At 31.3% G+C, this 270757-nt stretch overlaps 13 protein-coding genes and 1 long non-coding RNA gene across 24 annotated transcripts; 6 read left to right on the forward strand and 8 right to left on the reverse strand.

The window, feature by feature from the left end:
* Positions 1-12536: 12536 nt before the first annotated feature.
* On the reverse strand, positions 12537-16977 carry LOC126832788 (synaptic vesicle glycoprotein 2B-like). Its single transcript, XM_050563736.1, has 11 exons — positions 16866-16977; positions 16706-16771; positions 16259-16420; positions 16001-16163; positions 15344-15462; positions 14999-15237; positions 14738-14886; positions 13834-14099; positions 13355-13514; positions 12988-13115; positions 12537-12773 (listed from the first exon to the last, which is right to left on the reverse strand). Exons 1-11 carry the CDS (start codon positions 16897-16899, stop codon positions 12718-12720), a joined length of 1542 nt encoding a protein of 513 aa, XP_050419693.1. The 5' UTR covers positions 16900-16977; the 3' UTR covers positions 12537-12717.
* Positions 16978-20278: 3301 nt separating this feature from the next.
* LOC126832746 (proton-associated sugar transporter A) lies at positions 20279-30292 on the forward strand. 3 transcript variants are annotated; one of them, XM_050563646.1, is made up of 11 exons: positions 20279-20667; positions 25648-25905; positions 25992-26254; positions 26528-26707; positions 26785-26886; positions 26947-27101; positions 27192-27287; positions 27724-27885; positions 28153-28283; positions 28406-28580; positions 29615-30292. In XM_050563646.1, exons 2-11 carry the CDS (start codon positions 25688-25690, stop codon positions 29843-29845), a joined length of 1713 nt encoding a protein of 570 aa, XP_050419603.1. In that variant the 5' UTR covers positions 20279-20667; positions 25648-25687; the 3' UTR covers positions 29846-30292. The 3 variants fall into 3 exon arrangements, with proteins under 3 accessions (XP_050419603.1, XP_050419606.1, XP_050419605.1); XM_050563649.1 differs by lacking the exon at positions 27724-27885; XM_050563648.1 differs by lacking the exon at positions 20279-20667 and having other exon boundaries at positions 25392-25905.
* A 2569-nt stretch (positions 30293-32861) lies between these two features.
* On the forward strand, positions 32862-38281 carry LOC126832920 (uncharacterized). Its single transcript, XM_050563960.1, has 8 exons — positions 32862-33659; positions 35454-35627; positions 35858-35958; positions 36068-36142; positions 36993-37277; positions 37431-37615; positions 37681-37940; positions 38078-38281. Exons 2-8 carry the CDS (start codon positions 35461-35463, stop codon positions 38193-38195), a joined length of 1191 nt encoding a protein of 396 aa, XP_050419917.1. The 5' UTR covers positions 32862-33659; positions 35454-35460; the 3' UTR covers positions 38196-38281.
* Positions 38282-46817: 8536 nt separating this feature from the next.
* Positions 46818-174067, forward strand: LOC126832794 (glycine receptor subunit alpha-3-like). The gene is made up of 10 exons (XM_050563747.1): positions 46818-46958; positions 92240-92328; positions 134923-134990; positions 159102-159325; positions 162777-162859; positions 163165-163299; positions 169925-170116; positions 170766-170834; positions 170912-171078; positions 171775-174067. Exons 1-10 carry the CDS (start codon positions 46894-46896, stop codon positions 171928-171930), a joined length of 1248 nt encoding a protein of 415 aa, XP_050419704.1. The 5' UTR covers positions 46818-46893; the 3' UTR covers positions 171931-174067.
* On the reverse strand, positions 73905-75152 carry LOC126832796 (uncharacterized). The gene is made up of 3 exons (XR_007684805.1): positions 75029-75152; positions 74290-74344; positions 73905-73942 (listed from the first exon to the last, which is right to left on the reverse strand). It is a non-coding gene; the product is annotated as an uncharacterized LOC126832796 (long non-coding RNA).
* LOC126832795 (uncharacterized) lies at positions 166374-168300 on the reverse strand. Of its 2 annotated transcripts, XM_050563749.1 has the most exons (7): positions 168146-168300; positions 167898-168082; positions 167583-167605; positions 167380-167433; positions 166981-167034; positions 166839-166908; positions 166374-166551 (listed from the first exon to the last, which is right to left on the reverse strand). In XM_050563749.1, exons 2-7 carry the CDS (start codon positions 167992-167994, stop codon positions 166514-166516), a joined length of 336 nt encoding a protein of 111 aa, XP_050419706.1. In that variant the 5' UTR covers positions 167995-168082; positions 168146-168300; the 3' UTR covers positions 166374-166513. The 2 variants fall into 2 exon arrangements, with proteins under 2 accessions (XP_050419706.1, XP_050419705.1); XM_050563748.1 differs by having other exon boundaries at positions 167898-168300.
* Positions 174068-175127: 1060 nt separating the features above from the next.
* LOC126832850 (uncharacterized) lies at positions 175128-181216 on the reverse strand. The gene is made up of 19 exons (XM_050563866.1): positions 180997-181216; positions 180440-180575; positions 180259-180327; positions 179964-180038; positions 178787-178822; positions 178582-178722; positions 178386-178517; positions 178181-178317; positions 177878-178067; positions 177692-177762; positions 177220-177442; positions 177012-177133; positions 176749-176941; positions 176530-176669; positions 176297-176462; positions 175942-176183; positions 175797-175869; positions 175463-175674; positions 175128-175391 (listed from the first exon to the last, which is right to left on the reverse strand). The coding sequence occupies exons 4-19, from the start codon at positions 180034-180036 to the stop codon at positions 175233-175235; spliced, it is 2310 nt and encodes a 769-aa protein (XP_050419823.1). The 5' UTR covers positions 180037-180038; positions 180259-180327; positions 180440-180575; positions 180997-181216; the 3' UTR covers positions 175128-175232.
* A 40950-nt stretch (positions 181217-222166) lies between these two features.
* Positions 222167-224171, reverse strand: LOC126832776 (methionyl-tRNA formyltransferase, mitochondrial). The gene is made up of 5 exons (XM_050563713.1): positions 223758-224171; positions 223483-223683; positions 223178-223300; positions 222933-223111; positions 222167-222765 (listed from the first exon to the last, which is right to left on the reverse strand). Exons 1-5 carry the CDS (start codon positions 223946-223948, stop codon positions 222386-222388), a joined length of 1074 nt encoding a protein of 357 aa, XP_050419670.1. The 5' UTR covers positions 223949-224171; the 3' UTR covers positions 222167-222385.
* A 1912-nt stretch (positions 224172-226083) lies between these two features.
* Positions 226084-228375, forward strand: LOC126832751 (arrestin domain-containing protein 17-like). The gene is made up of 7 exons (XM_050563659.1): positions 226084-226343; positions 226481-226645; positions 226713-226888; positions 226982-227155; positions 227228-227425; positions 227517-227646; positions 228198-228375. The coding sequence occupies exons 1-7, from the start codon at positions 226250-226252 to the stop codon at positions 228278-228280; spliced, it is 1020 nt and encodes a 339-aa protein (XP_050419616.1). The 5' UTR covers positions 226084-226249; the 3' UTR covers positions 228281-228375.
* Positions 228057-229945, reverse strand: LOC126832752 (probable U3 small nucleolar RNA-associated protein 11). Its single transcript, XM_050563660.1, has 2 exons — positions 229799-229945; positions 228057-229228 (listed from the first exon to the last, which is right to left on the reverse strand). Exon 2 carries the CDS (start codon positions 229218-229220, stop codon positions 228459-228461), a length of 762 nt encoding a protein of 253 aa, XP_050419617.1. The 5' UTR covers positions 229221-229228; positions 229799-229945; the 3' UTR covers positions 228057-228458.
* Positions 229946-230942: 997 nt separating this feature from the next.
* Positions 230943-238223, forward strand: LOC126832731 (maternal protein tudor-like). Of its 5 annotated transcripts, none has more exons than XM_050563624.1 (2): positions 230943-231283; positions 236089-238223. In XM_050563624.1, the coding sequence occupies exon 2, from the start codon at positions 236156-236158 to the stop codon at positions 237800-237802; it is 1647 nt and encodes a 548-aa protein (XP_050419581.1). In that variant the 5' UTR covers positions 230943-231283; positions 236089-236155; the 3' UTR covers positions 237803-238223. The 5 variants fall into 5 exon arrangements, with proteins under 5 accessions (XP_050419581.1, XP_050419578.1, XP_050419582.1 ...); XM_050563621.1 differs by lacking the exon at positions 230943-231283 and adding an exon at positions 232064-232143; XM_050563625.1 differs by lacking the exon at positions 230943-231283 and adding an exon at positions 234448-234534.
* Positions 232986-234217, reverse strand: LOC126832732 (U6 snRNA-associated Sm-like protein LSm5). Its single transcript, XM_050563626.1, has 3 exons — positions 234043-234217; positions 233247-233443; positions 232986-233174 (listed from the first exon to the last, which is right to left on the reverse strand). The coding sequence occupies exons 1-3, from the start codon at positions 234086-234088 to the stop codon at positions 233142-233144; spliced, it is 276 nt and encodes a 91-aa protein (XP_050419583.1). The 5' UTR covers positions 234089-234217; the 3' UTR covers positions 232986-233141.
* Positions 238224-244514: 6291 nt separating the features above from the next.
* On the reverse strand, positions 244515-252547 carry LOC126832873 (uncharacterized). 4 transcript variants are annotated; one of them, XR_007684814.1, is made up of 15 exons: positions 252029-252289; positions 249801-249914; positions 249537-249563; positions 249197-249223; positions 248594-248641; positions 248329-248358; positions 248059-248091; positions 247373-247438; positions 247163-247189; positions 246898-246981; positions 246702-246740; positions 245583-246113; positions 245363-245499; positions 245161-245296; positions 244515-245085 (listed from the first exon to the last, which is right to left on the reverse strand). XR_007684814.1 is itself a non-coding variant. In XM_050563893.1 (12 exons), the coding sequence occupies exons 3-12, from the start codon at positions 249889-249891 to the stop codon at positions 246418-246420; spliced, it is 756 nt and encodes a 251-aa protein (XP_050419850.1). In that variant the 5' UTR covers positions 249892-249914; positions 252029-252118; positions 252335-252547; the 3' UTR covers positions 246155-246417. The 4 variants fall into 4 exon arrangements, 2 of the variants coding, with proteins under 2 accessions (XP_050419851.1, XP_050419850.1); XR_007684815.1 differs by lacking the exon at positions 245363-245499 and having other exon boundaries at positions 245161-245314; XM_050563893.1 differs by lacking the exons at positions 244515-245085; positions 245161-245296; positions 245363-245499; positions 245583-246113 and adding an exon at positions 252335-252547 and having other exon boundaries at positions 246155-246740; positions 252029-252118.
* An 8469-nt stretch (positions 252548-261016) lies between these two features.
* LOC126832871 (multiple inositol polyphosphate phosphatase 1-like) lies at positions 261017-267805 on the forward strand. The gene is made up of 14 exons (XM_050563890.1): positions 261017-261021; positions 262769-262881; positions 263696-263997; positions 264075-264200; positions 264268-264412; positions 264481-264587; positions 264660-264769; positions 265163-265632; positions 265727-266010; positions 266074-266193; positions 266257-266371; positions 266430-266536; positions 266626-266735; positions 267143-267805. The coding sequence occupies exons 3-14, from the start codon at positions 263791-263793 to the stop codon at positions 267498-267500; spliced, it is 2259 nt and encodes a 752-aa protein (XP_050419847.1). The 5' UTR covers positions 261017-261021; positions 262769-262881; positions 263696-263790; the 3' UTR covers positions 267501-267805.
* Positions 267806-270757: the final 2952 nt, after the last annotated feature.

Below are 270757 nucleotides of genomic sequence, written 5' to 3' on the forward strand. Positions count from 1 at the left end.
GAAACATGGAAACTTACTAATTGTTAAGACTTTAAGCAAAGGCCGAATGAAACATTGTATACAATATGTTAATGTGAAAAACGCGATTGCTGTTTAAACGACCCGACACGAACACGCAAACTGCGTTTTTATAAAAACAAAAAACCACTTAAAAAAAATTATTATTATTATTGTCTAGTACCGGTCTAATGGTTTTGTTCCGGGTAGGTAAAATACATATGTAATTATAATAAAATCAATATATACCTAGTAAGCATGCAAATATTAGGCCTAGACAATACAACAAGACGTCCAGGAATCAAGTTACCTATACTTATGCTTTTTTTTTTTTTTCAAGTAATAAGTACAACGACAGTAGTATTAAATCGCCTGTTGCTAGTTATTAAGTTTAATAATATACCTAATATTATAAATTGGTAGGCGGCACGTTACATGAATAACGAATAGCGTGGAAAATTATATATTGTGCAATAATTAATCAGTTAATAGTGCAATAAATGAGTTATTGATGAACGACGACCTCGAAACTGGCCAGTGCGTTGATTTGCAATAAAAATAATAATATTGTGTTCTATTAAACATGTCCCGCCAATTATTCATTTTGGAGTTAAGTACAGGCAATTTTCGCAAAATCAGGACTAGTCCTGATTTTGTAAGCTCTAAAGCTTAAACTTTGGTTTGTGGAAAAAATTATAATCGAAACTTAAAGTTTTGAGAATGAAAAAAATAGGTCCTAACTTATATGTTCACAAAATATTATTACTTCATTTGTTTTAGATATATTTATAAAATTATTATGAAATATACATTTTTTAATGGCATTTTTTTAAAAACATATTATTGCTGAGTATATTATTACTGCTGAGTGGCTTTCCGGTACCTTTTAAGTGTAATACGTTTTCTTTTATAAAAGCACTTGACGTTGTCCCAAAACTCGACGTACAACACAAAATTAGGTATAAATAAGACCGAACTGGGACTTCGGCCAAAAGCTTAAGTGTGTTGGGTCAAGATATTATGTGCTGGGCTTTTATACACTATAATAATATTATACCCTAATCGACCTGCTCGGACGAAGCAAGCCGTTAACGCCCTCTTTGGCATACTACTAATACGGACAATTTGCTGTTGTGTAAATTATACCGACGGTCCGTTGTCCTTATATACCTAACCCACGTTTTAAAACGATTCCAAAAAAAAAAAAAAAGAGTTTTCTATTTTGCAAAGTCAACTATGGAATTTAAATCCACGAAATTTGGTCTGACAAGTGACAGCCGTCCAGCTTTTCAGGTATGGTTTTGGTTGCATTCAAAATTATTTTAAGAAAAAAAAAAAGAGTAACATCCACCGTTTATCTAATCTGATGATGGGCGAAGAGTTTTGTAATTTTTTTTTCTTCAAAATATTAACTACCTATAAAGTATACATAGAATAAACGTTGTAATTTAAAAATTGTTTAATTCTGATGTTTTAAGTATATAGATGTGCAGTTGGAAAAAAGTCCTTACAATAAAGCCTATCAACCACCTATATACATGTGTCTATGTGTCATGTGTACTATGAAAGTGTAGACACCTACACATCATTTGAATAACGTTATTTAAATAATCATATAGATATAGATAATAATAATTCAGAATAATTTCAAACATAATCATTAAAATAGGTAGTTTGTAAGTGTTTTTTTTTTTTTTAAACATTATTTTGTATGCTCCATAATACCAGCTAGATTTACAAAATATATAAAGAAAAACAATTTCCAAAACATTTTTATTGAAATAATTTATCATATTTCGATTACCTAATTTTCAAACATAATTATTCGGGTAATAAATATTATGAAACCATAATTGGAAAAACGGCGCGTCCGAATAAATTCTTATTGGAATATGAACATTTTTTGCACGACCCCAAACCGGTAAAATGATAACATAATTATTATCACATTGTACCGGTTGTGGCGGGGTTTGCTCGTTAAAAACATAATTGTATTTACCTGTATTCCTCGGTTTGGGTGGCGTTCCCGGCGGCGTCATCGCGTCTATCCCCCGGGATCTGTCATGTCCCCTTTGCAGGACTGCGCGCAGCTACTCCATGCCACGCTCTACGGTGTTATATCCGCTATGGCAAAACGCGTTTGCACGAATGAACGGCAACGGCTTTTTCGCATTTAGAGCACACACACACACACACGACACTTAACAAATACACCCACGGCGAAAAAAAAGAGGCACGCGCGTTTCGCCCAAATGTATAAAAAAAAATGTATAAGCGCCGCGTATATATTTTGTGGGGTTTCCTAGTTAAGGCCGAATCGATAATCGTGTAAAAAAAAAAAAATACATACATACAATACAATATATAGGTATGTATCTAAACACTAGCGTAGAGACCGGCAATAATATATTATGGTATAAGGATGTGTGAAAAATGGGAGTCGTGTAAAATTTTCGGCGAAACGTAACGCTTCGGAAACTATACACACACACACATCCGACCCGACAATAGGTTAGACTATCATTAATTTCACCGAAGGCGACACATAAAAAAAAAATACATTAATATCGACGGTATATTAACAATAATAATATTAAAAAAAAAAAAAACACCAGCAGAGGTACGGCGGCAATAGTCGTCGTCCGCCCCACCGGTATTGTGTTGTGACTTGTGTTACGCGCTTATTAACCGTTGCCGTTCTCGAGTATAATACAACAACACCGGTACATACAATAAAGTGCAACCGCAGTGGTAGTAGTGGTAGTAGCATTCACCCGGGGTAACCACGGTTACCGTAAAACGGTAACCGCGCGCAAAGACAATATTGGACGCGACGCTAAGATGAGGGTCCAGGTGGCGAAATGTGTCTGAAACGAATAATAGAAAACCAGCGCAAGTCCAGCGAATTACCAAAATGGCGTCCAGCCACAGCTGTGTTGCGCATTATCGTTCGAATCTAGATAACACACGTTATTCCAGTAGAAATGTCGTTGGAATAATTTCAAAAATAACTATTTAAATAATTTTGTAAAATTACAATATTGGAATTATTTGAATAATACGTTTAACAATTATCCGAACAATTGAATTTGAAATCATTATAATCATTTTTAAATAAATATTATTTAAATAGTTTGAGAGTGCTTTTTTTTAGCTTGGACGCGGAGCTGAGATGCATTTGGTCTTACAACGGTGTGAACTTTTTTGTGTCTGTAACCACTGTAACTGTTATCTAGTTCTAATTTTATCAAGTTGGTACTCCCGGGATGAGGTATAAACCTATCTACGAGGATAAGTTGAACCTATACGAATTTTCGGTTTTCAACATTAACTAGCTATACAATTTTATTAGATAAATGGTCGGATCCAGTTGAAATCTATATATCTATTTTGGCTGACCAGGGGCACGCTCAATAAAAGTGCTATGCAAATATCGGATCGATCCGATAATTTTTCGTCAAGTTAGCTGTAAGTAAGTAAAAATAATTGAATGTTGAAAAACCGGTGAACATTTTTAGTTTGGCGATAAGAGGCATGATGTGTTTTTGGGCCCAACAAAGTACCAATCACAGAACAAAAACAGATATTTATAAAACTAATACCTTCTCGGCGATCGCATGTAATATGTACAAGGAACGACCACCGACCACATCGGTACGGGATACGTGACTTGCACGGGAATCTGTCGATTAATTTTTTGGTTAACTCGTGTGCGATTGTCACGATGAGCCGATCAAGGTCGAAGTGAGAAAACAAAGTGCCAATCAGTCCATACGAGACCACACGGGAAGATCCTGTGCACCGGAATGTTCATATATAATATATATATATTCATTGTGTCGGATGCCATTTTCATAAGCCTCTTCTCAAGAGGAACCGAAAGTAAGGGTTTCAAAAGTTTTCCTACAGTTCACTCCCTGCTAGCCTTAAGAAACTTAGAGTGTGTTTAGTAATCAAGTTATTTGTGGTTTAAGTGTTATTGCAATATTCCCAATGTTTTATGTATACTAAACATGGTAGTATTGTCTGTATATTCCTAATAAGGTCCACACAACGCACTTGGTTTAGTACTTATTCCAAACATTTATAACCTTCTGCCAAAACTGGATTTTAATTGTTTGAAAACACTTCAATCTTGTTTTACCGTTTGGGGTTCAATGGGCTGATAAATACTAATTAACTACAAAATTATCAAAAAAATTATTTTTATAATAAATCCTATTATTTTAATTCTTAACAATTTTTCTCTAAATACTTTAGCAACTTCAATCTAAAATTTGTATTTTTAGTTAACAATTCCCGTTTAGTACTTACCGTGTTAATTATTATTATTATTTATTTAATTTTAAGGAATCTGTCGAGGAAAGAGGAAGGTAACTATAGTTCCTTAATAAATTGATAGGGTTTTTTTTTTTTTTTTAATGTGAGCTTATAGATAATTTTGGTCGGACAATACTTGTGCGTTTCATATTCAATCGGTTCGCGTTCTGTTCGACGTTTATTTTCCATTAAAATAATTCGTTTTCTAACGTTTAATTATTATTAGTTTTTATTATTGTTAACTCCGCAGACGAAAGAAGAATTTCCAGTCACGGTCGTTATTGTTACCATAAGCCATAGAATAAATTATACACAATACACTTTATTATTTAGCCAGTTCAACGTGTCTGGATTGTAATGATGAAAAAACTTTTCCATAAAAAAAAAAAACAAGTAATGTCTATGAAAATTGAAAAACGTCAGGGTTGGTCTTTGTTGATAATTGTATTTATTATTAGTATATATATTTTTTTCTTTTTTTACAGACCTTTTTAAAATGCAAATCACGACACATTTAATATTCGTTCACTTTTGCCAGACAATTTCCAGACTTCAGACAAACGATTCGTCTTATAAGTATAATAACTAAAAAGAAACGGCGAGACGGGAACAGACGCATAATAAGCAAAGAATCCAATTTAAATATATATATTACAAATAGAAATATACTTTTTTATACATCATAATACCTATGCAAGTCAGTCAGACAGCAAAAATAATTGGCTACTGCTATTTAACTCTTTTTTTTTGTGTTGGTAAAGCAAATTATACCTTAATTCAAGTCAATCTCAATTCAGCGGATGTCTTATTATAGCCCAATGATAAACCCTTAATTTAGAACATTTCAAAATAATTTACAAAAGAAGCTGAGTGCAAGCAAACATGGATATAAACCTTTTAAAATAATGTATTTTAATTCTTGATTACAAATGTTGGTTTAATTAATAGTAAAACAACATTATTACCTACCCTCTTAGTTGCGTACCAGAGTTAACAGTGTTATTAATATTTCTGAAATGTAGTGAAAATAGTTGAAGTTGAGGTTGAAGTTGTAAGAATATTTTGACAATTAAATTTTTCAGGTTTAAAAGAAATATCATTAAAGTACCTACCTAATATTGACTTGTGTCTGGTATTTCATAGCTTACTGCTTTTACTAATAATAATACTTATTATAATTTATTAATAGAAACAAATGGTTATCTATTAATAAGTATTATATAATTACTATTATAAAAGCGGACCACATTTTATTGACATTAATTATTATTAAAAATAATTAAAAAATTATTCTACCGTAATTTTCTGTAAACATATTCTCAAGGTTTTTAAATGGTTAAGGCTAAGATGGTATTTTTAATAGTTTATTCGAACGACAACTATACAACACGGCCTGATAAAATACTAAAACAATAATACTAGTATAAAAAATACCTTCATACCTAAATAACAGCAAAAATACTGACCACTTAATTATTATTCATAAAAAGAAATGTTTCGCCACCGTATTGTATATCTACATCGAGGTTAGATAATTAAAATTTAATTAAATAAGGAGAAGAAAAGTAAAACCAACAACAACAATACTTATTAAATTCGCAATGAGTACAGTTATTACTCATTTTGGCTACTGTTATCAATTATTACAATTTTTATGTAAGTATAAAACAATTTTTTTTTAAATTATATAAGAATTTTATTATATTATTCAATTAGTTTGTGACTATTCCATGTAGATAAGTCCAGTTATAAGACATTTTTTTTTATTATAGTCAATTCGATCAATTTGTCTATACAAATATATTATTGAAATTATAATATTATAAAATAAAATTGTTATGTATTTGATTATATTTTTAAGTGTAGACAATCGGTTTAAAATTAACTGAAGCGAATAAAAAAAAACAACAACAATCGCATGTCTTAATAATAATATTATCATAGCAAGTCCCAGTCAACAAACAAGTTATGTAAATTATTTAAAAATATTCTTCAATATACATCTTGTGCATTCTATTTATGTCCGATCGAAACTTGTTTATTATGTGTACCACTATTATATTATAATTCGCACTAGTTGAACTTGAATTTTACAATTGCTATAAACATATAGCATAATGCATGTAATATTTATATTCTTAACGACAATATTCTAACTTGACGGTCGACAAAATCAGAATCTGGCACCTCATTTGTGAGTTTTGTGAGTAAACTCTTTGAAGGGCCAGAAATGTCATCAATACAAGCTAAATAATATGATAAAATCAGTAAAATCTAAAAAAAAAAAAGTAGGATACAACTACCAGACAAGTGAGAAATAACAAAACAACAAGTAATGGCATGCTCTAATGGTGTGTGTTCAGTTGACTCTATTTTATGTGATCATCACTTGTAACCAACACCATCAAAAATATATATGTATATAACTTTAAATGCTAATAACTCAAGATATACAAAACCGGTTATCGACCGGTAAACTGTTGTCGTTTTCATCACATAATTTTGCTTTTGACAGGTCTAAATCTAGTAGTAAATTGGTTTTATTCAATAAAGATTCTATTCTACTTTCTAGTAACTTTTTTTTTTTTTTTTTTACCTAAGGCAATATTAATTTATATAAAAAAATGTATACAACTGTAATATAAAGTTTGAATTGCCTTGTACCTTGATACGAAAAAAAAAAAACGTTTGTAAACGTTACAAAATTATTACACATAATAAACCAGGAAGTGTGTATTTTAATGTGCGTTAAATGTTTTTAATGTTGTTTTTCTTGTATATTGGACGTTTAAGGACGCGTGACGTCATTATTTTACTATAATAGTTTGCATCAACTTGTTTTAGTGGATTTAATGACTTGGCAGATGGAACGTACAAATCAAAAACAAACAGTAAGCAGGCACGCAGGCAACATATTATATTAACATGAACATTACATGTGCCATCATCCGGATAAGATATACTAGCAACGATTATTATCAACATATATCTGATATAATATAATATAATGATATCTCATATCCCCGTATCTGACATCATAATTATATATATGATGTTGTAATGATCGCTGTTGAGATGATTGAGGTGCTATAGCCGATTGCTAACCGAACGTATGATTTGCAGAGCTGTCGATTTTAATGGATAATCGTTTTATTACTGTTTTTTACTTTATTTTTATTATAGTCCATAGCGGACGGTATTACTGAGACGTACCAAGTGACCGGCCATTTTTTGCAATAGTAAATAAAACAAAACACCAAGTCCACACTTACACCGAAACGATTATCAATGATGATTGAAAAAAAAAAAATACATTTAAAAATCTAACAAAAAAACTATATTATGCGTACAAGGTAATTTTAGTAAGGAAAAACTGCTGCTGCAAGTCATCCGTGGATGAAAACTTATTAAAATTAGAATACTTACTATTCAAATGTTACCAACACAACGATATTTTACAACAATAATTGAATGCTACCACCCATCTGTAATAAATGCCAAGAAGACCTAACCATCCAACACATCATCCTAGACTGCCCAGACCTACAAAACATCCGAAGTACTTTATCAATACCCAACAACTTAGAAGGAGCTCTCCACGAAGACAACACCATAAAATTTTTAATTTCCTTACAAAAATTAACATTGTAAACAATATCTAATCAACACTTTTGTATTTCATTATTCTTATTTAAAAAATATTGTAACCTTTGATATTTAATTATTAATGTAACTTACACAAAACATGTGCACAATGGCTAATAACCTCAGATGTTGAAGCCTCTTAAATATAAAAAAAAAAAAAAAAATTGAATGCTTCTAACCCAAGAAGTATCTATACAAAATTGATCACCCTGTATTAAGTAAATACATAATGTATACATTGATAAAAAATGAAAAGCATTCCTATTGTTATATTAAAAAAAAAAAACCATGTAAAATATTTACTCTTGTGCTAAACAAGCACCTATTAAAAATGCTTAATTACCAAATGAACGGACAGAGTAGCTGTGATAGATAGCCCTTATACGTTTGTTTTGTAATAATATATCACCTTTAGATGGATATATAGGTACCTAGATTAAAGATAGACCCAAAGGCGAACACTGAATAACCAGTACGTTGAAGCGACTCAAATCTTGGCCAAGTCTACGATTAAACACTAATTCTTGTTTTTTGAAACAGAAAGTATTTCTTTTTTTTGGAATTTCATTATTTTGCATTGTTCTAAAAAGAAATCAAATTTCAATTGGTGCGCCCTACGAGTGCGTTCCAGCCGAACAATGACTTTTTAAAATATTTTTTTTACTTTTGGGCTTTCTAAAAATAGCACCCCGGTTTTTACACATAGTTCTCGGTGAACAACAACGACAGTCGGTATCTATGAATTTTTTTTTTTTTTTGAACACTTTAGATAGACGGTTATTGCTTGGATGTCGACATGTCGGGGTGGCCGAGCGGTCTAAGGCGGCTAGGTGATGATGGGAAACGTGTGGTACACGTGAAATCCGTACGGTCAATAGCGCCAGTGTTAGATTAGGATGTGTTTGGATCACTCCCCGTTTCGGTCATCTCGGATGGATATTTTTTGCATTTTTTTTTTTCAACATTTAATATCAACATCAATTATAATATAGACAAGAACGAAATTTAATAATACAGTTTTTATTGCCTATATTAATCCCCTTAAAAATATTGAAATCTTGTTGCTGAAGAGTTCTGTTTACTTGCTTATTGATGATTTGACGTTTTAATTATTATACATTCGAGATGGACCCCCCCCCCCCCCCTAAGATGGTCTATTAGTTTTTCAATTTTTTTTTTTTTTAATGTTTTTTTAAATCATAACCGTTCGTTTAATTTATCGATGACTCAAATTGCTCAATCTTTTACTCGATTTAATTACATAATTTGTTAACTCGTTTATTTGATTTGTTTACTCGACTTGTTAAGTAGAGACTTGTTTACTCGATTTATTATTTACACAATTGGTGTTCACTTTTACTAATTTTACTCAGTTTGTCAATTCGAATATTTAATTATACACTATATTTACTCGTTATCCGTTTGCTCTATTATTTTACTCGATTTGTTTACTCGTCTACTCGACATGGTAGCTGTTTATTCGATTTATTATTCACTCAAACGGTTCAGTCTTTTACTCGATTTATTTACTTGATTCGTCAAATCATTTAGTTTAGGTATTTATATACTCGTTCACTAGTTCGCTCGACTTGATAACCGTTTATTTGATTTATTGTTTACTCAAATTGCTCAATGTTTTACTCGAGTTGATTATATGGTTTTTCAACTCATACATTTGATTTATTTGCTCAGTTTTTCAATTAGTATATTTGATTTATATACCCGTTTACTTGATTCGGCTACTCGTTATCCGTTTACTCAATTATTTTACTCGGTGTGTTTAGTCGATTTTTTTGCTACACTAATTTATTCGTTCACTAGATTTGTTTGCTCGCTTACTCGCTAACAATAGTAAACGTTTGAACCGTGTTAATATTAGAATTGGGCGTGTCCCATAAAAACATATTCATCATTTATAATATGTTTTTCCTCAAAGAGGAGTGAATTGTTTTTAGTAAATTTTTGTCATAACATGTTTTCGTCGACAAACAATTATTATAAAATATTAAACATTTCAATTTTCTATTGTTATATTGTTAAATTATTTGTCAAATATATTATTGTTGAGTGGTATAATGTACACATGAATAACTTGATATGCATGTAGTGCATATTTAGTTTCAGTCGAAGAAAAGCACACTGTGGTTCGACGGAAGACCTCCTCTTGGGAATTACACCGTCGTCGCAGTTATAAGACAACTATACTGTGGAAATTTAATAATAATCTAATGGCCGGGTAAAGTTTGTAAGATAAAACGCTGTATTATACATGCAACTTATACTTTTTGTGGAACGTCTTAGAGGTTTCGTACAAAACTGTACTTATAAGGTGCGTAAAAAATAATTGTGATACTAAATTAGTGTCGAATTGAATTACGAACCGTTTAATTAAATGCATCGCCTACGCCTTGTGTAATTTGCCACAACGACAATACAAATATACAACTTTATGCAAATCGAAAAAACTTTTAATACAGTATACCATTTAGTTTATGTACCTATACTTAAATGGCACGTGGCAACTTTTAACATTTGATTTCGAGTAAAATGACAAATAAAAACTCTCTTCGAGGAAACTAGTGCGTACTATGTTAAACGGCAAAATGATTAATTTAATTTACAGTGTGAATCATTAAGTACAAAACAACACTTTTCTTTGAAAATCATTGACATTTTTGTAATTTTTTCTCTTTGCTGGACACGTCTGTTTATGTTGTTTTACGACATTAGCCATAACTAAGACGGAAATAACTTAACACTGATTGGCTCTTTATTCAGTTGAAATATTATTCAAAATTACTTCCAGATCAATTTTCGTCGAATATTGCCTATATTTTGCCCCATCATAATTCCAAAAGTTATTATCACTGCAGTGATTAATCTATAATACTAATCGTTTGTTAAATCAAAAATTATTATCTATATTGTGTCATCATAATGGGTTCAGTACAGTATGTTGTATAACATTCTACAAAATTGAACATTAAAGTTAACATCCGTTTAAATTTAATAAACCAAAATAAAAGCTTTATTATTGCTGTTTATAGTGATTATTTGCATTAGAAATAACCTACTAAAAATTTCCATTTGGATTAAAGTTTCTGATGTAACTCACTTCAAAGTGCAACAACAATTATTAACATTGTTACTCTTTAAAATTAATTATGGTATTTAAATGTAAAATGAAAGCCAATGATGGTTTTTTATTGTATTGATAAGGGTCATAAAACATGTTGGAACACTACAAAATATGTATGTTGCAAACACGAGTTAAAATATTTATTATAGTTAAAACTTTATGACAACATTAACATATGTTAATGTTGTTAAAACATGTTTACACCAATATTTTTAATTTAGTTAAGTAATTTACCAGTAGATGTCGTCCTGAATACCTCACTAGCTGTAATAATAAAGTTTTTGTGTGCGTTTAAATAATAGGTACCTTAACGCAATAATTCTTTTGAAAACAAAGTCAGTTATTAATTTTTTAAGATAAATTATTTATTAAAAATGACACCTCGTGCCATCTACACCTGTGTCCACGCCTATGACTTTTCCAATACAATATATTGGAGAGAAAATTTGTGGATGAAAACAATAAACAAGTTTCATATATAGTCAGTACGTCATCTACTAAATGTCAATTGTATGAAGTTCTATAACCGATAAATGGCTATGGATTAGGCTAGCTTACGGACTTTACTAACATCAATTTAGTAGCAGTATAATTTTTTTAAATGTATGTTGTATAAGTATATGATATTTGTATGATAACTAATTGTCTATAAATAATAAAGTTAAAAAATATTTTTACTATATGTACATTGAAAATTTGCAATAGGTTATATCAATCGTGAAAAAAATTGTACTTACTATTTTGCCAAAAATACAAAATAAATTAGTATTTGTAAACATTTATATTTCTAAATTGTCGTGTGATCAATTTTTATAGTGTATAAAACTTTTGGATTTCTTTGAAATATTTGACAAGCGGTACCTATTGTAAAAATGGTTTTATTCTGCATAGACTTTGTAGACAAAAAAAATTTGACAATATTTATAGCTCAGGTCATACGTGATAATATAGTAGTTTTTCAACATATATATATATATATAAATAGCCAGACCGTAATCATATTGCCACAAAAGTGCCATTATTATCCTTATATTACCCATGTTTTTATTGTTCTGGTGTGTTTCTAGATATTATATTAGATATATTATGTTTGGGTGTCATTATTTATGTTTTGGCTCGTTTTAAAGATTTTATGAAAATAGTGAAATATTATTGTCCGCAATGAGTAAGCGGATAAATTTAAAATTTCATAGCTAACTGTATTTCTTTTAAAACTAACTACGACACTGTTTTCGTAGTACTTTATGGCCATCGACTAACGTTAATAGGTTTGAAGATACAAAATACCAATGAATTCGGCACTTGCACTTGTTAAAATTAATATAATAATAGCATACTGCAGCTTTAGTTTGAATATAAGACCAAGATATAAATTGGTTTTAAAACATTTTGACACATCATAATTTACTAGTAGTTTTTTTTTTAATAACAGCAAGTACAAAATAATCAACATCTAATTATACGTCAAAATTATAGTATTAGCTATAACTTGTAACACTTAAACATAACGTAAATGTATTACATCAAAAGTAAATTTACACTCGTTTGATTTGCACGACAAATTGAGTATCAATAAGTATGTTCTTAATTATTAATAATTGCAATATCTATTTAGTTTACTTTAAGTTGTCTCTGCCGGTTTTCGGTAACGCCAGAACTAGTAGCGCTGAAACTGATAAATTCATTTTCATGTTATTATTACAAAATAATACCAAAACATTTATGCAGGGCATTAACGGATTGACCTATGCAGCAACAAAAAAAATATATATATATATATATTGTTGTTTTTTTTAAATTGATATTTTAAAAATAATTTAAAAACCCGTTTTCACAGAAGAATTCATAATCAATGACTACACTCGACCTTTGGTAGTTGAACTTACTTATCAACAACGCACCAGAAACCACAATTGGGATCAAACAGTGTGCGTCGATGTACACACCAACCACGACGTTGCCCAGAAGTGCGCCAATCTTACCAAACGTTCCACCTATCGACACGGCCATGCCCCTGTCGAAAATGATTATCATCAGACAGTCGCATAAGTCTAGATCGCTAAAATCACATTTGGATCTCGAGTAAAAGCTCGGTTCGTTGCCAAAGACGTGGCTTACACTAAGTCGTGTCTTTGGGAACGATTACTAATCAGCTAATTTTCTGGCCCCTCGCCCTTGCTTTTCCGCCCATCTCCTAGCCGCCTTTTTGTTATTACTTTCTTTTGGCGACTCGATTCAAGTGTAATAGCCAACCTGTGCTCTGTCGGGAACAGCTCCACGCAAATGCAGTACATAAGACTTATGCCCAGACTGGAGAGCGCTTCGAAAACGGCCGAAAGCGCTAGATTTTGCGCGGAAGAAGTGATGAAGTACAGACACGCCGCTGCTATACCCGAGCCCATGAAACTGACCACTGTGTAGTAAAACAAAAAAAAAAAAAACAATAATTATTAACAATATTTCGGCCTCGCACATCAAAGCTCTTTGCGGCCAATCGAACCGTCAGCCAACGACATATTGTTTATGGCCAAAACCGTTACCAGCACGCGTGTCATGTCATGCGTGGCGCTGTCAGTACGTTTTAAGTTGTTAAGACCTAATTATTATTGTACCGAGAGTTATTATAAAGACAATATATTCGTGCGAAAACGTCTCGAGACTTCGGACCACTGAAATATATTTGGCGAGATGGCCACGACGACGTAAGCTATATTATCATCATCGGTTCGAACCTAAGAAAAACCTCAGTCCCAACTTGTTGACGAACATGGGTACGGCCAGACTTGTCGGGATACAAGCAAAACCGATGATGACGATATTGACGTACACCGACAGATCAATGGTGTCAGTGCATTCGGTGGTCAGATCATTGGATTTGCTGTGGAACATGGACACTATCTGACACATGTTTGCCCGGGGCGAGCCCGGCTTGGCGGCGGTCTCGTACTGCCGGAACCTGTTCATCAGCTCTGGAAACCACATTATCAGCATGTAGTAACTGCACACACAATACATATACAAAATCTTAGAACGCAATCGCACAATAATATACCACACGGTAAAAAATGTATTTTAAAAACACTATATTTCATACTAAACCGCGGCAAACAATTTAAATAAACGTTGTAACTACTATAGTAAAACATTATGTTTTATAAAAAAAATATTTTTTTAGCTGTGTGGCGTAATGTATTTTTTTATATTATATAGATGTACAAATAATAATATGTTGAATTATATTTTCTAAATAGGTTTAATTGTCAAGAGTCACGCAGTTTACCAAAGCATAATATCATTCACGGTTTACTTGCACCAGAATCGGTATGTCGACTATTACTAAAATTAAATCCAATTTTCAAGTAAGCAATTACTTAGAAGTCGCAAAATAACTTAGCCGGGGCCGTACAGTTATAGAACTTTTTGAACAGCTACAATTAATGATCAGTTGTTTAATCTCTTTTTGCAAGTTAGTTGGTCAAGTGTCAAACCAGAAATTTGTCAAACTTGAAAAACTTCTTTTTAGAACTTTTACAGATCCCTTAATTTTTCATTCCAATTCACTGTACTTGTTTGTGTACCGGATGTGCACTTTAAATTTTACAATAACTCAATTATATGTAAGACATTGTTCTCGACCTGGCTGTGGCGCAAAATTGTATAACACAAGTGATGACGGCTATGACTTTGTACTGTGATGTGAACAACCCTCTTGTGCTGGCCCACAAGCCTTTTAAGAAACCGGTCTTCTCCTGTTCAACGTAGCCCGACATTTCCAGCGAACTTATCTGCAGGGCAAAAGAGTGTGTCAGTTTTTTTAAAGCGTACTACTATTTTAACTACCTGACCTGTGCCAATAATTAATCGGTGCTTTTTTTTTTTTGTCTATTTTTTACTCACCGGGAACTGGTCAAGTCCCGTTTTGTTGTTCCACGCGTACACCACCTTTAGACATTCGATTGTCTCGTCGTGTCTGCCTTTGTTGAGCAGAAATTTCGGACTTTCCGGCATTTGCATCAGCAAGCAAGCCAGCACAATACTCGGCACAGAGCACACGATGACAAACAGATTCCAAGACTTGAACAGGAAGTAATCGTATTCTATCTTGAACGTCTGAGGTATCACTAGCCATGCCACACCTGCAATTTGCCACCGGTCAAAGAGGAGTTGGAACCTTTTTTTGTTGACAATTTCTCAATTGTTTGACAGTTTTGTCATTGTGTCATTTTTGGCAGATATGCTTACAGGGAAGTATTATGATGCCCGCGGTCCAGAACATTTCCATCCAGCAGAGGAATTTTTCGCGATACTTGGCGTTGACGAATTCGCCCAAGTAAGAATACAGCACTGTGACGCCGGATACCCTGAGGAGAGCGTTACAATTTGTTCGGTTAATCAATCTGTTAATAATTGTCATTTGATTATAAATCAAGAGCTCAAACTCCAAAGTGTCGTTTTGGAACAGTTTTTTTTTTTAAATCACTGCCTTTTGCCCTACGGGTTCATTTTGGAAACATTTACAATGTGGATTACACAGCGCAACATTTTTTATTTTTGTCATGTTAATTACAACAGCTAATTATAGGTACTTTCAAGGTCACTAATTACACAAATTATTATACACGAAGTCCACGTAGGGAAAATTAAAAAGTGTTACACTTTAATCGCCTGTTTGCTCTAGTTCGTAATGCTCCGTTAAACGTGTTATTTCAAAGTAAGACAGAGAGACGTTTCTAAAAAGAACAAGGAATAAAGATGGCACTCGACGTGTTGTATACCATGGAGTAGTAGTCTTGACGATAAAATAAATTCCTAATAACATAAGAGATGTGCGATTATGCGACTTGCACAATTTATCGACAAATTGAGATTGCTGAAATGATCTGATAACTGTGTTGTTACCCGAATCCACTCATGAACCTGCAGAACAAAAACAACGGATACGCTTGAGACATGCCGGAAACCAGACTGAACAGACCGTCCATCATAGTGCTGACGATCAACGTGTACCGTCGGCCTTTGGAATCGGCCAAGTAACCCCAAATGAACGATCCCGTGAACATTCCTGTGGGAATTGCGCGTTGCAGTAACTATTATTATACACCCGGAATACCGTATTGTACCCGTGTGCAAGGCACAGCGAGGGCTGCTTGTACTCACCTACCATCGAAGCCCCGTTCAGCAGACCCTTGTGCGTGGAAGTCATGTCAAAGTCACATTGGGCCGACGGCAAGATGAACGATACCGATGTAACACTGACGGCGAACATGACAAACAGTGAGCCACATATGAACAGTATGTAGTACTGAAACTTTCCAAAACCTGTGTACAATATCACCCCGTAAGACATTCTCATTTTTCACTTAAAATAGTTGCAATTTTGCGGGCGTTTTTTATTTTTTTGAACGCATTTTTGTTTATGATGTTTTTGTCAATTTTACACAATTTCCAAATGTATTATTTACCCGAGTAAGATAAATAAGCGCAGAATAATACAAAATATCATTTTGTACATTATTTATCGTAGTTTAAACAATAAACCCGGTTTTCAGGATAGATTTGAGGATGGAGATTGAATGAAAAAAAAAAAATACTAAAAATACTCACCAACCATTTCAATGGCATTGTCCAACTGTATCGGTTGAGTACACGAGTTTTCGGAATTGGGTTTGTCTGCAATAAAAATCGTAGAAACGAAAATTGTAAAAAAATTCTAATCTTAAATATTTAAAAAAAAAAACGAAAATCACTCGAGTGGCTATCATACCCATTATTGTAGTGTTGTTGACAGCCATGATCATATAAATGGTGTGTACAAGAAACACACTTGCAAAATGACAGTATACACACACACACAGTACTCACCGAAAGTGAGTTGCTGACGGCCAACACATTGATACACATTAATTAATTATTTTTATTGTTTTCATGGCAACCAATATATATCCGTTCGGTCGTTAGTGAAATCATTAATTTTAATAACTTCTAATTGCCACGCCATAACCGCTTACACATGTATTTAAATTGGTCGTCTTATATCAACAAGGCGACTAATAGTAATGAAAAAAAAAAAAGAAATGACAAAAAATCCGTTAAAAAACATTCTACAAAGTAATTTAAATATAATATAAGCATTTTCTTCAAGTACCTATAAGTAGACTTGATAGAAAAAAAAAAGTATAAGTAGGTATTACACATTATAGTTAATCGAATACTTCTTCTGCGGGGTTTGGGTGAAGGGGACGAATCTAAACTTGCTACTTTTGGGAAAATGTAAATCAAATTTTGAAAAGTTACTGAGAAAACGGTCTTGGTTTAATTTAGATGGGAACAAAACATTATTAGTTGCTAACTTATTTTTAAACTATATATAACACTATACTACTTAACATGTCAAAGGGCAATAATTGTAAAATAAATTAACTTTGAAAAATCACAACGATATGCGTACATAAAGGGATATCTTCTTTTGGGCCAACTAGATCACTTCAGTATCGTTCAATAAATATTTAATCAATGAATAATGAAAATTGTCCGAATAAAATGTTATCTTTTTTTTTTTGTTCTTGTTTAGGCAAATTTGATCTTAAAGATTTTACTAATAAGTAATAACTATTCAATACGGTACTGTGCTATATATTATATACTAACAGACTTTTACACATAATATTATGGCCGTTTTTTACTTAAATGTGCGTTTTCATAATAGGTATAAGTATACTATAGGTTTTCATTCTGGATTCCTGTTGGACAGCTGATCCACTTATTTTTGGTATTTGTAATTCTTTGTGACAACATTGACCCCACGATGAAACGTTCATTTTGGGTTTATTTTTCACTAATATTGTTCAAACATTCTGAACATCATATACTTATATATTTTTTATTTTACTTAGCTTTGTTTGTTCGTCCCTAAGTGGATGTATTAAGTTCGCAGTGAACAAACAAAGTTAGTTTTAGAGGCCTGGGATTTGCTTTTTGTATTCTCATTTTATTTTCGACAGTGTGTACTAAATTATAACCAAAGATATCCAACACATTTGTTGATTGACTATTATCTGGCATTTTGATTTTACAATTTGTCTTGCAAAAATTGTCTTATAAGTTTTTAGAGGTTTCGATAAATATGTTATAAAAAAAAAAGGCCAAGGCATATCACACCCAGTTAACAATAATAATAATATGTTATGATTGCATTAATGTTGTTTGTTTTATTCATAACTGTTTTCATTTATTTTGAATTTATTTATGTTGATAAAAAATACGGAAGAAGATAGTTGTTAACTAATTGTTGTAAGCAGAAAAATGAGATACTTACCAAATAACTTACATTTTGTATATATGTAAGTATAATAAAATAATAGTTATTCTCTTATTACATGATCAATTAAACGACGGCACTGTTTTAATTATTGTGGTCTTGGGTCAATAACGATAACTCTTTTGGCGCACTCAATTTTTACAATGATTATTGTTTGACTAAACGTCACATTGTTTTTATGATAATTTAAAATCATTTGTGCAAAACTTTTCGCCGTTGGATTACAATTAATCCGCATAGTGATTTATCTAGAAACATTTTGTCAGTACTTATCGATTGTCCTGTCATATCTGAGGATCTATTATAAAAGATTCAAGTACATGTGTATTTTTTTTTTTTTTGTATCCAATTGATTTTTCGAGATTATACGTTTTAACGAAGTCGAGAAAAAAACAATTTGTCGGTATCTATTATTGACTTTGGTCGTCATTAATAATAACAACTAACAAGCGTATGGGATCAGTTGAAGACTTGAGCTTAACAAGACAAGTATAATTCTGATGTTTAAACAGTATATATATATATATATAGGGTTGTAAGTCGCCAGTCGACGTTGTAGTAGTTGTATTCATTTATTTTTTATCATTTAGATCTGCCAGTTATAACAATAAAAAAAAACACCGAGCAAATTATTTTTTCGACAGGACTTTTTTTATCTTTTATTGTAAAATATTACACAGCTCAACATTTAAGATCAAAAAATAATAATACATCAATACTATATCATAGTATAAAGTCATATTGTGTCATAATTACATATTATTTAATCATGACAAAACTTCTGTGGAACTGAGAACATAGATTTTTCATCTACTTACATAGTTTTTTCGATCATACATAAGTGTCTTCTCTATCCCCAATTTTAGCCGGAGTTCCACAAGGGTCAATACTTTCCCCTATTCTTTTTAATATACAATTTTTTCTGTCAGAGTGAACGGACGATAAAGCTGTATTTTCTCAGACCTATCAGGTACAGCCACTAACTGTCTACAGACCCATTGGCTTCGTGGTACACCAAAAATGGAGGGTAAAAAAGGCGACTCGGAGTCAGTATTTATACCAGTTTCCCTGGAGCAAAATTGGTAATCTCAAATCGGTACCGTTATATTTTTTGTGTACACTTGTGCTGCCTTTTCTTTGTAACAATCATCGTCGTACTTACGGTCAATGTCAGAGGGTAAAATTTCACGGAACCAACCATACGTCACGTACAATGGTAAATGGGTGGGAGGTGGGAGAGGGGGTAAAAATCAATTTAAAACGTTTGACCGAATTGTTCGCGTTCGTATAAGGCTTCGGTTAGGTGCGGAAGTGATTATATATTGTTATTATATACACATAGAAGTCGTACGAGCACTGCATGGAGACATTTTTTTTTTTTTTTTTTAAACAACTAAATAAATAACTGTATACTACGTTAGTCGGACGTTTATTTGGCCAACCAAATTTTCGATAGAGAAAATAATATATATATAAGTATATTAAAAACGGTAAGACGCGCGCCTCAGGTGGTGGACGCACTCAGAGTAATCACAATGTCTCTCCTCGGTCGTAATGGCCGTTACCGGGGTGGGGGTACGAATAATGGGGTACGATAAACGTTTATGGTTCGATTCAATCTAAAAAAAAAAAAAAAAAAAAAAATAATAAAAATTAAATTACATTAAAAAACCCCGCTAAACCGTCGCGTTAACGTTCATTCCGACCAGAGCAGGCCGAGACGGTGTGCAGTGCCCCGCAGTCGGTCGGCGGACGGATATAAGTGTTGTTGCAGTAATATTTTTTAATTTTGCAAAAAAGAAAAAAAAAAGAAAGAGGTGTTTTAATGTTGTATTTATTTATTTATTTTTTTTAACTTTTCCTCTGGGTCGCTATTGCGTGATACACCGGAACAAAGCCTCGGCGTGCGATTTACATAATACAACTACTAAGTCGCCCCATTCGATTGACGTCTGGAGGCAAAAATAGAATAGGACCAATACATGTCCTGTACACACACACACACACACACACACAATATATAACAAGAAAAGGAAAACAAATAACAAAACGGGGCGGCGTTGTCGCCATAAGCTTTTTAGTCTACCCGCCAACGCAGCGCATCGTGCATCCACCGTCGCCCGGTCTTGGTGAAAACTTCCCCGAGGAAACAATAGCAATACTATGGACTTGTGATTTCCTTAGACCGACCTGTGGGCATCATCAATATTGAATTTAATATAAAACTGTTCATTCGCCGATCACCGAGGTAAGAAAAGTAAAAAAAAAAATTCACAACTAAATTGGGTAAAATTTGTATATCATGTTAAAAGGGGATTGCGCGCAGTCTGTTTTTAAGGAAATTTTTGTAGGCAATATTTAAGAAAAAAATAGGTTTTTTAATTTAATTTCGACCGTGTCAATTAAACGACCGGTTGATTTGTCAAGTTTCAAGCTATAATTTTTAAATGAAATCATTTTTTATACGAGTAAAAAGTTTTTTACTCAAAAAGCCAGACAAAATTTCCACTACACAGGATGGTCCAATTTCACTCCTGTAAAGAGATTCGAGTTCTCTTACTATACTTTACTATGTATGTTATGTAGCAAGCGGATTTGCATTAAAAAATTTCAGTTTCAAATAGATTAAATTTGCAATTTTTTTCAACGTTAAAACCCAATTTTTGTACATAATAAAGTAAAATACGAAAAAAAATCTGTTTAAAAGTTGCCCAAAATTAATTTGCAAATTTTTACTGAATTGAAATCGGACCATCCTAAGTAGTCGAAATTTGGTCTGGCTTTTTGTTTTTAAAACGTCAAAAATCAGACCGAATTAAGCACAAAATTTAGACTACTCAAGATTATTATTATTTATTTGTAACCCCCTCCCCCCGAGTTACTAAGTCTTTTATTAATTATAATCACAACTTATAATAAACAATTGAACACATCATATTAAAATGATTGGAATAACAACAATTTAAACACTAAAAATAATAATATAGTTTATTATATAAAAGATAATATAATTTTTATAAATTGCAGTATGGGGGAGGGGAATTGTTCACCAATTTTTTACAAAGCCTATATTCTACAGCATGTTGCATGAGCCAGTTAGTTAAATTAATTCTAAATAATTTATTGTGATTCGAGTAAGTATATTATAGTTATTCATTAAAGAGGCTTTTGAAAATACTATGAGAAATAAGACTGTGTGGAAAATGTACATTTACTGCTTTGTGGAAAAGTTTTTTTAACTGATTGCACGTTAAATTCTTAATAGAGCTTTTTGACATGGTAATCGCTGTTTTTATTTAAGACTAATCTCGAAATATATTTGTGTATTATAACTATTAAGATTAGATTTATTTGCTGCACCCTATGCAAAGTAAGTGATTTGTATACCATTTTAATTTGGTTATTGCTGAAATTAGGTCTAAGCTGTATGAAGGCATAAGAAAGTTTTCTTCTATCGGTTACTAACCATTTAACATGCTCTACCCATTTTGAATAATTACAGCTGATTTCTATAACTAAGTATTTGACAGTGAAATGTATGTTTAATTTTGTGACTTGAGCTTTACAAAATGATGATGGGATAATACATTTTAACTTATGATTACTGTAATGCATTACGCAATTCTATTTGAATTTAATTCTGACAATATTTTGTATAATCATAACGGTTAACGGTAGTTTTATTAAAACACACATACATATAAATGAAATCACGACAAAAAAAAAATTGTTAAAAATGTTTTATTCGAAACCACTCATTAACGTTTTGTTGTCTTAATAAAATAATAAAAGCATGTCATGTCTGAACAGAATACACGCCACTAGATAGCGCCTTAGGTATATTGGACAACATTAATATTTAACATACCTTTTTCTTTATAACTAGTTTCCTTAGTTTGGTTGTGAACCAAGGTGGGATTAGTAGGAGGAGTAGATGGATCCGACTCAAGCGTCAGTATCCTATTATCCAGAGAAATAACTTTACTTCTTAGGTAAGAAATTTCAGCAGTAATCATTTAATCGAGTTTTTAGCTCGTCGCTTAGATATTTATTCTGGGCTATCATATTCTTCTGAGTTTTCCGAAGGTCATTTATAGCGCGCATTACATCCTCATTTGCTGAGCCAGAAACTGACGCAAAGACCGGAGAACCTTTTTTCGAAACCCAGGAAGATCGTATGAGACTTTTGAAGACCGATTGTCTAGTCGCTTAACTCACTGGCGATCCATGAAGAACTCTGAGAGTAATATTAAAGTTGAAAACATTTTAAGCCCACTGATTATTTGTTTTAAATCCGAATGATTTTTTAATTATAAGCCCATACAAGCACTTTATTTATTTACCCTACTGCCACCGTTGTTCCGGTGTTCCTGAGGGTATACTTAACAGACCGCTTAGGACTGTGTAACAATACGAATATTATTTTTAAATCTTCGTGTACATTTTATTTTATTAAGTTAAATATTTTTTTTGTTTTTTAAACAGAATTAGTTTAGAAAAAACAGTTCTAGTTCACAGCTCTTAACGCTTCAATGCCTTCAACATTATCATAGTCTTTTTCAGTAAGACCTTGACTGTTTGCTGGCGGTTCTTTGTTGCTTACATCATTTTCGATCACACCAAGAAGATCGATGTCCTTGTACATAAAAAACGCATCTTCCAAATCTTCAACGTTTACTTTTTTCCCCGTTGTAGAGATCTGTCAGGTATACCTTGTCACCGACCTTGAAATGATTTCCTGACTCCTAAAACAAGCAAACACTTTAATTTTTTTAATAAAATTAAAAAAAAAAAATATATTTCCATCAGCATGAAAAAAAATTAACGATTCATTGCAGATAACATTTAAATAACAAAAATGTTGTACCTAAATAAATATCGAAAGGTACGTTTTGAATAATGAAAACATTTTCAAATGTTTAAAGAGATAAAAAGTTCTAAAAATAACTATATTCAAATGAAAATCATATGATTACTCTTAACGTTTATATAGTTATTACCGTACAACCTTAACTAATTAAGGACATATGATGATATTACCTGTTTGCATTTTTTGCCGATGGCAAGCACTACACCGACATAAGTTGGTTTTGGGGCCTTAGTACCAGAAAATAAACCGCTTTTTGTCTGTTGGGACTGAAATAATTTTTTCATCAACACGTTGTTGAAAAGCGGAATGATTTTTTTTGACGATTTTTTAATGATTGAATGTAGTAATAACATCGTTGTAACCTATTGTAATTGCAATAATATATACCTACTTAAAAGATGCCTAGCGGCCAAAAAGAACATTTTAATAACAATTTCAATACTTATATAATGTAGTATACTTGTAACTTACCATTACAGCGGATTCGTTTAATAAATATTCACCGTAGAAATGATTAACACGTCAATTACACTTAGAAATATATCAAAAACTATGAAGACAAAAAATAAACAAGGTTGTTCGGGTAACTGTTATGGATATGCATTTTTGTATAGACATAATAATTAATTTAATTGTAGGTAGCATAATGGACTTTTAAGTAAAATACTAATAACAGAGTCTGTAACCGATGGTAACAATAATAATTACTTATTGTATTAATTAAATACAGAGTAGATAGAAACGTAAAACATTCTACTAACCGTTCATTTCCAAACGGACACGCATCGGTTATGGTTTCATTATAGTAGTTTAGCCTAAGACAAATAATTTACATGTATACAAAATAAGTTAGTAAGTTATTTATTTTACACACAGCGGGGTGAAAAATATAAGAATTTTGCGTATCTAATTAATTGGATATTTTGGTTTAAGCAAACAAAAATAATGAATTAAAATGAACTGCACTATACTATATATATATATATATATATATATATATATTTTAAGAAACGTATCAAAATTATTTATTTATTTATCATTTATTAACAAATCAAACAACAATCCAACGACGCATAGGTAGAGTTTGACACACCGGAAACACTATTGAATGAAAACCACGTATGACAATGAACAACAGATATGTAATTAATAATAACCATAATTATACGTTTAATTTAATTTAAATAAAGTACAAACTTGCCAAAAAAAAACAACACACGCCGTCACCGTTATTATTTGATACGATAACGTTCTGGCATGATAAAAACGCGCGCCAACGCTATGCGCCGCCTAAGCCGCCTTAGATTCTTTTTCATGAGCGAGATAGCGTACAGTGTATTATATTTTCTTTTCCAAGGTCAAATATAGTGTACCGCGATAAGATTTTAACATTTTATTATATATGATTTTTTTTATTCATTTTAAGGTTTTTTTAGATAGACTGACTTAAACTCACTGTTTCCGAATATTTTTTTACAAAAATATCACTCCTCAAAACACTAATATAGCCATTAACTGTCACAAAAATGTTAAAATCAAGATTAATAAAAAAAAATTATGTTTCTATTTGAAAAAGAAAAGTTAATAAATAAATAATGAAAAAATATTAAAATAGCAAGAGAAATTCGTTGTGAAACGCCAAAATGTCCATAGAAATTATGTACACAAAAATTGGTTTGTACTCTTAATAACTGGTTATTTTTGGGATTAGAAATAATAGTTCCCTGAAGCGTTTAAGTGATTAATATTATTTTTAACTCTTAAATTACCTTGATTATTGTTGAAGTCAATAAGTTAATATTATCATATCATAATTTTATCTCCATTCAGTTACTGAAATGTATATAATACATTTTTTCATACAAATAATTGCATGTTAATTAGGTTCAATTATCCATCGAACTCAGTAACGTTAGTTGCATAGCCGATAAAATAATAACAATATATATATTGACCTTTTGAGAACATTACCGCACGTTTACGAAAGTAAACAATTTTTTTTTAGTGCAAAGTTTATTCGATATTGTTTTTGTTTATGTAAACGCATTAGGCATACTATGTTTATTTATAACAAATTGATAAGATGCCACGCGGCTCGCCATTCGCGTGTGATGAATTCAACACAGTTTGTCTGGTTAGACCGGTATTAAAAACAAATAAAATTAATAGTTACATATTGTATTGTCCTAAGCCGGTGTTACTACTAGGTATAATTGCTTGCAAACCGACCGAGTCGTTATTGAAAGCTTCCACGAGTAACACAAGACCCGTTCGTTGTCAGCCGGTGCACAGTGCACTGCTTGTGTGTTTTTTAATATTAAATATCGACACCGAATCCGACGTGTTCTGGTTGCACAGATAAGCCCGAGGTCGTCGTCGTCGCCGTACCGGGCAAGCCATGGTGGATAAACTACACGAGTACCAAGGTCCCGTGGGAATCGCGCACACTTGGAGGGACGCGCTCCAGGAAAGATGGTACGGTTGGAAAGAAAACCGTCCACGAACGCTGTTGCAGCTGTTGCAGTCTTTGGGACTGGCCGAGGTGCCGGGCAGCCCGGTCGAAGACGGACAGACTCCCGCGGGTGTCGACATGGACCAGTACTCTCATATTTTCAGGTAACCTACATGTTCTGCCTATACTGTCTGTCTGGCTGTCTCGCGAGAGAACGGCACTGCAGCTGTTAACGTTGGCTTGTGTATAGGAAAAAAACGAGGCGCGAACTCATCCGGATATCCGCTGCCGTGATGGGAATAGAGTTTTCCTACGCTGCCGAAACGGCGTTCGTGTCACCGACGCTTTTGAAGATTGGCGTCGACCATCAGCACATGACTCTGGTTTGGGCCGTGTCGCCTTGCATAGGATTTTTCGTCACCCCAATCCTCGGATCGTTGAGCGACAGGTGTACCCTTCCGTTGGGTCGACGGAGGCCGTTTCTGATACTACTCGCCTGTGGCGTTTTCCTGGGTAGGCATCTGAGAACACTGGATCACAACAGGACTGTGTCTTATGGTACAAGAATGGCGGGGTTTCAAACGGCTGTAAGTTGTGGAGTATTGGACCTACAGCGTTCTGGGTAGGGCTTGAACGAAAGGGGGAGTTGTCACGTTCCGAATGACTGACAAACGGAAACGTTTGCACACAACCTGCAGCCAGTTTGAAACCCCGCCATTCTTTTTGGGACACCCCGTATAAATAACTTGTAACGAAAGGTTATATTTTTGAAAATGCGTTTGTAAGGTATGATGTTGGTGCCAAACGGCGAGTCGTTGGGTCACTGGGTGGAAGGAGCGTCGGGGCCGGGCGTTTCGAATTTTTGGCCGATATTTTTTACGGTCCTGGGCACGGTGCTGTTGGATTTCGACGCGGACGCCTGTCAGAGCCCGGCCCGTGCATACCTCTTGGACATATGCGTGCCAGGTAATCTATTATTATTGGTTGGCAAATCAAACTGTATTACATTGAACATCCCGTGTAAATCCGATGGACGCACGCAGAGGACCACGCGAAGGGTCTCAGCACCTTCACGGTCATGGCCGGTCTGGGAGGTTTCGTCGGCTATCTACTCGGCGCGGTGGACTGGGACTCGTTGAAATTCGGTAAGAAGGCTCTGTGCCACAAAGCCAACGTTTTCCGTGTTAATTGTGTTTCAATCGCAGGTGAGCTGATGGGCGGTCACGTAAGAGCCGTATTTACTTTGGTCACATTCCTGTTTGTCGGATGCATCTCGTACACTGTCAGCAGTTTCAAAGAGATGCCGTTGAAATTGCAGCGGTACAATCAAACCCGGATAATGGTCACCGACGTCGACCAAGTGAGAGCGTGGCGTTTGTCAGAATTTATCATGTTATTCTGTTAAGTGTGATCTGTCCTTGTTTGATAATAACGAGAAACTCGTTCGCAGGGCGGCGACGGTGACAAGCTCACAGACTACGCGCCAAAGTCTTACGGCACACTCGTAGACGCCCTCGAGGAGAACAACGAACCAGTTCTTATACCGGTAAATGCTTTTGAGTTGTGGGGATTCTTACTCTTATAATGCCACGTGTATTAATACTGAATAACTACTAAAACAGTACAACGCGGTAGCATAACATGTGAATCAATCTTTCCCTTTGGGGGAAAGACGTTGGCAGGTTAAATGTGTCTTACGGGCAGTTGACTTCCCTTGTTTTTAGATGTGATAAATACCCTTACCCTCCTACCCTTGCCGTGCACTCCTTTGCCATTGATTCTATCGACACTATGCCACGATCATCCACTAAAATGTCGGATTGACCTCATCCAGCCTAAATGACCATATTCATCATGTCAATATTACAGTGTCCTACCTATATCAGTTTCGTCAAACATAGACTTTTCGGGCTTTTGATGCTAAATTTGCAATACTCGTAAACCGGTAGCTTCGTCATAAGTTAATAACTGTTTTTGTCCAGGAGCATGCCACTTTCACGCACTACCTCAAGACCATAGTAGTGATGCCCACGTCGATAAAATTGGTGTGCTTGACCAATCTGTTCTGTTGGATGGCGCACGTGTGTTATTCGCTGTACTTTACAGATTATGTGGGAGAGGCGGTCTTCGGCGGCGATCCCACGGTAACAATTAAAAAAAAACGCCTATTTTCTCCGGAAAAGCATTTAACCGTCGATATGTTTTTAACATCACCAAGATTAAGTATGAGTTTTGATGACACAATACATTATGTTACAATGTTACAGTTGCTCAACAGATTTCATGACCATGCGAGTTTTAGATATCCATATACCCTTAGGGCTAAAGACATATCCATGTTGATTTAAGTGTTGTGCTGAGTGCACATTAATTGTAAATTTTGTTTGAATTTCCAAAATTACACCTTGCAGGCTCCACCGGGAAGCCAGGGAAAACTGTTGTACGAGCAAGGCGTTCGTTTCGGATCGATGGGCATGTCCATGTACTCGTTGTCGTGTGCTTGTTATTCGAGTGTCATTGAAAAATTCATCAAACGCTTCGGGTAAGCGCTAAACTAACATAACGGTGCGAACCGTTTAGGTTCAATTCAGTTAAGCGGACAATGCATGTAACAACAATATTATGTTTTTTCAATGTCTACAATTTTTTTTTTTTTTGACAAAGTGCCAAAAGAGTTTACACGGGCGGTCTGCTATTCTATTCTGCCGGCATGTTTATGATGGCCGTCACCAGGCATAAGTTCAGCGTGATATTCTTTTCATGGGCTGCCGGCGTCATGTATTCCACAATGTTCACCATGCCTTTTCTCTTGATAGCGCACTATCACTCCACCAACAAGGTATACCAATCCTTAAAATTGTTAGCTTACAACTTTGGCTCGGGGACAGGGTAGTTTTTTTTTTTGGGTAAAAAAAATGAGAGTTAAACGAACAAACGGGAAATTTGTCACTCAATTTGTCGTCGAAAATAGCAGGCAGCTAAAATATTTATAGGTACAAATTTTCGGTCTGAACGCAAATTTGTTTTACTAAAAAAATTGTTAAAAAAAGTTCTCCCAAACTATGGGCGCATCTGGTGTGCGCCGCGGAAAATCCCTTGTGGTCTCGAGTCAAACTTATTTTACATGTAGCCTGTTTAGATTAGGTATATTCAAATACAGGGTGGTTTGTTTAACGCCCTACACTAGTTTACTCAATAACTACTTGCATTTAAAAAAATAAAAAATGTCAATAACTTTTTTGTGTATTAAATACTAGCTTATTAAACAACACCAATTTTTGTACCTTTCCTCTTCCGTCAAAACTCGAAATCAATCAATGTTTTTAAATATACTTTGTTTTTTGACATTTTATTTCTTAACTTTGGCACACAACCGAAAATATCGACAGCGTTACCAAAAATCCTAACGAAAATTTATCCTTATATCCATATATATCCTTATATCCATATATCCATATATCCGTCTATATCCGAATATCCTTATATCTTTATATTCATATATATCCTTTTATATCCATATATCTTTATACATTCTTATATATAATTAAAAAAAACATAAAATGTCTCCCGTGGTTGTAAACTTGTACGCAAGTTGTTATCTCAAGCTCCATCTCCGACTCTATCTTAATCTCCGACTCTATTTCCACCTCCGTTTATACTATCGTTTTAATGAGTTATTGGCAATTCAATAAGCAGCTGCTGTTGAACTAGATGAGCTGTTTGAACATCATACGCGTTTGACTGGAGATTTTAACATTATAGACAAGCGATAAGAGATAGATAAAAGACGGGCAGATTGAAGAGATTTTGAGACTAAAATAATGAAAAATACTTCTAAATTTGCATTTGGTTTTTTTTTTTTTTTTTTTGCAGTTTTCCGAAAGTTTGGGCGACAACGAACGAGTCGACGACCAAATCAGAGGCCTGGGCACAGACGTGGCCGTGGTCAGCTCGTCAGTGTTTGTCGCCCAGTTCATCCTGTCAATGTGCATGGGCACCATAGTGAACTTTTTCGGCACCACGTCCGCGGTGGTGTACACGGCATCGTTTTTGGGATTTTGCGCTTCACTAATCGCTTCGCAAATAGTCTACATGGACCTGTGAGTCTGTCCGGGGCACACTCGCTAGTCACCCGTTCGGCTGGATCTGTAAATGCCCTACAAAACTCTCTGCCTCTCACTCGTTGTGGTTGTTGTTTCACACTATTCCTACAAATGTTACAACGTTAATCCATATAGCAGTATTAATATAGTTTTCCCCAAATAAACTCCACTCGTTAAATTTTGCTCGAAATTTTGTGATTTTCGTCGCTCGTTCGGCCCAGAACGGCTACCGAGAAGTCATCGTTACGTTTACGACGAGCAGATGATAATAATATTAGGTATATTATTACACTATACATCTCATCGCAGTCCAACTGGGTCGCGGCCGCCTTTTCCTTTGGCAATTTCATAAATGATTACAATATAAAACCGCCGAAAGGTCGTTTGCGGACTGTTTTATAAATGCCACAACAATCGATATAATAAACGAGCGTATTCCGACTTTTAACATTTGTATATTTTTATCCTTAACCGTTTTTGGTTTATATTATATTATATATATATATATATATGCGTTTGTCTCGTTTTCTTATACCTTCAAGTCGGTTATATTTTATTGTTTTACTATTACGGTAATTTAACTAAGCGTTATTAGTGTTGTAACATACACATTGTGTTTTGCGTATGTTCCATTTGGTCTGTCGAAAGAAGTGCCGAGAACCGAAAGGGTAATTATTTAAAATCCAAAATAATGCTGCTGACTGCAAATTCAACTTTATTAGCTTCCCGGCGAGCACGACAATTTCAATGTTTTTATTTTATATTCAAACGTTTAATTGTTTATGCTGGCAGGCTGCTTTAGCTTCGACGAATAGTTGTGTTGTACTTGGGCTGAACGTTACCCGAACGGTTGTGTTTCGACATAATCATTTTTAGGGCTTTTTGGCACCTAAATAAAAAATACAGTGAACTTACACGCACGGGGCAGTATATGTATAGTGTGTGTACTTATATACCAACACGTCGACGCCACACCTATAATATCGTAGTTGTAAAAAATATAACGTGCTCAACACAGTTCGTGTCCACAAGCAATAATACAGTACAGAGGTGTACATTTGACTAAAAAAAAGAAATAAATTATTTTCTGCTACTCTCCCGGCAGTGCAAAAAAATATTTTCGGTTTTTTAAAATGCGGTTTAACGACTTTAGTATCGGTTTTGAGAAAAGGTTCGGTATTTCTGTTTTTTTACAAGTGTAAACAGACAATAATAGAAAACAGGAACATACTAGTTAAGAAATGGCAAAAAGGATGATCCAAGAAAATATTAATATTGATAGTTATAAAATCATTTTTTTTGCATGCACTACAGTTTATATATTTTTTAAAATTACAATATTTTTTTTTTTAATTCTAAATAATTTGTATTAAAGTTTTTTACCTAATGGTATTTGTTCTCTATGCCCATATCTGCAGCTTGCAACAAGTAGGCAGTTTTTGTAATTCTTATTTGGCCAGAACAGGGTTGAATCTTTTTTTGCAGATTTCGTTTAAGAATAATGAACCATGTAAGCAATTTCCTTTGCAATTGAATGAAAAATAACATTAAACTTTGTTCATCCCTTAAAAACAAAATATTCTAAGGTATCATTAAGGATTTATTTACCACATCATTTATACATTTTACCTACTAAGGCCTAAATTTGTGCCAATAATAGTATTTTTTTTAATCAAAATATAACATTAGTTTGTTCCTTTTTTTCTACTGATGTTTTTTTTTAAATAAAACATTTTCGTTAAAAAAATGAACAACTAAAACAATTTGAAATTTTTCTGAAAAATAATTCTTGCAATAGCTAAAAATCTTAAAAAAAATACATTTATACCTGGTATTTGTAAAAATAAAAAAAAGCTTCTAAAAAAGGCCACACGATACAATGGAAACAATACTTATGTTTTTATGTCAACGTTAAAAATTGTATTTTAACTAACATATTTTAAATATTATGTTAAAATTTAAATAGTAAAAAAAAATGTGTATCGTGCTTTGCTTTTTTATTTCTATTTAAAAGGTATTTAATATATTGCTGAAAAGTTGGCCGACTTCCAATTCGCACAAAGGATCGCGTGTCGAACGGCCCTGTTGTTGTATATGTTTTATTTAAATTTTAAATTTATGTTTGCTCGTTCCTAGTTGCTATTATTATTTTTCAGAACATTAATTTAAAAACCGCCGAAGTTTGTCCATCAATTTGCTCCATTCAAGTCTTACAACGCCCACAGAAATTTAAAAGTGAAAAGTTTTCAAAGTTAACAGCTGAAACTTTTTTGAGAATCCGAAAATGTTGATAAAACGAACCTATTCATCATAAAAAAAAAAACAAATATTAGCTTTACGAATAAAGTTAATTTAAAAATTATAACTAGAAGATATTTATTTAAGGTTTTGATAATAACATATGATTAATTTTGAAATGCATAATATTCATATTTCCTGTTGGATTATGAAAAAAAAAACATAATGTATTTCCTATTATACCTATTACATTATACCTACTATGTTAGAATATAGTAAACCAATTTATTATATACACATTATGTTATGTTGAAGATACAAATGCTGGATTGTATATTTTATAACGTTCATTGGACGTTTAGTCAATCGCTTGAACAACACAATAGTGGTTGGTCGATTAAATTTCAATTAACCATTATCATACTACTCTTAGGCGATCCGACGATGAGAATAAATTTCAATAAAAAAACCATTACAGTACAACGGTATTTAATTTATAGTATATTTATCATAAGCTGATATACTTCCAAATTTATGTTGGTCAACTATATGTTGATGAAATTCGGTTTTAATATTGTGACAGCATCGACTGGTAGGTTTCACTATTTTCTGTCGATGCAGATTTATTCAAATGGGGCGATGACGATATGATTTATAATGTGTCTAAAAGAAAACGATGCCATTCTGCCGTGTTGGTTTTGACACGCTGACGGGTTTTACGGTCGTTGAGTTTACGGTTAACATACATTATTATGCGTGTGCTTCCGTGCAATCCTATCCTATCTCCTGTATGTCAGCACCGACGTCAGTCTGTTTGGAAAAATGCTGATGTCCACTCGTTCCCGGATCATCCTGGCCGTGTACGCGGTTATCCTGCAACGGCGGTACAGTCACGGGACAACCGACGCTTTCTTCCCGGAGGCCATGGTGCTGGAAGGCTTGGGGTTGACCGACGTGGCTGCTGCCAACGGTTCTGTATCCAACAACGACCTGCAAGACCACAACGAAACGTCAACTGAGACGGACACAGGAGATTTGAACGACGCTCTCATGACGATGACCTTTCACAGGTTTGTTGACCTCGACCCAAACCCAGGACAACAGCTGTGCTGTTTTGTTTTTCCTGCCTTACCTTATCTCCTTTGACAGTAGCCTGTTCAGATAAAAAAATCCCTAAAATTCCATATCCCTAGCTCAAAGCGCCAAGTAAGTCTTAGCCATATGAATCTTGAGTTTGATGTAAAAACTGAGTAGGAGGTATTGGTTCTGATAATGACATGGCAAAGGTTAAAAGGCGGGTTTCTTTTTTTTTGTGTCTATTTTACTGTACAATATATGTAAGCAAATTATTTAAACGTTTTGCTCGTAGTACTCGTTTAAAACTGAGACGGTGAGACGAAGTAGGTGAGAAAAAGCCGAAAAGTACAATCACTGTAAAAGGCTTGGCCACTGGAAAAGCGACTGCTTGGTGTTCGGGTAGGAACGAAAATCAAATAAATCAGCGACCACATGACAAGTCGACTGGAATGGCTCAATGTGTGTAGGAGATGATAAAAATAATATGGCGACTAGAAAAGGTAATGCAAACATTTTATTAACATAAGAGTTGTATGGAGATTTTTTAGTGGTGTGCCGCACTTTTTATGTTAAAAACGATTATGATTTTCGTCTATTTATTTACTATTCCCAGCTTATGTGTTTAAATTTCATCTACAGAGAAACCTAACATCAGAACAATTTTTACCTAAATTATTTTCCCGTTCAATGGCCAAAGAGCTACTACTACTGACTAATATTATTGCTACCGTTAACTCTATTGTCATCTCCTTCTTGTTTAGTCTGAAATACAATTTTTAAATGTTTTATGTACAAACTTTATTAAAAAAAAATCCAGTAGAACTCTTATGTTAATAAAATGTTGGAACACAGTAATATTTCTGCCTTCTCCTAAACACTTATATAAAGTAAAAAAAAAACCCTGGAGTTCAATTCAGAACCTCAAAAGCGGTGTAGGAGTACATTTTTAGAATAATCGGTTGAACAATTTTTCATTTTACAACAATCAGTTAATTTTGCTGCTTTAAATAACTTAAGTATTTAGCCCAGGTCGTTTAATTTATCGAATGTACTGGCTATTGACATTTGAATTTATATATATATATATATATATATATATATCATAATAATACAGGAAATATATAATTTAAAATTGAGTGTACAGTAATGATGTTGTTGTACACAGTCAAGCCATTCTATTGTCGAAAACGACAACAACAAACATACATTCAAAAGAGGTAAAATACGGATATAATAGGGTTGGCTGTACAATGTGTAAAAAGAGGGTATAGGCACAAAATGCCCCAGTTGAGTTCACTTGGGAGAAAAAAATACATAAAAGACTATCCTAAAATGCAATTAAATTGTAATAGTTTATGCTTTGCAAAGAACTGAGGGCTTTACGAATTAATGTCTTTAACTACAGCCGTCAATACACAGCAACCGAATTTCTACAACTTTTTTTTATTATTTTCAGTATTTTTTTAATGCTTCAAAATAGTCTCGTAAATAGTTATACGATTTTTTCCCCCTCAATACAACAAATTTCTAGTTGTAGTTAATTCTTATTTTTTTAAAATTAAAATTTAAAAAATAATAGGCATCTATGTGAATTATTTTATTAAAAAAAAAATTAGTTTGAACAAATATTTTAATATATACCTTATAAAGGAGTTCGACAGTAACATTATTTTATTTTCATGATATACATAACATGTATTAATTATTCAAAGCTTATTTATTGATCAGTTTTATTAACCACGCACAAAGCTTTTAATTAAAATTTCCAAATCCCAGTGTAAACTTAGCAGCGACTTAAAAGCAAATGTAATTAGAACATCACGGAATTGGCCAAATTTCCAAAATGTGGAGATTACTTTGATAATACTGCCTGCCATGACTTTGACGAATATTCGAAATAATAATAATATTGTTATCGTCGACGTACAAAGGATCAATTGAAACGGTATAGCCACCAATGGATGTCACGCTTTGGTCGTTTGGAGCTTGTCATCTCGTTTGGAATTAACCTGTGTTTAATTATTGATGTTATATCAAGGCCAGTTCAAAGGACAATTCATATGCTTGATTTCAAAAATTGTTTACTTTTGGGCAAAAGGCAAGCTTACTGGGCATGCCAGTAAGCACACCCGGTACACACTGCAGATTGATGAAATGAGTCCATCAACATTGGGTTTTGTTAATTAATTTTGTGTGCAGATTATACTTTCACGTTAAAAAAAAAAAAACGAATTAACGGTTTGATATAATTTTGTGTGTTTTGTTAATTAACGGATCTTAAAACGGATTTGCAGAGAGAAGATGCAAGATTATCTTTGTCGACAGTACGTGGCCGAAGAGATATTGCAAGGCATTGCGGGTAACGCCGAGTCGGAGAGCCGGTCGATATCCACGGGTTACGGATCAAGTAAATCTTCCGTAATGCGTATGGATCAAGGGTCTTCTGCGTACAACAGGTGGTTGAACAAGTAAGTTCAGAGAAAATCGACGAAGCCCGGTACAGATCAAGTACAAGTTGTGTTATTTCATGTATTATTGCTTTTACCCGTGGGGTTTATGTGATTTTTTTTATCACTTTTCTCTTTCCAATATCAAGACCCACCACTTTTCCTTACCCCAGTGTGTTAACTGGCCTCGACCCCACTGCAGTACTGTTTTTAAATAGTTGTTGCAATGTCGTCGTTACACTTTTTTTTAGAGCTCAAATAATGAAAAAAATATACGACGATTACGATTTGAACATCAGAATGCACGAACAACCGGAAGGGTTCAAGTTCAAACTGAAAAATTACAACGAGGGTGAGAGAAACGTTCCGTTGTTAAGTGGAAAAGTTTTTATAGACTTTCAACATTTCTATACTTATGGCACTATTTGGTATAATGTAATAACTTTGTTTATTATTTTCAGGTTTACAAAATGTCGGGTCCGCAAACCGTACGACCAACACGGACGATTCGAGAAAAGACTTCTATCCGTACGAAGGTAGGATTTTGATAACTATAGTTTTAGTATTATTACTACTATTCACCGTATTAGTGTTGTCGCACTTTAAAAATCACAGACCAAAAAGTAACGGAAAGACGAAGCAATTAAAACGGAGTCTTATCAGAACGTGACATAATGATATATGACCTTAATATTGTGACAATTATTATACTAACCCGCATTAGTCCCGCCCAGTGCACGTCCGAGTGCGTTATATTATAATTTTGCTTGTATTAAAACCAGAACACAAAATACAATTATTAGGCTTGTTATTATATGGTACGGCTGTACCATGTAGAAGATACCATGTAGGTTGGGTTGGGTTTAGGTTAGGTTTGGGTTAGGGTTAGGTTAGGTTTAGGTTTTTTGTTGAATTTGCTTAATCGCCATTTTTAATAACAATTCGCTAGTATTTTTACCAATAAATAAAATATCCATCAATAAATAGGTAAAATGGGGTTAAAAAAAATTATAATAATATATTATAATATGTCTAATATAAAATATACATTTGTCGTTTTATTCCATTTTACTCGTGCTAACTGAATAACGGGTTTTTTTAGTTCTTAAAAGTCGTAAGATTATTTTCAATAACGGAGTATAATTTATTTCAAAATCATACAAACTATAGCTGTTACGAAGTCCGAACTAAATTAAAAGTTAATAGGTGTGCCGAGACTTTTTAGGGTGAATCGATTAATTATTTTCACAACAGCCAGGTTAGGTTAGGTTGGGGCCAGCTTAAGTAGTGTTTATTTTTTTTTGTGATCTTATCACCGTCAAAGTCTTAATCAAATAATCGCGTTATAATCATTCGTACGTTACCTATGTAATATTATTGTTTTAGACAATATTTTGAGCCCGAGCAACTCCGTGGACTTTGTGCAGAGCCATTCCATATCGTTCGACGACACTGGCAACGGTACCAACACTGCGGAACGCATGCAGCCTTCGCCTAACGTACCACCGGTTTATTATGGTCCTCCGCAAGTGCCGCCAATGTCGTACGAACCGTCGCCCAACATGCCTTACGGTTATCCGGCCGTGATGCCTAACAATTATAACGGTTATTACGGGCCGCCAAATCTACAACCGCCAGCCGCCACCGTGCTGCCTAGTTTGACTAGTCCGAGTAGGTGATATTATTTATGCACGATTACAACGTTTTTCAAAAAACACAGCACGTCGTTTGTTATGAAATATATAGAATAGATACAATACCGCGGCAAAGGACACGTATAACACTACAAAAGTAATAACAACTGTTGTGCTGTTTCTGTCTCAGCTCCGGTCGGTACAACAAGCAATGTGGAAACCCTGAGCGACGATTCCGAGCAATCGAACGAAGACGATAACGGCGGAATAAGACGCGGACTCACGGCGACCGACTTGTACGACCTCGTCCTAACGGCTATAGCGTTTTTGGGATTCGGCACGTTCGTTATGAATTTAGTCATGGACGCGATGACCGTGAGTTTTCATTTGCAAAACATTTCGGTTGTTCTCGTCTCAAAGTGTGTTCGAACGCGTTACAGACACAGTCCGGTGCAACGTTAATGATGAGCTCCGCGCCGCTTCTCGGCGCCTCGGTGTCCAGGGATGGCAGACAGTTAAATCCGCCCATATTGGAAATTGATGAATTGGCCTGGACCGTTGCGAAAGGCTTAGACAATTTAATTGCATCGGTCGACGGTAAAGCCGTGGACTGCGGATTAGCCAAAAAGTTGTGTGTAAAATCCAAAAAGCTCATTAAGACCGGCACGAACTTCAGCACTACGCTGTTACCCGCATGGAAGTGAGTAGCGTTGACTTGAGCTTTTTTTTACTTTGCGCAATGCCCAAGGTAAACGCATTGTCTAAGATCGGTGCAAAGTCTGTACACTTGTCTTTTGTCGAAACATGTGTTATCGTTATAACGGTTTTATTTTACAGTGTCGCTTTGGGCTGGCTTTCGAATAGACTAGGAAGAGACACGAGACAACCGGTTATAATGGCATTTTTAGAACAATGTTCCTTGCCTTTACAGTGTCAACGGAATGCATTTAAATGAAAATTACTAATCTAATATTCTTCTTTGTGAGTAATGAAAATAAGTAAACAACTTTTGTGTGGATAATATATTATATGTATTTCTTGGTAAACACATGTCTTTTACGACTCTAAAAAAACATTATTGTCATTACTTTGTAACAATTTATTTGTTTTAAATATTTTGATTGATTTGTTATGAAAAAAAAAACTGTGTTTTTTTCCCTAATGTATTAACTGTTGCTTTTACTGTGGTCACGTTATTTTACTCGAGCTGTTATTGGACGTTGCCAGCTGTATTTTTGGGTGTACTTAAAAATGTCATTTTAAAACTTATAATAAACGAAAAAAAAAAACGCGTTTTTGGGCCTTTTGTTAGGAATGTGTTTTTAAAAGAATGCCTTAATGGAAAAACATTTGTCCCGCACACTTTTCTCGAGAACAGTTTGTCCCCCCAGTGTACTTATACACATCCTGTTTTATGAGCTCTTAGGCTTACCTAAGTTTGTGTCTCTTGTGTGCAGTCACAGTTCCCGGACACGAAAACAATATTGTATGGTACAGCTTATACTTTGGTCCCATTCGTCATGTTATTTGTGTTTTAGCTCATTTGGTAGGTCACTTGGAATAATATTATTCATTCCTGTTATTGTCATTGTATTAATATTAAACATTACAAAACGTGAAAAAAAAAAAAAAGGAAACCTAATTCTTTATTGAAATTTATTCCAATTGGAATATTCCAACTTTATTTTTGAGTCAACACCTTTTTTTTTTTTTTTGGGGGGGGGGGAGGAGGAATGTAAAACGTGACTGCAAAATATTGTAAGTAGGTATATATTTGTCTGTGTTTAAAGCCTATCTACTTACCGTCTTGGTTGTTTGACCTTCGGCGGTAATTTTCAAAAATGAAATATATATATATATATTCTGATCATGATTTTGTTTCACGAGTTTACCTTGTGTACTTATCGAAATATTTATACATTTGTATTTATTAGGTGCCTCGTTATTCCTCGGAGAGCAGTTTAAAATATTCAGTTCAATTTGTACAGGCAAACACCGTTGGAATTTTGATGGATACAACAATTTTTTTTTTTTTTTTACACGCTTTGCAGTTAATTTAAAGTTTCGAATATATTGAATTATTTTTTCCTAAATTTCAACACATCAGAAACTCGTACTTGGGCGTTTTTCAATTTTGGCGATTGTTAATATAATACAACATTCGATAATAATGTGAACTTTATTCGAACAAGAATTATGTTACATCTCATAAGCTTCACTCTTGTCTCGAGTAAACGGATTATGTCACACTAAAACGACACGTTAAATCGAAGTGGACATATTTTGAGATAATCAAATTCGCAAACGTTTTAATGGCGATAATACGCGGAAATCGTTTATTTTGAATTCTGTCGCTAAAAGTGTCGAAGATAAAATCCTAATGGGTTCTCGTGCGGATATGTTGACAGTTTATTTGTTTGCGGATAAATTTAAGACCTAAACTTAGATCTCACCCGCGAATTTGGCGAGAAATGCCAAAAAAAAAAGATTGTCTGACAAAAATTAATTTTTAACAAAAAACCTCATTGGCGTAAGTGCGCTTTTACCAAACCGTGGCCTACATTGTGCCGTACGAATTGTACGCTATTTTATGATGTTGCATTTATTATAAATTCGACGGTTGATTGTAATACGAAAATCTCGATTGATTTTTTAGGTAGTCGTTTCTTGAAAGTAGTTTCGACGAGCAATAACAAATATCTCGCCAAATAAACGAACACAAAAATGACAAAGGAACCACCAAAATCGTCCTCATGGCTTTTCTTCCTTTCGACAAAAGCGAAGGAGAAATATGATCTATGTATTTTTTTTTTTTCGAGATAAAATAAACTAGAATTATGTATAATATTGCTAATGTTTGAAATTTGAGCTTTTCCCATCTTCAAACTCTAGGAAGAGATTTTTTTATCAGTATTTACAAGCAGACCATATTAGCTAAATTTATGGGTTTCAAACCACTTTGTGGCATCTCTCGAGAAAAGTGATCTATTTGTTGTTGTCGTCAAACATTTTGTGCCAAACAAATTATTATACACTCTTATGCCACGTTTATTTCTTTGTACTATGGGACTTGTGTCGAAATTGAAACATAGCCTTCTTCCGGGCACACAATTATATTATTTCCCGTCGGTCTTTCGGGAATTGGGACGTATCGCTGTGCTATAACCTAAAAGCTGCTTGTCGAAAAACGTTATTATCCGCCGCCAGACCCGAGAGGATATCACTGGAAATTCGTTCTAGTGTCACAGGATAACATAATATAAAGTGTCACCACGTGTCCTCCGACGTCGGACGACTACATCCAATTTCGGCTGATTAATCGTTTGCCGGTGTCGTCGATATTTCCAGCAAAAATGTCCACATAAACAATAATAATGAAATACGTTTATACCTTATTTTAATTTTTAGCTCGAGAGCCGTTTAAAAGGCCACAAATCCGAAAACGTTCACCGTTTCGAGTACCCAGAAAAACGCCCAAAATATTAACATATTGTTTTTCAACAACAAATTATATAATTTTCAAAAATAGACCAGTTAGTTCCATTTTAGTACGGGATATATTTCTAGAACATAGCTCTACTGATATTCTCTGACAAACCAAAAAAAAAAAAATCAAAAGCTCAAAGGGGTGGAAATAGTTTTTTATTGCTCTATTTCGAGTAGGTCTCAAAATAAAACTTAATGTAGATCTAGAATGGGGTAGGTCTGTAACATAATAAATTGTATACACGTTATATAAATGTATATACTATATGTATAAAATTACAACAAGTCAAATGCATTTCTGTGTTAACTTTAAGTATAAGTTATTTTGTGAACGGTCAAAACAAGTGAAGTCAATATTTTTCCATTTGAGGTCATAACATAACAATAAAAAATACTTAAAATTTGAAATTTTTGTTTCTAATAATTCCGTACGGCAAAAACAACAAATTAACTTTCTTGGGAAAAATAATTATGAACTTGAAATGTTCTTTCTAGAAAGTTTATGACTTTATAAAGTTATATATTTTTCGACGTTTCACTCGACTGTGTCGGTATGAATAATGGTTGAAAAATACACAACAAAAAAATGGGGTTTTTTTCAAACTCGGGATAATCCAATTGGGCGACAAAAAAAAAAAAAAAGAAAAGATTACCTAGCTTGAAAATTGATTCGTAAAACGTACCGTACTCGAGACCATGGCTTTTTATACGTGTTTTTTTTATATATTATGTTATAACGTTAATAACGCCGGTAATGGAAAGGTCCAAGTCGACGTGCTGCGTATGTCATACATTCGACACTGTTTTCACAAGTGTGTATTAACCGTGACACTATTTTGCTTGTCGCTCGAAGAAACTCGTATATATTATCGTCTCACACAATATCTCTAACACACTAATCCCACTGTGCTCGTGTCGTTCGATATCCGCCTACTGTAAACTCTGCGTATCTTTTTGTTGCCGATTAAACCTTTTTCACTCTTCCTTTTTTTTTTTTGTCATCTCAGAAGGTTTGTCTTTCAACGTAATCTCAAGAGCGAGCTAAACAAAGCGTTACTTTTCCTTTTCAACGGAAACAGGGAAAAACAGCCATGTACGAACCAATTCCCCGAGAGTGATGTACTTGAGTCCGTTGCTAGTATGGCAGCATTGTCTGCTAAAGGATGATTTTTGGAGTAATACCATTCAATTAAACAGTGAACAATCAGGATAAAAATTTAGGTATGTCCCTCCCCCCCCCCCACATTAGTACTTCACTGCCGGGGAATGTTTAGAAGAAGGCAATTTTAAAGTTGATAACCTAGCTACATTCTTTCCAAACCCAACCGTTACGTTGACTTTGTCCGGGAACAGTTTAGTGTCAGTAAAAAATGTCACTGTAGGGTGGATTTCACTCAACCCGCTCCCTAGTCAATCATAAGTAATTTTATTCTAAATGTACATTAAGAATATTATTATAACTATTAGAATATATTTTGAATGCAACGTTTTCCTTACCGCGTTACCACCAAGACGATAACAGTTTCCATAGAAATTATCACAGCCCTGACGTCCTTTTGTTGAGAACTGTCAAAATGTCAATACTATAAGTGAATGACTAATTTACAAGCCGGCGCCTATACTGGCCCAACTTTTACGTCAAACGCAACAACATTAGATACAAATTTTCCATTGTGTTTTTGATCGAATGGCCGACAAACGATCGACGGTGGAGGGCTTTAGGATAGGAAATAGGAAGCGGCAAATAATGTTGTGTGTTTTTGCAATCTCGAGGGGCGATAGAGCATCTGCCATAGGTTTCCAAACAATAATATTCGCCGTTCGTGTCGATGATAAGCTCTCACGTCTCGTCAACTCCCCACTGAGACGACCCAAGGATTTAGTTCCACAATAGTACACAGCTCGCTTGTTCATTGGCGCTGTTGAACGTCGTTTAACCTGAACTACTGGGAATGTCTGCAAAGCCACCCCGGCTATAATAATAGCAAGATTAATCTCGCACTGTTGACCGGTCATAAAAAACTCCTTCAGATTTCTCACTGAGAGAAACGTGCAATGGACAACGTTTTATTTAAATGGACGCTTAAACGCGAAATCATTTACCAGTGTCTAACGGATTTATCGAGAAAAAAAAAAACTAGCATTTTTGGGAAAAGGGTTTTTAATATTTGTTTGGTTTGTCATGGTGTGTGCATTGGCACTATGCATAAAAAAATATTCCATACAAATTTGAATTAATTCGATTATTTTTAATAAAGCTGCAGCACGTCACGCAATTTTAAGATTAAAAAATATGCATATTTGTTGAGTGTTTTGCCCTTTCTGAAATGGGAAGGGGTAAACTTTTAAAATTTTGGTTCATTAAAATAATTTCCCGGTAGGATAGACTAGTTACATGAAAAACAGTTCAGCAGCTAAGGATCCAGACTAAAAAAAACATCATTGTACAAACAATACCGGCTTAGCTTCGCATCGTAGCTAAAACTATTAACCTTTAGAGGACGTCGAACCATTTAAATTATTAAGGTGTACTAAAGTATAGGTATCAAATATTTAAAAAATATTAAAAATTCTATCATATAACACACCTATAACATACATATTTTCATTTTAAAATGGTTTGGCTCAAGTTTGTGCCACATGATATGCCGGCCATTAGTAGATGGAAAACTAATTTTAGTGTTGCATATAAATTCAACAGGTTTTTTTTTTTGATGATCTCATAAATATCGTTATCATTTCAATATGATCGTTTTATCGAACTGGATAATATGATAACAGGTATTATTATCATATGTGTACATTTGATCTATACCTACTGTTACATAAATGAACGGGCAGTGTAGGAAATGAACGCAATGAAAAACAAATGATTGTCTAAATATTTCATATGCATTGACATATTTTAACGACTAACGTTATGCGTTTGATGGACGATGGCTGTATAAATAATTAGTTTAATATTATTTATTATTTTCTACAACAATAGGTAGTGTTGACAAAAACGTATCCACGAGTTATATGCACACGTTTACAACAATAGTAGAAATATACAATGTACAATAAATTATTACTAAAATCATGTATAATTTATTACTGCGCTTGAATCGTCGGGCAATATTTTATAATTATTCATGAAATTTAACATATAGTAATTTATATTTTTAGTTATTATTTTAATAATAGTTTTATTACAATACACGGTGGCTTTCAATAGTGTTTTTATGATTGATGCAATGCAGTTGTAGCTAATTTTTATCATTTAATATATAAATTTGTTTTGATAGGGCAACTATGTCAGGCAATATTTCATGCGTTTTGGGAGTGAAATTTTTATGAAAATTTAATTAATTTGACTTTATAGTTATAGCCGCGAAACAATAGGTCCTCTCCGCGGCCTACAAGCATAGTTATAAATGTATAAACCTTAAATTGAGTTTGCGCTAATTATTAAATAAATAAGCAAAGCTGTTCTATCCAAACACTATTTTACTTGGTGAAAAATTTACTATATTTTAATTATGATCAATACTTTATTAAGTTATTACTATAGTATTAAGTGTAATTTTCAGAGATATGCTCGATAAAGCGAAATAAAGAAAAAACGTCCACCCCTTTAAGGATAGTTTTGTGGCACACAAACTAAAAAATTGACCTTACTGCTTTAAAAAACTGTAATAGCGTGCCATAGTCTTAAGTCGAAAAATATGTAAATTTCTAGGGCGTTTTGTTCGATGTTGAAGGGAAAGGGGTGAACTTTTTATATTTGTTATCAAACAAAAACACAGGCACAAAAATAAAAACACATCATTGTAAAAACAATGCCTTTTCATCCTTCGGCATTGAGGCTAGTAATAGTTATTATGTTTATTTTGATTTTTTTTTTTTTACCAAGCGGATATCCGTCGGCTCATAAATAATAAATTACGCGTTTATAAATAAAAATATAGTTATAATAAATATCGTTTCTAGCAGTGTTAGTTTATATTATAATTATTACCTTATTTGTTTTGGACGGCTGCCCCGTTTTTTCGACACTTGTAAACAAAATTAATAGTATAGACCTAGCAATAAATTAATATTAGCCCAAGCGTTTTTCAATAGGAATTTCATAGTTATACACCCTTAGGTAGGTAAAAATTGTATTCAAGTTAGACAACCATTTTGGCCGGATCGACCAAATGGCGAAATTAGCGGTACAGCATAAGGCATCCTAATGGAAATGTATTTAGCGGGTATGTCTAGGCAGTGCACTAATGTTGTTACTATCAGTTTACTAACTAAAGCGACCGAACATTAATGCACTGCGACAGATGTCAGGAAGAAAACCCATTTTTAAAAGTATTTTGTACATTTTTTTTTTTTTTTTAATTCAATTCTAATGAAATACTATGTTGGCTTAAGAGACAGAATCGTGGATCTAGATAATATCTTGGATAATTATAGTATATTTAGGTCCTTTAAAGACAATAAACTAATAAACTTGCGTTGTTACTTAAGCGTAATGTTCGGTCAAAGGTTTTTACTCTTGACCAGTTACAGTTTCCCTCTGTTGCCCGTGGGATGATAGGTAAATGTCTAAGGGAAGAAACTGCTCCAAATTTTTTACGGGAGACCTTCACTTGTTATTGCTGAATCCTAAAAATAAACACTCCGTCTAAGGTCTAATTGGCAATAAAAAGCAAATGTCAAGAAGACTAAATCCCGGAATAGATTTTCCCTCAACCTGGTGGGTAATTGCATTCTTGTACAACAACATAATCAATAAAGCAAACGGTAGTTAGTCGAATTTCAAACTAAGTGTAATACATACAAATATTTTCTTCGCAGTTTTTTAGAAAACCAGACCGCTTCGTCAGAATGATTTCGTTTAAAATGCAATAATATAGACATCTTAGAAGTGTTGGCAGCGATTCAGAAAAATATTTGATTTTAAAAAGCTCGAATTTGATGATTTGCCAACAGGAGAGAAAAAAAGTATGAAATCTTTCACTTCAAACACTTAGGTCGGTTTATGCAAATGACACTATAAACGCTTTTGATAAAAATACAGATGTTTATAAATATCTACAGGGTGTATTCTAAAAGATGTGTAAATAAGTTGTGAATTAATCATTAATCCTATTTTTGGGTTTCCAAAAATACCTAAACCATATTTTAACAATTCCTAAAAATAATTAGGCGGATATATGATGATTTATAATTAAAAAAACAACCGAAGCTCTAGAACTGCTCCAGCTTTTGGTATTGAAACTTTTAGTCGTACATACATATTATTATTTTTATGCCATTTTGCTTATGAGTAAGTCTATACTAAACGCGAATGTAAATCTCAAACGGTGAAGTCAAGGAAAACCGCTTTAGTCAGATTCTGATTATCCGAAATTGAATTTAAGTTTCACCGGCTGGAATATGTTAACCGAGTATAATTTATACTATTTATGATAGCGGTTTGAAGAGAGTGTAATATTGCTGGTGTTTATGGTTTTTGGTCAAAAGCTGATGTACATATGTTAACTACTGTATTCATAGCTTTGATATTAATTTGAAAAGTGTTTGGGTGGACATTTCTGCTTTTTAACTGGCCGTTTTAGAACGTGGCTGAAAATTGGGATTTCACACTTGCATAAGATAGCGTTCTCGGTGAGTGACCAAATGTTGGGTGGATATGTTTAGACTGTTTTTCTTAAATCCCCTGACGGTTCGACCTGCAACAATGGACAGGGTGAATTATTCATCCCTCATACGTAAAATAAAGTACGGTCTTCGTTTTCAAACGGAACAATGTGTTTTTAATTCTATAAACATATAGGCAAAACACATTTTTTTAAAAATGTTATCGTTTGAATTTTTAATTTTTCATCAAAACAAGAGTTTTAAGTACAAGGGATAAGGGTAAAAAATGACACGGCGAACGTCTCGGACAGATCTTGCTTGAATTCGACGGATCGTCCTGTACATGTGTATATATTATATGAACAAAACCTAAGCCCTGCGGCCGACAACCGTATGCGCGCCGGCCCTTTACGCGGCGTGTGCCCAGGCGGTTCGCCCTGGCAGTGGCGGTTCGCAGTCAGTCGGTGCGGCAGCTTATCGTCAGACGGTCGTTGGCGCTGGGGTGTGTTCCGGCCGTCAAAACACACAGTGTGCGTGGTCCGTGCGCGACGATGACTCAGCCGGTCACGATGGTCGCCGTCGCGGTGCTTTTGCTCTTGTCCCGCATGAGTTCATCGTAAGTCGTTTTGAATTATGTAAATTATTTATGAAAAAAAAATTTTGAAATTTAAAAAAAAAATCTCCCAAATTTTGCCCCCCTCCCCCCCCGTTCAACTTTAAGACGGTCCGTGTTGGGGGTAGACGGTCATTGGTGTCGATTTTCCCGAGGAGTAAAGGTCGTGCCCGTTTGGTAAAAAAAAAAAAAAATATTTATTAAAAAAAAGAAAATCACGGTGCGCGGTCGGAATGGCGTGATTTCACCCTTAAATAGTATACTGTTATTACCCGTTGTATGAAAAACCATGTTAAAAATCATGTACATTCCGTACAAGGTGATTCGTTAAGGACGAGACAACGATTTTGACATTGCAGTTATGGAGATTTTTTTTTTTTGTTGAAAACATTTTTATTCGTGTTTTTTACAGTATGTATTGTAAAATCATTAAATATCTGCATATCTACATTTTTTTTTTTTTTAGTATTTTCCAGAGCTTCATCAACTATTAAAAACGTAACTTAATAATTAAATTAAAAATAAATTTATCAACGTTTTTGACTCGGTTATTAACCAATTTCGGATAATTATACTTTCAGAGGTTATAAGAGTTAAACATTTTAGGACGGTAGATAGAGTGTGGCATAAGGTAATGCGCACAGATATAGCAACACTACTATTAATTATTAATAATACTAATTTTCTGGCAAACTATTCTTACCATTTGAGATTTAAAAGTTGAAAGAGCACTTTGAAAATACATACTAAAAATAAAAAAAAAATGGTAAATTTATGTAACTTTATAGTATTGTAAAATAACGTGAACAAAAATGTTTTCAAAAAGAAAAACTAAAACATTGCAATCATTTCCCAAAAAAATTGAGTGTTTTCCGTTAGCTCGATCACCCTGTATAATTAATTTTTAACAATAACTGTAATTGAACTACACAACGGTCGTGCCAGTCTGATGAAGTAATCACGTTAAAACGATTTCAGCATACAGAACAATTTTTTTAAAATAAGTATTACTCGAAATTTGTTTTTCCGTAGACTTCAAATTTCCATAAAAATATTTTACCTATTTTTTTTTTTACTTACATTATATTTAATTTCGTTTTCACGAACATGTCTTGTTCAAAAGTTGTATTACGAGCGTTTTTCATATGCATTGTATTCAATAGGTGTGTATTATAATTTTATGTTGTAGTAAGTACCTCTAATAGCATTACCTAAATGAAAATATAGTTAATTCAATAAAAAATAAAAGGGTTTTGTTCAAACGCATTGTTCTTAAGACAAACCATGGCAGCTTACACAATTCAAGGAAAAGTACAACTATCACATCATAACGATGATATAATTTAAATTTTCACTTTTTTTTTAATTCAGCTGTAGTGAGTGATATGTGATATGATTTTACGGGGACTGTTAAATCCCAACAATCGGCTTTGGGCCATTTTTTTTCTGGCCTATTTGCACGGTTTAATGCATCGACCTTCAGTGTATTTCCAATCCGATTAATCCCATAGCTTCGAATTGAACGCAAATAGCTAATTACGCATTACCCACGGTCGAATTACAAATATTGTTTGACGGGTCCTTGGCAATCGTTATGACATAACATTGTTATTATTATTATTATTATTATCGTGACAGTGAATTCGATGCGGAATCGTGTCCATGGTAAACTCAAACAACTATTATACGTCTTCTGTGTTACCCTGTTGCCCGTTTAAGATGTTTTGAAGCCAGCGTTATGTCGATTATTATTAACGATGGTAGGTCAGCACTTGGCGACGGTATCGTACTTACACTAACATTGTCAGTTCAAATAAACGATGTTGTACAAACTTAACCGGCTTAGCCGGCAATGTGGTACGTAGTCAAGTCTTACACAATAATTATCCTACCGACTGCGCCATGTTAAGGTCTTGGGTATTAGTAATTAAGCAACATATATTATTACTTCTTAACTTACACTTTTATAGGATAAGGTTGATGCGCTTGTGAAGAAAAAACTGTCCCCCTAACTACCTACCTTGCCGACATCACTATACGACTTAACACGAGTAAAAAAAAAAAAAATAGCAGAATCTCGAGTCGACCCCGTGTAGTGATACATAAATAACGTTTTTAATCAAGTTTCCTATCAACGAAACTCCAAGTCAACTCATATATACATTTTACAATTCTCGTGTTGGCCTTAACCTTCTTGTTCCTTTGGCCAAACTACTTGATTTATCCGTTCACGTGCCAGCACTGCATCCAAGTTTCAAAACCGCACACGCGCCATCTTTTAAGGATTTCAAAGTACTCTAGTCAATTATTACCTGTCTATGGGTTGTCTAAAACTTACTAATAACTAAAAACGTTTACCCTATCGAAATGCTTACATTATATTTTATTTCCTAGTAAAAAAAAAATGTTTATTTAAATTTCGATATAACTTCGAGTAGATGTTTTAAACCAAAAAGACTTGAGGTTTTAATTATTAAAGTTTTCAACATTAATTCGATTTACTGAAAGTTTGTGAAAATTATTTATCAATGTATGGTTTGGTTTTGTATAAAATCATTATCAGACGAAACACTGGAAATTCTCAGAAAACTAATAGTTGTTATAACACAAGAAATAGGTTAATTTTCTCTACACAAGATTGTTTTATTTATAAGAAATATTTTGTTGTGTTGATGTTTTATGTAAGTACTGCGATGCTACGAGGCAAGTGTAAAAACTTTTTTAAATAAAAATAATCAACAATTATTTTTCAATATCAGTCCACAGAAGCAAATAAGATACAATGATGTTATATATATATATATATATATATATACATTTGCTCCACTTAAAACTTCTGGTATTATTATAAAAATACAAACAACTACCAATTTAATTCCAAGCTGTTGATTGAAACTTGAAAATGTAAACACTTGTAATGCAATACAAAAAGAAACACACTTCGTTTGATTGGCTAGTAGTAAGTGCGTATGAAACTAATACTATTCTAAGAATAGTATGGACATTTTTTAAAAATTATTACTTTTAATATAACTTTTTAGTTACAGTTACTATAATTTTTGCTATATTTGGTAAATGTAAATTATTTTTTTTTTGTTATGTACTGTGATAACTCATGTTGCTATAGTATATCATGGAATTTTTGTGTTTTTTATTATATTAAAAATATTTTACCTTTCATTCCGTCGACCGGTCTCGCTTTTTTTTTTAATGGTTTCTTTTAAATGTGTTCATCGTTTGACCGAAAAATGTATAATATTATTATTACATTTATGCAGATCAAAGTATAAAATAAATTCCTTTCTTCGTCGACGGCGAGGACAATACTTGCGGTAATAAATCATATATAAATTAAAAATGTTTGCTAGAAAGAAACATTCAAGTGAGACGGAGAATGGGTAAAATTATACAGCATAAAATCTTACACAAGCCGTCTGATGTAAGACACTCATTTTGTACATTCAACATTTGGAACATTTGGTCTATTTTTATTTTTTATAATCTTACATCTAGATCCAAGATATCATCTTCCCAACAGCTGACCGATTCCTTCATGTAGCAAGTCCATAAAACTGTGCCGGAAAGGTACATTATGGGGCAACTAACTTTAAAAGTACAGGTTTGGTGGCATAATAATATTCCTGTATTTTGTAAGATACCAAAACCTTCTAGAATGTTAGCAGTGGTACTCATCGTTCCGCCTTCTTTTCCAGCCGGCGGTTATTGTGTGTAATTTAATTACAATAAAAGCTACACACGCACAGTAGGTACCATAGCAATATAGGTGTATAAGACACAATATACTTATATAGATAATCGCACGTGCTTTGTATGGCGTACGTCGGTGGATGTAATAAAAATAAAGGGACCTATCTGTTGTAGTATGTACATACATAAAGTACAAGTACCTAATAATTATAGTCGACTTTTGGCCGTTGTTCAGCCTGAAAAATAATTTTAAAAAATCATAATAAACATTTGAACGATGTCAAACGGTAAAAATCATTAACAATTTGTATGCAGTCGTGTAACGTGTACACTTATAATGTCCATTTTAAATAAACCCAGGCCAGAGACTGAGATTGAATTTAATTAAAATACCCACGTTGGCTACTGTTGAGCGAAGATAATTTTTTTTTTTCAACACTCGACCTTTTTAAATTGTACACATTTTGTATAAGTAGGTACATTAATAAAAAATACAAATGTAGAATTCATGGATTACAATATATATATATATATATATAGCTGTTGTATAGGCCTGGCAACTGATTTGAAAATAATTTTTTTTTGGGCGTAGACGAATTATTATAAAATGTTTTATTCATGCGCGTTTTGACAAATGCAATAACATATTTTCACAGGATACAATAATATATCCGAATGAATGCCGTCTAGAGAAAACTGTATACATTTTTTTCTTCCGCAAATAACACATAACGTTGTATGGATTTAATTTTCGATTTAAAAACATGTTTTCTTAAAAAATAAGAAAACCGCAGCACCAAGCACTTGGCGTGCCGTTTAAAATTAAACTTTTTCGGTTTCTCCACGTGCTCGCATACTTTCACACAATACCTTATACCGCATACTTGAGATATTGATTTGGAAAAATTTCAAAAAATGATTTTTCTCAGAAAACGTTTTATCGTTTAGACTATAATTTATGCGAGCCCGGTTTTCTTTGTATGCAGGTACATTACATTAACAAGACGGATCGGTTAGATTAGGTTTTTCATTCATTATTTCCTAATCTAATACACCGTCCTCCGTCCTAGTCTTTATCTCTGCTTTGATACCTTCGACTTTTTTTTTTATATCAATTTATAGTTTTTAATAATTTTTTTTTTTTTTTATATATTCTTTCATCGTTATTGTCAGCACAACTATCGAACTATACTTAAATTCTCATCTCGGCCAATCAAATGTCAGTAAACAATTTTTTTTATAAATTTTGCCTTTTCCACGAGAAAAAGATGTAGACATTTTCGCTCTATAATATATTCTTTTCCCGGCAAAACAATACGGTTTAGCCTATCTTTCGGCGGCATCCATTATAAATTCACAACGCGTACTTAACTACTTTACCTCAGGCTAAGAATTCTATCATTGTGCTTTATGAATTGAGCGTACGGATAAAACCGTGTGACTCATATGCACATTATATTATCACACCATTTTTCTTATAAAAAGTTCCGAAATGAAGTACACACATGTTTTTTCATATTTTGTTTTGAGTGTTGGCTTTGAAAAAAAATTAATCAGGCGCAAGCCGAACACTTAAAACTGTATTCTTGGCTTCAGAACTTTTAAAGTTCTTTTAAGCTACACAGGCACGTGTAGAATTAAAATAATGTTTACTTTAATATACACTCTTTTGCTTGTTTTATCGTTCTTACTTTGTTTGAGTTCACAGTGGAATCATTATTTTGGGTACCTAATTCACTTTTAAAAAATTAGCAAAACGTAATGATTAATTAAAAATAAAAAATGAATTAGAAATACAATTGAATCTCGTTTGAAAGCATGCGTTTTAAAACAGGTATTGCATAATAGTAAATTAAATATTAAGTTTTTTTATTCTATTGAACAGTTTAAAAAGAAAACGGCATTACGAAAATTATAATATTGCAATTGTTTTTTTTCTTGCGTCTCGTTTCGACTTTTTAAGTTTATTTCATTAAGGTAACGCGTATAATAATAGTACAAAGAGCGAAAACTTAAAACCGAATTTTCAATTAAATAAAAACTCTGTATAAAAAAATAATGCTATTATAGTGATAAGATTGCAAGTACAACAATATAAGTCCTTTGTATTTTTCGGTAATTGTTTTATGAATTTTGGTCGAAATAGAAATAATAGAATAATCTCTTATTATTTTGTTTTTTGTCGTTTAAATATTTAATACAAATTCACATTTATATTATTATAAATGTATTAAAAACTATATTTACTATATATAATCATAAAAATATAAGCACCGTTATTCTGTATGATTTTTTTTTAGCTTTGTAAATAGTTAATTAGATTTTTTATTGTGCGTTTCCTTGAATTTAACTATAAAACTAACCTGAATGATTATTATGTGTTCAAAACAGCTTTTCAATAGTATATGTTTAATATAACAGCGTTGGCTATAGTAATAATATAGTCGTGTAAGGTATAATTTCCATTGACAATTTAATTGTCTCCAATCAGGTGGAATTACACTTTAATATGATGATGATCAAAAGCAGATTGGCCGTTCATCAATAAAATATATATGATAATCGATTGAGGGTCTATTAATTAAAATTTACCAAATTACAGAATGCATAAAGTTGTTACAGCCCATGGTTAAGTCTCTTTTTTGTCATAATTTTTTAATTTTACAACCAAAAAAAAAAAAAAATCTACTATTAAAATAATGGTTTCTGGTTTGTTTGTGTTGATCATAAGCGTTTGTTCTTGGAACTTTCATAATATAATATTTGTCTCGGTAATATTGTAAATTAAAAGGGAAAGTCATAAATTATTATTGCGGTTAAAGGCATTCTATTTTATTATTTTTTTTTTTTATAGACAAATTGTTATAAATTATAATATGCAAATATTTAATAAACAAAAGCAAGCGGTAATTTAACGCTCATTTTTTAACAATAAAAAACCAAAACTTTTATGTATTTCAATAATGAACACATTAAACCGTTGTCAGTGCGGAGTGCATTGTGCCATCATAAAACATTTGTTGTCGCTATAAAACGATGTCCATCACTTGAAAACATTTTGGCATATTATTATTTGTTTTGGCAAGCACTTTGGGGGTGTACCTACACCGCTATGTGTCTTGATAAATTAACCGTTGCTGGCCGCTAATATTATTGTGGTTAGCTAAATAAAAAACCTTTTTATCAGAACTGGGATGACCACCACTTGGGCCATTGTTTCCGGGCAAAAGCTATTATGAGTCGTCTAGGCGATGTCGGCCTTTTGTTCTCATTTCTGTTAAACGCCCGTTTTGTGCACACCAAAAACTGTTTTTTATTGTCGGCCTCGAATAAAACGTTTTCAGCGACACAAAGGAGATAGGTAGTAGGAATTGTACGGTCGTTTCTAAATGTATGTAAAATGTACTTGCACACAATAATCCACGCTGAACAGCTATTTTGGTGTTATCGTTACATTTCCATACACCTCCACAGCGAGAATTTTCCCTCTTGATGGTGTTCCGCCAAGAGACCACACGGATGTATTCACAACAATATAGCACATTATATTACATACACTTAATCCCAACTATGAATTAACAAAACGTTTACTGCGCAGACAGAACAATGAACTGCCGCATACAACTTTCATAGGAAACAAAAAATAGACGTCTTTCTTCTTTGTGTGAAACGTCGAGTAAAGTTTTTACTTGTACAACACGACTGTCTTGTCATACGAATAATACCAGTCTGTAGTTTATGTGTCGATATTTCCCCAAAACTTTTGTCAAACTCTTAACGGAATCTCTAAAACAATTAAACGCAGTTAGTAAAACTTTTACACTTTTAATTGAATATTCAACTTTCATACACAGTTCGGTTATTTTCTGATGTCAATATGAATTATTCAGGAAAAATTAAGCAATATTAGGTAGCTAAAATGCTCACAGCAGCACAGTTGAGTTCGAAGCAGGTTTTACAGCAAAATCAACAAAAAAAAAAAAAAATAGCTTAAGGATATTTTGTTTCAATAAAGGACGACATAAACGTGACGGGTAAATAATCAGAAACCCTCGTTAGGTGAAAACTGACATTTCGCTTTAGTGGTATTTATAAGGTCATCCTATTTTGTAGCTTAACCCTGCGAATAGTTTAGATCGACCGTCAAAGTTTGCCTAAATCATTTGTAATAATAATAATTATTGTACATAGTACCTATACAAAATTAAACCACAGTCTGGATGGGCTATTTAAAAGAGCGATTTTTGGTTATTAATTATACAAGAAATTCTTAGGAAAAAAAATCTACGGTTGAAAAATGTGAAACGACTTTCTTTCTTTTCTTTCCCCGTTATGACGTATAATTACTCTGTCTTCGGTTGTTAAACTGTTTGTCTGACCTTTTGACGTTAGTCCTTAGCCCTTGAAAGTCTTGCAAAGTCTGTTGACATTTTTGTAGGATAACCATAACTCATGTCATACGATGTGTCACGTGGCACTCTTTATTTTTTAAAAACCTATTGCTAAATAGCCATATAACTTCAATTTCTTTTGTCTGGTTGATATTTAACTAAGTATAGCTTAAAATTACAATACCAAACATTGGGTAACATAGATAATTGCAAAATGTATTAAATTTAAAGCTTTAAAACTAACCGTTTGGGAGCAGTTTCAGTCTTAAAATTGAATTTCCTCAAAACTATGTTTGTTGAGTCGTGGCAGTCTCGCGCCAAGCAAAGGTGTGATGAATGTTAATTACAGATTCAAAAATAGAAGATCAACGATGTAGGCAATGCCAAAAACAGGCACAAAGAAGAGAAAAAAAGAAGCAGAGTCACAACTGAAGGAGAATGGAATGGATACCTACATCTGAAAATTATCCAAATGACATTCTACAATTTATTACTATTATCACAATTATTACTGTGGACAATACTAAAAGTACCCAATATAAATTATACTAATGCTCTCGCATGTTGTTCAAGCAAATTTGAATTTAACACTAAGTTTAGATGACCTACATTTAGTCGGGAAAACTTTAATAATAAATAAAAAATTTCACATATTATTATGCATTCGAGTATGCATTCAACTATTAATTATTATCAGTGGCGCCGAATCATCCACTGAAACATATTTTACACCCACTCGTTCAAAAAATAAAAATAAAATTCACTCGTTACATACAAATTGTATTAATATTTAATCCAATAGCATGACCTAATCTACCACTAAGTACAGATCAGCAACCCACCTCGTCCATTGAATGGATGCGGTATGTGTTCCCCGCCAGACACTCGTGTTCGGTGCCACTGATTATATAATGCTGTTATTGTACAGTTATTTATGTTGTGTAATATTTTATTTTGCCAATTATTTGTCGGTTTGGTTTCGCCTTCTTGATTAATTCGCTCTAGCGTGAGACAATGTACAATTATTAGATAAATTATCTAACCGTCATTGACAATGCCATTATTCCTGTCTATACATATCACGGTAAACACTTAATGGATATTTCATTCGGGTCAGTGGTTTCTAACCAATTCAATATACACTTATTACACGTGGATACAGTGTACGCTCGGTAAACAACAATATGAGCTTTTGGCATCGCATAATATTTAATTCTTCGGCCAGCTGTCCGGGGGGGGGGGGGCAATATAATTAATGGCACCATCCATAACGGGAAGTCGAGGTAGTTTAACTAGACTTAAGAAAGACATTCATTAACGAAATAGAATTTACTATGAAAACCAAATCATCCTTAGAAGAGATCATTTTGTGGAGTTAAAGGTGTATATTATTTTCTTGGGTCAAAATATGATATCTGAAGCTTTGATATCAAATGAGATTCTTCAAAAAATGTATTAAAATTATATTTATACTTTTATTTGCACGATCTTTGAAATGTATATTTTGAGTACTTGTACACTTGTTTTGTATAGTTTTTAAAAATGTTTAAATTATTATATTATGTTTATATTATTTTTTAACACATTAAGTGTTTTGCCAAGACATGATTTAAAAAAAAAATAAATGTACAGATATATTATGTCATATTGTTGGAGAAGAAAAATGTGAGGAGGGTGTGAAATAGGGATAAGTGGGGTTAAGGTGGAGATAGGATGGCGTTAAAGGAAAATAGAGAAGTGTGCCAGCCATGTTATGTATTCAAATTTTTTCTGCATCTAAAGCGTAAAGGGTTTAAGTTGTTTTCATGAAAATCGACCGTGTCATTCGATGGGATTTTATCCACAGAACTGAAAAATTATTTAGATTATTCTTCAAAACGTTATGAAACGTCAGAGACGAAATATATGTCAATTTCAAGGGTATTTTTTCGATTTTGACGGGACAGGGTCTTTTATTTTTTGTAACTTTTGATCTTTCAAAGTTTTTTTGGCCTGAAACGAACCACTTGACACGACTGTGTAGAAAAATAAATGGGTCTAGAAGCAAACTAATAATAGTAGTAAAACACACCGTTTTCATACCTTCTTAGACCAGGATCGAAGCATTACTTAAATATTCTATTAAAATCAGTTCAATTTTATCCTAGAAGGTAAAACATTAAATCATCAATATGTCTTCTATCAGCTGATTTTCGGTTCCTTATCATTATAATCTCTTATCAGCTGATTTCGTTATCAGTGACCTCTTATCACCATTCGATCCCTCTTTTTTTCTTCCCCTCATCTTTGTGTTACAATCATTCATGTCGAAAACAATACTTTTATTTAAATTTCAGAGCAATAGAAATAAGTCAACGGCGTTTTAAATGTATAGGTGAACCGAAAAAGAAAATATGGACAGTGAGATGTATGTAGTGTATAAAGATGAGATGGTATAGAGATGGTGGCAGAGTGCTGAAGATTATCTCTAACTCAAAACTCAATTTTGGGTCTACTTTATCTCACCAACAATTCCAAACACCCATAGAATGTGTTTTCTGTAATCTTCAATGGATATGCAAAACACAATAGTATCATTATTAGTGCATACCAATTTTCATTTTCCTTCTAAATGGTTTTCTTTGCTGCAAAAACATCTAACCCGGTTTATACAGAATATGAATACCATAAGGGTTTTATACGCCCTGGGCACATAAGGTTGTCGATAGTATCATTCAAGATATAACTTTTTTCTTGTAACAAAAAAAAAACCATTATTAAACAAATTTTTAGCTCTTTGACAAAACTTATAGCGTGTTTTTTCAAAACGGTTATTTTATAAATTTTAAAAATTTAAGCCAAAAAATAGTTGTTTTTTAGTTTTTCGTTCGCCGTCAATATATTATGTTGTAGCTCGTTTTTTTCCACCCTTAATCGGTTTTCTTGCGACTCGTGTTTTGTCTAGACCACATTAATTTCCCTTTAAGTTTTTGTCTCACAAACTATTTTAATTATCCGGTTTAGTTTTGCCACGTGCCTAGTCCAATATTACCACCTCGTGTATAGTATTAATAACAAGTTATCTACGTTTTTTTTTTTTTGTAACTTTTATGAAGATAAATGGTGTTACAAAATAAGAGAAACTGAATCGTGATCACTGAAAAACGCACGTAATGCAAAAATGAATAATACAACGTTATTAATAATAATAATAACCAACACATATATGCACTATTATATGCCTGTAGAGTGTACATTTTTATTCGAATATCCGTTGAAGTTCCTACAGGTGGAATTAATTTATATAACATTATAAATTAAACTATAATGAAATAGCGGTGCTTACTACAATTATTGAACGCAAAGGGATCGGTAAATATGTTGTTTATTAAATCAACTTCCAAGTTTTTACTAACGAGGGTTACCGGATCAGGTGTTTTCGAAAAGTTTTTCCCAAAAAAAAGTTAAAATTAATTATATTTTTGATGAAATAATTGTTTTTTCACCGATCCGCGTTGACGTTGCGAGAGTGGCAGAAAACCTATTAAAAGTATTCAGCTCCCCGTCGTGGTAAAATTTAAGATTGTTATAGGTAAACAAGATTTGTTGGATCCAAAGGCTTATAGGGATAACAAGGTTTTACTTTCAGCCACGCGCCGAATGGAAATTGAAAGATTTGTTTAAAAAAAAAAAAAACTGATTCTTTACTGAAATGTGAGAATACTAGAGGCAAACGTTATGGTTTTATTTTTGCAGTTCCAAAAGAATGAATACATGTTATTTTCTTTGATCGATAAAAATGATATTATGTCACCGTGCAAAGTCGTTACAGGTAAGACCATTACAGGGGTTGACCCTTTCCGGCCGACACACCGGGGATGTATGTAAGTATAGAAATGTGAATGTCCAATTTCCCAAGTACCCGGAATGGTATTATCCTTTTTCTAAACGTATTTTGAATAATACCTCTGGAAAAAAATATATGAACTCATCAAAAGTGCTACCTACTCTCGCGCTCGACACCGTTTTGCATATTATTATCTTCTCGGTGAGCTTTTGAAATTATTTCATACTTAATTGAACCCAAACCGAGCAAAAAAAAAAAAAAAACAATGTTACCGCCAATAACGTTTATTGTGCGCCTAAAAAACCGATACGGAAACTTTGAAGCGACCTTCTTGGAAAAGGCTGTTTGTGTTTATATTACATTACTCGGGTTTTGGAAAATGAAACTATACATTATTGCTAAAAAAATCAAACCTTTTAAAACATTTCTGCCGGTTTGAAGGAATAAAGAAAAAAATGTACAACAATGTTTATTATTATTTAAAAGAATGAAACGTGCTAATTCTGCCAGCAGCAGTCTAATTTTCAGACCTGAAGGTCTTAAACTAGGTCTGACACTTGTCATAAAAAAAGAAATAAAGAAAACCGTTTCACCCTTTCTGGGAGAAAGGTTTTTTTTTTTGACAACCTATATCGATGTCTGAAAAATATTCCATACAAATGCAAAACTAAATTGACTATATGTTATTTCTTAGATTTTTTTTTTCCGGAAATAATAGAGCGGATATTTTGAATTAATATTCTGACGGTGTTGTGCGGAAAAGTCTGTCTGCACCATTTGGGAAATATATTTTTTAAAAATCAAATATCTGGGTCAAAGTACGGTGAAACGGTGTAACACGTCAGGGCTGTCGAATTCGGTCAGAAAGTTTTTTTTTTTTTGGTCGTGGACAAGTTAATAACGGTGTTACCTATATGTCACTTAATAGATAAACATATTCTCGGTGTACATCGAATGGACGTTATAAGAGTGAATTTATTTTGCATATTTATACAATATGCAATTCATAATATCAATTCATAATTAATACACTTCAACGACGGCGGTTTCCCCGGGAGTTTATTTCGTCAATTTTTGTTGGTCTCTCGAAATCACTTTAGACGGCAATGTTGAGTGAAAAACAACAAAGTCTCGATTAGGGGAGATGGTTGATTTTTTTTTTCTCAGGCACTAGAAATATGCGTTTAATATTCATCCGTTTCCTTAAAGTAGGATCAATGGCAGTGTTGTCGTGTACCGCGGTGTTTTGATACCTGCTCGGAATATTAATTTTGTTTGGTTAGGCCAGGCGAGACAGCGGCGTAACGCGCACCCTACACCTACCCCGAAATGAAAATATTATTATTTATTTAAGTGCGTTTTACATTTTTCGCGGGTTTTCCACACAAACGGCTGCGGAATAACTAAATGGTTGGGAGGCGTTAAAGGCGTGCGACGCTCGCCCAAGTCTGCGATGAGCTCTGGGAAATTTCCGCCTTGGAGTGTTCTGAAATCTCAAGTAACCACGGATAAACGCCTCCGAGCTATAACCACATCACTTCACAAACAATAGGGTTTTCCCCGGCCAACGGCTGTTGACACAACACAGCCAATAAGGTTTTGTCGCGCAGCTAGGGGTCGGGGGAAAACCCTGCAAGGCGGCTATGTTTAATTTCACATTCGTTTAGGTTACCGCAAAACTATTGCGACACAAATGGGATGTAAATAGATGTGTCTCGAGGCAACATAAAAGATGATATGTTTGAAATGTTGATCCGTCAAATCTTGTAAGTAAATTTTTGTAATTGTCGTTGCTTTAGACAAATCAAGTGGTCGAAAATAGATAGTAAAAAGTACACTTTACAGGCGTGAGATGTTGAATATATTATTACTATTATTCGTTGTTTTAGTAATGGATATTCTTAACTTGGGCATCCGATATAACGCTGATGGCCTCCTCAAGCATCATTTTTCTTCATAAAAATTACAAAAAAAAAAAAAATTTACTCGTTATAAGTACTATGCAAGAGGTTGTTGTATTGGACTAGGTGCGTGGTAAAACTAAACCGGATAATTAAAATAGTTTGAGGCGAAAAAAAATAAAGGGAAATTAATGTGGTCTAGAGAAAACACGAGTCGCAAGAAAACCGATTAAGGGTGGAAAGAATGAGCTCAAAAATATATTGACAGAACAATGGAATATATTTTTTTTTTTTACAAGAAAACAGCTTATTTCGAATGACTATTGTATCGAATCTTTTATACCTCTACTGTGTATGACACGCATATGATATTCGTATCTTGCATAATCCGTGGCCACGCCTTTGGAGGATGCAATTTAAAAGGGTTGGTTAGAGTTTTCAAGTGATCGCACCTTTCCCGAAGAAAACAATAGATTGTTCCGAGAAGGGCAATGAAAACCGGTATGCGCTAGAAATTATATTATTGTATTTTGCATATCCTTTGAAAATGGCAGGAAATATATATATTTATACACCAAGGGTACTCGGAGCTTCTGGCGCTGGAAATTAGACCCAGAATTGAGTTCTGAAAAGAGATAACCTATTCTGCCTACAGCTATATCCGTCACCACATCCCTTTTATTCATCTCTAAATCGCACTAGACGTACTTCTGTTGGCCATAAATTTGAACAGAAGTATTATGTTTGACATGAATACACCCGTATAAAAAAAATTTGCCCTAAACCCTAATTTAACCCTTCCCCACAAGGGTTGAACATTTTTTAGTCGCGACTTGCTAGTCTAAATGTACCGTACTGAAAAATGATTAAATCAATCAAAACATTTACAAGGCGTGCCCTATCTATTTACACCGTCTACAGATTCGCGTTGAAGCGTTTCAATGGAAAGTGAGACTTTCAACGGACAATCGGAGGAGACAGCCGGTGAGAGAGAGAGAGATAGCTGTTATCAGCTATAAATCTCCATGACCTCGTCGAGTTGTGAGGTTATTGAAAAGCGAGCAACGTCGTGATTTATTAGCGGTTTTAATGTATATATATATATATATATATATATCCACGGCAAGGGTTAATACAAAGATGCGCTTTAACGTTGGACAGGTTTTGTTTTTAATTTCGGCACACCGATTGATTGCAGATGCGGCGAAAATCACCGTGTGCAATATATATATATATATATATATATATATATATGTTGTAATACAATTAAAACGGTCCACCGTTGCAGTAAATCAAGTCGCTGTCGCGTGTAAACATGATGGAAAATATACATTTTACCTTTCGTCCAAGTAGACCAATTTGTTTGTTAATGTTAGGCTCGTAAATTTCGAAAATAATATACCAAACGTCATTGGCAGTATAAAAATAATTTGCAATGTGTGTACAAACTAATTGAATTTAGTTAGTAATTATGATCAAAATCGAATTTTTCAGTTTTCGAAAAGCGTTTTAATAAATAAATAACATAAGCTTTTTTTAACATTTAAATTTATCAGAGGAGAGTGAGTAGACTAGTAAAATAGGTGCCTACTAGTTTAAAGTTAATTTTTTTTTTTAATCTGAAAAAAAATGAACTCAACACTAACGCAGTATGATTTATATTCGTAGAAGGAAAGGAAAATGAATTAACATATTTTAAATGAGCAAAAAATACTTTGCAGCTTTGCCAATATTTTTAATATTCAATCTGTGAGCCATTTGTAACAATTTTTTTTAAAAACTATAATTATTTTTATTTTATTTTAAAATTGATTTTACTTAGTGGGGATTCATAAAAACGATTATCATATTTAATACAAACCTATACTTACGAGTGCAACGGTAAACAAAGTTTGACCGTTGTGAAATTCAAGTATTTAATCTCTCTCCATCGTGAGCTCATCCATTCACCATTAGCTGGTCATACGACACCGACGTTTTACAGAGTTTACATGTTTATAGACCTCTGGTAACGGTAAACCCGATATCGTTAACACAAAGTTAGCGTTTCCCCTTTGTTGAAAACATTTATATAAGTATACGGTATTTTAATAAAAGCGATTTTATTTCCTCACCGCGGGGGCTGCTGATAATGCTGGAGAATTTGGATACCTAGAACCAGGTAAATTATTAAACAGAGTAGTTCTGATATTGTGTACCCTCTTCGTCGTGGAGGATGCAAAATGGACGACAGTTACTGGGATTGAGATGTTGTTTAAGTATTAGGATTCTCCACTATTTATTGATCTTATAGCAGTAGGCTTTCTAGACAACCCGTTACCATGTGAAGCATACCGATGCGGATACTGTGCACGAATAATTGGACATATCCTGTCACGAGCACGTCCGTTTTATACGTACGAACAATTGTAACCGCACATCTGCAAACAGACCATTACGGCAAGCTCACGATTCGCTGTGGGCCATGACTTGGGTCCCATGTCGGTAAGACATAAGTATAAAAAAACAAATTACACCAACCGAGTTCAAGCAAACTTCACGAGCCTTATATCTCTCCCGAGACGATGACTGGTCATCATATGGTAAACATAATCAACTACCTGTACAATATACACTCGACTATCTTACTCGTTATTCTTCACTGCCTCTAAGACTTTCCGAAATCCCTTTGAAATTTCTGTTAAGCGTTTGGCCATATTTTTCGATGCGAGATGCAATAACCCGACCTGTGAATTATTACACATGCAAGTGGTGCACCGTCCATGGACATAAAATCATTTTAACGCGAGTCATCTCATGAGTTTCGCTTCTCTGTTTGAAAGTCTCGGTGCGCCATATTATTTATGCCTTTCGGGGGGCTATAAAAAGGCGGCTAGGAAATTTTTCCGCGCGTGTCTTACGACCCGAGAAATTATATAAAATGTGCCATCCGAAAGCTTAGATAATAATATAGTATACGATGTATAAATTTATCACATAAAAGTACATTTTATATATTATATGATCACGCCCTATATAGTCGGTAACCGAGACTTTATGGCCTCGCAGGAGTAACATTATAACCGCATACGGTTTGAACGCAAGTAACATTCATCCGAAATTTATAACTGTTCAATTATTGTTCTATCTCAACGTTTAATAGTAATGGATAATCGGAAACGTCGGTTTTTGTCTGTAAAATTCCAACTAGATTATTCGAATTCTCGAACCGAACCAAACCGACCTCGTTTTGAACGTTTGCTTCAGTTGGAAAATATAACTCAACGGTTAAATACTAACTAGGACTATCAGTCAGGGGTGCACTTTGAAGGAACATATTTGTTGGTCCAGAATTCCAATACTCGACCCATCCACTAAAAACCCCTACGATAACCCTACAAGTCCACAAGACAAATAATAATTATAATATAGTATAATATATGAACCGTGAAATTTATCATATTTTTTTCACGTTTCTAGCTTTATAAAATAATTATACTGTGGTCTCGGATTAAAAAACAAGTTCTTGGAAAATTAATTTCCATTATACCTGAATAAAGTTTTTGGAATCGCTAACGACTAACACGGTACAACATATAAATATTCATGTATTGTCGTTATACGTTTGTATTTTTTTTCATTTCATGCAATCCACCACAAACTATAATATTGCATTATGTTGAATATTAAAAAAAAAACACATTAATTCCTCCGTTACAAGGATATACATAGAACCGTGGATATGGTTTTCCTCTTTCCTCTCTGACCTATACCACGGTCTTACCATCCCCTTCTTTTCTTCCAACCCCGATGTCTCCAATTGTCTTCTTTTTCCTCTTAATTTAGACCTTACCTATCCTTGTTTGTTCAATTCAAATCAAACCTAAGCCTTATTTATCTTTTATCAACCGTCTCTTATCAGGAGAGCCATTATCTGCTTTCTCTTATCAATATTTTCTTATCAGGAGCCGTTATCAGACACAGATTGTGTGAAGTCTGTGTTATCAGCTGTAACTTATCACTATTTTATTATTACTAATTCTTTATCAGCTGTAACTTATCAGCATCCATAATCGGCTGTTTCTTATCACTATCGGTAAAATAGTGAACGGTAAAGCCTATGACGCGAAAATATGTCCATATTAATGCAGTTTAAACGGTTCAATAGCGTAGCAAGACGGTTTTTGTATCTCAACCGACATTTTTGGTGTTTGCCCTTTTGCCTTTGGAATTAGTTTACACGTCCCTCAAAGCCAGACGCAATGGCATTTAAAGTTTACATCGATACAGGGGAAAAGTTTCTAAGATATTATTATTATCATATCGTACAGACGTTGGTGGCAACATTCTAAACACAGAATAAGTTTCGTGCAATTTAATTTGTCAACATAATGAACTTACTCACGTGTAGGAATGCCGCGGAAAAGTATAATATATAATAATATATCAAGTAGTGTGCATAAAATAAATGAAGTCTCATATCACGGCCACCTCGAGCCGTTATCACTTAATAAAGACAAGACAATAGCGACCTAATAATTACAACAACAATTATTATAGTTATTAAATTTTACGGTTGGCCCGTCTGTATTTTCCTCTCGTCCTAACCTAACCTAACCTGACCTGACCTGATCTGACCGGAATGCAACGAACAATACTTTCGCACCAAAAGGTGAAGTGTGGGGGACCGATTAATACCCTTTGGAACAACCATAATTATTATGTATAAATACTGTTTTTAAAAGGAGGAAGCAAAAAAAAAAAAACGTACACCTACAGTTATTATTAAACTAGTAAATAGTGTTATAATTTTAAACGACTGGGTATGAGTTAAAAACAGTATAATGAAAATAAATAAGTCTATAAATCAGATAATAATCATTCTGATCCACAAAGAAAGTTAATTAGGCCAACAATTTTAAAACGTTCACTGAAGGTAGATCTAGCGTGGGGCTATAACATAATATATACGGTTTTATTAAAAACCTGCGATCAAACTTGATTGTTATTATTTCGTATTACGTTTCCAGGTTGCACTCAGATAAATTTCAAATTTACTAGTAATTTAATACCAACGGATGATAGGGTTTTAACCATAAATAGAAAAATCCACTTTGACAGACCATCAGTCCTAATCGTATCCCCCCACCCTTATACACAAAATTATTATAATTTTAAGCACATTTTTTTTTTCCATTCGTTCCACTCGGCAGTGTAGAAGACATTTTCATTCCGACGACAGTGAAAAAAAAAAATACTTTACCAGTCGCCAAGCCGTATCATCCGGCAGACGGTTTAATTTTGCAGACAGTCTGTACGTTAATTACTGAAACGGAAATGATTTGCTGGCCTACACACACATGGGAATATTATTGTATAAAGTTAATCTGGCGCTTAGGTATTCATAATGATAAAAAAAAAACACTCCATTAAAAAAACACACGAGGACGTCTGCGAGTCGGATATTATTATTATTTTATACCTTTGCGACCTTTGTTGTTTGCAGCAGTTTTAAGTAGTAGAAATATGCGTTCGGTTTAAATGCCAACGTTACACACGCGGTAAAAAAAACTATGTAAAATACTAAAAGTCAAACCTACACTAAAGTTCTGTATTTTACAGTGTGCCGAAACGGTTCGTTCGAGCTCATTTTATTCGAAACGCTATTTGTATAATTTTCCGATTTAAAGCATAGATTGATTTACACATTTCGCCAATTCAAAAACAAAGTACACCGATGGGATGTTGGGTGTGTAATAATCGTTTTCAAAAAATGCCCTTTTTTGGGTTGTTGACTTTAAAAATACATCGAGGGTTTAACCTACGCGATTTATAGAAAAAATTTAGAAAACCAACTCCTTAACATACAAATACATTCGGTTAGGGCATTAAATTTATCCTGAGCCAGTTTTATTAGAATACCATATATATATACACATATTTCTGTTGTATCCATTAGCTGATAAGTAAAACATATTATTTCCTATTTATGCTCATTACAAGTAACAGTAACGTTTGGTGTTTTTATTATGGAGCCATCGATAAAATGGAAAAAACCTAATGAAAATATCATATTTAGGTCACCCTTTATACGTTGTTGTGTTATGATTAAACTAGAATTTTTTTTCATGGCTGCGAAAATATATCAAATCTAAGTGTACATTTTATATAGATAATAAAATGATTTACCGACATCATCCGAGTAGCGGTGAGATAGTTTTCAACCATAAAAAAAAACCAATGATGCCCAATTTGATCAAACCTTGAACTCTAAACTTCTGAATTTTCCAACAAGTTTCGCAGTTCAGAAACTATTAAGTCGGTATTAACACTTTCTATGGTTCAATTATGTTTTAATTTATTCGAAAAGAACTGAGCGCCGCCATATTGCTTTATATTTTAACTTCACGGGATAAGTACGGAATTTCATCGCGAATCATTAAATTAATATCAGCAGCTATTAAACTGCATTCAATCAACTTGCATATTGCTGCGTAAAAAAAATATATACTTAAATATTCAACTTAAAATGCAATTGCTGTCCAATAAAACACGATGGGATTTCAATCTAAATACATAGGCTATATGATAAAATGAAACTACACACAATGAAAATGATGTCTCAACCGACAATATTATTTTTACTCCAGCGATTCAAAGTGATATAAATACATATTGTAATATTTGAAATAGAGTAGGATTACAGTGGTCCGGTAAAGAGACAAACGAATTGATTGCTGTTTGAGTAAAAATAACTATAAGCCTTTTTCCGTTTGAATAAACCATTTTTAAGTCTACACAGCTCGGCCGGGGAATTCTTTCGCTAAAACTTAAGTCCTGTCAGACAATTCCCGCGGTTTTTACAAGTTAAATCCTATTTATAACTATCACAAGAATGAAAGTATTTTTGTTTTTAGCAACAAATAACAATACATCTCTATGTTTTGTTCGATGGTAACGTGTAAGACCGCCAATTGTCAGTGTTTAAGACTTTCGATACCTTAATAGCCTATTGTCGTTAATATGACCAAGTAATAAATGAATGTACATAATATTTGTGTCAAACAGAACATCCGGTTTAAGTATGCAAAGTGTATGCACGTTATGTCGGCATCCGGTGAAAATTGTTTTAGTTTTTGAAAAAATGTTTTCAAATTTTTTTGCCACAATTTTAACTCCATTGAAATGGAATTTAATTGTCAGAAAACTTTGGTGTATATATATATAATAATAATAATTGTAAGTGCATGTTTGTGTGTTACAGTAATTAATTCAACAAGTTAGACAACTTTTTTTTTTTTATTCAAGTAATGTTTTTTTATTTCATTATAACATGTAAACAAACTAATTAATCATAACACCTACTTGAAAAAAGTGAAGAGGCGATACGACGCCCCACGTTTAGAAATTAACAATTAGCACATACATAACACGTTTAAACTGTGTAAACAACCTACGTTGATGTTGTTGTTTATATTTAACGAACTTGAATTTTACTTGAGCGTTGGTTGGTTTTTTTTACAAGTAAAATTAAAAAATAACGCGAACAACTGGGTTGTTTCAATTTGAGCTCATTATAAATGCAATAATAAATGTTTTTTTTTCCACTCACCGAAACACTTCACGTAACCGAAATGGAGTTGAGGTGAAATAAAACGATATCCATCTAATTATATTAATAAATTGTGTACCTCGTTTGTCATCTCTCTACTTATTTAGATTAAAAACACCCATGACCTATATATTTACACTACTACGGTTTTCAGAACGTACACAACAACAGCTATGTTTACAATATCACTCGGGCATGAGAGCACGCATATAAATAATATACTATATTCATTATTGTTGTGTATCAAAGTTATAATTGAACGAAACGAAACGTTGTTGTTGCGATGAAATTCAATCATAGCAAATTGCCAAAAGACATTTTAGCGAGCATATTCGAATGAATTTTCAAAAAGAAAAAAAAAATCAATTTTCACCGGGAAAACCTTGAACCACGGCCAATATAACCACAACGGTTCACATGATTATTTGAACATGTTTATTATGATACAGTACAACGCATTATGATTTATGATGTTATTAAATTGTACACATTTAGAGTAATATTGTGCTTGAAGTTTATTTCCATCGCGAAAAACAGAAGTTCAACACGGTACACCTGACTGAATGAAACCGAGTAATTGAGTAAAAATAAATAGAGTAAAAAAAATTAAAGATGTCAAAAGAAAGAATAACAAAAAACACACATTCGGGAAAGATATCTAAAACATAAACTGAGCAATTAGAGTATATAAGTCGAGTAAACGAGTGAAAAAATTAGTAAATGAGTAAACGAATAAACAGTTTTACTCAATGAGTATGAAATTCGAATAAATTAGGAATATGTCACGAGTTTCCTCCAGTTGACCACTATTTCTGAAAACATTATCAATATTAAATCGAGTAAGCTAGTAAATCAACCGAATAAACATGTTACTAACTCTAGTAAACGAGTACATCAATCAAATAAATGAATCGAGTAAACGAGTAAATCCATAAAGAAAAATACCATGTGTATACCAAATAGGGTAAACTAGAAAAACCAATTGAGTAAACGAATAAATAGGTCGAATAAACGAGTAAATGAGTAAACAAATCGAGTAAACGAGCAACGAAAATATTTACACGGTGAAATACAAAAATAACACAAGACCGAATGAAATCGAATACATAACTGAGTAGTAGAGTAAATAAATTGAGTAAACGAGTAAACAGTTATACTAAACGAGTATGCAATTCGAATGAATGAGGAATATGTCACGAATTTCCTCGGTTGATCATTATTTCTAAGAACATTATCAAAAGTTGTAAATCAACCGAATAAACATGTAAACAGCCATGGAAAAATGTTCTTATTATTTTATCTTTAATGTACAATAATTTTGATAGAAACACTCAACAAAATAGCACATCACTGAAACATTTTTTTATTGTTTTAGTATTATGCCAATACCTTTCTTTGCAGTTTAGCACCTAAGCTTTGGATACGAGTTCAATAGAATCCAATGTAGTATCGTAAGTAGATTATTAGCTTTACGCTAGAGTGAATATTTGTATTTTAATCCTTAAAATAAAAGATACAATAACCCTCGTGGGGTTCACCATTTCCGTTATACCCTTACAGTTTAAACACGGTACTTATGAACGACGACCCATGTACTGAGCTGACGAGAACTTGACCTGTATGTAGCACGTATACAGAGGAACACCTCCTGTAGTGCACAATTTTAACAATAATATATTATGTTAAATTATACCAATAACGGCCGTCCAACATAAAACAAACATATTTTTGTGGGATAGAAAGATAGCGGACGGACACCCACGTCAGTCCGCAGCAAGTCCTTGTAAAATTGTATTATCTTAGTGTTTCGACTAGTGCAAATAACAGTATACAACCGTTCCCATAGATGTCGGTACAATACTAGAAGCTTCGTACAAAAGGTCATTTCGAATTTGATATAGCTCGAAACATCCGGGATGATCCGTATCATTAATTCAACGCGTTATATTATACTCGAACGACACAACGAGCACAAAGCTGTATTATACTTCTACGTTATGAGTTCACTTTGCTAAGATCAAAACGTTTCCCTCCGGCTAAGCTTGGTGTGTGTATATATATATATATATATATTATATTCGTATTAATCTTCGAGCTTTCAACTGCGCGGCACGGTTATGTGATTCGCAAATAGCGATACTGCGACACGTCGTGTGGTGTTGTTATTAAATGTTTTCTCAGAGTAGCAGAGAAAAAGGACAAAAAAAAAACAGAAGCGTTTTATAACGTAAGCCTAAAGAGATATTAACGGTCTTTGTATTTAAGTGTGCGCGACATTAAAAAACACGTTACAAAATATTCGGTGTACTTAAATATTGTAACATTTACGGGCGGCACGTGCCAAAGTACACATTGCACTTTGGGCACGTGTGGTGGACGGTCATGAACGATCATAATGATACAATGGGGATGGAGAAAAATCGGCGATTTTGTAAATACACTGTAAACCGTGCGATGTAGGTCGGACAAAATGAAATATTGGGGTTAGGTTCGAAGAACATAATAAATCAAGAAGCCCACAAATCCCCTGTTGCTTGCGAAACATTTGCAGGATAATATAACCTTGACATAAATTAAGTGAAATCACTGAAAAATATAAATAACTCTAAGGTTTGTGTGAGGAGCTTAACGTTAGAGATTCGATAGAAATTCCAAAAAAAAAAATTACTACAATTTGTCAAGTTAAGAAAAAAACAAAACAAATTCGTTGACAACGAGTCATTGACTACCGGTATGAAGTCCAAAAGAAATGTCTCGAGGTCTCGAAAATGGTTTTATATATATATATATATTATATTTTGATTTTAACTATAAGAAAGTATTCGGCCAATCTTAGCACTACCGTACAGCCGGATTTATTTCATTGGCCACATGTACACTACATACAGAACATTATTCCTTTGTGCACATAAAAAATACTGCGGTACAGCTTGTAATAAAACTTGTACTCGGCTGACGAGCGCACTAAATAAATATAGTACACGTACATTCGCATAAGATAGTACATGTAATTTGTCACTAGCATGCATTTGTGTCTATTTGTTAACCGGAAGAACCCTTTGGAATAAAGCCGTACACTTAAGCACGAGCGACGGAGAGAAAACGTAGTTGAAATACTAAATTACATTAGCGGGTCGATGACAAATCCAACGTTAATTTATCTAGCTACACTTTGCACAGCTGTTAAAAAGTCCAGTGATATATATTATGTTTACATTGATTTATTAAAAAAAAAAAAAATTATATAGTATTCTAGCGTTTCAAAACTTGCTTTGGCATAGTATGATGATTTTATTTTAAAAAAATGTCTTATTTGATATTTTGATTTTTTCTACTTAAGAGAGTTAATTGATTAGGCATGCTTCTATCCAAACATGCTCTCAAACCGAAATTTACCTATAACATCTTTATAATTGATGCGAACCAATTTTGTTAAGTTCTCCTGTACTGAGTTTTACTGCGCTTGGTTTAAATACTGTGCTCGATTCAGACTTCGCAAGGTTTGGACAAGGCTCACACTGTACTTGGATTTTTTTTTTAAATTTAAATAGTTTTTAAATTTATTAACACGGGTTTGCTTAAGGGCAAATAAAACAGCTGTCTGTTTTTTAACACTTTAGAAAAAAAAAACCTTACAACATTTTCACTACTTAAGATGGTCCGATTTTAATTATTTTTTATTTATTTATTTTACTTAACGGGCACAAGTACCCAAAACAAAATTTACAGTAATATTTCTATTCATATTTATTTACAAACTTTCATTATAATGTTGTAAATGAATTTTGTATTTTTTGCTTTTTTTATTTAAAAAACAAACGATATAATTATTGAACATTTTTCAAATTTAATTTATTTAAACACAAAAAACTGAATTTATAAATAAAAATCGGTTGTTAACATCATAAATTAAAAGTAATGATGATATAAAAAGAAAAGGCCTTCTTTAACGTGCCACCATTATATTTTCTTTAGCCACACTACAGCTATTCTGTATAGTGTATTCATAGGTCCCCTAACCTAAATGAATTATAATGTAATTATTTTAGCTTTAAATATATTTTTATTTTCTAACATACCAGAAAACCACGAATTAATAAATAATATAATATAAAATGTATATTATTAGTCAAACCAATTATATTTATTAAACTATTTCTCCGTTAAAATTTGAATTTTTAATAACCAAAACCAGGTTAGTTGGTTTCGACACCTACGCATGCTTAAATATTCTATATAGGTCTATTTTACCTAAACAGGATTTGGAGCAGAAATCATATATTATTGTCGGTACTCTTGCGGCAACAGTTAAAAAGAACCACTGTTTTTTTTTTACAATTATATTAAAAAAAACATTGATTTCTATGTGTATTTTAATAATTTATTGAAATTAAAATGGTAAAACAATTTAAAACAAAATATTGTTATTTAATGACAACATTTTAACAGTGTTGTTTATTTGATATAATAAAATAAATATTTATTGTTTTATTATTAACGAAGGTATGAACGCACGCTATCGGGTAGTGGGCCAAATTGACTTCCTGTAGGCTTCTCATACACGTGTGGTTCACCCATATTCACATAGCCAAAAGGTGAAAAAACATCCTAAATAAATAAAACATTTTACAATTTGTGAATGCTTAAAGAAACTACTGTTGCACAAAAAGTTCCGTGGCACTTGAAAAACTATAATTGTAGAAACTATCATTACCTAAGTGAAAAGGAGATCATATCTTATTAAATTTGAATGGGTTTTATTTAGAAAAAAAAATCTTGTATAAGTTTAAATTGTATTTTAGCCAAAATTTTGCATCATAACGGTGGCAATTTAAGATGAAAATAAGCTGAATGACACGGACTTTTGGCATAACTGTAACGCTGACTTTTGAGATTTTTTTAATTCGAATAAACACCAATATTCGGTACATAATAAATGTTTAATGATAAACCCACACTTACATAATTGCTAGCGTGTTGTTGATTATCACTGGCTTCAACCTAATATAAAAATTTAACAAAATTTGATTAGTTAATATATTTTACAAACGTAATATATGCTTGTTGTTGGATGACACAAGATGTTATGCAAATTTTTTACTAAAAAATCGTATAAAGTGGAAAAATAGGTATGTTTGAGTGCTGTTTCATTATCAAAATATAGTGGAAAATATGAAAGTTAATAATTGGAATTTAAAATCCGTTTGAGTTTATTCTTGTTTGAACGACACTAGTTATATTACCTTAACTAATACATATTCGGTACACAATAATTGTTCACAACAAAGCCATACATACATTATTGCTAGAAGGTTCTTCACAAATTACACCTTTATCAACCTAATTAAAAATTAAACAGAATTTAATTAGTCAGTATATTATACAAACGTAAAATATGCCTGTTGTTGGATGACACAAGATATTTTGCCAATTTTGAAATTGAAAATCATTTAAGGTCTTTTTTAATGCAAATAGACATAGGTTATTGGTTTTAACTAATACATAATAATTGTTCAAAACAAAAGCATACATACAGATGCAATGGATTTTTGAGTCTCGTCGGTTTTACTCTGATATAAAAAATAAAGAAAATTTTGATTAGTTATTTTTTTTACAACCGTAAAATATATCTGTTGTTGAATCACACTAGTTGATATGCCAATTTAAGTTAATTAATGTTACTTTTTATAATAAGTATTACAAAAAATGGGAAAATTGATAAGTTTGGGTGCGATTTTAATATCAAAATATATATATATTTTTAATAAATATATATATATATAGTTGCTAATAAGGAAATTATTATTTGAAAATTGAAAATCATTTGAGATTTTCGTAATTTGAATAGACATTGGTTATTTAAATCAAACAAATATATATATTTGGTACATAATAATTGTTCAAAACAAACTCATACATACATCAGCGGTAGCGTCTTTTTCATTACTACTGGCAAACTGGACAACTTTGCCCTGAAATAAAAATTAATCAAAATTTAATTAGATTGTATTTTATAGAAACGTAAAATATGCCTACTGCTGTATGCTTTGCCGATTTCTTTAAATTACTAATGTTAAAATAAGTATTACACTAAGTGAAAAAATTGGTACGTTTGGTGCGGTTTTATTATCAAAAATTATTCTATAGCGACTATAGTTGCCAATATGGATGATAATATTTTAAAATATATTTTTCGACTTGTCATAGTAAATAATTTGATTTGATGTCTGAAAGTCATGTTATTCCTGTTCTTTTTAAACATACTTATCATAAATAAATGTTTGGATTAGATTTAAATTTATCATGAGGAATACATTTAACTCCTTATAAAATAAAACAATTTGTGAATTTTACTATCAATAAAATATTGTTCTCCGAAAATATTATAAAATATATTACAGATTATAATTAAATAAATATTATTATTTATCATATTTTCGGAGAGCTACGTTAATTTTCAGCTCATATGTAAAATTGTTTTATTATATATTATTATAAATAGCAAAATTTGTCCTTACGATACCAATCATTTAAATTTAATCCAAACATTTATTTTAACACTTAAGTGTACTAATACAATTTATTTACCATTACTCTCTTATTAACACTATATACGAGTAAAACAAATTACTTGAATCTTTACAATTAATACTAACTTAGAGTTCCATCTTTAATCATGAAAGTTTGTGTTTGTAATTAAAAATAAAAACTGGATATAAAAGTAACCGGCGTTGAACACAAAACATAGTACAGTCTTCTTTTGCAGTCACAGTGAATTTTTGAATTTTGACCAACTTATAATTTCAGGATATACTTACGTATTATTCAATTATGTCAACCAAAAATATAATCAACACGTTCTTTGCCATATTTTTAATATTATCTGTTGAGTGTAGCATTATATAACTTTAACAAAATGTTTTTAATTAACATTTATTTAATTTTGATTTGTTTTTCAGGTATTGTTGAGCAGTATGAATTGCGGTGGAAAAAAAAAGTAAATATGATTAAAATTTACTACTTATCTGTGAATAAAAAATATTTTTTATTTAAGAGGACCTCTTAAATAAAAACACAATTTGTTTACCATCACTCTGATTAATACAAGACAAAACAAATTACTTGAATCTTTACAATTAATACTATTAATTAATTATAACTATGAAATATTGTATTAATTATTACAAATAAAACCCTTCTTGACTAAAAACTATTTTTTATTCACATATGAAATAGACAATTTAAATCATATTTACTTTTTGCTTTCTACCGCTTTTTATTTAGCCTTTTAGGGTATATCTTCCGCAATTTATAATGCTCACCAATACCTGGAAAATAAATCAAAAGTAAATAAATGTTAATTAAAAACATTTTGATAAAGTTATATAATGCTACACTCAACAGATAATATTAAAAATATGGCAAAGAACGTGTTGATTATATTTTTGGTTGACATAATTGAATAACACGTAGGTATATCCTGAAATTATAAGTTGGTCAAAATTCAAAAATTCACTGTGACTGCAAAAGAAGACTGTACTATGTTTTGTGTTCAACGCCGGTTACTTTTATATCCAGTAGGTAACCTAAATTCGAATACTAGGTCATATGCAATCAAAACAAGTGTCCATGACAAAAACAAATATTATTCAGACTACGATTCATTGGATATTTGCACAAATGCTTCGTTCTGCGTAAGACATAGTATTAAAACAATTTTTTGGAAAATATCTAGGTCGGAGAAGGTAAATATGGAAAACCGGAGAAATCTTTGTATATTTTTCTTGCATACTGTGACCTGCTTTTTTAAATTCAAAAGTCGCTTTATTTTACCAGGAGTACTATTGTGCGAAATAATATATTTTAGTATCGCCTATGACGGTTATTGGCAGTAGGAAAGTATGACAGTTTAAAAAATATAGCTCGAAAACAACAACATCAATGTCTATACAAAAAAACAAACACAGTGTTTCTAAGACTGTGGTACTTATATAGTGGCGTTATATAGAAGTATGTCAACCGTACTTCGCCTCTTGTCCTAACTTTTAAAGTCTAATCATTTTTAAACGTAATTATTTAAAACCATAAATCCGCATATAATTGCCTATTATAAGCAACATTACCAGTCAAAACTATTATCTGATAGAAAGTAAAGTTATTATTGATTGAAAAAGTTAACGAAATAAAAATGTTACAAATGTCGGAAATGTTGTAACACTGTAAAAATCATTTACCAAAATATCTTGATGTTATTTTCCCAGAAATTTAATGGATCACTAAAAGTCGATCTATCTGGATTTCATTTTTACATGTTTTTCGTGGAAGGTACTTTACTTATAGTAAAAAGAAAAATAGAAATTACTCGCCTAATATAGGTACAATGAGGTTTTAAGCTCACTATTATTTACAATCAGATTAGTAGTAAAATATTATATTATATGTAACAAATATAATGCTATTGTTGGCCAAGTCAGCCGTGATAGTGCTTTCTTTTTTTTTCTAAATAAATTATTGCTATATACGAAATGACTACATTTCTACGTTCTCATTGTATCAGATAATCATACAAATGTCATCCATGACTTGATTTCTTCTTGAATATTCTGAGTGGATGCAATTAGAGTTGAATGTTTGTGTTTACTAATAGTTCGTTGCAATTGTTACCCGTCAAGGTAACATATTTATTGAAATTACATTCAACACACATTAAAAGTGTTTTTTTTCTTTTGGTAATTTACCCCTAAAAGCGTTTTCTGAATTATCAATATCATTTAAAAAAAAGTCTAAAATCGAAATTGTCAACAACTAGGTCAAATGCAACAAAATCAACAACTTACATAACAATATAAATCGGTTTTTATTTACTCGATACTAGCAATTTTTGAAAGTCATACTTTTTGTACTTTTTTTCAGCCATAACGAAAAAAACAATACAAAAACAAATAATGTACTCGCATTTGCAATAATACAAAAGGTTAAGTAATCAAACCATAATAACAAACGGTACAGTTTTTAATGTACTATATGTTATGTTTTTTATGCATTGACGTTGACATACTTTACACCGACGTTTCTAAAAAGTACAAATTTATATACACAATACACTTGTGTCATATAAATTCACAGCAACCAATTCATTCATAAGGACTGTAATTTTGAATTTTGGTTGATAACAGATTTTAGATATTTTTTAGCCAGGGATCAAAAACGTTACAAAAATGTACATTATTTCTTATAACTACAAGAAATATTGATTGAAATGAATAATTGTATAATATTCTGATAGATTAACTGAGTTTGACCTCCAAAAAAAAAAAATGTATTAAGACAATATTGTGGAAGTTAAGTTAGGCCTTTTGAGACGACGGTATAGACAGTTCGTTGTAACCTATATATTTTTTTACTGTAGTATGAAAACATGTTGTGATTTGAACAATTTTAAACATATTCTTCTGCTTATATATTAGAGCTTAGATTTAACTTGGACTGAGAGGCTTATTTTATTTTTCAATACCTATGACCGGGAAATCTCTCTTTTGTATTGTGTTTTACTAATACTTAATAAAATGATTAATTAAAAAAAAAGTGTATACATTTCAGTTAGCTTTAAAAACAGTACAACGAGTAAAACTTTGAATTAAAATTTGTAATAAATTTAAAATAAAAGCTTTGCGTAGAACTGATTGTCTGAAAATCAAACTACACACAATTATTGGTAGTTGACATAAATCGACCACTTTTAGTAAAATAAGCACATTAGTCACATCAATTATAATATTAGTCTGTTTGGAGTTGTTGGAGCCTAATGTACCTATAATTTGTACCGGGATACACAAATAGGGATTCAAAATTATATTTATTAAGTAAGTGCAATAGATTAGGTTAGGTATCGGCAAAGGTTTGTTTTTATCATGTTTAATAAATATCAATACCAAAGTAAAATTTAAAAAAAATTATTAAACCACATGACTAGCTAGAATTAAAATTAAAAGTGTTTTTATGATTCCAGTATAAAGTCTACAAAAAAATGCCTTGTCAATTAGAATTTACTGGCTCTTTTGGATAAAATCACTTTCAAACAAACACTTTGATGCTAATTTGTGGACACTGCACCTCGCTCTAATACACTCTTACTGTGCTGGTTTACACTGTGCTTGGTTTGAACTGTACGGTTTTTTTTCAAAATTAATAACTATTACTCATAATTTGATGGCAAAACCTGCTACATTATACCATTTTTATAATGTTATTATTTGTTATCCATAACGGCGTTGGCATGAGGTATAATATTTTCCAAGCGATACTATAACGTTATACATGTTTACTCGTGTGTTGTTGAATTGCCTACACGAGACGCCGTGTCCCATGTACTAAGTGTCGCACAATGGTCCAAATATTAATACAATTGAACAGGACTAAATTAACATAATAACAAATATTTTTTTTTTTAAATATTTATAATGGGTATATTTAAATATTTTTTTAAAACGGGTTTGATTAGAGGTAATATGAGTTGTCTGTTTTTCAACGTACTAGAAAAAACAAACCCTTACATTTTCACTACATAAGATGGTCCGATTTTAATAATGTAAGATAAAGTTCTTGAGCTGCTTTACTAGTTTCTGTTTGGAAACGGATTTTGTTTTTTATTAAAAAAAAGTGAATTTAATATTGAACATTTTTCAAATTGAATGTATTTAAACAAAAAAAACTTTATTTATAAATAAAAATAGGGTTTTAACAAAACCCAGTAAAAATACCAAAAAATTTTGATATTTTTACGAAATTAGCCTTTGCAACAGCCAAATTAAATTCTGTCACAGCGTGGTGAATGTTTTTTTACCATCAAAATATTATGTAAAAAACCAAAATGGTATATAAAAATTGTATGCGTAAAAATGATACCTTGACACATGTACAAATTAACTAAAAAATAAATTGACATTGTCGAAATCAATTACCTAATATTTTCAACACATTCAAAATCAAAAGTACAGATGATATAAAAAGAAAATATTTTTTTTTACTTGCCACCGTTATATACGTATTTTCAGCCACACTACAGATATTCTGTACAGGTGTTACTTATCTATATGAATTATAATGGAATTATGCTAACCTAAGGATTATTGACACAGAAGTTCAAAACTGTAATGATTTAATTTGGATTTTTAATAACCAAAACCAAGTTTTATGATTTCGCCATCTACGCACGCTTAAATGCATTCTATATAGGTCTATTTACCTAAACAGGATTTGGAGCAGAAATCATTCATTATTGTTGATACTCTTGTGGAATCAGTTTAAAAGAATCACTGTTTTTTTTTTTTACAATTATGTTAATAAAAATATTTTTTTCTATGTGTATTTCAATAATTTATTAAACAAAAATGGTAAATTATTTAAAATAAAATATGGCCATTTAATAACAATATTTAAACAGTGTTGTTTATTTATTACAATAAAATAAATATTTATTGTTTTATTATTAACGAAGGTATGTGTGCACGCTACCGGGTGGTGGGCCAAATTGACTTCCTGTAGGCTTCTCATACACGTGTGGTTCACCCATATTCACATAGCTAAAAGGTGAAAAAACATCCTAAACAAATAAAATATTTTCAATTTTTAAATCCATAAAGAAACCACTGTTGTACAAAAAGTTCCGCGAAACTTGAAATATTATAATTGGAGAAATTATTATTATTAAGTGAAAAGGAGATAATAATTGTTTTAATTTTTACGGGTTGTAATTTAGAAAAAAAATATGATGTATAAGTTTAAATTGTATTTTAGCCAAGATATTTGCAACATAACGTTTTCAATTTAAGATGAAAATAAGCGCAATTTCACGAGACTTTTGGCATAACTGTAACGCAGTCTTTTGAGTTTTTTTTAATTCGAATAAACTCCAATATTCGGTACATAATAAATGTTCATGATAAACCCATACTTTCATATTTGCTAACCTGTAGTTGTTTATCACTGGCTTTAACCTAATAAAACAATTAAACGAAATTTGATTAGTTAATATATTTTACAAACGTAATATATGCTTGTTGTTTGATGACACAAGATGTTATGCAAATTTTTTACTAAAGAGTTTTATAAAGTGGAAAAAAAGGTATGTTTGTGTGTTGTTTCGACATCAAAATAAAATGGAAAATTTAAAGTTAATAATTGAAAATTAAAAAACGTTTGAGTTTTTTCCTGTTCGAACGACACTAGTTATTTTACTCTAACTAATAAAAATTCGGTACATAGTAATTGTTCACAACAAACCCATACATACATCGTTGCTAGAGTTTTGTGGCTGATCACTGGCTTTAACCTAATATAAAAAATTTAACAAAATTTGATTAATAATTATTTTATACAAACGTAAAGTATGCCTGTTGTTGGATGACACAAAATATTATAAAAAAATAATAATATATACATAATATGTTTGTGGGAGTATATTTCACAGTATAATTAAATAAATATTAATATTAATAATATTTTCGGAGAGCTACGTTAATTTTCAGCTCATATGTAAAGTTCTAAAATTGTTTTATTATATATTGTTATAAATAGTTAAATTTATTTTTTACGACGCCAATAATTTAAGTCTAATCCAAATATTTATTTTAACTCCTAAGTATACTAATACAATTTATTTACCATCACCCTCTTATTAATACTAGATAAAACAAATTACTTGAATCTTTACAATTAATACTAACTAAAAGTTCCATAATTAACCATGAAAGTTTGTGTTTATAATTAAAAATAAAACCCTTCTTAAGTAAAAAATATTTTTTATTCACAGATGATGTAGTAAATTTTAATCATATTTACTTTTTGCTTTCCACCGCCTTTTAATAAGCCTATTATGCTTTTTAGGTTAAATTTCCCGCAATTTACACTGCTTAACAATACCTGGAAAACAAATCAAAGTTAAGTAATAACCTTTTTTTTTTTAAGTTACAAAATTGTATACTCAACGGAAGATATTAAAAATATCGCAAAGAGTGTGTTGAATATATTTTTGGTTGACATAATTGAATAATACGATTAAACTGAAATTATGAGTTAGTCAAAATTCAAAAATTCACTGTGACTGCAAAAGAAGACTGTACTGTTTTGTGTTCAACACGGTTACTTTTACATCCAGCTGCCCAAATTCGAATACTAGGTGATCACATATGAATACACACGGGGAATACATATGCAATCAAAACAAGTTTCCATGGCAAAAACAAATGTTATTCAATCGACGATTCATTGTGTTTTTGCACAAATGCTGCATTCTGCGTAAGACATGGTATTAAAAAAGGTAATTATTTAAAACCAATAATCCGTCTATAATCGTCTATTATCAGCAATATTACCAGTCAGAACTATTCAGTAATTATTGAATGAAAACGTTAATGTAATGAATATGTTACTAATTAAATTTCAAACATATTCTGGAAAATATAAGAAAAAAATGTTAGTCAAGCCAGCCAGTAGTAGTGCTTTCTTTATTTCTCTAGATAAAAAATTATCGCTTTACACAAAATGTCTTCATTTCTTCTTTCTCTTTGTACCTACCAGATAATTATACAAATCCGTGACTTGATTTCTTCATTTATTTGATACTTAAATTTGTCATGGCGCTAAATTATTTGATTGGCGTTGGCATTTTTGGGAGGCAGGTCACATGTCTCTGCCTACAGGAATTTTTACAACTGAAAGCACTGAAAACACTTTAAAATAAACTCTTCGAAAGGAGTCTGTAGGACTATTGTCAATAATGGAAGTGTTCGAAATAAAATGGCAAAAATATGTTTGAAACTGTATTCGAATATGCTGAGTGGATTCGATAAGAGTTGACCGTTTGTTTTCCTAATAATTAATTGTCATTGTTACCCACCAAGGTAATATATTTAATGATATTACATTCAACAAAAAGTGTTTTTTTTTTTTTGTTTGGGAATTTACCCCAAAAAGCGTTTTCTGCTTAATTATCAATGTCATTTACAAAATTCCAAAATCGAAATTATGAACAACTATGTCAAATGTGACAAATTCAACGACCCACATAACAATATAATTTTGTTTTTGTTTACTCGATGCTAGCAATTTTTAAAAGCCGTACTTGTTGAGTTTTTTTAATTTTTTTTTGTCGAAACTATAAAAATCAAATAATGTACTCGCATTTGCAAGAATACAAACGCTTAAGTAACCAAACCATACTAAAAAACGTTAGTGTTTTTTGTATACTATAGTATGATATGTTTTTTATGCATTGAACTTTGTCATACTTAACACCGACGTTTCGAAAAAATACAATGGTACACCCGAATTTTTGTATAACTAGACAGAGTGATTATTTTATCATGTGCCACTCAAAATCTGACTGGGTTTAATCGATAATTAAATGTTTTTTTTCATAGCGTTTTGATATAATGTGATCTCAATTTTCACAAGCTGTATGTTCCCACCCAATCCCAAATTAGTTTGAACATTCTTTAGCCATTAAACACGCTTAGTTATTGCAAGTTTCAGCATGAGCTGCAATCTGTTTCTATGTTACCCGTGTGTTTTACCCTTTTCATTTTTTATACTGTATAGATGTGGGGTGGGGGGGGGGCGAGGTTTTAAAGTTACATTTACAAATATGTAACTATAAAATGTGTTACTTTCTATTATTAAAATAACCAGCAATATAGTGATTTGTTTGTTTACAGCTTAAGTTTTTCTACAATTTTACAAAAAAAAATCCTTTGATAATTACATCACTTTCAATTTTCACAATAACTTTATAGTTATGGACACTGTGGAAGAACATGTGGAAGTTATGTTAGGTCTTATGAGGCGACGGTATAAACAGTTCGTTGTAACCTACATATTTGTTTAGTGTGGTATGAAAACATGTTGTTATTTGAACAATACTAAAAATATTTTACTGCTCATGTATTACACCTTAGATTGTACTTATACTGATAGGCTTATTTTTATTTCTCAATACTTTTGACCGGCCGATCTCTCTTTTGTATTGTGAATTTCATTAATACCTAACGGAAACTTTTTACATTTTTTATAATTTTTAAGCTTACGATTAATATATAATAAATGTATACATTTCAGTTAGCTTTTAAAATAGTACAACGAGTAAAACTTTGAATTAAAATTTGTATTAAATTATAAAAACAAGAGCCGATATTTATTTATTTTTAATTTTTAAATTAAAAGTATTTTTATGATTCCAGTATAAAGATTACAAAAAATTCATTGTTAATTAGAATTTACTGGCTCTTTTGGATAAAATCACTTTTAAACAAACACTTTGATGCTAATTTGTGGACACTGCACCTCGCTCTAATACACTCTTACTGTGCTGGTTTACACTGTGCTTGGTTTGAACTGTACGGTTTTTTTCAAAATTAATAACTATTACTCATCATTTGATGGCAAAACCTGCTACATTATACCATTTTTATAATGTTATTATTTGTTATCCATAACAGCGTTGGCATGAGGTATAATATTTTCCAAGCGGTACTATAACGTTATACATGTTTACTCGTGTGTTGTTGAATTGCCTACACAAGACGCTGTGTCGCATGTACTAAGTGTGTTTACAAAATTGAACCTTAGGAACAGTCAAATTAAACTTTGTCACAGCGCAGCGAATGTGTCTTTACCATAAAAATCTAATTTAAAAAACAAAAATGGTATAGAAAAAATTGCCTGCGTTCAAAATGCTCACTTGTCCTATGCACAAATTAGCCTAAAAAAAATTGATATTGTCGAAATCGATTATCTAATACTTTCAACACATTCAAATTTATGAAAACAGACATCATAAATTAAAAGTAATTATGACATAAAAAGAAAAGATCATCTTTAACGTACCACCATTATATACGTATTTTTAGCCACACTACAGATATTTTGTATAGTGTATAATGGAATTATGCTGACCTATGGATTAATACTGAAGTTCAAAACCGTAATGATTTAATTTGGATTTTTAATAACCAAAATCAGGTTTTTTGGTTTAGACACCTACGCACGCTTAAATGATCTATATCGTCTATTTACATAAACAGGATTTGGAGCAGAAATCATATATTATTGTCGGTACTCTTGCGGCAACAGTTTAAAAGAACCACTGTTTTTTTTTGTACAATTATATTAAAAAAAACATTGATTTCTATGTGTATTTTAATAATTTATTAAAATTAAATTGGTAAAAGTATTTAAAACAAAATATTGTTATTTAATGACAACATTTTAACAGTGTTGTTTATTTGATATAATAAAATAAATATTTATTGTTTTACTATTAACGAAGGTATGAACGCCGGGTACCGGGTGGTGGGTCAAATTGACTTCCTGTAGGCTTCTCATACACGTGTGGTTCACCCATATTCACATAACGATAAGGTGTAAAAATATCCTAAATAAATAAAACATTTTACAATTTGTGAATGCTTAAAGAAACTACTGTTGCACAAAAATTTCCGTGGCACTTAAAAACTATAATTGTAGAAACTATCATTACCTAAGTGAAAAGGAGATCATATTTTATTAAATTTGAACGGGTTTTAAATTGGGAAATAAAATCTTGTATAAGTTTAAATTGTATTTTAGCCAAAATATTTGCATCATAACGGTGGCAATTTAAGATGAAAATAAGCTGAATGACACGGACTTTTGGCATAACTGTAACGCTGACTTTTGAGATTTTTTTAATTCGAATAAATACCAATATTCGGTACATAATAAATGTTTAATGATAAACCCACACTTACATAATTGCTAGCGTGTTGTTGATTAACACTGGCTTCAACCTAATATAAAAATTTAACAAAATTTGATTAGTTATTATTTTATACAACCGTAAAATATGCTTGTTGTTGGATAACACAAGATGTTATGCAAATTTTTTACTAAAAAGTCTTATAAAGTGGAAAAATAGGTATGTTTGAGTGCTGTTTCATTATCAAAATATAGTGGAAAATATGAAAGTTAATAATTGGAATTTAAAAACCGTTTGAGTTATTTCTTGTTCGATCGACACTAGTTATTTTACTTTAACTAATACAAATTCGGTACACAATAATTGTTTACCACAAACCCATACATACATAATTGCTAGCGTGTTGTTGATTAACACTGGCTTCAACCTAATATAAAAATTTAACAAAATTTGATTAGTTATTATTTTATGCAACCTTAAAATATGCTTGTTGTTTGATGACACAAGTTGATATGCAAAGTTTTTACTAAAAAGTTTTATTAAGTGGAAAATTAGGTATGTTTGGGTGCTGTTTCATTATTAAAATATAGTGGAAAATATGAAAGTTAATAATTGGAATTTAAAAACCGTTTGAGTTTTTTCTTGTTCAAACGACACTAGTTATTTTACTCTAACTAATACAAATTCGGTACATAATAATTGTTCATAACAAACCCATACATACATCATTGCTAGGGTTTTGTGGATAACTCCTATCAACCTAGTTTAAAATTAAACAGATTTTAATTAGTTGATTAGAATGTGTTATGCCGACTTTTGTTAATCACGGACAAGATTCAACATAAGTATTCCACAAAATGGAAAATTTGGTTGGTATGATAATATGAAAGTTAATATTTGAAAATTGAAAATTATTTAAGGTTTTTTTTAATTTAAATAGACATAGGTTATTGGTTTTAACTAATACATAATCGGTACATAATACTTGTTCAAAACCAAAGCATACATACATATGCAATGGAATTTTGAGTCTCATAGGTTTCATCCTAATATAAAAAATAAACAAAATTTGATTAGTTAGTATTTTATACATCAGTAAAATATGCCAATATGCCAGTTCATATGCCAATTTATGTTAATTACTGTTAAGTTTTATAATAAGTATGACGAAAAATGAAAAAATTTGTATGTTTTGATGAGATTTTATTATTAAAATATAGTTGCTTATACAGAATAATTGTTCACCACAAACCCATACATACATCATTGCTAGAGTTATGTTGATGAATTACACCCTTATCAACCTAATTTAAAATTAAACAAAATTTGATTAGTTATTATTTTATGCAACCTTAAAATATGCTTGTTGTTTGATGACACAAGTTGATATGCAAAGTTTTTACTAAAAAGTTTTAAAAAGTGGAAAATTAGGTATGTTTGGGTGCTGTTTCATTATCAAAATATAGTGGAAAATATGAAAGTTAATAATTGGAATTTAATAGCTGTTTGAGTTTTTCTAATTCGAATAGACAATGGTTATTTTACTCTAACTAATACAAATTCGGTACATAATAATTGTTCATAACAAACCCATACATACATTATTGCTAGAGTTATGTTGATGAATTACACCCTTATCAACCTAATTTAAAATTAAACAGAATTTAATTAGTTAGTATATTATACAAACGTAAAATATGCCTGCTGTTGGATGACACTAGATGTTTTGCCAATTTTGAAATTGAAAATCATTTTAGGTCTTTTTTAATGCAAATAGACATAAGTTATTGGTTTTAACTTATACATAATAATTGTTCAAAACAAAAGCATACATACATATTCAATGGATTTTTGAGTCTCGTCGGTTTTACTCTAATATAAAAAAATAAACAAAATTTGATTAGTTATTATTTTATACAACCGTAAGATATATCTGTTGTTGGAACACACAAGTTGGTAATTTGGATAGACACTGGTTATTTAACTCAAACTCATACATATTCGGTTAGGTAACTGTTTAAAACAAACTCATACATCAGAGCTTGCGTCTTTTTCATTATCATTGTCGTCATTGTCCATTATAAAAATTAAACAAAATGTAATTCGTTTGTGTTTCATAGAAACGTAAAGTATGCCTATTGTTGGATGACATAAGATGTTATGACGATTTTTTTTTAATTACTAATGTTAAAAATAAGTATTACGCTAATGGAAAAATTGGTATGTTTAGGTGCGGTTTTATTATCAAACTGTGGTTTCTAATATAGAAGTTACTATATGAAAATTGAAGTTTTTTCTAATTTCAATAGACATTGGTTATTTACTATAAATAATACATATCAGTATATAATAATTGTTCAAATCAAAACCATACATACAATGTATCCAAAGGGTAGTTGGGGCTCATGGTCTTCACCCTAATATAAAAAATACACAAAGTTGAATTAGTTAGTATTTTATACAAACGTAAAATATGCCTGTCGTTGGATCACACTAATCTGTTTACATAGAGGGAAGTATTTGAAAATTGAAAACTATTTAAGATTTTCTTCTAATTTAAATAGACATCGGTTATTGATATTACTAATACATATTCGGTACATATTAATTGTTCAAAACAAACTCATACATACATTTTCAATGCATTTTTGATCGCAATAATTGGCCGTACTCTATTTTTAAATTAAAAAAAAAAATCGATTAGTTAGTATTTTGTACAAACGTAAAATATGCCTGTTGTTGGATGACAGATTTTAATATGCCATTTTTTGTTAATATGTTATAATTTGTAAAAGAAGTATTATACAACATGGACAAATTGGTATGTTTTGGTGCGGTTTAATCACCATAAATTATTCTATAGCGACTATGGTTGCCAATATGGATGTTAATATTTTAAAACATATTTTTTTGATTTGTCATAGTAAATAATTTGATTTGATGTCTGAAAATCATGTTATTCCTGTCCTTTTTAAACATACTTATCAAAAATAAATGTTTGGATTAGATTTAATTTTATCATGAGGAATACATTTAGCTCGTTATAAAAATATGGATAATAAAATAATTTGTGAATTTTACTATCAGTAATATATGGTTCTCCCAAAAAATATTATAAAATATATTCCAGACCATAATTAAATAAATATTATTATTTATAATATTTTCGGAGACCTACGTTAATTTTCAGCTCATATGTAAAATTGTTTTATTATATATTGTTGATAAATTTATACCTTACGACACCAATAATTTAAATCTAATCCAAACATTTATTTTAACTCTTAAGTATACTAATACAATTTATTTACCATCACCCTCTTTTTAATACTAGGTAAAACAAATTACTTGAATTTTTACAATTAATAATAATTTAAAGTTATATTATTAACTATGAAATATTGGGTTTATAATTTAAAATAAAACCATTCTTAACTAAAAAAATGGGAAATTTGGTATGTTTGGGTGCGATTTTATTATCAAAATATGGTAGCTAGTTCGAAGGTTATTATTTGAAAATCATTTAAGTTTTTTCTTATTTCACTAGTTGTTTTACTTTAACTAACACATATTCGGTACATAATAATTGTTCACAACAGACCCATACATACATCATTGCTAGAGTTTTGTGGATGATCACTGTTTTCACCCTAATATAAAAATTAAACAATATTTTATTAGTTAGTATTTTATACAATCGAAAAAAATGTCTGTTGTTAAATCACACAAGGTAATATGCCAATTTTTTTTAATAACTTAATATTGTTTTAAAATTGGACAAAGTGAAAAAATTGGTTGAGATGTTAATATGGAAGTTAATATTTGAAAATCATTTAAATTTGTATCTAATTCAAATAGATATCAATAACCGGTATTGATATAACAAATATATATTCGGTTAGGTAACATTCATATTTATTGTTCAAAACAAACTCGTACTTACATATTCAATGCATTTTTGATCGCAATCGGCCGTGCTCTATTTTTAAGTAAAAAAAAAATTGACAAGTTAGTATTTTGTACAAACGTAAAACATGCCTATTGTTGGATGACATAAGTTAGTATGTCAATTTTTGTAAATTTGTGATAAGTTGTAAGATAAATATATATAAAGTGGAAAAACTGGTATCTTTTGGTGTTGTTACTGTAATTATTGCTAATATGGATGTTAATATTTTAAAATATATTTCTTGATTTGTTAAAATAAATAGTTTGATTTGATGTCTTAAAATCATGTTATTCCTGACCTTTTTAAACATATTAATAAAAAAAAAATGTTCGGATTAGATTTAAATTTATCATAAGAAATATATTTAACTCTTTATAAAAATATAATAAAACAAGAGAGCTACGTTAATTTTTAGCTGATAGTAAACTTCTAATATTGTTTTAATATATATATTTTTATAAATTTCTGAATTTATTCCTTATGATACCAATAATTTAAATCTAATCCAAACATTTATTTTAATTTTTAAGTATTCTTACACAATTTGTTTACCATCACTCTGGTTAATACAAGATAAAACAAATTACTTGAATCTTTACAATTAATACTATTAATTAATTATAACTATGAAATATTGTATTTATTATTACAAATAAAACCCTTCTTGACTAAAAACTATTTTTTATTCACATATGAAATAGACAATTTAAATCATATTTACTTTTTGCTTTCTACCGCTTTTTATTAAGCCTTTTAAGCTATATTTGCCGCAATTTATAATGCTCACCAATATCTGGAAAATAAATCAAAAGTAAATAAATGTTAAATAATAACTTTTTGTTAAAGTTATATAATGCTATACTCAACAGATAATATTAAAAATATGGCAAAGAACGTGTTGATTATATTTTTGGTTGACATAATTGAATAATACGTAAGTATATACTGAAATTATAGTTTGGTCAAAATTCAAAAATTCACTGTGACTGCAAAAGAAGACTGTACTATGTTTTGTGTTCAACAATGTTACTCTTATATCCAGTAACCTAAATTCGAATACTAGGTCATATGCAATCAAAACAAGTGTCCATGACAAAAACAAATATTATTCAGACTACGATTCATTGGATATTTGCACAAATGCTTCGTTCTGCGTAAGACATAGTATTAAAACAATTTTTTGGAAAATATCTAGGTCGGAGAAGGTAAATATGGAAAACCGGAGAAATCTTTGTATATTTTTCTTGCATACTGTGACCTGCTTTTTTAAATTCAAAAGTCGCTTTATTTTACCAGGAGTACTATTGTGCGAAATAATATATTTTAGTATCGCCTATGACGGTTATTGGCAGTAGGAAAGTATGACAGTTCTACGCATCAAGGTAACATATTTATAATGATATTACATTTAACAAAAAGTGTTTTTTGGAAATTTACCTCAAAAAGCGTTTTTTGAATTATTATCAATATCATTTAAAAAATTCCAAAATCGAAATTTTGAACAACTGTGTCAAATGCGACGCATTCAATGACCCATATAAAAATATAAATCTGTTTTTATTTACTCGATACTAGCAATGTTTGAAAGCTGTACTTGTTGTTGTTGAGTTTTTTAAACTTTTTTTTGTCAAAACAATAAAAAACAAATAATGTACTCGCATTTGCAAGAATACAAAAGCTTAAGTAACCAAACCATACTAACAAACGTTGGTGTTTTTTGTGTACTATAGTATGATACGTCTTTCATGCATTGAATTTTGACATACTTAACACCGACGTTTCGAAAAAGTACAATTTTACCCACGAATTTTTGTATAACTTAACAGGGTGGTTTTTTTTATCATGTGCTGTCACTCAATATCTCAGTGGGTTTAATCGATAATTTAATTTTTTTTTTTATAGAGTTTTTATATAATGTGATCTCAATTTTCACAAACTGTATGTTCCCACCCAATCCCAAATTAGTTTGAAAATTCTTTAGCCATTAAACACGCTTAGTTATTGGAAGTTTCAATCTGTTTCTATGTTACCCGTGTGCTCTACCCTTTTCATCTTTTGTATTGTATAAATGGGGGGTGGGGGGGCCGCGAGGGTTTAAAGCTACATATAAAAATATATAACTTTACAAATATATTACTTTCTATTATTAAAGTAACCAGTAGTATAGTGATTTGTTTGTTTTTAGCTTAAGCTTTTTAAGCTTACATATTTTTTTAGTGTGATATGAAAACATGTTGTTATTTGAACAGTACTAAAAATATTTTACTGCTCATGTATTACACCTTAGATTGTACTTAGACTGATAGGCTTATTTTTATTTCTCAATACCTTTGACCGGCCGATCTCTCTTTTGTATTGTGAATTTCATTAATACCTAACGAAAACTGTATACATTTGTGTAATCTTTAAGCTAATGATTAATTTAAAAAAATGTATACATTTCAGTTAGCTTTAAAAATAGTACAACGAGTAAAACTTTGAATTAAAATTTGTATTCAATTGTAAAAACAAGAGCCGATATTTATTTATTTTTAATTTTGACTTAGAGGTACTCGTATATTTAAGTCGGGTAATTTGGTATAGCTTTAATAAATCACTATATAGAATCATTTTCAAATAAAATCTTTGATGCTAATTTGTGGACACTGCACCTCAATGTGCTGGTTTATACTGGGCTTGGTTTAGTCTGTACTGTGGTTTTTTTTTAAATTAATAACTATTACTCATTGTTTGACGGTAAAACCTGCTGCATTATACCTGTCATAATTATTCTTATCTATAACAGCGTTGGCATGAAGTAAAATATTTCAAACTGGTACCATAACGTTGTACATGTTTACTCGTGTGCTGTTGAATTGCCTACACGACACGTCGTGTGGTTCTAAGTGTCTTACAATGGTGCCGATATTACTACAATTTAACTGGACAAAATTAATATAATAATTTATTTTTTTGACAAAACGACTTAAATAAATAATTGAAAGATTAAAAGAAACAATTTATGCAGAACGGTTCAAAACACTGTTATAGATAGATATTATAAAATATAAACAAAAATAATTTAAACAAATTAGCGTTTTAATAATTTTTTAGGTAAATTCAGCCTACCAAACTGTGTGTGTGACTTTATAGAGATAATACCAAATTGTCCACAAGTTGATTGATAACACTATGTTCTATTTGCAGGCACAGCGCAAAAATGAATCATCTGCAAGTGCTGGACAGCCTGTTGAAGAAGAACTACGACAGAAGGGCGACGCCAACCAATCATCTGAGTGAGTACCTACTTGCTTTGACTACTCGAGTAATTTTTAAGCAATACAAATGTAACAAACATGTATATATATATATATACATTTATTTTAGAGTGTACGGTGGTCGTTTGAAGTCATGAGTTTATCAATGTTAAGATAATTAGAACTTAAAATATTATTAGAAACACATAAAACTATGTTTTTTTAGTAATATATCTGTCATAACGATGTCAACGATTTAATACTGATTTTTGGCTAACTTATTGGACTTTCTTTTTTGCCATTTTAAAAACATATCGGCAGTCCTTTATAGGTTTAACAACCGTTCGGATACCGAGGCAACTGTACTCTCTCGGCGAGTTCATCGTGTAGCACTTAGTAATATTATATAACACTACAGCTACACTGCATTATAAGGTTGAAAAATGAGGGTTAGACGCGCTATAATGACAGTTCCACTTGGGCGAAAGTTTTGATTATTTGATACCACCTCACGCCGAGTAAGGCAACCGCTCGGCCAAAACTTATGCACTTAAAGCCGTTTACCGTGGAACAGCTCCGGCGTTAGACTTGTGTAATACTTGACGTCCGTGTCAGAGGAGATAATTTCCTTATTATTATTCAACGACTGCATTCGAAAGCCCTCTCATCAGACGCCGCCACGTACAAATTTACCGTAAGGGTAATAACAGTATTTCTGCAGAAGTCGCTATTAATCAGAACGATGCATTTCGCTATTGTCTGTCTCTCCCCTCTCTTCCTCTCCTCCTCATAGTCGAGACAGGTAATGCGAAAAAAATTGATTGTGATGTACAGACCTTTTCTAGTCCCAGTTATTTTGTTTGCTATTCCTCTTATTTTCGTGCCTTGTTTCAAGATATCTCAACCCTAATCGTATCCACCGTAATATTAAACACACTACTGTCGTTGCAATTTTAATAATTATTATTATTATTATTATTCCTACAGACTTCTGAGCTCTCCGTTGCCGCCATTGTAGTGGATTTTTTCAGGAAACACACAAAAGCTCGCTGCTCGGCCGTTTGATTTGTTTTTTCCCTCGCGTTCTTGACGTTGCAGCCGACTTTACACAAACGTTTAGTATTAGGGGTTCCTATCCGACTTAGCGGCATAACGTTTTGTACAAGTCAACCCGGTGCCCTTATCGCACCGTAAACCAGCCCGCAAACGGTGTGCCAATCGTTAGCGTCGCTAATGGAGCTCGCCTCCCTCGCCCACCGTAGACAGGCTACACGGCAATGAGGTTTCCGCCCCGTCGATGTCGTTCGGGATTAAAGGCCGTAAACGGTAAACGGTTTCGGCAAGACCGTCCACAATGAACCACCGTTTGCGGGTCATGCCGTTGAAATCCGATCTACCTGTAACAGCCGGTATATTGTACAAAAACTAACGGCAGATCAGATTCGACGAGAAACATTCCAAAATAATATGAATTTGATTTTCTCGTTCCAGAAATGTACAGTGTAATGTGTTTTCGGTTGATAAATACACACAAATCACACTCACACATCGACTGCGGTACTAAATGTGTATTGTTTATCCGCCCTACCGTTTCCATCCACTGTAACGACCGCATGGTTTTACATGTCAATGGAGCAGGGTGAATATTATAATAAAATATATGTACACCTTTGTCGTCGTGTCGAGATCGCGATGGAAATGCCATCGGAAAATCATCACAGCTGTTGTTTCATCATCAAATGCCTGTGCACATAATCTTTATGACACTATACTAAAACTGTCTGACTACCACCGGCGTGTTTATACACACAAGCGTCTATGTGGAGTTTTTTTTTATTTTGTCACCTATGGTGTCCTGTATTGAGTTGCTATGTGGTACACACACAACCGAGCGATTCATTCAAGCAGTGTCTTGTGTGGTTGACTTAAAGTCCGTGTTTTCCCCCAACGAGTGCATACATTCGGAGGACCATTTATCACGCAGGAACACTCTCAGCGTTTTCCCTACTCTTGTTTGCAGTTTCGGCAGCTGTTATAACCGCAGTAGATTCTGTTTGAAAAATGAATGTCAGCTTATATATATATATATATAAAACCTAATCGAACTTGTTATTAATGGCGGTAAAAGCGCGCACGAGGGTACGTTATCAACACTACAGGAGGTATGCTCTCACATTATTATTATTATTTTTTTTTTTTAAATCTGATGGTTATGTCAGGTATATCTTAGTGATGTATTGACCAATGTCCACAGACACGACATCATTCCGAAAACGGTTCACAGTAACAAAAAATAATTGCACTTAGAAACTAGGTGAACTAATATATATGTCATACAAACTGTTAACAGCGTTTGAGACTGACGTACAAACAACTCCTCTGATGATACATTTTTTATATTGGCTATTGGGAATGATGAATTATTGCTGTCTTAACCGTTCAAGTCAAACTAAAGGGTGTAGAAAAAACATTTTTTTTTTTTTTTTTTTAAATAAAACATAAATAGAATCTCCCGTCGCATCATTCAGAGCCATTGAAGCTGTTTATGATAAGCGTTATTTATCAAAGTCTCCGTTCAAGCTTAATTAACTCTGTTTATGGTTTAATCCTCCATTCGCGCGCTACACGAGTTGGTTGTAATTATTATTATTATCGATTAAGCATTCCACGAATTGAACGACAAACGCATTATACTTAAGCGAGCAATATAGGGTACAGATAGCGAACGACCGTATTAATATCCGAATACTGTGGCTTAAAGTGTGTTGGGACATGCGGATCACGTCCGGGAAGCGTAACTAAGTTTGACAACAAGTCCAGTGAGTGGCTTGAAAAGAATATTACAAAGACACGAGCGTTCTTACATATATAACAACATTGCAACAATAGAACAACTACCAAACGTTTGTGTCCATTCGAAATGTATAACTGCAAAATATATAATAATATTATGATAAAAGTTAATTAAAAAAAAAAAAAAAAAAAAAGGTTTCACAATACATTTTTGGGGTTTTTTCATTTGGAGATGGAAAAAGTGTTTTTTAATTACATCGAGTATTGATTGGTTATGTTGTCTGCATAAATTTGAAGCAAAAAAAAAAAAATGTTTTCCAATGGAAATATTATATTATTATTTTTTTTTTTTTTGTGTAATACACGCGATTACACTTAACGGTGCAACATTAATCATTTTTTTTTTTTTGTAATCGAAATGAACAATACTTTTTAGCCCGAGTTGCTTTTGCAATCAAACCTTTTATTTGTATTGCTCGAAAAATAATGAATCGAAAATGAATGAAAATTAATTTTCCATTTTATCTGACCGAATTTTTTTTTTTTGTTGTTTGAAAACTAAGTTATTCATTGGAATAAATGTGAAAAAAAAAGGTCATAAAAGGCATGCGACGACCATTGTATGATCTCGGGGAAGACTGTCTGGAGGGAAGGTATGTGGTGCACCTACACAGTTTTGGTGTGGACGGTTTAGCAGATGACCCCCGGGGAGTTCATTACGTTTCGATTGACCGACCACAGACAGTTAAATTGGAACCGTTCATTCGGAGGAGGAATTGAATTAAAAGTACAGCGGATTTGGAATAAAGCAAAAGTAATTTAACACCGGCGTTAAACCGTTTAAAGTGAGTAAAATCAAATTTTCTTTTGGAAAAAACTTGAGCGACGACAATTTATTGTGCTTATATAATATTGTAAAATAATTAAATATTTAAACAGCCCTTAACCACGAAAATGATTCTCTATAACGCTAATCCACGCTGTGGATGGTTATTTTTGCGGTTAAGGGTTTATTTAAATATAATAAAGTATTCTCTTTGCAGCTCTGGGATAATGATCATCACAAAACGGCTTTGACGGCATACGTACATATTATATTTGTGCAAATTACGGATTTACTTTTATCAATTAAAACTGAACATAATATTTACTCGCGTGATATTTTCACACGTTTGTGTTTTTTTTAGAAATATTATTTCCTTTGTCGCTAATGAAGGTTGAATTTGAATCACAGCGATGCATATTATGCAACTTCACATAAAAGCAATATTCAAATGTGCGACCACCTTTTATACAATATTAATATATGCCTGTGCCTAGGTTTACATATTAATTCCGTCCCTGTAAACCCTTTTGTTTTTGACATTTGAAGCAAATCATATGGCGTAGATTCCGAAACAAATTTAATCACCGCAGTCACTAACCAACAGCCTTACACTACATATGTAGCAGCAACACAAGTTTCCTCGTTTTGCCGGAAGTACTCGACTAAACCGTAAGCCACCGGCGACGACGACAACACAGCTGCTGTCCGAATAGGAAGTTCACTCGCTTCCTGTGTACACAATTTATGTGTATATACAATATGTTATCTAGTGTATCGCAGAACTTGTTAGATTAGAAAAAAATAAACGGTAATCGTTCACTAGATACCCTACTGGCCGGTCGCCATTCGAAAGGCAAACTTACTTCAATATATTTTTTATGTAAATACTTCCAAAGAGAAAGTAGTTGTTTAAAATTAATTGAAGATCAAGGTCTTTAAAATATGACAATGATTAACCATCTCTAACCAATCGATCTCTTCACATATCCCTATCCGTGCATATTTCCCTCCATACATCAACGTCATCATGTCATTTTGTCCACCCCTTTCTCCAATTCCTATAAACTTACTTGTTTTACAATATTTTATTTTCTCTCATTTCTTCCAGCTTACCTAAATCATCATCTAATTTTGTTAAAACGCTTTTAGAAATGGGTACCTAAGAACTCGTGACCTACCTGACCCCACCGTGTGGTCCATTGCCCATCACGGTCCTACCTCACTATGTTGTCTCTTCTTTTTTATAATATGGTAATGAGAGTGCAAGACGATACGTAGCCGAGGTTCTTTGGAAGCCAACAGCAAAGAGCTGTTGTGTGATTCAGTAGTTTTTTGGTTTTCTCTCTCTCTATTTCTTTATACACCTATTAAGTATATAACTGCGCGCGTACAATAATTAATTTAACCATGTGTTAAATTGTAACTTTGAGTCGCGTCGACTGGCTCGAAAACATCTAAATGAAATATTTTCGGTAGTGGAGAATATATACATATATATGAATATAATAATATGGTGTACAACACGTTTTCGTGCGCTTAACCGTCGTTTGCGGTGCGGAAATCTTTTGGTAAGCGATTCAATGGCGCGCTCAAAACTTTTCTTCCGGGAAAACGTTTCAATTCAAAGAAAACCGGAAACTTTTAGCTAATATCAAATGTGCGGGTGTATGATACATGTGTGCTGGGAGGGGTGATCGCGTTGTTAATATAATTTTGCGGTAGGTATTTTTGGCTAGAAAAACGCCAACGGTTCCTTCGGATGCCGCGATTAACGGAGTGCCGTCGTTTGCGCTTTTCCCATCACGAACAGCGGCTGATAACAACGTTATTATTATTATTATGGCTACTAGGTAGGTACTATGCTACTACCCTGCGCACAAGCGCGGTGGGGCCCTTTAAAAAGCAGGGGAAATCCCTGGGATATCGCCGAGGGCGAACCGTCGACATGACAGGCATATAACATGCGGGCGATAGGTATATTATACCATGCCGTGGCCTCGATTTTGGCTATAAATCAACAAAACGCACACGGTACGGGTTTGGTTTTTATCAGCTATACTGACCCGCCCAAAGGTCATTGGCTATAAAAAAAAAAAATATACCGCTTTTCCCGACCCCGTACAATATAACCGCCGATAACCCGTTTGCCCGACTACAATGTGATGTATATAAAAATATATTATACTTCAATCCACTGGGCAAAGAATGTTTAACGACGCGGATGATTTTGCTTCGTCCCCGGTCTGGTAATAATTGAAATCGTCGACTTAACGTTTCCTATAAACTATATTGATTTGAATTTTTATTGAGTTGCCCGCGAGCAGCAGAACATCATCTATATATTCGACTATAAAAACATGTAAAAATCGTTTTCAAATTTTGTTCATAGACACACTGGTCTGAACTACTTTTACACTAGTCGTTGGTCACTTATGGATTTGTCAAATCTTTTATTCTAAAAATATGAGGCATGTTTGAAACCATATAGTAACTACAGAAAATTCAGTTTACACAGTTTGACAAAATCAATATAATATTATTGTTCTCAATTTGATTATTTTTTTTTTAAGTACAAACATTTGGAGCAACCAACACTATTGATGATTGGTATTTTGTTTGTTAATTTGTAGTGCTTCAAAAAAAAATACTTTGAAACGGTTTATTTGTTGAATTTTTTCACGACATTACACGCCTTTTAAAACTTAGAAACTAATTTTGAGAAAAACCCAATCAAAGTTTTAAAACTATTGCTGATTACAATATGATGCAAACTTACCTTATTGTGGAAACATTGTTTTTTTTTTTTTTTTGATACAGCAAATAAATGTTTACACTGATCTGACTTGACTGCTCAAAAAAAAAAAATGTATTTGAAACTATTTAGTTGGTATGAATGGCGTTGTTTATGTTTAGATTTTTTTGTAAATTACCGAGTAAACTCAATGCGTTATATAAATATAATTTGATGGCTGCACACTAAAACACACCGTTTTCTTTTTTTACTCCTCGTGTTCTTGAAACTTTGCTACTTAAAATCAGTTCAACGAAACCTTTTAGCTCGGTCATTTTTTTTTTTATTATTACTAGGTAGTGACGTTTGTTGTCCAAAACAACCGTAAAAAAATAATTTTTAATATATTTTTGTAAATATAGAAGACACTAACAAGTGTCATCATTTTTGGGATAACAACAACAATGAGGAATTGTTGATAAACTTATTCCTGTACCGATTTATCATGTAGTTAGTTGTACAAGTACAATTAACCCTCGAAATGGCGCGAATTAAAATCCAACGGTGAAATATGTGTGCGAATAATTATTTATAGATCTCCTTTAAACTCTTATGCACCTACGTTTTAACCGCGTTCGCCGATCTAACTAGTTAAACTTACTTGTTTGTATAATAATATATGTTTTCAAAAACTATACAAATTAAATAAAACCTCAATTATTGTAAATGGGCAACGAGATTTGTAGAAAATCTGGTCGAAAATAAGCAGGTCTAAAACGATGTGGCAATTTAATTATTTTAGCCGTTAATTAATTTGCAAGGTCGTTACGATTGCAGACGGTAAACATCTTAACGTTATCTTCTCCTTTTCTTTTTGCCCGGCGAACCTTTTTTTTTATATATACTCAAACAACTGTTTGTGTTAATTATAATACTCTATCCAGTTGTCGGACTGTCAATTATAAGTAAAGTCCCGTCTAATTCAATTGTATATATTTTTTTCCTCTTAAAGTGTCCCGTTAAATACGTGACAGTTTTCAACTCTTTAAGTTAGTAGAAAATTGTTTGCAAAAAAAAATATATATATACCTATATAGTTGACAACTTTTTCAACGTGATGCGACCACGGTTGTGCTATTTATTGGCCCACGTTAGAGCCTTAAGTAATTAGTTTTACAAGTTTCCGCTTATATACTCTCTCGGCGTACGGCACATGATATCTACTCTTTGACTTATTTTTTTTTATACCGCCAGTTGTTCTGCAGGACTTATAAGCACCGTGCACCAAGACACTCGGTGCTGCAGTGGAAAACGGCACAGACTATTAGTCCCACAAGAAATCGATGAAAATTAATTCGATTGTACTAATCGAGATGTGAAAAATTGGATAAAACCGTTTACTTTAAACTGTAGCGCTGTTTTTAGAAGAAATTCCACGTCGCTCAAATCAAATATATGTGCCCTACTAAAAGTATGTGCGTTAACCACAAGTAGGGCGCTGCACTCTACAGGATGCACGGTTGGCCTTGTCCAAGGTGTATCTCTTTTTTGTGCATTTCATTGGGTGGATAGTATTACGGTTGGATAATCTTAATAATAATATTATGCCAACGCTGCTGATAAAACAGCTGTTCCCCTCTGCAAGAGCTGTGGCGACGACGTTGCCCGCTGTTAACGGTGTGAAATCAGTCACCGTTTTTGAGCACTGCCCGGCTTATCTTCTTTGTATTATTCCATAATCGATGTACCCATCTTATTATTTTCAGTTTCGTTTACTCGCAGAGTAGTTAATTTTTGTCTTGGTTTAATGCGACCCGCAAAAAACGCTCCACGGTTTTTTCTCCCTCTAAGTAAATCCGCTAACTACGAGCCGCTTGAGTTCGCACTACCGTTTGCAATTAGGTTGATAAACAGATGTAAATAATAACATAGTACGATCGTCATTTCCACAATTATTATTGTTAATATTATACCGGCATTGGTTATAGCAAGTTAAGCTAAGATAGTTACTTAAGACAGCTGAGTTATTAACAGTGTACACTACCGCGAATCGTCAAACTAGAGAAATGTATTTTTTAACAAGCTATTACCAATAGTTTCGATTGATTGAGTAAAAAATGTATCGTTTATTTTTCATGTGTCTTATAATATTATTTCTAACCAATATAACAAAATACTTTATGTATAAGTAATTCATTTCCACGCGGATAGATAGCGCTGTGTAAATTTACACATTTATACATTTGTTGCTAGCATTCTATAATATATATATATATATATACATGAGATTATACTCATACAGAGATGGGCAAAATGGATTACAATCCGTAATCGATTACAAAGGGATTACGGATTAATACAAATATTGAATTGGGTACATATTTTATTAGGCCATCATCAAGTTTACATTAAACCGACCTTACTAAAGATTATTTCACCTTTATTCAGAAAAAATATTATACTGTTTTCTTCAAACGTTGCTGAAATATGTTACAATTCAATCAAGTTTTATGGACTATACATGGAATAAAATATTAGATATATATACATACATTTTAATACATAACAGTTGATAATAAGCGAAACGACAATTGAGTTTTCTTGAAAATCGTTTTTAAGATTTTTTTAATTCTATTAACTTTAGAGCAAACTAGTTTTAAAATGTAAATATCTTTGGCGTATTGATAACTGTCGTGGGATAATAAATTGTTTGGGTTACGCGTGTAAATTGCCTATATCGATTATTTAGGGTCGTAAAAAGTGAACTTGTCTTCTTGTTTTAAAAATTTTTTTTTAATCTAAAACCGGTAAAAACGTGATCGACGTTAAATTAGTTTATCTACATTGTACGGTGGCAAAGAAAATGTTAAATTGAATTTTATACTTAAGGCAAACTGTTCGAAACGAGCACCATAGGAGTTCATTCCATTGCCATGACGGTGTGAAAGTAAATAGGTAACAAGGCGACGCGTTAAGTAGTTATGTGTTAAGTCACCTTTGATGCCGTTGCCCGGCAAAGCTATATCGTAATTAATCCTAACCGTGTTTGAATTCAATTAGAACGAGAAGAAACTTGTCAAAAGCAAAAACCCACCATTCCTGTTGGTGACATCTGTACTTGCAGCATTAGTGTGTGCGCTAAATTGGAAGTTCAAAGTGCGCTGATTTTAATTGAGCACCTAAAGGACGAAATGTCCAAAAACGGTCAACGTTTTACAGCATCAAACTATAGCTTTCAGTTAAATTTAGTGAAAATGTTTGTACTTGCTACAATAAGTGGCCAACTGCAACGGTGGTGTGTTTTTCTTTAGCTCGAAGACACAGGAAAAAGCGACCAGATGTAATCTTAACCCGCCGAATCGAAAGTCTCCTCTTACGCTACCCTAAGCCCCACCTGTCGGTATCCAATGGACAAGATAAACGACCTGTTCGAGGAATAATATGTTATTTGTATAATTCATCCGGCGAACGGATAACCGATCAACGGTTCCATTATTTTCACACAATTTCACTCGTCTAAGCGGTTTTATTTTTGGTAGTTTTCGCTATACGCCTAGTCATGCTTGAACGAAATAGTAATATACAAAACGGTTATGTCTTTCCAAGTACAAACCTATTTGTTAATCACTGCTCGTTATTGTTTACTAGTTCACTTATAACAGAGCACAAGTATATTAAGTAAAAAATACACTTAATATCTCCCAGACACTTTTTTTTTTTTTTAATAAACGTTATGCGATTGGCACAAATTTATGTACAAATGAAAAAAATATATGAGACAGAAAAGATGCAGTTAATGTTTTTGCAACTATAGTAAAAAAGTAAATTGGCAATGATAATATTTAAAATTCCGACCGTTAACGTGACATTAAACCGACTTTGAACCGCTATAACACTTTTTGTTAAGTCTTATATACATTCATGACTGCGATAGTGTAGTTATTATTATGGCCACAACTACAATTTTTTTAAACTTTCTAATAGAAAAGTATACACATTAAGAGAGAACATAAATAAGGAAATTTAATGTAGGACATATTGTATAAATGTATTCATACTGAGGTTAAAACATAAACAAAAGATTGTTAAATTATAAAACAAGTAATTAGAAGTCTCGCGAGGAACATAAAAATAACAACAAAAGAGCACTTACGCTTCTTTTAACAATGTTCTGTATTACAAAAAAAAAACGGCTAATTTGTTAAAAGTTTTGTTACTATAGTAAATTATGAGCGAATAATAATTCAGGATTAAAAATATATGCTAATAGCCTCGAGCTCTTGTGGTGCGTCAGAAGGATGAAAATAATTAATTAGCTCTAACAATATACTATTTCATTACATTATAGTCATAGTCACCGCAGCAGCTATAATATGCGATTTAAAAGCAATTTCTTTGAAGCTTATGTGGGAATTGAAGCTTGAATTATGGGATTTGAAGCTTAACAGGGAAAATGTTTAGAGAGAAGATACAGCATCTTACACACTACACAGGTATGATAATGTATTTCAATATTATGTACTCTTGGCAGATTGTATATATGTGTAGGCAATATAATAGCACCTCTAAATTTATTTCAATCGAACGTTACTCGGTTTTAACCGATTTGCATTTCGATAGTGATCGCTGTTGTGTACTAAAAAGCAAACATAATTATACGTTCAAACCGTGTATGGTTATTTTCATTATCCGTGTACTTTGAATGAACCGTGTTTGTTCGGTGCAGCCTATCCAATTTCACTTTTCAGTATCATAAATGCGCCACGATATTAACGTCACGTATTTGGACCCGGGCGAGATGGCGACGGTGATTATAATAATATGTCTTGGAATTATAATTAAGCTCTTAGTGTTGAGACGAAGACAATGCGCAGACGACGGTATTACCTATACTTTGGCACGACAATCGAATACTTGATGAAGAGTACCCAATTCCGGGTGCCACACACAGTGCTGGTTAGAAAGTTAAAAATTTTTAAAAAACTTAAGCAACACTTGTTGTTCATAGAGCAGAAATTGAAAAAATAAAGCATTTGAAATGTAAAATGTTGTAAATAAATATGTAAAAATACTACTTAAATGTTTTAAACGTTTGTAACAGAATTTTAAATAATTTATTAGAAAATTGGACCCAATTGAGCGTACTGTCCTTCGGCATAATATTCCTGCTTGGTACTTTTTTTTTTTTTTTTGTACACAGACATCCTGTTAAGCCATAGCTTATAAGTTCGTATATTAGTATTATAGTAACAGCTCTGGTGAACCGTCAGAAAGTCCTATCTTAAGAAAACACTCGTGGATGGACAACGTTTAATTCCCTTAGAACAACTAAATTTTATCTCTCAAAAACTGTCGGGGACTACTGTAGAAATTAAGTTTTCAACACATTGCCAATTTTGAAAATCCCAAGATATTACATACAAAGTGGTTAGGTGTAATTGAACAGTCTAGAAAAATAAATTTATATTTTTTAAGAAGTATAACAACACTTTGTAGGTTTACATTAATCTAATACTCAATGGCCTGCTATCATTAATGGGAGTCCACAAACAACCATATTTTACTGATAAACTACTTGAGTATAGTTCAATAACTTCAGTAATATTTAAAACAGTAATCTCCTATCACCTATGTAAACTACGATGGTAGGAAATCACAGACAGAGAAACAATTGTGATATTACTGTTTAATTGTCTGTCAAAGTATGACTGTAACACTTAATAGTAATATATATATATTTTTACTGTGTAGTTAAAAATAAAGGTTCCTATTTTTTTGTACCAGTGGAAATCTGTACTATATTTTCATTAACATGCATAATTATTTCCTCTTCAGCCAGCAATTTTCTAAATGGGCAAAATAGCGCGGAAGAAAATTCACCGAGGAAATTATAATATATATTTTTTTAATGAATATAATGCGGAATCCTTTTAAAATTAAAAGCCATCACGGTTTATTTTTGTTATAAGCATTTTTGTTTTCCACCGCCACGGCATTAACCGCAAAGTCACCACCGAGAAGATTATCCCGCCTTATAATAATTTCGCCGTGTTAGCTTTGAAAGCAGCAAAGCCTCGTGAACGGGTATGACTTAATTTTGTTGGATTCCAAACGACTTCTTCTTAATCCTAATTGACTGTAAACAATGATTTTATTTTAGACATTTTTTGTTTGTTTTCTTTTTTGGCACAATTTAATTTAATTTTTACCAAAAACTAGTAGTCCAGTATTATGCTTAAGTTTCGAGCAACAAAATATAATCGATCCAAACTTCAATAATAAAATGCTTATTCTATTCAAATGTGAATATTGTACAAACACTAATTGTAATGATTTATTGTGTTGCATAACATTTTACAAAAATCATCGACTTAAGCATAATAATTTGGATAATTTTTCTAAGTAACAACGGTGGTTCGTTAAAATTTATTACCTATTGTCTTAATTTAGCCCGAATCGGACGACTATAAGAGACTGGCACTTGTACGCGACAAAGTCCTAAAAGGGTTTAACATATTTTGGAAACGCCGTTGGTTGTGTTCAAGCACAACACGGCCGATTAATCACACCAGATAATCCCAATAGCACACGGCTTGGGTTAACTTGTCCTAATCCTTACAAATATGCTATGGCGTTATTGTTTTAGTTTACAAATGAAAAAACTTAATATTAATGACCGGCAACGGCCAACGCAACGTTTGATTAAGACATATTATTTACATTCTACTCCTCTAATATATTACATATAAGTTTTGTGACAAGTAGATCCAGGACACCGTTTTTGGACTTTCAGTATGTGTGAAGAAATTTGTAAGTAAACTTTCTTTATACGGAGATCAACCTAAGCATACAGTGCCCGGTTGTTATCTTAGCAACGATGCAAAGCTAATGAAGCTATTGTTCTTACAATGACGGGTAACTGAATAGCGCTTTATTGGGCTTAAAATTTCAACAAAAAAATTCACCCCTTCCGCTTTAAAATAAAGAAATATAATATAGAAAATCAAATAAATATGTTCAACACAAATTATACAACATTTTCAAAATATTTTAAGTTTTAAAATACTCGTAATTCCACCAAACGTCAAACAACAAGTGTATTAATATTATTTATAAATATCAATACTTTGACGGTTTGGGATACAACTCGTTTTATTTCTGGGAGAATATGACACTGAAGTGTTATAACAAGCACACAATATATTTTATTATACTATGAAGGGAAAGTGTCTGCAAGTTAACCTTGACAGATTTATGTACACCACTCCAAATTTTTTTCAGTTAATCCGACCATTTTTTGTTTTTCCGCTAAATTGTACAATTGCCATGATAAATATTTTTATTTTTCAAACACCAACGCGCTTACAGTTCGTCAAGGCTTTAAGCAAAACAGTTCTCATCTCGAGTTCATGGTGTCGCATAAAGTTATTTTTTTCAAGTATTTTACATTGTAGTTTAATAAGAAACGTTCACTGACTCGTTTCGTTTTCAGCAAGAACCAAAAGTAAAATTATATCGAACAAGATTTTTGCTTTTCCGTTATAAAAGGCAAAAACATTTGAAACATTTGAACATCTGTTGTGCTGTAAGGTAGTAAAACTATAAAAAAGAAACTCTTTCAAATGACACTTAAAGGAACGTTATATATAAACATAATATACAGCGTCATTCCGCGAATTTGTCAATGAGATTTTTTAAAAGCACACATCAATTATTGACAGTATAATATAGATTTTTTAACGTGTCGTGTTGAGCTTAAGTAGAAAACATTATAAGTATCATTTTTGATGTGATAAAAAAAAGTATCCTTATAATTATATATTTTAACATTTACAAGGCTTAACTCAGCTGTGTGTTGATCTATACACCTATTAAAAGAGTGCAAGTGTCTCCCAAAACATTGATCTGTTTCAAAATAGTTCAAATGTATATTAAGTTTCTTTTATAATATATTTTTTGCACTTGTTTTATTAATATTTAATACTTATTCAGTGTTCTCTCAGCCCAGTCTGGGACTCAACCATTTGGACAGTGTGAAATGATCAGTTAAGATTAAAATTATTATTCAGTACAAACAATTTTATGTAACTAGTTTCATCAACGTTTAAAAAATATCGAATTAACTATGAAAGAGTTTCTAGTCATAAAATACACAATGACACTAAACTAAGAAATTAATTTTCAAATTAATTAAAAGTATATTTTGTCAGTAAAGTGATGGAATGGAAAACGATTAATTATTATTTCTTTGGTTGTTTTTTTAATTTCCGCTGTTAAATCTCAGTGATTGGTTAGAAAACAATTTAAATTTACATAATTAATTTGTCCAGGAAGTATACTTTGTATTACTATTATCCTTTTTTGTAATTTTTTTAACAACCAAGTTTTTACAACTATGTTTTTAGGTTATTTTTCAGAGTATATTATTCTATTACGATTGTTGTTCTTGTTTATTATTATAAATGATAAACAATGTTAATAGTTGACCTATAAAAGTAGTGAGTTTTAAATACAAGCAAAACTTAATCATCAAATCGAAACCAACATATACATAATATAAGACGGCTAATTTGTATTACCGTTGCTAGTTTACCAGTTTATAAGTTAAAGTGTAATCATTAGTGTCGTTCGTTTTCTACAAATGTATACTGTTTGCAAAGTGTATCTTAAAATAAGATCAAATGAGAACGGCAAACGTTTCATTATATAGCATGTCTCGAGTACTGCTATTTACTCTATAAATGCAAATAGGTCTTGGCAAAAATTAAAGCCAAACACAAACAAAGTGTACTTCCTTTCATGAAGCTGAATTTAATATATATTTAACCGTAGTCATTTGCGTTCTGATGTTATATTTACATTTCATCCTACAAAGCAGATTTGATTACACATAATTATTATTTATCCGGAAAGCGAGGTTCATACTTTGCTATAATATTATCTAAATAGGCTAATTAAATATGGCTCGTGGTGAATATGGAAATGTACACAACATAACACAGCCATTGGAAAATAATTAACAGATTAAGATATTTGAACAAACACAGTTGACGATCAAAAGAAAAATTGTCATCCCATTGATTACAATGGACGCCAAAAAAATGCGTTTTGTAATATCTTTTTGAGTAATTATCTGATTTTACTGTTCGTTGTACCGTCAAAATAAAGATAGCATTTCTTTGGAAAAAAAAAACAATTTTCTTCTTGTGTAGTCGTTGTTCCAAGCTCTTCAATTAAAAAGAAGTGCATACTACCATGCAATTGGGCACATTTTTATAATGGGTATTTAAAAACCATTTTGTAAATGCATTTTTTTTTTTAAATTGTATCCCTGGCTAAAAACTTTTTTCAACCCTTATTTGTTTTTTATCTTATACAAAACTGTACTATATAATAAGGACAAAGTTTCCGCACCGAAACAGCGTTGCTGACCGATTACTTTAAAAAGAATAAAAACTTGCATATCCCTACAATCAGTAGTTTTCAGACTTGAGTTGCTTACAAGGTTTTTTCGGCGCAATCATATCGTTTACTTAGGACCGGATAGCAACTAAAACATCCGCATCTTCGAGGGACATCATCTAAGTTGTTTTATAAATATTTCAATTGGGTTTCAGCAAGAACCGTAGCAAGTATTATCGCGTTTTGATAAGATCCAGTAAGAAAGTGTGCAATCATTTTTAGAACAAACAATGACATATTTCAATGCGAGCTCAGAAGGTATTGTCGTTACAGCTGCTATGTCATATAAATATACAATCAGTTATGATAGTAATTTCCATTCGGCTATCCTATTGTTACCTTAAAGTTCAATGCTGTATCCAGATGTCGGACGATAACGGTTGGTTTAGCAAAAACAGTTAATTGTCAATTATAAATCAAGTCCAATTTTAATTGTCTTGGTTTTTCTCCAAAGCGAACAACGATTGCTGTTATTCAACTGTTGTATTTTTGTATTAATACCAAACACACAAATTGGCCCTCTCCCGTGTGGATTTATCCGTCGTTTATTGATCACTACCCATTTGTATTGGACACACGGCATGAATACAAGTTGTATAATTGAATCAATCTGTATTAGCACTGATTACGGTGCCCGGAAACCATCAATTTACCGACTTTGTCGTTGTTGTAACCTGCTGAGAAAAAAAACACCATTTCGGTCGACCCAAACGGGGTCGTTTGAACAAATCTAACAAATAGCGTAAAACTCTTCAACTTTAACTGCTATCGATTCGCCCTACTTAACGATCACGTTTCGGTGATCTTTGTCGCGGTTTTACCACTTTTCGTGCGTGTACCGAAATTGCCTATTCGTGACGCCGTTAGATATTTTTTTTATATAAAAAAAAACGTTTTTGGATAACTGCGGTTCAGGCCATATTTATGTCTATTCTTGTTCTCCGTCTTGTCCAATACACATACAAGGCCGGCGTACAGAGCGAACTTGTTAAGCAAGTGTAACTCGTTAATCTTCTTATACTGATAACGCGAAATTGCCCACACTCTACCGTTTTGTATAAATATATACATAGTGGATATGTCCGGAGAGACAAGACATTCCATTGCCGTTTCGCCTGTTTTTTTATTTTTTTATCCGGTCGAGAGTAATAATAATGACGTCGATGGTTGGTTTCTTGAAACGCTATTCTTCTTTGCCGAATAACAAATAATCGTGATTAAACAGAGCCATTCATATCTGTCGGAAGCTGAACAACAGTATAAACATTAACTCGCATAAAAACCCGCAGATTTAACATGATTAACGGTAATTATACGGTCCAAATGACTGTGTTTTTTTTTTACTAACGCTGATAAACATTCCATTGTCCCAAACCCGTTGCCTCTGTGCAGGCGCATTCCGAGGAAAAGAACATCTTCATAAATAAGTCTTAGAGACGTTTGAACAGCTGTCGTATTTCCGTCTATACAATATAGTGATTGTTTAAAATGAAGTATAAACAAACCGTTATCAACTAGTGTATCAGTGTATCTATATAGTATCTCAAACGAATATAATTAATCTTTATTTAGAACTTTTCCGTTTTACAATTGATTTTTGTTTAGAAATATTTGAATTCAGCTGAGTTTTACAGTCCATTACCATTTCGGTACATCCGACTATTTTTCAAAGTAAAAGTATTCTCCGAGATGGAAACTTAAATGAGAATGAGTGTTTAATCCTTAATGAATCACCCTTTATGTATTTAAAAATTTATGTAATAGTATTTGTTTTACTATTTATTGCATATTATACATATTTTTATTTATTACTTCAATAGTAAAGATTTTATTATCTTAATTGGTTTTATCTTACATGATAATTGCATTGACAAAAAACACTAAAACATGAAATTTGGTCGGCCCTGTACGAATAATACGAACTTGGTTTTATTTTGTTTTAATAATATTATTGTCAAGGTTGTGTACCGCCCGGAGATAGGCTCTATACACAAATATAGCTTTATTTATTAAAAGAATATTGAAAATCTGAAAAGCGTTGACAAAAGCAAATGGGTAAATGTATATATATTATTATACCTATTGAATTGGATGTAGAATTTGCACATTGCGCTGTTTATTTAAGTACACTATCTTGCAAGTTCCGAGAAAAAAAGTCGCCTTCAGAAAGCCCAAGCATAAAAGACTCGAACGCAGTGTTTGCGTTAAAAACGAGGCCTTCTAAATTGTAGTTTTAAATTATATTATACCTTGAAATTGTCAGTATATTTTTAAAGGATAAGAAAAATATGAAGATTACATAACACCAAAAGAAATATAAGTATATTGTAATTTTATAATACAAAGTTCACAATAAAACAAAAAAATGTACAAACATAAAATCTGTCTTGTATGAAAAACGAACACAACTAAAGTGTAATATAAAAAACTAAAAATACTTAATACAATTTAAACAATTGACATGACTATAGACTGTAGTGTATTATAAAATAATAAAAAACGTAGGTAAACTAATCAAATAATCTTAATAATTAACGTTAAACTTTATAGACTATATATAAAATAAACTATGTAACTATATATATCAAATAAACTATATAAACATAATAAATGTAAGCAAAACAAAATAATCTTAATAATTAACGATTTACTTTAACAATCAACAGCACGTGTGTACAATAATTAAACTACATGATACATATATATAATAGATTATGAAAAACAGCGTTTATGACACATGCCCCGGTCCACTGACACTTCGGTTTAACGCCAATTTCTTAATATTATCCAAAGTGCAAAATTTACCTTCTTACAAACAAAAACATAGCCTCCGACAAATCGACCTTAGCCCACGGCCAACAGATATTTTGGATTTTCTCCACAAAGACCGTCGGACTGGTGGGAGGATTTTAGAGGGACACTGGGAAGACTCCACCGGTGCTGAGAATATTCCATCCGAAATTCTCACCAAATCTTCTTCGTCGAACACGAAATCAACATCTCTGTCAATGACCATGTGATAGTCTGGAAAATAAATGAATTACTAAAAAAAAATGGTCTTAATCACTGAACTAACAACAATAATTGCACATCAGACTTTAATCTTTATAATATTATATTTAATTATTATTATTTTATAGGTATACCTGCATGATTTTCGGTCTGCGTTTGACGTTCGTACACTAAAGGTGATTCCCTGTCGGGGGGTTTCTCGTTAGTTTTCTTAGCAAAACAGCATCTACCAGCTGCTTCGGCTTGCTCAGCTAAGTCCGAATCATAATAGTCTGGTTCGTAGTAGTATCTAACGGGTTCCTCGTCAGTTTCCGGAGCTGGGAATAGTCCATCCGGAATTCTTACCAAATCTTCTTCATCAAACACGTCGGATTTGTCAAATACTAATAAACATAATATCAAAAAATTTATGTTTATAAATATTTGCAAGTTTAAGTATACATATATATATATATATATATAAACACAAATACATTTAGACAGTAATCTGTAATATATTTTGCAATTACCTGTAGTACTATCGGTCGCTGTGCATTTTCTGTCTGTTCTGTTGACAGCTTCCTCGTCGTTTTTCCAGTCAGATTTCTTTTTTCTCTTTCGTTTTTTTCTTTTTGTCTTCTCGTCAATTTGTTTGCCTTCCCACGGTGGGGGCGGTGGTGTATTTATAAACTGGAATATTAAAAAATTGAAATTAATACAAAAACTGTTAGATTTATAAACGTTTGACCATTTAAAAATGAATTACATAGTTCATTATGTCCTTTATGTGGTCGGTGGACTGTTCGATAGCCGTGGGCGTTGCACGTTCAACGCATTTGATCGAGTCCACAAATCCCTTTCCTCCTGGAACAGGGCCGTTGGCAGACTGTCTTCCGACGGCCATCGTTTTCCGTAGTGTGTTGACGGTCGGTGGTCCGCTTTTATTGATTTCGGTTTTTTCTTCCATCTTGTTGATGAGGTCCCCGTGAACACCAACTGACCGGATGTCGAAACGTCCGGTCCGCTCGGTGCCAAGTATATCCATTTGACGGGTTATGGATTGAGCGGGATGCAGTTCAAAAGGTTGCCCACGCCTTAACAGCCTCCGACTAACCAAAGTAAGAGGCTCATCTTGCCCATTATCAAATGCATTGTAAGTATCGTCGTCACAAAATCCAAATTGTCCGTTTTCCATATTCCGAGGCCGTAGTCCGTTGAAAATGTTGGCGTGATCACAAAAACCGTTGCCGTAAAATCCAAGATGTGCCGTTGCAGTCATGCCGGTGTCTATTTCAACACCGCCGAGGGCCTGCTTCTCACCCTCGGCTGTGGTTGCTGTACCAGCTCCGTAGCTGGCGGCAGGATCCCACGACGTTCCTGCACTTTCAGTGGCTGTGTGTGATCTTGACCTATAGGGCGTGCCACCCCTATCTGCCATTTCTTGGGGTCCGAACCCCCCCGGTAGGAGGGCCCCAAGTACGTTTGCTTCTTTCTTTTTACTGTTCATGTTTAAAAAAAGGGTTTGGTTTTTTGTCAGGGTTTGCTCCCTTAGGCGATCGTCTTACCGGACTTACGGGCTCGCCTACCCGGAGTGTCTCTTGGTTTGATCCCTCTCCTTTGGCCTACTGACGTTGGGTGACCCGTTGCCAGCAGCCCTCCGGGTCATCGGGACACAAAAGCCCTTCCACCACGACAAGGTGGACACTCGCGGAAGGGAACTCGCCGAACGTCAACATTTCGTTTCCGGGCTGGCATTAATTAGTGTCATCGTGGCATCGGAAAGTGAAACTGACGAAAACGGCAAGAGGAGAAAGTCCATGCGAGAGAAGGGGGAGTGAGGAGATGGGAAAAAAAGCACGACGTTGAGGTGGAGCCAGGACTCCGCGTCCACGATAAAAAAATGTCATAATAATATTAATTAACTATGAAAAATTATTTCCATCGTGAAAACAGGAGTACAGTACTATAATACACGACTGAATGAAATCGAGAAATGAGTAAGTTTATACAGGGGCGGGTTTTATCACTCGCCGAGAGGGGGGATCAACAATTGAGGATCAACAATTTACCAAGCTGTATTTTCCAACAAAAAAAAAAATAGCTTGAAACCTAAATTTAGCAAATATCCATAAATATTAAATAACCGTATTCTTCAATGACGATATTTTATAATAATTATTGATATATCATAATACTTGCCTTAAAAAAAAAATAGCTAATCCCAAAGGGGTGGGGGGCTACCGTCCCCTTAGCCACCCCCTTAAACTCGCCACTGAGTATATAGGCGTACAAGTGAGCAATGAGTAATGTCGTTATAAAATATAAATTAATTAATAAAATATACAAACTAATAAACATCAGTACTCTAATTGATGGTATGCCGGTAATTGGGTTCATCGATACAGGTTCAACGATAAGCATTATATCACACATACAAGGGCAATCGCTACACCTAATCGTTGATCAATGCAACCCTATTACAATCAAACTGCTAACCGATACAACAATGAGTATTGGCCGCGCACAAGTTAATCTAACGATCAGATAGGGAAACCCATAAATGCATTATACATGTAGTAAAATATTAGATATAAGTAAAATGTTTGACTTACAGGTAGATAAAAAAACTGGCCGTATACACAAAAGGCAGCCACGAACACGTAAAGTTTTTATTAATTACACATACTTATGCGAAAATGAAAATGTTACCCTTAAATAAGGGTAACATTGATTTTGAATTTTGATAAAAATTTGATCAGGTGAGGTACGAGTCCATGGGCATTTCCAGTCTCCTTAGTCGACAAAAGGATGGTGGAAAACGAATGGTGATTGATTACCGAAAATTTAATCAAATAACTATTGACGATAATATCCCATTACCTATAATATCCCATGTAATTGACAGACTATCCAGTACAAAGTACTATTCAGTATTAGATATCGCTTGGAGATACTGGCACGCGGACCTTGATCCGTCTAGTAAAATTTAGGATAAAATATTTAGACTGTGTTAACAAGATTCAATGTTAAATTCCAAATTGACAAAAAATGGCTGTTCATTTTTAGACTTTTTATAACACAACATAATAGTTTAACAGAAAAAATGGTTTTTATTTTTCGTTAGATTACTGTTTTAACCATAAATTATTATAAAATAATATAAGAAAGTTGTATGTATTTCTGTTTAAATCTTTGCTTACTTTATGCTAAAAACCAAATACTATTTAAATCATAATAATGGACTAGGGTGGCCGACCCCATGTAGTTGAGAGTGTAAGGCGAAGATAAAGAAGAAGATTTCAATCATAATAATAAAAACAAACCTGTATATTGAAATTGGTCGACAAATGCTTTTTCAAAAGTCACCGCACCGTTTCCAAAAATTCTGCCGTCTCAGTAACACAATCTATTTCGACTTCTGGGAATTTCTGTGGTCTTAATCTTTGCGATCACTGTTCCATTTAGATGGTCACAGCAAAAAAAATGACCGAATTTAAGAAAAAACCATTGAACTTTGTTACGAAAAAAAATCTTTCGGTTAAGGTGAAAATAAATAGAATAGTTATTGTTTACAGTTTATTTATCGTCTAGGCAATTTTGATTTATCTGTTACTTAGTGACTTACTAATAATGTACGACGAACAAACGTGGTAACGTTATAAAAGCGGTAAATAGAAGGAAGTTTTCTCATTCAATTATCGGCAAACATTAAACTTGTGTGAATTATCATTAACACTACACTGCGTAAAAGTGCATTTTGCTTACAATAATGTGCTTAAAATAGTATTTTCAGAATGAGACCGGTTAAGATTAGCATTACAATTTTTTAATTGTGTATCGTCATACTAAAACCGGGGACTACAGGATGTGTGTTGACTATCGAGCGTTGAACAAGAAGACCGTTCCAGATAAATACTAGAACGATTGTCGTCGGTGATTGAGTTTTTATTGAATGATATTACTTATTTTATTTTGCCTAAATAATGAGAGTAACGCAGATACTCGAGGCGCAACAATCCTAAGGGAACCTAATTCAACCAAGTTCTTAAGACGATGAAAACTAGAAAAGCCCCAGGTGTAGACGATATATCAACAGAACTGATTGGAAATGCAGGCACAAAAATTCAAGACGAATTTTTTAAATTGGTTAATGACATCTGGATAACTGATCCGGTTATCTGATGATAACTGGAGAAGTACCAGAAGATTTAAAAAAAAAAAAACATTATAATTACTCTCCCCAAGAAAGCAACGGCTGAAAAAAGCAATGAATTATAGAACCTTGAGTCTGAAGATACACTCAGGTAACAGTTCCCTTAACGCTGGAGGAGAAAAAATGTAAGGAGCTGTTTGAAAGAACTTTTTAAAGGAACGAAAGCGGGCGTTTTGTGGTTCACTTGCCGTTCAAGGACACAAAAAACATTGGCCTTGGTCCGTCTTACAAAATAGCCAAGCGACGACTATTAAATATGGAGAAAAGATGGCAAACTAATCCTCATTTAGAAGAACAATACAAACAGTTTATGCGCGAATACGAGTTATTAGAGACAGACGGATAATATATAGCATATACAAAGAACAATCAGCTGTAATACAAATGTCAGACAAGTCCACAACGGCCAAAATTAGAAAAGGGGTAAAACAAAACAAGGGTTGTTATGCGTTAATTATTGATATGTCTATTACTTGACAATATATATATTTAATCTTAATTTTTTATGGTAAATGAATAATTTGATTGTGCAATGTTACGTACTAATTATTAATAAGTAAAACGTATATTACCTGACAAATGTGTTTGGTATAATTGGTTTCACCCACGCGACTATGCCAGAATCTGTAGTTATATTAATTTACACAAATAGAAAGTTTACATGTTTGATTCTGCACATATGCGATATACCTAATTACATTTGTCGACTGTTGTCTGGTCTCGCATCGTGGGCCCAACTGGTTCTGAAGATGTATTATGGTATCACAACGAATGTTGACTGGTGTCTGAATTGCTGATTTTTTATCCGTGAAAAATATAAAACGTTACAATTTATACTAAATAATAATAACTATTTGAATAACATTAATAAAAACAAACCAGTACAACAAACAAGTATTAAATTATTACGTTTAATTATTATTGCGTTTTGCTTACAATAATGTGCTTAAAATAGTATTTACAGAATTAGACCGGTTAAGATTAGCACTACAATGTTTTAATTGTGTATCGACTTCATAAATGTTGTATTCATTTCTCACCAAACCTCGAAAAATGTTTGAATGTTATATGCATATATTACTACAAGTCACAACAATAAATAGTTTAACGGTAAAAATTGTTGTAAAATTTTTGTAAGATTACTGTTAAAATTATGAAATAATATTAAAAGATTATAAAAAAGTTGTATGTTGTTTGGATATTTTACTAATTTATACTAAATAATAAATACTATTCGAATGGCATTACTATAAACACACCTGTATATTGAAATTGGCCGACAAATTTTTTCAACAGTCACCGCACAGTTTTCCAAAATTCTGCCGTCTCAGTAAATACAATTGGCAATCCTTTCGAGTTTCCATCGCTGTTAACCATTTGAAAAGTCATAAAAAACAAACATTAAAATAAAATTTTTAAAGAAATAATTGAGTTTCAACAGAAAGAAAAGTGCTCGAGTTGATGTAAAAGTGAAAAACGTAGACAATGATTATTGTTTATTTATCGACTTGGTGATTTTGCTTTTTTCTGTCGCTAAGCACATTATATTACTCGTGCACAACGATCAAATAATAATATATTATTGATAAGTTGTAATTTATCCTAAGCCAGTGCAAAAAATTAAACGTAATAACTATATATTAATAGTATTCAATTCCGACAACATTCTAACTAGTGATAGCAATCGGAAAATCCGTATTTTCATAAAAAAAAAAAAAGATTTTTAAGCCACTTAAAGATCATGCAAGTGTTAAATACTATTACAATTTATAGCTGTGTACTCAAGTTACATATATTATGTAAAAATAAAACACAACACTAAAAAGATAAATTGCTTTCGGATTAGTTCTAATGGAATCTGGAATCCGAAATCAATTTTAAGTCAAAGTTAAGCGGTTTTTTTTTTTTAATTTTCACCAAAACATTTTACTTAGATTAAGAGTTTTAATTATAGTGATGGGAATCGAAAACCCGTAATTTAAAAAAAAAAACGCTATTTAAGTCACTTAAAAATCGTACAAGTATTAAATTATTACGATATATAGCTGTGTACTTAAACAAATTTCCTATTTAATACTTAATAATTACTACATGAATAATAATATATAAACATACATTCAAATCTTGGTAACCGCATAATCCTTTTGATCTCTTTAATCTCTTTTGACCTATTTTATTCTAATAAAAAATCACAGTAAAAACCAAATAAAAATTTTAAAAAGTTGTAAAAAATAACTGAACGTTATTCAAAAAATATTTATTATAGTTTATTTATTGTCCAGGCGATTCTGATTTGTTCGTCGCTAAGCAAGTTGTTTATCGTTATTTAACACAACATCCATAATTAGATTACCTAACCTAACTGTAATACAATATAAATCGAAAAAATACACAATAAAATAAAATATAATGTAATATATATTAAATAGCATTGCGTAAATAAACTATTCGTGTATGTTATTTATTTATTTACCCAGTATATAAATTATTTATGAAATTTACTTTAAATAAAACATTTTAAAAAATCTTGATCAACGAGGGAGGTTTTGGCCCTCTCTGTCATTGATAGTGGGTGGTTTTTAAGGAGTATAATATAGGCAATATTTAAGCAAAGTTAATTCGTACAAGCTTCAGGGTATTATAATTGCTAACGGATGCAATTTTTTTCTATGAGTTAAAGCTATTTTGGCTATTAGTATTTATGTAGTTTTTTCCTACCTTAGAGTGCTCAGGTACTATGCATATATTGACCGCGTTTTTCTCCAGACAAATTTTTCTAGTATTTTTCAGTCCACTTCTTTGCGAAAACGCTTAGTTTAAACTCACGAATAATTAAAATAATAAACTGTTTTAAGCAAAAACATGCCGTATTGTTGTCGAGTAGTAATGATAAAAAAAATAGTGGTAAATAAATAAATTATTACCGACTATAGTCAGAAAACTTTTTATCCAACAACAATTGCCAAGCAACTATAGCTGATATTTATCTATATTATTGTACGGTAACGCGGTGACGTTTTATACAATATTGCCTGTCAAGTGTTAACTGTAAAAGCGCAAAAATAATAATTTAAAAAACACTGAATCTCCTAAGATTTCTAAGATTTCCGGTATAATCAACACGGGGGGTAGACTTTTGCATTTTTCGATAAATCTCGGTGGTAATGTCGCCCTTTTGGACGGCAATAAAAAGATAACCGGAAGAAATGTGAGGTGTTAAGCAAGGGAAGCAATGCGTAAACAGTATTCGGCGAGAAAAAAAATGTTTATACACGTGTTCGTTCCTATCACCGCGATATCAACCATTTCGGTATCCTATATAGGTTTTATTGATGGAAAAAAAAACTTTAAGTATTTTTTAATTTTTCATGGAACAAGTCGAACGACCTTTTTACCGTCCATAGACATAAACATGATAATATTTGAAGGTACCTAAGCCTTGGCCTTTTTTTTGGGTTTCCGGTTGGGTTCGTGAAAATCTGTACTTCATTTTCAAAACAGTTATCCAAACATTTTTTGTTAATGTGAATACTTGTGAAATAGAACGTTATTAAAATACAAAACTATGTAAGGGAATATAAAAATAAACTAGAACACTAAATGAATGCAGAGAAATAGATTATTAAAGTAATTATTAAGAATAAGACTACAGGAAAATATATCCAACCATAAAACACATTTCGTATAAGTAGTAAAGAATAAACTAAAAAAAACCTTTTAAAAAGTACACCTTCAATTTTCAACGGATAGATTAGTCAATATTCTATTTTAAAAGATTTTTCCACCAATCATTATATTAAGCAATATTTTAGTGTGGATAATTGTTACTGAGCTCAAGACGTAGTTAAAAAGTAACGTTAAAATTATCATGTAATATTATGCTTTTGAATTTAAAAATATTGATTATATCCACAAAACGGCTATGAAAATATTGTAAATGCTTATTTTTTTGTTTTCTGTTTACAAAAATTGCTAAGGTCGATGGTAAGAGAGGATGGCGTGATTACCTACTTGATTAATATTTAATATAACAGCAAAAATAAACTTGATAAATTTTTTTTTAAACGCATTTTAAATACCTGCCGCCGCGTTAGGGCGTTGTGTAACGGTAAAATATTTAAAGTTTGAAGTTTTTTTTCCGCATATAAATAACATGGGTAAGCGGTTTTTTGTTGTTTTTTTTCAAATTTAAGAGAGGTGAAACTTGAAGAGCTGTTTTTCTTCCGGGCGAGTACGCCAAAACAGACGTTACACAATTTTGGTAAAAGGGCTTCTCCGCGGTGTACAACCTCCTGTGTTACCGAACCGCATTTAAGTGTACCGAGAAATATATTTTATATAGAGATTTACAGCTCTCCTCGGCTCGTTATTTATGGTCCACTCGCTTTACTAGTATTAATTCTACCCGCGGTCTTGGGGAAAACCCGCGCAAGAACGCGTTTTATGGAACCAATGAAGTGTACACACTTACTTGTAACCTAACCTAACTTGTTTTTTACATTATACCGATTTTAGCTTCGACGCGCAGCTGAGAGCTAAAGAGCTTTTTTTTTGACTATACATCTTAAACCGCTAAATCGATTTCTGATTAATGGCGATGATCGAAATCCTGACTAGGAATGAAAAAAGAGGAGGGGTTAAAAAGGAATGTTCACTTCATAATATACATATAAGCAATAGTCATAGACATACATCTGTTATCATAGTAAAATATATATATATTCAAATATGTTATAATAAAAAAAAATTAACATAAAAATACATATTTAAGTACGCAAGGGGGGGGGGGGTGCTTTTATCCGTGGTATCCGTATGACGTGGTAAAATTAAGAAACCAGTCTGATTGGAAAAAAATAAACGGTTTACAACACAGCTGGGATAATCTTTTGGCAACGAGCTCGGATTCAATTTCAAAGATAATAGTATCACGTAGAATATTCAGGGAATTCGAGAGAGGATTTCCTCGTTTTGATGTCGTGGAATGGTCATTGAATCACAATGGCCGATATTGTAGTGAAGCAAATGTCCAAAACATTTAATACCTTTTTTGTACGGTAGGTAGGTAAATATTATACATTGAAAAATTAAACACTTTATCTTTATTGTACAATAAGTGCACAAATTCGATTTGGTTCAATAATAAAGACAATAACGATTCAAATTGTTGTACACACACGAGTTAGCTCCACTAGAATTGAACAACGACACAACTTTTCTAAAGGGTTATATTATTTTAGTAATAATATGTAAATTAGTTAAAAGAATACAAAATCTACGTATTTCCTTGTTGTTTGTTACATACAAATATTAACGTCAACGGGACAAGGAAAACTTAAATGCTAAATGTTAGTAAGTCCTGGTTTAAACAAGTACACAAGTTGTGTAAATAATTAGATGCACGTGCCACGATCATTACAATAGCATGAATGAGAGATTCGCTATGTGTTGTGTGTAATGAGGGGAAACATTTAAAGTGAATTTGTAAGGACCTAACGTTACCTGGAATACTATAAACAGTAGTATTGTACTTAAGATCCTTCAGACCGTATGGATGGACTGTAAACTGTGTAAAAAAACGATGAATTTAAGCGGTTTTAAGAGAAACTAATATTACTGAGAATGATGCTGAAAGGAAAAAAAATGTGTTGTTCTATACAAATTATTTTTAACTACACCCAATTTAAATTAGTTCCGTTTAAAACTCATTTGATAATCGTTCGTTATATCATCGTGAACAGCCAAGACAAGGCGACTGTCTTGCAATTATTATTTTGTTGTAATTAACGGTGACACTTTTAAGGTGTACCCATGCCCGTTTCTTTATTTAACAATAAAGAACAGTTATTTTTTAATTAAGAAAAAAATCGTCGTTAAACGAAAAACACTTTATTTTTTCGCTTTGTATTTTGAAAATCGTTGATAATTATACTTCTAAGAATTCGCTTTTGTCTTTTACGTACTTTTAATGATGCCATAGATCTTATGGCGAAAAAAAATGAATCATTCGAGAAGTAGAAATAATAATCTAAGATAACGACGGCAAAAATAACTTCCCCCGACCTGCTTATTAGAACTAATAAAAGTGTTTAGTAATATTATTTGTACGCTCAGTAAATTATCAGTTTGTTCATATTAGCTCTAGTTTTGAAGAATATACATTATACACTCATATATTATTCTCTATGGGCTGGATAGAATTTTTAAGAAATATTCGATTGGTTTATAATATTGGTATTTTTAAGGGTTTTTTTTAGCTTCGATGATATTAATTTTACAGTGATGCGTTTTTCACTTTACTATCGCCATATGTCCTAAACCGTCGAACCAATTTAATCTTCATCTAATCCACCTTCAAAATCGAGAAAAATATGCTCCAACTTGTTTTGAAATAGTCTTATCAGTATACAATATTCATTAGATATTAACCATAGTCTATAAAATCATAAAAAATGGTTTCAGAGAGCAGATCTGAGTGGAACTTCAGCTAGAATTATTTTTTAGAATGAAAATATGGGAAAGTTTTAGACTTAAAGGGCACGAGTAACGCCTTGCCGGATTTTGTCTCTGGGCACTATATATGTATCTCTATATAACTGTATAACAATAATGATAATAATATAGAAACACTCCTTTACTGTGCAAAATCCTATGCAAACCAGTGTATGTGGGGGGGCAAATTCAGATTTTGGTACATTAAAAACCTGAAAATTTCAATTAAGTGCTGTCCAAAAAATTGTAGCGACATTGTAACGTTTTACATTCGTTTTGAACACATTTATTTCTTTGCCACATCGGTTGGTTCAATTTTGGAACTAGAAGTATAAAAAAAACATACCCGGACTATAATAAAATATGGAGTTTAAGTGCAACATATTGTTGACGTGACAAGCTAAACGTTTTAAAAGAATGTCGAGACAGGTATGCGAAGTACAAAATGGTTTCCATATAATGTGGCTAACCCATTTTGTTTGTACGACATACTAATAACAGCTGTTACTCGTTTGTCTAAAACGAAATAGCAGACTAATGAAAACTAGTTGTTTACATAATATTTGTGTTATGTCAATGCCGGATTTTAGTTCCATTCACATTTTACAGTATTGTTGTCTCATTTTTGCCAAAATTGACATTGGCTTTTTTATCTCAAGCGACGATCCATAGATTTATACTGTGGTTTCTACAAAACACATCATTGTAAAAACAATACCTTTTCGGTTTCGCATTTAAACTAACGTCTAAGTCTTAGACTTACGAGCCTATTGATTTCCACGTCGTCGAAACGATACCGGAAACGATTTGAAATTCCGTTTACCCACCAGAACAATTCCGTCAAAAAGTGTTCAGTTTCTCCTCGCCTTTTAGACATCACTGTCGTTTTCAAAGTACATTTAATATAACTGTTAATGCAGTGTCTCTTGGGAATATCGATTGTAGCTGACAGTTTTTTTTTCCAACGGTCCAACTATATTCAGTCTGCTCTCACGCCGACTTGGCTAAAGTTTTAATATATAATATTAAATTTCACTGCACCCAAAGAATGTAATTAGCTAATATTAACAGTGAAACCCCTCTAAGGGGCTTAGAAATTTGCGAATTCCACATTCATTATGTGCCTCAACTTGAAATTTTAATATCAAATTTATCGAAACTAACTCAACCGCAAAGAAAAATAGGTACAATAATTTTTTTAAGCTTAAGACATTTAAATAGACTTTAAACACGTGTATATACCATTTAACATAGCTTCTCATTTTTTATTTTTTTTTTTGGAAAATAATGGCTACAGTATTGCAGTTAATCTTTAACCTTTTCGAAAATGGTTTTTATAATGTTTAAATATTTATCTCTTTTCTAGTACTTGGAAAATTAAATGAGATTATTTTGCAATTATTTCTCCAAAAAAAATGAGTAAAAATCAATTATATTTTTTATTATGAAAAAAATGTATCATGCTGATATTTGTGTAGGTTTTAACGCTTAATTTCGGACACACATAAACCCAAAATTTTTAAGTATTAAATGATAGTACAAACTCCACGTTCTAAAGCCTACTTGGCCCACGTTTTAATTTATTTTTAACGTCTGTTTTCAATAAATCCAAATTGAAATTATGGAATTCACATTTCTTTTGTTACATTACAAAAAAAAAAATGGCTTTCTCTGTTATAGTATAATTTATATATAAATACATTTTTTGTAAAACCTTTTTATCTTTAAAAACTTAATAAAACAACACCATACCAGCTGTACGCCTTGGAGTCCGCTCGACGACTTGTTAAATGAATATTATTATTAAATATTTGTAACGGCAATGGCTAATTTTTTTTTTACTCTTGGATGATTCAGTGAAAAAAAATAAATGAAAAAAAAAAAATAACAGATAAAAATCATAAGCTAAATAATAACAATATCCAATTCCGTGCCAATTATTTTCGACTTTATTAAAATGTCGCCGCTTTATATTTGCACTAAAGACAGCAAATAACGTTGTACGAAAATAATCGACTGTATGTCTTCGGGCTGATTGATTGCTCACGCTTTATCATGCCCGTTTGACTTCCCGCCTTATCTTTAAACTTCAGGTATTTCAATTTTCCCATAATAGTTCTGCACGCCTTTATTCTCCTTGCGGTGGTAGGTACCGTTTTATGTTCTCTGTACCCAACCGCAAGTACAGTCGCATCAATCAAACCGAAGACGTCGGTAAACACTATATGCAAATCGTTATAATATTTGTTATTCATTCGGCGTGGCCAAAACGCAAACGTCATACACAATACACATTATTTGCCAATTGGAAAAAAAAAGTATCAATATAATCACTTTTTCAATATCCAATTTTGCAGTAATTTCTCTGACGCTTGCCAAGTACACTTGACTTGGGTAGTGACTTTCTAATGTGGAGACACGTCAAAAATGTGACCCAATAGTTTTCTGTTTGATGTATTCACAGACAATGTTGTCTGCGCTGACTATTCAGACGTTTCACAATATCCCAATTCTGTGCGCTATTATATACTTTGGTCTACTCAGCACAACTTTGTTAACATAATAATAAATCGGTGGTGTAATCTAACGTCGAACATCGGACTGGAATAGACCGTTAATCACAGGGAGAGTACCTACTCGGTAATGGTTGCCTCGAGATATGCATAATTTAATTGTTTAAGGTAAATGGGATATGCATATTACTGTACAAACAGAAATGTCGAGATTCTAGAATGTACAACACTACAAGATAGGTTTACATAAAGTACTGGAATAAATTACAATAAATTACTCAAGAAACCAATAGAAGGTTTGTGTTTTAAGATTAATATGCACGTTATTGTATTGATGGCGAATAAATTCAACTGATTTGTGTATAGCAATGCTGCTTAAATTGTGAAAAAAAATATATATTTTATTATTTCATTTATTCTCCTCGTTGTGTCGGATTTACAAAGCTGCCACGTGTATGGGAAATATTATTCCAGGTTGAGATCACATTGAAATGTATGGCGACAGGACCTTGATGGCTTGACTGTAATTGCTTTGATGTCATGACGCACACACTTTGGCCATATCAAGTTGACGGGATCATAAAATAATAATATTATTATTTGTTTGACACAGTTTTGTCCTTCGCTTTGTAAATTATTTGAATTATTAATCTCACTCTCCCTCTAATCTTTAATTGGTTGTCCGACGAATGATTATACTGGCGGTAGATTTGAGCTGTGTTGTTATTTAATCTAGTTTTGCCTACATAAATAACACAAAAACTTTTTCACCGTAAGATGTTGTTGTGTACTTAGGACCTTAGTAGCGTGCAGTGAAATGAGATAATTATTTTGTCTTGTGCGCCGACCCTTGGGGGTCACCTTGATTAGTAATTAACCATAATTTATTGCCCAAACCGTTGCGCGGTTTCGCCGATATTTTATGACACAAACACATTATCTCTAAATTAAAACACATTAAACGAATCGTTTTCTTTTTTGTTTTTTTTTTTTTTTATTAAGAGATAAATTTCCGGCCTCGGCAATTTATTAGGCGGATAACGAATAGGCGGTATTCGGCGAAAATTGGCCTAGAAGGCATTTTAACTATGTCCATTTGTTTAAGACCGGCCGGTTAGGTTATATAAAACGGTTGTTCGATAAAAAATGACTTTGCCGACAAATAAATACTTTATCCCGGGGGGGTTTAATACAAACCTTTAGTTTCACTGACGTGACGATTGAACAGCTCTCTAATCTTTTTAACTATTGGTACAATGCACCCGAATTGGAAAGCGAAAGCCAAGGGGTGTGATGCATCTTTACTATCTTCCATCCCCGTCACCAAACCAACCGAACAACATTAATTGTGACACAGCAGCCAGTCGGATCATTGGATTTCATACGAATAACATTGATCACGTTAATCTATAATAAAGTGTTTGATATTATTAACTTTTGCTGTAAAATGTGTATTACTATTAAATATTTGTTAACACTTTTGAAGAGTTCAAAGAAACATCAAATTGGTAATCAAGTATACATTTTGGATTCTGGGTAAATACTTATTTTTACTGATTACCAAACTCACTAGAAATAGTTACAAGTAACAAGTCGCAATTCATAATACAAAAAAATATGACAGCTATAACTTCAAAATTAAAAGTAAATAAATAGTTTAATATGTCTTGTAGGTACTAATTTCTTATATATTTTTAAAACAAAGTTCAATCACAGATACTTTTTTTCTGACTATCTCAGTCTTTTAGTTATTTGGTTATCAGGATTGTGTCTACAAACTTCAAAGCTTTCAAACTTTTTAGCTTTTTAATAAGAATAAAACACAAAATAAAGTAACAATTGACATTTAACAAAAAAAAAAATGTTTACATGAAAACACTAATATTACAATCTGAATGATCTTTATCGGGTTTTGTAAATTATGAAGTAGAACATATAATTATATTTCTGTTATCAAAATTACAATAGATACAGAATCAGCTTCTTCATTTTTTTTATCAGTTTTAAAAAATAAATATATTTTACAACATTGTGTGTTAATTAAAAAATGACATGCATTTAAAATTGTTATCAGTTTTATTATCGTTGGATTTTTTTTCAAATTTGTGTTGGATTTTAAAGGGGAAAAATTTGCGAGTATATTCTTTACATTTATTGGAAATAACCTAATTCAAAAAAACAAAATTCGATTTTACTCGGTAATAGATTAACACAGCGAGATCAAAATTGAACGCGGTTGTTTGTTTTTGTGGATACATTTGTACTTTGTGCTCCGTTTGTGTTCGAGTAACTTGCCCAGAGCTTTTGTTGTACGTTTATTATTGCGCACTAGCATAGCTGTAATTATCCGAACCCGGTGGTTTACCGTTTGAAACATTTCGCGGTGGCAAAATATACAAATGTAGAAATAACAACATCCATGTATAATGAACTAGGCCGGCGTTAGCTAGCTGTTACACGGTGCTTATGCGTAAATTATTATTCTCATTCGTCGAGGTTTTCATTAGCAGTGCCGCACTTAGGCCGAGCAACTTTAATTGAAACTCAGAAAACGACAAGAGAGGAGTTTAATCAAATTTCCGAACATCACACTTGAAATTTTCAAACACATACGACGGGCACACAATTCCCGTGAGTAATTAACGGTGTAAAGTTTTTGACTTACATATACATAGCAAGTACTCCAGTAATGGTGCTCTAAGTATATATGAACACACGGAGAGCCTTTCAATGTATACTAACCGATAATATATTTTTTTATATGACTGTCAAAACAACGACATCGATTGATCTAGAAACAAAAATAAAAATTGTCAAACCAGTAAATTATATTCGTTCGACACAACAAGTCTTGCCATTATTATTTTTGTAGGGTTATAATTAGTTTGTGTATACTACTGTAATGTAAAATTTGATTTTCTTTGAATAGGTAACATATTGTTGACCGTTTTGCAAGGTTATCTAATCTGATAATGAACAAAAAGTTCATTATCATTAGAACTGTTATTAAACACCGAAAAAATGTATGGACTAAACATGAAGCACAGTAGAAATCTGTCAGTCGGCTTAGTTAATTCGTCAATGGTAATTTCGAGCAAAATGCATACAATTCTTTTGGAGTTAAATTTGGAATTATTTTTTAGGAAATTTTAGAGCTAAATGGCTGAATTGGACGGGAAAGGATTAGAGCACAATTAGAGTTAAAAAATAGTTTAAATTTCCTAGAAAATTTGGAAAAATGAAAGGAAGGCAATAGATAAATATAGATACTATAAATGCATGTAATCTTTCAACTCTTTAGTCTAAGCAAGATAATATAAAATATGATTGCTGTCACTGCAATATAATACGTTGCTATGCAATTGATTTTTTTCAAACAATTCTTCCTGAAATTTTCAATATCTAAGTTCAAAGCATTGAGTAAATTATAAATATATATATTTTTTTGAATTTTTGCATTAAAATTGAGCTGTTTTGTATTTTGCCATGCTAAAGATGTTTCAACCACACAAGAAATATTTTACCCCACTTGTGAGATACTTGTAAAATCCGTTAATATCAATTTGGATCACGGTGTTGGCACGTACATAGCGCCAGTCATATTCTATATATATATATATATATGTGTGTAAAGGTTTATTACAATCTTAAAATCGATAATAGTTAATTATTGATAACGAGTTTAATATAGACTTGTAATCCGTGGGATTATTTTATGGCAATACCTATTGCGTTTACAATGAGTTCAGGATTCAATTGCATAAATGTGTATTATTTTTGTGTAGTAGATGGCCATTTTTTAGCAAGTCCCAGAAATTGTCCATCTTTTAGAATATGTTTTCGGCTCAATAACACGTGTTAATCGGAATCATTAATATGCTTTAATAAAAAATCGCTATCGATTAAAAGCCTTACGTCCCTAGATTGTTCAAGGTCTGTTTTTGAGAAAATTGTGTATGCTATTATAGTCCCACACTAGATCTACCTTTAGTCTAATTTGGCTCTCTTGGAGATAGAACGGTCAAGCGGTTTAAGGCGTAGACTGACGAGGTTAGTCTACACAAACTAACGGCCCACAATAACAAAACAAGACAGTACGGTGTAATTGTGTCAAAATAATAAATGGAACAATGGTAGTTTCAAAATGAGTCTCCACCACGGTGGCGGGGACAGACGGTCGTGTCGTTATGCATTGGGTTCATCCGGTTGAATTATTATTACTGTTATCGTTGTTATACAGAGACGGATATGGTGCATTGTGGAATAAATCCTACCGTACCGTGTAGGACGACACAGTGGTTTGTATACGTCGAGTGGCGCCGAAGTTAAATGTCAAATTATATGTACACAATAAACCGTCGACGTTAACCCGAATAATTACCTACAGAGAACCATACTTTAAGACGGCGGAGGTGCTTAATAGGGGAAACTGTCAATCTTATCAAAGGCAGAATTGTAAAATCACACGCAGGTGTTTGAGTTGCTTGTTAAGTGTCGAAAAACGATTACATTTGGGCAAAACGACGAAGAGAGTGTGGTGATAATAGAATTGGGATATTCCAGTGGTCGAGATCAGCTGTTGTACTGCTTGTGCAAAAGAAAATTGATGAACGATGATCCGGAAAAATATATATTTTTTTAGCAATGGAACGAAACAGTTAAAGAACACAATGTTGTGGCAATGAAAAGGAGTGTTGTGACGACATTGTACAAGAAAGATGACAGGAAAGTGACTAACTGGGACAGAAGGAAAACCTAGGCACAATAAATCGAATGGTTTGGTCATGTTAGAAAGAAATTTAGAAAATATAAGAAGTTTTTTTTTTTAAGTAGTACAGAGCAATGAGAATAAGGGTATGACGCGGACAGGTAGAGGACCTTAATCAAACGTCGGCGCCTCTATTCATTGTTAAGTTGAACCACTCAAGAGTGTTGTTAATGAATTTTCATGTATTTTTTTTTTTTGACGTGACCTTCCATTATCACCGAACACATTTCACGCAGTTAATAAATCTATTAAGAGTAGGCCTGACATAACAAAAACATGTTGTTTATAGAATGATTATGGAACGAGGGCATGGTTTCAATTAGTTCCGGTACGAGTGCGTGTATTAAACCAACAGGAAATCAAAAATATTATTCTTTCCACTGCCGGAATGTTTGTATTGGATATTTCATTGAGTGAAAATATGTGTCAACATTGCTGGTAAAAGGCAAAATAGCATTTTTTATCATGTTCTTCAATCACATCGACCAACCCCGCTTGCACCGCAACGCGAAACCCTAATGGACATTGTGTGTTAAAGTGGAAACTGCCGATTTACCCACTGGTAATAATTACTTAATGAACTTCAAACACGGGTCGCATTTATCCATAATTTTTAAATAGATTTCACGAGAATTAATGCAACCGGACGCGTGCCAAAAGCCCCACGAGGTCAGTGTGACCTATCCAAATGCAATTACTCTCTCAGTATAAAAATTAGAAATTAGGAACTTTTTATTGTGTCTGCTACCCACTGAAACATTTTTAATACTGGACCGATTGGTCCTGACGGGTAAAGGCGAGGCGGGTAAAAGAAAAAAAAAAACACTCCTTCAGGCTTTAAATGAGAGGGGGGAAGGGGATATATGACTTTTAAACTTTTAAAACGCTTTGCTAATTTAGACCATATGTTTGGTTTCAAAAAAAAAACGGTTCTTATTGTGCTTAAATCACTTTCAGATTTAATAATTGTTTCTACCCAACTTTTGCTAATTTACAAAGCCGCCGTATTTAATGCAATTATGCGTCTTCTAATAGTTAAAGTGTTTTGGCTGTGGGTAGATTTTGACCGAGAACTTATGGCATCTGGAATGTTCGTGTCTTCTCCTTTATATTTTCTATATTCGGTTAATAAATGTTTAACTGATATAGGAATCGTACCAATGGTTTAACATAAGGGAGGTGCTACTCACGGGTTTTCATTAGGTGTTTTAATGACATTTAAGTATGCTCTAGTCTCTATTTTGTAGTCTTATTATCAACAGCCGTTAAAAAATTAGTGTGAAAATGGCATTGATTTTGTTTATTCGTGAACGCATTACTATGCATCAATAGAAACCGCATTTTTCCGTTTAAAAATTAAATAACCTCTGATATTTTTTTTATATATATATATATATATATATATATATATCACTAGTGGCTGCAAAACATTAAAGTGCAGATGAAAACTGCACGGTGACATAATATGAACTGTATGAAATTTTGAAAATAGCATAGGTACGTTGTCGGTATAATGGTTTTCCCAGGGGAGAAAAAAGTTATGAATTTTTTAGGTCGATCAGTGCATTTTTTCACGTGTGACACCATTAACTATTGAACCGTTCGTTTTAAAAATATTTTTTTCAAACATAATTTTACCGAAAGACATTGTGAAACACACAGCGCCAGACAGTTCCTTGGAATTCTATAGGTGGTATTAATAAGAAACCGAGCCGAGAGGTGGTTTCTCGGGTATCACACGAATATTTCCAGCCAAGTCAAGGGGAAAACCTTCGGATCAATTGTACCCAGATGAAAACAGTAGACTTTGACATGGAAAAAATATGCTTTGATCTCACTCGGAGCGGTGTAGACTCGCTCGTTGATTTAATAAAATATAAACTGCGATGGTTGTGTTTCTTTGACGTTCATCACAACTCGGCCTGTCATGTTATGCGACTTTCGAAAATGAATTTGTCCCGTTTTTACTGTGAGAAACTGTTTCTCAAACAAAGTCAACGGTTCGGTCGGTCGGTTTTGGAAGTAATGTACAGAATAGGGTTGCCGGCTCCTTGGGAAAATATTCCTGAAACCTGGAGACAAATTCAAAACTTGACAGGGGAGTGAGACACCAATGTTGGACGTACCTAAAACGTGACTCCATAGTTTACTGTTCAATAAGCCTCTTTGCTAGTTTGCATACTGACTAATCGGGGTAAAGTATTTATTTATACGGTTCATTATAGTTATTAACTTAAAGTATTAAAATAAGCAGCATACGATGAGAGTAGATTCAAGAGTATCCTCTGCACTGTATACAGTCAGGTCATACGCTAAACTTATGTTAAGAGGCTTAATTGTAATTGCATACGAATTTAATACTGTCTGTATTAGCGTACGGTTCGATAACCTTTTAAACATCAAATAAAAAGCTAATAACAAAATACAAAGCTATTTGTTTTACTGCTACAGTTTTCCTACTATAACAAGTGCTACATTTACTAGGCCGGAAGTAGGAAAACAAATTTCGACTTCCGGCCGAGTAAACTGAATTTACATTTTTCCATGTCTGGTTTAAAATATGCAGACAGATTTGTATTTGTTGGCAACGATGAATAATACATATATATATATTACATCATGGTATTTACTTTGTTACTATATTATATTATCACGTATTTTAAGGCTTATGTTGAAACACTTATTTTTTTTTCTTCTTAACGACCATTTCCACCGAGTTAACGAAGTGTTTTTGTTGGGTATAATACACAAAAGAGTGTTACATAAATGTTATGTAACATTATACAGTAAAATGTTTATTTATTTTAATTTCCATTCTATTCACTGCATGTTTTTTAAATGTTCTTAACTTGAGTAACTGCTCAGGTAATTAGCTACCAATAAATTGTACTGATAATTGTAATAACCGTCTTTATCAGGCCCATTTCGTAAGAGCTATTTGTCAATAGGTGAGGTGTCCTCTTAGGCGGATTTTATTTCTTCCAGTGGTTTTAAATTGGCATTTCCAATCGAGAAAAACCCTTGTAGTGGGGTGTCGTAGTCATCATCTTGATATTATTATTATTATTATGTTCAATAGCCAATATAGAATACTGTAAGTGCGTTTACAACCGAAAGACTCTCCGTCGATACATACCTATCCACTTTAGAGTGCCATTATTAATATATGTATCTAAATCGCGGTCGCTTGGCCGGCAAACAGTGTTGTTTTAGGTCGCTCAACTGTCGTTAAAACGAAGCCATTGAAAAATAGCTTACAATTTGTTTTTTTCTCTCTCATAGTTCGATTTACGACCGTGTGTATTATATGGCCATGGAGTTATATATGCCCCATCGTACGTCACCGGCAGAAAATCACACAGATCCCTGTGGTTATAGTGCTGGGACATTGTTATTATAGTCCGGCCAGTAGATTTATATTGCTGTATTCAGACGCAATGCGGACCCCCGCTAGAGTACATACAGGCAGATTGGTTAACAGCTATGACCCAGTCAATATTATCGTAAAAGATATTAGACATTTTTAAAATGATTTTTTTTTTCATACTTATATAGTTGGCCCAAATTGTATATATTTTTAAATGGTAACTTATACGTTTAATGATCTTTTTAAATTAGAAATAATATGTGGGCAATTTTGATTGGTCCATAACCGGCGTTGGATCAATTAGTATTACAAGTAACTTTAAAAGTAATTATCCAAAACTGGTTATCAAACTGATTTTAAGTTTCAAAAGTCGATTGAACTCTGAAAAATACTAAAAAACGGTATAAATATTTAGTGATTTTAATAATATTGTAAAATAACATTATAAGAAAAACATTTTTTCAAAAAAAAAATACTAGAAAAAGATTTACAGTTTTCTCAAAAGCTAAAAAAATACACGATTACCGAAGTAGATACATTTCCAGGTAGCTACGTGTGAACGAATCGACATTCAACAGGTATCTGAAAAGTATTTTCATTGTGTTGTTGATTTCGATATAGACAGGTGATCAACCCTAATCAAATGCAACCTATTAAAGAAAAAAAACGGTTTTTTTATGATGTTAAGTGATTTTTATGCGGTATTATGCAATCGTCTAGTCTAGTAAACGTTCAGTGGATTATTCTGAACTCGATAATTAAACGGGAAAAAAAAACACCTTTGTCCAGTTTAGCCTCGGTGCGGAGTTGACTTTTTTTTTGTGTGTCTAGATTTCTTCAAGCAGCAAGTCTGTCGATCGGAAATCGCAACTTAATAGTACTTTATTGAGCCAAAAATGTATTTTTTTTTAGTGATTTTTAACCATTTTAGTTATGGCAACTCCCAAGTACTTGAGTCCTATCCGTCGCGAGATGGCCCCGACCTAACGGCTGGATTTTCTCGATAAAATAAAACAAAATTTGATAAACAATTTCCAGTTGTAACCAATTTTCTGGCGTGTACGGTTTTCACTCGTTTCGGGTTAGACGTGGTGTTGTACATCGAAACGAATAGATGCGCATTTTTCTGGTCGGGAGACCGCGGGCGCCGCAGCGATAACAATATCACGGTGACTCGGACGGGCAAACGTAGGGTAGGTAAGACAGAAAGGGAAGAAAGGGGAAGAACAGATTTATTTCCCCGAGGAAATCGCGGCCCTGGGAAGCGTATGAGCGCACCAGAGTAAAACGAAACGGGATGGAAATCGAATTGGACCAGCGGACGAAAACCAACAACGGCCTCGTGCAAGACGGTCTGGATGACGATAACATCAGCGGTTATGATTTACAGTTAACCGTCACCGAGGACCTAATAAGAAAATATTATAACGGCTCCGGGGATGAAATATAAAGTAATATCGTCTCGGGACGCGTATCTCACCTGCTGCATCTTTATGGTCGCACTTTAAAGTCGTTTGTCTAGACTCAAATGCGTATAGATGGGTTGGATGTGTGCTCAATGTGTGTACTGGTGTACTTACATAATATATGCACATGTTATTAAAGTGTACGTTACACATACACGAGAGATACTCGATTTGGTTTTATTGTATACAACCGACATTTGTACAATAACAATATGATATAGACTACATACAACCGTAGCTATTTACTTTGCCAAACGACCAGCCGAGTTGTGTACGTTATTGACATGATAACGTTCAGCTTAGACTGGTAGAAAATTCGTGACATTTTTGCGTCACTACTGTTTGTCAACAATAGTTGAAACTGTAGCTTGCCTACACTATTAAGTATGTTAGGCATGCCATTTTTTTTTAAACCCCTATCAGAAAATGGTATTTTTTGTCGCTCATTTTAATAGTAATTAAATTTATTTCTATTGAGACAGAAATGCTCGTTTTGCAAATCTTCTGATCCAGGGCTCTTTTAATGGACCAAATGTTAATCGAGACCTACTCGCGTTTAACGTTAATGGACATTTTTGGTTGTGTTGTATTAATCGAAAGTGACACGTACAAACCCTGCGCTTAATATATGTATACTGTGACATTTGGCACTGTGGCGATATTAAAGCGGGTTTAGTCAAATTAAGTGTTGAATAATTTCATAAAGGTTATAACGCGCTAAGCATCGCAGAGTATATGGCTAAGCCTAGAGTAATCCGGGTCTCGAAAGTTACCTATATTATTTTATTAGGCAAATGCTTGTCAAACATTTTTGAAAATTGTTCAGCCCTTTTATTGTCGCTTACCCAAAGCCCGGGTTTTATGTGCTTAAGTAGGTTTCATTCATGAGCTGACAGCGCATTATCTATGACGGTCAATTGCCGGGACTTGTTGAATAACATACAACATGTAAACCTAACGCAGTATATGTCATGTTTTAATATTATTAACGTGCATATATTATTATGTTCACAGATAACGCAACAACTGTTCACTGTGAACTGTACATCCGGAGTTTTGGGTCCATTAGTCCGGTTACCATGGTGAGTAATGTTACAAGTTATAATCATTTATTATGTAGGCAAGTTTCCACGGTGTACTCATATGTAAACAGGGAAGACTAAAAATCACCTTGATGATTTAAAAACCATAAAAAAATATTAGTAAATATTAACGTACGAATGGCCATGTATGTGTGACCTGTGCAGGTTGATCGTTTCAACCTAATCCATTTGTTATCGACCAATGAACATTTCTAGCAAACCGTTCTTAATTGAATCTAAGCATATATCGAATATGATATAATTCTTTCAGCTGGTTTACTCGATTGTTTCGACATAAAAACTGTTCGCCTGAATATTTTATACGTTAAATTTAAACAAGGCAAAGGTTTAATGCTAATTTTATTGTACTGCTCTCGTGTGTTCAAACGGATGTAAAATTCGTCTGAAGCTTCGAATTTTATGTTGCTGTTCAATAGTTTAAATTATTTCTGGCTGAATAGTTTTAATAACGTTGCTTTCACTAAGCGTTCCGTCAATGGTCTTATTATAAACGGTTTTTGATTTCAATGGTCCACAATTATTATCATCATCGTCATGAATGGAAATTCAAACAGTGATATACGCGCAGATAACTAAATTAAACATAACTGAATTATTTGTGTCGTTTGCTCCGGCCGAGTTCATTCGTTCATTTACAAATAAATAATAATAAATAAATTTCTCTCTGACGTACAAACTAACTTACTTTGAACATTCGCAGAAAGGTATAACTAACGCTGCTGCTATAAAACTACATTAACTACAGTGATATATTTAAGTACAGCAACAAGTCAGTACTGAGTTGAGGCAGTCGCAATGGTTTTTGGATAGGTTGTAATTAATTAACAAAGAGTCAAGACGTTCTCCTAAATACACCGACGACTTCCATCGGAGTCGTTAGTGTATACCGTTTTTTAATGTACAACAATATTAACATCTGAATAAATTACCATTCGTTTGTTCACGACGGAAGTAAATTTCATTTTCTAAGGACTTACCAATAAGCTTTGTTTTTACATGAACTTAATACTTTCAAAACGATCTGCTGTATAAAAAAGGGCCAGAAAAAATATCTCCATAAAATTACAATGATTACTATTCGTTTGTTCAAGGTTTGATATATTCTGTTTATTTTCCCTCGAGGAAGTAGAAAATATTATTTATAAAGATTAATTTTTATAAAACAAAATATTATACGACACAACTAGGAAATAAGAGAAGAAACTTGGAATTTTGTTGTACTTGAAATTTTATTTTAAGTACCTATACTTTATCGTTTTTATTTTTACCAAACTTATTTTAGATAAAATTAAAAAAAGCAACTACATATAATATGACGACTTGGTATTCATGACACATTTTCATAAATAAATGTCATACACACTGCCAGTGCGGGGTATGTACACTCTGTGCGGTAACGCATTACATTACACGTTGTAATGCAATAGGGTCATAAATGAAAATGCTTCAAATATTGATATTGTAGCCATAACTATTTTGTAACAGACCGATAAATACATTTTGACACTTTCGATCGAGAGCAAAAAAAATAAATGACATAACAGAAAAATATAAAATTTACTGATGGGTTCGAACATATGGGCAAAATGTATACAGTGGTCGGGGAGGGTCTTCAGGAATTATTATCATAACTGAATGTGACAAAATCAATGCGAATCTGTAGATGGTATAGGAATACAATTATTGCTAAAAAACAATAATGTGCTTAAAATTGTTTTTTTTAGCATTAGGGCGGAATCAACTAGGGCTAATCGTCCGTCTGTAATAATCTCTGATGCCGTTGTTACCAGATTAATGTAATGTAACAAGTAAATAAAAATATTTTTCTCAGGCACAAATACATTCTTTGTAATAAGATGGCATGCGTTGACGTCCAATTGTAGAGTTATAGACTTTAGCATATTTATTAGGTTTTATAAAATCAACAATACAGACATTAATTTTACTATTAAACGCCATTGTATTATCAAAACAATTATTGATGTGTTAATCGTTAACTATTACATTAATGTACTACAGTATTTATGGATTATAAAATTATCAACTATTACTACAGATTTCTGCAGATGTTAAATGATGCGCTGACAATACAGATTGGTTTATGGAATTAAGTCTTCATAGAATAACTGCATGTTTGGTTACAACAGTCGAACCATGCGCTATACAACTATGGCGAATAGACAGTGTTTTTAGTCTTAAAATTAAAATTCATTGCCAAACTGAACACCTGGGTATATTTGTAAATTATTAAAATACATATTACAGTCGTTAGAAACATATTTATCAGCCTGTAAGACTTTTGTAACACTTAGAGTTTTCTCGCTTGAAATATCAGTTCTTTGGTGTACGCCTATAATAATAATTACCAAAGCCTTAATTAATATAAGTTGGCATTTACCAATCCAACTTGCCAATCGAGCTACAAACATGTAATGACATGTTCATATAAACCGAGTTTTTTTTAATACAATTATTTGTATATTACATCTTATCATGTTAGTTTATTTAAAAAGAAAAACAGATTATTAATATAATACTTCTTAGACAAACGTTGTCAACTATATATTTGTTTGTAATAATAATTAACTGTTTCAGTATCGAACGAAAATATTTGTCGGATACCTGTTGACGTCCATTCTTCCCAAACAGCAACCTAGAAATGGAATATGGTCAAAGTGTAATTTTCCTTTTTTTTTTTTTGAGCTCCAAACTATTAAGGTTTTCCTTAAAAAAAAAAAATAAGTAGTTTGATAACAGATTTCTAAGAAAATTGTTAACGTTATAGCCCCACCACATAAATCCTAAAGGACTGAAGTTCTTTGACCAAACTATAAAAAATATATAAAACACATGTTGTAAAAAGCAAAAATGTTAACAGATTTTTGTGTGAAATCGTAATAAACTTGAGATCAAAAAAATAAAACACCTTGATTCACCTTGAGTGGGTTGGTGTTTGCCAAATGAATACTTGCCATAGCAACAACGCAACGTTGCAGTAAAACAAAAAGTTCGGTTTAACTGAAAACAATTTGGTGTGAAACATTCATCTGTCACAGCTTAGCAGAATTCCCAGACACTTTTCCCTTATATGTATGCTTGTAATAAAACTTACCATATTCTCCTACAAGGTAAAACAATAGTTATTCAATGTATACTGTATCGCAGACGGCGCAATTGTTAAAGTATTAATTGTGTTATTCACATATTTATTTGATATCATATGAAACATTTTAAGAGTATTAAAAAATACTGTGACAATTATTATTTAACATTATCCACGAAAATTGATTGAATTCAAAAATATTTAAACATTTTTTATACCTATTCATATTGAAATGATATGTTTTTATTGACAGGCTAAATAATGTGACAAGCTAGTCGACTAATTTTCAGGTAAATTTAGCGCACAAACCTTAACTTGTGTATAACTTATCAAATGTATATTATACAATTTATAGCAATTTTCAGCTGCTATGTGAACTTTTCAAAAGCCGGTCTTCGCGTGTAAAATAATAAAACCTCAACTTAATCGATGCTTTCTCCGTTTAATTGTGCGGAATTTCTAGTTAAGTAACCACGTGGAATTCGCGGTACCAAATGAAATTAATTTGACCCCCGACGATTCTTCACACTAAACTTCGGCAATCACCCTCAGGGCTGGTATTATAATTAGTTGCAGGACTCGACAATAATTTGCATTCAGACCAAGCTCGCCCATTCGCATCACTGTAATAATATACAATATAGGGTCTGTTGTGCATGCCAAGTCCAGTAATATTGCCGAATTATTATAGAAATCAAATAACCAAGACGAATTAGATCTGGAATAATTGTATGAGTTGTCCGGTAGTGCGATTGCACTGTCATAGGAATGGCCTAAAACTAACCAAACGATTGTAGAAACGTTTTAGAGCGAAAATATTATCGAGGTGATATGACAAAGTTGTGAGTAGATAAGATAAAAAGTGCATCAATGGTTGAGCAATATGATAAACACTTCTAAAAATTTATAATTAAAAAGTCTTAATGAAAATGCAATCTAAATGACTTTGTTAAATTATTTTCGCCGTTATTATTTTTTCATCATTATAATAATAATTAAAATTTTAAATACTTTACCGTCAGTATGAAACTAATGAGATATTGTCGCAGAGTTATTGTTTCTTTTTTTATGGCAGTCACGGAGACTCTAAATGATTAATGTCCAAAATGATAAAACGAAAAATACTTACAATGGAATGGCACGAAACGCAAATTCTAAGACTGTCAGCCAATCCTACGTTTCATTTTATTTTTATATTTTGTCTTAGAATAGAAAAGCAAGTATCAACTGGAAAAATGGCTTTTGTAATTATGTAATTAGCACTTAAATTTAAATCCAAAAAAAATGTGATTTTATACATTTATTTTTATCACAAACTAAAGCTTTATTTTTGATTTATAACGATTGCACCATAGTGCAATAATTATTATCGAAAATTTCCCCACAAACCCAAAGTTATATACCCCTCCCCGTTGGAGAGAGAGAATTTTTTGGTTTATATAATTAATAACATAAAAAACGTGTCGACAAAATTTGTTTTAATTATGTACGAGTATAAACCAAAAAAGTGGCACAAAAACGATTGTAAAATTAACATATTTAAATTATCAACTTAATTATTTTTAATTTACATCCTTTCTATTTATTTTCAGAGCTCTAGTATCTTTTTCAAATTTTAATGATAACGTTGGTATATATATATTTAGTTGACTTGTTTAATTTAAGAATAATTTGCTGAACAAACTGGTCGATAACTAGTTTTGGATAATTACTTTTAAAGTTATTTAGGTTTGAAATTTAGTACAGGCGTTGGTTTGAGAGTGCGTTTTAATAACTCTAAATTTTTAATTTTAATAACTTTAAAAGTAATTATTATCAAAAACTAGCTATCGACCAGTGAAATCGTTCAGCGACTTATTCTTAATTAAAAAAAGGTCATTAAATATATCTTTTTGAAAAAACCTGAGGTCACGCCGATAGTATGTAAATGACACAAGAATGACACAGGCCGGAATTAGGAAATGCGAAATTGCAAATGCTTTTGGCCGTGGATTTCATTTACAAGCTACCACTTGGAGATGTACCTATAAAACATAAATTCCATTTAAATCTTTGGGAATTATTGTAATTGTAAAGCGATTGAATTATTTTCAAATGAACGCTTCGATGCTTAACCCATCAATGACGAGGATATATTTTACTACAATGGTTTCTCGCCGTTGATGGGTTAAATGTAAAATATTAAAAAAAGTGATTTAATCTGATTATATGTATAAATTTCCTATGACTGAATAAAAACACGATAACCAATCTTAAACCAAGAAAAGGTTATAATGTCTTAAGTTTAGTAAACCGTTATGTGATAACGTAAAATATAAATTTGCAATTTAACAATAGACTGTTCGATAACCAATTTAGGGTAAAAAAAAATTCCATTTTTTATTGGTTGACGGTTTAATGTAAAAAAAGTTTTTGTAGGGACATTGTTTTTTATGGTCTTCTGCCAATAAAACGCTTGCTGCTCAACTTAAAAACTTTCAGCCAAGTTCAACCACCACGCTAGGTCATTGTCCGAAAACTATCTTAAACAATGTAAGTGGTTAGGCAGCTCACTTTAGGTCGACAAAAATAGTATGCCTACAACGTGCACGAGACAAGACTGTTTATTTCAACAGTAGAAGTTCTCTTTTGCATCTGTAAAGTTGCTTATAATTTGCTACAGTCTCAATGTTTACTCTATTAAACGTACGGCCGACGCGACTGAAGTTAAGGAATTAAAAAGTTTTTCTATTATTTTAACTCGATTATAAATAAGCCCACGAGTTCTGTAAAAATGGTATTTCATACGCCGAAATGGACCACAAACGAATGGTCTAATTCAATTAAAAAGTGTTAATCTATTTCTCTATTTTTCGATTTTGATCTCGTCAAGTACATCACGCCAATTATTCTACTTTGTTGTTTTTTCTATAACAGCTAAACAAGTGCTTCGAATTAGTCGACTTAGAATGATTGTTGATTTATTATATAGTACAATATCAACGAGCAGAATTCGTTAAATACATAGTTTTATACAAAAAAAAAAAAAAAAAATAGAAACTTAACATTAATTATTAAAAGAGTTTTACACTAACTAGGTACTACTAGCATACTTAAAATGGTTTTGTCATAGAGTTTTTAGGATTAAAACCAAGAGGTTCAATTTTTTTCAAACTTCAGAACAATGACTTGTGACTGAAATATTGGGAATTTCGTTTTTATTTCAACTAATGCTATTCGTTTCGGTTTGTTATTCGTTAATAATTTATTTATAAGCTGTTAACGATTTTTTTTGCCACTTTAATTTTGTCTCGCATAGACGGGGTGCATTCGTTAGGGTGGTTTTTAAATCCAATAAAATAAGGGCGCGACAACGTTTTTATCGAGCATAGCTCCAGCTTTTTTAGTACAGGTGTAAATTTTTTATGACAGATCGTGCACGATAATAACGGCGGAGGAAAAGTACTTTGAGTTTGACCTAGAAATAAAAACGAAAGGCTTGCGTTTGTGTACCGTTCCTAACTTTCAGAGCAATTCCTATTGTACTCACAACTTACACTAATTACACGTTATTTTTCTACAGAAGTATAGTAAACGTTCCAATGAAAATTCCGTACATATTTTGGACCAATTCGACTGTGTTTAAAAAAGTTAGAGCACCGCAATTTGAAGTCTGAAGGTCAATTTGAATGTGTACATTTTTTGGGGTGTTTTTCTTGATTTTGAAGGGGAAGGGATGTACTTTTTAGCCCAATAAAGTACCCCACAAGTATTTCTAATGTACAGACTCAAAACAAAAAAATAATAAAAACAATGCCTTATAAAGTCCACCGCCTGCTCGTGTCCTAATTCTCATTCACTTGCACTTGCCATTAATAACATCGGCAAACCAACGGTGTCTGATCATCTCCGGGTTACTTCGGCCTTGCTGGGGAGGGTTCGCTTTATTTTGCCTTTCCAAAAATCATGACGGGACTACACAAGTCGTCGTACGTGCTCGGGATGCCAGAGGGGTCTCGTGATTATCATTTACTTCTATCTATAGACCTCCTACCGGAAGGGTATAAAGTCACAACACCTTTACGACGGACACGCTGAGGTATTTCCCCTTTCGCTCGTGTTTGACCATACAAAAGCCGTTTCGCAAACAATAGTTGTTCCCCCGAAATTGTTCATGGTAAAAAAAACGTATTATTATGGCTTGTAATTTTTTGCACTCACTACCATTTGTAATAGTCGTCCGGACAACGGTGATTCGCTGAACATGTGTTAGAATGAAAAAATATTAGTAAAAGATGTGAACAAAATTGTAAACTTCCCTAAAAAAAAAATAAACACTAAAATGTCACTACCGGTGTAATATCCGTGTTCGGTCATAATCGGAGGTTAAGTTAGGTTTAAAATGATGTGTTTATATTTTCATGTCTAGGCCAGCGATATCTCCTGAAGCGATTTCTTATTGTGGCAAGCCTGTACTATCAGAAATCATGCCTAAAAATTAACGTTGTAGAATCAACAATTTGAAAAATCCATGCAATTTAATAGTATCTGTATTTATTTTTAAGCAAACTAAAAACGGGAAAAAACGGTAGTAGTCACATTATGAAAATTTTAGAGTATAGCAAAAACAAAGTTTGTTAATTCCTCTCCCTCTTACATAAGAACAAAAAAAAAAATCACATAAAATGATATTCTAATAAAAAATGTATTTATTTAAACAACCTGTTGTCATTACATTAAAAATTAATGACATATATTAAAAAAAACTATTTGAAAAAAAAAATCATAATATGACTACTACCGTTTTTCCCCTGTGCCCTTCAAATGTTTAACAGAAGATACAAATTAGAGCAGCAACATTCTTACTAGTAATGGAAATCCGAAAATCCGTATTTTCACAAAAAAAAAAACGCTATTTAAGCCACTTAAAAATCATGCAAGTGTTAAAATATATTATTACAATTTATAGCTGTGTACTTAAGTTAAATATATTCGATAAAAATGTAAAAATAAAACACAACACTTGAAAGATAAAAACTGCTTTAGGATTTTTCATTAATTTTTCACCAGAATATTTTACTTAGGTACACAGCTTATATAATAATAATCTTTCCAGAAATTACCGATGCTGTTTAAACATTGAACATTATAAGAGTCAACAATAAATTTAAAATTGTCAAAAAATGGATATTAAGAGGATAGAAAGCAGCTGGGGTTTTGAGGAGTTTTATACAGGTAATATTTAAAAAATATCTCGGTTTATATGAACATGCCATTACATGTATGTAGCTCGATGAAGGTCATTGGTAAATTGGATTTAATATAATATGTTATCATAATGAAACTAAGGCTTTGGTAAATATTATAGGAGTACACCAAAGAACTGATATTTCAAACGAGAAAACTCTAAAAGTTACAAAAGTCTTACAGGCTGATAAATATTTTTTTAACGACTGTATGTGTTTTAATAATTTACAAATATACCCAGGTGTTCGGTTTGGCAATGAATTTTAATTTTAAGACTAAAAACACTGTCTATTCGCCATAGTTGTATAGCGCATGGTTCGACTGTTGTAACCAAACATGCAGTTATTCTATGAAGACTTAATTCCATAAACCAATCTGTATTGTCAGCGCATCATTTAACATCTGCAGAAATCTGTAGTAATAGTTGATAATTTTATAATCCATAAATACTGTAATACATTAATGTAATAGTTAACGATTAGTACATCAATATTGTTTTGATAATACTATGGCGTTTAATAGTAAAATTAATGTCTGTATTGTTGATTTTATAAAACCTAATAAATATGCTAAAGTCTATAACTCTATAATTGGACGTCAACGCATGCCATTTTATTACAAAGAATGTATTTGTGCCTGAGAAAAATATTTTTATTTACTTGTTATATTACATTAATCTGGTCACAACGGCATCAGCGATTATTACAGGCAGACGATTAGCCCTAGTTGATTCCGCCCTAATGCTAAAAAAACAATTTTAAGCACATTATTGTTTTTTAGCAATTGTTGTATTCCTATACCATCTACAGATTCGCATTGATTTTGTCACATTCAGTTATGATAATAATCCCTGAAGACCCTCCCCGACCACTGTATACATTTTGCCCACATGTTTGAACCCATCAGTCAATTTGATATTTTACTGTTATGTCATTTATTTTTTTTTGTTCTCGACTGAAAGTGTCAAAACTTACTTACCGGTCTGTTACAAAATAGTTATGGCTACAATATCAATATTTGAAGCATTTTCATTTATGACCCTATTGCATTACAACGTGTAATGTAATGCGTTACCCAGTGTACATCCCCCGCACTGGCGGTGTGTATTATTTATTTATGAAAATGTGTCATGAATACCAAGTCGTCATATTATAAATTCTCACCTTGACCCTCCAACTTCTTGAGTTTAGACTTTACCTCGTCCACTGTCCGACAGGCATTGAAACAACTACTATTTTAATGTTCCAACAGACCTATCAGTCCAAGGAAAAGAACATTCCCATAAAACTTGTTCGCATAATTTATTAATTAATATACAATTTAGTCCTAAAAACATGTGTTTATTCTTTTGTTTTTCGTCAAAGCGTTGACACAAAATATATTTTTATCGCGCTGGTAGATGCTTTTTTTTAGTTTTATCTAAAATAAGTTTGGTAAAAATAAATAATAAAGTAGGTACCTAAAATAAAATGTTTAGTACAACAAAAATCCACATTTCTCTCTTATTTCCTAGTTGTGTCGTATAATATTTTGTTTTATAAAAATTAATCTTTATAAATTATATTTTCTACTTCCTCAAGTGAAAATAATCAGAATAAATCCAACCTGGAACAAACGAATAGTAATTATTGTAAGGCCATTAATTTTAACTGGGATTAGTGATGGGAATATCCGGATGGGGCTTGAACAATACAAATTTTCTTTAATTTAGATTGGAAAAAATGTAATCTAGAAAAATTCTATTAAATCCGGGTCATCGTGTAAATTGCAGAAAAGGGTATTTCATATTTCCTAATGGAGAATTTAACGCTAGTTAAAAAGGCGGAAACAACATTTTTCAAAACCAAAGCAGTCATTCAACATTTTGACTATTAGCTCGATGAAGATCATTGGTGAACTGGATTTAATAAAACGTTAATATAATGAAAATAAGGCTTTGGTAATTATTATTATAGGCGTACACCAAATAAACGATATTTCCAGCGAGAAAATTCTAGATGTTACAAAAGTCTTATGGGCCAATAAATATGTTTCTAACTACTGTATGTATTTTAATAATTTATAAGACGTGTACCCAGGTGTTCAGTTTGGCAATGAATTTTAATTTTAAGACTTAAAGCACAGTCTATTCGCCATAGTTGTTGTATTGTCATGGTTCGACAGTTGTAACCAAACAGCGCAGTTGTCCCTAAGGACTGAATCAATCTGCATTGTCAGCGCATAAATCAACATCTGCAGGAATCTGCCGTAATAGCAAATAGTTTTAAAAACCATAAATATTATATTACATTAATATACGTTAACGATTAGCATAACGTGCGACAGCAATATTGTTTTAATTATTATGACATTAAATCGTAAAATAAATGTCTTTGCATATATTTATTTTACTTATTGTTTTGTGTTGATTTTATATAACTTAAAGCACTATCAAACTATTGCTTGGACACAATTTCCATCTTAATTATGTGGTTTTCTTCGAGAAAAAAAGTAAAAATCAATTTTTTGACGCACCAATTTTATATAAAATATTATCAGGCCCATGTCCGAACAAACTGGGCAGGAAATTTGGTAGCAGTTATTTGTTAAGGGTAGTTTAAAGTTTCCCAAATACTCGCTTTATAAATTATACTCATATACAATTATACGTCTTATAATTTTCAATTGTTATTTTAATACAACATAATGTCTTTGAAAAATATAATAACAACAATACTATAGCGCTGGTGGTAATCTATTAAACAAACATTTTTCTGATTTATTGCAATCCGGTTTGGATTTGGGAAAACACCGGAACAATACAGCTAATCTATATTATTTAAAGCACAACGCGCGAAATGTAAAAACTTTTTTAATAACATCAAATGAAAAATTGAATTAAAAAGCAATGGAGCGATAAAACTCAAACTTTGAATGCAGCACGCTGTATAAAATATATACCATTAAAAACCGATCAATTATTAAATGTTGTAAGCCGTTTCAACTTTACTACTATAAAACAATAAAATACAGATTTGTTAACATTAATGTTTGTATTTTGTTCGATTATTTTTAGTTTGAGAACCAAAAATGTTTACACCGTTCATATAGGTAGGTTAGGTACTAAAAAAAAAACAATTCAAATTATTTTCTACTCATGGCCGCCGCGTTTTTCTGTGATGAATATGTTCTCCGTGTTAGTTTGTATCGGTGTCTGGGTCCTGTTAGAATCATCTTGGCTTGTAAAAGTGCAGAGAAAGGTTTCAAAACTTTATCTGATATAGTATTCATTCAGTACAGACCTTAAAAGTTGTCATAAAGTTATCACACAAATACATTTTCATATTACTTTTTCATTTAATTACTTAATAATAAACTATACATTTTAAAAAGGGCTACAGAAATTAAAAATCAAGAAAGTCTACTTGCAAGCGTATTATTTTGAAAATCTAACCAACTGTCAATCAGTAAAAAAAAACTTTTAAAAAAAAGGCAATTTGTTTTGACACTAAATTTTACAAATGTATATCTCTTGACATTTACACGTTTCTTTCTTATATTTATAAATAATATATCTACATGAAAAGTAAACTTTTCCGAAACAAAAAATGTGTATGAAAAAACTGAAATTTTTTTTTTGTCACACCTTCGTATGAATTATTTAACGGACTTGTTCAGGCAAACTCAAATAAAAAAAATTTCAAAAACACGGTCACAGAACAGCAGGAAACAATTGAACGCAATTTTATTTAGCGGCTGATCAATATTAACCGAAGCGATGGCCATGAATACAAATAACATTCTCAACTGGTGTAACAGATATATATTAGTGTGCACTCATTCTGTCTTGGACAAACTGACTAGTCTGTCTTACCTCTAACCGTTCCGTTCGTGAAGTATACATTTTTTTTTTTTTTTCAATTTCCAGACAATATCATCGCCATAGACTCGCATTGAGTTTGCTCGCATAATACATTTCCACCAACGGCATTTTACCTGCATACACATAGTATGAAATAATTAATGTCCGCCGAGCCTAATGGACTAAAACGCACTGTGTGTCCATAGAACGCGATAATTATATTAATTTATCATCCATACAACGTGTGAACCGTGTGCAAAGCAAAATTCACATTTTATTCCACCGCAGCTTTATTCGGAGTACACATGATATAATTACCACGGCCCGATGGAAGCGCATTAATTTCGAAAAACGGTTACCGTTAATATTGCAGTGGATTTATCATAACGGCGATACCTAACCTGAGAATAGTGTAGTATGTACAACAATAGAACTGTTTGTGCATATCCGAGTAACAATAAACACTGTGCAAACGTTCATACATATTCTATCATCATCATCGTCCTGATATGATATTTTAATCGTGAGCGGTTTTCATTGTTAACGAAATGTACAAATACTATTGTACATACCTAGCAGTATGTCTAATGCTGTTTCTGAGACTCAAGCTAAACCATTTTCCACTGTATTTATTATGTGTATCATATACACTGTGTGCGTACTGGTTTTAGAACGATGGGTTTTTATTTTTTTATCGTGTTTTTTGCTTCTCACCCTCTTATTTATCGATGAACCGATTTCTTCATATAGCAAGCAAGTCTATAGATCAGAAATCGAAACTCAAAGATAGTTTGTCGGGGCAAAAATTTTAAAAGTTCAATTTTTCTCCTTCAAAGTCGAGAAAAACAACCAAAATATGTGCACATTTTTTAATTTAAAATTACTGCGCATTAAAACTTCTTTGAAAATTGCCAAAATTTGAAAGAATTATTCTTTAGATAAAGCACTATCGATAAACGTTGACCAACGTTAATCAAGGGATATTAACTTTTTCGAGCAAAGTTTTAAGACTTAAGGTCTGAAAATTAGACTAAAGATAAATCCAGAATTTACGATTTTCTTAAAATTTTATAGTGAAACTTTTTTTAACAAAATTATAGCGCATCGTTTCACATTTTAAATTAATTTTATGTTAAAAAATATATTTGTCGGATAATGGAGATTTAATATTGTAAAAATACAAAGCTTACTGCAGAAACGAGACATTTCCAAGTATAAAATTATAACCGAGAAAAAAAACAATTTTGCATTTTTATGAACAACATTTTAGAAACTGCATTAAAAACTAATTAAAACATTTTTTTTTTTAATCAAATCCTTAATACTTCAAAAGTTGTATTGTTTTCTACATCTCTGCTGTAAAGTCATAAAAAAGTACCTGTCCACTTAGTTCTGCAGTAATCAATAAACATATCAAGTATGGTTTTACTAATGAAGAGGTTTCAGTAAGGAAAAAGGCTAATGTTCAGATCAGTTTGAAAATTAAGTTTGTAAAAATAGTGACATAAAAGCTAGCACAGTGGAAATGTAGCACGGTGAAAACCTAGCAAAGCCTAAAATATTGGGGGGGGGGGGTCGGTTAAAAGGGTAAACAAAAATTCCCCTAGGTCCCGGCAACGAGTGCCGTTGATAATATAACATTATTATACTGTTAGGAGACATAAATAAACAAAAGCAATTATTATAATAATATTATATTGTGTGACTAGGCTCAAACAATACCCACTGAAACAAATATTGTGCCAGCTACTGCGCAGCTCGTTTAACCGTTTGTATTTTGTCTGGACCGAACAGATGGTTTTTATTTCAAAGTCGTGTTATATTTTGAGTTCATGCAAATCGGATTTACACTTGTGCAAGTCCGACGGAACAACAATTTATTATATCACGTCGGCTGTGGTTTGTTTTGAGTTTTTTTTTTCAACGAACAGCCGAAAATTAATCGTACACTTTCTGTTAAGTTTTTTTTTTAAACCACTAAATCACGGTTGAGTTTTGTTTGGAATGAACCCGGTCTGGTCTTACAAAAGACGTTCAAATATTATAAACTACAATGATGTTGGATACATTGGACTGACATTTTGGACACAGTTCTTGAAAATCTATTTTTTTCTTCTAAGATTTGGCAACATGAAGACGATAGTGTAAATGCACCTGACTTCAAATGTAACATCAAGTATAAGCCATGCCTAACAAGTGCTGAAATAAAACGCAACTGTAATTACTAACATTTACAGTATTAGCATAGGAAATTTGCACTGCGAAAGCGACGAAAGCCGGCGCGTGACCCGAAGTCTCGGCCAATAAACGCTTATAAATCATCAATGCCATATTTTTATACTCCAAGACCGTGGTACTTGCCATCGAGTATGATTAACGGTGCGACGCCAAGTTTATCCAATTTCTGACGTGCGTTCCCAGTGAAAAATTATTGCTAAACGCGCCCCGAAAATACTTGCACGTTGTTGTATAGCCGCACTTGGGCGCGAACCGATACATGTAACCGAAATTGACTTACAGGAAGTTTGCAATGGCCGTCAAGTCATACGAATAAATAAATAAGTGATCAATTCAAGTCCCGGTCGAATTGCAAAGGGTAAGTCACTATTAGAAAACTATTCGAGATTACCCAAAATATTGCCAGAAGTTTTTGAATAATATGCACACACATTACCAGTGGTGAAATACATATACTACAGAACGGTAATTATAAAATTCATTGGCCTTGGATTAAATATTTTTAACTGGCATCAAAGTCCTATGATATTGCTAAAAAATTGTTTCCAAAAGTTTTCATTTATTATTTCCACGTGGAATAGTTATTGATGATTTAAAAAATACTGTTTGTGCGGTTTTTACAGTTAATTCTATTATATTTACCTATATTTGACCTCATAAAAAGTAGTATTTGTCTCTTCTTCTCGACGTATTGACACCTTTAAATCTCTGAATTTAAATGCATTTTAATTTATACAGCTTTTTGCAGCTAAAAGTATTTTAACGACTGTATTAAGATTTAATTAAATTTCTAACAGAAATTAATAAGCCGTGAGCCCTTCACTCATCAGTGAAAAACCATAAAAAAAAACCAGAGTTATTAGTTTTTTTCTAAATTACCTTTAAATGATTTTATCAGATGATATACATAAAATAGAAAATGGAGTATTTTGTAAGTATAAAAAGCGTAACGAGATACCGATGGTGGTATGAATATATAACTGTACTTCCTCGAGTGACAATAAAAAATATATAAAACTCTACGCATATTTGTGCAATCGGATTTTCGTATCGCTTCGGTCTTTTGTTGGGAAAACTGATGTGTCAAACGAAAAACATTAGAGTTTTGGTATCGGGTGAGTGTAATAAGAGTTGGCCATTACGGCATTTGTATTATCAGAAAGCATAGAAACCTACTGGAATAACGTTATCAAGAAAATGGTTACAATAGCAATCGCTCAAATATATCAAGACAAATATATATACACAAGAAATTGAGTTTGAACAGACCCTTAAGAGGTGGATACATAAAGCCTAGACAGAATTGAGAAAACAGTTAAAGGGATAGTTTTGCAGCTATCGACTTAGGTGAAGAAGACAAAATCTCTATTGCGAGTTGGGAACTGTCACGCTGTCCAATTTAAAACTGACCCAAACTATTGTCACAATCATATTCAGAATAACCCTATATTTTAGCATCGCCATAGCTGGTGGGGTTTCGTTCCATCCGTGCATTGTGTTTCAGGAGTACTGCAGTATCAGGATAACGCAAGGATGCTATGATTTAGTACACATAAATGTATTAATGACGATTTGACTTGATCCGGCGTTGAAAATCATTAAACTCCACGCGGAGAGGTCTATTTGATCAGTCCAAACGAGAAGGAGATTGTCAATTGTCCTAGCTTAATAAATTTAACATTAAGCTGCAGCAGTGGCTATGTATCATAATACTAATGATACAGTCAGCACCGTCAATCCATCACAGAAAACTGATTGCAGCTGGTAAATTGTATGTTGCTGGGTGTAACAAGTACACAAGGTTGTACACTAGTTAATGGAAACACTGGCGAATGACCTGTAGTGGAACCACGATGTTAACCGTCACATCAGCTAACATTGTTTTTCATTTAGAATTCTGACTTGATTTTGTGTACAATTGTATTTCTCCCGAAATTCCACCAACTCCACATCACTCCGGAAACGTTTCCCTTCGTCTACGAACCCTGGCAAGACGCACAGATTTTAAAATAATATTTTCCAGCCCGTGACAGCTCGCGTGTGCATGATGAAGCACATCTTTCTGGCCAAGTTTACAGACATTATAAACGGCACGCACACCCCTATGTACTGTTCATAAATAATGCTCATGCTAATGAACCACTTTGACTATTCTATCTACACACCGTTCGCCGCCATCATCAATCATCGTCCGTGACATCAGTCTGCTGTAAACTTAACGTGTCGATAATTCAAAGGCCGAACAGCTATAGCCATTCCTTCAGAATGAACGTCTTGAACCTTTACGCCGGGATTAATTGTACGTCTACCATACCGGAAGGATCTGTGTCGGTGTGCACAAAAACACAAACAATAATTGACAAGTGAAGTTGATGACTCGAAAAAAAAAAAAACAAATTCGGTCATCGTCAAATGGAATTAGATAAATAATTTTAAAAACGGTTGTTACAGCTAAAATCCAATAGCCCGTCGAGCCGTGCGTCGAGAATCATTGACGGTTACTTTTACCGTCATTACAGTGTATAATATGCGTTATTCTATTACCCACGCACACCAGAAACCTAATTACATTAAAGTTCAGGTAATCCATCACGGGCGTCCGAATCGCCAGAACGGCACGAAGTCATATATAAGCTGTAAACGAGCATATTCCGAAAGCTTACATTTATACTGATCTGCCAAAACATTATTTTAAAATATCAATAAACTTTTTGACAAAATTGTAAAACATATTTTTTTAAAACATTTTCAAAATTTATTATAACTACTGTGTGGGGACTAGTTGATGTTAGCTTAATATCTTATTGGAAATGTACTATTTTTACGAAAAAGACAAATGGTGTTAGTGCACGTACATTTTCCTTTATAAAAACGGGTTTAAAGCACTTCAAAAAACATGATTTTTTTAATTAGTGTCTGGGAAAGAACAAAAGAATAACGTCCATTTTCCAGTGGTTTAGCATCGAATAGTTTCAATGATTTTTCTTTTAAGTATGACAATGGAAAATTAGCTTGTTCGATGAGAAATAATATTATTAAATACATTCCAGCGAAAAACAAATAAAAACAATAGTCGAATTAAACCGGATTGGTGTATAATAAAAAAAAAAAATAATAACGTTATAAAACTGAACAAAAACAAACTGACTTTAAAAGTTAATAAAGGTATGTGTAGTGGTAAACAAGCGAAAATTTCACTTTAATTATTCAGTTAAACCGCGTTTTACGATGAAAAATCAACGTTGGAGCTCGAAAAATACCAAACAAATACAAAAACTAAAGTTTTGCAGCCCAAAGCGACGGAGGTACATAATTTCGCGCCATCGTTGTATTATTTTAATAATTTAATATTTAAGTCATCCAAACCAACGTCTAAATGGAAAATCAATAACACACCAGCCTTAACCGTTTTTCATTTTCATATGTACCAAAGTTGTGAGGAGGGCGTACAAGCAAGCAACACATATGCCATACAAACTTTATGGAATCGCTCAGACATCACGTGTATTCCTTTTTAAATAACGAGAAACGTCTTCGGTACTTAGTATAGGCTCTTAAAAACTAAAAGAAAACCAATCGCGAACTTTCTTAAAACGCACAGGAGTAAAACAATATATAAGCTATTTGTTTTTTATTTTTATTATTATTTTTATGAGCTTCTTTTTTATATTTTCACATTTACTTTGAAAACAAACACCGTTCCACTAAAAGGATTGCTTTGGCAAATTAAACAAACAAAGCTACTGCCAAAGTGGTGACTTTTTTCAACTTTTAGTCATTTTAAATACATTTTTGTGAATGATTTGTGATCCATCGACTTGCTACATGAAGAAATCAGTCATTGTCAATTTTTTGCTTTTACAAATCCTTATTTTTAAATTGTAAACTTCTTGGGTATAATATATTGTTCTTATGTTATGGCATGTCCAATTTTGGGCGGTTTTTGAATAAATCTCTGAAACCGATGATTAGATTTGGTTATTTTGGATCTGATTGGAAACGCCCCTTGGCATGTAGAAGTGTAGTGAAGCGTTTCAAACATTTATCTGATAGAGTATTTTTTTTTTAATTTGTCAACCTTTATATTATGTCGGTATGACTATGTCTTAAGAATGTGCCATACAAGAGTAGAACTAATTTTTAGGACTATGTTTTTAGTTGAAAAATACGTACAAAAATTGTGCGTCTTTCACGATTTTGAAGGGGAAGGGTTGAACTTTTTTAATTATTAGCCTACTAAAATTCATATTGAAAAAACAAATCATTGCAAAAAGCTGAAATTATCTTGTACGTTTCGATAATTTTATTCCAATAATGTATTGTATCTTTTGTTCGTTAAATTGTATCTAGATAACTATTTTGGCCAACACTGTTGTCTGTACATAAATCATCATTATACATAATGATATATAAATATATATATATACAAAAACAAATTCACGTTACGCTTATAGAAACATCACGATCATATTATAAGGCTTCTATTTGATTTCACATTGTTTTGTACAACACACACAAACACACAGTACTATACCAGAGCTTGGCTCGGATCGAATCAGCTGTAATTGCCATGTCCTAATTCATGATTATTGCCCATTAGTCATATTATGCAAACAAGGCCGTATTAAGTCAATACGGTTTTTTGTGATGTGATATAATAATCATACCAACTTTTCAAGTACTATCATTGCACACAACAAGACGGTGTTGGACAAGAGGACCGGACGTTTGTGTTTACCGCGAGAAAAATGTAATGTCTCAACGTTTGTGTTGTTTGCTCGAAAAAGAAACGAACCAAATAGATAGGTATAACGCAAGTGTCGTTTTTGTTTACAGACAAAACTTGGGCTAACCTAAATCAACACCGACCACAAGGTCGGGTAAAAAAATTGTTTCTTTTTTTTTTTTTCATATGTTCCAAACGATAATCCGAAATGCGTACGAGAATTACACACTATCGCTTTGCAACCCAAGCTTTTAAGTGTACTACTCTCCCGGTAACAGACAAAGGCCATTAAAAATCAGGAAACGCCGTGCTGTTTCCGCGTAAACCCCCTCTAACGATAACTGCGCTATTACACAGATTTTATATTACAAAACATCTCCAGACCACAAACGCCACGCTGAGCGGGTCGCATTATTTTTCACATGAAACGTTTGCATATAATATACATTAAATATTTAAACATTAACCCCGCTCGAAATCCCTCCCCTCCAAATTTCTGTAAGACATTTTAATAATCTGCGCTGCATGAGTCAAACGATAAAGTCAACAGAAGCACTACGCCACATTAGTTGGCTGGGTTTTATAATGAGGTCCTAAAAAGTGTGATACAGCTGTCAAAGTTTGCCGAAACCAACGCAAAACTGTTATAATATAAAGCTAACAACGGCGGTGAATAATAATTGAGACGAATTATAAGAAACACAATGCCATTATGGTCTAAGAAGAATTGAAAAAAAAAAATAAAGTTGGGTTTACCTTTATGGCAAAAAAATATAACAATTTAAATAGACACCATAAAGGTTGATGATTTTTTTTTTAAATATTTTTAAACCATGTTATCCCAAAAGATTAAATGTTTCAAAAATATTAAATACTTACAAAATGTTGTTTTTCATTTTTCATACACTTATACGTACCTACATATGACAATTATTTTGTATCACTACTAAACATTTTTACGCTAATACTCATACAAATTTTCAATAAAACCTCTTTAGACAAAAACTGCTTTTATTAGTTTATAACTATTCATGCATTTCATTTATTTTATTGAACAAAAATCACTGCTTCCCCAACAGCTATGTATGTAGGAGATTTTTATAGTTCATAAAAATTACTGGCTGAAATTATTGAAATAAATATTAATTGACAACATTTATCGTTATTGTTTAGCAACGTGTCAAAATTGGCTTCGTAGAAACTCCAAGATCAAAAACCAACGCAAACTTTTATTACAGAAGAAATAATTTTGAAAATAATATTTTATTCATTCCTAACTTGGGGGCATCGTCCATGTCAGATTCTTTCAATAAAACCGATGGCTATACATTATTAAACAAGCATATTCGCATATAAAAATATTGTTTACATTTATATTTTACTTGGATTTTAATTGCATTATATTAACAATACAATCAAACAGTGATAACGTCTTTAAAAACTGATGATCCAGTAAATTATTTTTAAAGACTAGTTTGTTTTTAATTTGTGATATTTTTTTGGACGTCTCATTTTTAAATAAAAATATCGAATATGAGAAAATCAGCAGGTACCATTTAAACAAGTATCATTTATCTTACGCCGATGGATTGTTCAAAGTGTTAACGTCGAAGCAATTGCAATCAATCAAATTATTATGCACAATAGAAACACTAAGTGCAAATATAAAAATGATTAATCTCAAGTGTACCTTGTATGTCAATGTCTATCCGTGATTATTAATAGACACCAAATTGCACGACAATATTTTTTTTAATCTATAAATATAGTAAAAAATAACAATATAAAAATAGCCAACATAAATAAGTAAATATGTGATAAAAATGAGTATTTTTCCACAAAACACACTGTTATTTTTTAGTTTATTTTATTTTAAAAACTTCAGATAAACCGGAAACTTAATTTAATTATTTTTAATAGTCCTAATACTATTTCTGTGTTTTAAAATAGTTATATATAACATCAAAGGGGGAAGTGGTTGACAAATTGGGTAAATGTAAATTAGGCTTCCTTTTAATAGAAAAAAAACAGATTTTTTTTATTGTTTTAACTCATTGGAATGGTTTAATTAAAACTTATTATTTGAAACATGAAATAGTGAAATATTTGATGACCAACATTGCATTTTCACATGCTCCATTTATTTACAGTTATTGCACCAATTGAACCTGATAAGACTTTTTGTTTTATTATTTTTAAACAATAAAAAACCGAACTCTAGTAATTATCTATATATTTTGTAGTACAATGTAGGTAATATAAAATCATAATAAAAACGGTTTTTTTTCTTAAATTGCCTGCGTTTCAATTAAATCATGATTTATGCCGGAAAATTAACATATAACGTGGTAAGTCGCATATCATCTGAAGTGTAAACGGTAGATCTCGAACGCCCTAGGTTAGTGTAATTATTTATTTCCATTCTAATTACACACTAGAACAAACAACTTAAACCGGCGAAACCTACTCGCTAAGAGTTATAACTGAAATGTAACGAGATATTTAAGTGTTAAAGATCCAAAGCACTACTATAAGGGTGAAGAAATAGGGGCGAGGATCGAGGGTCGAAGATAGTTGTTAAACTTTCGTCGTCTTGGTTTTGCAGTTCAGAGGTTCGTCTAACACGACAAGTATAAATATACTTTTGCGGAATAAATATTAAGTAGACATGAAATTATTGTCTTTTTGAAACGCTATTTTACATTGAAAACTATTTGGGTTATAAATAAATACATTTTTTTCAAATCATCCATAAGTGTAACATAAAATACATGTATAGGACATCCCTTAAATACTAAAATATGGGAGGGTATCTCGTACATGTAGTATGGTAATAATTAAAAATTGTAGGTACTCTGTTTATTGTGGTTATGTGCGGTAAGTATTAAACAGACGGATAAGTTTAGTACCATAATAAAATGTATACATCGTTTTGTAGCTGTTTTATAACATGAGAGCAAACTTTCCCGAATACTTTATACAATAAAATGCACACAGATTTTATTTTCAATATTGTACAAACAATTCTTAGTTGATCTAATATAAAAAATTCTGCAGAATATAGTGCGAGGGTTGTACAAATAAACATATCATTTTTTTTTAGTGTGAAGTATAAAAACTGGAGCGATTATACTTTTAAATTAAAAACGTTTTACTATTTACAAGCCGCTTATGATTGTAAATAGATGATAAAAAATGATTTAACAATAAATTGTCCATACATTGTTATCGTTTATTCATCAACTATCCCAGTTGTTTCTATAATATTATTTTTCTTATATTAAAAAACAAAAAAAAACTTAAAACAATTTGTGTAAAACATAATAATTCACATTGAATTGGTAATGGGATTTTTTAAATATTACAGATCAACTATGTTATTAATTTAAGATATTTTTTTGGAATAACATTATTTCTGATAAGTGCATTTCTATACATGAATCAATGAAATATATTAAAATTAATTGTATACATATAATTTATTACTCAGTTTTAATTTATACATTTTTGTTTTAACTACAATTTTTAAAAAGAAAACCACGATTTAAACGATTAATTGTCAACACTTTTAAAATTGCCTCCAAACCAAGTACTTAGTTGTTAATTTTATTATAGTAATAGTGTTAATAAATTTAAGTGTTTTAGAACAACATTTTGTTTTACCATTTCAAACGCGAGCAACAAAATAAGCACACGATAACTTACTATATGTATATATATATATTTTTTTTTGTAAATATTCAGTATTAAAACTTGATATTTTACTTTTAGGTGTGTTGAATAAGGAGAAATCACAAAAGTTACGAATTTCTATAATAGATATTACATCAAATACCGTACAAATAATTTGTTTTCCTCATCAATTTTAAAAGTTTCATCCACGTGACTGTCAGAAAATAAATTATGCGTGTGTGCTTTTCGAAATCCGAAAACAAGGTTATACTTTCTCAACTTTTAGCACCCAAAGTTCCTCGTGTGTTCGGGACAAGGTCGTGTACTGTAGCAAAAAAAAAAAAATATATAACAATAAAGATTGAGGTACAGTAAAATTTGATACAAAGTTTCTGCGTATAGACATAAATAAGCCACAGATATTATAATGCACAATATCCATTATTTACTGTTAACCCGACAAGTTCTCAAAGTTTGCATAAAAAATTAGGTACTATTAAATAAGCTTGTTATAAGCATATCGTTTGATAATACATAATTGATTAATTAATTGCCACATAGCGCCATTGAAGTAATCGACCAAGCCAATGTAATTTACATTTATTTTTCTCTCCTTTAGACTTAATCAATTGCAATTACTTACCATTTTAAACCGTTTTCACTTGTTTTTAATGTGGACGATTTTTAAAAATGATTGGAAATTTTTTGGATAATATGATTAGTATGATATTTTTCACTAAAATGTTCACCAATATTACATACTATTTAGTATTTTATTTATGTAGTTCCAATAGTGCGCAAAGACTTGAGTTATGATCTATTTAAAAAAAAACAATTACATTATGTGGTAATGTACAAAGTTGGAAAAATACAAAAATGATTCTGATAAAACATAATACTAAAATAACATAAATAATTTATCATCCTAGTTTTGCACCGAAACCAAAGGGGAAAAAAGTCAGAAAAACTTATTACGAAAAGTAGTACATCATTTTAGATACAATACATAGGAATTAAATTAAACATATAATTTCCGTTTTCAATCAAATATTCTTAAAAAAATATATATTGTTTATGTTTGGTCGGTTATTTAGAAATATAAAACCATAAAAAGTTTCTTCCAACTTACTGTTCGCCTTAAACATTTCAATAACAGTATAATATCTAACACCATCAAAAGTGGCTTCATTTGTAGTCATGTTTTGCATACTTTTTGTATTCAACATAACTTGTTTATATATTTTATACTTGAATACAAATTGATCGAATTTCATCTGTTTACAGGACTACGAAGTTGATTTGTACCTACGACAAAAATGGCAAGACGCCCGGCTGAAGCATCCGGATATCACAGAGTCCCTAGACCTGAACGATCCGAATTTGGTGAAAGCCATTTGGAAGCCGGAAGTGTATTTCCCAAACGCTAAACACGCCGAGTTCCAATTTGTCACCGTGCCCAACGTTCTCATACGCATAAAGCCCGATGGTGACATTCTCTACATGCTCAGGTAACTGATCCATAATTATTGCAATTTTGTAGTTTTTCGAAGCGAACCCTGCAGAAATAAATCTGACAGGTTTCAGGAAGTAAATACTATAATATTGTTGATAAATGTGCCGCATTACCAGTATCAGTGACTTAATCTGCCGGCCAACTTGTAATTTTCGCTCTGAGTACCAGGATTAAATGAAAAACAAACCCTTTTGTTGGCTTTGTTGCTTAATATGAATATTCTTGGCCGTGGGGTAAAGGAAGGTGCCTGTTATAAAAAATCGTTACACAAAATCTGCAATCACTATAATATCTAACTAATATTATTAACCGGTGAGGTTCTATTCAGAGCTGCTCCAACTAATTTTTCATGATTTTGTGAACTGGTTCCCTTCCGATAGATGTTGTCCAATTTAAGTTAACTAAAACGTCTCCCAAAATGAAAACTAACTATGCAATTTCATTCGTTTTCTGAATAAACAAAACTCACTAAAAATATTAAAAACAGTTTTTTTATTTAATAAAACATGTTTTGCACAAAATCTAACATCAAATTGTGAAAATTTTTATAAAATCAATGTTCTTCGTGGCAAAGTCCTTGTAAATTGTAAATGATAAATACTATAAATACATGTAGTTTTAATTAGCTAGTTTAGTTGTACTTTAAAATTATAGCCAATGAGCAGATAAAAAAAATACTATTAACAATTTTCAACTTGAGGAAATCATGTTTTGAAATCTTATGAACTAAATATATGGCCAATTAGTCAGTATTATTTCTTGCTTGTTTAGTTAGAATTTTAAGTTAGTTTTGGCAATATATTCAGCATTTTAAACTATACTTAATCGTTAAGCTTAACTGGCGAAAACAGCCATAAGATAGGCAAAGGTCATAATTTTTTTTTGTGTAATTTCTTTTGTCTTATTCTGAATAATTCTGAATAGAGTATAAATTATAATATATAGTAAATTATCAAAAGGAACTAATATGTTGAAACAAGAACTTAAGATACGAACAAAATAAAAATTACTATTTTAAGTAACAAAAAACATAAGGTTCGCCTAAATCACTATCACAAAATGGATCCGTGTAAACACAGTACAAACGCTGTTATTGTTGTCTGTAAAACAATAAAAGTTATCACAAGAGTACAAGTTTCTTTAAAAAAAAAAACTATTTTAGTCCAGATCTGTTGATAATGTCAGAAAACACTTTTCATTGTGTTTCCTTTTACAAATCCAAAAATGTTATCTTATTCCGGCATTTTGTGCTCACTGCTTTTATGTTTCCTCTGGATGATCTAATTTCTGAGTACAAAAGTACTCAACGGACAAATTTATTGTTCATTTGTTGGTCATACATTTCATATACTAAAAGGTCTAGTTGTACCAATCTATATAACAGAACATTTTCTATTATTTCGTATGTGCCCTTATGTTCAAAGTTATGTTTTCATTTACAAATTTTTATAGTTTAAGTAATTCTTTTTCAAACAATATTTTACTTTGCAATCATTGGGGCTAAGCTAGAATATGCTTAACTTTTTGATCTTTGCATAACATACTTTTTTATACAGTCAGTTCGAAATCATTTTCTACGTTTCTTTTCATATAGATTTTATATTGAACGTTCTCGTCGTTCTGACCATGAAGGACTTCAAGTGGCAATCTAAGTGGCTTCAATATGACATAAAAATAAAATACTTTATGCTTATACTATATTATATTAATATACACACACATACACATGATTGCATCGCATAATAAACACATAATATACTTCCTGGCTTCACGAAAAAATTAATAATAATTATTTAACTATGAACACTAACAATGGAACACAAATTCAAGCTACTAAATTAATACAAAAGGTTCGTTTTCATACAATGTGGGATAAAATATTTATATCCCGGAAGTATTTATCTAAAAAAAGATGGACAATGCCCATTTTTAATCTAATTAACACCGTACGAATTGCGAGGGGCAAAATATTATATTTTAATTTAACAAATTATCTCTCGTGGGCGTGCCGTTTAACTTTTTAGCTTATGCGACATTGTATTTACATTTAATTGGTTTTTATTATTACCGTCGGATCAAGACTTTATTGTAACCAACGTTACAATCGCATACAAAAACAAAGCGGTTTATCGCGATTAACAACAGCCAACTTACTATTAACATTTTTAAAATTATTTTAATGGAAATCGAATGATGGATTAATAAAAAAAATCCAATCTAAATTTTTTATGGAAAAATAATGTATTCCCTATTAACCCTTTTGAGGAATTTGTTTACAGGATATCGATGATTGGATGTTTGTACTGCGTTTGGTACTAGGAAATCCGGTCCCACCATTAGTTTAGACTTTAGGTCGTTGTGATAAATTAATTAAACCCAGCAATGTTCGACAAACAAATCACTCGACAAACATAATCACTTCTCAGTTAAACAAACAGACTTCCCCAACGAGCTATGGTTCTGATCTAAATTAATGTACAAATTACAGCTTAATATAAAAGTCTTAGGCATTATTTAATAAGGCCTCGACTACAAAAGTCATTGGCCGGAAGTAGGAGGGTTTCAAGCCTTACCTATATACAAGTACAACCTGTAGTGCAAAACGGTAATTCAGAGATAACAACACTCTGGATAATATTATAATGTTCTCTAACGCAGTCCCGTGAACCCGACTCAACTGTTCTGGCATTTTTTGTTATATATATATGCTTTTTTTTGGGCTACCAAAATCGAGAAGGCACTCAACTCGTTTATGTAATTTTGTCCAGATTTATAATGCAACTTTCGAACCCGTCAACAATACCCCGGGGGAAACAATACCTCGTATATATTGCGGGCACTTCTGCGTTTGTTTTATTGTCGGTCGGTTCCAAATTTTTTTTTTTTGTCTTCCCAAAGTCGAATGTGAACGTGATGTCGAAACGATGTGACCGCGATTTTTTATCATTGTCTATATATGCATACATGGCACGTGTACGTGTCGAATCCCACGGGAACAGATGTCATATTATAATGACAGCCTGTGGATGTCGCCGTGGTAACCCGATTACGGATTTGCTCGGTGATTCTCACCTGAACGACGAGGATTGATTGCTGAACAACAAGTTATTTATACATCAGTCAATCGTGGTGTTGATCTGAGCATCTGTTTGTCGAACTTATCTATATCGATGAGAGCATTAAGTATTAAAGAAAACAACAGGTGGTTTGTGGATCGGATCCCAGTCCAGAGTTGGAAAAAGTTGTGTTCGAATATTGGTTTGAACCTGTTAGAATGCGTTGAACGTTTTGACTGATCGTCATTGGGAAATTTCCACTATTTGTATTAAAAAAACCTTAAAAAAATATTTTTAAAGAAAAACAAAAAAATTACTACTATTTTTCCAAAACAACGCGCTTACATTAAAATAATCATTTTCGTATATTTTTTTGTATATTTTTTGCAGATTAAAATTGACATTTTCATGTATGATGGACCTATCAAAGTTCCCTTTAGATAACCAAATTTGCACGATGGAAGTGGCCAGCTGTGAGTATAACAATAATTATGACACTTAAAAGATTAACTACTGTTAATAATCACAAAATTTATTCTAATTATGTTACTAATATTTTGTAAATTATTGTAAAAAAAAAAAAAGGTTATACAATATACATTTCACTTTAAAATGCGTTTAGTATACATTATAATAATATTCAAGTGTACACTTTAGTGTAATAATAATAAATGTATTTATAATTACATCATAATTATTCAAAATAAATTTATAAATGTACTATTTATAAATGTTATTATTAATAATAACCAAGCATTACCATTTGTTTCGTTGCTAGTCTCAAAAACCATAGAAGAACTTCGGCTGGAGTGGAAGACAACGAATCCTGTGATAATGGCCAAGGGATTGAGAATGCCACAGTTTGAAATTGTCGACATCGTTCCATCCGACTGCCAAGAGTCGTTTCAAATAGGTACAGTTCGAATTTTTAAAATTATTCCTTACATAAGTACTAGAGAGTATAAAATAACAAATTCAATTCTATACAAGGAAAAACAAGAAAAACGATATTTTGTTTTTCATGTTGTTACTTAAGATAAAAATATTGTAGAAAATATATGGGAAATTAAAAAAATATATAGTTTAGTAACCAGACATAAATATGATAAGATCGGTTGATAAGAGATATGGATATGATAAGAATTGATAAAGGGAAATAGAAAAATAGTCGACCGATAAGTATATATGTGTCATTTATTGTAAAAGCTTTTTTGAAGTTGCTTCTCTTTTCTATAATGAAAGATATGACTAAATGTCTAACTACATTAAGCAAAAATAAATATTTTTTTTAAATTTAGAGTTACACCACTTTTACAGTAAACGACTTATATGATAGTTGAGATCAGTAGAGATACGATTGTGATGAGAAACCGTCGCGTTCGCTTAAATAGCTTCACAATACTAATAACAATAAAGAAAACAAATATTTTTTCCATCAGCTTTTCATACAGTCTCAAAAAACAGGTGTTTTGTTTAAAAAATAAAAAATTCAAATTATTATGTTTTATCATTTCCCACACTTATGCAGCTGTCGAGATTAATTTTAAGTGTTGACAAAAAAAAAGCCTACAATGCAAACATATTTCAAAACCCAAGTCGTTGAAAAACAAACGGCGTTGTGATTAATAGTGAAACTTTGAATTTAAACACAAAACCTACGCGTGTAAACGACAAAGGTAGATTTGTCGCATTATGTATTTGTATGAAGTATAACAATATGTGTCTGTAAAGCGGTAGTGAATGTGCCTTCCCAGCTAATCCAGAAGTTTTGAAAGATTTTTTTTATGTGCCTGTATCAAAACTACCACGACAAAAGATACAGAAAGGATTTTTTTTTTTTTGTGGAAAATTATGCGATTCATTTGTCTGGACAGTTTAAAACTTTTCTGGGCCAAATGATAAACGACCCAAACGTTACACAGCACATTAATATTCAGCGAGCCCACATGAGAAACCACTATACGCTATAACTAACCACTCTAAGCCGACGGGACAAATTTTTAAATGCATACGCTTACATATACTTTATCACTACACATTTCAATATAAAATATATGTTATTATTATTATTTAAAATAGCAATAGCCAAAAAAATATTTAATTTCATTTACCTTTAAAGTTTTAACGCTACATTGTAATGCTTAGTAAAGTTAACTTTTTTTTGTAAAGTAAACCCCCCCCCCCACCCAAAAAAAAAGTGGAAAGTTACACCTTAGTAAATATTTTCTGGGTCGCAATATGTGAGCGAATGAGCAGTCAACAGGTGTTCAACATAATAACACGTTACAATGAATAACCGTTTTGTCGAATAAAATTTACTTTTGAATAGCTAATAAATATAAGTATGCAAAGTACAAAAATCCTTGATACCTAACCGTATTGCTTTATTTTTTTGAAAATTGTATAAAGAAAAAAAAATATGAATAAACAATGACTATACAATATATAAGTATTCCATGTTGCGTTTTTTGATTTTTCCAAGTAGGTTAATAAAACCAACGTAGGTACAAATGACACGAAAAGTGAAATACAAGTTTGCGCAATAAAACCGAAAACTGCTTGGCGTTCTCCGGGGAAAATAAATAATTTGAAAAACTTCAATCAAATTTACAAATCTGAAGGCGACAAAAATAAACCATAAAGTCTTAATAACAACCAGGTCGGTGGAAATAGCAGAAAACAAACAAACACAATGTCCACTCTAAATTATTTATAACGTGCATATAAAAATTAAATAATATTCAGTAAGTCTGATAACACTTTGGCAGAACCAAGAACAAAACAAACCATTAAAGCGCTGATTGATAAAGAATTCCAAATAATAAAATATAAACCGCACAACTGATTTGCATGGTGTTCTTGAGACAGCGACTGTACAGGGTTAATCAGAAGTAAACATTTTGAACTTGGGCTAAATTGTCTTGAACGCCGTGAACGTATTGTGATCTCTACACAGGGCCGTTTGACACCGTTCTCGTCGGTTCAATTCGAGTTAACGATTGAGACTTTGATGTTGTTAATGAGTGACGGACAACGTTTACCTTATCGCCGAATATTATCAAATTAATTGCGCAACATTTACAAATGAAAGCTTTTGCGGTATCTTGTGTTTTCATGGAACGGATCCTGTGAGCTTTGATCCCTCATCCATCCACATGTCCGAACTCAGTATCGCTTCACAATAGGTGTTCCTTTGAATTCGAACGGTTGATCTTAATTCCATTATACCACTCGCAAGAGTGACGGGTCGGTTTAATGGAGATTTAACAAACGTCTCAGACACAGGCACTTTGATCTGTCACAGAGATGGCGTGTGTCATCCCTGGTATGAACCCTGGACGAGTTTTTCCAAATAATTCCAAACCTTGAAATGATGATATGTATATATATTTGATTTGGCCGTGTATTTTAGGGATAAAATAAATCGAGCTAAAAATGTACCGTCGCTGGACGGCTTCTTTTCGTGTAAACCGACGATACCTTATGTCATTATGGTCACCACAATTACTTATTGTATGCATAGGATATAGGACATTCTTATTGTGTTTTATTTCAATGCCAAAGCGAATAGTGTTTTCAATCGCGTTTTAGAGTTCTGTTGTTTTTGTCGTTGCTTGTCATTGTATGTACAGTTGCCACTATTAAAGTGCAAACAAGTAACAAATTGATAATTTTTCCATGTATGTCAAGTTATGATCCCCACAAAAAATCGTTGTCACCTCTTAATGTACTATTGTATGTAATCACCGTTTAATTTAAATTGAATGACCTTTAAAAATTATTTTCAATACTAGATAGTTAACACATGGAATGGATTCAACAGTACAAGATACACCTACAACAACAATGTAATGTCATGTAATTAATATTGCAAGACGATAATGATATAACAAATTTATTGTGATAGATAAAAATGTATAATATAATATAATATAATAAAATCAATGTTATTAGTAATTTTTAATTGTTTATAATAGTAGTTATTAATATGATGTATACACTGTAAGCACAAATATACCCAAATGAATAAGTGAAAAAAAAAATAGATAGAGATTAAAATATTTTTAATTGAATTTGATAAGACAAAAATGGATATGAAAATGTTTTTCAGCAACACCGCGAATCACTTAACTCTGTTCATCAAAAAATTGTTCACAAGTATAATCTGTAAAAAAAAGTACATACATAGTTATAAACTATTGTTATTTTAATAATAATCATAACTATTGATATTATAATCATAGTATTGATATATTATGATATTGATGAATGATCGAATGCTTTATATTATCTCAATTGTTGGATAATATCGTATTAATATTTCATGGGACAAAACATTTTTTTAAAGAGGCTCTGTATTTTTTAAGTAGATATTTTTGGTAAAGAACCTCAATTAGTTTTCCAAAAATACCTTTTCCCTAATGTTCTATGATAGATATTTATTAGTATTACTTTTGTTATCAGGATGTCTTAAAGCACAATCAGCAATCTGTTGTTTTTCCGGATTATCGGTGTACAACATCTGAAAATGAAAAACAACGATTAAATGCAAATAAATTAATGAAAATGTTAATTTTACCAAATATGTACTTACGGTACGTATAGGTTGACCAATCCGTCTCGGGGTTTCATATTGAACAATTTTTTGCTAAGAAAATAAAACAAATATGTACCTATTATATTTTGTATACGCCACAAAAGGATCTGGTAGCTGTTATCTATTATTAAACATTGAGGAGAGAGGGAGGTTTAATTTTTATTTTATACGGCCATTTTTAGTTTTTAACTGAAAACAAAATTGTAAAGTCAAACGGTTAGAACTAACACAGTGCCGAATGATAGCTTAGAAGTTAAAAGACTATTTTTGTTTATTAATTTTTGCACTTATATTCATCCAATTTAAATTTTAGATTAATCAGTAAAGACAAATGTATGACACTGCTCAATGGAGTTGGCTGCGTAGGCCCTTAATATTTGTATAATATAATACTACCTGAATTTTTGGAAATTCTTTTAATTCTATTTTTGGAGCACCTTCATTGTTTCCCTAAAAATAAAATATATTAATTTTACTTACTATTCATTTAGTACCTTAGTAAAATACAACCTTATAAAACTATTTTGTTACTATCCGAAGTTCTACATAACTGTTATATTCTTATAAATATGAATCAAATACAAGTTTTTGTATTATACCTGAAAGACATACTGTTTGATGGCTAAAAATAAAAAATAAATTGAATTTATCAGTTATAATTTCAATATCAATAATTTACTTCATACAACTTTGATAATACTTTTAAGCAAATTATATATTGTTTTTTTAAAAACTAAATGAATATATAATACAATTGGCTGTTATTACAAGATACTATTTTGAAGGAATCAAATTAAAATATGTTTATGTAGTTAAATGTGTATTTTGGTTTGCAATTTATTTTATATTCTTGTCAACGTTTAACTGGCCTTTAAAAAACAAAAAATATGTAGTGTAAAGTGAAAATTTGTTACCTTCTATGTCATCGGATAGACGAATTGGTGCCGCGGTCGTGTAGTTGTAGTAAAATAAAAATAATATTGTAATAGTAATTATATTTTTGAAATACATTTTTAACAACAGTTATCAACAAAAAAAAAAAAAAACACAAATCTCGGAGCGGACAGTAAAACGAACGACGACCACTTAAAATTAAAAACTGTAAACGAAAACCATTAGTTGTTATGTTCGTTCGAAATCATAGCACAAGACTATTGATTACATTTTATTTTTGTTAAGAAAAAATGGCTTTTTAAAGCACGGTATCTTGTAGTTATTGGTTTAGTGTCGAATATAAACAATTGAATACACTCGATTCCACATTTTTTAAAAAAAAAAAACACTTCCTTTCGTGTAGGTTGCATTTTCACTGTAATAACAAACCACCATAAATAAACCCATATTTGGCCTCTTAAACATTATCTGACCTAATTTAAGGCTTATAGTTGAACGTAGACCATCTTAAATATTTGTATGTGTATTATTATTACTCTTATGTTATTTTACACCAAACTGGTCAATATCAAGCTTTGAACAAATATTTTTGGAGTTATTAGCATTTTGAGAAATTGACTGGAGGAAAAGCTATAATATGGTTTATAAAATAAATAATTAATGTTTTTTAATTTTAGACACTTGAAATAGTATAACTCGGTCGATGTTGTTATGGTTTTGGATGTATTTCTTATTTAGTGCATTGGTGTATGACTAACAGGTAACTATTTGAATAAGCATACATAACAACACATCAAAATATTTTTTCTTCTTATTTCAATAAATAACACAATTTCAAACGTGTTTTCAATGCGTTTCCGCGTAAGAAAGTAAATATACAATTGTTTCGAAAAGTAATAACAGTGATAAAAACATATAATATTTTCAAACGGTTTTTAATGAATATAAAAATAAAATACATTATTAGGAAAACAAAAATTATAGTTTTTGTATTATTATTTATTTAGTTAACATATTTTTTTAATAAAAATAAGTATTGACTACCATTTTGTTTTAATATTTGGTATACACAATATTTATTAATTATATTATTTATTGTTTAATGTTTATGTACTAATTGCAATTGTAAAAAATGCAATCCAGCAAAATTCTAATTTCTTAAGTTAAATGACTTAAGATATTGTTATAATTTTCAAGCATAACGTTTTTAAGGGTCTGGACTTAATTGATGTATAGGTTTTAAATTTGTATTATGAAAGCGTAACAATATTGAAATAAAAATGCTATCACAATATGGAAAATTCGAAAATCGAAAATATCGACTCAAAACGTGAAGCCGTGGTACTTGCACGTAATAGAGAAGTTTTTTTGTTGAAGTATAGTTAAATGAGCAGTAAAAAAACATGATAAAAAATGTATATTTTCCATAAAAAAAGAATTCTCTTATTTGTTTCTTTAATGTATATGAAATCCATTAAAAAATGACTTAATATTTTATGGAGGGAAATAAAATAAGAGATTACCTTGGATAAAATTCATATTGAATTATAAATTAGACCCCTCTAAAAAAAAAACTACGTATATAAAACGAACATATCTTACATATTAAAATCAAAAGTTTACTACCCTCGACAAAAATATGCATGTGTATAAATACACCGTAGAAGACCAGTAAAATATGTTTGTAACTTTTTTACTGTTGTCCGTAATCTAAATAAAACTGGCCTTTGTTTCATTCCACGTTTCTACTACCACCTTATAATACACAACCATCGGATGCCCTACATTAAATGCATATTACCAACATTACACATAAATATGATGTATGAACGTGAGTTGTACTTATAAAAAAAAATATGATGCTAAGTGCAGACTCAGGTAGTATGGTAGTAAAAACAAATGAAGAGTTCCTTACAGGGGCAACCAGCCTGGTCATTGGTATTAAGTACCGTATCGACGTCCTTAGTAAAAGCTCACTTGATGAATTTTTTTTTTTTTACTTTAATCATATTGACAATGTAATATATAATATTTTTGTTTATCGCAGGTAATTACAGCTGTCTTGTGGCTCAGTTTTACTTGAGCCGGAGTGTCGGATTCCATTTAGTGCAGAGTTACTTGCCGACCATGTTGATAGTGGTCATATCATGGGTATCGTTCTGGATGGACGTGGACTCTGTGCCGGGACGAACCACTTTGGGAGTGACCACGCTGTTGGCCGTAGGATCGCAGTCTTCGGGTAAGATAACAATAAAATATATAGGTTGAGATGCAAAGACAACACCTTCGACGGTTGTTTTAACGTGAATGTGTTCTTATATCCTGGAGGTCAATCCAAAATTATGAAACTGTGATTGTCTTAGTTGTTTATAAGAATGAGATGAGATCACACCTAAAATGTGAGCCCCACTGTTGGTTGAATGATATTTTTCAAAGGATCGTCCTTTAGCTGTCAAAATCAAATTCCAATGTCACTTTTTTTCAAACGACCTATCACCATGTCAAGAACGGCTTTGAGAGAGTCGGCCATTACCTTTGGGATAAGACAAAGGTGTAAAGCAAAAGCTATAGATTGTTTTTTTTTACCTTCGTTATTGGAGCATATTGACGATTCGGACTGACACATTTTTGTTGACCCAAACACATTCTAAATGGACAATTTTCGAGACACGCCAATATTAAGGATATTGAATCATTTTTTGCCACCAACACAAACATCTACCACTTTCGTAAAGAGAAGGCCGACAATGCAAATCCAGTTATCATAAATACAATTCCCAACATATTGTATTTGAATGTGAAATGGGCGGGGAGGTGAGAGGATTGCATGTAGAGGGGGAAGATGAGTAATGCTAAATACATATTCATGATTCAATGTTTTTCCGCAGGCATCCAGAGCGGCTTGCCCCAGGTCAGCTACGTTAAGGCCATAGACGTGTGGATGGGCACGTGCACGGGTACGTTACAGTCTCACAATTAGTGTTTAATTATAAGAAAACAATTGAATCATCTGATCGTGTCGTGTTTCCTATAGCGTTTGTGTTCTGCGCTCTACTCGAGTTCACCGTGGTCAATTACATGTGGAGGAAACTCCGGCCGGACATCCTGAGATCGTTTTTAACGGAACCGGTCAACGGAGGAGCGGTTGCCAACTCGTTCGATCAAGACAGGCCGCCGTCGCCGTCCATTCCAATCAGCTTGGTAATCAAAGCTGTCAATTTTAACACACAGAGTTTTGTAATAAATTCATAATCAGACCATTCGGAGGGCGTGTATGAGTGAGAATGGGATAGCGATCGAGTGTGAAGGACGTGTAGATCTAAATGGGTTGGGAATAAGATTTGAAGGAGACGGTGGTGTGATGGTGATAAGAGAAAATCGATAACCTCTGGATAGATGGCTGACGAGAGACAGAAAATTAGCTGACATGTTCCAGGTACTCCGGGTCTAGCAATATTGTACTTGGAACTGATGGGATTTTTTTTAACAAGACGTATTTTCTTGCGATCAAAAGTGGTACGAATGAATGACATTGTAAGGATGAGTACGAGAACATAAGCTGATAAGGTATATGATATTGATAAGCAGAAATTCAGGGAATCGACCGATTAGATGTACGGTAGTGATAAGAATGGCTATTGGTAGAAAAGAAATAAAATGTGATCAGCTAATAAGGATGGTGTGGATTGATTATGATAAATAGAGAAAGTGCTATGTAGGCTGATAAGACGATAAATACGATAGTGTTAGTGACTGAGATCAATAGAGAAGAAAAGCATCACTATAGCGACTACAATACAGAGAATACACCTCTCTCGCGGTGTCTCGTGTATTATTATTTTAGGAAATGAATTAACTGAACGCAAAACTAATTTCATATTGATGTGATCGCAATAGGTGAGAAAAATCTTGCATCAAGAATGTGCTTACATGTCGTCCACGGAAACCAACACGGCCTTGGCGAGAAAAATCGACGAGTACTCCAGACTTTTGTTTCCGCTGGCTTTCATAGCATTCAACGCATTGTATTGGCCATACTATTTGCAAAACTAACAGCTTTTTTGCCAAATCCAACGAGGAAAGACCAACTTTGAAATGCTATCAAAATATATATTATTAAACCGTTTACCCGTTAAGATACCTGTTAATATTGAAAGCGCAGGTAAATTTGATTTAATGTTGTACCAGAAATCTCTTTGAAAACACACTGTTAGAGAGACAATAAAGGCAATTAAACAAAAACAATTATTTTGAAATATCATTGCGATTGATGGTAATTGAATTCCATGATTGTCAAACACGACCTACTCGAGATGATGTTCAATTATAATTGATTGTTGGATTGGGTCTTAGATTGGTTAGGGTCTTTCGATTAAAAAGACTTCTTTGCCTATCAACCAATAATTGCCAGGACGGATCATAGAGTAAAAATCTAGATTTATCGATCATATCTCAATGGATAAATTCATATTAAATCTAATAATAATATTTTGAAACTCACTATTGTTGAGCTAATTTTACTCCCCCCCCCCCGCCATCCATCCTATACACGATGTGTTGATCAATACAACCGAAATTTGATATAATAACAATCTCCTTTATAATGTGTTATGATGATTTTCAAATTTATTCACTGTACATAAAACACTATAAAATTAAAAGGGAAAGTACTATTAGGTTTGTCCTGTGTAAAATTGATTCGGTGAATTATTCCAAAACTTTGAGTATTTATTTAATACAAATCTAGAAAAAAAAATTAGTATTTTCGGACGATATGTGAATTACATTGTAAAACTACCTTCGTGTTTTCAGTTAAAAATTTGAAACGCAATAGAAAGTAATTTAAATTCTTAACAGAATAAAAACAACCTTGAGATGTTACCTTTAGCTGTTATAAATCATCCTTATCCTTTCCCGTAAGACAAATTTCGTTTTAGTATTTCGAATATATGTATCTAACAATTTTGAAGAATAAACCACAAACGTTACCCACACAATCTATATATTATGCTTCTGTCATTCATAGAAGTATTATACTTAATATGAAATCCATTATGATTACCCATAAATTATGTAACACTATATTTACCTAATATTTGAGTGTAAATAATAACAATAATAATTCATAATGTGTAAAAATGTATCAAAAATAAAATTACCTAATATACAAAAAAATATATAAATAAATATAATTTATGACAAGTGAGAAGTGAAAACTTTTTGAAAATAAAATGTTGAAGTTGCGAAATTTTCACACGTTGTGCAAATGGCAACTTGTCGTTGTTATTTTTTTTTCTATAATTAATTCCACTTTTTATCTATAATTAATTAGTAGGTCGAATCTCTGTTATAAAAGTTTTGACAGGCATATTTAAAATATAATACATTTGTCGTATGAAGCGACCCTTACACTCACAGTAATATTGAGTGGATAAAAATTGTGCAATGTAATTTTGAAGAAATCAAAAATAGTGTTGGAATTTAATTGCGAAATCCGGCACATAAGGGCCGCTTCAATTTAATGTACAACTGTAATAGAAGATTTTGTAAAATAATATCCGTTAAACAATTCTATCCTGAGACCAAAATAATATATGATGACATTGTCTAAACACAGCATATCTTGAACAAACATAGATCATATTTAAATATCTAATAACAATGTGTTATTAGATATATTAATGCAATATTCTTCTATTATACTAAATCGTGAACACAGGAATATTATGATAATATATTATTCGTATTTTCTATGTACATACCTACTACATGTATAATTATTATTATAATATTAAAATGTTGTATAATATTTTGTGGTAATAATAATATAACATTGAAAGACACATAAAGGGTACGACCAATGGTATTTTGCTTAATTTATTGTATGATTGTAAAACAAAAATATTACACATTATCGTCTAAGCTATTGTAACCGTTAAGATATTTATTGTGACGTTTATTGTGTGACGGTTTAATTTTAAGTTTGTTTTATGTTATACAAATATATATTATATTGTAATAAATTAATTATATTTTATTGCCAGAATTATTTTTATACGTTTTTTTACGCTTGCATACAGGATGTCCAACTGTGAGTGTCACAAGAGTTAACCAAGAGACCATAATTTCTTCAGCATTCATTGCCATTTGGTGGTTTTATTAATATTTTACAAAATTATACATACTACGAACCTTCGTCATATTTTAGTATATTCAGAGCTATGTTATAATATTAAACAAAAATTGTAATTTACAAAAATTTTTTTTTTTTTAATAGCCTATTCTTTAATAAAAAAGGAAACTATAATTAACAAATAATTAATTGTGGGCCAACGATTTTATTTAGTGACTCAACATTTAAATTGAAAAAAAAAAACTATTTAAATTTGTAACTGAAAATATAATTTAACACAATTTTATTTGTTGTATATTTATGTGTATTAGCTGAAAAATCAAATCATTTAAACAATTATTTGTGTATACTTGATTTATGTAATCATTTAGTCGATTGCTAATTGGCTTACACGATTTGATTACTTACATACCTTTTGTGTTTAATCTAATTATTTAATCGTTCTTGCGATTATTTTACTCGTTTACTCGATTAGATTACTCGTTTTTGCCGGGTATATTTACTCCACTGCTTGATTTATTCACTTATTGGTTTATTTGATTTGGATTATAGATAACACAATTATTCGATATGCTCACTTTATTTATTTAAAATCACATGATTGCTCCATATTTAATCATATGTTTCTACAAATTTAAAAAAAAAAAAAATTAAAAAATTGCAATTTTGTTAAAAAAAATAGTTGATTAACTAGAAATTAATTGAACATTTTTCCACGATCGTTACCTTTCAGATATTATGATGAATGAAAAAATTACCTTCTCACTAAAATATCAATAAGATTAGAGTTTTTGTATTTTTCCGAGTGATTTTTATTGATCCCGTTTTGAGAAAACGTTTCTAAAGTTATGAATCATGTCATTAAACAGTGCACAGGTGGCATTTGCTTAGATAGTGTAAAGAGTGTTTTGATTAATATGTTTTGTAGTCCAACTAATTTAGTAATATTACATTTATTATACTATAATATGCATTAAAACCGTTAATCAATATGTAGCTATATAATATTATAATTAAGAGATTTTTTTTTAAATAAAACCCTACTGAACCACTGCCATAATTATAAACTAAGCATTAGTTACATGAAGAAAGTTAAGGAAAAAAAAATGCATTAAAATAAGTAATAATCTCATTAACAATACAGATTATATTAAAAGAAATGTAAAGATATATCTTAATAATTTTGTTTATATTTTTTTATATGAATAGTTTTCACTGTACATCAGTTTGTTTCTGTACTATTGTTCTCAATTACTTCCGACGGTAAGACAGCTGTTGTGTCTACCAACGTTGTCACGTGTACTTTGTTTGCTTGACTATACCACGAAGTCTTCGACGATACTCCAATTGTATAAGTTGAGCCGGGTTTCAGGTCATTTATCTGGAATGTATAAGATATATTTAAAAAAAGAAATTATTATTTTTTTAAGATTAATTTGAAAAATCGATTACCGTGTAGTTGTATGTTGGTAACTCTTCAGTCACTTGTAACTCCATAACCGGAAAACTTGCACAACACGAATCAACATCTAAGGAAGATACTTCTTCCACATTGATTATGAACGAGTTTAGAGCACCGTTAAACATCCAAGGGATGTCCCATTCGATCGTCACGTTTTTGGTGCCAACTTGGATTGCTTTAACGTTTTTTGGTTCGTCTGGTGCTGTTGGCAAACACAAATATACAGATGGTGTAATAAAATAAATGTTTCTTATTACTAGAAATCAGCTTTTTTATCTTAGATTTCAGTGTTTTGCTATTAAAAAAAATTTGCAATTTACTTACTTCCATCCATAGTATTAAAGTTAATAGATCCCGGCTGTACTCCTGATGGATAATCTTCAGACTTTGCTAAAATCTATCGAACACAATATATTGTATTTTTGTTTTATAATCCAATATAAAATATATGTATATATCTATCAATTACTTTAATTGTATATTGGGTACTGCGTGTCAAGTTATCGACCGTTGTGCAGTACATCGTCGGCCATGCTTTACATTTAAGCGGTTCTATTGTCTTTTGTTTAACATTGGTTTTTTGACTGTTGGGGTTTACTTGTATTATAAAACCGTTCATGTCGGTATCATTGGGATAGCTCCATCTCAGACCAATTTCTCTAGTTTTCGAGATCTTTTTGTAAACGGACAACTCCTCTACGGGTGGTAAATCTGAAAATGATTTTAGACTTTTAATAATACATACATTTATTTCACACATCGGATTTTTGTAAAGACAACAATAACGAATTATGTTTATAAATTTAAAGCAAGTAACAACATACATTTTGATTTGGTTTTGAACGGCACTGACAGCACAGAGTTCACGTTGAACCCTTTGTCGGTTTTTATATATACTCGAAGTTCGTAATCGGTATTTGGATTTAAATTAGTATATTTTACCGCGGGTTCCTCTGTTTCTTTTACTATTTGTGTCGCGTCTAATAAATTCTGTATCGTTCAAATCATATGAATTTTTGTAATACTAAATGTTTTTAATTAAATTGCAACGTCTTACCTTTAGTACTACGTGGAAACCCATTACAAACCCGTTGAGTTTATTACATTTTTCTTTATCTACATACCACTTTATTGAAGCAGTTTGATTGTTTACATATATCGGCTGACTAACGTCTAGAACTGGGGCTAAATTAGGTGCTGCAATATAAAACAAAAACCAAAATTAATAGGTTATTCATTTGACACTAGATCGAATCTATATTATAAGCATTATTACTCGATGTGGTTGTGTGTACGAAAATTACATTTTCACTTTCGCCGTATGTGTAACCAGTTGTGATCGGTTCTATTTTTATGACGTACTGAGTATTGGGTATTAAATCCAATGCACATTCAGTTATATTTTCAATAATAATTTTGGTCCAATTACTATTGACGGTTTGTCGAGAACAACTATAGTGCCGGTTAATCTAAAAATCCATAATTTGGGTAAAATATTCAAAGGAAAACGATTTATAAAACATATATTTTTAAGCTCACCTTATATTTGACCATGTAACTTATAGGGGTGTCTATATTGGCGTTATTCAATTCCCATGTTAAATGTAAAATCGTATCTGAGTCAATTTGGTTAGCAGTGATGTTTCGAATACTGATAAATCCTGCAAACATTTACAGTAATCACATAAAACAATTATTTATTTCTTGTTTACTCTTAGTAGGTAGTTATTTAACTCTTGAGTGCTACCTTGCACGTCAGTAGTTTCATAAAATAAATCTGAAGGTTCAGTCGGTCCAAGCGTTGTCATTGCAGTAACTTGAATAGCGTATGTGTGAGCCGGTATTAGGTTGTCAAAATCGTACTTATTACTTGAAGTATATGCAACATCGTACATATTTAACTTCCGGTTAAATATCAATTTCAACGTGTAACTGACGATTTCGCATTCCAGGATATCCTTTTTATTGTGCTACAAAATATAAATTTGACATTGAAAAAGAATAGTTAAGGTAGCTTTTCACACCCAATGACCACAATGCTAAATAATAACTTTTAAAAATAAATAAAATATCTATAAATATATATTTATAGATATTTTTTAGGTAACCGTTTTAACATTAATTTCATTGATCAATCACACGATTAGTTTCTTTTTAAAAATCCTATTTTCCTCTATTGGCCGGGCAATAATTTTCTAAATGATGTATAATAATGCTACCTTTTCCCAAGTGACATTAATATATTTGGCACCCTTCACAAGATGTATTCCGTAGTCGATGTTCTCAGGAACTAAAATAAAAATCAAATATCACTTAAAAAATATCAATCCAATATTTTTTTCTTTAGAACTTTAATAATTATTAGTAAAAATCAGCAAGGATTTAATAAAAACCGTATTGTTTACTTAGACATTGAGTGATGTAGTTTGCAGTGTTAATATCTTCATCGTTGAAATTTCCATCATCCGCAATTACAACAGCTCCAAACGTGTATTCAGTTCCCAACAGTAAATTATCGATATTTACAATGGCGTAGTTGGAATCGCCAATTTTTTTAACATTCAAATTATTAAAATCTGAATTGCTAGACGCTTGCTATTATAAAATAGATATATTATTCAGAAAACATTAGCCTAACGTGCGTATTAAAATAATGCTGATTATGAGTTATAGATGAAAACATTTCTAGTTTATCGGAATTTACATACCTTGTAAACTATTTGATAGTATAAAGGAGTTTTCTCATTGCTTCCGGCGATATTTTCAATATCGAAACTTACATTTAATTTAACAGAGTGATAGTTAGATGAAACCAATTGCGGTGGGGCTATTAGCCATGGATATTCTACAAGAGCAGATATTTGCTTAAAAATATATTTTTATTCTAATTTTAAAAATAAAAACTAATTGTACTTTCAGTGCAGTTTGGTAAGATAAAAATACTTTTGCATCCGCTTAGGCAAATGCCTGTATGGATATCACACGAATCACAGTTTTCTCCGCATTTTTTTTGACAATCTCGACCGTATGTTCCCAAAGGACATTCTGCAATATTTAATTTTCGTTAGTATCATTTTTAACATAGCATTAAGAGAGTCAAATTAAATACTTTGATCACAAAATTGTCCGGTATATCCTGAAGCACACGAGCACCCATCACGTGAAGTACAAAATAGCATGCGCTCACAAAAGGTTCCCCGTGTCGAACAAGTTCCAGAACAGTTAACGCCAAATTCGTTTTGATTGCATTCTAAAGTAATTTACAAGTTATTAGCAATCTACCATCTTTATTACTCTTAATTTGTACACTTTACCTTTGTAAACACGAGCGGAATCAACTGATTTTGAGCCTATAAATATGTACAATTGTATTAAACCAACAGTACAATATAGATATTGGTGTGATAGTTATCTATGTTGTAAAGAATCTGGCTAGAACATTTTGCAATTAAGATAATTTTTACAAAATTAAACTTATTGCGTGGAACTCTTTTAAAAAATATTTGGCTCCTATGTTAAGAAATGAATGAAAATAATCTACTGTCCTAGGTGCTAAGCCCTATACACAAATTTAGTAGGCCATTTTAAAATTTACAAAAAAACTTTTTAGGGTTCATTCAAAGTTTCCCAATTTTTGGTTAAAACTTTTGTTTGAAAAAAATATATATGTTAGAAAACAATTAGATGGCGACCCCGTCCAAATATTTTGTTTTAAGTTCTGTGTAAGTAGTAAATAAAAATGGTGAAATTTGAGTTTCATAAGGGTCAACTAAGCTAGTGTGATCTAATGTTAAAAATCTGTTGTAAGGAGGTACACATTTATACGTCATTTTAAGAAAAATACTAATTAAGCAACCAGACATACATATTGTAAATTTGTTTAATAGTTACCTATTTTAGTGTAGGTGAGATAAACCAAAAATGGGGTCAATTAAGAAAAATAAGGTTTCAGAAGCAAATCGCGCCTAAGTCATACTTAAATTGATAGTTCTTCTTTTTTGTATGTTGACATATATGTTTAGCTTAAATAAAATCATTTACTACATTAGGTCATTAAATAGAGTCTAAAAATACGTTTCCGTCACTGAAATGTGAACAAAAAACGTAAAGGATATACAATTTTTAAAAATAACCAAATCCGAGCTGTTTTACTGACCTAACCTCCGCACTTATGTAAAAAATGTATAAGAAGCAAACTTCTAGATAAATATGCAAGAAAGAAGTTTTGTATTAAAAGTTTTGTATCAAGTATAATATTTTTCAAGAATTTTGAAAAAATCCCATTATAGGAGTGTTTAATCCCCTCTAAAAAAATTCAGCAGAGAGAATGGGGGGTAAGATTTTGAGTATGTTAGTTAGGGGACCACTCTTAATGATTTTCCAAAAAGTCCTACTTGTTACCTCGTCATTCTTAATTAATTCCTATCTCGCCTACACTATATTTTTATAGAGTAATAGTTTGTACAGTAAATAAAAATTGTATAAGATTACCATCCAAATGATAAATGTTGGCTGAAAGTGGAAATTCTTCGATTTTGTATATAGGTGTCGTCGTGGAATACATTTCTTCGTATCCATAAAACAAAAAATTGTGTTTACAGTTATATATATAGTGTATTATAACCATAGAAACTATTATAGAAATATTCTATGAAATTAAATAGATAAACAACAACGTACGGATTAAAGAGTCTATAAAATATTCATCTTAAACCGTTGTGTACATTAATATTTATTGATTTATATAATTCGACTTTGTTAGTGTACAGAAATCGTTTAACATTACCATATTGTCGATCATTTTTGGCTAAAAGGGAAGAAACTTCATTTCCGGATATTTTGTACACTTCTTCGTCTTCAAAAATAAAGCAATGAGTGCATATAAAATTATATATATATAGTGTATTATAATTACTTTTTACAATGACTTCAACAACTTGTTTTAATCAGAATTATCGTTTACTTACCTTCATTGCATTGAGCTATTCTCTTAAGTCCAAAAAGTCTGTTATATCCATCATATTTATAGGTAATAACTAAATTATAAGTTTTTTTTCTTAAAAATAATTCATTAGTTCGCAGTATCAAAGTTTGTAAAGTACCCTAAAAAAAGCAAGTCTTTAAAATGTACCATTTAAAAAAATTATAATTGGTAAAATTGTATTAAAAGTAAAAATACTAGTCACGTGCATTAAAACACCTATTAGTTGAAAGAAATTACTTTTAGTTATTATTGGGGACGAACTGATTTTATTGGTTCTACTGTTTCTACTCTAATAAAATTGCATAATTATATTTATGCTTATTGTTAGTGTACAAAAAGAAAAAACATAACTAAGAGAAGAACCGACAAAAATCGTGTTAGGTATAAAAATAAAACTTGTTTATAATTTGTTGTTCCAAAAATAACTTAAAAAAGACGTAAGGAGATCTATTTTTGCATACATTAAACATTTTATTGATAAAATTAAATTATAGAAACAAGTTTATTTCGGTAGCTCTTGTAGGTGTTACAGTAACTTACATCATAACCGCTAGGTATTGTGTACGATATTAATGGAGTACTATTTTCTTTTTCATATATATTTAAATATGTGATTGCCGAATTTGTTGTTACATATGTAAGTGATATGCATCCTCTAGTTGTAGTATCCGGTGTCCAACTGATATTAAAGGGATAAGTAGGGTGCTGTGTCAATAAAATACCTCCTATTGCGCTCCTCCAGTTTCCTATTGAATAATATTTTATTAATAATAATAGTTTAATTTTAAGAGTAACGTGCTATAATTGTCATGTGACTAAAGTGATTAAAGGCGATAAAACAATCATGAAAATTGAATTTATACATCTATAAACTATTTAGTATTTAAACGTTTAAAACGAATTTCTGTCAAAAAAAAAACGAGTAAAATAAAGCTATGCAATGTCGTTGATCGCTTTTGAAATTAATATTAGTATTCAGTATGAGACTTTAAATAAAACGAAATTAGCCAAATCATTATTTGACGTTTCTTTAGGAAACGACTCTATTCTCTGACAACTAAAATGCCGATTTTATTTACTTTTCTTACTAGAGTTGTATTATAAGCGTTATTATTTTAAACGGTCTTTATGATTTCTAATAAATTCATCAGTATTTTCTATAACTAAACCAAAATATAAACCATATAAATTTTACTTTACTTCATTACTTAAATATAAAAACCGTCGTTTTTTAGCATATATTGTAGAACAATTAAAAATTACAATGGGGCGATATAATGTTATGTTGCATAAATTATCCTTAATTTAAGGTTAAATAAAACATATTTTAAATTTTGCCTATTAAGATTATGGTATAACAATTTTTAAGAATACTATAATCTAAATCGACTAATGAAATGTTTACTCCACCTTATTATAAATAACCAATTCTGCATTATACTTACCGTAGTGTCAACAAATGTTCTCTCAAAAACCCAATAATTTGAGTTGTACTCAACGTGGTTATTGGTAATAATTTTTTTTTCATTATATGAATCAACAATAAATTCTAGAGCATTATCCTTAAGACTCAGAATTCTTCCATTATAGTAAATTGGCATGCCAATAGCATTTTTTCTCAGACGTATTTCACCGTTAAAGCAGCCTTCAAAGTCGGTAATACTATCAAGTGATTTATCCGGTCTTGGGCCTAATTTAAATTTATTTAAAATGTAAAATCAAATTTGTGAATACAGTAAATAAGAATTACGATTATAAATTTGTATTACATGTCGTAAGAGTGTCGTTATTTTCGTGTAGCTTGAAAATAGTTGTAATATCAAAATTTTCATCTGAAAGTCGAAAAAATACATTTTTAATTATGAACATGTTTTGGCGTACCCTATACAAAATGCCATACCAGAATGCGATTTGATTTCGGCTGTGAAAGTTATAGCATGTGACGAACTGATTAAAAAAAATACAAATACAAATAGCTCACACTTTAGAACCATTTTAACGTTAAGTTAAACAATATTATATTAACTTATATTATTCACAATATGTGCTAGCCACAGAATTATCCGTGGCACTAACGCTTTTCGAATCGCAGCTACGGTAGACTATTTATGATTATAAAGTTATCTAGTAGGTAGTTTGAACCGATTTTATCATAAAGGTCAGTGTTTTGTTTGATCATCACTAATAATTACACTTTGGTTCGATCATAACAAAAATAAAAAACATTTCAATGATATAAGTTTGGTGCGCAATAACATATAAAAAACTACTAATACATTTTTTTTCTTAAATTTAAGCACAAATACAATATGCACAATAATTCTTTCTTTCACAAACACAAAATAAGCAATATGTTGTCTTGAGATAAACATTGATTTTTTTTTTATGGTACATATATAAAATACTTGTAATAACACAGAATTGGATTTATATTACACTTTTGTGGTTCAATCTGATTGATGAAAATTTAAACACGTTGTGCAAATGGCAATTTGTTACTAAGTTTTTTTCTATAATTAAATCCACTTTTTATCTATAATTAATTATTTGGTCAATTCTCTATTATAAATCATTGACATATATATTTAAAATATATTAAATTTATCAAATAAAGCAGCTCTTACACGCACAATAATTTTGAGTCAATAAAACTTGTTCAATGTAACTTTGAAAAAATCAAAAATAGTGTTGGAAATTAATTGCAAAATCCAGCACATAAAGTCCGCTTCAATGTAATGTACAACTATAATAGTAGATGTTGTAAGAAAATATCTGTTAAACAATTCTATTCTGAGACCAAAATAATATATGATTACATTATCTAAACACAGAATATCTTGACCAAACGTATATAATAGTTAAACATAAATAGATGTTTAACTACTATATATGATTTAAATATCTAATAACAACGTCTTATATAAATACGATATTGTTAAATTATACTAAATCGTGATTACAAGAATATCATGATAATATATTATTCGTATTTTCTATGTACATACCTACTTCAAGTATAATTATTTTTATTATATAATAAAATATTTTATAATATTTTGTGGTAATGATGATGAAGTTTATTATTTCTTCAGAAAATTTTGCCATTTTGTGGTTTTTTCAACATTTTACAAAATTATACAAATTACGAACGTTCATCAAAATTTAGTATTTTCAGAGCTGTGTTAAATTTTTAAACATAAATTGTGAATAACAAAAAAATAGCCTATTCTCCAATGAAATAGGAAACTTTAATAACAAAATAATTATATATGGGAAATCGATATTATTTAGTAAATCAACATTTTAATAAAAAAATCAATTTAAATTTGTAAATGAAAGTACATTTTTATTTGTTGTTTAAAATTAACTCATCTAATTTTAAATGTACTCTGAACACCGTAATCCGACAATATGTATGAAAACAAATATGGATTTTCCAATACTTGTCTGATGCATCAGGATCGAAATACATCTTTTAGTATCGTTTGAAATGGTTATTTTTACACAAATCAACTTTGAATTTTTTTAAGTAGGTTTTTAGGTTTTAACTGTCTTTACGGTTTCTAATAAATCCAATCAATACACAATTAGTACGCCTAACATAATATAATGCGAGAATGATGGAAATAGCACACAAGACAACTTAATAAGTTTATGAAAAATAGTCATGTATGATTGCCAATCGAAAATTGGTACCGATTCACTTTCAAATAAGACATTGTTTTGAGCGAAAAAAGTTTATTCGTACTAGCTGATAATAAAACCCGGTGTAAATAACGACAAATTATGAAATTTCATAATATTAAAAATATATTTGTTGCTAAGGTATATTATTTATTATTTGCACTTAAACATTTATGCAGATATTATTTGTATGAAATTTTCTATTATTGTTTTTGTTTTTTCCAAAACTATTTATTGTTGTATAATTATTTTATAAATTTAACCTTGTGTCTTTATAACCTTGTGTATAAAATTGTGTATATTTTTTTGTAAAATATATCTTTTGTTTAAAAAATATTCTTTATAAAACTTCATACTTTGTATTATTTCTTTCTTTCTCCTTCATTCTTTACCTATTCTTTATTATAACTTGTTCTGCGCTAAAGTGATGGCAAGTAGCGACACTGCCCTTAGTTGTAAACGTTCATTGAGTGACGCCGAAGACCAATACGACCAGCCAAGAAAAACGGCTAAGTAACCTAACAGTTATATATTTCAGGAAACTGTTAATCTTAATATGATGATTATAATTGTACAAATAGAATTGAGACATCGGAAAACGAACCGACTAACGAAGAAGATCAATTCGCTGATGTCATGCCGCCGTTTATACCTATAGTCGAATCGTACATGCCTCCCCTGATACCCATAAACAAATGGTATAAGAGTCAAGGTATTAGTTAACCAACGGGTCCAACGAAAGATGAATACGCCGATGTTTTACCCTTTATACCAATAGAGAAATATGGTGATAGGGCTCCGCTGGTATCCATTGAACAATGGCTAAAGATTATTGAAGAAACATGGAACCAGTCAAGTAATCAATTAATACAATTATACGGGGCATAATTTCCAAGGGGGGGGGCTGTATGAAAGATAGAGCCCTCCTTACATTTACTACAAGTTGTACGGAGAAGTACAAATTAAAAAAGAAAAATATAATAGATAAATTTCTCCTTTATAATTTTCCATACTTGCACTTTTGCTCTATATTCAGCCAAATACATACAACTAAACAGCGGTCTACAGTATTAAAACAATCTGCTCGTGCTAAGAAATTAATAGGAAATAGATTGACTTCTTTAAAAAAAAAATACAGGTAAGTGCAACTCGTTGTTGTGTTTTCTATAAACACGAGAGAGTGAAGATAGGTGATAGCAAAAATTGCCTTAGATTGTGTGGGACAGGGAGTTATTGTTAACAATGTAAATCAATAAACATAATATATATTTAATAAGAATAATTCATAGATTTATTAATTTACCTTAAATCAATACCGGGTTGACATTCATACTTTTCCCATTCTGAATTATAAAAAAAAGAGTCAGTGTAAGTATTATTAGTTATATAACATAAAATATGTACCCAAATTTCTACTTGGTAAGTTTATCAAAATGTAGGCACTTATCAATTTATAATTGGTAATTTTTATAATAATTACCCATATAATTTAATAATAATTGAAATACTAAAAATATATATTATCATATTACTATTATTAATCCTAATAAGATGTTTGTAATTGCACAAACAGTGATCAGACATCTGAAAAGGACAGTAAGACCGAGGAAGACGATGGATACTCGGACATGCGGCTCCGCTAGATCAATGATTTACGGATTTATAATACGAATACGCCGAGTGTATGATCTTTAAACGCTCACTAACCTACATCGAGGACGAATACGAACAACCTAGAAAAACGGCCAAGTAACCTAACAGTTATATTATATTTCAGGAAACTATTAACCCTAATGAGATGTTTATAATTGTAGAAAAAGTAATCAATACGCCCATGATACGCCGCCTACACAGATGAATACGGCGATGTGGCTCCGCTGGTATCCATTGATCAATGGTTAAAGATTATCGAAGAAACAACGGAACCAGTCAAGTAATAAATTAATATAATTATCCGGGGTGTGATTTTCGAGGGGGAAGGGGGTCCTGTATGAAAGATAGAACCCCCTCTCATTTACTACAAGTAAATAACAACGCAAATTAATATAATGACAAAATAAAAATGTTCTAATAATATCGATAATACATTCATTGACTAATTTAAATATCTGTGAATGTTATTTTACTATTGAGAATAGTTTTTTAATTAAATCATACGTTACGTCTGCAATCGTTAATGTATTTCTGCCAATATGGAAATATTATAAGTAAAAACTAAGGTGACACTTAACTCTATTAAAAGGCAGGTTATATAAAATTGTTATTTTTATCAAAACAAGATCCCCACGAGCAAATCACATTTTTTCATCCCCTACATTCGCCGTACTGTTTGTAAATACTCCATTATTAACCTTTAGGATATTATTTTTTGAACCACGAACAATGTTCTCAATGTTTTCCTCAAAGTAAAGACATTGGGTCACGATTATGTCTTATGATCAGCTAATTCTCTTGTCAGTTATCGACATTGTCGCTCATCGATATCCACCCACATTCATCCCCGTCTCAAATACACCTATCTCATCCCATCCCATCCCCTCTTCTCGTGTCACAAAAGCATCACGCAAAGATCTACAGACAAAAAAAATGTTTGCTCTAATCATTCGTAATGTACTCATTACAGCACTGACGCCGATGAGGTTGACGATGGCGATAAGGTGTGTGTCAGACCCTCAGAGAAATTTAACGTTCTTAACTGAAAAAAAAAAAAATAGGCGAAGGCTACGAGAAAACGTTCAATGCTGCGCCACGCCGCAAGATCCCCTACTTAGATCTCTACTGACACTACCGACACTACCGATGAAGATGTCACCAACGATTAGGAAACAGAAACTACTACCGATACGACTGTTAAAGAGAAGTAATCGTATCACATTACTCCCTCGAGACTTAGTTGTTTACTATTTATTGTTGTTAATAATGTTGTTGTTAGCTAAGACTTGAGGCCAAGTACCTATTAAAGTATTTTTTCCATTTCAAATTTTCCTAAAAATATATAAATATATATATTATATATTTATAATGTGTGTACAATTTTTTCAATTCTTATGATGTATATTTTATATGATTTAAATTTCATTATGTTTTAAATGTTACGTTGTACTTATGTTACTTTTATGACCACTTTCAATATAACCCTAATTTTGTATACCATATGAATTTGTTGTAAATTATTATAAAAAAACCATATGGACATGTTTCATTTTGACTAAGAGTGAATTAAATTATGGTCGAGGGTTTTAAGTATTAATTTCTTTACATAATATAATATTCAGTACAGCAATATCTCATAAATTATACCAGTCGTTTACAGTAGCGGCGCATTAGGTAGGCAATATCGATACATGCGCGTATGCGAGGAGCGAATGCAACAGACAGACTGAAAATGTTAATATAATATTATATTTTTTTCTGTGTAATAATATTATGCAACGTGATACGCGTGTGATTTCAATATGTCGTGTCCATACAATAAGAGAGTATCCAACCTGATGAATGTCTGTAACGCCTCCTTAGTAGAGAGCTAATCTAATCTTAGATAGCTAAGATTATAATGTTACATTGTATCGCACGTGTCACATTCAGCCAGCCGACCGACCGTTACGAAAAGTGTCCGAATCAACGTTGTATGGTATTCAATACTTTTAGCTTCGATGCAAAGCGAGAAGGTATTGGTTTTACTCTGACGTGTGTTTTTTTTTATCTGTATACACTGTAACTTTTTTAATACTGGACCAATTCCTTCGAGTAGCAACTCTATAAATCGCAAATTTCATCTAGTTGGTACTTTGAGGGGGGTAAAAGTTGAAAAAGTTTAATTCTTCACTGACGAAAATTGAAAAAACAAAGAAAAACCGTACGAGTTTTTAAGTTAGAACTTTTACTGGCTATAATTTCGAGAAAAAGAGTCGGATCGAGTTGAAATGTATTAGAAATAATTATTTGGTATGCCCGCACACGTCAGTTGTGTCAAACTTAAACTATGCCCATTTCCCACCCTCCTAGGGGGGGTACAAGATTTTTGTTTTTCGGGGTTTTTAGCCGTAATTTTAAAACTTTTGGGTTGAAAATTTGCCAGTAGTTGGAACTCATATGTATCCATAACATATTAAACGGGAAAAAAATTCGGCACTACAGTTTTTTTTTAATTGCCGGGAAACTGTGTTTTCGCAGATTTCGTATATTTTAACAAAAACAGCTAAAATCTTTAAAAAAAATTGATCAAATCATTAAAACAATTTTATGTATATCTATGCAGAATGATACTATTAAGTTTTGTGCTCAAGTACCACTTTTGACTTTAAGTTTACACAAATTCAATTTTTTTTTTTTTTTTTAACTAAAAACCCGGTGTACCAGATGATACTGTTATTAAAATATCCATAAAAGGTTATTGTTAAATAACAGGTAACAGCCGACCGCTAGTGGCTATACACGTTAGTAATATTTAACTAAGTAATATATGTAGGTAAAATGTATTGTTTTCTCCATCACAGTACCAGTATACGATTTATTTCAATTTAAATGTAAGAAAATCAATTTTTCTTTAGAAAATAACAAGAAATTAATATACAGGTGGGGCAGTAAAACGGACGATTTTCCAATGTATTTAAATGGGAAAACCCGTTCCACTACCCCACCCTTTATTTTTTAAGGATCTATGAAAAGGTTTTTTTAGTTGCATTTTAATGGTTTGTGTGAGATTGCTCTAATGGAAGTATATAAAATATAAATATTAATTTTATTGAGAATAAACAATTATAATTTAAACTATGGAATACAGACGATTGAAACATGAATCGTCCACCATTCTAACTAAATTTAACAAGACATTGTATATGTGTTATTTGGTCCACTACGTTTTTGCAAAAAAAAAAAACCAGTACTGTGGGGTCGGGGCATAGTGGGGACGGGGAGTCCTCGCGGATTTTATCCGAGAGGACTAGTACAGTAGAGTATTGTCATAATGTAATCAAAGCAATGAGGAAACGGAGAGGTCACAGGTCTACAAGAATTATTATAAATAAAAGTGATAAAATTGAATAAAATCGCTTTCAAATATACGCTTTGATGCTCATTTGTAAATACAGAACCTTAATTTAAAACTTTTTTACTTTGCTGGTTATACTGTGCTTAGTTTGGACTGTACTGACTTGAAAATACTAACTACCGATTTGCATCGAAGCGTTTTTTCGAAAGTGATTTTATCACTTTCAGATTTAAAAATTCCTGTAAACCTGTGATTTCCCCGTCCCCACTATGCCCCGACCCCACTGAACTGGTTTTTGTTTATTGGAACATGATGCTTTTCTGTAAAGTAGATTTTAGATAAATGAATATGTAAAATGACAATCCCGCACCCCTACTACAATATGGAAAGTAGCACAATATGATATATAAAAAAAAAAAGAAATCTGACACACGTTTGCTATTAGTTTGGCCTTCGTAAAAGTAAACATTGCGTTGCTTTGAATTGGTGTTGGTATTCGGTTCGACCTAAACCTAAATCAAATAACGTTGAATCAGAGTTTTGTAAGTCAAAAAATTATATTCAACAAAAAATGTTATGTCGAATTTGCCTGATAGGTACATAGGTAAAAATTTGCAGTGCGAAAATTTTTTTTTTTGTAAATATTTTCTGACAACGCTGTAAAAAACACTTGATATACTTACACCGTAAAACGTGTGTAATGCTTGCTTCAGTTTCATTTTTTTTTTTTAATCGCTTACGTGTTTTTCACAAAAAATTTACTATACAACATTTTGAAACGGATTATTCACAAAATATATGCCTATTAACTTAAAAAATGTCGGAGTAAAATGTTAATCATCTTTCTAAAAAACTTATCTAAATAAGACGTTAAAATAAATTGGAACATGCTGCCGGAATTAGCTATCTGCTTAACCTAACCTTCTCCGGATGTGAAAAAAATTGATTATCTTACATCCTTGGGATTAAATGTGAATAAGTAATAAGACGTTTTGTCTACGAAAACGTTTTAGCAATTTGTTTTAATTTATTGATGCCGAATGCCTGAGATTGAGGATTCTCACATGGATATTATGTTATGATACCATACAACTACTTATTTCTGAACAGAAAAAATCGTTCCTTACCGTAGTCCTTAATGCTTGTTTTTCAACACATGCATTTATCTAACAACTACCCATTTTTCGTTGTTGTTATTTATACCAAAGATAAATAGATTAATGTCGTATAGATCGTAAAACAATTTTAACACACACATTTTTTTTAATAATGACACATTCCAATGGTTTGCATTCAATAAAGTGTACTGTAATATGATTTCAATGTTTAGAATTAATATTCTAAATAAAATATTTTTTAGTGATCACCAACGTTACCAACATACAAAGTTGATAGTATTACTCACAACCAACGATTGACAAAAAAATATTGAGGTTCAGTATAATGAACTATACTGTGGAAAAAAATTAACAAGAAAAATATGCATATTTTACCAATTTTCTACTTTATTATGATTTAAACAACGTACATTAGTCAATATTACAATTTTTATAGATATTTTTGACATAATTAAAATAAAAAGCACACAAAACACAAAAACAGTACAGTAATGAATTAATTATTAAAGGACATTATGACAATTGTTTTTTTTTTTTTATTATAATATTTTTATGGCAAACCTATGTGCCTTAAGTGAATTTTTTTATTTTGCATTTTGCAATTTGTTGAATTCTTCTGTAGATGTAAGATCTTTAAACTTATCAATTATATTGAAGTTTATGTTAGATGAAACGATATCATTGAAATTTTTGATGAAACGTTTGACGTCTTCTTGAAAATCCGTAAACGATTCTTCGTTATTTGATTGCGGCAAATCAGTATCTTCAAAATAAGGTGATTTGGAAAGATATTCTCTTATACCGACAATAGCGTTAGACTTGCTTGGTGCACATTCAGTATGGTCTTGAACGATGGATTTTACAAGTTCTATAGCACCAACACCCAAATAGTTCACTAACGCGTCCATATCATATACTATTTCACTGTCACTCCAGTTAAACGAGCATTCTTCATGCGTTAAAAATAGTAGCATCACACGAAGCACGATTGCTTCTACCAGATTTTCAAACGTGTCATTAAATCTATTCAACGACAATATCTGTTGACACAAAGAAATACCATTGGGTTGCGTTCCCTGATCATAGTCTTCTTTTAAATCCCGCAACACTTGGTCCCAATTAAGATCTACTCCAGAAATTTCCAAAAATATATTTGACGCTTTCATGTCGGTCAGCAGTCCGTTCAAGCCCAACTTATTTAAATGAAACTGTTCGTGCTCGGCGGTGCTGATACCGTAATCGTTGGCGTTCGTGTCTATTCGCTGCATGAAAACTGATGTCATTGATTGGAGTGTGGTTAATAGAAGATCTAAATTATCAATATTACCCATGTCTTTTATATTCAACGTTGTGCCCTTAATATAAGCACCACAGAATTCAGATTCCATGTAGTCTTTGAGAAGTGTTTCTACGGATTTATGAACGGATCTGATTTTTTGTTGGTCTTCGGCCGGTTCGCCTTTTATGACCGATTCCATGTACACCAGTACTCTCTCGGCGTACAATGAAAATATCAACATCACGTTCTTTACACCAGTGTTCTGCATCTCAGCGACATTGTGAAAGGTAGCATTGATTTTAGCAGCTTGTACGGTAAACGATAAATCTGTACCTACAAGAACTTTCTTCAACAGATCTTTATCAACAAGCAATCTCTCGATCAGCGTCATGTAAATTTGAGCACTTAACATGTAGCTACATTGAACACGAACGTAAGGATCCAACTTGACTTCGGTTTCCTGATATTCTTCAACAATGCTGATAGTGGTAGACGCCATATTTAAGCTGTAGTTAACCATAATAATGGCTGTTATAAAAATTAATTTGAACGACATTTTCTTGAATATAGAATTGTTGTATTTTACACTCAGAAACCACTTGCGAAAGAATTGAAGTCTTAGTCCAGTGTGAACAGTATATATACAAAAACAACGCTGCACACTTTCTGTTTGTTTGGCCAAAAAAATATGAATAACTTTGACGCTTCTAAAAGTTGTCAGCAAACAGGCATTCGGTGTACATATACTTTGTTTGCCACATGTGTGATCACAACAACATGCAGACGGTTATTCAAATATTCTTGTTTTTACAACGTGAGTTTGAATGATGGCCCTGGATTTTATTATTATATATGTTTTTTTCAAACGAAACGAAACTGGCAAAGGCTTGTATTAAATCTGACCAAGGTCAAATAAACCAATAGGCATTCGAAATACGGCCCTAACCAATTGCTAAATAGCCATTATATCGGTGTAAAATGTTATTCATCGTTAGAAGGATATCGTTCTGAATAACTTGTTTGAAAGGGCGTTAAAATAAACCGAAACACGTTGTCAGTACTAGCTATTCTGCTTAACTTAACCTCCTCCAGATGTCAATAACATGTATTATGTTACATCCTTGAAATTAACTATTGATGGCAATGAGACAATTTTGCCATGGTACCCTACCGTATGTCTGAAACTGAGAATTTTCACCTGCATTTGTGAATAAATTTAAAAAAAAATTAAATTTTCAAAAAACTTTATTATTCAGTTTAAAAATTAATTTAAAATCAAAAAAAAGTTGTTATTGAATGTTTTAGATTCGATGCAAAGCAGAGATCCTATTGGTTTTACCATGATGTGGGCTTTTTTTTTTTTATCTGTATACACTGTAACTGTTTTTATACTGGACCAAATACAAACATGGTGTACCAGATGTGAGAAACGAACAGACGCTAATAACTGTCGGTTGGCAACATCAACCCGTGTTAGGTTAGGTTAGGACCCAACGGTCGTTATCGTAATATTGTGTTTACTGTTAGGGAGATTGTAAACGAGTTGGTTCGGTGACCATTGAGTTTAGAGTGTAACCTTGCATAGTAGATTATAGCAGTTTAGTGAACTGTTTTGACGTTTAAGTCTGAACAATTACTTCGATTAATGCAAACGCGACTATTTATATATTATAAAAATAAAAATAATAATAATCCAACTTATTAAAAGACTACGGCTCTTTACTAACTTATATTATAAACTTCAAAGTCCAATCGAATTTTATTTTACTAAAAAACAAAAAATAGATTAACATAAATGTGTAAATTTATTATTCATACAAGTTGCTATAAGATATTGCAAAATCACCCCCCCCCCCCTAAACTCCTCTTATCGAAGGGGGAAAAATTACAATGACCTTTAAATAACATTGTATTACAAAAAAAAAACCAAAAACAATTCCGTAAATTATTTTTTTTTTTATTATTCTAGAAAATCGTCAATAAGTCGGGTTGGCCATGAATTTCTTAAGACCTTGAATTTGCCGATTCGTATATTTCAATTTATGTAAACAGTGGAAATGGGAAAGCACATCGAACAACCCAAGTGTTTTTTCTATAGTAAAAAAATTGTGTTTTCGAGTTCATGCTTGAGGCGAGAATTCGATAAATAATACTTCCATAGAAAATCGTACATATAAATCTTTATTTACTTTTGAACTCGGTGTAACTTTTGAAACACATGCGCCAATGTGCGAAATTATACAAAATCCTCACTCTCTAACAATTATTAAAATAATTAATACACCCATGCAATGGTCTTATCATTAATGACTTATTGATTCGTATTGGCCTAAAACGGAACCCCTAAAATTGTCCACCATCTTTTATGGTCTCTGCCGTTTTAAGTATTTTCAAATTGGGCGAAACACGAAGCAGCAATGAGTATTTTTAAAATTGATAAAAAAAAAATGTTCAGCCGAGTCTGCAACCACGAAAGAGCATTTTCATGTCTCGATGATATACCGAATAAATTTAGAGTAGTGGTGGAATTATAGATAATGATATAGTATATTAAGAAGCAGTAACAAGCTAGTATGTTAAAACATTAAGTTTCTGGCTAATATTGTAGTGTTTAATATCTGGCTTAAAACAATTCATAGAGAATTTGGGCCCTTAAACTATTTTGAATTTATCATTTAGTTCTAATTTGAACGTTGAAAATAAAAATGTCAACAATTTTATTGAACTCAAACCGAATGTTTTTGTCATGGTTTAAAGATGGAATGAGTACGCTTTAGAATAATTGCAATTTTGTAGTATTTCTTTTTTGAAAACATTTTTGGTTATTATATTTTACAATATTATAAAAATATTAAACATTAACCTTTTTCTTTATTATTTTCAATAAGCCTTGAACTTTTAAAAACTTAAATAGTAACTTGTGTACATATTTAATTTACTATTTAAGCTGAGAACTATTTTCTGAATAGTATACCGGTCGATAACCAGTTTTGGCTATATACTTTGGGAGTTATTAAACATTAAAAATTAGGATTGGAGGAAGGGTGGAGTGAAATATATTTTTTTCTGCTGGCATTACGCTTCTGTAAAAATACTGAGCTAATAATATTGTAAAATAACACCAACTTAAGTTGTGTCTCCAATTATTATAAAAGCTACGAAAATTCTATTATTTTAAGAGAAAACTAGTGTCCTGCCCTTAATGAATCAATCAATTTTCTAGTGTTTTTGATTTATCGAAATAGTATTATAACATGTTTTTGTAATATACTCGAAGGTACACGTGTATTAATATTGGGTGTTTGCTTTACAACGATTTATCATTTTGTTTTCTTTATCGATGTGCAAAATGTAGTCATAAGAAACGAATTTAGCAAAATAACGACCGGAAAAGCGTACAACTTCTCCTAAGGGTCTAAAAAGTTCTTTTAGTTCCTGGCGTGCAAATTGTAAAATGTATTATCTACATTTCCTTTTTTGATGTAATGGTATATCAGATCAAAATTGTCTTTATCGTAATTTAATAGGTAGATGAAAAAAAAGGGTTAAGGGAACAAATGCCCTCGTGTCCGGCCAGACATGAATTGACGTGTAACCCAACCAACGTTTCTGTAATACATTTCTTGGTTTTTTCGGTTAAAAAAAATATAATACTCCAACAGTTTTTTATACTTAAGCATCAAGACTATCTCATTTCGATTTGAGGCGTTTTAACTTTCAACTAGATAACAATTCTTAACCAGATGACACTGGTGAAATAATAACAAACTGCCACATTTTGTCTTATAGCCATATATTAATAATCTAAAAAGAAAAACAAAATTGCCACATTTCTCATTACGGCTTATAAAATATTTAAAATGGTAAACTGGCACAACAAACAAATTTGGCAGTTTGGTTTGTTAAAACCTATTGCTAAATAGCCGTAACCTCAAATTGTGGTGTCTGGCTGAGATTTAACTAAGTAGCTTGAATTTAAAATAACAAGCACCGGGTAACAAAGAAATAATTGATAAGCATTATAATTAAAGCTTTCAAAGTTGAAATTAACCATTTGGGAGCAGGTTTAATCTTTAAGTTGTATTTCCTCAGAACTTGAGTTGTGGCAGTCTTGCTCCAAGGGTGCGACATGATTCCTACTAAATATGTGCAATAGTTTTAGGTCAATTTTAAGTGCATTGTCTTTACAGTGCTTTTATCAATACACCTATTTATATTTTTAATATATAAAATGGTTGCAGCCAAAAACCGCACACATATATTGGGTAAAAAAAGGTACAACGTACAATAGGTACGTAATAAATATAAGCGCAAGGCTTCTGATGACATTCATGAGACACCGGGAAAAGTGATACGCAAAGAGATGTCATCCATAGAAAATAATACGATAATAGGAACTAATCACATAAGCTTAATAAGGAAATTGATGTATTATAAACGTAGGAAATCTGAAAAGTTTGGAAGATGCTCTAAATTTTGTTTCAAATTACGATATTTTATCCTGCCAAAACGATAAACCAATCTATGTGTGAGTCAATATTAAACATTTATGTACGGGGTTAGGACAAGTTTTAAACATTGACAATGTCCACCTCGATTTTGAGATAGCTGCTCATAATGCTGTACAAAAAACATTCAGTGGAGTACCAGCACCAGTACCCCAAGGGAATTCAAAATATTGTCCGTTTTTAATTGAAAAACAAAAACAAGTTAGTTAATAGGCACATTATAATATTTTTAATACATCATTTTTAATTAAATTGGGTTTATTTTTAGGAACACTTGTTTAAATGTTGGGAAGAAATTTTAGGGAGATTTTTTAAGAATTTTTAAGGACGAAGATCGTTAGAAATTTCTTAAAAACGTCGGCAATCAAGTACAGCCAAACAAATTTTGATCATTTTTTTAAAAAAATTTTATTAAATTAAATTAATTAAAATTATTCAATATATAAGTTGTACCTAAAAAATGTTCTTTGAATAAATATATGAACATTAAATCATAATTTATACATCACTATAAAATGTGCGGTTTTTGGATACAGCAATTTTAAAAAGTATGTGGTTTTAACCTGCTGTGTGCGGTTTTTGGAGTCAACGTATAAAATGTACTATCGGCGGTAATATCACATTAACAATTTTATGCATTTTTTCCCAAAGTGATTTTATCAACCAGGAATTGTTTTTGTGATTAGTTTGCACTGTGAATGAGCTTTAGTGACTGGAGTAATGCTATTGTTTTAAATTCTTCCGGGTTTCTTTCCTCTAATCCTAATTAATTTTTATCACAATTGTTGCTATTTAAGTACATTTTTTAAACACTATGGACATTTAAAAAATAACAGTATTTGGTTTGTTTGATTAGCAAACTGCAAAAAACAAAATTTAGGACAAAGTGATACTAATTATAGTTTTTTTTATATTTCAAAAATTTTAAATTAAATTCCTCCCGTTTTCCAAAAACTCGCAGAAAAAAATTACAGCGATAAATATCCAGTTATTGTCTGATAAATATGAATATAATTTTTAGACAGGTTCAAAAAACTTTGTTTTTTTTTTGCCTACATAAGAAAAGTGGGTACATCTCGGTGAAAACAAGTATTTTTTGGCTAGTCGCAATTGTATACTTCATTATCTATTTAAATAACACTACAAGATGGGCTATTTTTTTAAAAATAAGCATTACTTAGTACATTTTTAAGACACGTGGTTCTAACTACTGGCTATAGTTGAGATTTGACTAATTAAAAAAAAAAGTTGTCTTTCCTTAAAATTTAGGGGGGAATTTCGTTTTTATGGTTGTAAGTTCGTAGATTGCAATGAGTAAGTGTCAACAGCTGGTATCTGAAATATATTTGCATTATGATGTAGGTTTTTTTTGTGTCTGTATACGCATTGTAACTTTTTTAATACTTGATCAATTACTTCGAGTAGCAACTCTATAAATCGCAAATGTTATCTAGTTGGCAACTTTAAGGGAGTAAAAGTTAAAAAAGTTCACTTCTTTACAGTTAAAATTTTAAAAAATACCATACTGGTTTTTAAGTTTCAACTTCTACTGGCTATAATTTCGAGAAAAATGGTCGAATCGAGTTGAAATTTCTAGAGAGAAATATTTACTTGAGATTTAAATTTAAGTAAGACCCATTTCCCACCCCTTGCAGCGGGGTGCAAGTTGTGTTTTGGATTTTTAGGATCTTTTAGTTGATAATTTGTCTGGAGTTAGAACTCTTATGTACACATAACATGTTAAATCTTAAAAAAAAAAATTATCAAATCATTCTAATCTTTTTTTGGATACTCCTTAGAGTGGCCCCAGTAAGTTTTGAGTGCTCAAGTACCAGTTTAAGGTTTTAATTAATTTTTTCAAAAGTGAATTTATCACATTCAATCGGCTCCACCCAACTCGAGTCCCGACCCAAATTGTAATGGATTTTTCGTTTGAGAATATCCGTCGATAGCCATACTTAAGTTTAGTATATCCGATTCGATATCATTTTTAAGTTTAGACGATTTACTATGACCTTCGAGTTTTCGAAGTAAAAAGTAACATTAAGATGTACACACAAAAAAAAAACGAGAAATTCGAACATTGACAATTTTATATATTGTTTTTATCGTTCGATCGACGTATTTTTCTGCTTAAAATGTATGAAAATTTATCGATGGCAAAAAAAATGACTAAAACATTCTCATGTGTGCACAAGTGTATGTTTTTCGAAAATATTTTCGATTTCTTATAACCTTAGCATTTTCTATATAAAAAGTTTCATCAACAAAATCGCACAAGGAAAACCCCGAAATTTCAACGACCCTCCCTCCTCTTAGGAAAAAGGCTGAAAGTTTTAAATAATTTGGTTGGCGCAACTTTAAGATTTAACAACTACCAAGTCAAACTAATTCCATATTTGTGTGGAATTTAAACCGTTTCCAATAGAAAAGCAAGAATTGTTTTTCTTTATTTCACTTTTCGAAGCAAAGTTTTAGGGATTTAGGTCGGGGAAATTAGACCTAAGGCGTATATTATCTAGAATGGAACTATAACATATACAATTTTCTCAAAAAAATCTGTAATCAAACTTATATTTCCCAAAAAAGGGAAAAATTACACTTTGACCGTAGTCAATTTCTAGGTTGCTATGTGTGAATGAGTAAATAGGCAATGAAAATATTTCATTATATTGTTAACAACGATATATGGGTTATTATTGAAATACATTTATATAGAGAGACGACAGTGAAGTATTTAGAAGGGGGGGGGGCGATCGCTCTGGGTGCAATTTTTTAGAGGTGCCATCAGATTTGTACATAGCCCATCTTCTGTTAGTGAGTCAATTATAGAGATGTGCTTAACACTTAAAAATGAAGGATTTGAAGACCAGTCAAACCCTTATGTAAATATTGCTTTGAGAATGTATCTATGTTGTCCCGTATCAAACTGCTCTTCAGAACGATCATTTAGTGCATTAAATAAACAGTATCGCTATATTGACTATTGAATCGCACATCACAAAAAGTTTAGAGTATGATGACATATTAATCGATGAGTACAGTTCCTCTAAAGCTTGCAAAAAAATAATGCACATTGTAAATATTTATTGCTTTGTAATTTGTGGATAATAAATAAACCTATTTTGATATTTGTGACTGATTTATAAGGGTAACATGAACAGAAAGATAACAGAAACTCTGCTTTCTTTGTTACGTTTGTTCAACTCCTTGTGGAAGCAAGTCCTCTAATGTGTAAAGCCTTATGTGTAATTGTCATTTAAATGTATTGTAGTATGTTAAGTATGTAATCAGTGAATGTGCAACTAACAAACTGAGAGCGTTTAATTCTTTAGTCACTCTTACATTATAGATTGCAATATAGAAGCGACGTTTTATCTAACTACTAAAAATTGTTTAATTGAAATATTTTATTAAATAGTCAATGTCATCTGGTTCCCCCAGAGATTACAAAAAGTGAATACATTTAGAACAAAAATGTAACAAATGTAACCCTAATCATTTCTACCCTTAAACTAAACATTCATTTTCAAGCACATAATTGTTATTAGGTGCAATGCTCTTATCGATATTTTTATTTTTATCTGTGATCACTGGATTGCTCTATGAGGCCCAAATTTGGGTTTCGAAACCATATTATGTAAGGTTTTATTTTATGCTCTAATTTTTTGTTGTACGTTATAAACGCGTAAACATTACACGATTAGTAATATTTTTTTTTTTTTGTCTTAAATTCGGATCGGTATGAAAAAACATATGAGTCATAATAATACACATAAAAAGCTCCTTAATAGTAGATGTACTCAGATTTTTCGTACTATATAATTCGTTAGTATATAAAAGACCTTGGAGTTTTGTTATGTTAAACATACTCGATATAGACACAAATGTGTTGTATACCTCTAGGCAGAATTTACAGAAATGAGAAAATTGTAAATACATTTTTTATTTATATAATAAAAAAAAAATTATAAATTATTATGAATACATATATTTGTGTTTGTATTGTATTGTATTTTATTATTATCCATATTCCTACAATTGGTCTTAGAACACCTAAAAATGTCTAAATCCGGTCATGAATAATGTTACTATATTATTTTTATATTCAAAATTTAAAACCTTTATCATTACTTTTCTAAATAATTGTATACTCACTTTCTTAAACGGGAAAACGTATTGAAAACACGTTTTAAGTTGTATTATTTATTTAAAATAAGAAGATTACTTGTTTTGATTTGTTGTTTTGTATGCTTGTTCAAACAGTTACAGTCATACACCTATGTCCTAAATAAGAAAATATTCGAAAACAAAAACAACATCTTTTATCATCGACTTAGTTAAATTATTTGAAGTCTCCAACGTTAAAACGGTTTTGATTATTATTATATTTTAGGTCCATGCATTTTTTACTTGAGTAGTTAAAATTGTAGGGCAATTGTCAGTATTCCGAATTTAGTTTTATAAATGTATAGAAAAAAATTATACTTCAATACTTACAGAATACATTCCATCTCTTATGGAATATTTATAAATGAATATAAATGTTTGGAAAATAATGTGGATTATACAAATATTGTGGTATAACATACATGCTAAATTAGGCATTTAATACAAATTAGGAAATATCAATTGCTCAACGACTACCTTGAAAGTATTGAATGCATGAATTCATGTTATATTATGGAAGTCGATTGTTGAATAACTGTTTCATTTACATCAAAAAGACAAATTTGAGCAAATGAAATAGGATTTAAACACAATATTAAACGAAATATCATCAGTCGATTTCTACATTAACCTAGAAAAGTGGCCGATTAATTCAAATATTTTTTCAGAATTTAAATCTAACCATCCTGAGTTGGTGTAATTGTGTCAGGCTTTTAGGCCTAAAATGTCCAACAAACAGGTCACCTTAAACAACCAAATCCGTTCATCGGTTTAGAAGTGATCTGCAAGTGGAAAGAAAAATATCTATAATTCACTAATTGTTTTCAATTGTAAACAACAAGTAATTTTTTTTTATTTATTTAAATTTATATTTTGTATCTTTTTGACAAGCTTTTTCAAATTGTTATCATTAAATGGTTTCAATGCACATTTTTGCCTTTACAATGTATTTATCGATATTTAGTATTCCTACCATCAATGGGTTTATTTGAAAGATATTTTATCACTTTCAGTGATCTTATATAATTCCTTGAAATCATATTTTCTCTGTACCGTAGTTTTTTTTTTTAAACTGTTTATAGCGTCCACCTAATACTTTATATTTAGCGCTCCATGTCGGTTTTTTAGTCACGAGCACACCTAAGTCATAATGTAAACATAAGTTTCCCAATAACATGTTTTTTTGGGCCACAAAAAAACCGCTTGGCGCTTACAGGTGGAATCAGTCATTTTTCGTAGCAACTAAACGGCGTAACGCCATTTTAAGATGTACAGGGTGATTAATTTAACGTAGAACACTCAATATTTTTAAAGCAACTCGCAATTTTGTAATTTTCTCTTTTTAAAAACAAATGTTGTTTATGTTGTTTTACAACATTATGAAATTACTAAACATTTAACTTTTTTGGGATTTATCCTAAGGTCTATCGACTTTTGACACTTATAAACCCTAAATAGAATCAACTATGTCATCAGAAAGATCAAATAGTTTAGCCCTATTAAGTATAGAGTAATCTATAACCAAAACAATAATTCATTACGATGATATTATTAAATCATTTCCATCTAATCATTCTCGCAGCAAATTTTGGAAAAACCCCAGAAAAAGCTAATATATTTTTTTTAATTATAAAATTATAAACTTTCCGAATACTTTTATGTTAATATTGTAGAGTTTTTTCTTAATTGTTATAAATAATATTATATTGGCTATGAGTTATATTATATATGCATGTAACTATGTACCTACTACTTAAAAATGCAATTTATAAAATAATATATTTATTGACAACGTATTTGGAGTGGTTTAACTCTCACTAAGTATTCGTTCACATCTAAATGTTTTTTCATAATGTTAATTATTTTATACTTAATGAACTTCTCCGAAAAATTGCTGTAAACCGCTTTTCTGAATTAAATACTAGCTACGCCTGTTATATTGTATAAAGTGTGTTTTGATCTTCATCACACCCTTAAGACCTATCAGTTACTATTTAAGAATACTGAAATAACACTTCTTTAATCAACCACTTAATATACTGTGCTGGTTTCTGAAATAACTAAAAAATATTCTTTTTATCGGCCAAATTAAAAATTAAATTTTTAATACTTGTAAGCCAAGCGATAGAAAAATCTCTATTTCCATCGGCCCATTAAAAACAAAGAATGCAAAACAGTCAGCGAAGAACATGAATAAGTAATCTCAAAGTATCGAGACACCAAATAGGATCAAAAAAAACATTAATTTTAGTAGTTCTTGAGTCAGTTTCTTTTAAGTCGTCTTAGAGGCTGGAATGGAGTTAAACAGAGGCAATATGGATTGAAAGACCCGAATTGTTTTGGTATTTGAAGGTTTTGCTGATCACTAGATAATAATACATAAGTTCATATTTGATTCAAAAGGGTAGTGTAACGAAGGAGCTTGTTTTTTTTTGGCATTTTTGAGTTTAGAGAGGGCGACGCATATCGGTTTGATAGTTAGTGCTTTGCGGTTTTCTTTTAAATGTGGTGACCCGGTTAGGAGCTCGTTAAATATTAAGCCTAAATATTTGATTTGAGAGCATTGGGGAATGGGAGTTTCATTTAAAAACACAGTGTGACGCGAGCTGATTTTGTTTCGTTTAATTTTATTTTACAATTTTTTAGCCAGGTTTCTAGTGAGTCCAGGTATATATATATATATATATATTATATTGTATATATAGCGAGAGAACGAGAGTTGTGGAAAAACATATTATCCTGGCTGGCCATAACCACGTTGGTATTGGGTTGGCTTAAATACGATTTATGTAAGAACAATTCAGAGTACGAAAATTAATCCTACGTATTTCAATTTGGAAAGTACTTTAATTTCATATTATTTTTCAACGCGCTATCGTGTGCTAAATTCCAAGTTTGTAAAATTGTTATTGTGTGGTTGTGTATTGATTTAGAAAAGTGTTTTTGCGTGGGCTATTACTCATTTGTTATTCACTTCGATACGAAACCGAGAAAAATAAAACGCCAAAAACAATGGTATATATTTGTGTTTTTACACCCAATACATCAATTGGAAACCTAAATTTGGGCCTCTGGTTGAAGAGTTCTGCACACTTTAGAAAAAAATGTCTTATTTAGTGCAAATGGTGCATGACTATCAGGTAACTGTTTGAACAAGCACACAAAACATCACATCAAAAAAATATGTTTTTTTTTCGTATTTCAATGAATAACACTTAAACTGTGTTTTCTAGTAAAAAAAACTAAAAATACAATTTTTTAGAAAAAGTAATAACAATAAAAAAAACCATATATTGTTTTCAAAAGGGTTTAAATGAATATTTTCGTAAAATGATTTGTCCTAGATGTCGAAATTTAGGTCATTAGGCATAATATAACATTTATCGGATACAACTAGATAAACTTTTAGCTTCGATGCAAAGCGAGAAGGTATTGGTTTTACTCTGATGTGTGTGTTTTTTTTTATCTGTATACACTGTAACTTTTTTAATACTGGACCAATTCCTTCGAGTAGCAACTCTATAAATCGCAAATTTCATCTAGTTGGTACTTTGGGGGGGTAAAAGTTGGAAAAGTTTAATTCTTCACAGACAAAAGTTGAAAAAACAAAAAAAAAACCGTACGAGTTTTTAAGTTAGAACTTTTACTGGCTATAATATCGAGAAAAAGAGTCGGATCGAGTTGAAATGTATGAGAAATATTTAATTGGTATGCCCGCACACGTCAGTTGTGTCAAACTTAAACTATACCCATTTCCCACCCCCCTAGGGGGGGTACAATTTTTTTTGTTTTTCGGGGTTTTTAGCGGTAATTTTGAAACTTTTGAGTTGAAAATTTGCCAGTAGTTGGAACTCATATGTACCCATAACATATTAAACGGGAAAAAAATTCGGCATTACAGTTTTTTTTTAATTGCCGGGAAACTGTGTTTTCGCAGATTTCGTATATTTTAACAAAAACACCTAAAATCTTTAAAAAAAATTGATCAAATCATTAAAGCAATTTTATTTATATCTATGCAGAATGATACTATTAGGTTTTGTGCTCAAGTACCACTTTTGACTTAAAGTTTACACAAAGTTCATTTTTTTTTTTTTTTTTTTTTTTTTAACTAAAAACCCTGTGTACCAGATGTGAGAAACGAACAGACACTAAAAACTATCAGTTGGTAACGTCTATCCGTGTTAGATTAGGTTAGGGCCCAATATTTGGTATCATAATATTGTGTTTATTACATGATATCACAGGCGACAAAAATCGTGTAACTGATTATAGTAGACACTCGATTTATTGGGAAAAAACCTATCCGTGTACTTATTAAGACACTTAATGATTCTGATACGACAAAACCACTGTCGTTATCTCGTTATTTTATAGCCTGCGTTATATAACCTTACCGAAGGTCAACTATGAGTATATAAGGTCCAACTTCCTGCAAATAATCAAGAGGACTGTTGTTTTTTGGATTCAGATTAAGTGTTGGTTTTTATGCAGTATACCGCCTCAAAATGTATTTTTTATTACACATTTTTTTAACATCATGATACTGCTCTTATGCTATTATGAAAAAAACACAATTTTTAAAATCTCCATAAAAGGTTATTGTTAAATAACAGGCAACAGCCGACTGCTAGTGGCTATACATGTTAGTAATATTTAACTAATAAGTAATAAATGTAGGTAAAATTTATTGTTTTCTCCATCACAGTACCAGTATACGATTTATTTTAATTTAAATGTAAGAAAATCGATTTTTCTTTAGAAAATAACAAGAAATTATTATACAGGACGAGGCAGTAAAACGGCGATTTTCTAATGTATTTAAATGGTAAAACCCGTTTCACTATCCCACCTTTTACATTTTAAGGATCTATGAAAAGGTTTTTTTAGTTGCATTTTATTTTGTACATTGTCAATCTAGTAAAATAGAAGTATAATATAGCTTTGAAATAATATAATCTATGAAGTATAAATAGTTTGTGTGAGATTGCTTTAATGGAAGTATATAATACATAAATATTAATTTTATTGAGAATAAGCGATTATAATTTAAACTATGGAGTACAAACGATTGGAACATGAATCGTCGACCATTCCAACAAAATATAACAAGTCATTGTATATGTGTTATTTGGTCCACTAAGTTTTTGCAAAAAAAAAAAACCAGTACAGTGGGGTCGGTGCATAGTGGGGACGGAACATAGTTGGGTCGGGGCATATTGGGGATGGGGAGGTCACAGGTTTACAGGAATTTTTAAATCTGAAAGTGATAAAATCACTTTTGAAAAAACGCTTCGATGCAAATCGGTAGTTAGTATTTTCTACTGGCTTGAGCGATTTTATTCAATTTTATTACTTTTATTCATAATAATTCTTGTAGACCTGTGACCTCTCCGTTTCCTCATTGCTTTGATTACATTATGCCAATACTCTACTGTACTAGTCCTCTCGGATAAAATCACTTTTAAATTAACGCTTTGATGCTCATTTGTAAATACAGAACCTTCATTTAAAACTTTTTAACTTTGCTGGTTTATACTGTGCTTGGTTTGGACTGTACTGGCTTGAAAATACTAACTACCGATTTGCATCGAAGCGCTTTTTCGAAAGTGATTTTATCACTTTCAGATTTAAAAATTCCTGTAAACCTGTGACCTCCCCATCCCCAATATGCCCCGACCCAACTATGTTCCGTCCCCACTATGCACCGACCCCACTGTACTGGTTTTTTTTTATCTCAATTACACTACTCTAAGTTCATTAACTAGACAGATCACAAGAACATAAAAACAATTATGTTACCATTATTTTAGCACGATACCAATCATGTTGCACCTCATGACGATACCTACGACGGGTTAAAGCTTCTATGCGTATAAGATACAAAAAAAAACCAGAATATGAACAACATCGCCTCACCAAAATCCAAATATATTTTAGCTTTGATGCAGAGCGGGGAAGGTATTGGTTTTACTCTGATGTGTTTTTTTTATATGTATACACTGTAAATTTTTTAATACTGAACCGATTCCTTCGAGTAGCAACTCTATAAATCACAAAATTAATCTAGTTGGTACTTTGAGGGGGGGGGTAAAAGTTAAAAAATTAACTTTTTAACGGTTAAAATTTGAGTTTTTAAGTTAGAAATTTAACTGGCTATAATTTCGAGGAAAAAAGTCGGATAGAGTTGAATTTATAAGGAATATTTATTTGATATGCCCGCACAAGTCAGTTGTATCAAATTTAAATTAAACCTATTTCCCAGCCCCCTAGAAGGGTTCAAGTTTTTCTGTTTTTTTAGTTTTTTAGCCGTAATTTTAGGACCTTTACGTTGAAAATTTATCAGTAGTTAGAACTCATATGTATTCAACACATGTTTAACGGAAAACGAATTCGGCACTATAGTTTTTCTTTAATTGCCGAAAATCTGTGTGTTTCGCAGATTTCGTATATTTTAACTTATACACCTTAAATCTTTAAAAAAATGTATCAAATCATTACGACATTTTTATGTAATCTATTCGGAATGATACTATTGAGTTTCGATATTTAAGTACCATTTTTAAGTATATTTAGTTTTTTTTTTTTTTGGCTGTGTAAAATTGAAATCTGATATTAAATCCGCAATCACCGACCCTAAACCCATATTATAATTTGATACAGTCTTTTACACAAAAATCCAGAAAAATGTTTTAGCTTCGATGCAGAACGGCAAAGGTATTGGTTTTACTCTGATGTGGGTTTTTTTTATCTGTATACACTGTAACTTTTTTAATACTGGACCAATTACGAACATGGTGTACCAGATGTGAGAAACGAACAGACACTAATAACTGTCGGTTGGTAGCATCGACCCGTGTAAGGTTAGGATCAAACGATCGGTATTATAATATTGTGTTTATTACATGATAGTAAAGACGACGAAATCGTGTATTTGATTACAGTAGATACACGATTTATCGGGTAAATAAACGTTAGTAATATTTAACTAATAAGTAATATATGTAAGTAAAATGTATTGTTTTCTCCATCACAGTACCAGTATAAGATTTAATTTTAATTTAAATGTTAAAAACTCGATTTTTCTTTAGAAAACAACAAGAAATTAATATACAGTGTGCGGCAGTAAAACGGGCGATTTTCCAATGTATTTAAATGGTAAAACCCGTTTCACTATCCCACCCTTTACAACTTAAGGATCTATGAAAACATTTTTTTAGTTGCATTTTGTTTTGTACATTGTCAATCTAGTAAAATATAAGTACAAAAGAGCTTTGAAAGAATATAATCGATGAAGTATAAATAGTTAGTGTGAGATTGCTCAAATGGAAGCATATAATACATAAATATTAATTTCATTGAGAATAAGCGATTATAATTTAAAATATGGAGTACAAATGATTGAAACATGAATTGTCGACCATTCCAACTAAATTTAACAAGACATTGTATATTTGTTATTTGGACCACTATATTTTTGCAAAAAAAAAACAGTACAGTGGGGTCGGGGCATAGTGGGGACGGGGAGGTCACAGGTTTACAGGAATTTTTCAAGCCAGTACTGTCCAATCCAAGCACAGTATAGCACAGTGGTTTTTTGTAAATTTTGTGTATAATTTTTTCTTGATTAATATTTATGTAATTATTAATATAATTTATATGTGGTTTTTTGCTGTGTATATTTTTTTTCAATTCTTATAAATATAAATAAAATAAAATATACATTATATTTTATATGATTTATATTTCATTATGTTTTATGTATTTATCATGTATGTAATGTATGTTGTACCTATTATGTTACTTTTATGACCACTTTCAATATAACCCTAATCTTGTATACTATAAGAATTTGTTGTAAATTATTATAAAAAAAACCATATGGACACGTTTCATTTTGACACTTTGTAAAATTTAAAAAAAAAACAAAAATCTTACACTTACCTCCGTCTGCCGTTAGCACTGAAGATGACAACACTGTTGCCGACATACATAAGTGCAAAGAATGTATTCAATTATGGTCAAGGGTTTTAAATATTAATTTCTTTACATATTATAATATTCAGTACAGCAATATCTCATAAATTATACCAGTCGTTTACGGTGGCGGCGCATTAGGTAGGCAATATCGATACATGCACGTATGCGAGGAGCGAATGCAACAGACAGACTGAAAATGTTAATATAATTTTATATTTTTTTCTATGTAATAATATTATGCAATGTGATACGCGTGTGCTTTTATTATGACGTGTCCATACAATAAGAGAGTATCCAGCCTGACGAATGTCTGTAACGCCTCCTCAGTAGAGAGCTAATCTAATCTTAGATAGCTAAGATTATAATGTTACATTGTGTCGCACGTGCCACATTCGGCCACGAAAAGTGTCCGAATCACCGTTGTATGGTATTCAATACTTTTGTTTATTGGAACATGATGATTTTCTGTAAAGTAGATTTTAGATGAATGAATATGTAAATCTTTTTTTTTATATGTTAGTAAATTAAAACGAGAAAAAAAAATAGGTTTAAACAATTATTAAAAACGAAGCTAACGACAAACCGACGTTCAACCAAAATCTATTAATTTTTAACAGAGGATATTTATATGAAAATTATAATAACCCAATTTATCTAACTAATTGATTTAACGTCTTTCGAATGCTTTACGGTTATTGTATAAATCTCATTTTTTTAAAAATATTTCAAAAAGCTACGGATCTTTTGATTGACGTTATAAACTTCGAAGTTCAGTCAAATTCTCTTTTACCAAAAAAATAGCTTAACAAGCATAACTAAATTAATATACAGGTTGCTATAGGAGATTCCAAAATCACCCCTTCCTAAATCCTGATACCCAAGGGCGGAAAAATCACAATGACTTTGATATATCATTGTATGGTATAAACTAAAAAATGATTCACATAGGTGGTTTTATCATAACTTTAAAAAAATCGTCAACAAGTCATGTTGGCCTTGAGAGACCATGAGTATTTGTCGTACACCGTTATTAAAATGCAAGTTTAACATGGGTATCTAAAAAATAGACACAGTCTTTTGGCTTTGTATAATATTTTTTACACAAACGAGCACTGTATTTCATTTATGCAAACAATGCAAAATTTAAACGCACATCGAATCACACAAGTGTTTTTCTAAAGTAAAAGAATTATGTTTTCGAGTAAACGCTTAGGCAAGAATTCAGTAAACAATAATTTAATTTAAAAAACCAGTACGTGAGGATAAAGTGAAACTTCTTTCTGAGTCATTCAACTGATACATTAAACTATCGATATTATATTATTGGCCAGACTGTAATTTTTAATCACATATGATGAATTCCAATAAGAGTTTCCAAAAATTATTCAATTTTTTATTGATTGGGTAATCTGGTAAAAATGTTTAATGTTTTTTTTTTGTTATTCCATTCTTTATACTATGGAGATCATTAAACATATGTTGACAATACCCCTCGTTTGAACAATTTAATCTAATTAAATTTTAAAAATGCAACTGATCACCAATTATTTGAATAAAAATCCACCGTCAGTTGTTCCCACACGTTAGCCGAACTCAATAAACACAAAATTACAATTGAAAATGCGATATCTATATTTATATAATCTTATACATATAGTCGGTAACGTTCAGCGTTTGCATAGATATTCCAATTGACCCCGAGCCCAATGACATATTCATGTTGAAAAAATTAGGGGCCTCGTTTTAGGTCAAGACGAACCAATAAGTCCACTGATCAACGAAATCTCGCAAAAGTCTGTTATATATATACAGGGTGATACATTAATAAGAATACGCTTATTTTTTTTTTTTTTTTTTAAAACATTTTTTTACACAAGCTGAAGTGTCTCCAATTACCAAAACTACAAGAATTACAGGTTTTAGTAGCAAATTTGAAGGTACTTGTATATTAATGTATGGTGTATGTTTTACAACGATATATTATTTTTTTTTTCATTATCGATGAGCACAAAGTAGTCAAAGTAAGCGAATGTAGCCAAATAACGGCTGAAAACGTTTAGTATTTTTTCTGGGGGTCTAAAAAAGGTGGACTTTTTAAACTTAAATGCAAACTTATAAGCTTGATTTTCTTTTTAAATTAAGAATATTTTGCCGAAATTACAGAGCAATCTTTAGCAATTGATATTTTGATTATTTTTTTATGCTAACTACTAAAAGTAACGATAATTATGTAAAATATTGAAATTTGTCATAAACAGTCGAACAAACGGTGGCCTTAGTTGACAGTTGTTAATGTATACTTATGACGCGAGTCTTCTTTTTTTTTTTTTTTGCGATTCAGCTGCTACGGCTGACGATACACAAATACAAATTTATACGTCTTGGGACAAAATATATACTATAGGCAAATTGTGAAATGTAGTACCTACATTTTTTTTATGAAACTTACTAAAAGTTGTAACCGTAAATCATTAAAAAGCTCTCTTTATTTTAATTTAATACATAAAAAAAAAAGGTAAAGGAAATAAGAAAAAAAATTAAAAATTATGGAAAAATTAAAAAAAATTAAAAATCGTCATTAGCGGTTACAATTTATTAAAATTTTTAAATATAATTTGATCATCTCCAGAAAACATTTATGTCAACTGATTGTATAACGATATGGACGCAGAACATTGTTGTGTCGTTTTTGACTTATTGACTTCGAATAATAGTTTCTGAAAAACCCTTAGAGATTAAACTATCTTTATTATCATCATACTGGTTAAATTTGATTCACCAATTATCTATAACATCCTCACTCGCTACGTTAAAATAATATTAAGTTATGATTTAAATTTTATGATAACTAGTACCGTCATTTGGGTAAAGGTGGAGTGGGCATAAATAGCTATCACCTAAAATTCTGGTGTCTGGCTGAGATTTAACTAAGTAGCTTAAAACCAAAACAACAAGCATCTGGTAGCAAAAAGAATTGCAAAGTGTTAAAATTAATTATTTAGGAGCCGGTTTAATCTTTAAATTGAATTTCCTCAAAAACATGATTCGTATAATTGTATGCAATAATTATAGGCTAATTTTAAAAATATTATTGCCTTCAGAGTGCTTTTATCAATACCTATTTCATATTTCTACTAAATAAAATATACCATCGGCGGCAATGTCACATTAACAATTTTATGAAAATTATTTTATCAACCAGCAATTGTTTTCGTCTTAAGTTCTGCCGTTTATCTATCCTTTAATCCTAATTATTTTTATTACGATTTTCGCTGTTTAAATACTTTTTTAAAACACTATCGACATTTTAAAATTAACAGTACTTGCTTCGTTTGATTGTCAAACCGCAAAAAACCTCATCACACATCCTGATTCAAGACACAGTGGTAGTTTTTATAAATTTTAGGTAGTTTTTCCAATATGTACTGTTTTTTTTTAATTACTATAACTCAGTACATTTTTAAGACACGCAGTTCTAACTACTGGCGTTTAGAAGAATATGAAAAGACTTTTGAGATCGATTACAGCTATAGTAAAGTTTTTACTTATTAAAAAAAAAATTTGTGTTTACTTAGTATACTATAAGTTCTTTCTAGAATGGGGCACATACAATTTACTTAAAAATCTGTTGTGAAGCTTTGTTTTATTAGGGAAAAATCAAACTAAAGGGGAAATTACGATGTTACGGTAGTAGATTTGTAGGTTGCAATGAGTAAGGGCGAATCAACAGTCAACAGCTGGTACCTGAAATATATTTGCATTATAGTGTAGGTTTTTTTTTGTCTGTATAGACTGCTAATTTTTAGGGGTGCAAAGTTTTTTGTGTTTTAGCAGTAATTATAAAACCTTTTAGTTGAAAACATTTTTCAGGAGTCAGAACTCATAAATTTATGTATCCATAAAATATTAGACGAATAAAAAAATTCGGGAGTACATTTTTTTGTTGTTGTTATTTATACCAAAGATAAATAGATTAATGTCGTATAGATCGTAAAACAATTTTAACACACACATTTTTAATAATGACACATTCCAATGGCTTCTATTCAATAAAGTGTACTGTAATATGATTTCAACGTTTAGAATTAATATTCAAAAAAAAATATTTTTTAGTGAATACCAACGTTACCAACATACAAAGTTGATAGTATTATTCACAGCCAACGATTGACAAAAGAATATTGAGGTTCAGTATAATGAACTATACTATGAAAAAAAATGAACAGAAAAATATGCATATTTTACCAATTTTCTACTTTATTATGATTTAAACAACGTACATTAGTCAAGATTACAATTTTTATAAATATTTTTGACATAATTAAAATGAAAAGCACACAAAAACAGTACAGTAATAAATTAATTATTAGAGGACATTATAACAATTGTTTTTTTTTTTTTTATATAATATTTTTATGGCAAACCTATGTGCCTTAAGGGAAAGTTTGTGTTATATGATAAAATATTTTGAACTCATCTGTAAATATAAGTAGCATAAACTTGTTAATTATATCGAAGTTTATGTCAAATAAAGCGGTATCTTTGAAATTTTTGACGAAAAGTTTGACGTTTTGTTGAAAATCCGTAAACGATTGTTCGTTTTTCATTTGGCCCAAATTAGGATCGTCATATGGCGAAGGTAATCCGGAAAGATACTCTCTTAACTCGGCAACAGCGATAGTCTTGCAAAATTCAAATTCAGTGTATTCATGTAAAGTGGATTTTACATACCACATAACTTTAGCACGCAAATAGTTCTCTAACGCGTCCATATCATGTACTATTTCACTCTCACTCCAATTACCCGAGCATTCTTCATACATTAAAAACTTGAGTATCAGACGGCTTATGATTACTTTTACCATGATTTCAAAATTGCCATTAAATCTTTTCAATGACAATATCTGTTGACTTAATGAAGTACCATTGGGTTGCGTTCCCTGATCATAGTGTTCTTTTAAATCCGGCAACACTTGGTCCCAGTTAAGCTCTACTCCAGAAATTTCCAAAATTTCTTTAGTCGCTTGCATGTCGGTCATCAGTCTGTTCAAGCTCAGCTTGTTCACACTAAACTGTCCGTGCTCGGCGGTGCTGATACCGTTTTCGGTGGCGTTTGTGTCTATTCGCTGCATGAAAACTGATGTCATTGATTGGAGTGTGGTTAATAGAAGATCTAAATTATCAATTTTACCCATGTCTTGTATATTCAACGTTTTGCCCTTATTATAATCACTACAAAATTTAGAATTCATGTAGCGGTCAATAAATATTACTACTTGCCTATGAGCGGATCTGATTATTTTTTGGTCTTCGGCCGGTTCGCCTTTTATGACCGATTCCATGTACACCAGTACTCTCTCGGCGTAAAATAAAAATATCATCATTACGTTCTCTATACCAGTGTTCTGCATCTTATCGACATGGAAGAAGGTGGCATTGATTTTAGCAGCTTGTACGGTATACGATAGATCTGTACCTATAGGAACTTTCTTCAACAGATTTTTATCAGCAATCAATCTGTCGAGCAGCATCATGTAAATTTCAGTACTAAACAAGTAGCTACATTGAACACGAACGTAAGGATCCATATTGTCTACTTTATCCTCATATTCTTCAACAATGCTCATAGTGGTAGACGCCATATTTAAGCTGTAGTTAACCATAATAATGGTTGTTATAAAAATGAATTTAAACGACATTTTCGTGAATTTAGAATTTTTGTATTTTACTCAGAAACCACTTGCGAAAGAATCGAAGTCTTAATCCAGTGTGAACAGTATAAAATACAAAAACAACGTCGCTGCACACTTTCTATTCGTTTGGCCTAAACAAATATGAAAGACTATGACGCTTATAAAAACTGTCAGCAAACAGGGATTCGGTGTGTGTATACATCGTTTGCCACATGTGTGATCACAACATCATGCAGACGGTTACTCAAATATTCTTGTTTTTACATCGTGAATTTGAATGATGGCCCTGGATTTTATTACATTATATGTTTTTTTCAAACGAATCGAAACTGGCAAACGCTTGTATTAAATCTGACCATGGTCAAATAAACCAATAGGCATTCGAAGTAAAGCCCTAACCAATTGCTAAATAGCCATTATATCTGTGTAAAATGTTATTCATCGTTAGAAGGATATCATTCTGAATAACCTGTTTGAAAGGGCGTTAAAATAAACCGAAACACGTTGTCAGTACTAGCTATTCTGCTTAACTTAACCTCCTCCAGATGTCAATAACATGTATTATGTTACATCCTTGAAATTAACTATTGATGGCAATGAGACAATTTTGCCATGGTACCCTACCGTATGTCTGAAATTGAGAATTTTCACCTGCATTTGTGAATAAATTAAAAAAAAAATTAAATTTTCAAAAAACTTTATTATTCAGTTTATAAATTAATTTAAAATAAAAAAAAAGTTGTTACTGAATGTTTTAGATTCGATGCAAAGCAAAGATCCTATTGGTTATACCATGATGTAGGCTTTTTGAATACTGGACCAATTACAAACATGGTGTACCAGAAGTGAGAAACGAACAGACGCTAATAACTGTCGGTTGGTAACATCGACCCGTGTTAGGATAGGACCCAACGGTCTGTATAATAATATTGTGTTTATTACATGATAGTAAAGACGAATAAATCGTGTATTTGATTACAGTAGAAACACGATTTATTGGGTAAATAAACGTTAGTAACATTTAACTAATAAGTAATATATGTAAGTAAAATTTATTGTTTTCTCCATCACAGTACCAGTAAAAGATTTAATTTTAATTTAAATGTTAGAAACTCAATTTTTCTTTAGAAAACAACAAGAAATTAATATACAGTGTGCGGCAGTAAAACGGGCGATTTTCCAATGTATTTAAATGGGAAAACCCGTTTCACTACCCCACCCTTTACAACTTAAGGATCTATGAAAACGTTTTTTTAGTTACATTTTGTTTTGTACTATGTCAATCTAGTAAAATATAAGTACAAAAGAGCTTTGAAAGAATATAATCGATGAAGTATAAATAGTTAGTGTGAGATTGCTCTAATAGAAGTATATAATACATAAATATTAATTTTATTGAGAATAAGCGATTATAATTTAAAATATGGAGTACAAATGACTGAGACATGAATTGTCGACCATTCCAACTAAATTTAACAAGACATTGTATATGTGTTATTTGGTCCACTATTTTTTTGCAAAAAAAAACCAGTTCAGTGGGGTCGGGGCATAGTGGAGACGGGGAGGTCACAGCGTTTATTTGAAAGTGACACTATTCAATTTTATAACTTTTATTTATAATAATTCCTGTAGACCTGTGACCTCTCCGTCCCCTCGTTGCTTTGATTCCATTATGTCTATACTCTACTGTACTAGTCCTCTCGGATAAAATACCTTTCAAATTAACGCTTTGATGCTTATTTTTAAATACAGAACCTCAATTAAATACTTTCTAACTTTGCTGGTTTATACCGTGCTTGGTTTGGACTGTACTGGCTAGAAAATACTAACTACCGATTTGCATCGAAGCGTTTTTTCGAAAGTGATTTTATCACTTACAGATTTAAAAATGTCTGTAAACCTGTGACCTCCCCGTCCCGTCCCGTATTTTTTCTTGATTTATATTTATATGTGGTTTTCTGTTGTGTATAGTTTTTTTTAATTCTTATAATATATATTTTATATGACTTATATTTCATTATGTTTTATGTATTTATCATGTTTGTTGTTATGTTGTACCTAATATGTTACTTTTATGACCACTTTATATATAACTCTAATTTTGTATATTATAAGAATTTGTTGTAAATTATTATAAAAAAACCATACGGACATGTTTCATGTTGCGGATGCAACAGACAGACTGAAAAATGTTAATATAATTTTATATTTTTTTCTGTGTAATAATATTATGCAATATTATACGCGTGTGCTTTTAATATGACGTGTGCATATAATAAGAGAGTATCCAGCCTGACGAATGTCTGTAATGCCTCCTCAGTAGAGAGCTAATCTAATCTTAGATAGCTAAGATTATAATGTTACATTGTATCGCACGTGTCACATTTGGCCAGCCGACCGACCGTTACGAAAAGTATCCGAATCACCGTTGTATGGTATTCAATACTTTTGTTTATTGGAACATGATGATTTGCTGTAAAGTAGATTTTAGATGAATGAATATGTAAAAGGACAATCTCAGCCTTATGTTTACAAGAAATATGTTTTTTATTTAATAGCAGTACCAAAATTGTAGGATGAGAAGCTGAGAAGATTATATTTTTACAATGATGAGCTTGCTATTTTACAGTGTTTACAGACACAAGGTTGCCTCGTGTAAGAAAGTATTTATTTACATTGAAACGTTCGAACGTTGAGTAAACCAACTACAAAGTAACAGTTTAACAAATTATTTTACAAATTTAAAATAAAGATTTGCACAATTCACAAAAAAGAGCGAATAATCAGTGACTACAAAAATTCACATTGTTATTTATAATTGAGCCATGTAATTTTATTAAAACCGTCATTTAAAATAAAGGTAAAGGAAAAAATAAATACAATTAAATAAAAAGTATTCATACAAACGAAACAAATTACATATTACAATAAATTAAAAGAAATATCATTCTAGAATTCTTTTGGTCGCCGCAATGTCTGCCAGCAGTCCGTTCAAGCCCAACACGTTCAAACTAAACTGTTCGTGCCCGGCTGTACTGATGTTGTATTTGATGGCGTCTGTGCCTATTCGGTGCATGCAAAGTGATGTCTCTGACTCGAGAGTAGTCAATAGACCATTTAAATCTTCAACATTGCCCGTGACTTCCACGTCCAACTCTTTGTCCTTACTGTAACCGACGCAAACGTCAGACGACATGTAGTGTTCGAGAAGCGATTTCACGGGATTGTGAACGGATAAGACGTTAACTTGGTCTTTGGTTGACCGCTTTTAATGGTCCATTTCATGTAGATCAGTACTCTATCGTCATACACCGTGAATATCCACATTGAGTTGTTTACACGAGTGTTCCGCACCCCTACTTTCCCTAGCTTGTGGTTGTGCACTTGTTACAATTTTGACAATTTGAACTTGTCGAATTTACTGACTCATTGGCGAGGGGCATTGACACAACTAGAGGGGGTGCTGAGGAAGTGCGGACGTTTTTAAAACTATGAAAGCTCCCTCGGAATTTCAGTAAAAATTATAAACCTTACTTGGGGGACGTGTCTGTTTGGTCGCTGACATTATTTTAGAGTCTGAACGAGTTAAGAAGGATTTGACCTTTCTCAGCACCCCCTCTAGTTGCGCCAATGGCGAGGGGGCGTTTGGAATCGTAGAAGAAGAGTGACGAAAATAGCCGACTTTGGCATGTCCCAGAGACGTTTACAGGCAAGCGCTAAAAGCATTTGCACACTTGTCCCAAATCGTTTGTTTGTCGTTTAGTTCCAATAGCAGAACAATAGTAACAATATATATATATGTTTTGTATGGCAAAACAAAATGTGCGATTCATTCTATTATAGGTACATTTTTATAGGTACACAGATCGTTTCTAAACTGACAGATAGCTATTATCCGTTCCAATACAGAACATGGTGTAGACACACTACAGTTAATCAGTTAGCTTTGAAAATATTTTCTTAAACCTTGGTATGAATTGGAGCGTAGCCCCCAACTAGAGCGAAACTCTAGTTTTTATAAAAAAAAAAAACCCCTGGAATTTGGTATTCTATTGCATTTTAGGTATAATCCAACACAAATTACGTGATGTGTTTATTCTAATTATTTAATCATTTATACGATTATTTTTCCCGTTTACTCGATTATATTACTCGTTTTGAACGACACTAACAACACATAGTTCACGTTGAAACCTTTGTCGGTTTTTATATATACCTGTAGTTCATAATCGGTATTGGGATTTAAATTAGTATATTTTACCGCGGGTTCCTCTGTTTCTTTTACTATTTGTGTTGCATCCGATAAATTCTGTAATATTCAAATCATATGTATTATTGTAATACTGGTTTAGTACTTTTGCAATACTAAATGTGTAATTGAATTTACAACGTCTTACCTTTAGTATTACGTGGAAACCCGTTACAAAACCGTTGAGTTTATTACATTTTTCTTTATCCACATACCACTTTATCAAAGCAGTTTGATTGTTCACATATCTTGGCTAACGTCTAGAACTGGGGCTAAATTAGGTGCTGTAATGTAAAACAAAAACAAAAATCATTTATTTATTAATTTGACACTCGATCGAATCTACATTATGAACATTATTATTACTCGATGTGGTTGTGTGTACGAAAATTACATTTTCGCTTTCGCCGTATGTGTAACCAGTTGTGATCGGTTCTACTTTTATGACGTACTGAGTATTGGGTATTAAATCCAATGTACATTCAGTTGTATTTTCAACAATAATGTTGGTCCAATTACTATTGACGGTTTGCCGAGAACAGCTATAGTGCCGATTAATCTGAAAATCCATAATTTGGGTAAAATATTCAAAGGAAAACGATTTAAAAAACATACAACGATTAAAGATATAAAAGTATCGAATAAAAACTCGTATACTAACTATACTAACTAATAGAAAAATAGATTTATAAGTTATGTAACTAGAAGAACTTAATAGTCGTTAATCATGTATTCATAAATAATTAGTCGATGCAATTAAATTTGCTTTAGGTATATGTAATGTTAAATATTGTCTATCTATTGTCCCTAAATAATAAAAATTGATTTTTCCTTAAAATTTAAAAAAAAACCGTATGTTATAAGACCCGAAAATATATTCAATTTTTCAATTTTTGGTAAATAAAAATAATTAATTTCTAATTTTAGGTACAGTTAACTCTACAGAAAATAGTCTAAATTATCCTAATTAAATTTGTACGAATAATAGGTTCTACGGTTAATAGTGAACGTAGGTAAAAACAAAAAATTAATTTTAGAAATTAGTGTACAGCAATTTTTCAAAAACGGTAGAAATCTATTTCGTACACGTTTATGAATTTAGGTAAAAAAAAAAAACCAAAAATAATAATTAATTAATCTATTGCATACGTAGAAATTAAAAATTTGTTGAATTGAGAAACATAATAAAAGTTTAAAATGAGTTTTAAACTCAGCAGCAAGTTTTATTATATTATTTTTTATAATAATTAGTCTAGTATTATTTATTTGGTACTGTTTTTACCACAATTACTTGAAACATCTTGAAAAATATTCATGACTATCCTAATCCTTATATTACCATAAGTATTTAAATAAAACTGTAGGTAGTTACAGAATAATAAATTTGCCTGTGTTTTAACATGGATATGTTATTGGGCTGGATACAATATATTTCATGTCTCATGTTCGCGTTATCCATGTTTAAAATGTATATTTGTAAAATGATAATTTTACTATAACTCACTCTAACATTGAAATTATTTGTAGTATAATGTATCAATTTGGAAAAAAAGTATCATTATTACTTACAAGTAGTATAATCACTGTCAAACATTATTGTTAAGTCAATATTTTGCTTAAAATTGTATTTTTAGTATTAAAGTGGATAAAATAATGTGGTCGACTAACTGTAATCAACAAATCTTAATAAATTCCAAAGGTACAAAATAGTATTCTCAATGCAGAATACATACTTAATGTATGGTCACGAGACCTTCCGCAGTTTCACTATCAACCGCTACAAGTTCATCATTTTTTTAGGAGTTGGGTATAGGCAATTTATTTGCAAAATATCTTAATTTAAAGATTTAACTGTAATAATTATTTATTAACACAAATATACATTTTGACACTTGTTGTTTTTTACACAAACTTCACTTAAATAAAGCTATTAGTAAGAATATAGATAGTCATGATGTCTAGGTCATCTCTAGGTCTACTCTGATGGGTATTCTATATGTGTAAATATATGTATACATATATTATGTCAAATGAATAATTAATGTTTAATTGTTTTTGAGTTACCAACTATAATTTTTTTAAACGATAAAATGTAATAACAACAATAATAATAATAATTTATGTAATTGTCAGCGTTGGGCGGGCGTCAACTACTAATCTTAAATGTGTCCGTATTGGAATATTGTGTTATCTTAATTTCTTATTTTTTTAAATTTTGCTACATTTTGCTTTTAGGCGAGAGACTACAATATAGTTAAACACTCAAGACTATACACAATAATAATATTATGTTATTATCTGAAAAAAATGCTACTACTATTCGCCCCATTGACCATTCGATAGAATACAATTCTGTTAGTCAATAATAATCCGGTCAGGCATAATAATATTATATTGTTTTACTATATTAAAAATAATAATTGTATTATACACATTTACATTCGGTCCATCTTCAAACTACTTCTGTATCAAACAATGAGTAAGTAAACGGACAAAAATACATAATATTAGTATTATTTTTCAGATAAATCACAACGAACCTAACCTAACATAAACGCATTTCGTTGATACCCGATTTTAATAAATATACAGCTGGCTTTATTTTTTCATGGAAATTACCAAAAATATATTTATTATTTTAATTTCCCAACGCATTTGCATAATTTCAACTAAAATCAAACAATTTGTTTGTTGATTTCACTTGGACCTTGGACATGTAAATATTTAGATAAATCTCAATATGCAAATATTTAAATGATATACCTATGCTTTTTTCAAGATTTTTGCAAAATCTTAATTTTAAAGTTAAACTGTGATTAGGACTATTTTTTGGCAGTTAATTTATTTTTCACAGCAGTCTTGACAGTGGTTTAAAAAATAAAATCATCTAAACATGGCAAAAGCATATTCTTATCGCTCATATCCATTATTCTTTATCGAATAAATAATTATAATAGTTTTTTTTTACATACTTAAAATATACTGAGAAGTCTGTCTAGGTTCTCTCGTCGGTTTTTCCTATACTTTTAACTCAACGTTCACAATTTATATATTTTAATTCTGACATTTTTTAAAACTTTTTTTAAGTGCTTCTGATTAAGGTAAAATTTAAGTTTGTAAACACGTTTTTACGATTATTCTAATAGGGTAGACGTCCTCTTAAACATTGGATAGAGCTTTTCAATTTGAAAATGGAATTTTTTAAACCAGTTGAATATTGATCGAACGAGGTTAGTATTAACTAAAGAAAACAAATATATATACAGTAAACGAGACATTTTCAATGACGTCTCGAATCTTAACAGGTAAACTTTCTTTTAATTTGAAAAAAATCCATGTTTTCTGCAGACCAATGAATGACAAAACCGCAACATAATGAAAATACATTTCCCATACCTGTTCGCATTCATAGCAACCTTAAAAAATGTACTACGGTCAAAGAGTAATAATTTTTTTTTTTTGGTATTTCCTTAATAAAAAAAAATTGTATAATTTACAGTCCAAGTATTCAAATTCGATAGTTTTAAACAGATGCATAGTACAAATTTTCAATGCTCATCTGTTATCATTCATCAGAGAAGGGGGGGGGATTAGTTCTCATCAAAATTTACATTTTACTCTTTGTAAACCTAAAAATGTTTTTTTATAAAATTAAAATAGGAATCGAATAACTGTTGTCTCATTGATCTTCTAGAAAAAGATAACGCAATGAATTTATAGATGGTGAAAAAGAAAAAACTACTCGACACCTTTGGCCAAAAATAGGTGTTAATATTTTAGACGTAAGATAACTTGGGCGTTTTTTAAATAATTATTTATTTAAAAACAAATTCAAAATACAATTTTTTTTATCCAAAATACCTCCTCAGCTCCGCATTGAAGTTAAAAAAAATAATAATTACAAATGTATTTTTATATGACCAAATTTGAATAAAAATATATTTAAATAACTTTCATTTTCATTTTTTTTACACCATAATTTAAATAAAAAATATGATCTAAATATTATCATTTTTCCTTTTCGATATAGTTATTATTATACATATTTTTTCAATTTAAGAGCGATATGTATACTTAATACTTAGGACAGACTCTCTCCCGAAATTTTCAAATGCAATATTTGTAATTTTTGCTTTGTATTATTATTATTATTATTACTAACTAAACAAAACATATACAATATCAATTATGGTTACTAATAAAATAAAACAAATGTAACAGAACCATCAGTTGTATTACAGATCTATCAGTCGAGAAATCAATCCAGTCGCGTAGTCGTAAACTTGCGGTCACATTCTGGCCGTTTACCCACATAACCGCTATAGAAATCGTATCCAAACATGATTTTACTTCCGGAAATTTTGACCTGTCCGACTGATATATATCCTCCTTTGCCGCCACACTTAACCAAAAGTATACGTTTCCGTTTGTCGTACACTATTGCGCCCGGCGTTGACTGGTCGCTCACATTCGGCAAATTGTTCCGATTGACTTTGACCTGAAACAGTCTGACGTGCGTTCCATGCCACGTCGTCAGCAATGGCCATAACCCGTCAAGGGCTCGATATTTGTTGTACAATAATTTTGAATCTGATGTCTCCCAATCAACAACGGCCATTGATTTTTCTACTTTGGGCGCTAGACGCACAACACAAAATACTTCAAGTTAAAATAATATAATGGGAGTTGTATACCATTTGTTTTCTAAATGAAAAAATCAATCCAGTAGTCAAAAAGTTGTTGCGAGACAAGTCGAAGGTAACAACTTTTGTTTAAAAAAAAAATTTACTAGTGTATGAATTTACCGTAAGTGATGCCGGATTCAGGTTGTGGCATTGCCGTTCTTAAATTTCGGGTCAGTTCTTTAAAAGTGTCCACCAACAAACGGCCACCCATTTCGGCTAGTTTTTCTTTAAGCTGTTTGGCTGTTTCATGTTGGCCGACACTGCAGCTATGTTGTCTTACTATTTCGCCAATGTCGAATCTAACAAACATTAAACAAGTATAAAGCTACGATACAGACAGAGCGTCGTACCACTATTCGTATTACTTGTGAGGATGAATTTTCATTACTGTGACGCCGGACATTAAATCACCGTTTAGGATCGTGTAAACGATAGGTGCGGCTCCTCGCCACCTCGGTAAAAGACTGGCGTGCACGTTAATCATACCCCTGTAATAAAAACATTACTTTTAAGCGGCTAAAACGAACTACACGACTGTTAACAATATCTTGAGCATTAACTGGTAATGGAAACGTTACCAAATCAATTACAATTACTGTTTTAAGTAAAACAATTGCAATTATATAAACTTATAGTGTTTGTTTATAAACAGTACATTGATAAAACTTACAACGGAAACGATTTGATTATTTCTTCAGGTATTAATCGTCCAAACGAAACGACCACACCAATGTCATAATTTCCTTCTATTTGCGCTTTGCTAATGGGCCATTCAAAGGTAAGTAGTCTTTCTTCTTTAGCCAAACTATGCACTACATTTCCTTTAGAAGTTGTTACTACGTCGAGTCGAGAGATTATAGTCTGAGTACGCCTAGGCAAAAAATAAATGTATGTATAACCTGACAAAGGTTCTAAGATTTACAAAATAATGAAAAACATGCATACATTTTCGATGTCAGCGTTAGAAGGTTCTTAACAGAAAAATCGTCATTGCCGAAAAATAAAATTCGCCACGGAGGACTCGACGAGTTACATTTGCCTCGTAACGAAACGGTCGAATGAAATAGAGACGGCTTCTTGAACGCTCTACAAACGCTCTTTTGAATTTTATAACTTACAAGTTTCAAACTTAACATGGTAATGAAAACGTTAATGTTCTACATAGCTAAATAATACAGCGATTCTTGAAAATATTATACAAACTACTCATCGTAATTTCATTGTATCACAAAAGTATTACATATTCAACGTGTAGGTACATTATTCGTTAATAATTTAAAAATTGAGACCATTAGTAATTAATAACATTTTGAAATTTGAGAACGTTCGATTCGAATTTCAATTTTTGAAGGTACGGTGTGAGATAACAGTGCTACTGATAACAACACTAATGATAACAGTATTATCTACCGTGAAAAAAGTGATAAGAAATCTGCCGGATCAAATTTACTATTTAGAAATCTTATGATTAAGTTGGATAAGTTCATCGATTTGGTTTAGCATTAAGTAATTACTTTTTAACTACCTATAGCTCGGGTTATAATTTTCACAGTATACATTATAAAACCTATACTTAATTCATAAATTATTCCTACAACCTATTTACTTACTTTCTTGACCATGTAACATTAAACAATTGAAGATGTATCGACGAATATACTATTTTTCACCCGCATGATAATTAAATAACTTCTACCACAGATTAAATACACATAGATAAACCAAGACATGTAATTTTTGGGTAGATGGAACTAAATCATTAAGTTCAATATACATAGAAAATATATTTTCAGCTTTTTGAAAAGGCAGGAATTCAAACTGTATCCCCTCGAAGAGTTGTTTTAAGCATTTTAAAATCCAAGTCATAGATACATATTATGTTTAAAAAAACTGTTTTGTTCGATTTTTGTGTAAGCCAACAGACGACCTAAAAAGAAGTATTTGTTCATAATTTTTTAACTCGCAGAAAAAATTATACTTGATGTTTCCTCCACAAAATTGTAAATACCTATGTCCTAAATATTAACATTATAATAATATTATATACTTATATTTTTTATTATTTGAATTTTATATTCGTATAATATCATATTTTACAAAGAATTTAAAAATTCGTTAATGATTTTGTTGAAATACTCACTCACAAAAATGTATGTTGGTAATTAAAAAATATAGTACCTATAGCATAATAATATTTTGAATAAAAAATATACTTGTTAATGATAAAAAAAATATTTATGACGTTTTTGTATTTTATTAAAACGTACAAACCTATAGAGTATAGACCTATAAAGAAATGATTTATGGGTCTATGGTACTAATTAAATCTTTAGATTCATATGCCTTATCTTAGACTAATATCCTCTCTAGTAAATAATAAACATGTTTTTAGCCGTCTAAAATTATTATGTTTTCTTTTAGTATTATAAGAGTTAATGTATATTATGTATTTTTACAACTTTGGAGGCGATTAAAAAATAACTAAACATGCTAAAGAAATTCTCATGCTAGATTGTGACAGAAAGTATCATATAAAAAAATAGGTATTTATGATTTACCATGTCTTAATTTTTTTAACTTTTTTCTAACTGAATTATTGTTTTTTGCTTAACTAAAAAAATTTTAAAAACAGAATTTAAGGTCGTAACACAATTCACTGGAGAACAGTCAAGACTATTTTGGCCAAAAATAAAGTTTTAATCGTTATTTGGATTTAGAAAAAAAATCAGATTACTAAGTGAAAACCCGATAAAGTCTTTAAAACAAATATTCTTGAAAAACTGATTAATAATAACTGTTCAGAGTTATCGCAGACTTTTTTAGGGATAAAAATAATCAAATTTACACAGCAAAAAATTGATTGTCTTGTATTTATGAAACTTTAATAATTAAATTAAGTTTATTTGAATTGTAGCCATTTTGGTGGTAAACAATGACCCATCGGTGAAACAACAATTGTTTTTTTTTTTTGTTTGGAAGAAGAAAATTATTTACATTTTGTATTGTTTTCAACCACAATAATATATTTTTATGGTGTATTCATCCATGATTTTAACTTGGTCAATAGTTTAGCGTGTTGACCAAAAGCGTTACAATAATTAATATAATAATATTATACTTAAGTCGGACCAACGGTTAATGATTGAAAAAATTGATCAAGCCATAAACATAACCTAAAAAGAGAGTATTCAATATAATATTGTATTGACAATTTTGCGTGAAATCGGCTTGTTTTATTATGATAAGTGCTATAAATAGTGTAGTTAAACCATAACTGTTAACATGATTAAATATCGTTGACGGTTTCTTTATTATTTTTCTGTTCAGTTTTATTCAATCCTTTTTGTATCGTGTATTCAAAAATGATAATCGTGTCGATAGGTTTTTGAATTGTTGTTTTGTTCAGCCAAAAAAAAACAAACGATAATTATTTCATTATGGAATTATCTTTGGACGACCCTTGCCAGTTGTTCTTTCCGGGAGAAGTCGTAATGGGAGTTTTACGTTTACACAACATCGATGAATTGATCGGTAAGTCAACGTAGAAGTTGAAGTTTAAAATGAAAACTGAAATGTGTATAAGATTCGTTAAAAAAAAAACCCGTGACTTTCAACCTGTCTTTAATAATGTTTAATAATTGTTAATAATTATTATTCATCGACCTTAGGCATGCCGCCCATCGTCAGAGTTAACGGATACACTATCGTGTGGAAAACCAATTCCAAGTGCGATACCGAAGAGTATTGTTCATTTTTCGAAGACCAAGCGGTTATGAACAAAATTTTGCCTGAAAACAACAACTCGACGACATCATTGAACCTACCAACAGAAAGTATGGTTTGTTTCTAATTTAATGACATTAAAATACCGTATATTTAATGGCTACGTATACACTCCAGTCTATTCCAGTACGTACAAGTTCCATTTCGTCTTACCCGATAATCTACCGCCGTCCTACGAAGTCCAGTTTGGCCACACGAGATATAAAATTTCGGCGAATTTCAACAGCAATACTGCTTTTACGTATTTTAGTGTCGGCCAATGGGTGGGGTTGAAGAAACGTGCTAACTCAGTCGTAGGTGTACTGTTCATGATTAATTGCCTACCGTTAAATTTGTCTCTTCTTTTATTTTCTTTAATAAGAACTTGTTTTGTGTTGAATTTTTAGGATAGAAAAACGAGTTTTATTCCGTCGTTGTGTATCTGTTGGTGTCCCGTTGTTAAAGCATCGTTCCATCTAGAGCAAACTCAATATTTGCCCGGAGAGACTGTCTATTTAGACGCTGTTATCAAAAACAATTCTTGGGACGACATTATATATTCTAAAGCGTTCATCGTTCAAGTAAGTCAATTGAAAATTTTGCTGAAAATATTAGTTTTTTTTTTTTTTTTTTTAATGTCTCTATAATTTCAGAATACGAAATATGTAAAAACCCATCATATTATACCGATTAAGTATAAGAGAACCGTTGTGGAAGAAACGAGAGGGCTCATATCCAGTGGTCATAATCAAGTTTGGTCTCGGCAACCGTTGTACATACCTCCGGTGATTCCGACCACAAAAAAGTGTAACAATCCGTTTAACTTTTTCGATGTAGAATATAAACTGAAGGTAATTTACGATAGTGATGAAATGTCGGTTTCAGTCAAAAGCATAATACAATAATTTAAAACTAAGTTTTTTATTATTTTTTTTTTTCAAGATTCACATTGTTATGAAGAGTTCTAAAGAAAAAACTTTGTTCTCACAAAGATTGTTGATCGGCAATTGGGACGACAGCATGAGCTGTACAAAACTGAACGATCATAAAAAAAAACCAATCCAGCTTCTTCGTAAGCGTTTTTTTTAGCTTATATTGAAACTTTGGACTTTTTCCCCCAAAAAATTGGCCAATTTTTCAATTAGGAAGTTACAAAATTAAATAACTTTAGGTATTCACATTGATACCACTCAGAACAAAGGTATTAGTCATGTTGTATTCCTTAATGAAATCTAATGAAAATACATATACTTCTTGTTAAGATTTTACTCTTCTAATCCTAAAATGGTTGCTCCCGTTTTGTTACAAAAAATCGTGCAAATTAATTAATGGACTAGTAGTGTAAAATAAAATTGTATAAGTGCTCTTATAAAATTAATCTCTAATTTTTATATTTAAATACATTTTATAAGCTTTTAAACCAAGACATTACATAAGTCCTTAAAACACTAATTTTATGACAATTGCTTGATTATTTCTCAAGCTTTGAATACACTATGATTTTTCAGGACTACTTCACTGGTTGAAACACTAAGTTTTTACATCTTCATAAGTACCTACTATATTTTATATTACAAGATGAACAATAATAAGATAATAATTAAACGAATTGTTATGTTTCAGAATTTTCCACCGATGATTGTCAGATGAGCAAATTACAAAACAACGACTTCAAACCCAAATACGTGGTTTATCAGACTAATTGAAAGTTTTGAACGTTTAACTCGCTAAATGTTTATTATGGAAGTATTTTTTTTTTGTTATTATTTTATATTGAGATGTTTTTTTTTTTTTTTTACTATTCGTTACTTTATAATAGATAAATGTTAATTTATTCAAAAAGAGAAAATATACAAAATCGCAAATTGTTTTCTATAATATCATTTATTTTTTTCTTTCATATTTCCATTTGTAAATGGGCGCAGAATCTTTGGTCGCGGGTTGTATCCTTTTGGGTGCTTCGTTTTTCTTGGATCTAATCAAATGGGTTTTGATCTCTAGTTTTCTCTGCACGACCGTTAGTTCTTTTTCCCTGGTTTTGCGTCGTTCTAGTTCGCGGTAGGCTTTACGTTTTTCGGAGACGACTTGCTTAATTGTTTCCTCGTCAATGTCGGGCAATTCTATTGTTTCCAAATCCGACATCCGTAAGCGATTCGTCTTCCTGTCGACCAGTGCCGGATGAGTATTCAATTTGTTGGCCAGACTGGTGGAGCTGTGCGCTTCGTCGTCTTCAAAAAACATATGTGTATTTTTTGTTTGATTCGCTTGATCGAGAAAGTGCAATTCCGACTGCAAGCGTTCCACTTTTTTTCTCTCCATGGTAGCTCGCATATTAATATACTTCAAATCTTTTGTTTGCATCAGTTTTATTTGGTCTTCGGTATGTTCGTCTTCTTCGCGTATTTCCGTGTGGCGGCCATCTTCTACCTTGGATTTGACCATGTGGAAATAAAACTCATCCGGGTTGCGGTTTTGTGCACGTTTCTTCAACAACTTCATCACGCGCTCGCGTTCCTGATGGTGTCTGGCGCGCACTTTGTAGTCCTTTTTCTTCTCCAACAAACCATATTTCTCACGTAGTTCGGGTTGGTGACGTTCACGATGAGTTTTCTGATTAACTTTCGACGCTTTCTTCCAAGACGACATTGTGACACCTGTAATTTTAATAAATCTATAAACATTTGCCAGGAATTGAAGACTTTTACATATTATTCAACAAAATTATCGAAAACAATTCTGTTGGAATTAAAACAATAAAATTCTGCTCGTTTCAATCCAATGTAAATGACATTAAAAAATAATAATTCGACAGTTTTGGATTTTAAACACCAGAAGCTTTTAGTCATATAATCTTAACTTACAAATAAAGAATAAAGTATAATTACACTCATTGTAGTTAACTGTAAAGCAAGCAAACGTCAGCAGCAATATTGTGTACTTATTTCTATATATTATTATAAATTAGTATACCTAATCGTAGTATTATGTGTAATCACAAAACGGAATATTGTTTCGCAGCAAAAACAAAATAAATCTACTTGTCTTATCCCATCAAGTAAACGGAAAGTAATATAACGTAGTGAACTTCAAGAAAACGTTATTTTAAGTCTCTGAATTTCTGAAAATACCGTTTCGCAATAGAAACAAAAGAACGTAACCAGTTTTCATTCCCTGCTTAAAGCAATAAAATTCACATACAAAATACTTAGATTTTGACTACTTACGGTTGTTTTTTGACGAAAAATCACTAATCCGGTACCTTTGACGTGTGCTTTTGGACTTTTTTAGGGCTTTTGACTTGAATTAAACATAATACAACATTAACTATTATAGTTATTATTGCTGTGATGGGCAGTGGTGTGCTGTTATCACTGTTATCAGTCATCATACAAAATAACGATTTGAATCAAATGATATGTTTGGTAGCACGTGGTTTTGACTTGTGATAAACGGGTAACAACTGATAAGGAGTTCAAACTCTTTAGATTTTGTCTTTTTCCAGCGGTTACCACTAAATAACAATTGAGATGACACATGACAGATGCCTTTAAACAATCTGTATAATCTGTATATTATTGTCTGTTTACAAAAAATAGGGTTTTAAATATAAAAAAAATAAAATAGCCAACACAATAAGGTCTTCAGGAATTAACTTCATAAATTATAACTGAGTGATTTAAATCTCATTTAAATAAATTGTAGAGATGGAAAAAACAATAAGAATATAAATTATTTCATTGACAATAAACGTGTTGCGACTTGTGTGAGTGTTGATTTTCGGGTTTCTTCGATAACAATTTTTTATTTGTACGACCCGACGAATCGGCCTAATTTGTGTGTGGAAAGGTGTACTTAATAAGATTTGTTTGGGAGGTGTTCGACTAAACATAATATTATCTGTAGGTGCTACATACATCTAAAGAACGCCCAATTGAAATTCCGAAGTAATTTGACGGGTTTTCAAAAGTAATTTACAACTCGACGTGTTTTAACGTCAAACAAAATGTTGAAAATGTTTTTTTTTTTGGGGGGGGGGAAGATTTTAGAAAGGGAGGGTTAGAAAATTGTTTAACTTTTAGTACTCGGTCTCTGTGATCTAGCATAAAAAAAAAAAAGAGATCAAAACAATCTACCAGGTGATCGAATAAACATTGGACGTTTTTCAATACTGCAAAACAACCAACTTGAATATTTTCAAAACGAAAAAATCACCAAGTCTTTTATTTTTTATTTTTATTACCAGGTATTTATTTTGGTTTTCTAGTACTCCATATTAACCGCATACGGTGACCATATATACCGTGAACATAAATCACATATGTACAGTGTATAATATTATGCGGATACTGGATAATAAAACTTTAGGTTTTTACGCGTTTTACCGGTCGTCCTGTATACAACACGACGGAAATGATTCATCGACAAAAACAGTGTAAATATCGTCAAAATATAATATTTGGGTAAACATCGAATGCGCCTACACTTTGAAATTTTTTGTAGAAAATATTATCGTTTTTGGTTTCGCGTTTCTTCTTGTTTATTTTTTTTAACAAACACCACCGCAAGGTTTTGTTTTTCGAGTACAACTTTTTGTTTACTCACTCCGGATTTTACAGCTATAAGTCACACAAGTCACACGAGTCTAAACTTTATAACGCAACCGTTTTATGTATACACCCGAAAAAAACAACGACCGCGACGGATTCAAGGTAAAAAAAACACACTTGGAAAAAATAAAAAAAATAAATTCTATGGCTATTATATAGCTGCATCTATGCCAATCTCGTATATTTTATTTTTTCCAAATTAACGGGGGGGGGGGCTTTATTTAAATAATATAAGTAATCCGGTTTAATTTGCGCGCCATTTTACAAAAAAAAAAAAAAGAAATCCAAATTTAATAAAGGTTTTATAAAATAAAACTCTTCGCTTGTACTTTAGCTTTGACACGGAGCTGAGAATGTATTGTTTTGTTTTTTTTTTTTTTACTATGATATTCTGTTGTGTTCGTTATTTCATTTTTTTTTTAGGGTGTAGTTTAACGACTTAAGGTGCCTTCACCACGAAGGTGGGGGGAGAGAAAAACAAATTGTGAATAAGTAATATAATATTATATGTTATAATATGTTACTCTCTGAAGTAATTTTCAACTTGAAGTAAATAAATATAATAATAAATAATAATTTAATAATTACACAAAATGTACAAAATTAAAATTATTTTCTGAAAGTATTCAGTTTGGAATTTACAATTTTATCAAAGATAATAATAACGAAATGCTATTTTGTATTTTTAAATTAGGGGAAGGTGAGGGGGAATCGCTGCCACCTAAGCGAGAATTAAAATATCTTCGGACCTACAAGTACAGAAATTTCGTTAGTTCTTGAAATCGAACTATCGAGTTTGAATGTACGCCACCGGCCTTCACGATGCTTTATTTAATATTTCGACCGTCTACAGATTCGCATTGATGCGTTTATTTGAAAGTAATTTTATCGTTTCAGTTACGGTAATTCTGGAAAACCTGTGATCTCGCCGATCCGCCTTTTGTTGCTTCGGTCTTAAAAATGTAAGTATAGATATCTATATATGTATGAGCTGTCAAAAAAAAAAAGTGGTGTAAGCAATATTTTCACACAATCTAAAGTAACACCACCAGGCGATAAAAGTGACGTAAGTTCTGCTTTGCTCGATTTCTGCTAAACAGCAAAGAAACTTATAAATTCTCGCAAAAAAACGTAGTTCAATAGTGTATTTTTTGTTCATTGTGCCTTTACATTATTATCATAAAAAAATAAAAAATAAATTACAGATTCTTTTTAATAAGCGAATATATTCTTCAAACTAGGATATCGTTATTATTATTAAAAAAAAAAATTAATAAATGTAGCATTTAAAACGATAGAGCCGTCTGTACAGACTCTTTTTGAAATTAAACATTTTTAATGTAATTAAGTTTTTGAGTTATACAATTTTCTGGTGATATTTCAGAACTAACATAGGTACGTGCTGTCGTATTAAGTATTTTTTATGCTTTTAAAAATAAAAATTGTTTAATATTTGTCTTGCGCTAGAACAACTTGAGTCTTGTTAAGCAGTTTAACATACGATTCAAAAGAACCCCCTTTTTTTTAATCTCATATTAAAAATTTAAATAGTAAACGGTAAAACTAATATTGAATTACTTAAAATACATTTTTGTTTATTACGTTAAATAATTTTTTATTTGAAAACAATATTACGTTGAATAAATTTAGTAATTACACTTTCAAAAAATATATTTTCTGAATACAATTTTAATTTGACCGTTTTACATTAAGTTATTATAAATAAATATTAATTTATTATTTAATCAGTTTGGTTTTTCATTGTAATTAATTTTTCTGTTTTTAAGTTAATAAAAAACCGATATAGTATAAATTAAAAATCTATAATAAAGACTTTTTATTCTTTTATTTCGTACCAAATTGGTTCAAATAAAAATTAAGTTTTAATAATTTTTGTATATTCTTTTATATTCCTTAAATATATTACAGTGTGAGATTAAACATTTCTTAACAATAATAATTATTCTCCTGGCATTTCACCTCCGGGCACCAACTAAAAAAATACAAAAAAAAAAAGTGGTTAATTTAACATAATAATATAATATGTGTTGGTTTAAATATTTACCATCGTTATATTATTTCCGTTCAATAATATTTGATCTAGTTTGGTGACTCGTCTTCCTTCGGGCGTCGACTCGTACTCTGTTACGTCTTCTAGAAGCATGTTGACAAAGTCATCAAATCCCAACAGAGTTCCCACGATTTCTTTGTCATTCTTCATGACTATATGAATTCTGGAACCAATACATTTGTCGACTAGTTCTGAAAATCAACAATACGTCAAATCAAATCATGGTATTTTATGATAAAACAATTAAATCAGGCAGTCATTTAACAAAAAAAAAAAAAAAAATGCTGCATATTAAAAGAATTGGAATGTGGTCCGAGTAAAAATGTTTCCTTTTCTAATAACAAAAAAAAAAAAATCTCAATCAAACTCATCAAGCACAAATACACAACCCAACAGAAGTAGATTAAAAACTTTGAACGTAACAGCGGTGTTGTGTTAACTGAATAGAACAGAATCGGAAGGTCAATGTAATGTTTAAGAGTGATTTTTCAAAAGAGAAATTTTCCTGAATTTATCCTAAATTATGAGTGGACAATCCAAACCAAACAAAAACCTTATCAGTAACTATTTGACTATGCATTTTAGACATTTTAAGATTAACTAAAACAAGTACAATTAAGATGATAACACTAGTCTTTGACTAATGGTTTGTACAGCAAGTTTTTGACAGAATTATAATATAGTACTCAATAAGTATATGTCCTCGTAAAAATATTTATATAACAGACTATTATGACGGTGGCATGTCTTTGTAGCGTATCATATAAGCACTTTTTTTTTTTTAACTTACCAAGAGGAAGTAACGTAGAAGGATTAGTCGCCACGGATGTTGTCATGGTCGGACGATTTGAGAGAATTAAATAAATATTCGACTACTGTAATTCGTAGTAAACTAAAACTTAAAAACTTCCTTAAGTTCAAACCGAACCGGTTAGCTGTTGTCGGCGTAAATCGTTGTCTGTATCAAAAAGTTAAAGGTTTTGTTGTGATAACCAAAACAGTGTAGCCACAAAAGAAAAACGATATTCTCGTCGCTGAGAATATGCATCGAATACGAAATAACTTTTAAATATTATTACAAATCGGTATTGTTTTCGTGAAAAATAAAAAATATGAAATAAATTACGGTTCGATTCGCGGAATAGAATTTCAAAATATTATTTACTTTATTATTAAGACATAGTATGTATTCTTGATTTTCGAATACGAATTCAAAACGATCACGGTGTCTACACTGGACCACGTGCTAAGCGAATAATTGTTGATCTCGTCGAATACAAAAGTAATCAAGTTAATTACATTGCACCGGTTAACAATAGTCAACATCATGTAATTATTATTTTTAAATGTTCACAACGGCAATTGCCATTTGCCGGTACATTTTTATTGTTCAACACATAACGGATTACAGTATTATAATTAAATAAATAAGTTGTCATTTCCCCCCATAAAACCGGTTTCGATAAATACTCTAGAAATTGTTTGCATCTCTAGTGAGTATGATACTGATCTTGTAAAATTTCATAATGTCTGAAAGAAGTAATGAGAAAAAATCGAATCATAATAATTTTTTTTTTTTTTTAATAGCCTTTATTAATAAAAAATATTTGGCTCAATAATTAGATAGTAATAATAAGTAAAATGTTACATTATTAGTAATAATATGATTTTAAGCGACAATATAAAATACGAGAAAACAAAACAAAAAGAAGAAAAACAATCGGAGAGTGCGAAAACTAAATGACATTGATATAAACTTAAAACTTAAATTTAATTGAGAAGCCAGAGCTCTTTAGAAAGGAAAGACTTGCAAAAATGACAGGAGTGGAATGGGTGTTTAATAAATTAACGTTAAAGGGAGGCTGAATGTTAAGAGAGGATAGGAAATTAACCGATAATAATTATTATTTATATTTACTCAATTATAATGTACCTACAATATGATATTGGAAAGATAGCCACACCATTTATTTTTTGGTATTTTTCTCGTTGAATCCTAATCTGTTTTTGTGACATCTTAATTTATTATTATAATTATTATATTTTTTTTGTAAATCGCTTCTGAAGTCGTTAAAACACTTTTTGGCTATTTTAAACAATTGTTATGTGTACTTATAACAAAAAAAAAAAACAACTTAAATTGGCTTTTAATATTAGTTTTTAAAGTTTTTTTTATTTACAAAACTTATAATCAACTCAGAATTATTTTATAAACTTTAGTATTTTTTTAATGATTAATTTTCTAATAAATTTAGTAAAAAAAATTGACTCACAATGCTCGAATACGTATGCTTAGTAGACCTTTTCTAATTAAAAATAACTTCACCAGTTTAAAAATCAAACTTTAAATCTACAAAACTCTGCTTAAACCTATTTGGACTTATGAGTGTTGCTAATGGGTGACTACTTAGCAAGCCTGCATGTCTATTTTGTTCTCTTATTATATAAGATTATTTATGTATAGATTGATTAAATCTAATAATAATAATTAAAAAAACATTTAGTAAAAAAATATTTTAAAATTCATATCATTATTTTTATATGGAAGTTAAGAATTTACTTGTTAACATTATCTTTAGGTCTTTTTTTTTTAAACAAAATTGGCAAAAACATTTAAATATTTTATAATCATTTTTGACCAAAAACCAATTGAAAAATGTATTTATCGACAAAATAAGCAAATTAGACCGACCAAATAAGTTTGATAAAAATACTTTTTTTTTATTATACATAATGAAGTATTGGGAATACTTTTTTTTATTTTTGGCTTCTAAATTTATTATTAAGTCTATTTACTTTTTGTGAATAGAGTATTAACATATTTTTTTTTTTTCAGAATCTCTTTTACAACTTCAAAGGGTAACTTAAAGGAACGCAAATCGACCGCCTTGCACATTGCCACAATGCCCAAATCACTCACAGACATGTCTAATGAAGAGTCTATCGGATATGATTTCATAAATATAGTCGGCGTGAGATGGCACGTTAGAATAGCATACTTTAATTCGTTAAAAGACTTTTACGTTCACAAATTGAACGATCTTAAAGTCCTCCAAAACATCAAGGCGGAGGTTCAGTCAATCAAGAGTGAACTATTGAAATTTGAATGTGTACACATCGGAGATCTAGTGGCGGCCCAATACAATGATGACGGTGTTTGGTATCGAGCCAAGGTGATAAGTATTCAAGAAACTGATTGTAGGGTACAATTTGTTGACTACGGTAATACCGAAACAACGTCGAACATCAAAAGACTCCCGGACGAACTGGTGAAGGTATTGCCATTGGCTCACCCGTGCGTTCTCGACAACATCGATTCTGAAGAACAAGTATTGCTAAATAATTATGGCATGGCTGAAGTAATTGCCGATTTTATGTCGTACAACGATATGATTTTAGAATTCCTCAACAACTCGAAACCTCATATAATAAAAATGACTTGGGACGGTCGCAATATAAAAGAAATATTGAACAACATGATTGCGTTCGGCATTACTCGACAGATATATGAAAAACTGAAAACATTTGATCAACTTGGATCAAAACAGCCTGTAACGATTATAAATATTCAGTCAATTGGCGAGTTTTACGTGCAAACGGAAGTTGATAAAAACCTTAAGAGCCAGGTTGATGATGAACTCAACGGCAACACAACATGGCATCCCGTAGTCGACGTCAAAGTGGGAAAAGAGGCCGTAGCCAAAAGTGTAGAAGACAATAGTTGGTACAGGATAAGAGTGTTGGAAGTGCACGATGACGTATTGTGCACGTGCTATTTCGTCGATTACGGAACCCAAGGAATGTGTTCGGACTTCTACGAAGCCCAGGGTATTGTGGAGTCAACGCCACCGACCATCAAACGGTGTATGCTAAATATGACTGACGACCATAAACGTTTTTTCGGTGAAAGTTTGATGAAAAGTTTTGTGGACGAGATGAAAATGTGCCAAGAACAAAGCATAACCATGTCGATAGTGAAAGCGGGCGAACCGTGTGTGGTGGACATCGAAGTAGACGGTGTCCACCTTGCGGATATTTTAAAACCTCTTGCCGTAGTCGTCACTCAAATTACGCACGTCAACGCACTAACCGTACAGTTGGTCACAGCCGGCAGACGTGGGATTTTGAACCAGCTTAACAAAGTGAAGTCGTTAAATTTGGTGAAATCGCCGAAGGTGGGCAAGTTGTATGCAGCTTACATAAACGCATCTTGGGTGCGCGTAAAATTGGAAAAGATAGGCCAGAAAAAGATGATGGTCGCCACTCTGGTCGATTTTGCCGGCGAGATGGCGGAAGTCGATCAGTTGTTCTCACTGCCGGAACACATTGCGAACGCGAAAACAATGATGCTGCATTGTTCGCTCGGTTTGGACGAGCTGTTATACAGTACCATAAAATTGAGATCGTTGTGCAACAACGGCACGACGGAATTCACAATGATCATTACTGCGCACAATGTGCAAAGCGGTCACACGGTCGATCTTTACAAGGACAACGTAAATGTGTCAGGTATGATAAGACGAACATTAAGTAAGTCTTCCAATTGTTAAGTTTTGATAAGTTATATAAGTTATTATTTATTTATAATGTAGTTTAAGCTCTAATTTATTCACAAGATGTTCCAATTTGACCAGTTTATTGATTTACAAGTGAAGACATCGGATTAGATGTGTTCTGTAAATTTATAGTGATATTCTGTATTATTATGTATTACAAGAAGCAATGTGTATTTTATTTTATTTTTATTTCAAAAAGAATATGTAATATTGTAACCAATATATCTTTTTTTGTTTTGTTTTACTTTAAGCGCTTAATATATTTGTTATAATAATATGGATGTTCATTCAGTAGACACCTATTTTATTTAGAATCATATACTTTGTCTTTAATGTCGTTAAATGAGATTTTTAACAATGTTTCGTTGTCATTAAACATATTGAAAAGTTACCGAATAAAAATTTGTTTAATCAATGTGTCTGTGCATTTTAATTCCAAACAAAAAATGTAGTTTAGAAAAAAAAAACTATTAATTGTCATTTGCAAATAATTTTTTTTAAAGATTTTAATGTTTTATATTAAATTTATCTATTTTGTTGAACGAAATAATTTATTCTGGGAATAATTCAACTTATTAATCTTGGAATAAATTTTTTTTAGATAACCTAACTTATTAAAGGAGACTTGATTGTGTATTGTTAAAATTTAATTTGAAAACACATTTGTTTAGCATTTTTCCTAGGGAGAAAAAAGGATACGTAACACATTTAAAAAATATAATTAATTTATTGTGTGGGGTTATAATCCATTTCTTTAGATTAGATATAGAATTTTGCATTTTACTAAACGTTGTAGCGCAATAAAGTTATCGAATAAATTGCATAATATGTTAGTATTAGATAAAAAAACAAGTTTTTGACAGAAAAATAACCCATAATTAATATGGCCCGACTTCGTTATTAAGGGGAAAACGATAGGCAACAACTGTCAAAAATTGATCTGAAAGACATTTTAAATACGCCAACTAATTTGAAATAAAAAAACAAATATTAGGTTTTATTAGTTAAAATTATTTTCCTGAGTTATGGCATTTCTACTGGATTTTATTTTCATGAGAAGCTTAATACTTTTTCTAAAGGACAAATTTCGATTTTGTAGAAAAAATATAAAAACAAATACTTATTATACAATTTAAAAACAACAATAAGAAATCAGTATTATGTGAATTAGAATTTTTTTAAGGATTTTGAATTATAGTAGCCGTTTATACTTATATCTAGAACATCTAAAGTTATACCTATATTATACGGTAGTCATATATATAATAATAAAAACGAATAACTGGCTAAAAAAACCTATAAAGCATAACGGTCGGTCGGTCGGTGTAACTATGTTTAATTATGGTTACTATTGTAATTTTTTCATTTTGTTTCCATTGTATTAAATAATTTTTTTTGTGATTCTTATCTTGTATAAGAAATAGCAAGTAGCTGGTAATTTTATTTCCACAGGAACGTCATCCATTCTGGGAGTAAGTAGTGTGCAAACAGTCCCCTACCTGTTTGGAGATTACTTGACAAAAAAAAGGAACGTCAGCCACCATTGAAAACACATTGCCATTTCGACGAGTCTTTAACAGGAGCCGAGAAGGTATACCTATTGTTTTTACAATAATGTGTTTTTCTTTTTTTGTGCCTGGAGTCTGGACTCACGGTGCCTCCTAAATCCCTAAACCCACGCAATCGTGTAGCATCAGAAATCGTTCCTGAAAGGCACTTTTAAAAGTTCACCCCTTCCCTTTCAAAATGGATAGAAACGCCTAACAAATGTACACAAATTGTTTTATCTAAAAATCACAACACTAGAATATAAATTCAACAGCCCACTTGACCCCACTTTGCCAACTCGCTGTATTGGCACCTGCTGGTATATATTATCTGTTTTGAATTTATCAAGTCAATGTTTTTAATGAACACATAGCAATAGGTACTTGCTTCCTATTATAGTCGAGATATTTAAAATAATATTTTTGATAATTCTAGCCCAAGCCTAAGCGGAATCATTGATTACCATTACTGCTATATCTGTTTGACGGTAAACCGGTCCATCGATCGACAAAACAGTTTACAATATATTGCCAAAACCCTAACAATAAGTAAAAGTTATTATTACTCTCACAAAATTATTTTTTTTTTTTTAGATTTATTCGTATGAAGAAAAATTATTGTTTACACGTGAGCCATGACAGTTGCTGTGTAAGTAAATATGTACAATACAAATGGACAAGTACCTAACCAGTATTATAGTGAAGTATTAATAATTTAAAATAACCTATATAAGGGTCCGAAATTAACTGCTGTCGACCTGTGAAAAATAAGTTGATTGGCGGTGTCAATTTCCACCGAACAGTTAACTTCGGACCCTACGTTGCTTGATTTGGTAAAAAAAAACTGTTTTCTAAAAACTATTATAATATCGGCGGCCCTTATTAAAATATACGTTTTTTTAAAATTCATTTAAACTAGTATTAATTATTGTCCATTGATAATAATCGCCCCTCCTCCTGTACCCACCAAGTCAAGTACCGCGTGGATTAGGTCTGTTTACGACGATGCCATCATTTCAATTACACACTGGTAGCCAATTCAATTTACAAATGCATAGGTCCACAAATCTCAAATATACCTACACGCGCCTAAACTATACTTACTAACTAAACTACTTACAATAACAGCTATAACGCGCTGGTTATCGGTAGGCACAACACGACCGCGGTGTACTATTGCAAAAAAAAAAAAAACGAAAAACAAGTCAATACGTTTTGAATTTGACGTTTAATAATAATGTTTTTTAGTATTTTAATTTTGTACAAAACAAATATTTCCACATTTCATGCCAGCGTATAAGGGTTATAGCTCGCAGGAGTCCCGGCTAAGTTTTGGGCGTGATTGAGCCGAAAGGTTCTCATGTTAACGTCTAGGGTAGCGGTAGGTAACTGCATAAAACCTTCGACTTGACCATGTATACTTGGCTCGGCTGGCTTCCGGGTTATAGAACCAAACTATGCCGGTGCGCAGGCTCGGGACTGAGGGATCGAATATCCAGGCCCCGATTGTAGAAATCTTTCGGAGGTAGGAAACGAGCCTGGAATGGAATTTGGAGTGTTCCGTACGAACAAGTTGTCTCTGTTGTCAAACGAGTCGTTTATAGTTCTGCTTAGAATTTTTTGGAACAGTACACGTTTTTATACGATTCGCAAAATTAAAACGCTTTTATTTCATCTTTTAATTGTTAAAAAAAAAAAAAAAAAAAAAAACCAACAATATTTTAACATCATTAAAACGACCTAAATTCAAGACCTCATTTCCGCCACAGAAGACACCTCGAACACATATTTTCCAATGGCTTTTTTTTTTGGTGTAATGCAATTTGAAACATCATCGTAGACGGAGATACCACGTCCAAAAAAAAAAAAACGAGCCAAATACTCTACCTCATGGTGGTTTGGAAACGAGTATGAATACCCTGATTGTAGACATATTATATTGTTATGTTGTGCTCAAGCTGACTACATATGTTTAAGTTAAACGTTTAATGGTTTTCAAGAAGACCGCGTTTTGAAAGATAATAATTGAAATTTTGTGGTTACTATTGAAAAATATAATTACTACTACTATATAAACAACAAATTAGGTTTCCATGCCAATTATATTATCCAACGACTATTGTGTGAATCGGCAAGAGAAAAAAAACCAGTACAGTGGGGTCGGTGCATAGTGGGGACGGAGCATAGTTGGGTCGGGGCATAGTGGTGACGGGGAGGTCACAGGTTTACAGGAATTTTTAAATCTGAAAGTGATAAAATCACTTTCGAAAAAACGCTTCGATGCAAATCGGTAGTTAGTATTTTCAAGCCAGTACAGTCCAAACCAAGCACAGTATAAACCAGCAAAGTTAGAAAGTTTTAAATGAAGATTCTGTATTTACAAATGAGCATCAAAGCGTTAATTTGAAAGTGATTTTATCCGAGAGGACTAGTACAGTAGAGTATTGGCATAATGTAATCAAAGCAATGAGGAAACGGAGAGGTCACAGGTCTACAAGAATTATTATAAATAAAAGTGATAAAATTGAATAAAATCGCTTTCAAATAAACGCTTTGATGCTCATTTGTAAATACAGAATCTTCATTTAAAACTTTCTAACTTTGCTGGTTTATACTGTGCTTGGTTTGGACTGTACTGGCTTGAAAATACTAACTACCGATTTGCATCGAAGCGTTTTTTCGAAAGTGATTTTATCACTTTCAGATTTAAAAATTCCTGTAAACCTGTGACCTCCCCGTCACCACTATGCCCCGACCCAACTATGCTCCGTCCCCACTATGCACCGACCCCACTGTACTGGTTTTTTTTTTTTTGCAAAAACTTAGTGGACCAAATAACACATATACAATGTCTTGTTATATTTTGTTGGAATGGTCGACGATTCATGTTCCAATCGTTTGTACTCCATAGTTTAAATTATAATCGCTTATTCTCAATAAAATTAATATTTATGTATTATATACTTCCATTAAAGCAATCTCACACAAACTATTTATACTTCACAGATTATATTATTTCAAAGCTATATTATACTTCTATTTTACTAGATTGAAAATGTACAAAATAAAATGCAACTAAAAAAAACCTTTTCATAGATCCTTAAAATGTAAAAGGTGGGATAGTGAAACGGGTTTTACCATTTAAATACATTAGAAAATCGCCGTTTTACTGCCTCATCCTGTATAATAATTTCTTGTTATTTTCTAAAGAAAAATCGATTTTCTTACATTTAAATTAAAATAAATCGTATACTGGTACTGTGATGGAGAAAACAATAAATTTTACCTACATTTATTACTTATTAGTTAAATATTACTAACATGTATAGCCACTAGCAGTCGGCTGTTGCCTGTTATTTAACAATAACCTTTTATGGAGATTTTAAAAATTGTGTTTTTTTAATAATAGCATAGGAGCAGTATCATGATGTTAAATGTTCACGAGATTTGATCTAGTCATAAAATAAAGTATTATCATTTATGACTTAATTATTATTAAAATTTATCTTAATAGTAATAGTACATAGTAATAAAATAATGAAATATTTTTTACAAAATTAGAGCTACAAGTTGATAAACTAAAAAAATAAAATTAGCACGAAGCAGATTATCTAATATTAGACAATTTAAACAATCAAGCGTGAATCTCTTTAAATGAATAACAGTATAACAATATACAAAACATAAGTTTTCCTTTAAAAAAATTGTGTAATAAAAAAAACATTTTGAGGCGGTATACTGCATAAAAACCAACACTTAATCTGAATCCAAAAAACAACAGTCCTCTTCATTATTTGCAGGTAGTTGGACATTAAATACTCATAGTTAACCTTCGGTAAGGTTATATAACGCAGGCTATAAAATAACGAGATAACGACAGTGGTTTTGTCGTATCAGAATCATTAAGTGTCTTAATAAGTACACGGACAGGTTTTTTTCCCAATAAATCGAGTGTCTACTATAATCAGTTACACCATTTAGTCGTCTGTGGTATTATGTAATAAACACAATATTATGATACCAATCATTGGGCCCTAACCTAATCTAACACGGATAGACGTTACCGACTGATAGTTTTTAGTGTCTGTTCGTTTCTCCCATCTGGTACACCGGGTTTTTAGTTTTAATTATTTTTCCGTTTAATATGTTATGGATACATATGAGTTCCAACTACTGGCAAATTTTCAACCCAAAGGTCTTAAAATTACGGCTAAGAACCCCGAAAAACAAAAAACCTTGTACCCTTCTAGGGGGGTGGGCATTGGGTTAAATTTAAATTTGATACAACTGACGTGCGCGGGCAAACGAAATAAATATTCCTAATAAATTTCAACTCGGTCCGACTCTTATTCTCGAAATTATAGCCAGTAAAAGTTTTAACTTAAAAACTCGTAGGGTTTTTTTTTTGTTTTTCAAATTTTTACTGTGAACAAGTAAACTTTTTTAACTTTTACCCCCCCCCCCCCCCCCCCAAAGTACCAACTAGATGAAATTTGCGATTTATAGAGTTGCTATTCAAAGGAATTGGTCCTGTATTAAAAAAGTTACAGCGTATACAGATAAAAAAAAAACACACATCAGAGTAAAACCAATACCTTCTCGCTTTGCATCGAAGCTAAAATAATAAAGAGCTCACACGATATGGATACTTCACTATGTTCCTAACACAAATTTAGTTGGAACATTATAATTCGATTTTGTCTTTTAAATTTAGTTTTTGTTCTTTAAATGTCTTGCTTTTTTGTTTTAATTGCCGGACTCTTTTGGTTTTAATTTTAATTCATTTTAAATTCAATTTGATTTGCTATTAACAATTACCTATTAGGTAAAAACTCGAGTAAAAGTTTGTACATATTACAATAGTATATTTTAGTCATCACCAACAAATACTTTTCTTATTATACACAAATGCAAAATTATATTGAACAAGTTACAACTTCAATTTGAAAAGTTTCTTGTAGCTAAATTTGATTATTTTTTTTTGGCTGGAGATAATTGTCCTGATATGTGTCGTTTAATAGGCATACACAGAAGTATTGAATGTCCAGAAACATTTAACACAGTAAACAGTTAACAGTTACCATATAGTTACCATAGTTACCATAATTACCATAGTTATTAAACCACACAAAAATATTATAATAAAAATATGGACAAAATTAAAATCATAAAGCTATAGTTTATTGTTAAAAAGACAGAAACATATAGGTGCACATGTTTGTACATAAATGAAGGATTACTCTATTACATTGAAATATCGCTATTTTGCTGTGTACCAATTTGAACAAACTAATTATTAGCGCTAATAGTTATCTATGCACATCTAAAATGCACTCGGATTGACTCCTCGTCCAGAAGAAGAAGACCCCTCGTCCTCTTCTGTTACTTCTTCTGGTATTCCACTGTCCCACTCTATGTATCCCCGCACAGGGTCTTTGACAAATGTCTTAAACAATTTTTGAATGTGGTCAAATTGATCTCGATACTTCTCCTCTATGTTAATAATGTCATGCACGTTTGAGTCGGGTCGCTTTATTAACTTGGGAGTAGTTACTTAGAAGTATTTTAGTAGTGGTATTTTGTCGAAAAACAAACAAGGATGTATTGGTCAAAATATTTGCGTTAAATATTTTGACCAATACATCCTTGTTTGTTTTTCGACTGATATTTGCGAGGAGTTTCCGATGGTAAACGACCAGTCAATAACCGTACAAAGTTTTCAACAGTAACCTATGAAAAAAAAACAAAAACCTTTATGAATTAGTTCTATGATTCGATAACATAAAATGTGTGTAATGTTCAAACCTCATAGCCTCTGAAATCAACTTCAACATCGTCGCCATAAACATTAAGTTGTTGGTCTGCGTTATTGTAAACGGTCGCTGGACTTGGATTACGCGGATTACAAGCCATATCGTCGGCCACCATTAATATGATCTGGCTAAAATTGAATATTCATCTGGTAAAACATTTATAATAAAAATTATAATATTGGAAAATATTGTACCTGTCTGGAATTCCAAGGCGTTTAACACTTATATAGAAGTGTTAGAAGTGTATAGATAACACATTGGCTACGTGTCGATAATTAAACCAAAATCTAGATGTGTCCACAAGCACAGCCCAGTTATTCGAATGATTTGCCTAATGAAAAATAAATAAAAATATCTGGGTGTGACTGTACGAGCTGGTACGAGTACAAAATGTAAAAAAATATTAATAATTACCTGAGAAACATTAACCAACAACGAGGAGACAATAACACAAACTTCATTATGAATGTACAAAAACTAGACGGGCACTTTGGTCTTTTAATCCTTCAAACTTAACGCATTTTATAATTGTTTATAATTATTTACCAATTTTGTACTTTGTTCTCATCAAAGCCGAATACAAAATAATAACAAATTCGCTGTTATCACTATTCTGTTATCAGTAATAACTTATCACATGGTAATTCCAAGTGGGGGCAAAACATAAGTTATCAAAAAACCCAAACAAGGTAAAAATAATGCTATCGATTTTTATTTTTTCATTTCTATTAGGTATAACTTTTAAAATTAATAAAAATTAAACATAAGATGTGACTATTACAATTTGAAAAATTTGATTATTTACCTAACTCAATTCCTCGACTTTACAGGAGGCACAAAAAAAACTGATAATATATTTCGTTAAGAAATCTAATTAGGCGGTTTCGGGTTTTCCATATAGCTACCATATAGTTACCATAGTTATTAAACCACACAAAAATATACCTAATAAAAATATGGATAAAATTAAAATCATAAAGTTATAATTTATTGTTAAAGAAACAGGTTAACACATAGGTACACATGTTTGTACATAAATGAAGGATTACTCTAAAAAAAATGTCATTAATCTAATAAAATGTCTTAACATTTTATTAGATTGACATTATTTTTTTCATTGAAATATCGCTATTTTGCTGTGTACTAATTTAAACAAATTAATTATTAACGCTAATAGTTAGATAAGACAATGATTTTAGCTAATGATGCTAAAATCATTGTCTTATCTATGCACATCTATTGAATTGACTCATCGACTAGAAGAAGACCCCTCGTCTTCTGTTACTTCTTCTGGTATTCCACTGTCCCATTCTATGTATCCCCGCACAGGGTCTTTGACAAATGTCTTAAACAATTTTTGAATGTGGTCAAATTGATCTCGATACTTCTCCTCTATGTTTTTAATGTCATGCACGTTTGAGTCGGGTTGCTTTGTTAACTTGGTAGTAGTTATAACGCAAATATTATGACCAGTACATCCTTGTTTGTTTTTCGACTGATATTTTTTATGCTTGATTAACCCGATCAACATACATTTTATTCTTTCGTGATTTTCGCACATTCGCTGGTTTTCTGAAAACCATACAACATATTATTGTAATCGAAAAGAAAAAAAAAATCCTTAAATCCTATAAATTGACGACGAGAAATAATTATGACAAAATTTAACACTTGCATTGTTCTGATCAATTTAAATGTAGCGTTGAATATTATTAGAAAAAAGGCTTACTCAATTTTTCATTGATAATCGACAGGTATGCTAAATTTAAAATATGTCTTCTGTTCCTTACTGCTGTGTCATATGTTCCTCTACCTATAAATAACATTGTCTTTGATTTAATTTTTACCTTTAACGTTATATACTACTATCAAATTATATTATAGACAAGAATTTTCAGATTTTTCAATCGACCATTATAAATATAGTTACAATATAGATGTATTCGGATAGTAAAAATTAGAAAATATACCAATATGTTATAGAGTATACTTACTAGTAAAATCATCAGGTCTCTGGATATCTGAAGTAAAAAAATAATAATTTTAAAACTAAGCATTTAATAAATGTATATAAAAAATATTAATATGTATCTTATTTAAGTAAATTGATATAGTCATATTTTATGTAAAAATCCATTTAAGCATTTATGGCCTGTACAGTCTTGACTACTGTTTTTCTTTTAGATACAATATTAAAAAGTTACTTATGATTTTTAGTAATTCCCCTTGAAAGGATCGTTCTTTTTTGCATATTTCGGAATATATCAAAGCTATAATCAAAAAATTATATTCTCATTAAAATGTTTTATTACATGTAAAATTTCTCGGCCTTACTATGTATTATTACTACAAATTAATTTGTTTAGCTAAAATAAGTAAAACTCTTTTGTGCTATAACAATGACCGGCCACCGATAACCAGTTTTCAATTAAAAAATGTTTTTTGTCAGTTTATAGCGTTCAAAATTTAATTGTTACAAGTCACAAGTCTTATATGAGCTATTTAAACGTTAATAACTCAACAAGTATTTAATTATTATACAACAAAACCAAATATGTGTATAGGATGCTATCTGATTATTTTAAATTTACACATTTTACTTGTCCCTTAAAAATCAACGATAATATAATATTTTTATCTTAATTATTAAAAATAAAAAATAAATGATCATTTCAATGATAACATTTTAGTTGAAACTATTTTAAGTTAAAACATTTATTTATTTTAAAAAATTTTCACAATTATGATAATTTAAAAGTCTAACTATACTAAATATATTTGTTTTTTGTATAAGCCAAGTAAACTAATTGTTAACTAAACCGTTAAAAGAATTAATATCGAAAAAAAATTTATCAATTAAATGTCATTTAGTTATTATTTAAAAAATTACCGTTATCATCCACATGACACAAAAAGTCTTTATCTAAAAAAGATATTGTGTTAAAAGAGGTGTTTATTCAAGCCACTTTATCAAAATATTTTTAAATACATCTTTTATTGTAGCAAATGTCGCTTTGATAAAAATTTACCAGTTTACCATTTTATTTGGAAAACCGATAAATTTAAAAGAAAAACAATTTACATAAAATGTAAAACTAACCTCAACTTAATGGGGGAAAAAACGATAACACCTAATGGTATAAAACATATTATAGTTTACCTGGCGGGTTAAGGAATTTCCCAACGTCCTCTGAAATAAAATAGAAACAATATATATATATATATATATATATTGTTTATATATATATATATATATATATATAAAGCCAGTATATTTATATGTAAGATAACAGAAACCGAGTAACTGTTATCGGTTTTATTTTATAGTACAACGAATATAATTGGTAACCAATAGAAAATTAACACCTAACATATTCTAAAGACGGTCTTACTAAAAAATAACAATATACAAAATATAATAATACCATATTTGTATTCGTCTACGACCATTACTACCAGGTCGTATTTTTGTTCTGAAATCAAAAATAAACTATTAATAATTTCGTTAAAAAAATAGCTTCAGTGTACTTGAATTACTGGTTTATAATAATAATTGTCCAGATCTAAAAACTTAAAAGACTTGCCTCAAGACATTTTATACACAGACATATCATGTTAAATGATGTCAATTTATTACACCACTTATAAGGTAAATAGTTGAAATACCTGGAAATACTAAGCTGAAGATATTCAGTTGGAATATATTCATATTTCCAAACTACACCAATTAAGTACTTGTCAAAAAACAATGTTTTTAATTAATTAATATTAAAAAACGTTTTTTTTATGCATACATTTACCTCATATTAGGTTAGATTACTACTACTTGTAATTGATAATCGTTGTCACATTTCTAACGTAAAAGGCCTAGACATAGTTACCATGATAACCGGTAAATTGATAAGGTAAATAATAGCTGTGCCAATTATTTTAAAAAATTTTTATGATGCCTGTATTTTTTGTAAAATAATTTTTAATTTATTTGGTTTAAGTATTATATACTAATAATTTATTATACAAACACTCACGAATATTTAATCTGGAAATCAAATAGTCTAAAAACAAAACGAATTTTACACAATTAACACATAAAAAAAAAAACAAAATACATTGAGGTCTAAGCTAACATAGTGTAAGATACTGTGAGACATAATGAAATCTCTTTCAAAAACTCTTAAATACACAAAACATTTAAGAGTACAAAGGGGGGGACTTTAAAAAAAATATATTGTTAGGTTTTTTAGAATTTTTGGACAAAAATCGATTAGTGTTTCAAAATGGGACACCCTGTATAATGACATAATTAAACAGACAATTGCAACGTTACAAACTGTCCAAATGGTTTAAAAAAAAAAATAATTCACTCACTGTTAAGGAAAATCTCTTCGGTGCATTCTGGAATAATTGTAATATCATAAGTTTGTAAAATATAAAATTAACACAAGAAATATTAATATTATAACTATAGAGTATGGACAAACGTAGTAATAAATACGATGAGTTAAATTACTTAGAAATGTAAAATATGTAATAATTGCTTGTACAAACTATAATATAATATTATCGTAGAATTGTTCGTTAAATGAATAAAAATGAAAAATTATTCAAAAACAGTCGTTGAAATATGTTTACCTTCTTTTTTTGTTATGCATTTTATCTCGTTTATAACAGTGCAAATAGTTAACACAATCAGACAAAACACTTGTAGCTTGTTGTTAGTCATTTTTTGTTTGTTTTAGTGTAAATCTAAAAAAATAAACAAATTCAATCGATATACGTTTGGTTACATTTATTTTAAACGTATATTTTCAAAAATTTGCAGCAAATATACTTCTTGGAATATTCTATAGAACCTTAATTGATAGACAATCACATAAAAAACAACAATAGTGTCTTCCCGTTTGGGTCAGGAAGCAGGAAGCAAAAAAAGGGGGAACAAAAGTAGTGTATTTGTTTATAAGCTAATTATCTTTTCAGGGAACAGAGAAGGGCACAGAGAAAAAAACAGGCAAGTCACTTTTGAAAAAATTGCGATTTTATTGTTATAAAATTCGTTTCGATACAAAACGAATGTGTTTTTTTATTTTTAAAAATGATTATAAACAAAAGTTTTAAATATTTTTTAAACATTTGTTAGCATTAGGGGAAGGGTGTACAAAGTGGCCGTAGCTGGTCAAGTGGCCGTGTCGTATATTTCTGTTATTAGAGTTATCAGCTATTCAGTTCTTTTTCCATATGTTTTTTATTATCATTATCATTGATTGATAAATCATAAATGATAAGATACGCTGTCGATGAGTGATAACAGAAACCCCATTTTGCGCCCGGCTGATGTAAAGTAGGCAAGAGTTACGTTTAAAAAATGTTATTAATTATTTTAGCCACTTGTTATATGATGACCACGTCATCGATGTAGGTACATTTATAAAAATAAAAACGGGCAGTGCTTCCGACGACTCGAGACTGATTACTAAACAATTAAATTAACGTAATGCTTAGTTGCAAAATGTAAAACAATATAAAAGACAGTTAAATTCAATGATATTCCGACTTAACCGTAACCACATGTCATCAGTGAAGAGTACACGGTTGTCGCTGTCCGTCTACAAGGCTTAAGTTCGAGAGTTCGTTCATTTAACACCTACTAGTCTATATTACTATATACTAGTAGTCTATAACTATTTTTCATTTCCTTTCGAGTTATTTTAAGTAGATTATCGTTTTATTATTATTATAAAACGAATTTTGCAATGTTGACTACAAATACGTCTTGTCATAATAATAATTATTATTTACATGTTTTGTAGAAAAAGATTTCTGCTTGTTTATTTATTTGTGTATGATTTTTTGATTGAATTAATTAAAAGATTTGATGACAAATATTATGGTTTGATTCAGTTAAAATAGATTAGTTACTTTAGGAAATAGTATAACAATATTTTCAAGTTAAAAATAAAAATCTCCTACTGTTGGGCAAAGTGGATATAGCATGGCCAATTTACCCCATGTGGATGTGCAAAGTGGCCAGTTTTATATTAATTAAAAAAAAAAAAAATCACTATCTAAAATATAATTAGAATTTCAAATAATGATGTCTAACAAGTCAAAGTATACATTCCCATAGTAAGTAAAAAAATAAAAAATCTAAGTTTCAGTCGATAAATTTCTTTAAGGTGGCCGCTTTACCCACCTTTCCCCTACTTAAACATGTTTTTCTTAGATTAAGACCCTTTCGGTCCCAGGTTATTTTTTCCCAGATTCAACTAGTCCTAAATAATATGTTTAATAAGTTTTAGATCTGAAAACTTACTTTTGACCACGTTATAAGCGACTTAAGTCAATTACTTCTACGCGAGTAGGTCAGGTAGTATAGATGTAAATTATTAATTATAGTAATAAATCACATTTCACTTTTGTTTACAATAAAATATGATGTAGGATATGAATTAAAACTAATTATAACAATAACTAATTATAACAAAGAAAATAAATCATTATAATATTATCAGTCTTAAATTTCCCTTTTTTTTTTTTTACTAAATTCAGTAATAAATCACATTTAATGAATAAATTATTAAATTAATTAAAACTTTTACTTTAAAATGTAAAAACTTCAAATAACTATAAAATGCTTTCCTTTTGTTGAATTCTATACATTTTTTTAATGAATCTTAGTATATAAGGGTCATTTTTATGAATACCTTAGGTCCCTAAATTAAAAATTGAATTTGTTTAAAGCTGACCTTTCCTGTTTTTTTCCCTGTACCCTTCACATTATGTAGGCCTTGTATGAAGTAGGAGTTGAAATATTATGTCTAATATTTTTTTTTTATAGCTTAAGCCTTAACTATTCATAGTACCTGTTTTCTCGTTGTGTTGTTGAGTTCGTATACGTTATCGAAATGAACAAAGAAGAAAATGTATCGGTGCTATATCACTTTTTGTACCATCTGTATAAACATGACGTAGAACGTGAGCTGTTTATGCTTTGAACGAATAAATAACTTTAAGCACAGTAAAAAATACTTTGCATATTATCACTGGGACATTTTCCGAAAAAGTTTGAGTACAGAAAAATTGAGTAACAATAAAAAAAACCAGCACGGTGGTGTCGAAGAAAAAGGTACTATATTAGGCCAAAAATTAAAAAAAAAAGTTACCCTTACCACCTTACTACCTTCTATGGAAAAGGGTTTATGATATTTTTTCGGTTTGTTACCGTTTATCGGTAGTTCTATGTTTCAAGAATATTTCATACAAATTTTGAAACTAATTTTAATAATTATAAAATATGAACAATTAGGACAATTTAGTAGAAAAATATTGTGTACAAAATAGTATAATTCGCTATAATTATTGGAACATCAGATGATTCTACGGCCAAGCAAGAAAATAGTTTAAATATTTAAACACCAAAGACAAAACAAAATACGGAAAAACACTTGTCTCGACAATAACAATAGTGCTTCGGAGATCGTAAACATTTTTTTTTTTGACAGCTATGCTATGGCCCATATATTATATAATAAACAAATAAATACTAACGAACAAAATAAAGCTGAAAAAATATTATAAATCTTCTAAACTAAGCGCTAATAAGAAAAAAAAAACAAAATGTATTTTTATAATTCACACCTATAATATTTTTGCTCAACTATTTCAGACCCGAATTACGGATCCGATGAAAAAATCAATTGTATCCATTTAAATACTATTCAAACTAAGAGATTTAGAAATTGTTTAACATTTTTCTCAATCCAGTCCTGACACAATGTGACACATGTGTCATTGTAATGGCAAATGGGCGTTTCGGGTATAACTGGTATTATTTAGTATATTATTATATAAACTGGAAGTTCTTAAAATTAAAAATAACAAATCATTACCGTTATAGAGTCAGGTTAGAGATTTAGGCATACCAATTATTACACTTGAAATTAGCATACATATGTATATATACAGGAAAAACGTTTGTATTGAGTAAATTAGTTTTTTTTTACTATAAGTACAATATCCTTGCCTTTATGTATTTGCCTCTAATTCGATTTACATTAAGTCGCATTTTTCAAGTGTATTAATTAGAAAAAAAAAACAAAGAATTATCATTATAGGTAGAACGGTAAAATACCTCATCTGACGTTTGTTAGATCTTTTTGGAACTCCTTGGTTTAAATCATAAACAATTTAAATGTTGTAAAAAAAATATGCCTTGTATCGTACCCCGACTGTAGAAAAAAAAAATCATTTTTCAGCCGAGTCTGCGACCACGAAAGAGCATTTTCATGTCTCGTTCAAGTACCGAATACATTTGGAGTAAGTAACAAGCAGTAACAAGCTAGTATCTAAGGTGGCTGCTAGTAAACATATCAAGTTTCCAGCTAATATTTTAGTCATAGGCGCAATTTCAATAAAAAAAACTGGGGGTGCTTAAGCTCTGCATTTTTTTTAGGTATTTCAGTTGGAATTTTTAATTAATGAAGTTAATGGTTTTTTTTAGCAAGTATGTTTTATAACAATTTAATATTTAACACTAGAGTTTATTAACATAATTAAATCTTTTAATTTTGTAAGTATACATAATACAAAAAAAGACCTGTAGATACAAAGAGATATTTTCCAGGTATTTTTTTATTTTTATACAAGAGGTATACGCCTATCAGATCTGGAAAAAGTATCAATAATTTTGTTTTTTATTTATTAGTATTGTTAAATCTTTTTCTATGCACAGTATTCGGTTAGTCTCTCCTGCCCCATTGACACCCTTAGTCAAGTTTTTATTTTTCTCAAAGCGGAAAATGAACGGTCACATGTTGCTGAGCCAATTGGAAGTGTGAGAGCTACCCGAAATTGTAGCAATATAATTTTATATTGAATTTATTATTCAGTTATAATTTGATCGTTGTGAATACAACATATCTCTTATCTCTAATCTCTTATCAGATAACAGCGTAACGCTTTTTTCGGTCAGAAAAAACCTCCCCCAACCCCATGTTTTAGCTTCGATGCAAAGAAGAGACCCTCTATTGGTTTTACCATGATGTGAGCTTTTATTTTTTGTCTGTAATTTTCTTAATACTGGATTAATTGGTCCTTCGAATAGCAACTCTATAAATCACAAATTTCCTCTAGTTGATACTTTGAGGGGAGTAAGTACATAAGTTGCATACAACTCAATATACTACATAATATAATAAATCTATAAACGCCTATATTCATACGGGCATCGCGAGGGCGAGAGTTGTGGAAAAAAATATCTTGGCCGACCTATTACATTGAAAGTGGATTGGCTTCAATACGATTTATATAAGAACCTTTCAGGGTACGAAAATGAATCCCACATATTTGAAATTGAAAAATACGTTGTTTTCAATGTATTTTTCACAGCGTTACTGTGTGCTCAATTCTAAATATGTAAAATTGTTTTTGCGCTTGTGTGTTGATTTAGAGAACTGTTTTTGTGTGAGCTATTGCTCATATTTTGTTAGTCACTTCGATAAGAAACCTAAAAACATAAAACGCTAAAAACAATGATGAATAATAGTTGTGTATAATTTACACACAGTACTTCAAGGTCTTTAATGTACTGGCGCATTTCATAGTATGGAAAATCTGGGTACATAGACCATATTGTTTAGTATTTTTTTTTTTTTATTCAAAATAGTATTTCATATCGATACGGTTTTTAGATGTAAATAGAATGAAATACAATATTTTACCTAAGGATATTCCATGTATAAAATAAAAACCAGAAAAAACTTAAGCAACTTATGGTTATATATAATAAAGAAATTATTCTTTATTATATAAAATAAAACCTAACACATTATCGTTTAAAAATGTTTTCATAATGAATATCCAGCAAAAAAAAAAAAAGACTGGTCGATATAAAGTTTGGAACAAATATTTATGGATAACTTGAGAAATAGGCTGAAGGACAACTTTAACAGCTATCGTTAATTTTGGACACTCAAAATAATAATAACACAAAAAAGCCAAAACAGCGGGGTCGGGGCATAATGGGGACGGAGCATGATGAGTTCAGGGCATAGAGGGGACAGAGAGGTTACAGGTCTACAGGAATGATTAAAAATAAGAATGAATAAAATCATATTCAAATAAACGCTTTGATGCTTATTTGTAAATACAGCACATCAATTTAATACTTTCTAACCTTGCTGGTTTAGACAGGGTGATTCATTAAGACACTCATTTTATCGGAATATATTAATATTTTGAAAAAAAGATTTTTTGCTATACATTGTACTATGTTTTTCAACATTTTGAAAAAGTTTATCACCAATTCTTATAAGCCCAAAAAGGGGGATTTTTGGTTTTTTCAAAAGGCAACATTTATACTATTTATGATAATAGTTATCACAGATGACAATATGGCGTCTACACAATACCTCAGATACCACGGACTTATTGAGTGACCAGTAACCATATATTATTTTATTGTTTATACAAAAATCGCATCATATTTAAACATACCCTAAATTCTTTCAACTAACAAATTTTGACTTTTCACATTTTTTCTATTAGTGAAATAAGAAACTACAAACTTAATTAAAAATCCTTTTATTGACTGGTAAACATTTTCCTGCACAATATGGTCTTAACATATTTGTCGACAACCCAAAAGCTGTTGATGCAACGCAATTGTCAGATAATATGGCTATTGGAGATGAAAGTTTAACAGATGATAATATAAATAATGCAGAAAAAACTGTTTTGAAACCTCCGCCCGTTAAAAAAGAAAAGAAAAATAACTTAGAAGAAAAACTTGCTTTGTTTTTGGACTCGAGACAACAAAGTAGTAATGAACCAAACCGAGACACTGATGACGAGGACCTAAACTTCTATAAGTCAACATTACCATTAGTTAAGACATTGAACACGGAACAAAAAATGCAATTCCTATTTTATTATTTCCTATTATTCCTATTTTTCCAATTGCAAAGTACTATGTAACTTTTAAACAATACACAAAGTGTATGCTAATTGTCTACTAAGCTAATGTATAATTTTAATTTTTTTGTTAATCAAATGCTAAGGATCACAAATTACATAACAAAAAAGTTCCATGTTTTTTTTTTTTAACTCTTCATTAAATATAATTTTAATAAATGCAATTTATGATAAAATTATACAACTAATTATTTTGTATATATTATTGCCTCAAAGCAACTGCCGACATCTCTTCTGCTGGTATCGCAGATCTCATAATTGTATTTTGACGCATTATTTTCGATTTAATTTTGTTGTATAGCTCGTCAAATGTGCTTTGTGACATGCGAAAATAATCAAAACAATTTTGCATTGTCAGCTCTCAACAAGTTATAAAGATTATAAAATGCACCACTTAATAATCGTTCACTGTTTATTGTTGATGAACCCGCCATTTTCGATCCCCTATCCCTTACTCTATCTCATATCTCTTTCCCCTATCTCTTACCCGCTATCTCCTATCTCTTACCCCCAACCCTATTACCACCCCCACCCCATCACCGTGTCCGTAACTATTGCCCTGAAGATGGACTCTGCCAATAGTTTGCAAAATCTTTTTTCAAGTTTGACTATTTGCTATGACCTTCGAATTTTCGACGTAAAAAGTAACACAAAACAAAAAATTTGTAATTCGAACATCATACATACATGTTATGTATTGTTTTTGTCGTTCGATCGGTGTATTTTTCTGCTTGAAATTTATAAATATTAAAGGATGGCAAAAAAAAAAAAATGACTAAAACATTCTCATGTGTGTGCACAAGTGCCGAAATTGTACGCTTTTCGAAAATATTTTCTATTTATTGTATAACCTAACCATTTTTTCGAATAAAAAATTTTGCCAACAAAATTACCCACGGAAAACCCCGAAATTTCAACAACACTCCCTCCTCCTGGAAAAAAGGCTGAATGTTTTTAAAACTTGTTTGGCGCAATTTTAACATTTAACAACCAACAAGTGAAATCAATTCCAAATTTGTGTGGAATTTAAACAGTTTCCAATAGAAGAAAAGATAGAATTGTTTTCTTTATTTCACTTTTCGAAAGTTTTAGGGATTTAGATCGGGAAAATTAAACCGAAGGTATATTATCTAGAACGGAACCTGTAACATGTACAATTTTCTCAAAAAAAAAAAAAAAAACTGTGATCAAACTTATTTTATATTAAGGAAAACCTCCCCAAAATAGGGTAAAATTACACTTTTACCGTAGTCAATTTTCAGGTTGCTATGTGCGAGTGAGTCAATAGACAATGAAAATATTTCATTATATTGTTAACAACGATATATGTGTTATTATAACAATACATTTTTATATAGAGAGAACCTATTTTATATTTGTGACCAATTATTTATAAAGATAACATAATGTTTAAACTCTGCTTTCTTTTTTACTTTTGTTCAACTCCTTGTGGAAGCAAGTCCTTTAATGTGTATGGCCTCAAGTGTAATTGTCATTTAAATGTAATTTGTAGTATGTTAAGTATGTAATCAGCGAATGTACAACTAACAAACTGAGAGCATTCACTGAACCATTTAATTCTTTAGTCACTCTTACATTATAGATTCAAATATTGGATGAGTGGTTTTATCTAACGACTAAAAATTGTTTGATTGAATTTTTTTTGATTAAATAGTCAATGTCAACTGGTTTCACCAGAGATAACAAAAAGTGAATACATTTGAAAACAAAAATGTAACAAATGTGTAACCCAAATCATATCCACCCTTAAATTAAAAATTAATTTTTAAGCACATAATTGTCATTAGGTACTACAACGCTCTTATCGATATTTTTTTTTTTATCCGTGATCACTGGATTGCTCTTTGAGACCCAAAATTGGGTTTCCAAACCATAAAATATGTAAGGTTTTTTTTATGCTCTGAATTTTCGTTGTATATAGGTATTATAAAAGCGTAAGCAACACACGTTAGTAATATTTTTTTTTTTTGCATTTTATTTACCTTAAATTCGTATCGGTATGAAAAAACATAATATGAGTCATAATAATACACATAAAAAGCTACTTAATGGTAGATGTACTCAGATTTTTCGCACTATTTAATGCGTTAGTATATAAAAGGCCTATTTATTATGTTAAGGGTCTTATCATGTTAAACATATTCGATATAGACACAAATGTGTTGTATACCTTTGGGTAGAATTTACAGAAATGAGAAAATTGTAAATATATTTATAATATATTATTATTTATATAATATTTAAAAAAAAACTATAAATTATATATTTTTGTATTTTATTTTTATCCATATTTCTACAGTTGGTCTTGGAACATCTAAAATTGTCCACAACCGGTCATAAATAATATAACTCTAATTATTTTTACATTCAAAATTTAAAACCTTTATCATTACTTTTCTAAATAATTTTATATTCACATTTTGTTAAACGCGGGAAAACGTATTGAAAACACGTTTTAAGTTGTATTACTTATTTAAAATAAGAAGAATACTTATTTTGATTTATATTCGAAAACAAAAACAACATCTTTTATCATCGACCTAGTTAAATTATTTCAAGTCTCCAACGTCAAAACGATTTTGATAATTATTATATTTAGGGTCCAATAATTTTTTACTTGAGTAATTAAAATTGTAGTGCAATTGTCAGTATTCCGAATTTAGTTTTATAAATGTATAGACAAAAAATATATTTTAAGACTAACAGAATACATTCCATCTCTTATTAAAATTAATATAAATATGTGGATAACATTCCTTTTTGTTATAAATAAATCCTTTCGCCGACTAGTATATAATTAATAACATCTTAGATCAATATTAACATTTTTCATCTGGAATTTCGGTGAAATTTATTTTTTACACTTGCAATTTTATTGTTTTAATATTTCTCGCTGACTCCATCACAAACATTAGCTTTAATGAGTCGGTAGATTGACGGAGAAAAGAATTTTGAAAAAAAAAGCAAACAGAAATAAACAAACTATATCATCAGACATCACATATTTCGAGTTAAGGCCATAATAAGTCTTATCAACATCACATATAAAAAAAATGTTATAATTTGTTTGTGTGCATTACAAATTCATTGTATAATATGTTTTTAAATAATTACCAAGGCCTAACCTGATTAAATTTGTTTTGTATTATACAAATATTAAGAATTGTACAGATTCCTTAATTTTTATTGTCTATTTTCCAATTTTCAATTAAGGTTTTTATAAAAAAAAAATATTTTCCCAAGTTTTCTTATCTTATTTTTTTACTACTAACAAAACGCTTAAAGGTATTTTCTACTACGATTGTTTTATTTCATGATTGATCGACTATTTTCAAAATTCGCAAAGCACGTTTAAACCGTCGGTTGTCATTTTATTCTGTGTTGTCCACGAGTCACGAGTTAAAAATTAAAATTTAATTTTTGGTTCTCCTTTATTTGTACTTAACCACATTTTCTGTAATTTTGTTTTAAGCCTGATTAATATGGACCAAAACAATGGAAATGAAGGTGAACTTATCTAAATGAATCCAATTACCGTTTGCAAGGTTTTCTACAGGAGTAATTCATGTGCTAATAGTTAATAGCTAGATCCGAATGAAATTCAAAAATCGAAACTAAAATATCTATACGAGATAAACAACCGTTAAGTTTAAACTATTCAGTGAACTGAATGAGCTTGCAAGTTGCCTTGCCACACCGCATACAAGGTGGCCCAGGAAGATTTTACAAATGCAATAACTTTTGTTCTAGTGAATATTTTTCTTTTAAAAATAATTTATACTCATTTGCGCTATAAGCCCCACGATTTTTAATATATTGTGCTCGGTTTAGACTTACTATCAACAGATACGCATCAAAATGTTTGTTTGAAAGTGATTCGATTTATACCAGAAAAATGACCATAATAATTTGAATCTATTTTAGCATTTGTATTCGACTAAAATTTTAATTCTGGTTAGAATTTCTGTATTGTACAAAAAACCGACCATACGTTTATTGTATTGTTTGATAATGTTGGCAAAAGACAAACAACATAAATTAGAATCAAATACTTTTTAAGTTTTTACATTAAGACAACTGTTGTATTTTATAAATAGGATTTTTATAGTTTTACTATACCTATATATCGTTTTTTTTAATTATGTATAACAAGTGGTTTAATGGCCAAATCGTTTTTTTATTATGTGTGTATCTGATCGTTTGAATTTGCACGCATGATAGAACCGTATTGTTGTCACAAAATATATTATAGCGAATATAAATTTTGTATAAAAAACCAAAATTAAAACTTTAAAACATTTTTTTTTTTTTTACTACGTACCTCTTGTTTTTTAGTTAACACATTTGTTATTATTGTGTTTGTAATGTAATAATAAATGTACAGTTAGCTTTTGTGTAAGCAGAAGATTTAATTAAAATTGAAAAAATCCGAATGTGTATTTTAAAAACAAGTCATAAAAAATATACACATAATATGTATTATGGATAATTTATTTTATTAAATTTGTTTACTCAAATTACAAGCTGATTTGCTTATAAATTCTATCATCGAGATAATTTGTTTTAAGTAATAAACAATCAGCTTCCAACCAACATAGTAAGTACATTTTTTTTATACATTTTATCAAGTTTTACTTGATAATTATTTTGCTATCTGTTTTGTTACCGGTAAGACAATTTCATTAAATTGCAAGCCTATATTGTACACATAATCCACATTTACTGTATATGCTATTCTATTCGATTAGATAATTAGAAAATAGATCCTAATTCTATTAAATATTTTTCAGTTTTCTTGGTTATTATACTATATACGTCGGATACAGAATTAGGTCTATGAAAAAATTTAACAAATCCGATACAAGTGATTAAGCTAAATAATTGATAAAATTTAAAAATAATAATCAAATATAAATAAGTGTTTATATTTGATATATGATTAATAATTTAATTCAATTAAATTTATTCCGATCTAGTGTTTGTCCAGGACCGAGGACAGTTATTACTTATTTACTTCGTTATTTTAGCTACTCTGCGAATATAAAGTAGTATACCAAAACTAATTACTCATTAGTATACATAGTACTTACGGGAAGGGGAGGGTCGGGTTCAACCCCCCCCCCTAAGAGCCAAAACAAAAAAATCGTGAACAAGTAATATATTATAGGTATTTATTGTATAATTGTTACAGTCTGAAGTAATTTAGAACTTGAAGTAAATAAATATAGTAAAAATAATAATTTAATAATTATATTTTAATTATTAAGTGTTAAGGGCAAGGTGGGGGAATTGCGGCCACCTAAGCAAGAATTAAAATTTTATCTTCGGAACTAAAGTCCAGAAATTTGACTATTTCTTGAAATTGAACTATCGAGTTTTTCTTTTCGGAAAAAATATTCCAACGTATTTGATAATTATTTTTTGGTGGAAAAAAGTTGTTTATCATTTCGAAACATCTGGTTAGGTAGTATTATTTTTTTACAACTCTTCCCCCCCCCCCACCAAAGCAAGATTGAATGTACACCATTAGTTTTGGAAAAAAACGAGCCAAAGTGTGTTTACTCAAATGGATAAGGCTTCGTTTAATAAGTCAGAGGTATTAATAGTGGTGTTAATATTGCACTTTATGCAATTTGGTAAAAGTGGTAGCAACCCAAGTAAGCAACACCGGACACTTGATATTTATTAACCGACTAACTTCTAGACTATTCTTTTCAGTTTAGTATAAAAAAAAAATTACAGATACATAGCTAGACTTTTTACACGACACTTAATCAGTACTTGGCTTGCAAAATATTTGCCCAAAACTAGGTATGGATTCTGATCACTAGATACAGCCTATAGGTACCAAGAATTATAACGACATTATAATTATAGCGAAGCTCTAGTATAATTAATAATTTGCTTTAATCGTCGCTGACAACATCGACAGCTGTTTTTTGTATTTTGATAAGGAATAAAAAAAAAACGTATACTCTGTTGCCCACATTCAAATAATAAAGGGGTTTATACTGCAATACAATATGTCAATATGTCATACTGAAATTCATCAAAATTCCAGATGAAAAATAATTATATTTTTATTTTGGCTGGCCAACCAGATTGGCATGGGATTGGCTTAAATGCGATTTATAAAAGAACATTATTTCAGGGGACAAAAACTAATCCCACATATTTCGAATTGAAAAGCATGTTGATTGAAAATTATTTTTCAACACATTATTGTACGCTTAATTTCAAATTTGTAAAATTGTTTATGTGGCTGTGTATTGATTTAGAGAAAAAAATTTTATACGTAGTTGGAAGATAAAAAAATTGTAAAAACAATATCCATTCGGCTGTGCATCAAATTCAAAGTCAATAAACAAAAGTACATCGTGCATGTGTCAATATGATGTCAATTTAAGAGTTGTTTTGAATGTTTTTGAGTGAAGCGTATGTGTTATTTTTCTTCTTCTTATACTTGCTACACCCATTTGCCGTTGGATTATTCCATCATAACAGTTTTAAGAAATAGATGTATTTTGTGTCAGTGTTCAGGCAAGCGATACGATGTTGAAGCTGGTATGTATATTGCAGTGGTCGATAGTAATAAATATTATTATCTATAGCTCTGGTTGGAGAACCCTTTGTTGTCCGAACAATGAAGAAACACATCCCGAATGGTACTTTTCCACGTTAACCTCATACAATTATGTTTCTTCCAAGAGAATAAATGTACCAGGTATGTTTTATTATTTTGAATTACTATTGCTTTTTATTTTACCAACAATAACATTTGAAACTTTATACGGGGTGTCATGTAAAGTTATACCGAGCTTCAAATGAGACATTCAGGATGCTCTATGGGTACAATAAATGGTATTCATTTTTTTTTTTAATTATTTAAAATAGAACTCGTATCTCATTTAAAAATTGTCTTACGAATAAAATAATGTCAGATTTCAAATTGGGAGAAAAAATCTAGTTGAATTGATATGTAACACGACTTTTTGGTATCTGGCCATATTTGCGCCCACCAAGTGGCCACTGAGTGGCCGGCATGTGACTAAAACCAACATATGGCATGCGACACATAATTAAGTAAAAATTAATTCTAACGACTCTAAATTGAGAATAAAATTCTAACTGATAATGATGTGTCCCTTACAATATTATGTTGGTTTCGGTCACATGCCGGCCACACTTGGTGGACGCAAATGTGGCCAGATACCAAAATATCGTGATACATATCAATTCAACAAGACTTTTTCTCCCGATTTCAAATCTGACATTATTTTTTTCGTAAGACAATTTTTTAATGCGATACGAGTTCTATTTTAAATAATTTTAAAATTAAAAAAAAAAAAACTACCATTTATTGTACCCATAGAGCATCCTGAATGTCTCATTTGAAGCTCGGTAGAACTTTACATAACACCCTGTATAGTTGTTAGTATTAAGTATCATAAGTCATAACCAACATGGGGGGTTATTACTTTCAAATACGGCACGGACATAACTGAAATTAACTATTTTTTTTTTTTTGTAATTTATAGACGAAACTCCAATTCAGCTTTTCGTGGTAGCTAAACATGGCACGCATACTCCATTTTGGAACAATAATAAGGTGGAACACTATGATCGATATCAGATGAGGGATAAATTAAACATTTCCGAAAATGCTGAAATGTGTCCATCGGATATTAAAGCAATTAATGATTGGCATCCAACAAATATTGCAACAAACGCAGCAGGATTAGTAAAAAAAGGCCGCGATGAAATCATAGAATTAGCCCAGCGGATTCGAAATGCTTTTCCAGATATATTTACCAAGAGATACAAGAAGAAACACTATGATGTATGATTCGTCATTTAACATAATATAATACGATAACAATAATTACTTTCTACGCTTATACAAAAATATACTTTTAGGCATTGACAAGGCCGGAGCAATATTGTAAAGAAACTGGAAGACTTTTTTTAAAAACTATTTTTAACAATTCAAACATTAATGTTGATACTGTTCCGGTATGTGTCAAAGACGACAAAATACTAATGGCAAGTAGAAATACACTCAGTGTTATCGTAAGCCTTTGCTTTTAAGTTTCATTATATTTTGATTTAGATTGATTCTCACATGGAAAATTATCGATCTGTGAAAAAAATGTATAATAGAGAAAAAATACACTTCTTGCACACCGATCACTTAAAGAATGTTTCTCAAAAGATTTTTAAAATATTAGAACGCGAACCCAAAGGCCCTTTAATAGGTAGGCTTGATGTTACAAAAATAATGTATAAGTCAGTGAAATCTTATTGTAACATTATTATGCTTCAGATTATAAATTGGTGTATTCTTTGTACAACACGTGTGCAATAGAAAGATCTCTCGATGAACAATCAATACCACCTTTGTGTCGCTTATTCAGCAAAGAAGATCTCAACGTAAGCAATGTAGTATGAAGGCGCTTATATAATGCTATGAATCTACATTTTTATTTTTTTTATTTCTTGTAGGTTTTGGAATACACGAGAGATCTCTTATACTACTTTGAAGAAGGTTATGGGAATCCGTTTAGCGCAAAATATGCTTGCCCAATGGCCATTCGCTTACTAGAAAGCTTCAAGTAAAATAATTTTTCATAAATACTATTATATATATTAATGTGATACGCGAATCATATCTTATAGTGATAATGTCAAAATTGAATGGTTCTGCATAATTATAGAGTTGTAGTACTTAAAAAACCGGTGGTCCGCTGATTTTTTGCCTCTCTCAGTTTTCCGGAGATTATGAACTTTCTCTTATCAGCTGATTGCCTTATCAATAATCCCTGATCAGCTATCCAAAACTGTACGGTTTTTTCTTATCACCGTCCCCATCCCCTACAAATGAAATCACCATTCTATAGATTTGTTCGTTTTAACAAAAAGTGCACACCAAAGTGTTTGTTTTAAAATAGTGTAGTCGTACACATTGTAACACATTGTGTTGATTTGATCATTTATTTTAATTTCAGAAATAAAATAGAAGAAAACGGTCCAAAAGGTGTTTTTTATTTTGGAAACTCGATAAACATATTGAATTTGTATGTCATGTTAGGTTTATCCAAAGATAAAGTTCCATTAATGTCATCCAACTATGAAAGTATGAAGGACCGAATGTGGAGAACTTCTAAGATGGCTCCATTGGCAGCAAACTTTATGGCTGTACTTTCCAAAACCGGCAAACGCTCTCAACTGAATTATTACGTGCAGTTTTATTTTAACGAAAAACTTACGTCCATAACGTTAAATGACGGGTCTGGATGTGAAAAATGTCCGTGGTCAAAGATTAAAGAGAAGCTGGAAAAATATATACAAGACTATAGTTGCAGGTCAGGTTTCAATGCAATTCAGCCGGACAAGTCATATTCCAATCAGTATTGGCATTTTTCCACGATGACAGCATACCGTTTGGTTTTCTCTGATGAAATTAAAAAACGACAGAGTAAGTACACCTGCACTTGTTAGTTTCAAATCGTCTGAACAATCTATATACCAAATTGGACGTCAATGTTCATGCAATTTGTTTTGTAATATAGATGATACACCGGTTCAGATTTTTATGGTCATGCGGCATAACATGACATTGCCGTCTGACGACTTTTTTAAAGAATGGACACGTTATCAGGGTTATAAATACAAAATTACCGCAAAAACAAAACTTAGCAGGACAGATATAATTAACATTCAAGATTTTGATGGAGATACTCACAAAGATAGCAAAGACATTGTATTACATATTAAAATAGAAGCCATAGCCACTCGCATTCGACGAGCTTTCCAGAACTTATTTAGCACACCGTTTAATTCAGAAAACTATAAGGTACAATGTGTCCTATTAAACATAATATTATAGAAGGTTGTACACCTTGTATTTAAATTGCAGGTGTTGTCAAGGCCAGAGAAAATTTGTAAGAACACTGGAGAAATGTTTTTGCAAAGTCTTTTTAAAAACGAAAGCATTACCAGCGTACCAGAATGGGAGAATAGTAATCAGTTACTAATGGTAACACGGTGAACTGCGCTTGAGGTTTCCCTTGTTTAAATAATGATGAATATTTTAAATTAGGTGGATGAACTCAATGAAAATATCGTGGAATCTGAAAAGTTCAAAAAAAGTTACGTTATAAATAAAGTTTTAGAAAGGGTTGCAATCCATATGGGGCTTGAGCCTGGAGAACTCGGTAAACTCAGAATACGTTAATTTGCATAACAAACTCTGATGTCTTATTAAATGTTTAGATTTTGGTTTCATTAACTTTGCATATGAGACGTTTCGCTTAAGGAGGGCTTACGATGAATCGTCATTTCACCCGTTGGGCAAGATATTCTGCCAAAAAGATCTCAAAGTACTATATTATGATAAACATTATTTGATTATGATTGTATTAACGCCTATACAAATTAATAAATATTGACATGCACAACATTGGTTTAGGCATTGGAATACATTGAAGAACTAAAATGGTACTATACTGCTGGTTATGGAAACCCTTCGAGCTTACAACAAGCTTGTCCTATGGCCAAAAGTCTTTTGGAAACTTTCAGGTACAAGTTTTAGTACCGCAAAAAACAACACAATTAGTTATTATTTTGTAATACTCTTAAAATAAAATTTCATATATATAGCTTTAACCACTATTTGCTTCAAGTTCTTATCGTATAGAGCTTAGTTTACACTACGTTGGTGTATATTTTGAGGGTCAGACAATATACACAGTCTGGTTCGTATAAACTTTACAATAATAATCTTAACATCATCTCTGGAATTTATTAGGTATTTTAATGTTTGTGTGTCGACCTTTAATTTACAATTATTGTCAAAACTATATGCTATACAATCCTAAAAAAAAAAATGTTATCCGATAAATGTATCTCTATTCTTATATTTTTTTTAAATCAGTTATAGAAAATATTATGCATTAGTGTAACTAATTTACATTTTATACTTCCAGAACAAAAACCGGAGGAAGCGGTCCAAATGGCGCTTTTCATTTTGGAAACGCTCATAACATATTTCATTTATATGTCATACTGGGTCTAGCCAAAGACAAAGCTCCATTAGATTCAGCTAACTACATTGCCATGGAGGAACGTCAGTGGAAAAGTTCCACGATGGTTCCATTGCTTGCAAACTGCATGGCTGTACTTTTTAGGAGCGATAATGGCCAATACAAAGTATCATTTTATTTCAACGAAAACCGCAAGCTCATAACGTTGGATGGCGGGCGTACATGTGAAGTATGTGAGTGGTCCGATATTGAAAAGCTGTTGACGTTATACATTGAAAAAAATGGCTGCACTAGCCACTAGGTTGATGAGATAATCAAAATATATACCATATAAAATAACTGAAATCAAATCGTATTTGCTTACTGGTAATTCAATTTGATGTGTTGTGAATAAATAACTGTAAATCGTATACACTTTACGTTAATTATATTATCTATTTCATATTGTTTTAGTATAACATTCAACACTTAGCATAATGTTTTGTTCAAGCTTATGAGTGATTATTTTCTGTGGTAATTATTTTTGTCGCAATATTTTACAAAAATGTGTGTAATTAGATTGACAACAAAAAACTAACTGTTTCTCCATTTTATTAATTTTATTTTAAATCTATTGTAATATAATATAATATATATTAACTAAAACCATATCTTGTTTGTTTATAATCAAATCAATTTGTGATGTCAATAAATAACTATAAATCTTACGTATACATTTTTTTCTAAAATCTTATTAGACTTTATTGAACAATATTATAGCTGAACATTTAAAATACTTTATAGGTGTTAAGTTGAAATCCTAATTCTATTAAATATATTTCAGTTTTCTTGGCTATTTTATTATAAACGTCGGATACAGAATTAGGTATATGAAAAAATTTAACAAATCTGATACAAGTGATTAAGCTAAATAATTGATAAAATAAAAAATAATAATCTATTATAAATAAGTATTTTTATCAATTTTCCAACCCTAGTTTAAGCGAAAATTCCATACCGTAGTTTTTTTTTACTAATTAGGACCTGTAGAATTCATTTTTGACGGTTTTTTTTATTTTTAATGAATAGTTTTTTAATTATAGCGTGTATCTTTTAATATACACCACCCATTTGACTAATTCAATAGTTGTATCTTTTAAATAGTATTTTATATTTTACGTAGAATAGGTTTTATTAAATATGTATAATGTATAGTTATAAGACGTATGTTAGTTTGTATTAATTAGGAAAATGGTTTTTAGGACATAAAACTTATTTTTTAAAATAATTTATTTTAATCAAATGAACAAAAAACAATGCAAATATGTTGATACCAATATGTAGCTGAAGAAAATGGCTCATATTGGGCGCTTATATCAAAACGTGTGTATTTATCTAATTTGAATGCCTGCAGATCGTCAAAAATTACATGTCTTTTTGTTTAACTACTAAAAAAGAGTCCTAACTACTGAACTCATAGTTACACATCACAGTTTAACATCAAAATTGATATTATTAACACAGAAAAGATATTAGTATATTTTGATATTTAGTTTTTTTTTTCAAACTATTATAACGCATACAGGTCCTATTTTCGAACAAACACAAATTATTTTATTTCTGATGTTATGTTTTTTGACATTTTCATGCTTAGCTCTGGCACATAACCGAACTGTCCGAAAAAAATGTTAGTCACGAAAAACTGGTTACGCTGTTATCTGATGAGAGATAAGTATTATGTCGCCAGACAATAAATACTTAATAAAAAAATTATCGGTTATTGCAACAGACACATGGGCGACACGACATTGGATATTGAAACATTGTTTTACACAATCTTTAAACATTAAAACACAAAATGTTAACAAATGGCTAACCAAACACCTTCATTCAATGGCACCTCATTATGAAGCGGAAGAACTGTCAATAGTTTTAAATTCTTTAACATTTACAACCATATATGTCAAAGGACTACAGAAAAAAGATATTTTACATGAGTTTATACCATATACTAATATAATTAACCTTGAAGATATTGTTTGTCCTCGTATAGATCAATTACACTCTGATGATTCATACCCAACGTGTTTATTTCACATGAATTAAGGCCCTAAACAACACTGTACTTTTTATAAAATGTTTACATTACGCAATTGGTTTTAAACAATGCATAACCTTGTATATTATCAATGTATGTATTTTAATTAAATAAAAAAACATTTTTTTTTTGTTAAACAATTAGTATTGTATTTATTAACATTACGGTTATTGTATACTATTATACAAACATATTATCAAGAATAATACGATTTTAACCAGATGGTTTTACATAATATTGTCTTTACATTAAATATTTTATAACAATTTTTATAAAAAAAAATGTTTTAATGTTAACTTTGAAGTTATTACAATGCAATGGGGTGGAGTTTGTATTTAAATGGCTTTTATTCATCTATTTACACCACATCACATCAGAAGTGGGAGGGTTCGCCTGCGCAAAACTGAAGGTGTGGTGCAATAGGTACGACAATACAAAAATGCTTAAAGGGACAAAAAAAAAAGAATACATGTATATTGTAGTATGATAGTAGCAGTGATGCCGTTCAAACGGCAGTGTTGGGCGTAACCGATTAATTTATTATTGAATTAGGTAATCGATTACAACATTGTAATCATGATTAAATTAATCATTAATCATTTTATCATTTTGTAAAAGTAATCAGTAATCATGATTATATTTTGTAATCATGAAAACATTAAAAAAAAATTGTTTAACCGCCCCAGGCTTATTACAAAATAATAATAATTGTCTAGATGATATTGCAAAGGTCAAATCGTCTTAGACATCCCATATATTTTTTTTTTTTTTTATGTATTATGTAATACATAAAACCTATGGCGGTTAAAACAATATAATCATTAATCATTTCATGATCACATTTGAAAGATTAATGTAATCATGATTACATTTATATGATTGTATTAATCTAACACTATGATTACTGATTACTATTATAAATCGTAATAATTAAACAGATTACATTTGCCCAACGCTGTCAAACGGTAGTCGGTAGCCGAAATGTCGCCGGCTTTTCCCACTGGCCCGGCCAGTGACATGCGAGTAAGGTTCATGAGCAACTTGTAGAATGGAGCGAGGTTGATAGGAGATCGCCACAACAGTGTTTGCGCCACCCCTCAATGCGCCAACAAGAGGCGGCCGGAAGAGAGTGACGGCGGATGAGCTAAAGGGTCAAGTACCCAAGCAGTGGTGGTTGGACCGATAAAACCGGAAAACTGGAGATGAAAAGCATTTGGCGGACTAGAGGTAGAGCGGTAGGAGGTATCGAAGTCGGGGAAGAGGCGGCTAGAGTGGAAACCTTGGCGACCAAAATAAGGGCCTTGTTGGCTTTGATGTGCCGGTATCAAAGCCAGGCCAAAAAGTACATGCACCGTTTTATACCCTGTTCGCTAAGAGAGCATGCTGGGTTTGCGCGTGTAGACTGAAGACTAAGCAACAAGACTAAGGCGGCAGACAGGGCGGACTTCGGGGGAAACGTTAGTCACACTGGGTGCCACGGG

The sequence above is a fragment of the Adelges cooleyi genome, unplaced genomic scaffold, assembly GCF_023614345.1.
Source record: "Adelges cooleyi isolate 19-005CV unplaced genomic scaffold, UGA_ACOO_1.1 ACOO_flye_CR_arks_rails_tigmint_CR_PRNA_167, whole genome shotgun sequence".
NCBI lineage: Eukaryota > Metazoa > Arthropoda > Insecta > Hemiptera > Adelgidae > Adelges > Adelges cooleyi.

What these genes read in the sequence shown, in the direction of transcription:
- LOC126832746 (XM_050563646.1), top strand. Translation starts at nt 25,688, where the DNA reads ATGGTGGATAAACTACACGAGTACCAAGGTCCCGTGGGAATCGCGCAC. An exon ending in CTGGGACTCGTTGAAATTCG is followed by an intron (nt 26,887 to 26,946) that starts GTAAGAAGGCTC and finishes TTTCAATCGCAG; the next exon opens with GTGAGCTGATGGGCGGTCAC. An exon ending in TCTTCGGCGGCGATCCCACG is followed by an intron (nt 27,886 to 28,152) that starts GTAACAATTAAA and finishes TACACCTTGCAG; the next exon opens with GCTCCACCGGGAAGCCAGGG.
- LOC126832794 (XM_050563747.1), top strand. Translation starts at nt 46,894, where the DNA reads ATGACTCAGCCGGTCACGATGGTCGCCGTCGCGGTGCTTTTGCTCTTG. An exon ending in TTGTCCCGCATGAGTTCATC is followed by an intron (nt 46,959 to 92,239) that starts GTAAGTCGTTTT and finishes TTCTATTTGCAG; the next exon opens with GCACAGCGCAAAAATGAATC. An exon ending in CCAAGAGTCGTTTCAAATAG is followed by an intron (nt 163,300 to 169,924) that starts GTACAGTTCGAA and finishes TGTTTATCGCAG; the next exon opens with GTAATTACAGCTGTCTTGTG.
- LOC126832871 (XM_050563890.1), top strand. Translation starts at nt 263,791, where the DNA reads ATGAGGGATAAATTAAACATTTCCGAAAATGCTGAAATGTGTCCATCG. An exon ending in ACAAGAAGAAACACTATGAT is followed by an intron (nt 263,998 to 264,074) that starts GTATGATTCGTC and finishes ATATACTTTTAG; the next exon opens with GCATTGACAAGGCCGGAGCA. An exon ending in ATAGTAATCAGTTACTAATG is followed by an intron (nt 266,194 to 266,256) that starts GTAACACGGTGA and finishes ATTTTAAATTAG; the next exon opens with GTGGATGAACTCAATGAAAA.
- LOC126832731 (XM_050563624.1), top strand. Translation starts at nt 236,156, where the DNA reads ATGCCCAAATCACTCACAGACATGTCTAATGAAGAGTCTATCGGATAT.
- LOC126832873 (XM_050563893.1), bottom strand. Translation starts at nt 249,891, where the DNA reads ATGACTAACAACAAGCTACAAGTGTTTTGTCTGATTGTGTTAACTATT. An exon ending in GATTTCCAGATTAAATATTC is followed by an intron (nt 248,642 to 249,196) that starts GTGAGTGTTTGT and finishes TTTTGATTTCAG; the next exon opens with AACAAAAATACGACCTGGTA. An exon ending in GAAATTCCTTAACCCGCCAG is followed by an intron (nt 248,092 to 248,328) that starts GTAAACTATAAT and finishes TATCTTTTTTAG; the next exon opens with ATAAAGACTTTTTGTGTCAT.
- LOC126832776 (XM_050563713.1), bottom strand. Translation starts at nt 223,948, where the DNA reads ATGTTAAGTTTGAAACTTGTAAGTTATAAAATTCAAAAGAGCGTTTGT. An exon ending in CTAACGCTGACATCGAAAAT is followed by an intron (nt 223,684 to 223,757) that starts GTATGCATGTTT and finishes TTTTTTGCCTAG; the next exon opens with GCGTACTCAGACTATAATCT. An exon ending in ATAATCAAATCGTTTCCGTT is followed by an intron (nt 223,301 to 223,482) that starts GTAAGTTTTATC and finishes TTTTTATTACAG; the next exon opens with GGGTATGATTAACGTGCACG.
- LOC126832752 (XM_050563660.1), bottom strand. Translation starts at nt 229,220, where the DNA reads ATGTCGTCTTGGAAGAAAGCGTCGAAAGTTAATCAGAAAACTCATCGT.
- LOC126832732 (XM_050563626.1), bottom strand. Translation starts at nt 234,088, where the DNA reads ATGACAACATCCGTGGCGACTAATCCTTCTACGTTACTTCCTCTTG. An exon ending in TTCTACGTTACTTCCTCTTG is followed by an intron (nt 233,444 to 234,042) that starts GTAAGTTAAAAA and finishes GTTGATTTTCAG; the next exon opens with AACTAGTCGACAAATGTATT. An exon ending in ACGGAAATAATATAACGATG is followed by an intron (nt 233,175 to 233,246) that starts GTAAATATTTAA and finishes GTATTTTTTTAG; the next exon opens with TTGGTGCCCGGAGGTGAAAT.
- LOC126832920 (XM_050563960.1), top strand. Translation starts at nt 35,461, where the DNA reads ATGCAAGATTATCTTTGTCGACAGTACGTGGCCGAAGAGATATTGCAA. An exon ending in TACAACAGGTGGTTGAACAA is followed by an intron (nt 35,628 to 35,857) that starts GTAAGTTCAGAG and finishes ACTTTTTTTTAG; the next exon opens with AGCTCAAATAATGAAAAAAA. An exon ending in GCCTAGTTTGACTAGTCCGA is followed by an intron (nt 37,278 to 37,430) that starts GTAGGTGATATT and finishes TTTCTGTCTCAG; the next exon opens with CTCCGGTCGGTACAACAAGC.
- LOC126832850 (XM_050563866.1), bottom strand. Translation starts at nt 180,036, where the DNA reads ATGTATTCCACGACGACACCTATATACAAAATCGAAGAATTTCCACTT. An exon ending in CAACATTTATCATTTGGATG is followed by an intron (nt 178,823 to 179,963) that starts GTAATCTTATAC and finishes ACATATTTATAG; the next exon opens with GCTCAAAATCAGTTGATTCC. An exon ending in CGGACAATTTTGTGATCAAA is followed by an intron (nt 178,518 to 178,581) that starts GTATTTAATTTG and finishes TAAATATTGCAG; the next exon opens with AATGTCCTTTGGGAACATAC.
- LOC126832751 (XM_050563659.1), top strand. Translation starts at nt 226,250, where the DNA reads ATGGAATTATCTTTGGACGACCCTTGCCAGTTGTTCTTTCCGGGAGAA. An exon ending in ATTGAACCTACCAACAGAAA is followed by an intron (nt 226,646 to 226,712) that starts GTATGGTTTGTT and finishes TATACACTCCAG; the next exon opens with TCTATTCCAGTACGTACAAG. An exon ending in AGAAACGTGCTAACTCAGTC is followed by an intron (nt 226,889 to 226,981) that starts GTAGGTGTACTG and finishes TTGAATTTTTAG; the next exon opens with GATAGAAAAACGAGTTTTAT.
- LOC126832795 (XM_050563749.1), bottom strand. Translation starts at nt 167,994, where the DNA reads ATGTATTTCAAAAATATAATTACTATTACAATATTATTTTTATTTTAC. An exon ending in TCAAACAGTATGTCTTTCAG is followed by an intron (nt 167,434 to 167,582) that starts GTATAATACAAA and finishes TTTTATTTTTAG; the next exon opens with GGAAACAATGAAGGTGCTCC. An exon ending in AAGAATTTCCAAAAATTCAG is followed by an intron (nt 167,035 to 167,379) that starts GTAGTATTATAT and finishes TTATTTTCTTAG; the next exon opens with CAAAAAATTGTTCAATATGA.
- LOC126832788 (XM_050563736.1), bottom strand. Translation starts at nt 16,899, where the DNA reads ATGATCATGGCTGTCAACAACACTACAATAATGG. An exon ending in GAACGGGGCTTCGATGGTAG is followed by an intron (nt 16,164 to 16,258) that starts GTGAGTACAAGC and finishes CAATTCCCACAG; the next exon opens with GAATGTTCACGGGATCGTTC. An exon ending in TTCTGGTGCGTTGTTGATAA is followed by an intron (nt 12,774 to 12,987) that starts GTAAGTTCAACT and finishes TGAATTTATCAG; the next exon opens with TTTCAGCGCTACTAGTTCTG.